General features: G+C 40.5%; 4 protein-coding genes and 1 non-coding gene across 9 annotated transcripts; 2 read left to right on the forward strand and 3 right to left on the reverse strand.

Moving 5' to 3' along the window:
- Positions 1–5,929: 5,929 nt before the first annotated feature.
- On the forward strand, positions 5,930–120,399 carry LRPPRC (leucine rich pentatricopeptide repeat containing). 3 transcript variants are annotated; one of them, XM_054547599.2, is made up of 39 exons: positions 6,653–6,858; positions 14,212–14,286; positions 20,270–20,466; positions 22,753–22,875; positions 25,420–25,541; positions 25,644–25,702; positions 26,468–26,554; positions 27,478–27,604; positions 27,937–28,081; positions 28,401–28,546; positions 28,798–28,903; positions 28,984–29,091; positions 42,726–42,844; positions 45,799–45,892; positions 48,965–49,031; positions 60,160–60,187; positions 61,105–61,162; positions 62,246–62,352; positions 62,566–62,643; positions 62,987–63,031; positions 63,392–63,505; positions 64,523–64,653; positions 65,348–65,433; positions 66,856–67,063; positions 75,847–75,971; positions 76,435–76,541; positions 84,770–84,838; positions 85,574–85,664; positions 90,458–90,600; positions 90,723–90,831; positions 96,285–96,411; positions 102,956–103,044; positions 107,196–107,400; positions 109,095–109,234; positions 109,366–109,481; positions 111,988–112,062; positions 114,037–114,121; positions 118,810–118,952; positions 120,019–120,399. In XM_054547599.2, exons 1-39 carry the CDS (start codon positions 6,710–6,712, stop codon positions 120,073–120,075), a joined length of 4,260 nt encoding a protein of 1,419 aa, XP_054403574.1. In that variant the 5' UTR covers positions 6,653–6,709; the 3' UTR covers positions 120,076–120,399. The 3 variants fall into 3 exon arrangements, with proteins under 3 accessions (XP_024097875.2, XP_054403575.1, XP_054403574.1); XM_024242107.3 differs by lacking the exon at positions 14,212–14,286 and having other exon boundaries at positions 5,930–6,858; XM_054547600.2 differs by lacking the exons at positions 6,653–6,858; positions 14,212–14,286 and adding an exon at positions 6,400–6,521.
- LOC112132249 (U6 spliceosomal RNA) lies at positions 115,864–115,970 on the reverse strand. Its single transcript, XR_002914044.1, has one exon. It is a non-coding gene; the product is annotated as a U6 spliceosomal RNA (small nuclear RNA).
- A 10,304-nt stretch (positions 120,400–130,703) lies between the features above and the next one.
- Positions 130,704–174,491, reverse strand: ABCG8 (ATP binding cassette subfamily G member 8). Of its 2 annotated transcripts, none has more exons than XM_024242584.2 (13): positions 174,429–174,491; positions 168,958–169,059; positions 167,242–167,398; positions 161,094–161,332; positions 160,430–160,562; positions 160,048–160,317; positions 137,353–137,515; positions 137,185–137,265; positions 135,501–135,700; positions 135,001–135,077; positions 134,070–134,337; positions 131,010–131,137; positions 130,704–130,922 (listed from the first exon to the last, which is right to left on the reverse strand). In XM_024242584.2, exons 1-13 carry the CDS (start codon positions 174,489–174,491, stop codon positions 130,785–130,787), a joined length of 2,019 nt encoding a protein of 672 aa, XP_024098352.2. In that variant the 3' UTR covers positions 130,704–130,784. The 2 variants fall into 2 exon arrangements, with proteins under 2 accessions (XP_024098352.2, XP_024098351.2); XM_024242583.2 differs by having other exon boundaries at positions 137,185–137,268.
- A 374-nt stretch (positions 174,492–174,865) lies between these two features.
- Positions 174,866–200,757, forward strand: ABCG5 (ATP binding cassette subfamily G member 5). Its single transcript, XM_002812078.5, has 13 exons — positions 174,866–175,008; positions 175,613–175,734; positions 181,504–181,640; positions 181,719–181,817; positions 185,457–185,589; positions 187,064–187,203; positions 188,561–188,690; positions 189,148–189,361; positions 189,462–189,667; positions 190,643–190,781; positions 193,475–193,660; positions 198,952–199,064; positions 200,198–200,757. Exons 1-13 carry the CDS (start codon positions 174,866–174,868, stop codon positions 200,389–200,391), a joined length of 1,956 nt encoding a protein of 651 aa, XP_002812124.1. The 3' UTR covers positions 200,392–200,757.
- A 1,289-nt stretch (positions 200,758–202,046) lies between these two features.
- On the reverse strand, positions 202,047–239,535 carry DYNC2LI1 (dynein cytoplasmic 2 light intermediate chain 1). 2 transcript variants are annotated; one of them, XM_024242666.3, is made up of 13 exons: positions 239,393–239,535; positions 236,683–236,800; positions 230,052–230,086; positions 226,194–226,263; positions 223,721–223,809; positions 218,804–218,990; positions 217,476–217,544; positions 216,635–216,712; positions 212,525–212,601; positions 211,721–211,791; positions 208,679–208,776; positions 208,178–208,270; positions 202,047–203,064 (listed from the first exon to the last, which is right to left on the reverse strand). In XM_024242666.3, exons 1-13 carry the CDS (start codon positions 239,398–239,400, stop codon positions 202,936–202,938), a joined length of 1,122 nt encoding a protein of 373 aa, XP_024098434.2. In that variant the 5' UTR covers positions 239,401–239,535; the 3' UTR covers positions 202,047–202,935. The 2 variants fall into 2 exon arrangements, with proteins under 2 accessions (XP_024098434.2, XP_024098435.2); XM_024242667.3 differs by lacking the exon at positions 202,047–203,064 and adding an exon at positions 203,428–203,734.
- Positions 239,536–243,969: the final 4,434 nt, after the last annotated feature.

Here is a 243,969-nt window from a genome sequence, read left to right on the forward strand (position 1 = left end):
CTCCATGACCTAAAAAACCAAAACACGCTCCCTACTAGCTCCTTTAATTCAAGGGAAAAACGTTGTTTAGGGTAGATTGGGTCTCATCTTTAGGATTGTTACAGAATCATCACTGTGACCAGGGTGATATATTAGTCAGGCCTGGTCATGTGTCCATCTCTGGGCTCAGAGGCAGGATCTATTAAAAAGAGAAAGAAAAGTAAGATGGGAAGCCAAGAACAAGAGCCACATCAGTGTCTTGCAACTTAATGAAATGATAAATCCATACTTATTTTTTTCTTTTTCTTTTTTTTTTAAGACAGAGTTTTGCTCTTGTCGCCCAGGCTGGAGTGCAATGGCATGATCTTGATCTTGGCTCACTCAACCTCTGCCTCCCAGGTTCAAGTGATTCTCGTGCCTCAGCCTCCCGAGTAGCTGGGATTACAGGTGCCCACCACCACGCCTGGCTAATTTTTGTATTTTTAGTAGAGATGGGGCTTCGCCATATTGGGCAGGCTGGTCTTGAACTCCTGACCTCAGGTGATCCACCTGCCTCTGCCTCCCAAAGTGCTGGGATTACAAGCATGAGTCACTGCACCCGGCCAGAAAATCCATAATGTACTAGCCCAAGTAAACTCTATTAGTCCTCCCTCTCCCAATTAAACTGAAATGATCAGAAGGCAAGTTGCATAAAAGTGTTCAATGTAAATTATTTTTCAACCCTCAGAGATACACAAGCTAAAATAGAAATTCCACATTATCCATTGCTCAAAGAAAATTAAATACATTTTCTAGTTCCTTAAAAACAAAACAAGACATACAGAAATCATCCATTAACCAGGAAATTTAAGAGATTCATGTTACATTTTAGGCATTAACAATGATTGTTCAATAAAGACGTCCTAAAGTTTATTTTCAGTAATATAAGAATTATATCCATTTTATGTCTTAAAGGGACTCAGTTGTATAATACATTGAAATGCCAATTATGTTTGACTACTATTCTATATTGATTTATCCAGACACTATCTGCCCTGTGGGAAACACATAAACTTTTCAGCCTTCACACATGGTAACACTGGGAAAATATCAGCAACAACTCCTTGTTGCCAGCGTTGGTTACTTTCTTACAGTACATGACCCTGCATCTGTCTTGCTGGTTTGTAAGCTTCTGAAAGAATCTGTTTGACAGAAGTGTTGCTGAAGGGTGTAACAATGGCAAATTGGACCTCCACTTGTAGTGAGAATCTTGAAGCTGTGTGCAAAGAAAGATCTGAGCAGAATAATTTTTGAATAATTGGGAATTACATACATGAATACATTTGGATATGAAAAATGCAGTCACAGATGAGAGAAGCCCTTGATTCATCAGACAAGTTGCCTTAAGAGAAAGCATAATCACAGCTAAACATTAAATCTGCTGCTTAAAATATGTTAAGTCTTTTGAGTAAAACAGGCTTTTAAACTTAAGGCAATCACTTGGTTCTTTGCTCACACTATTTTGAATGTGCTTGTGTCAAAATTGGAATAGATTCCAAAAAGGCTGACAAACAGTTATGAAGAATCAGTTTTATTTTCTGATCTTTGTGATTCATAAAAAATTATTAGGAGGCAAGAAATAAATTAATCGACCTAAGAGAAACAAGGGTAATGCCACCTGCTTTGTAAGCTTCCGATTTAGGGTGCTGAGTACTATACTTTGGGCTCAGAATTTCAAAGTTAAATTTTTCTTTCTTTTTAAACTTTCATGTTAAATGCAAATCTTTTTCTTAGATTGTAATAGCTACAATCTTGGAGATTTAATATTTTATGTAAAATGGTTTAGCAACAACTGCAAGTTTTGATGTTTGAGCTGCTATTTGTTGGAGAAGTCAATTAATCATGTTGCTATGAACAGCTCTCCAGTTCTCAGGGTACAGTCTGGTACATTTGTCTAGCTGGTGCTTTTGTCTACTTTGCATTTATATTGACTATTTGAATACAATGTTTTTCAAACTCCCAGTCATGCTGTATTAGTGAGAAGTGAAATCAAAATATAACCAGCATTTAAGTTCTTTTTCTTTGTGAACATATTTAAACATACACAAAATAGAATAGGCTGGGCGCAGTGGCTCACACCTGTAATCTCAGCACTTTGGGAGGCTGTGGCGGGCGGATCACTTGAGGTCAGGAGCTCGAGACCAGCCTGACCAACATGGTGAAACCCTGTCTCTACTAAAAATACAAAAATTAGCCAGGTGTGGTGGCACGCACCTGTAATCCCAGCTACTCAGGAAGCTGAGGCAGGAGAATCGCTTGCACCCGGGAGGCAGAGGTTGCAGTGAGCCGAGATCACACCACTGCACTCCAGCCTGGGCAACAGAGCCAGATTCCATCTCAAAAAAAAAAAAAAAAAAAAACAGAATAGTAAAATGAGTTCCCATATACCCATCACCTAACTTCATCGATTATCAAGATATTGTCACATTTCCTTTTTCTATATTTTTGTTATTTTATTTTTTTGAGACAGGGTCTCACTTTGTCACCCAGGCTGGGGTGCAGTGGCGTGAACAAAGCTTACTGCTGCCTCCACCTCCCGGGTTGAAACAATCCTTCTGCCTCAGCCCCCTAAGTAGCTGGGAATACAGATGTGCGCCACCTTGCCTGGCTAATTTTTGCATTTTTTTTTTTTTTTTTTTTTTTTTTTGTAGAGACAGGTTTTCACCATGTTGTCCAAGCTGGTCTCAAACTCCCTAGCTCAAGTGATCCTTCCGCCTCGGCCTCCCAGAGTGCTGGGATTATAGGTGTGAGCCACTGCGCCCGGCCTTTTATTCTTTGGAGAAGGCCTTTTATTCTTTGGGGAAGTATATTAAAGAAAATTCCAGGCTGGGCGCAGTGGCTCACGCCTGTAATCCCAGCACTTTGGGAGGCCGAGGCGGGTGGATCACGAGGTCAGGAGCTCAAGACCAACCTGGCCAAAATGGTGAAACCCCGTCTCTACTAAAATACAAAAATTTGCAGGCATGGTGGCGGGTGCGTGTAATCCCAGCTACTCAGGAGGCTGAGGCAGGGAATTGCTCGGACCCAAACAAACAACAAATTCTATGGTCAATGTTGCATGCTCATTGTATTGGAACTAACAGTAGCATTGTATGTGATTGATAATTCCTTCCTGGAAGGACTTCTTTCATTCAGGTATTTGTGACCTCACTGGGCTCAGTTCTCCTGCCTCTCTGGCTCTTCTTTCTCAGTTTCCTTTGCTAGATTTTCATCTACACATCCTCTAAAGATTGAAATGACACAAGCCTCAGTCCTTGGACTCCCTCTCTTGTCTATCTGCATTTTCTTCCTAGATGCTTTCATCCATTTCTGTGGCTTCAAATATTAGGTACAAGCTGCAGATTCCCAAATGTATCTCTAGCTCTGACTTTTCCCCTGAACTGACTTGTATGTCATATAGCCAACCCCTATTCAAATTTGACGCTTGGATGTCTAGCAGGCACAAGCTTAATATTCTAGAAGATCATTTTTGATTTCACTTTTTAAATCTGCTTCTGTTTTCCCCTTTTAAATCAGAGTCATCTCCATCTTTCTAGTTGTTTAGGCCAAAACCTTTGGAGCCGTTCTTGACTTACAATCCACAGCCAATCCATCAGTAAATCCCCTTGGTTCTGCTATTTAAATAGAGTAAGAACCTGACCCTTTCTCATCATTTCACCTGCTACCCTCTAATCCAAGCCACCACCATCTCTAGTCTGGATTAGCCTTCTCTTTGGTCTATTTTTATTTATCCCCATTCCCCTAAAATCTCCTTTCCAAACAGCAGATAGAGTGACCCTTTCAAAATACAAATGGGTGGCTGGGTGCTGTGGCTCACACCTATAATCCCAGCACTTTGGGAGGCCGAGGTGGGTGAATCACTTGAGGCCAGGAGTTACAGACCAGCTTAGCCAAAATGGTGAAACCCCATCTCTACTAAAAATACAAAATTAGCTGGGTGTGGTGGTGCATGCCTGTAATCTCAGCTACTTGGGAGGCTAAGGCATGAGAATCGCTGGGACCTGGGGAGGCAGAGGTTGCTGTGAGCCTAGATTGTGCCACTGCACTTAAAAAAAAAAAAAAAAAAGCAAACGGGTTTGGTGGCATGCACCTGTAGTCCCACTTCCTTGGGAGGCCAGGGTAGGAGGATTGCTTGAGCCCAGGAGTTCAAGGCTGTAGTGTGTCATAATTGCACCTGTGAATAGACACTGCACTCTAGCCTGGGCAACACAGCAAGACTCCATCTCTTTAAAAGCAACACACCAAACTATCCAATGGTTTCTCATCTCATTCTAAGTAAAAGTCAGTCTTCAGTCTAAATAAAAGTCAGTCTTCATGGCCACCTACAACACCCTGCTTGATATGGCCTCCAACTACCTCTCCGACCTCCAGGCCCCTCTCCACCCCCTGCTCCTTCCCCTACTCCTACCCCCTGCTCTCTACCCCCTGCTCTTTTCTCTCATCCACACAGTCCTCCTCCTTAAAGTTCTCTGAATAGGCTACACCTATTATTGCCTCTGGGTTATGGTGTTTGCTGTTCTCTAAGCCTTAACCACTCTTTTTTTTTTTTTTTCTCCTTCCAGAAGATTCTCCTGGCTTCCTCTTTTCCTTCCTTCAGGTTTCTGTTCAACGTTTTTCCTATTTAAAATATCAACTCTCCAGGCGTGGTGGCTCATGTCTGTAATCCCAGCACTTTGAGAGACGAGGCAGGCAGATTGCTTGAGGCCATGAGTTTGAGACCAGCCTGGGCAACATGGTAAAAACCCATATCTACTAAAAATACAAAAATTAGCCAGGGCTTGGGCCTGTAATCCCGGCTGCTCAGGAGGCTGAGGTGGGAGGATCACTTGAGCCCAGAGGTCGAGGCTGCAGTGAGCCAAGATCGCGCCATTGCTCTCCAGCCTGGGTGACAGAGCAAGACGCTGTCTCGAGAAAAAAAAAAAAAAAAAAGCAACTTCTCCCATGACACCTTCAATCCCTTTACCCTGGCGTATTTTGCATCACAGTTCTTTTTGTCTTCCCAAATTAAACTTTAAAGAGCTTAATTAGAATCTAGGGTTGGTTTGTTTTGTTCTCTGCTGTATTCCCAGGATTTCAAATAGTGTATGGCACTGGATATGTGTTCAATAAATACGTGTTGAATAGGTGAATAACTTGTATTCCCAGTGCTCAGTAATATAACCCAGAGTCATTCATTTCACCTTGTTTCTTTTGGGGGCTTGGAGCGGGTGTCTTTGTTCCCTCATCTCTCAAAGCAGAGGTGAGCTAGGTCATCTCAAAATAGACATTAATTTAACACATATTTAATGAGACCTACTGTGTGTCTGGCACTGGGTAGGTGTATGGCCTACAATAAGACATCACAGTCCCTACTGATAAGGAGTTCGTGGTCCAGTGGGATAAACAGTCACAGGGGAAATGACCGTGGGAGGGCTTCCAGAGGAAATACCCGCGCGTTCGCCTGGTGATAGGTAGGGGACAGGCAGGTGGAGAGGGAGTGGAAGGCTGTTCTCAGCTTCCCACGTGTGCACAGGGAACCGATCCAGTCCGTAAGCCCTGTGAAGGCAGCGACGTGTTTTTTTTGTTTTGTTTTAGACAGAGTCTCGCTGTGTCACCCAGGCTGGAGTGCAATGGCGCCATCTTGGCTCACTGCAACCTCCACCTCCCGGGTTCAAGCAATTCTCCTGCCTCAGCCTCCCGAGTAGCTGAGATTACAGGCGCCTGCCACCACGCCCGGCTAATTTTTTGTATTTTTAGTAGAGATGGGGTTTCACCATGTTGGCCAGGCTGGTCTCGAACTCCTGACCTCAGGTGATCCACCCGCCTCGGCCTTCCAAAGCGATGGGATTACAGGCATGAGCCACTGCGCCAGCGATGGGTTTAACTTGCCTGTTTTCTCCCCAGATTTGGCTGGAGACTCTTAATTACATTGTTCTTTTACTTCTCACATGTATATGTGCATTTACTGAAGGGAGACGCGCGGTAGGGGTGGAGGGTTGGGGAAGAGAGTCAGTTCAATTCCAGCTTTAAAACTACAGGATTTTTGGTAGAATTCATTTATTTTCTAAAGCGAGGCCCCGCGTACGCGCTTAGGGTGGGGACCCGCGCGTTCCTTTACACTGTTCCCAGGCCATGATAATCCACATCCTATCATGTTGAACCTGGGAGGCAAACGGCAAGGTGCAAACGACTTCCACGGTTTCTCTGGCCCGCGTTTCTGAGAGTGAAGGGCCGTTCCTATTGGACATCGCGTCAGCGCTGAACGTTAGCTGCAACATCTGCACTCGGGGGCGGGGGAAACCGCCCCACATCCTGGGGTCTTCATAGTCGGCTCTCCTCGAGAGTTCTCGGTGTCTTTACTAGTTGGCCTCCCACAAGCCTCTGCGCCAGCCTGGGAGGAGTTGACCTCTTGCGGCTCTACCAACAGAGGAGTGCAGGGGTGCAGCGAATGAACACGATGCCCAGATCGGAGACGGAAGACGGAAAAGAAAAGCTTCGATAATGAAACAAGCAACATCGTTTATGTGAATATCATATTGGGTCTCCTTAGAGAAGTGCGGTTTTCCATCTTCCAACCTAAAACAATCCCTGGCTCCCCCCCACATTTGGCGCGCCCGGCAGTTGGTCTCTGCCGCGCCAGGCGACCCTGCGGTCATATACTCTTCCTGTCCTTCTGGAGGAGCGTGCTTCCCGCTGCGGGGACGTTCGAGCAATGGCAGCCCTGCTGAGATCCGCGCGTTGGCTGCTGCGTGCTGGGGCGGCCCCGCGCCTTCCGCTCTCCCTGCGCCTCCTCCCTGGCGGCCCGGGCCGGCCGCATGCCGCCTCCTATCTGCCCGCCGCTCGCGCCGGGCCCGTGGCCGGGTGAGTGCCCAGGCCCTTCCTCCAGCCAGGCTGCGGCGCCAGGGTCCCTCGGGGTCGTGGGTGCCGGCAGGGACCGGGTCCTGCCTGTGCTCGCCACCCTTCTCGCCGCCCCAGGACCTAGCCTCCCCGGGCCCCGCACCACGCTCCGTACCGGGGGTTTTCGGGTGATAGGGTTAAGCGCCTTCAGAAGGTCACGGCTGCGGGCATGGCCTGCTTCCGGCTTGAATCCTGCCCTCGCCACTTCAGCCTGGATCTTACTGCCCTCGGGGTATCCACGGTCAACGAAGATGAGGGGAGCTTTGAAGACTGTTTTGGGGAGTCGGGTGGTGGTCTCTTCCTTACACTTGGCCAGCTTGGGTGGTGTCCCACGTGGGGTCACCGTTGGTGATCAGTAACCACCTAGCATTTAGATATTGGAAATTTAGCTTTTTGCGAGGGATGGGGCGGCTGGGAGTGGGTTGGGAGTTTGGGTGAGCCACGGATGGCTTAAAGCTGGACGCTGGATTATGATCAGTTTGGGCTTTTGCTTGCGTTCTCTTGAATGGAGTTTTCCTTCAGCATTTAGGAAGGTGTTGCGCGAGTTGGGAACTGTCATGGTAGGATTTGTAAACGTCTTTGTTTGTTATTTATTTATTTATTTCGAGACGGAGTCTCGCTCAGTCGCCCAGGCTGGAGTGCAGTGGCGCGATCTCGGCTCACTGCAACCTCCGCCTCCCGGGTTCTAGCGATTCTCCTGCCTCAGCCTCTCGAGTAGCTGGGATTACAGGTGTGCGCCACCATGCCAGGCTAACTTTTGTACTTTCTACTAAAAGTCTCTACTAAGACTGGGTTTCACCATGTTGGCCACGCTAGGCTCGAACTCCTGACCTCAAGCGATCCTCCTGCATCGGCCTCCCAAAGTGCTGGGATTACAGGTGTGAGCCACCGCTCCCGGCCTGTAAGTGTCTTTGAATGAATGAGCACATGCAAGGCACTCTGGAATCTGGGGATGCAAAGGCAAGTTAAACTCTCAGTGGGTGTCAGATAGGCGAATAAATGCTCATGGTTTGAGGTTTATCAGAGATAGGTTTGGTATAGACTTTTGTAGTGGAGGGGATAAGAAAAGTTGGTGAAAGTGTTCATTTGGTTATTAATAGTATTTTGACCACCAGAGAAGGGGAGATAGGTGCTGAGCTTTTAGCATTGGAGAAAAAATGATTTTGAAAGACTGATGCTTGTAAATTAAGGTACTTTGAGAGCTCGCGTAAGGACTGAGAGCCAAGGATCTGCAGTAGGCTGGGCCCAGACTGCAGCCTACTCCAGATTTATCTGCATTTTATCCTCAATTTATCTGCATTATGTCATTAGACAAGTTACTTAACATCTCCAGGCCTCAGCTTCCTTATCTATAAGGTGGGAGTAGTAATAGTGTTAGGAATATTGCAGAATTATCTGTATTAAGCACTTAGTATAGGGCCTGATGCCTAGTAAGTGCTTTGTTGGTTACAACAGTAGTCATAACATCTACGGTTATGCGGACCTTCATGGACCAGCCTGAACACCTAATCTCGCCATAAAATTACGTGGAGGAAATAATTTATGATTTCTTAACAACTTAGTTATAATCTTTGGAATGGAGCCTACTTGTAATTTGGAGTCTGCCTATATTTTCTTATTGGGCTTGAACAGTTAACTTTCCGAAATCATGCCTCTGAGCACAGAACTATATACATCTCTTGGCTTTCAGAGTTTCTTTTGAGAAAGTTGTGCCCATTATTCTTATTTTTCTAATCCTCAGCATTTCTGTGAGGCCAGGGGAAGGTCCACATTTTCTTTTATCTTGACTGTTGCATTTGAGGAGAACTGAATAAAGAGAGAACACAGTTTAGTAGAAAGGGTTCTGTTTACTTACTGCATAATCTCAGACATCTTACTAACCTGTCTGTTCCTCAGTTTCATTATCTGTAAAGGCCTTTCCCCCTTATCTTTGTAAAGTTGCTTTCTTATCATTCAGATCTCAAATGTCTCTTCAAGGAAGCCTTACCTCAACACTCAATCCAAAACATGCCGGCCCTATTGTAGATTTATTCGTGGCACACCTCACTTGTCTGATATCATTACTTATTTCTCTTGTTTTTTTTTTTTTTTTTTTTTTTTTCTTTAGTAGAAGGTAAGCTACATGAGAGCAGGACTTTGTCTTGTTCACCACTGTGTGTTCAGGTGATAGCAGGCAATAAAGAAGTAATTGTTCCCTCTTTTTCCTGGACTCTGAGCACTGTATATAGTCTCCTACCCGACATCCTGTAAGCATGCCCAGATCTTGCCCACCTGAAACACAGAACCTTTCCTGGAACTCTGTTTACTCTAGAAGCTTCTCAGTCTCTTCCCTGTCCATACTTCTCTGTCCCTTTAATTTCCTCACTTTTCATTCACTTTCCTACCTACTGCAGTCACACCACTGTCAAAGGCCATTATTATCTTGTTTATTGATTTTTTTATTGTATTTTTGAAAAATTATTTCAAAAGTGCCTTGAAGAACAGTTGCAAAAATTATTCCTCGAAGTGCCTCAAGGGACAGTTGCAAAACCTGGGTGGTGGGAACAATAAACTAAAAATCACCCTTAATTATATCAACCAGAGAGCCATTCATTGATAGCTATCCTTCTAATGACTTATGTATGTGTAAGATGTATGTTTATTTAACTTTTTGAAAGGACCTGTTTTAATTACCAAATCCACTTTTTAGGCCTTGACCTGGCATATTACTCTGTCTTCCATTTTCCCCTTCATGAGACCCTTTTCTTGGTATTGATGACACCATTTTTCTAGGTTCTCTTCTCTTTAGGGTTTGTCCCATTTGCTTCATTCCTCTTGCTTCTGTTCACCTATCAAATGCTGATGTTCTTGGTAGTTTTACTTGTGGTCCTTCTATGTTTTCTCAACATTTTCATTCTCTTTTGTGACCTTTTCCATTTTTCAGGGCATTACTTACCTATCTGATGATGTTTCTCCCAGATATGGACCATCTACTACACATCCACCTGCTTGAACAATAGGTACTTCAAAGCCAACACAGCTCAAATTGGACCCCTCCTTCTTCTCACATCTGTTCCTCTTGTGTTCCCTATTTTCGTGAATGTTGCTGTTTCTACCTGCCTTCCAAAAAGATCCTGGATATCTACATGTTTGTTTTCCCATTTGTCTCTCACTCCCTTCACCCCCCATTTATTGATTGCACAAATGATTAAGCCCTGTTAGATCTGCTTCATTTGGAATGCATCCCTTTTCCTCCAACCGCATCATCATTCCCTAGTCTCCCTGGTAATTTGATCATGTCATTTTCCTACTTACACTTAAGCATTGTGGTGGCTCCCATTGGGTCCAGAAGGAGATCCAGACTCTTTAGCACAGGTGCTTTATGAGCTGGAGTTGCCTCTGGAGCGTCATCTCTTGTGAGTTCCCTCCCATGGCATCCTGTGTTCTAGCCATACCAGTCTACACTTTGAAGTGATCTACAGCAGGGCTTCTTAAACTCTAGTGAGCATGATTGCCTGGGGCTCTTGTTAAACTGCAGATTCTGATTTTGTAGGTCTAGTGCTTGTCTGTGGATCTGCAAGGCTTTGATGGGCCATGTTGTATATTTCGTTGCCTTTGAGTGTAATGTTGACTCTTGAAATGTGTCTCCTCTTCCCCCTGAGTTAGGTGTCCCCCATCTCTGTTGAACCTTAACTTGACTGCTTCTCCCGTTTGACTGGCTCCTTTCTTGTGCCTCCTCTTAGACCGTGTATCACTAAAGCACCCATTAACACTATGACATGTGCACTCATCAACACTCTGGAGCTGGCTGTAAGTTGCTTGAAGGCAGATACTGTGTCTTACTCCTTTTGCTTTCCCTGGTGTTTAACTTTGTGGCATATAGTAGGCGTCAAATGTTTGTTGAGTGAATCAATGAAAATCTTAAGACATTGAAGAAGGAATATGGTAAACTGGAGGAAATTGAAGGGATGCTTAACCCATCCATGCAGTGCAGTGTGTCTACACAAATTCACCCTGAGCTTGATTACCAGGAATGTCCTATCTGAGGACAAATGAGTATTAGTGAGTGAAGTTATTAGACATTAGTAATCTGTTTTCAAAATTGTAGCACCAAGAAGTATATCCTTTTCCTTTGTAATATGTGGTCTTGCTCTTCATTTTCCCATTTCAGTACATCTATTTTTCAAATAGATGCTTTCTTAAAAACCAGCTCTTACTCTGTTCTCTGTGAGGAGATAAATACTCTTGCTTTGTCACATACATTTTCCTTGCATTTCTGGATCAGAGCTGCTTTGTGTGTGTATTCTTTGTGTGATGGTTTTTAGCATAATACTTGTGTACTTCAGAGGAAAGATAAGCTTTGGACTAAATCTGTTTGGAAGTAGATCTAGACTAATGATTGGCCTAAAGGTGAAAATCACATATTGTCCTTTGATGGGATGGTGTGATTTTTATTTCTAAAGTTGGAAGAAAACTTTTAGAAAACTCATTTTAGAAAAATCTTCTGCAGATATTAAGAATCTGATGGGTCCGGCTGGGTGCTGTGGTTCACACCCATAATCCCAGCACTTTGGGAGGCTGAGGCGGGCGGATCACTTGAGGTCAGGAGTTTGAGACCAGGCTGGCCAACATGGTGAAATTCCATCTCTTACTAAAAATACAAAAACAAAATTAGCAGGGCATGGTGGCGGGCGCCTGTAGTCCCAGCTACTCGGGAGGCTGAGGTGGGAAAATGGCGTGAACCTGGGAGGCGGAGCTTGCAGTGAGCAGAGATCAGGCCACTGCACTCCAGCCTCGGCGACAGAGTGAGACCCCATCTCAAAAAAAAAAAAAAAAAGTATCTATACATAAGTTAGCCAGGCGTGGTGGCCCATGCCTGTAATCCCAGCTACTTGGGAGGCTGAGGCAGGAGAATTGCTTGAACCCAGGAGGTGGAGGTTGCAGTGAGCCGAGATCACGCCATTGCACTCCAGCCTGGGCTACGAAGCGAGACTCCATCTCAATTTAAAAAAAAAAGAACCTGATGGGTCCTTTGGGGTTTTGAAATCTGTAACATTCAGCCTCTGCTCTATGAGTATAGATTTATCAATCACAGGGCTAGACAGGCACATGTACAACTATTAGATGTACTGTCCGTAAGAGAAGAATATAATGTGGTATTTCAGAGAGAGGAGCAGTGCCATTTGTTTTATGGCAGGGGGACATTGAGTTTTAGAGGACACATGGTAGTGGATATTCAGAGTGTTCCAAAAATAGAGAAGAGCATGAAGAGACTTGGAGGCTGTTTATCCTGTGTAGCTGTGTGGGATGTGGTGGAAGTTGATTTCTTGAGGCTACCAAGATTGCTTAGAAGGTAGGTTAGTTGATGATTGGAAGCCATTGGAGGATTTTAAGTACAGATTCTGACAAAGTTTATGTAGATTATAGGAACGTGGGGATGGAACAACACTGGTATTACAAATTAGGAGTAATAGGCCTTCAACAAGGTAGTACAGAACTGAAGAAAAGATCCTTTTCTTGAGAGAACGAGAACAGAAGATTGGTGAGAGTGTTAGCAGAATTAAGAAAAGTAGATTTGGGGATTAGGGTAAACAATGGTACCTTTAGAATAGATGTTGATTACTTTCTTTTTTTTTTTTTTTTTTTGAGATGGAGTCTGGCTCTGCCACCCAGGCTGGAGTGTAATGGGGCCATCTCGGCTCACTGCAACCTCTGCCTCCCAGGTTCAAGCAGTTCTCCCACCTCAACCTCCCAAGTAGCTGGGACGACAGGCGCATACCACCATGCCCGGCTAATTTTTGTATTTTTAGTAGAGATGGGGTTTTGCCATTGCCATGTTGGCCAGGCTGGTCTCGAAATCCTGACCTCAGGTGATCCACCACCTCAGCCTCCCAAAGTGCTGGGATTAAAGGTGTGAGCTGCTGCACCTGGCCTGATGTTTATTATTTTCAAAGTGTGTTTGTAAACATAACATCATACAAACATTTCAACTTCCGTGGGTTATTACAAATTAGGAAACAGGGTTAGAAGTATAATTTATTCAAGACCTCAAGTTGAGATTCAACTCCAGATACCGTGATTCCCGTTTCTGAAATGTTTTACATATGTTGCAACATGTGTTACAAGTGTTTTACATATGTTACACATTTGATCTTGTCATTTTCCTGTTTACAGTTAAGTGCCATGGTAGTTTCCATTGGGTGCAGAATGAGGTCCAGACTGTTGTGTTTTAGATGGTGAAGGGATTACTTATGGACAAAAACATTTTTTAAAAGGCAATATATGATATAAACTTGGGATTTAAAGACTTTCACAGGTAAGTAAACATAGAAGATCTCAGAATGTATCTGGAAGGGATCTTCATAGATTCTGAAGAGTGTCTTTCTCTGTGTCACATCATCGTTCCCAATCTGGTTAACTGACTTTGCATTACTTCCTCCATAGGTGAGACACAGGAGACATCCCTTTTGACTGGAGGATCCTGGGAGATGGAAGGGAAATCTGGATAGGTGGAAAGGAGTGGATTGGTATTTCAGGCCAGAAGGTTGTTACCAAGTGTAGAAGGGCGGCTAGTAGCTTTTTTAGTCTAAAATTCTGTGATTTACCATAAAGCATAAAACTGGGGCAGCTAAATTTGTCAAAAGTTTTTGGAGAATTCAATTCTTAGAGGGAGAAAGTTCATTGTGACTTAGTTTTATAAAAGATTTTTTAGGCCAGGCCCAGTAATCTCTGCACTTTGAGAATCTGAGGCAGGAAGATCACTTGAAGCCAGGAGTTCAAGACCAGCCTGGGCAACACAGTGAGACTCCTATCTCTAGAAAAAAAGAAATTAGCCAGCTGTGGTGGCATGCACCTGTAGTCCTAGCTAGTTGGGAGCTGAGGCTGAGGTGGGAGGATTGCTTGAGGCCAGGAGTTCAAAGCTGCAGTGAGCCATAATTGCACCACTGCACTCCAGCCTGGACAACAGAATGAGACCCTGTCTCAAAAAAAAGATAAAGGAAAGATATTGTAAAAACTCAGAGGCATTTGGCCGAGTGTGGTGGCTCATGCCTGTAATCCCAACACGTTGGGAGGCTGAGGCGGGCGGATCACGAAGTCAGGAGATCAAGACCATCCTGGCTAACATGGTGAAATGCCGTTTCTACTGAAAAAAATAACAAAAAAATTAGCTGGGCGTGGTGGCGGGTGCCTGTAGTCCCAGCTGCTCGGGAGGCGACAGAGCGAGATTCCATCTCAAAAAACAAACAAACAAAAACTCAGAGGCATTTATTGAGCACCTTCTATAAGACAGCTATTATTTATTGACCAGTGGCGTCTCTTTTCTTTCTTTTTTTTTAGACGGAGTTTCGCTCTTACTGCCCAGATTGGAGTGCAATGGCGTGATCTCGGCTCACCGCAACCTCTGCCTCCCAGGTTCAAGCGATTCTCCTGCCTCAGCCTCCCGAGTAGCTGGGATTATAGGCATGCGCCACCATGCCTGGCTAAGTTTGTATTTTTAGTAGAGATGGGGTTTCTCCATGTTGGTTAGGCTGGTCTCGAACTCCCGACCTCAGGTGATCCGCCCGCCTTGGCCTCCCAAAGTGTTGGGATTACAGGCGTGAGCCACTGTGCCCAGCTTTTTTTTTTTTTTTGAAACAGAGTCTCTCTCTGTCTCCCAGGCTGGAGTGCAGTGGGGCGATCTTGGCTCACTTGCAACCTCTGCCTGCTGGGTTGAAGCAGTTCTCCCACCTCAGCCTTCCGAGTTGCTGGGATTACAGGCACCTGCCGCCATGCCAGGCTAATTTTTGTATTTTTAGTAGAGATAGGGTTTCACCACGTTGGCCAGGCTGGTCTCGAACAGACTTCAAGTGATCTGCCTGCCTCGGCCTCCAAAAGTGCTAGGATTACAGGCTTGAGCTACCGTGCCTGGCCCCTTGTTTCTTTTCTTAATTACATTTACCATAATTAATATTTTTAAAGGTCTAATTTATTAGATTTATTACTAGATAAGAATATTCTAGCCAGTGCCTTATACATAGAAAGCACTCAGTAAATATTTTTTGAATTAATAAATGGAAGAACAGAATTGATGTGATAAGTAAAGAACAATGATAGGATTTTTGAAAAAAGATGGTTTTGAGGATGGTTGATCTGGCAGTTGTATGAAGAGAGGCTGAAGCCTGAGAAACTAAAGATTTGTTGCAGAAGTCCATGAGTTCATCAAAAGCCTCAGACATCTAAGCACTCACTAGATGGGATATAAAGGCTGAGAGACTTTGCCCAATAAAGTAATTAGTCTAAGATTTTGAGTTTGAGGGAACAGGGTATTAGTGGAATAGTTGGTTGCAGTGGAGAAATTTGAAGGGAATACCAACTTTTTTTTTTTTTTTTGCTCTGTCGCCCAGGCTGGAGTGCACTGGCGCTATCTCAGCTCACTGCAAGCTCCGCCTCCCGGGTTAACGCCATTCTCCTGCCTCAGCTTCCGGAGTAGCTGGGACTATAGGCGCCCGCCACGGTCCCCGGCTAATTTTTTGTATTCTTAGTAGAGACGGGGTTTCCCCGTGTTAGCCAGGATGGTCTCAATCTCCTGACCTTGTGATCCGCCCGCCTCGGCCTCCCCTAAGTGCTGGGATTACAGGCATGAGCCACCGCACCCGGCTCATTACCAAACATTTTTAAAAGGGATTATCTTTTTGAATTTTGGATACATTAAAACTCGGGAGGCTCCAGCAGTATATAAAAAGAATGATTTACCGTGATCAAGTGGGATTTATTCCAACTGTGCAAGGACGGTTCAGCATTTGAATATCAATCCACGTGATCCAGCGTATCAACAGGCTAAAGAAAATTCAAGTGGAATAGTTAAATTAGGGATTGGTGAAAACGCAGGAGATAAATTTGAGTTCCCCATTTTCTACATTACAGTGCAACAAAATAAGTTGAGAGAGCGGCTCTATGAAAACTAGTTTTGTACTTTACAAGTGTGTCATAAAATCCAAATCCCTTATTTATCTGCCATTGGAGACTTTCCACTGTCTAGTCTCACTCTCACTGTCTAGGTTTAATTTTTTTACCACTTTCCAGTGTGAACACCCAACTGCAGCTAGATTAGTTTCTTCAATGCCCTTTTGCCACGTTGAGTTCATTTCAGAATGAGACCGTCTGAGTGCTAACCCTGGCCCTATCATTAGCTTTAACTGTGATGACTTTGGGCAAGTTGCTTCAGTTTTTTCATTTGTAAGTTATAATTTTCTCATACCCAGCACAAATTAAACACCTGATAAACATTAGCTATTAATAATGCCTCTTCTGTCTTCTACCTGTATCTCCCTTTAAACTCTTGATAGCTCTAAAGTGACACTAAACTGATTCATAATATCAGTGAAGAAGAAAAAAAGTGGAGAGAAGAGTTTTAAGAACGTGTATGGCCTGGGCATGGTGGCTCACGCCTGTAATCCTAGCACTTTGGGAGGCCAAGGTGGGCAGATCACTTGAGGTCAGGAGTTTGAGACCAGCGTGGCCAACATGGTAAAACTCCGTCTCTACTAAAAATATAAAAATTAGTTGGGCATGGTGGTGTGTGCCTGTAATCGCAGCTACTCAGGAGGCTAAGGCATGAGAATCACTTGAATCCTGAGGCAGAGGTTGCAGTGACCTGAGATCGCGCCATTGTACTCCCGCCTGGGTGACAGAGCAAGACTCCATCTCAAAATAAAATAAAATAAATAAAAATGGGCAGAAAATACTTAACCAGAAAAGACATATAGATGGCAAATAAGCATACGAAAAGATGTTCAACAGCTTATGTCATTAGAGAAATATAAATTAAAACAACAATGAGATACCACTATCAGAATGGCAACAATCCAGCAAAACATCGAAAACCCCAAATACTGGCAAGCATGTAGGACAACAGGAACTCTCATTTATTGCTAGTAGGAAAGCAAAATGGTATAGCTATTTTGGAAGATAGTTTGGTAGTTTTCTTACAAAGCTAAACATAGATTTACCATTAGGTATTTACCCAAATGAGTTCAAAATTTATGTCCATACCAAAACCTTCACACAAATGCTTATAGCAGCTTTATTCATAATTGTCAAAAATTGGAAGCAACCTGGATGTCCTTCAGTAGGCAAATGGGTAAACAAATCACGTATATCTACAAAAGAACATTATTCAACAGTGAAGAGAAGTGCACCGTCATGCTGTGAAAAGACATGGAGGAACCATAAATGTATATTGCTAGGTGAAAGAAGCCAATCTGAAAAGGCAGCATGCTGTATGATGCAACCATATGACTTTCTAGTAAAAGCAAAACTAGAGACAGGTAAAAATCAGTGGTTGCCAGGGGTTCGGAAGGAGGGTGGAAGGAATGAATAGATAGAGCACAGGGCATTTTTAGGGCGGTGAAATTATTTTGTATGATACTGTAAAGGTGGATACATGTCATATGTTTGTCAAAACGTATACACACAGTGAACTCTAATGTAAATTATGGACCTTGGTTGATGGATAATGTATCAGCATTGGTTCATCGTTTGTAACAAATATACTACACTACAGCAAAATGTTACTAGGGGAAATGGGAGGGAGAAGAAAGTGGGAACTGTTCTTTCAGTACAATTTTTCTATAAACCTAAAAATACTAAAAAATTGTGGGTTTTTTTCTAGTCAGTCTCTGCTTATCAAAAAATTGTGTTTATTTTTTTAAAAAATGGTACAGGCTTTAAAGTAGTGGGGAGGGTCCCATGGAAGCCTGCTTAGTAGGATAATCTGATCCTTTATATCTTTTTTTTTTTTTTAATGGACATTCGACTATAAGATCGTTTTCTATTAAAGAGTTAAAAAAAACCCACCTTAATTTTTTAAAAAAACTGAGAGATAATAACTTTAAATGGTAGATTTTACAAGAAAACATTTATGGGTAATTTGAGTATTAGTGGTAGGAGTTGGAGTCTGTGGAAGGAACCTGAGACATTTAACTAGGAAGTGTAAAGGAGCCAGTATGATACTTGGATGAGATGATACAGTAATTTCCCCTTATGTGGTTATATCAATTTTGGTCCTTAGCATTTGGAGGCAGTGAGCTCCAGCTTGTGCAAGCCTGGTGGGTGTGATCTTCTTGCGGGTCCCCACCGTCACCCCTGGACTTGTTCTGTTCTTTCCTTTCTGTCACGACATACCCATTGCTCCAGGCTGTGAAACTTTTGTTTCCAGGATGTATTAGAGTGAATTTAAAAATAAGTTCTGGACCATATAACTGAAGAGTGAAGATTTCTTTGGTTAAATATGTAATCCTTCCTCTATCCCAATTTATTTTATAATAGATTCATGTTTCTACTTAACTAAATCCAAGCACACTTATGAGAAGGAGACTCAGCTGCAGTAAAGACATGTGTATGAGAAAAAATTTGCCTAGAATATTCAGAACAATGTGCTAGTTTATAAACATCTGTTTTCTGCCTGAAATTTGAGTTGGTCTTCTCTTACATTTAAAAAATATCCTGTAGCGGAAGTTTTATTTTTGCTCTTTAACAGTTTATCAGATTTGTGTTGTGTAAAAAACTTGGGCAAATAGACTTCACAATTTTGAAATTTTTGTATTAATCAGCTTTTGTTGTTGACTAATATTATTGCATACTCCTCCACACTTGACATGTTGTCCTGGATAATTTAAAAATAATGTCACTTTGTGCTTGCGGGGCATTAAGAAGGGGATAGTTTAGTAACAACTGATATAGCAACTAGATAAATGCCTTTTGGAAGTAAGGGATAAATATTATTTTAAGGGTATATCTTCTGTGGTTTGTAGCTTAATTCAGCTCGTTTAACAAACTTGAGTCAATTAGCCATCTAAAATGCGCTAATCATTGGTCTTACAAAAATAAGACATTGTCTTATTTAGTCAGTATCCTGATTTTTCCCATTATTTTCCACCTAGATGGTGGAATCACTAATGGTTAGAGTCATGATTTCTCCCAGATCACAGTGGTAGAATTTCTAGTCTATTATCAATTACAGCCTCGTTTTATATAAACTTGAGGTGAAACCTCTAGTATAGTTTCCTTTAGTAAAACATCACATACTTGATCATTCAATTTGTGACTGGTTTTTTCAGATTAATAACATAGGATAGAAACGTAAGTTTTGTTTTTAAAGTCACCATTGTGATGAAAATGTGTACGTCTGAAAAATGTGATTATATTATACTTAGTTATTATATAGTGTATAATATATTTAGTGGCTGCTGTAACTAAAATATTTGCAATAAATGTGTAAACCACTGATAATTAGAAATCACTTGTTAAAAGTGATGTTTAAATGCAGAGAAAGTATTTTTAAATTCAACTCAGATTGGTAACAAGTTTCCTTCACACATAAGAATTATTTTTTATCTGATATTTTTAAATCAGGTACAGCTTATCTTTTTACCTAGAATAGCCTAGAGAAGAAAGTATATGGGAACTCTACTTAATGCACAATTTTTCTATAAACCTAAAGATATTCTAAAAATTGTGGTTCTTTTTTCCTAGTCTCTGTAAAAAATTGTGTTTATTTAAAAAAAAGGTACAGCCTAGAAGCCCTCAGATTTCATGTTAGAGAGCATTTGACTTGCATGTTAGACTCCATTACTAAAATAGTGAATGGTTTAAAGATTGCTTGCTCTTTGTAAACACATAATGTACTGTTCTGACCATACCTAATTTGTAATCATTTTTCTTTCCCTTCTGGCTTCCTTAAAATTAATGATGTTTAACACTTTATTTTTGGTGGCAGTTGTTTTAAATAATTAGGAAAGAATACAGCTAACATTTTGACAGTTGCACAGCAGATAAGAATTAAGAGCCTTATCACTATAAAGTGTTTCAACTTTATTTAGACAGATTAGAAATTATTTGGGCCTAAATGATCCTTAAAAAAAAACCTGCCTCGTTTTAGCCTGGACATTGGTCTTCTTTTAAATTCATAGTAAACTTATACCTAGAAAACTTAAAGGTAGTTATAAAAATTTTGGATATATTTTAGATCTCTTGTTTACAGAGGTGAGAAGAGTTTTGCAGCATAAACTGCTTCATCTTCTTTCATTACCTTGTTTTGGTTAAGGCGAGATTTAAAAAACACTTAAAACACACTGTATTTCCATCTGATTTTGAAATGATTCCATGTTCAAAGTTATCAAGATGCTGTCAATTATTCAGGAGATTTACTGTGCGTATAATTCATGTATGTGTGTATATGATTTTATCTAAAGCAAAAGCTAAAACTTTCTTTCCCATTAGTTCATACCTCTATTTTTGGTATTGTACTGTGATTTTAGGTGTTTAATAACTAATTTTAAAATTTGTATAAGTTTTGTTCAAAAAATGACCTAAATAGATAGCAACTGATTATTATTAATTATGTTTCATTTTTAAGAGGACTACTGAGCCCAGCCAGGCTGTATGCCATTGCTGCCAAAGAAAAGGATATTCAAGAGGAGTCCACTGTTTCTTCTAGGAGGATTTCCAATCAATTTGATTGGGCTCTAATGAGACTAGATCTTTCTGTTCGAAGAACTGGCCGCATTCCAAAGACGCTTCTACAAAAAGTTTTTAATGATACCTGCCGCTCAGGTATTTCAAAATTTCCTGTTCATAAAGTTGACTTTTGGCTGGGCACAGTGGCTCAGGCCTATAATCCCAGCACTTTGGGAGGCAGGTAGATCGCTTGAGGCCAAGTGTTCGAGACCAGCCTGGCCAACATGGCAAAACCCCATCTCTACTAAAAATACAAAAATTAGCCAGGCATGGTGGCGCGTGCCTGTAGTCCCAGCTACTTGGGAGGCTGAGGCAAGAGAATCGCTTGAACCCAGGAGGCAGAGGTTGTAGTGAGCTAAGATCGCACAACTGCACTCCAGCCTGGGCGTTAGAGAGAGACATCTGTCTTTAAAACAAAAAAAGGTCTTAAATATTAGGTTGGTGCAAAAGTAATTGCAGTTTTTGCCATTAAACGTAATGGCTGCAATTACTTTTGCATCAACCTAAATAAATACTTGAGGGTAAGCTCATTACAGAGTAGATTATTTGATACTTTAATTTTCTTTGTTATATTCTGTTGATTGTCATTTATGTTATGATTGTGATTTCTATCTTGTCAACTCATCTGGGCAAAGTTTGGAGTAACTAAAACATTTTTAGATTTTTTTTTTTTTTTTTTTTTTTTTTTTTTTGAGATGGGGTATCACTCTGTCGCCCAGCAGGCCTGGAGTACAGTGGTGCGATCTCGGCTCACTGCAACCTCTGCCTCCCGGGTTCAAGCAACTCTCCTGCCTCAGCCTCCCAAGTAGCTGAGACTACCGACGCATGCCACTGCCCAGCTAATTTTTGTATTTTTAGTAGGGACGAGGTTTCACCATGTTGGCCAGGCTGGTCTCGAACTCCTGACCTCGTGATCCACCTGCCTTGGCCTCCCAAAGTGCTGGAATTACAGACGTGGGCCACCATGCCTGGTCTAGATGTTTATTCCAAATCAGAAAATAAAAATTGCCTTTTTGCTTTTTCTAGTTTATGGAGTCACTTTTAATAGTAAGTTTCTTGGACGATAACTAGTTTTTCTTACCTTCCATTGTAGAGTGTCAGGTTTCTGTAAGATGACCATATAAGACAGATTTCCATTATTTTCCTTTCATTTTCAATTAGCTACTAAAAATCTGTTTGAGTCACTAATGCCTGATGCAAGCTATAGGTCCTTCACTCCCTGCCCCTGACCCCCAAAAGCCTCATGCAAACGTATGCATAATTTTGCATGCAGTTTAAGAGGATTCAGTAGCTTCCTAAAGCCTATTCGTGGATTTCAGACATACTCAGAAGCGTAGATATAAAATCTGATGGTGAGAGATACCAAAGAAGTATCAATTATTACTATAGTTATGTACATTTAAAGACCTGCGTCACATTCTCTCTCTGACTTATTTATTTAACCATCACTACAATCAATTTTGGAACATTTTCATCACCCCAAAAAGAAATTCCCCAACTCCTCATCCCTTCCAGCCCTAGGCAACAACTAGCATATTTTCTGTCCCTGTAGGTTTGCCCTACTCTAGATATTTCATATAAATGGAATCATACTAAGTGGTTTATTTTTGCTTTGTTTTAAAGTCAGCTTTCAGGGATATGTAGATAAAGCTTACAGATACAGGGAGAGGGAAGCTTATATTGTAGCTGATTATGAACCTAACTTTTCTATTCATAGATGTTAATTACACTGCTTTACAGTATTCTTTCTTTCTCTCTCTTTCTTTCTTTTTTTTTTGAAATGGAGTCTTGCTCTTGTTGCCCAGGCTGGAGTGCAATGGCGCAATCTCGGCTCACCGCAGCCTCCACCTCCTGGGTTCAAGCAATTCTCCTGCCTCAGCCTCCTGAGTAGCTAGAATTACAGGCATGCGCCATCTCGTCCAGCTAATTTTATATTTTTAGTAGAGACGGGGTTTCTCCTTGTTGGTCAGGCTGGTCTCAAACTCCTGACCTCAGGTGATCTGCCTGCCTCAACCTCCCAACGTGCTGGGATTCACGCCTGGCCCTTGATACTATTTTCATAAGATACTGAGAAGTTTAGCCTTTGAATTGTAGCAAGCACTGCCTATAAATTAGGTTCTTTGTATTTTTGTATTTGATAGAGTTTTGCAGATTGCATAGATTTTATAACCTTAGATTTCTTAAGAAAGCAGACTAATATTAAAAGTTTGACTTGTAACTTAGTAACACTGTGCATTAGGATAGGATTTTTCTAATTTATGGATACTCTCAGTTTGAGCCAGAAGATTTTTGAATGCTTATAGATTTCTGTGTAAATTTCGATATTTATCTATGTGATATTGCTGCTATGTTAAATGTTATCCATTAACCTTTTTTCCACAGGTGACCTAGGCGGTAGTCATGCCTTGCTTCTACTACGTAGTTGTGGTTCTCTCTTGCCTGAACTAAAGCTTGAAGAGAGAACAGAATTTGCTCATAGGATATGGGACACACTTCAGAAATTAGGTATGATTGTTTAAATATATGATGTGTATAAAAGGTGTAGATGTTTTTTCTTTTTGAAAAAAGGTGTTTGCGTAAATGCTATAATTCAGTTTTATGGAAGGGCTACTTGATTCATAATTTTTTGGTAATATTTATTTGGTGAGGTATAGTGACATCTAGGGGCATTAACAATAAATAATTTTTCATAACAAGTATTACTTACAAGTATGGTAAGTTAAAAAAGAAAAAGAAGAAAATAGCCGGTTTGTCTGTCAAAGTTATAAATGCACATACCATTTGACCAAGCAGTTCCATTTGTTCGAATTTAGGTACAGATATACTCACGTATGCAAAAGGATATTCTTCATTGTAGCTTGTTTGTAATAGTAAGAAATTGGAACCAATTCAAATATTCCTCTCTAGGGAATTAGGTAAATAAATTATGGAGTACCCATAAAATAGATTACTGTGTACTGTTTTAAGAAAGGAAGAAGCTCTTTATATGCCAATGGGGGTGTTCTCCAGAGTATAAATAAAAATTAAGGTATAGACCAGTATGTATAGAATGATACCATTTTGAAGAAAAGTGTTTATACACGTGCGTGTGTATACAATATTAAAATATTTCTGGAAGGATGATGAACACTGGATACAGGTTTTACTGTACCTTTTTATACCTTTTCAGTTTTACGTCATGTAACATAGTACATATTCAAAAAATAATTTGAAAAAAGATCGTTTAATACAATTTAATGTTCATTCCTGATTTAAAAAAATCTTAAAGTATAGAAAGATGCCTCTTTAATGTGTTAAAAATCTAAAACCGACAACAATCATGTATAATGCAATGAAATAAGATGTGAAACAATACAAGAAGTTATTATTTTTAGATGATGTGATTGTTTAATCTGCAAAATCCCAGAAAATCAGCTTACAGTAATTAGCTGGACTCACTTAATGTTTACGAATCCATACCTCTTCTAGTTATAAAAGAAAATAGATAAAAGAATCCAAGAAAGTATAGCTACAAATAAATAAAATATTTAGGACTATCCTTCAAAAAGTGTGTAGGACCTATGTGAAAAAACTATAGGATAAAGACAGATTCTTCCTTCACAGTTTTGCATACATCTAGAATACATTTTGATAAGTTGATTTTTTTTTTAAGTTAAAAAATATAGAGATAAATGTTGACTTTCAGAATGGAAAAGGATTTTATTAGTATAAAAGGAGCAGAAAAGTAAAGCTAAAATATTGAATCTCAAAATTAGAAATTTCTGTATGTCAGTAAGTCGTTGAACTGGAGAAATATACGCAGAAAAGGTTACATTCTAAAATAGAAAAAAGCATTACACAGCAGTAATAGCATTAATTCCTCCATAGAAAGATTAACAATGTGTTATTGTATTAAAATTCTTTACAAATAGGTCTCTCCTGTATAAGTGTATGCTTTATGAGGATGGAATCCATAGCTTCTTTATTTTCCTCTTTGCCAGTAGCATGATGCTTTGTGTATAATGGCATTTGATGCATACTTGTTGAATTAATATTGCCAGAAACCTTGTAGTTTGCCAGTTTGGCTCTTGTTTACAGATTTATAAAGACACAAGAGATCTTTTAGCTTAAGTAACTTGTCCAAAATTACAGAATGAGCTGTTGACAGATCTGAGCTATCTGTAAGATGGGGGTGATAATAGTGTCTCAAAGTTGTTGTGAAGTTTAAGTGAGCCACTATATGTGGAACACTTAGCATAGTGCCTGAAACATAGTAAGTATGAAAGAAACGTATCTGTTAAGATAAAAATGTGTATTAATTTAATGGAACAGGTCTGTGCTGCCTAAAATCTCATAATCTGACCCCCAGATACTAACCATAGGCCTGTATGGTCACAGGCATTGAATAAAGATGTGAAATTTAATGCATGAAAGTGTAGTGAGACATGTTACCACAAAATTGATATAAGGACCATGATGTCATGACTGAGTAGAGTAAGGCTGTGTGGTAACCTTATTTGATGTGGCCCTAAACAGTAGGGATACAAAGAAAACAAAGGTCATTAGAATACAGATAATTAACAAGAGCAGACCATAGATCATGTTCATCAGCTGAAAATGGAATGCATCCTTAAAATGAAGGCTTTGAGTGACAGAATTGCCAGCACAGTCCTACTATGTGAAAGAACTGAAGTTACAATCCATTCATCACAGTGTGTCTGTAATGTGAGGACTGCTTTATATAGAAAAATCTTACAGTCACTTTTAAATATAGGGATATTGTCAGCGTTTTCTAACAGGAAGATAATTTTGTGCTTCATAAGTAAGAGGCCTTTTAATATCTGAATAGGCAGTTACTTGTAACTATACAATAATTCAGTAATTACTGTCTTACATGCTTAGCTTGCTCTGTGTGACAGAGTATCTGTGTAGATAGGTCTGAGCGCCAAGATGGATGGGTGAAATGCTAAAGTGATAGTTTTACTCTTTTTGTTTGTTAAATTTAGGTCCACTTTAAAGCATAGGATTTTCCATGCTCTTCTAAAAATTCATTTTAAATTTCATTTGTAGGTGCTGTGTATGATGTGAGTCACTATAATGCTTTACTTAAAGTCTATCTTCAAAATGAATATAAATTCTCACCAACTGATTTCCTGGCAAAAATGGAGGAAGCAAACATTCAACCAAATCGAGTAAGTAGTTGCTACTGTGAATATATTTTCACATCCACCATTTTTTTTCTTTACTCAGAAAAAAAAGTACATTTAAAATTAACTGGCCCATTTCATTGACAGGTGACATACCAGAGATTGATTGCTTCTTATTGTAATGTGGGAGATATTGAAGGTGCCAGGTATGGATCTGTGTGAACATGTTTAAGCGAACAAATTTGTACATTTTGTAAATCTAATGTCTGTTCACTCTTTGTTTTAAAGCTTCTTCCTAATGAAGGAAATTGTTTCAGAACTGTTTTAATCTAGCAAATCTGGTAATCTGACTTACATAAAATATAAAATTATCGTGTAAGAGAGAAAAGATAAGTAAAAGTTGCTACTTTAATTAAAAATTTGATTTACTGGAGAGAGGTATAGAGTTGTTGAGCTATAAAGCTGACTTTGCTTTTTTTTTTTTTTTTTTTTTAAATATTTCCTAAGGGAAATGTTCTTAACCATTTAAGCTGTATTCATTTATAAAACTGGAAGTAGTCTAGAAAATCAGTTGCACCATTTCTCTGCTTATGTAAAATTTATTACTACTTATGAATGGAAGGTTTGGAAAATAAGGGATAAATTGGAATACATTTCATTTTTATCTAAAAGAATCTTATGAAACGATGCTTTTAAAAGGGTAATTAGTAGTGTAAGACAAATCAGATAATCAGATTTTTAAAAATCTAGTATTTGTATCGATAGTACTTCAAGACTATTGATACGTTAGAGAGTGGGGTTTTGTGGGAAGGGGATCAAAGGGATCAGTTCTTTCTTTGTGGTTTCTAAAACAAGTGTGTATTATTATTATATTTTAAAAACAAAAGTAACTCAAGGCCTAATTCTGTACATATTGTAAAGAGTGTTCTTGATAAATACTTTCAATGAGTATCTTCGTTTTTCCTTTGCAGCAAGATTCTTGGATTTATGAAAACTAAGGATCTCCCAGTTACAGAGGCAGTATTCAGCGCCCTTGTGACAGGGCATGCCAGAGCTGGGTAATGTTCAACCTAAGGTTTTGGTTCTTAAGTGATAGATGGCTGAGATGCTAAAGTGGTCATTTTAGTCCTTTTTTGTTTGTTAAGTGGGGTTTAAATTAGAGAAAATTATTGTAGACAGTTCTTAAAATACGTTTGTCTACCCCTTCAAAAAAAATCTGTAGTATATGAGGTAGAGCCTACTAATATTTTTATAACGTGCTTTTACATTTGTTCCACAAATCTTTTATTTGAATTTTTAGAAATTGGGCTTGAAGCCGGGTGTGGTGGCTCACGCCTGTAATCCCAGCACTTTGGGAGGCTGACGTGGGCAGATCACCTGAGGTCAGGAGTTCAAGACCAGCCTGGCCAACATGGTGAAACCCGGTCTCCACAAAAATATAAAAATTTAGCCGGGCATGATGGCAGGTGCCTATAATCCCAGCTACTCGAGAGTCTGAGGCAGGAGAATTGCTTGAACCCGGGAGGCAGAGGTTGCAGTGAGCCGAGATTGCACCCTTGCACTCCAGCCTGGGAGACAGAGCAAGACTCCATCTCAAAAAAAAAAGAAAAGAAAAAAGAAACTGGGCTTGATCTGATCTGAAGTAACTGCTCTAGAAAATATTTTTATTTTTGAAGAGTAATTTACTAAATGTTATTCTTACCTCGGAAGTTAAGTCTGAGTCATAACCTACATAATGTTAAGAGGGTATGTTATTTAATGTCTACGTAATTATTATTATTTTTTAATGGGGGATCAGATGTTTATGATCTTTATTATTTCAGAAACATATATCCAGTTTAATATACATTCGTTCTTTTCTGACATCATAATTCCAAATGGTACTTAGCATTTTTTATTTTGATAAGCATATGTTTTAGTTTGAATAACTATATTAAATTTGGCAAAAGCATAGTAATCTGTTTTTTGAATTAACTTGTAGTGATATGGAGAATGCAGAAAACATTCTCACAGTGATGAGAGATGCCGGAATTGAGCCTGGTCCAGACACATACCTCGCATTATTGAATGCATATGCTGAGAAGGGCGATATTGACCATGTTAAGCAGGTATGACTTATGTCTAAATAAACATGCTTTAAAATCATTTGTAAAAATTTGTGTTATGTTTTACATGAGGCAGGAAAGTGAAGTTTATACCTGTTTTCAAAGATGTTTCCTTGCAGAAAGTAGTATTTATGGAGAATTATTATAGTTTAGTATCTCGGTGCTGGTATGTAACAGTTACTGTTGAAGTAGAGTATTTCCTGTTTTTTAAAAGAAGTCCTAAACCTTTAGGTGGTATTTTTCCCTACTTTTTTGAATCTGGATATTTTATTTAGCTTTAATACTTAAATAAAAACACTCTAACTTGGTCTTCTAATTTCTGGAACTCTCTATAGACTCTGGAGAAGGTGGAGAAGTCCGAGCTTCACCTTATGGACCGTGATTTACTGCAAATTATTTTTAGCTTCAGTAAAGCTGGGTATCCTCAGTATGTCTCAGAAATTTTGGAAAAAGTTACATGTGAAAGAAGATATATTCCAGGTAGTTTTTTAAAAAATGTATTTACATGATTTTCATAAAAATCTGAATTGCTATTCTTACATGATGGAAAGGACATTTTCTAACAATGGGCATTGTGGGAGTTGAACATAGAACTCTTAAAGTCAGTTAAATAAGCCCAAAAACATGAGTTAATGAACACATGGGGATGATTTGATTTGCAGGTGTTTTATTGTTATTTAGGCAGATATATGCTTTTGATGTTTGCAATTCTTATTTTGTCTTCAGTATTGGAACATTGGTTGCAGTGTAAAAATATTGTTCAGTTTACTAACAAAAGATGTCTGTGTTTTCTTCCCAGATGCAATGAACCTCATTTTACTTTTAGTCACTGAAAAATTGGAAGATGTAGCGTTGCAAGTTTTACTAGCATGCCCCGTATCAAAGGAAGATGGCCCACGTGTCTTTGGCAGTTTCTTTTTACAACACTGTGTGACTATGAATACGGTATTCTGTCCACTTTACTCTGTAGACAATGTAATTGGCAGTGAAATAAGATTCTTTCAAGTATAGGAACATTTATGAGATTAGACCAGTTGTAAACATTGTAACAACCTTGTTCTTGTGCTGCAAGATTCTTGGGTAGAAAGAGGATGTGGGGTTTCAAATGCTCATCTTAGAAGTGGTAGAATATTTGCGGCAGGTCAAACGGTGGGGTGTTTGCCAGTCCCGCTAATGTGGTGACTTTTTTCCCACAGCCTGTGGAGAAGCTAATAGACTACTGTAAGAAGTTAAAGGAAGTCCACATGCACTCCTTTCCTCTGCAGTTCACCCTCCATTGTGCTTTACTCGCCAATGAAACTGGTACTACATTCTTAAAGTTAAAGCCAAGTAAGGAAGTTTTGCTGAGGTAGCTTTGTGATCTTTTATGATATCTCTTTCAGATTTGGCAAAAGCCTTAATGAAGGCTGTGAAGGAGGAAGGTTTTCCTATCAGACCTCACTATTTCTGGCCATTGCTAGTTGGACATCGGAAGGAAAAAAATGTTCAAGGTTAGATTTTGCCTTTTACCGATTTGTAATGGTTCCCAGAGCCAGTATGACAGTTTGCACGCACATCTAATTGGATTCTTTGGAAAAGCATACTTATTCCTGAGTATTATGAGATAATGGAATTGTTTTAAGTCATCATGAAGTATTATGTGTAAGAATTTTAAAAAACAAAACATGATGGATTTCTTTCATCCGAATTTCATTAATTTCATTTCTTATTTCATCTCTGATCTTGATATTCAAACTTAATGAACGTAGTTCTAAGCTGTTCATTATTTTTAAGTTCTTAAAAAACTCTTTAGTTCTTGATTTTATATATAGTGTTTGAAATCAGATTGTCTACCTTTAATAAAGATAAAGTTGTATATACAATCAGGTTCATGAAAACAAAAAGTATGGCCATTTTCTTTGTGGGCCAATCTATTTCTTTTTAACTGAGCTTATTTAGAATAATAGGAAAGGCAGGAAAACTTTTATTGTAAAATGAGTACTCATGACCTGACAGCCTGCTGATTGAAGGACAAAAATGTTCAATCTTTCAGGTTCTTAAGTACGTTTAAGCATTTATCATACTTTTCCCTTGTACACATGGGATGTCTATAGGATATGAATAAGAATTGAACAAATATTAAATTTTAGAGTACAGTATCTAATTCTTTGGTTTGCATTATTGGTAATTCAGAAAGAGTAGTCTCATAAAAAGATGCTTTTAACAGAAGTACTTTCCCCTTGGGGAAACAAAAAATGGTCTTTTTCATTTTATCTCGAAGTATAATGTGCTGTGGAATGAGATGCAGAATTGTTAGTGTGACATTGGGTGACAAACAGAATGCACAAACAACAAAAAAAGTGCTTTTAGCAGACTTTCATATTGCAATTTTATTTTAAATGTACAGCCGTCTTCTGGTTTAAAGGAAATAGTGAAACAAGTGTTCCCTAATTGTTTCTGGCTATAAAAGTCTCTAAATCCTTTTTAGAAAAATCTTTGTGAAAACAATATGCTAGTTTGATTAACTCTTTGTATATCCTCCAGTCTGAAAGCTCCAAAAGGTAACCTATAACCCAGTGTTTTGGAACCACAGAAAGTTTACATCATGCCATCAAACTCTTCGGGCATGTTAGTATTGTCCACCTTTACACAGTATGAAAATTTTTTTGGTACCAGTTGAAATGTTTGTTCATCAGGTTAATCTGCTTTCCACAACCATGTCACAGTTGAATTGGTTACTACATTTTTACTACTTGGTAAACATAAAAGAGTTAGGTAATTTCTTTTTATGGTTGTAGCAGTTGAAATAGTAGAAAATGGGCTTTATCTCAAATCTATCTTGTCTTAGAATCTCAGAATTTGGATTTTAAAGGTGCCGTACTGAAAGCTCACATTACATGAATGAAGGAACTGAGGGCCACACAGACATTCAGTGACTGACCTTAGCTTCCACATCTAGGTGTCATTAGGCTGGGATTAGAACAGAGGGTTTCTGTCCTCCTTTTAAAATATCCTTTTTTATACTATAACCTTTCCATATTCAACTTTTGTAAGTACTATACTGTGTTTATTTTCTAAAAATTCTTAGCTGCTGTTTAAAAATCAGTTGCCAGTTTTTACACGAAGAACATTGTTAAAAGAGATAGTGAATTTTTTAATCGATGAAGGTTTTGTCTGAAAAAATATAAAAGTTTATGCTTTTATATTGTGTGTTCTGAGAGTGTAAGAGATTGTCAGTTTTACAATTTTGAAAAACAATATATTCTCCTTTGCAGAAGGTCCCGAAAGATAGTAAAGTATATATTCTACAGTCTTCTTTTATGTCACAGAGAAATGGCTGTATGTATTCTTTATAGTTTGTTTAGTGTAAGGTAAGAAAGTAACATTCTTATTAGTGCAATGAACTTGTTCTTTGTCCCGTGAAAGTCATATATAAAATGGTAGAAATCACAGAAGAAAGTGACTGCAGTGATGGAGGATGTGCTGTGTTTCATAAGGAATAAATAAATCTCTTCAGAAAATCAAAGAAAGATATTTGAGGATCAGACAAAGTGGAACCAAGAGTTTTCAACAATAGGATAATCAAGTGTCTTTTTTTTTTTTCTTTAAAAAACATATATATATATATTTTTTTCTTTCTTTCTTTCTTTCTTTTTTTTTTTACTGACACAGCCTCAGGAGGTCCTGAGGGCATGTGCCCTGTATAATAATCAAGTTTCTGTTGAATTTTTCTGGCTGCAAATTTAGCCATCACCAACCTCCAAGAAAGATATTTATAATTACTTCCTCATGGCTCATCTTACTAGTATTTATCTCTGTGGCACAAGTGAAAAGTTATCACTTAGAATAATGCATCTCTAGCCAGTTGGCCTGACTTTCAGGAAATAACCTATAATGAATATGGATCTGTATCCCTGGGTATATTTAGAAAACAAAAATGAGAATGTGAAAGGGGTAAAATACATAAAGAAGGGCCCATCAGAAAGCCCAAATGCCAGTTGAGTGAAGTGGTTGAATAGAAGGAACTTACTTTTTTTTTTTTTTTGAGACAGAGTTTCGCTCTTGTTGTCTAGGCTGGAGTGCAATGGCACTATCTCGGCTCCCTGCAACCTCTGCCTCCCAGGTTCAAGCAATTCTCTTGCTTCACTTCCCGACTAGCTGGGATTACAGGCATGCGTCACTGCACCCAGCTAATTTTTTGTATTTTTAGTAGAGACGGGGTTTCACCATGTTGGCCAGGCTGGTCTCAAACTCTTGACCTCACGTGATCACCTGCCACAGCCTCCCAAAATGCTGGGATTATAGGCGTGAGCCACCACTCTTGGCGGAACTTACTTTTCAAAGACGAAGCAGTTGCCTCCTAATAAAGTGAGTGCCCTGGCTAGAGTGTAAAGTCCTGTGGAATGAAACAGTCATAGTTGGTGAAAGTTGTTCAGGCAAATCATATATCGTTCCTGATAGTTTGCGAGCTGTTCTAATTCTCATTAAACTTTTTAAATGGAGACTTTCCTCTAGATTGATCAACTTTCTCATGGCTGTATTGAAATATTTTTATTAGATTATTTAGTCTTAGTTTAGACTTTCTTGGTTCACAGAGGTTTGGAATCTATTTATATCTAAGTTAATATAAGATTATTTTAATCTTTTTCTTGTGAAAAGAAATGTGAATTGTATTTTTTATTAGAATTTGTTCAGATAAATCAGTCTTTCCTTCTTATTGGTAAGTGCTTCTCTTCCCCTATCTGACTATAGTTACTGAACAGAATATCTTTCTTTGTCTGCTCTCTCAGGCTGCCTGAGGGAGTGATTGAGCAGAAGGTGTGATCCCAGGTTTTCTTGAGCCTGCTTTAGTTTCAGTTAGAAAGATATGTAAGTTAAAAATGCCAGCAACGTAGATAATCTAAATGAGCAGAACATACTCCTCCTTCTGATAAATGTTGCTGGAAAAATGAAGAATTAAGAGAATGAAACATAAATTTGAGGCTTAGAAGATGGGGTGAAGGGTTTCCTGTAAGAATAAGAATCTTGTAGCTGCAGTCAATTTGGTGGCCAGTTTTCAAACATCATCCGAGAAACTTTTCAGGATTATGTATTATTACAGTATTTTGGTACAGCTGAAAAAAAATTAAGTTATTATTGCTCCTATTAACATTTATTTAGGCTGGGTGTGGCGGCTTACACCTGTAATCCCAACACTTTGGGAGGCTGAAGTAGGGGGTTAGTTGAGCCCAGGATTTTGAGACTAGCCTTGGCAACTTGGCAAAATCCTGTCTCTACAAAAAAATAGAAAAATTAGCCGAGCGAGGTGGCGTACTCCTAGCTGCTTGGGAGGCTGGGGTGGGAGGATTGCTAGAGCTTAGGAGGTCGAGGCTTCATTAAGCCTTGATTGCTGCCACTGCAGTCTAGCCTGGGTGACAAAGTGAGATGCTGTTTCAAAAAACAAAAAAATCAAAAACAAAACACCACACACACAGTTATTTAGTAGTTTTAGGATTCTGCACATATTTTTTCCTTTAATTTTAGTGACCACCCTGGGAGTTAAATGGGGAGCTTTATTATCATCATTCCTATACTGGCAACAAGGAGCCACTGAAAATCATCCTTTTTGGTGGCAGAACAAGGACTTGATCCCAGTTCCTTCTGATTGCAGGAAAAACATGTAGGCTTTAGCATATTTTGTAGTGTAACAAGCACCTGCCAGGAATTAAGAGACTTGGTTTCTTTTTTTTTTCTGAGATGGAGTCTCGCTCTGTCGCCCAGGCTGGAGTGCAGTGGCGATCTTGGCTCACTGCAAGCTCTGCTTCCTGGGTTCACGCCATTCTCCTGCCTCAGCCTCCCAAGTAGCTGGGACTCTAGGCGCCCACCAACACGCCCGGCTAATTTTTTGTATTTTTAGTAGAGACGGGGTTTCACCGTGTTAGCCAGAATGGTCTCGACCTCCTGACCTTGTGATCCACCCGCCTTGGCCTCCCAAAGTGCTGGGATTACAGGCATGAGCCACTGCGCCCGGCCTGAGACTTGGTTTCTTAGTTAAGTTATGCTTGTGATCTTGGAGAAATTACTTTATACTTTTGTTAGAAGATTCATTGACTTTCTTTACGCCACTTTTAAAAATTGACACAAACTATATATATTCAAGGTGTACAATGTAATGATTTTATATACAGGTACATTGTGTCCTGATTACCATAGTCAAGTTAATTAACAACCATAAACCTACAACACCCATAGTTAACCATTTGTGTGTATGCCTGTGTGCATGAGTGTAGTGAGGACACTTAAAATCTGTTCTTTTACCAATTTCAAGTAAACAGTACAGTATTACTAATAGTATCCACCATGCTGTACATTAGAACCCTAGAACTTACCCATCTTATTAACAGAAAGTTCGTGCCCTTTGACCAATATCTCCCTCACCCTAGTCCCTGGCAAGTCCTGTCCTATTTTCTGTTTCTGTGAGTTTTCGACTGTTTCTGATTCTAATATAAGTGAGACAGTATTGTCTTTCTCTGTCTAGCTTATTTCACTTGATTAGTTGACTTCTAAAGGTATTTCAGCTTTCTTTATGTAGAGAGGCACACCCAAACCCTGACTGAAACCTTGGAGTTTGACATACTGATCTAAGCCAAGTGGTAATATTGAAATTCTTTTTTTCCAGAATGTTATAGTTCTGTTGTCCGCAATCTTGCCCTAAGAATTTAGACCACAAGAATTTCTTCTATGCCTATGAATAATATTTCAGTTCATGGAACTTCCGTCCATTCAATAGGCATAGACTCTTATAGGTCAGAAAATTATTCATTAAGTGCTTTGACACATATTGCCTTGCATAGTCCATGGATGGTAGTTAGAAAGATTTAGCAAAGCAATATGTGTAAAAGCGTCTAGAAGCACAGTTCCTGGTATATTTCCATTTCTAGTGTGTAAGCCACGAAATTATGGCTCAGAAACATGAGACGACTTGCTTAGATTTACATTGCTATTAAGTACCAGAACCAAGGGGGAGAGTTGGGTCTTTAAAGTCCAAAGCCTTTTTTTTTTTTTTTTTTTTTTTTTGTCATTTCACCAGAGTATCTCACCAGCAACTTAGCCGTTTACTTTAAGTAAATAATAATTGTCCTGGAAACAATTATTACTGGTCAGAAAGGACACTGAGGACATAAGATTAACACAAATCTATTACTAGGAATTCAGAAGCAACTTAGCTATGTCATCATGTTAGGTGCTTAGCAATCTTTTCATATAAAGAAGAGCACAGTGGGATTTCCCATCTTTTATGGTAGTTATTAAGGTTGTTAGTAGTGATACCCAGTGAATTATTAGAGGAATAGTTTAAATTTCACTTACAAGTATTGTTAGGCCTCTGTGTACAGTATGGACCAACTCTATATGCATGTTCTCTTAAATTTCAGTAAGCACATGCTTTGTTTAGGGATTTTTAAAAACTATTATTATTATTATTATTCTTATTATTATTTGAGACCGAGTCTCGCTCTGTTGCCCAGGCTGGAGTGTAGTGGCGTGATACTGGCTCACTGTAACCTTTGCCTCCTGGGTTCAAGCAATACCCCTGCCTCAGCCTCCCCAGTAGCTGGGATTATAGGCGCCTGCCACCGTGCCTGGCTAATTAAAAACATTATTTTTACATCTTGAAAAATACATTTAAACCTCTAAGATTTGAAGATAGTAGGTTATTTATTTATTCTTCCCAGCCAACTTTACTGAGGTATGAAGGATTAATAATTGTGTAGCTAAATCTATATCTGTCTGTCTATCTTTCTATCAATCGATCATCTATCTATATGATAAACAACATGACTTTTTGGAGACAGTGTCTCACTCTGTCAGCCTTGACCTCCCAGGCTCGAGATTTTCCCACCTCAGCCTCAGTGGGACCACAGGCACACATTACCATGGCTGGCTAGTTCAAAAAATTTTTTTTGGTAGAAACGAGTCTCCCTGTGTTGCCTAGGCTGGTCTCAAATTCCTGGGCTCAAGCAATCCTCCCACCTTGGCTTCCCAAAGTGCTGGGATTACAAGCATGAGCCACTTCACCTGGCTACATTTTGATATGTGTACACATTGTGAAGTCATTACCACAGTCAAGCTAACATATCCATCACCTCAGCTAGTTATGCAGGCTCTGTCATCCAGGCTGGAGTGCAGTGGTGTGATGTCAGCTCACTTCTGCCCTCTGGGTTCAAGCAGTTCTCCTGCTTCAGCCTCTCTAGTAGCTGGGATTACAGGTATGTGCCACCACACCCAGCAAATTTTTATATTTTTAGTAGAGATGGGATTTTGCCATGTTGGCCAGGCTGGTCTCAAACTCCTGACTTGAGGTGATCCACCTGCCTTGGCCTCCCAAAGTGCTGGGATTACAGGTGTGAGCCACCGTGCTGGGCTTTTATTTATTTATTTATTTATTTATTTATTTATTTATAGCTAGTTACGTTTTTAAAAATTTTGTATTGGCCGGGCGTGGTGGCACTTGCCTGTAGTCCCAGCTACTCAGGAGGCTGAGGCAGAAGAATCGCTTGAACCCAGGAGGTAGAGGTTGCTGTGAGTTGAGATCGCACCATTGCACTCCAGCTTGCACAAGAGCGAAACTCCGTCTCAAAAAAAAAAAAATATTGTGGCCAGAACACTTGAGATCAACTCTCTCAGCAAATATCAAGTATTCTGTACATTGTGTCCAGAACTTATTTACCGTATAACTGAAAATTTATACCTATTGACCATCATCCCTTTTCACTCACCCCGCAGTCCCATAACAGAGTTCAACTTTTTTTTTTTTTTTTTTTTTTTTAATTTATGAAGTATTTATTGATCGTTCTTGGGTGTTTCTCGGAGAGGGGGATATGGGAGGGTCATAGGATAATAGTGGAGAGAAGGTCAGGAGATAAACATGAACAAAGGTCTCTGGTTTTCCTAGGCAGAGGTCCCTGCGGCCTTCTGCAGTGTTTGTGCCCCTGGGTACTTCAGATTAGGGAGTGGTGATGACTCTTAAAGGGCATGCTGCCTTCAAGCATCTGTTTAACAAAGCACATCTTGCACCGCCCTTAATCCATTTAACCCTAAGTTGACACAGCATATGTTTCAGAGAGCATGGGGCTGGGGGAAAGGCCATAGATCAACAGCACCCCAAGGCAGAAGAATTTCTCCTAGTCAGAACAAAATGGAGTCTCCTATGCCCACCCCTTTCTACACAGACACAGCAACAATCTGATCTCTCCTTCCTTTCCCCACACTTCCTCCCCTTCTCTTCAACAAAACCGCCATCGTCCTCATGGCCCGCTCCCGATGGTCGCTGTCTCTTTGGAGCTGTTGGGTACACCTCCCAGACAGGGCAGCCGGGCAGAGGCGCTCCTCACGTCCCAGACAGGGCGGCCGGGCAGAGGCGCTCCTCGCTTCCCAGACGGGGCCGCCCGGGCAGAGGCGCTCCTCTCCTCCCAGACGGGGCGGCCGGGCAGAGGCGCTCCTCACTTCCCCGATGGGGCCGCCCGGGCAGAGGCGCTCCTCGTTTCCCAGAAGGGGCCGCCCGGGCAGAGGCGCTCCTCGCTTCCCAGACGGGGCTGCCCGGGCAGAGGTGCTCCTCACTTCCCAGACAGGGCCGCCCGGGCAGAGGCGCTCCTCACTTCCTCCCAGACCGGGTGGCAGCCGGGCAGAGGTGCTCCTCACCTCCCAGACGGGGCGGCCGGGCAGAGGCGCTCCTCACCTCCCAGAGGGGGCGGCCGGGCAGAGGCGCTCCTCACCTCCCAGAGGGGGCGGCCAGGCAGAGGCGCTCCTCACTTCCCAGACGGTGTGGCGGCTGGGCAGAGGCGCTCCTCCCTTCCCAGATGGGGCAGCCAGGCAGAGGCGCTCCCCACTTCCTCCCAGACGGGGTGGCGGCCGGGCAGAGGCGCTCCTCACCTCCCAGACGGGGCGGCCGGGCAGAGGCGCTCCTCACTTCCCAGAGGGGGCGGCCGGGCAGAGGTGCTCCTCATCTCCCAGACGGGGCAGCCGGGCAGAGGTGCTCCACACTTCCTCCCAGACGGGGTGACGGCCGGGCAGAGGCACTCCTCACCTCCCAGACGGGGCGGCCGGGCAGAGGCGCTCCTCACCTCCCAGACGGAGTGGTCAGGCAGAGGCGCTCCTCACTTCCCATATGGGGTGGCGGCCGGGCAGAGGCGCTCCTCACTTCCCAGATGGGGCAGCCGGGCAGAGGCGCTCCTCACTTCCTCCCAGATGGGGTGGCGGCCAGGCAGAGGCACTCCTCACCTCCCAGACGGGGCGGCCGGGCAGAGGTGCTCCTCATCTCCCAGACGGGGCAGCCGGGCAGAGGCGCTCCTCACTTCCTCCCAGACGGGGTGGCAGCCAGGCAGAGGCGCTCCTCACTTCCCAGACGGGGTGGCCGGGCAGAGGCGCTCCTCACTACCCAGACGGGGTGGCCAGGCAGAGGACTCCTCACCTCCCAGACGGGGCGGCCGGGCAGAGGCGCTCCTCGCTTCCCATACGGGGTGGCAGCCGGGCAGAGGCGCTCCTCACTTCCCAGATGGGGCAGCCGGGCAGAGGCGCTCCTCACTTCCTCCCAGACGGGGTGGCGGCCGGGCAGAGGTGCTCCTCACTTCCTCCCAGACGGGGTGGCGGCCGGGCAGAGGTGCTCCTCACCTCCCAGACGGGGCGGCCGGGCAGAGGCGCTCCTCCCTTCCCAGACGGAGTGGCCAGGCAGAGGCGCTCCTCACCTCCCAGAGTGGGCGGCCGGGCAGAGGCGCTCCTCACTTCCCAGAGTGGGCGGCCGGGCAGAGGCGCTCCTCACTTCCTCCCAGACGGGGTGGCGGCCAGGCAGAGGCGCTCCTCACCTCCCAGACGGGGCGGCCGGGCAGAGGCACTCCTCACCTCCCAGAGTGGGCGGCCGGGCAGAGGCGCTCCTCACTTCCCATAGGGGGTGGCAGCCGGGCAGAGGCGCTCCTCACTTCCCAGATGGGGCAGCTGGGCAGAGATGCTCCTCACTTCCTCCCAGATGGGGTGGCGGCCAGGCAGAGGCGCTCCTCACCTCCCTGACGGGGCGGCCGGGCAGAGGCACTCCTCACCTTCCAGAGTGGGCGGCCGGGCAGAGGCGCTCCTCACTTCCCAGAGTGGGCGGCCGGGCAGAGGCGCTCCTCACTTCCCAGAGTGGGCGGCCGGGCAGAGGCGCTCCTCACTTCCCATAGGGGGTGGCAGCCGGGCAGAGGCGCTCCTCACTTCCCAGATGGGGCAGCTGGGCAGAGGTGCTCCTCACTTCCTCCCAGACCGGGTGGCGGCCAGGCAGAGGTGCTCCTCACCTCCCAGGCGGGGCGGCCGGGCAGAGGCACTCCTCACCTCCCAGACGGGGCGGCTGGGCAGAGGCGCTCCTCACCTCCCAGAAGGGGTGGCTGGGCAGAGGCGCTCCTCACTTCCCACATGGGGTGGTAGCCGGGCAGAGGCGCTCCTCACTTCCCAGACGGGGTGGCGGCCAGGCAGAGGCGCTCCTTACTTCCCAGATGGGGCAACCGGGCAGAGGCGCTCCTCACTTCCTCCCAGACGGGGTGGCGGCCAGGCAGAGGCGCTCCTCACCTCCCAGACGGGGCGGCCGGGCAGAGGTGCTCCTCATCTCCCAGACGGGGCAGCCGGGCAGAGGCGCTCCTCACTTCCTCCCAGACGGGGTGGCAGCCGGGCAGAGGTGCTCCTCACATCCCAGACGATGGGCGGCCGGGCAGAGGCGCTCCTCACTTCCCAGATAGGGCGGCCGGGCAGACGGGCTCCTCACATCCCAGACGATGGGCGGCCAGGCAGAGACGCTCCTCACTTCCTAGACGGGGTGGCGGCGGGGCAGAGGCTGTAATCTTAGCACTTTAAGAGGCCAAGGCAGGAGGCTGGTAGGTGGAGGTTGCAGCGAGCCGAGATCACACCACTTCACTCCAGCCTGAGCACCATTGAGCGTTGAGTTAGCGAGACTCCGTCTGCAATCCCAGCACCTCAGGAGGCCGAGGCAGGCAGATCACTAGAGGCCAGGAGCTGGAGACCAGCCCGGTCAACACGGCGAAACCCCGTCTCCACCAAAAATACAAAAAGCATTCAGGCGTGGCGGCGCGCGCCTGCAATCCCAGGCACTCGGCAGGCCGAGGCAGGAGAATCACAGGAGCCCGAGGCAGGGAGGTTGCAGCGAGCCGAGATCATGGCAGTACAGTCCAGCTTGGGCAACAGAGGGAGACCGAAAAAAGTGGGAGAGGGAGACCGGGGAGAGGGAGAGGGAGAGGGAGAGGGAGAGGGAGAGGGAGAGGGAGAGGGAGAGGGAGAGGGAGAGGGAGAGGGAGAGGGAGAGGGAGAGGGAGAGGGAGAGGGAGAGGGAGAGGGAGAGGGAGAGGGAGAGGGAGAGGGAGAGGGAGAGGGAGAGGGAGAGGGAGAGGGAGAGGGAGAGGGAGAGGGAGAGGGAGAGGGAGAGGGAGAGGGAGAGGGAGAGGGAGAGGGAGAGGGAGAGGGAGAGGGAGAGGGAGAGGGAGAGGGAGAGGGAGAGGGAGAGGGAGAGGGAGAGGGAGAGGGAGAGGGAGAGGGAGAGGGAGAGGGAGAGGGAGAGGGAGAGGGAGAGGGAACTTTTTTTTTTTTAATAGATTCCATATATAAGTGAGATGATGTAGTATTTATCTTTCTGTATCTGGCTTATTTCACTTAGCATGTGCTTCAAGTTCATTCATGTTGTTGTAAATGACAGTATTTTCTTTGTTTTTAAGGCTGAATAATATTCCATTCTATATGTGTATATATGCCACATTTTCTTTATCTGTTGACAGCATATTTCTACATCTTGGGTACTGTGAATAATGCTGGGATGAACAAATGTTTCTTCAAGATAGTGATCTTATTTCCTTTGGACATATGCTCAGAAGTGGGATTGTCGGTAATTCTACTTCTAAGTTTTTCAGGAATCTCCATACTCTCCCACCAACAGTAGACCAGGGTTCCCTTTCTCTACATCCTCACCACTGTCTAATTGCTTTTGACTTTTGATAGTAGCCATTCTGACAGGTGTAAGGTGATATCTCATTGTGGCTTAAATTTGCATTTCCCTGATGATTAGTAATGTTGAGCATCTTTTCATAAACCTGTTGGCCATTTTTATGTCTTTGGAAAAATGTGTATTCAGATCCTTTGCCCATTTGTTAATTGAATTATTTGGGGTTTTTTTGCTATTGAAATGTGTGAGTTCTTATTATATATTGTAGATATTAGCCCCTTATCAGATAACGTGGTTTGCAAATATTTTCTCCCATTCCATAGGTCGCCTTTTCATTTTATTGTTTCCTTTACCATGCAGAAGCTTTTTAGTTAGACATGGTTCCACTTCACTTTTGTTTTTATTGTCTGTGCTTTGGTCTCAAGTCCAAAAAGTCATTGTCAAGACCAGTGTTTTCTTCTAGGAGTTTTATGGTTTCAAGTTTAAGTCTTTAATCTATTTTGAGTTGATTTTTGTGTATTGTATAAGATAAGGGTCCAGACTGGGCGTGGTGGCTCATGCCTGTAATCCCAACACTTTGGGAGGTTGAGGCGGGCAGATCACGAGGTCAGGAGTTCACGACCAGCTTGACCAACATGGTGAAACCCCATCTCTAGGATCACGAGGTCAGGAGTTCAAGACCAGCCTGACCAACATGGTGAAACCCCATCTCTACTAAAAATACAAAAACTAGCTGGGCGTGGTGACGTGCGCCTTTAATCCCAGCTACCCAGGAGGCTGAGGCAGGAGAATTGCTTGAACCCGGGAGGCGGAGGTTGTACTGAGCCGAGATCACACCACTGCACTCCAGCTTGGGCGACCGAGCAATATTCAGTCTCAAAAAAAGACAAGGTCTTGCTATGTTGCCCAGGCTGGACTTGAACTCCTGGGCTCAAGCAGTCCTCCTGCATCGGCCTCCTGAATAGCTGAAACTATAGGTGTGTACCACTGCCTGCAGCTCCAGTAACATTTATTGGTACCTTTGTCAAAGTTAGTTGATTATATGTGTGTGGGTTTATTTTTAGATTCTTTGTTCTGTTGCATTGGTCTATTTGTCTGTTTTTAGGCCAGTATTAGGTAATTTTGTATATAATGAACTGTTTAAAGTTAAAATATTCTGATTCATAACTTAAATTTTAAAAAAATTATAGTTTTTTTTACATAATTAAATTTTATCTAAAAGAAATGTGCAGGTATTTATAATGTAGTTAGACTTGCTTGTGTTTTTCTGTACTCAGTAGGAATTCACTGTCAATTATTTGTACTCGAGTTCATCATGTAACAAATTTGAAAGAAATGTAATTTATCTTTAGGTCTCTAGTAGGCCAGAAACAGGGACTTTTAGGGGGAGTTTTAATAATGTGAAAGTAATGAAGCCGAAGATAAGTAAGTTTTTAAAAGGAAAAATAAGAATGTTCTTTCTTTTTATTAAACTGTAGCCTCTGTCAAATTAGGTGATACTTGAGTAATCTGACAGTTGTCTAGAATTAACTGGATCTATTTGAAACTCACTGTAGCTCTGAAAACATGAAATGACTTAATTTTTAAGAAGTTATTAAAAGAGATTTTTATGAATGGGAAATGAGATAGAGGAAACAATTTATTTGATTTTTAAATTAGTTTTAAATACAATTAAACAATAATTCATTAGAATAAATTGTTCTCTAAAATTTTTCATTCTTACATTGTAAAATATGAAATCAGAAATTAGTAACAATTAGGGAACTTTTTACATAAGTGCTTAATTGAAAACATATTTTGAAATCAGTCATTTCTCTTTGCAGCATTTATTCTGGTCAAGTTTTTTGTGTACAAGTCCATCATTGCTCTATAATAGCAATGTTGTATTATAATCACTGTTTGGGGTGCCAGAAATGTTGGGCACATTGCTTAATTGTTTCAAGTTTCTTTATACTTATAATTTCAAGGATACTTTCTTGAAATTCAGTGTTTCACAGAGGGGGATAAAGAAAGGAGGAATTAATTTTTTTATCATTATATCTCACAGTTCTGTTGCTTTTCTGCCTTTTAGACAAAACGAATTGCTCAGCAATTTTCTTATACTATGATTCAGAAAATAATTGAACTGAACTTACTGATCTTTTCATACTTTATTCTAAGTTCTTTATCTCTGTGCTTCTACATTTTATTTGGTAGGTATAATTGAAATCCTCAAAGGAATGCAAGAATTGGGAGTACATCCTGATCAGGAAACATACGTAGATTATGTGATTCCATGCTTTGATAGTGTAAACTCGGCACGTGCCATTTTGCAGGTGAGTATAAGTGTGGTTTTAATTTAATAATTGAAGAGGATGTCTTTCCTCCTTAATGTTTAGTGGTCACACACAAAAAAGTCATTGAACTGAGGACTCAAAATGGTCAAATCTGTATACAATTTTCTTTTTTTTTTTTGAGATGGAGTTTCCCTCTCGTTGCCCCGGCAGGAGTGCAATAGCACAATCTTGGCTCACCGCAACCTTTGCCTCTTGGGTTCAAGCAATTCTCCTCCCTCAGCCTCCTGAGTAGCTGGGATTACAGGCATGCGCCACCATGCCTAGCTAATTTTGTATTTTTAGTAGAGACAGGGTTTCTCCATGTTGGTCAGTCTGGACTCGAACTCCCGACCTCAGGTGATCCACCTGCCTCAGCCTCTCAAAGTGTTGGGATTACAGGCATGAGCCACCGCGCCCAGCCCTGTATACAATTTTCTAAAGCTTTGTAAAAATATTAGTTGGTATAACATTTATAGTGGTTAAACTTTCAAAACTCAAAAAGACAAAGCAGCTTTTTTCTTGTGTATTAAAAAGACAATATGCCAATATCGGGAAAAATTAAAACAATATTAACTCCTAATCCAGCCCTGAAATGCACCTGCAATTTTCATTTATAAATTAGGTTTTATTTTATTTTATTAAAGAAACAGAGGTTTCAGTGTGTTATCCAGGCTGGTCTTGAACTCTGGGCTTAAGCAATCCTCCTGTCTTAGCCTCCTGAGTAGCTGGGATTATAGGCACATGTCACTGTGCTCTGCTTCAGTTTTCACTTTTTGAATATTATTTTTCACTTCCCATAAATTTTCATAAATGCACTAATAGTGTATATACTAGTCTTTCTCTCTCTCTCTTTTTTTTTTTTTTTTTTAAACTTCAAACCTTTGTTTTTCTACCAGAAGTTTTCTACTTCTGGTCCTTAGCAGAGTAGGCAAGCTATTGATGAAGAGGCACATGAAGATGTTGATTGGGACAGTGCATTGGTTTAGCAAAGGTTGGCGTTTTCCACTTTCAAAACAGAATGCTTAGCGCTGAATATACGAGTTACAAAAACAAAACAAAAAGTGCTGTGCAGTTAGGAACAAGATGGCAGAGCACCTAATATTTAATAAGGAACATGTTGTTTAAAAGATGTTTCCTACACAGTCATTCATATAATACCTTGATTTTTCTAATAATGTTAGAATGTTTCTTTCATTAAAATAATTACATAATTACAGTCTTCTGAAGTGTTAGGGTTTATATCTTCAGTGTCTTCACTCTTTCCCTAAGTTCTTAGTGGAGTATGTTGAGCCTGTACTATACATATTTTACTGTTAAAAAAAATTTTTTTAAGTAACTTTCCCACATATTCTTACTTTTTCAGATATTTTCTTTCTTTGCAGAAATATAGCCCCCAGATCAGTGTCTTCGTGGTTACTGCTTTGGCTTTCTCACTAGTGACTTATCTTAGGGAACAGCAGATCTAATTTGGAAACTTATCCCAAATTTGGTTACATTCATTGTCCTCTCAACTATGTTGCCTTCATTGCTGGAATTTCAGTAGTATTGAGTGTTTTGGGCTTGAAAACAACTACTCTGTTAAGTGCTTAATAGAACTCACAGTATTGATCTGCTTTTTTTCTTTTTTTGAGGCAGAGTCTCGCTCTGTCGCCCAGGCTAGAGTGCAGTGGTGCGATCTGGCCTCACTGCAACCTCCTCTGCCTACTGGTTCAAGCAATTCTTCTGCCTCAGCCTCCCAAGTAGCTGGGATTACAGGTGCCCACCACCACGCCCAGCTGATTTTTGTATTTTTAGTAGAGATGGGATTTCACCATGTTGGCCAGGCTGGTCTCAAACTCCTAATCTTAGGTGATCAGCCTGCCTAGGCCTCGCAAAATGCTGGCATTGCAGGTGTGAGCCACTGCACCCGACCCGATAATGCCTTTTGCCTTCAGCTGGGCATTAAAAAGTACATTTTTAAATTAGTTTTCAGAAATTACATAATAAATGTTTGTTGATAAATTAGAGAACACAAGTAAGTGGTAGGGCTGTACAATCTCTTCATAGTTCCTTGAGATAGTCATTGCTTAGCATGTATATTCTTTCAGATGTATAATAGGCTGGAGAAATCTCTTTTAGCAAAAAAGTATACTGTTCATATTATCGAGCAACTCTTAATACTGTTCCTATTATCCACCTAACTTGACAGAGGCTATAGTTTAATAAAAAGAAAGAACATTCTTATTTTTCTTTTAAAAACTTACTTCTTTTTGGCTTCATTACTTTCAAACTCCCCCTAAAAGTCTCTGTTTCTGGCCTACTAGAGACCTGAAGAAAAATTACACTTCTCTCATGTTTGTTTCATGATGAACTTTTTTTCATTTGACACCTTTTCATATCAGTATTTAATTCCACAAAATATATTTTATGCTTGTATGCTGTTTCATTGTATGGGTATGCCATAATTTATTTTTTATCATTGCTTATTGCTGATTAGGTGGTTTTTAAGTATACTATAATAAAATGATTCAATAAGTGTATTTGAGCTAAATTTTGACTCATATATTTAAATTGTTAAACAAATGATGTTGGAACAAGTGATGAGCCTCTCTGAGTTAAATTAAATTAAATTAGATCCTGGCCGAACTGTATGCCCCAAAAAATTTTAGATTAATGCATTGAATTTTTGTTTTGTCTTGAATGGGAGAATTGTTCTAGTGTCCTCAGTAGTAAACTCATCCTGGAAGTAAGGCCCTCTAAAGGCATCAGACCATCTGTATTTGAAGACAGGCATTTAACTTAGAATGCTGAAATGTCATCTTTAAATTTTTGCTAAAATTCTATTACTGAGCTTATGTATTTTTCTAGAAAATCAGAAAATATGGTGATTCAAAGAATCAGGAAAACAGCAACTTTGGTATATCAAAATATTGTTAGCTGAGATGTATTCTCATTGATATATGCTTTATCTCCAGGAAAATGGATGTCTGTCTGATAGTGATACATTTTCCCAAGCTGGATTGAGAATTGAAGCAGCAAATGGGAACTTAGACTTTATATTATCATTTTGTAAGTATACAACATTAGCGGTAAACTTGATAGATGTTTATTTCAGTTACTATTGAGGGCATGCAGGGTAGTTCACGCAATGAAAGCAAGGAAGGTTTATATGTTTTGTTAAAGCCAGACTGATAAAACGGTTTATGAGTTGAACTTGTGGATAATTTGTAAGTAATTTTAATGTTACAAGGACATTGAATATTATATGTAATATGGTGTTAGACTGAAGGTTGGACTGGAGACCCTGAAGACGTGGATATTCTTTATAATTTGGCCACCGATTATGTGATTTAGAAGTCTTCTAACCTCTCTGCTTCACTTTTACTAAACAGGGATAGTACTACCTAACTTGGGGGAGTTGTGAAAATCAAATGCGATATTGTTTCTGAAGTATTTTTTAAACTAACATCTATTGTAAAGACTTCTAGTCTTCATTAACAAAGACACAGCAAATATTTACTAAACATTTTTAAATGCTAGGGTGCTTTATAATGCTTATCACATGTTAATACAGTTATCTCCATTGATAGATGACTAAAGGCATAGAGAAGTTAAATGATTTGCCCAAGGTTAGTGATTTGAACCAGAAGTAAGATGTTCAGACTTTAGCTTTGTTCTTTTCACCATACTGCACTTTATTTTATTTTATTTTATTTATTTTTGAGACACAGTCTCACTCTGTCACCTAGGCTGGAATGCAGTGGTGCAAACTTGGCTCACTACATCCTCTGCCTCCTGGGTTCAAGCGATTCTCCTGCCTCAGCCTCCTGAGTAGCTGGGATTATAGGCACATGCCACTATGCCCAGCTAATTTTTTGTATTTTTAGTAGAGACAGAGTTTCACCACTCCTGACCACAAGTGATCTGCCTGTCTCAGCCTCCCAAAGTGCTGGGATTACAGGTGTGAGCCACTGCGCCTGACCTATATTTTATTTTTAACTAATAAATACGACATTCCTAAGAGACCTTATTTTTTAACACGTCCATGGTGTTGCTTGACAGTTTTTCAGATCTTCTGAAAAATATGTCATTTACAAACAAAACACAGACATACATTAAATTTTAGCTCCCTAAAATGTTAACAGTTAAGCTCTCATTAATGTTATATTCAGACTGTATAGGTGGAAGCTTTATATAAACCAGGTTATTGGTATGTATTACTTGTGCATGTCACTTAAAATATTTGTTGTAATATTGTAAGGGGAAGGCAAAGTGTCCAGTATGAAAAATGGTGACTGTTGTAGTTATTTGAGTCAAATATTGAGTATTATTGCTGGCTGCTATCTGAGTGTATTGATTTTGCCTTCCACTCTGTATACTATATAGATTTTCCAATCTGACAAGAAGAAAACAGAGAAGCATTAGCAGAGGAATCTGGGCTCACGAGGTGGATCCATGAGAGCTGTCTTTTCCTTTTATCATATCATCCATTCCACTTCGTTGTCAGCCTCTTGATTTTTCAGGCTTGTTTGTTGCTAAGGAAACTAGATGCTTTTTGTCAGCAGCCTTCCAGCTGAGATGTTTCTGGTCATCTTTTTAATGAATAAAAACTTGACAATATTCTGTAGCATACTATTTTGAATAGTATAAAAATGAATTTTCAAGAGGTTGTTTATTAGATTTGAAAAAGAAAAATGCCAAGAAGTTTGCCAAGTATTTGAGCTTTTCCTGTCAGTGCCTTCCCCTCCAGCTTTGATTTACAAGTCTTTGAAGAGCGGTTCGTTCTATAATTGCTGGTATGTGCTTTAGGCAGCTCTTAGGAATGCAGTACTGGTTACTACATCACAGGAAATGTCAGGTAGTAGAGAACAGTAAATGGATTATCTTGATTAAGTTTTGGAGTTAGTAGAGAACATTTTCCCACTTGTGTTTGTAGGCATGGAAAATTAATTTGATCACATAAAATTAAAAGCTGCTGAGAGGCATGTGGTGGTGTTCCCTTTAAAATTCCTTGAGTGACTCAGTGCAAGTCATTTTAAAAATGACTTTTAGATTTTCAAATGCTATAAAAGCACTGAGAAACTTAGGCTTCTTGTTCAAGGAATATAGCAGCTGATCTAAAACAATTCTCCTTATGTGTGTGGGTTAATTTGTTATTTTTGGGGAGATGAACACTTTTCCCATGGGATTTTTCTTGAATGAAACCAGTTAACTTGACTTTCACTTAAACTGTATTTATTGTCTTCAGAATTTGCTTCTACTATGAATTCCTCTCTAATCCCATCCTTTTTGTATTATTCAGTAGCCACATTACATTTATAGTGAAAAGATTAACTCTATTACTTATAACATGGTCCCATTTTAATACAATTGCAGGGAAAAATAAATTCAGGGAATGCCTACTGTGGTCTCATCCCTTGCTAGTTTGGCAAGAGTTACGTGAAGAGTCAGTGTAAGGTGTGATTCTTACATGATGGCAAATCAGGCTTATAATGTCAGCATTGAAACATACAAGGTTGTAGACTGTTAAATGTCAAAATGAGTAGTATAGTAAACAAATACTCAGCAAAGTGAAAGATCAATATAAGTCAATTACATAACAGACGTATGACCTATTTTATTATTACTTTAGGTGGTTACTCTTGTGTGAGTGCAGGTCATTGATCATAGTGGAAAATGAAATGAGAAAGTATGAATGGTTCAGCAGAACCCAACACCTCTCTGAGAAAAGAATTTTTCCTCTCACGTGCTGTCTTTAAAGAACAAAAGTCCTGTAGGGTATTATAGTCTCTCTCTCATGGTGCCACCATGTCTAACAACATACAGCCTCAATGTGTGTACCAGGCTGACTCTGAGTCTACTGGTATGTTAGTAATTGCCATTTATAGGAAAGGATATTTACAAATTAATTAGTTGTATATATTCATGAAAATTAAAAATACATTAAAAGGGTAGCTTATATTGCAGATATATATATATTACTGCATTGTCTAATTTTGTATGAAAACATTTTTATTTTTTAAATACAATTTCCAAAATGAAAACTAAAAGGTATTGATATAAATATGTTTTCAATTTGATAATACAGGGTTTTTAAATTTGTTTGGTCTGAGATTTAATGATGGTCATTTTCTTTTGCAGTGAAATCAAATACATTGCCTATCTCGCTGCAGTCTATAAGAAGTAGCCTACTGCTAGGCTTCAGGAGGTAAGATGATCAACTTAAATGTTCCTTGCCTGAACATGGACTGATTTCTCCTGTCCTTTTGACTTATTGCATGAGGAAAAATACAAATATTCTTATCTTTCAGTGTACATTCAGTTTACCTGAAATAACCTTAGCCTGTTTAATTTTTCCTTTTAAGTGGCTGAATTAAATTTAGGCAGCTTTGTATCATCTTTTCTGAGAAATGCACACAGGTTTGGTAAAGATCCTGTTTCCAGGAAGAAAGTCCTGTTTCAAAATGGCAAGTTGGAGTTATAGACAAATTTGCATATGTATGTTCAGCTTATTCTTTGAGCGTTTAATTGCAAGGTGACTTTTATTCAGTTAAGTATCATTCTCCCCTTCTGTGTACTCAGAGAATGTTAATGACCTTGCCCTTCCAATTTTGTTATTTTGAAAATAGATAAACATAAAGAAAAGCTGAAAGAATAGTAAAAGGGAATACTCTCATACCACCCTTTTTTATTTGATTTATTTTTTTGAGACGGAGTTTTGCTCTGTCACCCAGGCTGCAATGCAGTGGTGTGATCCCGGCTCACTGCGACGTCCGCCTCCTGGGTTCAGGTGATTCTTCTGCCTCAGCCTCCTGAGTAGCTGGGACTACCGGTGCCCACCACCACGCCCAGCTAAGTTTTGTATTTTTAGTAGAGATGGGGTTTCACCATGTTGGCCAGGCTGGTCTCGAACTCCTGACCTCAGGTGATTCACCTGCCTCGGCCTCCCAAAGTGCTGGGTTTACAGGTATGAGCCACAGTGCCCGTCCTCCGTAATACCCTTTGTGTAGATTTGCCAGTTGTTAATATTTTGCCATGTCTACTTTCTCTCATACCCTCTTTCTCTACACAGAAAGTACACACACACACACACACACACACACACACACACACACACACACACACACACACACACACACGTTTTTTTCTTTTTGGCTGAACCACTTGAAGTTGTAGGCATAATGACACTGGATCTTTCAGCATATTTCTCTTAAGTCATCATCTCTAAAATCACAACATCAGTATCACTCTTAAAAAATTAACAATACTGTACCACCATCTGATATATGTAGTCCATGTTCAGATTTTCCCACTTTAACAAGTTTCCTTTATAGATGTTTCACTTTTTGACTGAGGAGTCAATTAAATTAATGCATTGGATTTGATTGCTACATCTCTTTATTATCTTAATTCAGAACAATTTCCGTAGCTTTTTTGTTTGTTTTTTAAGAACACTGGTTTTTTTTTTGTTTTGTTTTTTAAGAGCCCAGGCTGGAATGTCTCGTCCACATTTTGTATTTTTCTGTTTTTTTTTTCCCATGATGAGACTCAGATTAAGCATTTTTAGCAAGAATACTTCATAGGTGATGGGCACGTCTTACATTGTGTCACATCAACAGATATAAAGGCAGGTGTGCAATAATGATGCCACCACCAAAGTTTGATCACTTGGTTAAGATGGTGATTCGCACATCTGTCTTGCAGAGGCACCTCGTCCACTTTGTAATTACTAAGAAGACTATGGGGTGATAATTTGAGACTGTGTCTACCCTGTTTTTCCATTACTTTTCCCTCCTTGGTTTTAGCAGTCATTGGTAATCCTTGTTGAACCAGTTACTGGTAGTTAACACAAGGATGAGTTTCTTTTTTTGAGAGAGGGTCTCGCTCTGTCCCCAAGGCCAGAGTGCAGTGGGTAATCAGCCTACTGCAGCCTTTACCTCCCGGGCTCAAGCAATCCTGCCATCTTAGCCTCCTGAGCAGCTGGGACTATGGGCTCATGCCACCATGCCTGGCTGATTTTTAAAATTTTTTTGTAGAGACGGGATCTCACTATGTTGCCCAGGCTGTTCTGTTGAGAGAAGCAATGTAGCACAGTGATTCATAATTTTCTTTCTTTTTTTTTTTTTTTTTTTTGAGACAGAGTCTTGCTCTGTCACCCAGGCTGCAGTGCAGTGGTACAAACATGGTTCATTGCAGCCTCCAAATCCTGAGCTCAAGTAATCCTCCTGCTTCAGGCTCCCATTTAGCCAAGACTACAGGTGTGCACCACCACGCCCAGCTAATTAAAAATTTTTTTTTGTGGAGATGGAGTCTCACCATGTTGCCCAGGCTGGTCTTGAACTCCTGGCCTCAGGTGATCTTCCCACCTCTGCCTCCCAAGGTGCTGGTATTGCAGGTGTGAGCCACTGCACCTGCCGCCCTAATCTTTTTTGATTCATTGATCCCTTTGAGAATTTGTTGGAAGCTATGGCTCATCTTTCCCTGCAAAAGATGCATATTATAAAATTATGACTATAATTTAATGGAGTTCATGAAGTACTTTCCCTCTCCCTATAAAAACCCTTATCGTGGAAGCCAAAATTAAGAGCCTGGAGTGTATCCTTCCATGCTTTTCTCTGTATAGAAGCAGAGACCTGTAAGAGGTGTTTGAAGTTTTGTTTTGTTTTGTTTAAACAGAAGTAATATATCATGCTTTACATACTACTCATCTTTATTTTTCACTTAACAATACTGCATGAACATCTCTTGGTCTACTGATATAAATCTAAGTGTTTATATCTGCAGGGGATTCCATGGTAGGGCTATACCATAAATTTTCAATCACTCCTTTATTAATGGACTCAGATTCCTTCTAATTTTTGCCACTACGAAAACAAAGTGGTACGTTAAATGTTGTGTCCATATATATATGTGTGTTTGTGCACATGCATGCACGTGTGTGTGTATATCTATATATTATATATACATTAGTTTATCCCCCCTCAATGGCTAGAATGTAAAAAAGAGACGTCAGTTTTCAAGAGTGTATGTATTCTTTAATAGCTACTATCATACTACTTTCCAGAAAAAGTTGTATTAGCTCATACTTAGATTAGCAATTCACACTTCTACCAGCAATGTATGAGAGTACCCACTTCCTGCAAACTTACAAGTATTAGACATTACAATGCTTTTTAACTTTGGCCTAGCTGATGGATGACAAATGACATCTTAAAGTATAATTTTCAATTTGCATCTTCCTAACTATTAAGCAGGGTTAGAGCATACTTATCGGCCATTTGGATTTCTTCTTCTGTGAAATACCTATTTAAATTTTTTGCCAGTTTTCTACTAGGTCATACAATTTTTCTTGTCAATTTGTAAGATATTGCATTTGAGGGATATTTATCTATACACTATCACATGTGAAATATGTTTTTTTTTAAACCTTGTTGCAGAGATGAGAGAGAAATGTAAAGATAAGATCTTGGATAGTTACTGGAAGGAGTCAAAGGAGTTTGTAGTCAGTGTCGCAAGCTACAGAGATGTAGGGGAGATAGTACTATAAAAAGAGGGTGTTCAGTTTGGTATTTGGAAAAGTTACTGAGTTTTTTTTTTTTTTCAAAATGGGGATGAGGTCTCGCTATGTTGCCCAGGGTGGTGTTAAATTCCTGGGCTCAAGTGAACCCCCAGCCTTGGCCTCCCAAAGTGCTGGGATTACAGGCATGAACCACCGGCCTGGCCATTATTGAGTATCTTTAAGAGAAGAGTTTTGATACTATTGTAGTGGAAGAAGCCCAGCTAGAATCTCTGAGAATCTTGGTGTCTTTGTTTTGTTTTTAGTGATTGGATTATGTATACTATAACTGAATTTATCTGTGCTTTCAGATATTTATATTTTTATTTGAATAGATACATTGAAAATATTGGAAAATGGATTACCTTTTCCAATATTACCTTAATGGATTATTACCTTAATGGATTACCTTAACCACACCAAGCTAGGTGCTTTGCGTCTCCCCTGACTTAAATCCTTTTTGGTGCTTTCCCTATTTGTTAGCATCTAAAATTTTTAATTGATTCCTGGATTTAAAACTAGCCACAGATTGGTCATTTTTTTAACTTTCCACTTTAAAGTTAGATAAAATGTTTAAATATGTTTAACAAAGGGGACACTACCCAGGAGCCTCCAGTGTTTGCACAGTTGCAAATCCGTCTTTATTCTTGACATAGTAAAAATAAGTTTAAGCGGATTCCTTCCAGAAACACATTTCAACATGTAAGTCCTAAAACTGTATACTGTTGGTTAATTTTTCTTATTGTAGATAAAGAAAAATTTTAGGTTGTGGTAACTTGGCATTTTTCATAAGAATATGTGCCTAATTCAGAGCACTTGTGTGACTACAGGTGATTTCTTTCTTCTACTCCAAAAACTAGTCTTCGTAACTATGAATGTTTATAGAAGGTACTCTGTCTTCTGCCAAGGTTGGGGAAGGGATGAATCAGGGCAGGAGCTGCAGAGAAATTGCTGAGATGCATATTGAGTTTGTAGAGGGGAAGGGAAGGGTTTTTCAGGCCGAGGCATTGAGGCTTGAGAGAACAGTGGTTCTGGGGAAGTGTAAGTAGATTGGTAGTAGCTTAAGAAACTATGAAATAATTACAAGAAATAAAGCCAAAATGGTAGCCCAGAGGTCTTTATGAGTAGTCTCATTCTAAATTAGGATATTTGGACCTTGAGTCACATGGCTTCGAGCCATTGAAAGGTTTACATGATGAAGTTAAGATTGACAGATATTCAAAGGGGAGAGTACAGGTAAAGGTAGATGGGGGACAGGAAACATTAGGAGATCATTCACAATTTATGGGATCCTTTGAGGGGACTATGGGATTTCCAGTTGAAGGTATTTTACATCGCCTTACCAAAGGCTACCATTGCCTTACCAAAAGCTGAAATTGATCTCAACAGACATATGGGGTTAACCTTTTCTCCAAACCTGTTCTTCAAACAGGAAGAAAAGTGTAAATGGAATTAGGTGTAGAGAAAGCAATGTCTTTTCTTAAATGCCACTTGCTCACAAACTTCATTTGGTTGTGGGTAGAAGAGAAGACAAGCATTTGTCTTTCCATTGTTCATGTTAGACAATGGAGACATTGAAATGTTCATTAACTTGCCATGATCACATGGTATGTAAGACATCAATAAAATGTAGTACCCTGACTTAAATGAGTTCTACCTAAAATTTGTTAGTTTATTAAATAGCAAATGCCAAAGCTCATAGCCAAACTGCCTGGGTTCAAAATGACTCCACTATTTTATTCCTTTGGAGAACTTGGAAATTTAATTTTTTCTTTTTTATTGTGAACTGTGTTATACATTCAGAGGCATATCTAAAACTTAAATGTACCACATAAAAAAGATAAACCAAATACGTGGTACCCACCTCTGAGACCAGGACATAGAATGTCAGTGGGATCCTAAAAGCCTCTTGTGTGCTGCTTCTCAATCCCATGATGCCTTCCCCTGCTGTTGAGGTGCCTGCTTTTGAGGCTTGTGTATATCATTCCCTTGCTTCCCTAAATAATTAGGCCACTTTTATCTAACCCCAAGCAATATATAATTTAGTTTGGAAAGACTGATTAACAAACAGAAACCTGGCAATAAGGAAGAATCAACACTGCCAGGAAATATAGTCTGAATACTCTGGGTTAGGGTCTGGCTTCAGTTTTGCTAAAAGTTTACAAAAGACCCTTCTAGGGAAGTCAGTGGGGAAGGTCATGCATGCGTGAGTCCTGGGAAAGAGGATGAATTTACCGTATTTGGGAAGTCTATGGCTAAATGCTAGGCATCTAGCAGAAGTATCTACAGATACTTAAATGTGTTCTGCACCTAAACTCGTCTCCTCAAACTTTCAGGAATATGTCAGAGTAGAACACTTCTGTGGGTGAAGTGAATGTTCTCAGTCTGTCCAAGCAGCAGGGCATGAAAGGCAGAGGAAGTATTGTATCATTACGTGGTCAAAACAATACAGATAATGTAGATCCATTGTTACCTTAGGTTAAAAAAGAGATATAGTAACAGACACCTTGGTGGTGAGGGCCCACACTCTGGACTGGTTAGTTGCTTTTCTTCACTGGGTTCTCACTACATTTTCATCCAGGAGATTCTCTTTTATTCTTTTCTTCCAAGTTGAATCTTTTTGCTTTCTGTATCTGATACTTTTCCTTTTTCTTAGTTTAGTCTTTCTATAGAGGACAACCTTCAGTAGCTTCTTAAGAAAAAGCATATGGAAGGTAAATTTTTTTGAGACCTTGAATACCTGTATTCTAGCCTCAGATACGATTGATAGTTTGCCTACATATAGAATTCTGAGTTGGAAATAATTTGTGTTTAGAATTTTGAAGGTATTGCTCCATGTTTTCTTTACAGTGTTACTGTTGAAAGATTTAAGCCATTCTGATTCCTGACCCTTTATATGTGACTTTTGTTTTTTTTTCTGAGAGGGAGTCTCGCTCTGTCACCCAGGGTGGAGTGCAGTGGCGGGATCTCGGCTGACTGCAAGCTCCGCCTCCCGGGTTAACGCCATTCTCCTGCCTCAGCCTCCCAAGTAGCTGGGACTACAGGTGCCCGCTACCACACCCGGCTAATTTTTTGTATTTTTAGTAGAGATGGGGTTTCACCATGTTGGCCAGGATAGTCTCGATATGTTAACCTCGTGATCCACCCGCCTCGGCCTCCCAAAGTGCTGGGATTACAGGCATGAGCCACCGCGCCCAGCCAACTTATTTTTATAGAACGTCCTCTGAAAGTTTGTAGAATCTTCCCTTTATCACTATTGTTTTGACATTTGACAATTAAGCAAGTTACTTATCTCTGGAAATTTGTGTATCTTCATTTTATCATTAGTATTCTGGAATTTCTAGAATGATTTTTGGAAGTTTCTAGAATCTTCTGGAACTTGTGAAGAATCTCTTGACCACTAGTGTTCTGACCTTTCACTATAGAGCAACCTTATGTATGAGTTTATTTGTTTTGTTTTGTATTTTGTCAATTGTGCTGGATGCTTAGTGGCTCCCCTTAATCTGGCCATTCATATCCCTCGGCTCTGGAAAATTTTAGTTTTAGAAATAATTTTTTCTCTCTTTCTGAAACTCTTAGACTGGTGCTTTCTTTTTTTCTCCTTCGCTTTTCTTGGTTCTTAGTTTCCACTTTCTGTGATATTTCTTAACCTTATCTTCTACCTCGTCCATTGAATTTTTTCTTTCTGCTATCACTTATTTCCAACATCTCTTTTGCATTCTCGAAGTGTTTCTTTTGTAAAATAACATCTTACTGCCTCATAGATATCAACTCTTTATCTCTCATAGGAATTTTTTTCTTTTCTTTTTTTTTTTTTTTTTGAGACAAGGTCTGGCTCTTTTGCCCAGGCTGGAGTGCAGTGCTGTGATCTTGGCTCACTGCAACCTCAACCTCCCAAGTTCAAGCGACTCTCCTGCCTCAGCCTCCCAAGTAGCTGGGACTACAGGTGTGTGCCACCATGCCTGGATAATTTTTGTATCTTTTGTAGAGATGGAGTTGCTCCATGTTGCCCAGGCTGGTCTTGAACTTGTGAGCTCAAGCTGTCTGGCTGCCTCGGCCTTCCAAAGTGCTCGGATTACAGGCGTGAGCCACCGCACCTGGCCTCTCATAGGAAATATAGTAATAGTTTTCTTCCTTCTTCATGCTTATTGTCTACTGTCTCCAAGTTTGTGTGAGTGTGTACTGTTTTCCCTTTTTCCCCCCTAAATGTCTGGGAATCCTTAAAAGTAGGAAATGCAAGAAGCCATCCGAAGCTCTGGGTTTGTTAGTGGGGTGTGTTGACTTGGTGCCTTGTTCTAGGGATAGCTAAGTGGCTGTTGAGATTGTCATTGTATTTTTGTGTCTTTCTTCATAGGATGGGGCATTCCCCAATGAAAAGTCTTCAGGACACTGCATGAGGGAGAGTACTAGGGGCTCCTGTGTTTATCGTGTAGGGTGTATAGTTACTTAATTCTCAGTTCTCCAGGGACTGACTGTTTTACCCTCCAGAGAAGAATCCTCCAGATGTCTGCTGCTGCTGTTGGAGAGAGGGGTGTAGCCTCCCAGCTGTGGAGCTGAGGGAGAGAATCTAAGGGACCTTTTCTCAGTGTAGTCTCCTTTCTTCTACCTTGGTAATGGAGATTTTATTGTATAAGTTTGTTTCCAGATTTCTTCACTGATGTCTTGAGATTTGACATTCTCTTTACTACTAAATTGGTTACCACTTCTCTGTCTGCTTTTAACCTGTAATATTTATTTCTAGTTACCTGTACTTCCCAGTTATTTTATGTGTCATTGAAAACTTTTTATTGCAGTGGGGCATTGGAAAGGAGCAAATTTAGATGCAAATTGTTAGTCTCACACCCACAGCTGACTCAGAAAATGCCTGCATAAGTTTTAAAACTACTTTGCTCCTCAGTTTCTTCATCTTTATAATGGCTCTGATAATTGTGCTTAAAGTGAAGATTTTATGACCATTAAATAAGTTAAAGTGCTTAGAAAACTGTTTAATGCATTCGTGAGTGCTCAGAAAATACTAGTTCTTATTAGTGTATGCCAAGGGCTACGAATGCTACATAATGGACCATTCAAATATGAATAGGAAACTTTCTACCCCAGCATTGTTCACAATACGAAAGTAAGAAAGCAACTGTAAACTAGTCTTCGTAACTATGAATGTTTATAGAAGGTACTCTGTCTTCTGCCAAGGTTGGGGAAGGGATGAATCAGGGCAGGAGCTGCAGAGAAATTGCTGAGATGCATATTGAGTTTGTAGAGGGGAAGGGAAGGGTTTTTCAGGCCGAGGCATTGAGGCTGAGAGAACAGTGGTTCTGGGGAAGTGTAAGTAGATTGGTAGTAGCTTAAGAAACTATGAAATAATTACAAGAAATAAAGCCAAAATGGTAGCCCAGAGGTCTTTATGAGTAGTCTCATTCTAAATTAGGATATTTGGACCTTGAGTCACATGGCTTCGAGCCATTGAAAGGTTTACATGATGAAGTTAAGATTGACAGATATTCAAAGGGGAGAGTACAGGTAAAGGTAGATAGGGGGACAGGAAACATTAGGAGATCATTCACAATTTATGGGATCCTTTGAGGGGACTGTGGAATTTCCAGTTGAAGGTATTTTACATCGCCTTACCAAATTTGTTTCCTCTTCTGGGAAACAAAGAACTTAAATACCTACATGCAGGATTGTCTTTAAAATAAAAAATATAATGTACTTAGAACCTAGTACAAAGTTTGGGTCACTTTTAAGGGGCACGTAGGGAAGGACAGTTCCTGAAAGAGATTGAGTAGCATCTAGCAGATAATGGCTAACAACAACAGAAATTCCAAAACTTAGTGAAAGAGGACCAAAAAAATGTTAGTTGAATTTTGAATTAAAAATCACTGGTAAGTTTAGCATGAGTAGTTTCAGTGGAGTTTGGGGCCGGAAGTCAGATTGCACTGGTTTGGGCACTGGTAACTATTCCTTACAACAACTTGGTTTTGAAGGATTCTGTATATTTTTGTTTTGGTTTCAAACCTATGGCATTCACCATGAAACTTCACATTCAAGGTAGTGCTTTTAGTCATTTTCAGTTGTTTTAGGTATATGTGAAATTTTGAAAGTTTATCTCCATGCCTTCCTTAGGTACTTCATGCCAGGTTTGAGGGCAGCTTAATATCCAATTTTTTTTTTTTTTTTTTGAGACAGAATTTCGCTCTTGTTGCCCAGGCTGGAGTGCAGTGGTGCGATCTCGGCTCACCACAACCTCCGCCTCCCGGGTTCAAGCGATTCTCCTGCCTCAGCCTCCCGAGTAGCTGGGATTACTGGCATGCGCCACCACGCCTGGCTAATTTTGTATTTTTAGTAGAGATGGGGTGTCTCCATGTTGGTCAGGCTGGTCTTGAACTCCTGACCTCAGGTGATCTACCTGCGTCAGCCTCCCAAAGTGCTGCGATTACAGGCGTGAGCCACCACACCCAGCCTTAACTATTTTTTATTTGACAGTAAGTTGATACTTTGATAAAAATATATGGTTAAAGTAAATTAAAAAATAAAATAAAATAAATAAATAAATAAAGGAAGCCCAGCTTACTAATGTTGAGAGTTAAAATAGAAGTACAAAATTTAGACTGGACATGGTATGTGTTTATTTTTTTATTTTGGAATTTTTAAACCTTCACGAAAGTAGAACTCCCATGTACCCATCCCCCAGCTTTAACAGCCAAGATTTTGGCAGTCCTGTTTTACCATTCCGCTTCTCTTTCTTTCCTGGACTATTAAAAATAACTATGGATCTTTGTCATCTACCCATAAATACTTCAGTATATATCTCAGAACTTATTTTAAATAAAACAACATAACCACCATAATATCATACCTGTGACAAAATTAATCCTAGTTGATAATCAGAATTCATCAAATGCCCAAATGGGTCCGGGATACAGCAAAGGAACCATTGCAAGTTTTACCACTTAATATTGTGCACTTTGGCACATTAGCCCCTCACTTTCTTGCAAACTCTGATTTTTCTCTACTTTCCTTTTCCTATTTTTCAAATGTGGTAGGCTACTGGCAAGTTAAGATTCCTTGGAATTAAAGCTCTTTGTAGCCTAACCAAAAAAGATACCTAATTTTTATCTTATTTTACTGTATTTTATTCTTCACTGTTCTAGCTTCAGGTTATACCCTGCTGGAAGACCACATGAGTGATACTCTGTCTTCTCAGGGAATTATATTTAAAGGCACATTAGTTTTGATCACCCGGTCCAGGTGTTGGGATTTCTCCATTATATAGTTACTGTTTTTCCCATTACAAGTAACAAGCAATCTGTGGGCAGTCACTTTGAGACTCACTGTGTCTCCCAGGCTGGAGTGCAGTGGCGCGATCTCGGCTCACTGCAACCTCCACCTCCCGGATTCAGGCAATTCTCCTGCCTCAGCCTCCTGAGTAGCCTGGATTACAGGCATCCACCAACATGCCCGGCTAATTTTTCTACTTTTAGTAGAGACGGGGTTTCACCATGTTGGCCAGGCTGGTCTCAAACTCCTGACCTCAGATGATCCGCCTGCCTTGGCCTCCCAAAGTGCCGGGATTGCAGGTGTGAGCCACCAGGCCTGGCCTATTTTGAATATTTGAAATGGGTGAGTGTCAGCCTTTCTAAATTACCTTTGTCATGAAAATTCATCCTGATACAGCAAACATTTATTTACTTATTAATTTTAATACTTTGATCTGTATGTATTACAAGTATGCATATACTTGAAAATAAACCTGGGTTTATTTTCAATCCTTTGCTGCCCTCTGCAGGTCTATGAATATAAATCTTTGGAGCGAGGTAAGTCCCCCTAATATTGCAAATCATAAGGTGCTTTTAACGTTACAAGCCAATACCATAGGTTGTGTAATAATTTTTATTATGAAACCTATATTTGGTTTTCTACTAAAATTTTGCTGGCAGAGTTAATGTTGAAAAATAATAGTTATGTATGTCTTTTAGTGTTTGTGAATTCAATTGATAAGAATCCAGTGGGAGGAGGGAGAGGATCAGGAAGAATAGCTAATGGATGCTGGGCTTAATACCTGGGTGATGGGATGATCTGTGCAGCCGACCACCGTGGCACACATTTACCTATGTCACAAACCTGCACATCCTGCACATGTACCCCTGAACTTAAAATAAAAGTTGAAAATTAAAAAAAAAAAGAATCCATGAGAATAGACACTTTAATCTTTAGACCCCTTTTGTTTTAGTCTCATTAAGATGAATGGAAATTGTTATTAAATATCTAAAAAATGTAAGTTATTTAGCAGTTCAGGATATTTTACTTTATATTTCAGTAAAACTTTATATAAAATGAGGAAACCAGTGCAGTGTCAACAAGACTAAAAACAATATAATGAGGAAGAATATTGGTCAGTAATTCCTATAAGCTCTTTTCTATTTATAACAGTTCATTCCAAGTGATGTTTATATATCGATTTATAAATCAGTTTAGAGTCTTTCTGTGTGACATTTCACAAAATATTGCAGTTTTCCTTCAACATGGATTTGTTTTTGTTTTTAAAAGATAAACCTATTATTTAAAAACAAAATAATCTCCTTGGCGGGGTGGGGGGGTGGTTTTGAATTACTGTGATATAGAATAATACCTTACTGGGGAGAGGTTTTATTATTTCAAGAATTCAATTTCAGATTGTATTTGTTCTTGTTTGCTTCTCTTGCTGCAATGCACGAATTTTCTGTCTTACCAGATAACAGGATTGTTGTACAAGGATGGACGTTATTGCCAGGAGCCTCAAGGACCAACGGGTAGCGTTTCAATTTCGATGATTGTAACTTATCCACAAATCCATTTTTCTGTGTAATGATGGGTTAGGAGGATTACAACAGTAAACACTTTATTTTTAAAAGTGGAATTTGAAAACATTTGGTTATAAGTCTCTATATTGATTACAACATTTTGAGATCTAAAGTGTTTGATTTTGTTATAATTATTTTTTCTAAAGACGGGGTTGGGAGGCTTTTTCTTTTCAGATATTGGGGAAATGTTTCTTCTAACACCTATGGAAATAGGCTTAAAAATCAGTGATTCTTAGTATTTATGTGCTTTTAATGTTTTGCAGGTGTAGTTAATTTTAAACATAAAATGTAGTGAAGGTTCTTGTGAATTTCCGCTTAAATGTAATTTATTGCCCCAAATACATTGTTTTGACATTTAATAATTTTCATTTTTCATATAATGAAGCTAGAATATATAGTTTTCTGTAAGATGGTACCCCTCTTGAAAGTTTACATTTCTATCCTAGGTATTATTGTAACATGGCCCTATACATTTTATGCTTGAATGCAAAGGAAAATTACTGTTGTTACAAAACATCTTTGTTAATCTTGGTTTTTCATTGGCTAATAGGCAGCTCTCCATAGGATTACTGTATCTGCTTATTAAAATTATTTAACTTTCTATACTCAACATTTAACAATCCTTTCTAATTTTATGTGCTTCCCTAAATATTGTCCACAAAAAAAAAATAGTATAGAAATGTGTACAAGACATTTATTTATTCTTATTACGTGTGATTTGGACAGGAAAGGGGTAAGGCCTTGGGCAGGACCACTTCTGTCACAGAGTGGTGGAAAAAAAATAGATTGAAGTAAGATTCAGTACTGAAAAGCTGTCACTCGGTCTGAAAATAATTAATATTCCTTTCACTCACCAGTTAGATATGTGCTCCCAAACCACATAATCTCTATGCCTCAGTGATCATTGTTGCCATTTCAGAGCCTCTCATCAGGGTGACATCTCACACCAAAATGATTTCTTATAAATTAATCTTGATAACATGACAGTCTCGGTAATTTTAGTGGAATGCTTTCTCTTGTTTTTTTCCACAGAAGCTGTTGGCTATTTTCTTTATAACTTGATTGACAGCATGAGTGACTCAGAGGTACAGGCCAAGGAGGAGCATTTTAGACAATACTTCCATCAGCTGGAGAAGATGGTACCATTTCATTTTTTGCTATATAATGCCTGTCCTGCCTGACATGTATCTATTAGATTTGAAATTGCTGCTTTTAAATACAACCAGACCACTTCTCAATGACATGCAAGAGTTGGAGACTTAAATTATGTCTGAGATAATTTCTGTTAGACAAATTTCAGTTTGGTTGTCTAAAACTCAGGTTTTTTCCCCCCCTCCCTTCTCTTCTCACAGAATGTAAAAATTCCTGAAAATATCTACAGAGGCATTCGTAATCTACTGGATAGCTACCATGTTCCTGAATTGATAAAGGTGTGTGTGAAATAGCAATCAACTGGATAAAATGCTTAACTTATATATAACAGCATGTTAAAATTTTATTTAAATATGATGCTTTTGGCCAGAAAAAAAATTCGTTTCAATCACAGCCATTAAAACGAAGCTTTTCATTGATTGTTCATAAATACTATTTATATATTCATAAATATATTTAAAACATTACATTGATTAATAAAGTATGAAGAGAATGTCTAAAATTTTGGAAAGATGAAAAATAGTAATATGAGGTGAGACTTATAAAATTTGCTTTTGATGTTTGCTGATGTATTTTTACGTGTGTTTTCTAATTCTGGGCTAATTTAAATTTCAATTTTAGGATGTTCACTTGTTGGTTGACAGTAAGAATTTAGACTTTCAAAAAGTAAGTAGGATTTTGACTAGATTCTACATGCCATAATAACCATATTTAATGAGTATTCTGGATTGTGTACTTATAAAACCAGTGATTCCTCACATTTTTATCATCTTGTATACCTCTAAGAAGTTGGTAAAACCTGTTCCCCAGCTCAGAAAAATCAACATATCTAAGAAATTTGCATATAATCTCAGGAGGTTTGTAAACCCCTGGAGTCCATCCGTGGATTCCCCAATTAATATCCCTGATAGCATTTATGACATTTAGGAAAGCAGAAAGGAAAGTCAGTTTAAAGGGAAGAGTGACAAAAGGCATACTATATTTCCTTTTTCAGGAATTTTTTCTTTTCTTTTTTCTTTTCTGTAGACTGTGCAACATACGTCATCTGTATTGGAGTCCACACTTGAAACACTAAAAGCTGAAAATCAACCTATAAGAGATGTCCTAAAGCAACTCATATTAGTGCTTTGTTCAGAAGAGGTAACATTTGTTTTAATATTTAAATATTGTTAAGGCAAAAAATTCTTGATAGATAACAATAAGAAAAACCAAATATAATATTTATGATTTTTACGATTGATCATTATACGTCAGGCTTGTAAAGAATGCAATTAAATGAAAGGTTAACTAATTTCAGCTACACCTTGAATGGCATGTTTTCTGGTTTCTGTAGTTTGTTTACGATAATCTGCAAAGTGAATGATAGTAACAGCTGTGATAGGTTTATCATACATGCCAAATGTCCTTTCAAGCCATGGCTCCGGTCTCTTATATCTAGATTGTCAAGCAACTGATACACGCAGTAGTCATTTGCAAGTCAAATATTACTAGGTTGTTAATGCAGGGATTGAAATTCCATTTTCCTGCTGGAAAAAAGCTCTTTCTGAGATAAAGGGTCCCTTGCCTTTTTTCAGCGGGCATCCAGCTGTACTTTGTGTTCATTTTAGTGTATGTCTGCAATTTGTGGGCTATCACTAGACTATTTTTCACTTTCTAGTTCAATATAATTGAGCCATAAACTTGTAGTTTTAGGGAAAAAATATCATAACTAACTTTATGATTATAACCTGCTACTGTTAAATTCTAAAATATTTCTTCATATTACTTGGATACTAAACTAGACTGAGAAACTTTTCAATGATACATATTTCTGCATCCTGAAATTAGACTGTGATTAGGGTTTGATTTGGGAATTACTTAATCTGGAAGTCTTTTTTAAATAATACCATACACAAAGCCTAAAACATCAAATTTGGCATAAATAATGGCCTATTTTATATTACAGATAACACATCTTTTAACCCCTACACGTATAAGACTTGCCCACTTTTTAGAGGCGAATAAAAATACCAAGGGGCAGAGTCAGGTTGTTAACGTGAAACCATTTATTTTTAAAGTACTATTAACTTTTTCTAAACTCTGAACATTAAAGCTAAAAATGTGACATTTTTACCTTCACACTGATTTCTTCTTTTTCACATCTATGCTGTATTTTAGAATATGCAAAAAGCCCTTGAATTGAAAGCAAAATATGAATCCGACATGGTTACCGGTGGCTATGCAGCTTTAATAAATTTATGCTGTCGACATGATAATGTAGAAGATGCTTTGAACTTGAAAGAAGAATTGTGAGTACCCTGGCACTGAAACAAGTTGTCAACATTTATTCTGCTCTACAGACCTTGATAGATTATCTAGATGGAATATTACTCTCTTATATAATGTCATTTTAAAAAATTCTTTCGTTGTCAGTGTTTTTGAAATTTTGTATTATACGGCTCTTTAATTAATTGTGGCTTATGTTCAGCAGGGTGTCTTTGTTTAAGTATGATAAGACATTCTAGTCCTTTGAACCAAAGGTTTTTTTCCATTGATTATATATCATCACAACAGTGGTGATGGTAGTAACTGTTTTATGAGGCTTGATAACATTTCCCTTTCTATATTGTAGTGTAAATAAAATTCTATCCACTTGTCAGGTACTTTGGTTTCCCATCCTGTTAGATTTTTCAGGTAAAAATGTCAAGTATTCGTAATGAAGGTTAAAATCACTTAAAGACAAAGAGTTTCTTCATAAGTATCCTTTGCAGATGGAGTGATGCAATATATATGTAGTGTTGGGCTTTTACTTCACTAGTCACTTTGAATATAATTTCGTGTGAACTTGTATATGGCTTCAAAAAGAAATCCTAACTGAAACGTAGAGGCCAACATTAGTTCAGGTCTTCTGATGAGCTTTTGAAAAGTGATTAAATGGATGTTGCCGTTCTTTTAGCAGTTAATTGACTTTTAAAACAATATAAATGTGGCTTTAATTTTTAGTGACCGCTTAGATTCATCTGCTGTCCTTGACACCGGCAAGTATGTAGGCCTTGTAAGAGTATTGGCAAAGCATGGCAAGCTCCAAGGTAAGCCTCAGCACATAAAGGAAATATGTGATGCAAGTATCTTGCCACTGGAATAACATGTGAATTGATATTAATGGATATCATGTCCTGCAAAGTGCCTGAACACTTTGCATACAAATTTGCATGTGAATCCAACCAGAGCTACATGGACAGTGTAGGCCATTAGTTTTAATGGATTGGCAAGGTTGTCATTTACATTTGCACAGCTCAGTGCTTTTTGCATTTCTGCAGCTAGTTTTTATTAGCATTGCTGTTTGGGTTGAGTTTGAAGATCATGACTTATGGCACAATTTGCCTATGTGCCTGCACAAATGGCTTTGTTTTTGCTTAAGAAGGTCTGAAGGCTGAACATAAAACCTATAAACGTAACCTAATATATGCGCCTGAATTTTGCAGTAGTCTTTGCCTTACTTTTTAATAACATTAACAAAATATATACTTTAAAGTTTTTATTTTAATTAAGGTTTTTATTTAATGGTTCATGGAAAAAGCATAGCTGATTACACAGCTGATTTGCATACTCAAATTTTCTCGTTGAGATAACGCTAAGCCTAATAAAATTAATTACACTTGATAATACATTCATACTATTTTCTTGTTTCTTAACTTTCTGATTTGGCTTTATTTTGAAATTTCCTTTTTAGCCTTCCTCTTTTCCTTTGATTTTCAGAAAAGATTGTTTTAATTTTATTATAGGGAAAAATGTATGGAGAAAGTAATTTATTAGAACATTGAATTTTTTCCTAGGATGCCTTTCTAACTCTTTATAAGGATTAGCCTATTTTTTTAAAATCACTTTTTGTAAAGTGGTCAAAACATTTTGTCTGTGTAATAATTAAGAACAACATTATAAAAATGCACTTATTCCATATCCTAAAATGTTTGTTTCTGCCTTCCTAATGAAGCTTAATGAATCTAATGTATTAACATGCAGTCTTTTGGAAAGCTTTCATTGGCTCTGCTTGGCTAATTAGTATCGACATAGCAAACAGGCCCTATCGGTATCAGACCATTAGTCTGGCTGTATATACAGTGTAAACACATCTTTATTATCTGGCCTCCTGACAAGCCATCTGCTGAAGAAACAATGGTGTGATTTAGCAGATGTTAGCTCTGAACGATAAAAGCATCCATTTAGGAGGATCTTACAGCTATAGGGCAGACCATACAGGGTTATGTGGTACAGAGTGGGCACACAGTCCCTATCTATAATTTGTAGTCAAAGTTGCAGGGAAATGATAAAACCATGCTATTGTGGATTTATAATTGTAGTCTCGTTTAGAAATGCAAGTAGTAATTAACTTGAAATCGGCATTATACACTAGAATTTACATTCCTGCTGGGCTTGAAATGCTGTTTTAATAGCAGTTTGTTTTCCCTACATGAAATTACCTAAGGGTCTTTTGTGTTACTTCATTGTAGATGCTATTAACATTCTGAAGGAGATGAAAGAGAAGGATGTTCTTATCAAAGATACAACAGCCTTGTCCTTTTTCCACATGCTAAATGATGCAGCTTTAAGAGGTGAAACTGAAACAGTAAAACAGTTGCATGAAGCCATTGTGACTCTAGGGTTGGCAGACCCATCCACCAACATAAGTTTCCCATTGGTCACTGTACACTTGGAAAAGTAAGTTAATTGAATTTTGAATTTTAAATGTTGGCATTAAAAGAATGAGTCTAATAATTTTCGAATTATACTTTATAAATACCCTCATGATGGGGACGCCTTGGAGGTCATTTACCACAGAGTAAGAGGACTAATATGAACTAGGTGACCTTTAAAATCACTAGCAGCCCTGTGGTCCTGTGGCTTTACATATCAATGGAATGGTCCCTGGTGCTTTTTTGTAGGAGCGTGTGATTACTTGAAATTGAATCTAGTTTTTCCTAGTTTTGAGCCTGATAAGTGTTATTAATAAATATAAGAAAAAAGGATCTTCTGGGGCTTTTGAGTATGTGTCTTGACTGTTAGTTATTCAGGTAATAAGTGTTGAAGCATCTTCAGTGCTCCTTTTCTTCACAGGGTATTTTAAATACATATACCATTACAGTTATTCTAGCTTTGATAAATGTTGTACGAGGTGAATTTTGCTGATACGGCAAGATTTACTGAGTTTGTTAATTTTTCCATTTGAAATGCTCTTGTTGGTGCTCAATTTAAGGCATTATTTGCAATGTAAATCATAAAGTCAGTCAATTTTATAATGAATAAAACATTTTAGTAAGATGACTAAGCATAATTTATCATCTTTTTCTTTTGTATTTGTTTTTGTTTTCTGTTTTGCTTTTTAAATTTCCTAGATCATCTTTGTCAGCTTTTTCATAGCTTAACATAGTTTGTAATCTGCATTACATGGAGACTGCACTGGCAAATTGTTTAAAAAAACCCTAGGCAAACAAAAATAGAAGATAATAATTAAAATAAAATAGAAGATATACGTATCTGAAAGTAGTAAAACACCGAAAATGAAAAGATACTAATTTAGTTTCTTTAGTTCAGTTAACAGCGAGAGCTGAATTTGACTGAAACACAGAAATATCTCACTGTCGATGTAGTGTGGACGTTGTCCTGTTGATGCCAGGAGAAAAATAAAATATATATTTTAACGGTTCTCATGTTTTTCCCAAATTTCTGGTAGTTTTTCTTTATTTATTAGAGAGTTTGATTAATTGAAAATAATAAATGATTTAGTGTTGAATTTTAAATATATAATAAAAACCATCTCTTTTAACTATTAAAAAATGTGTGTATACACGCATGCACACGTGAAATAATTCCTTTGCCATCCAATCAAAAACAATTACCAGGTTAGATGACTGGCCAAATCTTAACCTCCACAGTCTCAGCATTACATCCTTTTAAAGAAATAGTGATTCAAATAATGACTGTGTTATTGAGTTATCATATTCATAACCAACTTTATATAGAAATCCTATAATTAATATGCTTCCTATTAGAATTTTTTTCAATTGCTTAAAAGACGCATTTCTGCAAATTGCATGTGCAACTCCACAGAAGGATTTGAAAGAAATGGGCCCAGTGCCCAGAAGAATTAGGCCCTCCTACACTACCGGGCAAAAATAAAATAATTAACAATGAAAATGAGGCCATTGTAGAAAAGTATCTTACAAATAGAAATACTTTGAAGACAGAGGAGACGTGAAAGCTTTCTGAAAGAGGTCTGCAGATGGGGCTCATGAACCAAGGAGAGCTTACCCATGGGAAAATGGAAACGGTGTGGAATTCAGATGTTAACCCAGAGCATCCTCTGTGCTTCTGATTATATCCTGAAGTCAGATATTTCTGTGTCTCAGTCAAATTTGGCTCTCCCTGCTAATTGAGCTAAGGAAATCTAAATTAGTGTCTTTTCATTATTGGTGTTTTACTACTTTCAGATATGTATATCTTCTATTTTTATTTTATTGTAATTATTCTGTTTTTATTTGCCTAGTTTTTTTTTTTTTTTTTTTTTTTAAGACTACTTTGCCAATGCAATCTCCAGGATGAGGTCTTTCAGTTTCATCTATCATAATGAAAAGGGCTATTGACTCTTTCAGAGTCATGAGAATAATAAAAAAAAAGGATAAAGGAAATTTTATGTTTATAAAATTACAGAAAACAGCAGAAACATTCATAGTCAGGGGAAATGCCTGGAGTAAAACCCTGACTTTGAAACTCTTTCTCAATTGTGTTTTCTCCAACTGATGGAAGATAGTTAATTAATTCAGAATCATGACAAGTGCTAGGATTAACCACACTAGCCTGCCAGAAAGTCCATGTGTATTTGATTTGATTAAATGTGTATAATCTTCAGTAATATCATGTAATTGACCTCAGCAGGTATGAGCTCATCTGGCAGATGAGCTTTATTTATTCAAACTTGTGATAAAATTATAAAAAACATTTTGAAACATCATCATAAATCTTCACCCTTTCATTCAAAGGCAGGCATCTTTTTGGCATGTCACTGTAAAAGACTCTAAAGAGAATATCACTTTCGTGTTGTAATTCTGAAGCAGTTCCATGAGACTGAGTTCCTCAGAAAGATAATCTCTTTAAGTTTCAGTGGATCTTAATTGTGAACCGACTTTTCTAGCCCTGGACAAAACACAGGAGAAATTAATACTGTGTCAGTTTGTGTTACTTAGACAATGTAAAAAAGCTTTATGGGTATAGGAAAAATACACTTTGTTTTTATTCATTTGCCAAGGGAAATCCAAAACAATAACAGATTTAGAAAATTATAAAGAAGTTGGTAAGCTAACCCGCTTTTGTATTATCAAAATGAAAATACTTTCATTGAACGGAAAAAAATTTGCAGTTGAACAAAATTTTTGTGTTTCATTTACATCATTACAGTCTCTAAGCCACATATTTTACATGTAGTCCAAATGAGTATTATTTCAAACATTTTCTTTTGTAAGTATTTTATCTTATTGAAATTATGCCTGATTCATGGAGATGACAGCAATCCGTCACATTAAGGAAGAAAGAAATGCTTTAAAATAGGTTAAAAGAGTTTTTTATTAGTCTTCATGTTATGGTCAAGGAAATGAAATTAATAAAGTCTGGGCCATCAGATATTAAAGCATAAAAATTTGTATGATGCAGTTTCAGATTCCCTTGTTTTATACCTGATCCATTTTGGTTTCATTGCATGCATTAAAAAATAACTGAAGCTGTTTAACTGGATTATGTTTGTGCAAGTGATCAAAGCAGCTTTAATTTCTGCTTTCCATTAAGGATTTTTTTTTGTGCTGGTTTGTGTTATAATCTGTATATGTACATATGCATTTCATTTAAGTGTATCATGAACTTCGTATATACTATCCTCCCAGAATTCTTGCTAAATTAATCTTGAGTTCATAAAGGTCACAATTTCTCTAAGATGAAATTGTAGTAACCGTGTTTTTGGAACTCACTGTAACACTTTAATATGTTACATAAATGGGAAATAAAATGTTGATGATTCTGTTACACATGCTCCCCTTCAATTTTAGCATCTTCATTTGTACTGGATACTTTTATTATTTATGGGAATGCTTGCCTTCTAGAGTAAAACTCCTTATGTGCTGAAAGGAAATTAAGGAGGTTTGGCTCTTTTACTCCATTATTGCAATTAAGAATTTAGCATCATAAGTGCCAAAGGACAAAAAGTGGTTCATTTGCCCTAGGGGACAGGACAGTGATAAGATGATTTTTCGTCAAGGATCATTGGGTCGTAATTAAGTTACATTCATGGCTATTGCTTTTTGAAGGATGATTGGTAAATGACAGGCTTCATGTGCTTAGTACGGACAGTGTGCAGTAGGGTTTTTTCTCCCTCTGTCAGAAAATCCTGTTGAGCCTGATAATGTAAATGTGGCATTTTATTCTGAACAAAAGAGCAGGGAAATGAGCTATCTTGTCTAATCATTCAGTTGTTTAACACCGACTTCCAGTTTAGACTCAATTGGCTGGAAAGCACTTGACATGTGAAGTTAGTGCTGTTCCGAACGCATGTTTGAGTAAATTTTAAAGTAAGTGACAGCTAAATTGTACCTAGGGAAATTACAAAGCCTTCAACACAGTTAATTTTTTGGGGAGGATTAGTTGTAATTGCAACACCAGTCTCCTTGAAGATTCCTCATTTATAGATGATGAACAGAAAAAAAACATTTAGCTCTTTAAAGTGCTGGTTCTCTTAACAGAATAATTTTTGTGAAGATGATGGTTTCTCTTGAATTGGTTTCTTCCCATATTGAACATCTGCTGAGGATTTGTAAGATAGTTTGTTTTTAAGGAGTTCAGTTTGGTTTTTGTTAGTTTTTCTTTTTTAAACTTTTTTCTTCCCCCACAGCCCAGCCCTTCTTTTCTGTAGTGATTTCAGATTTGAGCGCATTTCAGTAGGGAAGCCCTTTACATAAATTGCCACTTCACTAACAATGTATAAGTTTAAAGTACTTTATTCCAATTAAAAAAAAATCAATATTTGTCGTCTTTCTTTTTTTTTTTTTTTTTTTTTTTGAGACGGAGTCTCTCTGTCTCCCAGGCTGGAGTGCAGTGGCGCCATCTTGGCTCACTGCAAGTTCCGCCTCCTGGGTTGACGCCATTCTCCTGCCTCAGCCTCCGGAGTAGCTGGGACTACAGGCGCCCACCGCCATGCCAGCTAATTTTTTTTTTTTTTTTGTATTTTTAGTGGAGACAGGGTTTCACCATGTTAGCCAGGATGGTGTCGATCTCCTGACCGCATGATCCGCCCACCTCAGCCTCCCAAAGTGCTGGGATTACAGGCGTGAGCCACCGCGCCTGGCCATCTTTTGTTGTTTAAGTATACTCTCTGGGATTAGAAAGTTACTTAGTATAAATTACGAGACTAAGTTTAAAGCTACTAATAGATAAATAGATAGTTGTCACCGTGGTTGTTTTTAACAATTCCAGATTGTATGAAACACATTTATGATTTTTACAGGTATATGTATTGAGGAATGTATATGAGTTTTAGGAGTACATGTTTCTTGGTATCTCAAAGTAGATAGTTTTATGATTGGTGGATGTCCCATAGAAATGTCTGTCCAGCAAACTTACATCCTATGTGGTGTTTGTTTTTCTGTTAGTGACGTTATAGCATACTTCAGTTTCAGAATGAGGACTCAAACAAGTGGTACTATCAGATTTGCCATCTGAGCTTCAAGCTTATTTTTCTGGATGTTCTTCCATGTAATAATGAAAAATTGTAGTTTGTCGTAGTTCTTTGTAGTCATGTTCCCTTAAGAAGTGAATTCTAGATTCTAGAATGAATTTTGCTACAGGCCAAGTGAGTCCATTCAAGTTAATGAATTTAACTCTGTTTTAAGTTTCCAAATTTCTTGCTGGACCCAGCCTATCTCATATATATGTTCTTAAAATTTAGAATTACAGAATCTTTTCCTCAATTTTACCTTTATTTCATAGACTTACAGAATTTTGGTAAAGCTTATATTTTTAATTTGCACCAAACAAAATACTGCTTTTTAAAATGACTGCTTACTTTTTATTAGTGTACATAGTTTTATGCATGAAAATTATGTAGTCTGTTGAAATTCTGAGGGAGGTATCTTGATTTTTTTTTTTAATAAAAGATAATAGTATGCTCTAGAGTTGATTTTCTTTTAGTGTCATTTGTGAAAGCATTGACTAAATTTTTATTAGGAGTGAGCCTTTAAATATTTGTATGTGAAGCTTTAGGAATTATGCATATATGCTGATACAAGCATGGGCTCAAAGTTTTGAATGCAAAATTAATGTGTCAACATTAATTTCTTCAAAGGATTATTGTTATTTCTTAGTAGGATTTAAATCATTTCCAGTGCTCAAAGAAATTCACAGATCACTTTGGGTCACAGAAGCTAGAAGTAGACTGATTGGTAATGTGTTGTCCCACATTTTGGCTGTAAAGCAATTTTTACCTTTCTCCTTTTGATATTGTGCTTCCCTTACTGATTTCATCCTGCCTAATAAAAGTGGTATTTTCACCTGACGATTTTCTCTGCTTGTGCAAAACACTTTAGATGAACCTAATAGGCACAGAGTCATAGAACCTGTTAGAACTAGGAGGGAACCCAAATGTCCTTGAGTTCAGCTGTTGTGATAATCTGCTTTTCATCACCACTTCTAGAAATGTATCACATTGCTACAGCTGAGTAGCATAAGTACTCTTATCAGTTGGGATGGAAATCCAAAGTCCTATGACTACATAGCTATCTTCATAGCAATGCAAATTTTAGGTGCTTTTAAACATATTTTTCATTTCTATCATCACCTAAGTTTTCAAGCTTTATTATGAAAGATTAATAGTGACATAAATTATGTGGGGAATGTAAATTTTTGTCTTTTAAAATGACATGATCCAACCACAAGTCAGAATTAGATAATAGAGACTGAAGAACTGAGTAGTCATTTACTTTATTTTTATCTCCAGTACACTTAGTAGGAGGTATTTCATTATAAATTTCTAATTCATTTTGTTGGCATCCTAAGAGCAGTAACATTGGTTCTTAAAATTACTAACAAATATATGAATTATTTCCATTTTGCTATTCTTGTCTTTTCTGTTGTTCTGATGAACATGTATAATCTTCAGAAGCATATATTTGGAGACCAAAGACTATTAACATGTCGCTTTGATTGACAGAACAATTATTCATTCATTTATTGATAGCTTTGACCTAATGTAGGGGGAAATACAATTGAGACAATACTATTCTAGTTTGGGAATTGATCTGGAAAAGCAAATCATGCCGCTTAAAAAAAATCCTATGTGTTAGCTTTGCTCTTAAAAAATGTTTTAGTAGTTTTTCGTTAAGCGGAGTTATAGAAAGGCAATAACTGAACCTGTGTCTGAAGTAAGGGAAAATACTGATTATATAAAGCTTTATATCATATGTGGTAGCTACTGTACCATTTCTCTTGTATGACAGTAATCCAGCCTGCAACATCTACTTGCAGTTTGAAATTAACCTGTAATTTAGTCTTCACCCCAAATGACAAAAATTCAAATGACTCTGTGGGGTGCCAGAAGATGCACTGTAAACAGGGCTTAGTAAGGGGATAAGGTAAGAGTTCCATCAGGATAGGCTCGTTTTCACTGTGTCACTATTATTGCAATAAAATTAGCATTTCTTCGTTGTCTTTTACTTTTTTGGTACAGCTTAAAATCAGATCTTGATAAAATAGTAATTCAATTTAGGGCAATGTAACATTTGTATAATAGACAAAAATGTGAAGTCTTTAACAGGAAGTATAAAAGGACTTTCTGGTTTTAAAAACTGTTATGTGTATGAGAAATTTATATTCTCTACAAAGATTTTCACTAATTGTCACTAGTTGTACTTGGAGCCATGTCTCTAACCATGCCTCTTTTTAAAATACCTTTCATACTCACTTTTCATAAATCATTAATTTCTCATTCCAAATTGCACCACTTTATTACATTATTCAAATACCAGTGCTTTTAATAAAGCATAATGTGTAATTAGATGTACTGAACTGACAATGAGAAGTCCAGTGACTTGCTTGCTAGTACCTTCCTCTGTTTACCTGGTAGCCTTAGTCAAATCAGCCAGTCTCTAGATGCCCCAACTTCATTATTTCTTTGAAAGTAAAAGGGGGTGGCAAGTAGAATTGGATCATATAATCTCTATAATTTCTTCCAAGGGATTTCTTTTTTTTTTTGAAACAGAGTTTCACTTTTGTTGCCCAGGCTGGAGTGCAGTGGCACAATCTTGGCTCACTGCAACCTCCACCTCCCGGGTTCAAGGGATTCTCCTGCCTCAGCCACCCGATTAGTTGGGATTACAGGCATGTGCCATCAGGCCTGGCTAATTTTGTATTTTTAATAGAGATGGGGTTTCTCCACCTCAGGTGATCCGCCCTCCTCGGCCTCCCAAAGTGCTGGGATTACAGGCTTGAGCCACCGCACCTGGTCTTGCAAGGTCTTAAATATTTCTCATACTAACATTGTCCTTTTATTTTTTTTATTTTTTTTATATTACCTGTGAATTTTATTTCAGTATGGTAAGAGAGAAATTACAAATAACTTTTAATAAAGAAAGGGTTAAAGTAAATTGAAAGCAAATTGTCCTTTTAAAGGGGGGAAAAATACTTTTTAAGGACCCACAAGAATATAGTATCACACTGTTGTTTAACAAACTGATTTAATGACAGTGTCTTTTTATTTTAATTTCTCACCACATAAAAGAAGGCTTGACTTTATAATTGGACATAATTTTTAAAAGCTTACCCTTTAATGAAAAAAGTATTTAGAATTCTCTTAGAATTCACTGACCAACACGAATATCCTAGTTTTCATAATAGTAAGTTCCTATATATATGAAACTTGAGGTTATTTCCTACTTGGCTAGTAAGGTGGCAGTACAAAAAATATTATGATAAAGATGAAAAAGTTCTTGAAAATTCCTTATTAGCTATTGGTGGACATTTAATAACGTTTACCAAATCTGAAATTGTTGAGGTACAATTGTTAAAGGCACGTAAGTGATTGGAAAAAAGTATTTGACGGTAGTCCTTGCTTTCAGAAGTAATACATTCTTACAGCAACTTTCTACATAAAGTCAGAATTTATAATAAAATCAGAGAATGCCTTAATCTATTTGGACTTTTTTAAAAAGTACCCTTTAACACACGAAATAATAAAAGATGAAGCAGGGTAAATAGTGGATTGCTGATGATGTATGTATTCTGAATATTTACTTATATATAAAGATTGTTTCTTTCTTTTTTTCCCCCATTTTAGCTTTGTGGTTTTCTACCTTAAGTAAAGCTCAGTTGTTTACATATTAACTGGTCATTAAACATCTCTCTAAAGTATTACTGAGAGACTAAGCTGAATTAGATTTATTTTATTCATTGTTAATTTTTTTGTTTCTAAGGGGTGACATATCTACTGCTCTTGAGGTCGCCATTGACTGCTATGAAAAGTATAAAGTATTACCAAGGATTCATGATGTCTTGTGTAAACTGGTAGAGAAAGGCGAGACTGATCTAATTCAGAAAGGTGAGTCACTTTCTAATATCTTAATGTAGTTTTTTTCCCTTCTTGCTGATTTAATCTTAGTGTGTTGTTAAGAGAAACTTCAGCAGAAGGCCAGCACATTCAGATAAACTTTCTTTATACTTGTGAAATCTAAAAGAAAAATATCAGGTAGATTTCCAATATTATACATGTTCTTGATTTTTTTAGTAACTATTCATTTTGAAAAAATGTCTATTATTTTTGTGTTCTACTTCTTGGTGATCTGCCTTTATGAAGATTTTTTTTTACCCTTATCCTCACTAGTTCTCTTTGAAGCTACTCTGTTAGGTACTTAATTAGTCGATATAGCTATATTCTTTAAGTTATTCTTAATATTTGTTTTTAAAATAAATTTCTCTAGTATTTGTCTAGAACTTCATATGATACTGTTTTTCTGGGTTTTTTTTTTTTCTCCTAATATATATATTTTTTCTCTCCTACCTAGCAATGGACTTTGTGAGCCAAGAAAAAGGTGAAATGATGATGCTCTATGATCTCTTCTTTGCCTTCCTACAAACAGGAAATTACAAAGAGGCCAAGAAGATCATTGAGGTGTGATTTTAACTACAGTATTCTAATTGTAGAGCTATTTAGACTCTTAATTAGAATACATTTAAAAATTTTAACCTTTAATTACACTTGTTCTGATTCATGTTAATAGAATTCAATCCCAGTAATGTTGGGGGAGGGGGATCTCGGCCAGCTTCTTTATTGTATATAATTACAGTTCAGAAAAAGCAGTCTGGTTGTATATTAAATTTGTTTCCTCACTTTGTTAAATTCACTATTATATATCAAAATGATATTTGCATATTAAATCTTGGATTGTGGAACAATTAAATTAAACTGGCATTCCTGGGTGTAAAGTTGCTAATCCTCTTTGCCAAAGAATTCTTTGTTCTTAAAAGCAGTGGAATTTAATTTGCTGCAGACCATGCTCAGATTTATTTGTAATGCTTGTCTACAAGTTAATCAGCCAAACAAGTGCTGTCTGCAACTGTTTGGCATTTAATTTAAATTTTCTTCTTTTTTTTTTCCCCACTATGGTAAGCAGCTTATGGGAAATGGTAGGTGACAAACCTGGCCTATTTAGGATTAGTATATTTTATCTAGGTTTTACTAAATTTTGCTTAGTGGAATTGATAAGTCAAGGGCCAACTATAAAGTGTGTCCAAATTGTGATTAATTTCACTATTAAACAATTCTGTGTCCACTAAGAAAACAAAACATTCCTCAGAAGATGGACCCATTGCCTTAAGAAAAATTATTTCATGTGATTAAAACTGTTAACTTATAAATACATCAGTAATCATGGGTTTTCTCAGATTATACTTCGCTTTTAAGTCAATGTCGTTTCCCAAAAATACACAGGGGACAGGATGCAAAAGTGGTGTTTGACCTCTTTATTTGTGTATTGATGACTGCTTATCATGAAACTGAAAATGTAGGCACACAACCCAAAAAACTGTATTTTTTTCCTCCTGATGTTTTTTGAAGAAGAGAACGGTGTAGTATAGAAAAGGAGGACTGTGAAATTAATTCAGAACTTTCTTCTCTTTCCATTTTATGACTCAATCTGCCCACTTGTCAGCGGACAGTGGGGCATGCTATCGTGCTATCTTGGACAGGCACTTCTGTAGCTTAAGTGGTTCATTTACATTTTCTAGAAACTGGTATAATTTTTCTTCCACATTCACTTCTGAAAGTACAGTGAATCCAAACGTGAGAAGAGCTGTCTGGCTATTGAGTTCTGCTCCTCTGTAGGTACAGTGTCAGTATTAGCAGGTCACTGATAGAACGGAAATGAAGCTCAGCTTTGAGAGGTTCTACAGGAGGAATGCATGTGCCTGTCTTTGTGTAGTAAGGTGTAATAGAGCCAGAGGCAGAAGAGTGATTTCTTGTTTTGCCATCTACCTGCTTATGTGATAATGGACAAGTTATTAAACCTTTCTGAGCTTCCTCATGTATAAAAGAGAACATAATATCTGTCTTTAAGATTCAATCACATAATGTATGTAAAGCAGCTTGCATGTTTCCTGGATTATGGTAAGTGATCAATAATATTCCCTTTGCCCCTTAAAGGTAGGGATTGTGTTGTCTTCTTTACCTCACATAATTCAAAATATGATGTTCCACATAAGGTCCATGTTTGCCACATGAATAGGCAAGAGAAGACTGCCTCTTAATTACTTAGAGCTTTGCCAGAGTACAACCACATTTAGGAATGGCTGTCTGCTGATGACAGAATTTTCATAGTAGGTGTGTACAGAATTTTTTAAAGGGTGAAGAATAGCTTTACAGAAAGAATACTACAAGTCATGAGCAACATTTTTATCATTCCCAAAAAAAGCAATAGTGTTTTATCATTGGGTAGATTCACTGCGGTTGAATTTACAGAGCTGCTGTGTATTTGAAGCATTGTGGAAATAATTAGATAAACCAGTCATAAGCTCATTAAATGAAGAAAGATATAGGCAAGGTTCAATGTGTAAATATCACCTTTTTTGTTTGTTTTTAAGATGAGTTGGCATACATGTATCATGTGTTATATGTAGTATATTTGACAGTCTCCAGTCTTTTTTTTTTCTTTTTTTTTTTGAGACAGGGTCTTGCTTTGTTACCCAGGCTGTAGTACAGTGGTGGCTTAGCTTACTGCAGCCTTGACCTCCTGGGCACAAGCAATCCTCAGAAAGACCTAGTCTGAAAAAAGTCCTTTCTACAACACTTCATCTTATAGCAGTTACTACATTCTGTAGATTCTCTTTTTAAAGGTCTATCTCTTCGACTAGAATGAAGGGAAGGGAGAAAGACTGAGAAGGAAAGGAAGGAGGGAAGGGGAAACTGATCCAACTGGGAAGCCATGCAAATGCTATCAATCACCTTCGCTAAAGAGCTTCATTCTGGAGGTTTCAGATGAAGAAATCTGCCAATGCCACCTTTAAGGGTTCATGACAGGAGATACTGTATCAGATCTAAGAGCTTCGTTTATCTTGTACCTATGTTAATTCACCCTATTTTCTGTTAACTCAGGTCTCTATCCGTCATTTACATAGCATTTGAGATGACTGAGTAAAGTGTCATAAAAATCCACCACCATTACCTTAATTTTGAGTGTAGCAATGTTTACGGTGAGAATTAAAAGATGAATTGTGCATCTGCACTTAAGAGTAGAGACAAAAGCATTCCAGGCAGAAGGAACTGCCTGTGCAAGGGCCCTGAGGCAGCAAAGAGGTTCCTCCCTTTATCCTTCTTCTGCCTCTCAGAACTCTTATTAGATAACACTAATAAAATGACATCTGGATTGTCTGGTACATTATCAGACATTTAATAAATGCTAGTTTGATTCCCTTCCTTCTCTATGCCATTCTTTCCTGTGTAGAGGTCAACCCTTTTGTCTCTTCTGCAGATACATCCTCTGTAGGCTGTCTTAACTCTTGGGAATCAAACCCAAGGGAAGAGGTTAGAATAAGAAATGCTAAGTTTAAAGCAGAACTTTTTTCTCATCTTTGTGTTGGTTCTGAGAACCTAGCAGTGCCTGGCACATGACAGGCATTTAGTAAGTGATTGCAGAACTGCTCAAAGGGCTAAGAGTTAAATTAAATAATATATTTCTTGATAGAAACCTTTAATATGGTAACGTTTCATACATTATTTAACTTTTTTGCTTGTATATATAATCTCTCCCTGGATTTAATGTCTGGTCTTGGAAAAAAAAGAATGAGTAACCCAAAAAGTGATACTTTATTTGTATGGTCTGCAACACTGTCTTCCTGGGAGGTAAATGAAGTACCTGAAAAGGTCATAGAGTAAAAGAATGAAGTCATTTTTCTGTTTGTTTGTTTACAGAGAAATACCTTCTTTTACCATAATTTCTAGCAATAGGAGTATTGGACTAGAACTCACGAACCCTGAGTTTTAGTTCTGGCTCTGCTACTAGGAACCATAAAGGAGGTCCCATCCTTAAAGACATAACAACATTACTGTCTTTATGTATCAGGGGCTTTCTTTTGAGAAATGATACTAAGTAAATCATCTGAAAACCAAAGTAGGTAAAGATGTGAATTATGATTATTACCTGTAACAGTGACAGTTTTTCTCAAAGGAGAAAGGGCGCAAATGAACTTCAGTTTGTTTATGAAATGGAATGATGTGCCCATTAAAAATAATGCTTACAAGATTTTGGATTTTCGAACTTGGGATGTTCAACCAGTAAATAATATAGATATTCCAGAAGTCAGAAAAATCTGAAATCTGGAATGCTTCTGGTCCCAAGCATTTTGGATAAGGGATACTCAATGTATAGTAGTTACGGAATTTGAAACCAGGCCCTGAGTTTCTGTTTTCTATTGGTTCCCCTGTACCATCCTACCTCCGTGATCTCATGACCCCTCAATATCTGAACTATCAAAAACAACTTACCCTTTCTCCGGAATTCCTCTTTCTTGACTTTTCCCCCTCTCCTTATCTGCTGTTTTGCCTTTCCATCACACTGCAGCCAGAGTAAATTTTGATCTCTTCTCAGTGGGGGAAAAACTCTCTTGATGGCTTTTGATTTAAGACCAAAAGTTTGGATTCCAGTGATCTCCCAGTCTTTGTTACTCTTCCTTTTGTTCTTCTCCAGATCTGATTCAGGAATTTTTATCCCAATTGCCTTCCTTAATAAGCCAGCGTGGATCGTATACACAGACAGTGGATTTTAGAGCTAGGGTTTGTTTGTTTGTTTTTGTTTTGTCTTGTCTTCCAAAATTTCAAGATATGTCAGTTCTCATGTAAATATATGCACCCTTTTGTGAGTTAGTTTAGTATCTCCTATAACACCTGGTCAAGTGGATAATTTTTAGTTCATGATAGTTTGTTAATTGGACTTGCTCAGCCATATTTTCCTGCTTATTATACATGGTCTTCAAGTCTATCTTGGAAAATTTTAGAGAAAAGGACAAATGCTAAAAGACTTAATAGTAGCATGAGACCTTTTTTGCTCCCTTGTTCTGTGCTAGCTATGGGGATAAATATAGTTGATCCTTGAACAACATAGGTTTGGATTGTGTAGGTCCACTTACATGTAGGTTTTTCTTCATTAAATATACTGGAAAAGTTTTTGGAGATTTGAAAAAACTCGCAGATGAACTTCATAGCCTAGAAATACTGAAAAAAATCAAGAAAAAGGTATGTCATGAATGCTTAAAATATAGGCAGATTCTAGTCTATCTTATTTGCTACCATAAAACGTATACAAATCTGTTATTAAAAGTTAACGTTTATCAAAACTTACACACACATAGACTATACATGCTGCCATTCACAGCTGAGAGAAATGTAAACAAAAGTAACGAAGTACTAGTCATAAGTACATAAAATTCACTATAGTACTTACTGTATTACTGTAATTATTTTGAATAACACCATGACTTCCATACACAGTATCACTAGTGATGCTGGAAGTGCTTCTAAGAAGTAAAGTTGTGACATTTCAAGAAAAGGATGAATTGCTTGATATGTACTGTAGATTGAGGTCTGCAGCTCTGGTTGCCTGCCATTTTAGGTAGAAATTCATCTTGTAAAAAGATGTCATAAACTTACGGTATCAAAAAATACAGTGCTGTAAATGTATTTTTCTTACGATTTTCTTAACATTTTCTTGCTGTAGCTTACTTTATTATAAGGATATAGTATTTAATACATGTAACATACAGAATATGTGTTAATCGACTATTTGCTATTGGTAAGACTTCCAGTCAACAGTAGGCTATTAGTAGTTCAGTCTTTGGGAAGTCAAAAGTTATATGTGGATTTTTGACTGCACAGATGGTCAAACTCTAACTCCTGTATTGTTCAAGGGTCAGTTGTACTTGAACAGTACTTGGGTTGGGGTGGGGATGTTGTTTTCCTTTTTTTTAAGAGACAGGGTCACACTGTGTTGCCCAGACTGGAGTGCATTGGGTATTCACAGGTGCAATCATAACACACCACAGCCTTTAACTCCTGGCCTCAAGCAGTTCTCCTATTTCAGTCTCCCGAGTAGCTGGGACTACAGGTGCATACCACCTTCTCCAGCATTCTTGTCTTTGTCTGTCCCTTCTTTAAAGCCCTTATGCACATGATTTTTCCTCCTACTATGTTAACTAGCGGACATGAGGCTAGGGCAGGCAGTTTTTGTTGTTGATTTCATTTGACATCTTCAGCAGTAATGGCAAGAAAAATCAGAACAGGTGAAAATTTCTATTTGAGTTAAATTCAGGATAATCTTCCTTGAGACAGAGTTTGAAATGCAGTAGAAAAACTTTCATTTCTTTTTACTTAACAGGTAATAATTATTGGATATCTATTTTTACTAGTATACATAGAAGCTTATGATAAGCTTTTTATGGTAAATTTACATCAGAGTGTTGTAATGAAATTAAAGTAATGACAGTTATTTTTGACTTTGGATTACTTTTTTCCCCTATACAAGTAAACGTAGTAGTGAATTACAACTGCAGAAAGTTGTGGTTTGAAGCACAGTAGCTCAGGTGGAAACAAACATGCAATTGTTTCTATAAAAATAATTATTGTATCCTCACTATTCATTAGATAGATTGTATGTAGCGACACAGAAAGAACTAAAGATGAGTTTAATTAACATTAACTGTTTTTCATGTTATATTTAACATCCCAATTAGAATTCTATTCTTCTCCATGTTTTTATTACATTTTCTATTTCTGCTTTCAACTTGCAGTGTTTAAAATTCAATAAGATGTTAAGAGATAAGCCAGAAATCTTGACATTACAGCAGCCTAGGAGATTTAGTTAATCTGACCTAGATGTTCTTTTGATGATTGAGATTTATATATGAAAACAGTTCTCAATTTCAAAATGAAACATGGGAAGATCTGCCATATAAATCAGCTGTCCTGCCAAAGACAGGCAGATTAATCAGCCACAAACAGAAAGAGTATGTCATAAAAGTTGTGCTGTTTAGATTGTTGGCATTTGGATCAGCAGTAATACTGAAAGTTGTAAGTGAATGGAGCCCTTGCATTTTGCCGTGTTCTGAAGAGGATTATTTCATAGTTTTTCAAGGGCTTTTAGTATATATTGACATTGGTTTCATTTTCAGTATTACGCGTGTGAAACAAAACAAATAACGTAAGAAAAATCCTTGAGAAGAAATTGTGCCTGAGTGTAGATATTAATAGTATTTGAGACTGTATTTCAAATAACGTAAGAAAAATCCTTGAGAAGAAATTGTGCCTGAGTGTAGATATTAATAGTATTTGAGACTGTATTTCAATGACTAATTTATTCATCATTGATTTCTTGTATCCCAAAAAGTGGATACAGGAAATGAGAAGAAGTTATCCAACTTCTAGTCTACCAATTTTTCTGTCATCCCACCAAAGCTGCAAGATGTTAGTTTCCACTTCAGTTCTTAATTTAACGTTGTACAATGTTATTTTTTAAAATTAAAAATAATGAGGACCTATAAATAAGAGATTAGATTCAAGGGATACCTGGTTTGATCAACAGAAGTGAGCGGAGAAAGCAGTAAAGATACCTCCTCTAGACTGGAGCAGCCAGGGCTAATGAGTATGTAGTTTTCTTACCATAATGCTGTGATTGAAATGTAGTATTTAATGGTGAAGCCCTCTTGCAGATGATGAAAATACTATAGAGTGACAAATCCTTGGAATTATGTTGAAATGGTTTGTCTTTTATTCCAGTATCCAAAATTGTAAACTAAGTGCTTTGAAGCCAGACTTATTGACCAAACGATAGTAATTTCTAATTGAGGATATAACATATGTCTCAATTGTTTAAATGAACTGAGACTATAAACCAATTTTAAAGTACTTAGCTTGTTTTGCTCTTTAAACATTTAGTTTTAGGTGCTAGGCAAAAGTCATTAGAGTACTTTTATCACTGTGAAGTTTGCAAAGCATTTTCTTTGAAAAACGAAAGCCATTGGTTTATTATTGTCACAATTGTTATTTTGTGTAACATTGATAATTTTTGTCTCCTGAGTCTATTGGAATAAAGTAAGTGTGTGTGTGTTCAAGAGAAAGCGTGTAAATGAGAAAGAGCACATGCAGTCAGGTGTGGTGGCCCACGCCTGTAATCCCAGCACTTTGGGAGGCTGAGGTGGGCAGATCACTTGAGGCTAGGAGTTCGAGACCAGCCTGGCCAACATGGTGCAACCTGTCTCTACTAAAAATACAAAAATTAGCCAGGCGTGGTGGCACACACCTGTAATCCTAACTACTTGGGAGGCTGAGGCAGGAGAATTGCTTGAACCCATGAGGCAGAGGTTGCAGTGAGCCAAGATCATGCCATTGAGACTCTGTCTAAAAAAAAAAATAAAATAAAATAAAAATAAGAGCACATGCATGTGAATGTTGACACACTCTTTTTATTTGACATTTTCTAGTTTATCGCTTATTTTTGAACTAAAGAAAGTGTAACCATTTTATTAATTAAAGATTTATGGAATGAACTTTGACCTGCAGTGCAGCATTTGGAAATAATCAGCGTCTTCTAGGCACAGGTTAAGCATAGGTTGTGTTTTATGCTCTGTTCTACTCTTACTTAAAGGTCTTTGATAACTATGGGGTTAATTATGGTTTGTATTAGTTACAGTATAAATTTAGTATATAGATTGTATACTAGTATATTTAGTTTAGTATATAAGTTTAGTATATATATTTGGCAGCAAATTCATAAGAAAAGAAACTGTCTTTGAGGAAAAAAATAATATTCAGCCGAAGCCTTACCTTGGGTGCTATGTGATTATTTTATTTTACAGACTCCAGGGATTAGAGCTCGATCTGCAAGGCTTCAGTGGTTTTGTGACAGATGTGTTGCAAATAATCAGGTTTGTATTTGATTCTGATGTCTCAATCACCTAAAACTGTGAGTAGAAGGCAAGGGTCCTCTGTATCACATGAACATTTGGGGACTTCGAGAGACAGGGCATTGTGGAAGCAGTGTTTATCTTGATCGTTTGCCAGATAAGCAATGGCTTATTTCTTATTTCTGAGGTGCAGTAGAAACCCTAAATTGTTAACCTGGGCCCTGATGATTTTATCTTTAACTAGTTGGTTGGAGCAGGCTGACCTTATGTCCTTGGCACTTTAAGCCTGCATTAGTCCTTAGTGGCAGGAGGAGTTGCTTCCCAGAGCTCTGGAATTTCTGCTTGCCCTCCTCTGGTGCAGGTACCTGTTTGCATCATGCCAAGTAAAAGTCACAGGGCAAGAAGAGTGTAAAGTTTGGAGGGGGAAGTATTTTTGTTAACGTACGATACACTCATTGAGTTCTCCCACCCAGATATCTTTGAATTGGTTATTCATGTTGTGTTCTTGACTCCAAATATTTTTAAAATTGTGGTAAAATAAGTATAATGTAAGATTTATGATTTAACTTTGTATAAGTATACAATTCAGTGGCATTAAGTTCATTCATATTGTTGTGCTCAGCCCATTAACTTTTGAAATGAAGTTAAACTGCCCTTTTGGTAAAGCTAATTTGAAAGATTATTCCACTGCTATTTGTTAACTATAAAATACATCCTTTACACAAGGTAGATCTATCTCTTGATCTTACTTTTAAGGTGGAAACTCTGGAAAAATTAGTGGAGCTGACACAGAAGCTATTTGAATGTGACAGAGACCAGATGTACTACAATCTGCTAAAACTGTATAGTAAGTGATTTAACTATTCTTCATGTTTTCATTTATTCTGTTGAAGGCAGTGGCAGGAAAGAAGTATTTGGTTTTGAGGGAGCTCCAGGGATTGTCAGAAGGCAGTTTTCATTCAACAGAGGCTCAAGTAGAGGCTAGATTGAATTTTATCACAGAATGTTATATCGTAGCACTAGACACTGTATGTCTTCATAATTTCTGACATTCTTACTGCAGTAATGAGAAAGTACGAAAACCTTCATCAGAACCACAGAATTTAATAGGACTTTTTGAGGTAAGAACGGTCTTTCTGTTCTTTTTATTTAAACGTTCAGGTAAATTTATTGGTCACTTTTATAAATAGGTAACCACCAACACATTCATGTAAGTAGAGATTTTTTTCTTTTTGCAAAAAGATACATATCTTGCATATCTATATACAAACTCATTGTTAAACAGTTTTTAAAATGTCATTATATATTTTTGAGTCAGCTATATATTACAAACATTTTTCTATATTTAATCACCTACAAATAACTTATATACTGCATAGATGTACTAAAATTTGTTCAGTCTATCATCTCCTATTACTGGGTTTGTGAATAGATTTCCATTTTCCATTTCTAAAACAACACTACGTTATTCATTTTTGTGCCTTAATCTTCATTCACATCCTTAACTGTTTTCTGAGGCTGAAATCTTAGTATTTGTATTTGACATTTCTGAAATTTTTGATCTGTCTTTTCAAACAATGCTCTAGTACTTTTATACCAGTGTACACATTTGGAGCTTTACAGTTTCTTTTAGGATATTTCGGTAGAGAGGAATAACACTTAGAACAGCCAGTGACCTTTCCCTATTTGTTTCATGGATATTTATCTAGATTTATTGTTCTTCTTTTCTCTTGGCAAATTTCCCTTCAAACGAATAAGGGGATTTATTTGTCCTTTCAAACTTGTATTTATTACCATTGAAAGCTTTATTTTACATCTCGATGATGTAAATAAAATTAAACTTGCTTAAAATTTTACAATCCAGTTTTTGGTTGTATTGAAATACACACTTCACAGTGTAATTCTTAAGACTTTGGCTTGAACGATGATCAAATTCTTGCACACAATGCTGAGGTTGGTATTGAATGTATAGAATTAAAAACCTGTATTTTAGGCAGTTGGTCCTCAAATTGCAAATTATAATCTGTATTTGAGCACTAACATTCCACTCTACCTACTTTTTCTTCCTTTTAAAAACAATTTCATGATGAAATTCTAATGTGCCAAGTTCAAAAGAAGCACTGACTATATGTCTAAATGTGTTTTAGTATTTCAAGTAGTCCTCATAGAAGACTATATAAACTTGGATTCAGAAAAAAAAAAAAAACCTATGAAGCCCTTACTGTGTGGTAGACATTGTGGTAGGCACTGCAGATGTAAAGGTGTAGTGCTCTGCTGAAAGGGTCAGCTCCATCACCAAGTCTTAACACTGCAGCAGGTAAGAACAACTATAAGTATGTGGTAGTCTAGGGCCAGGTGAGAAGTGGCCAGCCACTCAAACTTACTCTTCCTATTCAGAAGAACTTTTACTATTAGTTTTGCTTTGTTTTTGAGACAGGGTCACCCAGGCTAGAGTACAGTGGTACGATCAGAGCTCACTGCAGCCTCAACCTCCTGGGCTCAAGAAATCCTCCCACCTCAGCCTCTCAAGTAGCTGGGACTACAGGCATGTGCCACCACACCTTGCTAATAATTTATTTATTTATTTATTTATTTATTTTACTTTTTGTGGAGACGGGGTCCCACTACGTTGCCCAGGATGGTCTTGAACTCCTGAGCTCAAGCAGTCTTCCTGCCTCAGCCTTCCAAAGTGCTGGGATTACAGGTGTGAGCCACTGTGCCTGGCCTTTTTTTTTTTTTTTTTTTTTTAAGAAACAAAAAAATATACAACATTTAGCTTCATCTTAAAATTTCCAATGGGGATATATGGTCTCTGAATTTAATACTATTTTCTTGTCCTTAATTTCCTCTATTTGTCCTATTGGACACCTGTCTCCAATTCCTTCTTGCATTGTATTTGAGTCAATAGTTTGAGGAGGTTGGGAGAGTGTGGTTAGCTTCTTAGGAGGCTGGAAGCCAGTGGAATCCTATAGAGAAGTATATATTCTTTTTAACCACATTTGTATACTTCCTACCTTCTGCCATGTTATAAATAGATAATCTGGTTATAATAGCCCTAATCCTTTCCTTTCTGAAGAAAAAGCAAGCTATCTCCTTCTGCATTTTGCCTTCAGACTTGGGCCACTATTTAAATATTGTTACATGGACTCAGTTGCTTTGAAATGGAACATATGATATGAATTGAGTCTTGCTGTGTTGCCCAGGCTGGAGTGCAGTGGTGCGATCTCGGCTCACTGCAAGCTCTGCCTCCCGGGATCACACCATTCTCTTGCCTCAGCCTTCCCAGTAGCCGGGACTACGGGCGCCCGCCACCACACCTGGCTAATTTTTTGTATTTTTAGTAGAGACAGGGTTTCACTGTGTTAGCCAGGATGTTCTTGATCTCCTGACCTCGTGATCCACCCGCCTCGGCCTCATTATACTTTTTAAAAATCCATATTTTGCATTGTGGATTTCTTAGGATGTGATTTTAGCCCTTGAAAGAGATTGGATTAGTAGTTATTTTTGGATATTTGTTGAAAAGCAACTTTCCTTCGTTTATTTTAAAACAGTACCTTTCACATACTTAATACACACTTAATTTTGTTGTAAATCATAACATACTACAGAAACATGCACAAAACAAAGATATGTAGCTCAGCCAACACCCATGGAACTGCGTAAGTCCTACATACAGTTAAATACTAGCTTTTATTAATATAAAACTGCTTTCATTTTCTATGGACTCAATATAACATGATCTGTTACAAAATTTTGTCGTAATTCAAACTTCATTTCTATCCTTCCCAATATATTTTGACCTTTCATTGTGACAGTGTTGCAAAATTAGCTTCTAGAACCTATAACAAACATTAATTACATGAATGAAATGACTTCCTCACTTGCTTAAGGAATTTTCTATTATTTCTATATGACAAACATTTTCTTATGTTCTGAACACTTCTTTACAGATAGAAAGTAGAAATTAGTTTCTTTGTATAGTAGTCTATCCAAGAGTCAAACTGCCTTACATTTGTAATTTTGCAATACAATTCTTTGAATCTATTTAAAAAGTATGTATAACCTCAGCATTTATTCCATCTCAGTAATTATTTATATATTATTTCTTCAAGTATGTATAGCCATTTACATTTCTTTTCATATTGTATGGCCTTTTCCTCCTCCATTATTACGCAAGTGAAATGAACATATTCTGATTACTAAAGATTCAAACAATGTAATACTATACTAGCTAACTATGAAAATGTCATTGTGTCCACCGCCACCCCCTAACCGCTTATCTCAGACGTAACTTTGTGAATTGGCCATCCTTTCCAATACACAGCAGTTTTTCTGTGCATTTAATAATTGTATTGCACTTAGTGTCATGTGACATTTTTCGTATCTTGCCCCAGTTTTTCACAAGCAGAAATTAATTTATTATATTAAATGACTTGATCTTTCCTCTTCCAACCATGAGAATTTCTAAAAACAAAGTTTTGATTCTGGAGTTTTTGCTATTTGTAAAGACTGGATTACCACATGAAAGGAAATGGGCTTTTCAATATGAAGGGATCTGCCTATTTCCTTCCCAGCCCTTGTAATAGTCTGATAACATTATCAGTTGAGATAAGAAATCTAAGAAGATTCCATGTATCACACACGGTCATAGAAACTCTTCATGTCAACAGAAGAAACATAGACAATTCTCTATTCAACTAAGTGAAAAGGTTTGTAGATTTGTCACTTGTAAAGAGAATTACACTCTTTCAATCATTTTAGTACACACCACAGCTGTGTACTATATGGCAGCAGCCCCCAACCTTTTTGGTACCAGGGACTGGTTTCATGGAAGACAATTTTTCCACAGCCCAGGTTGTGGTGGGCGATGGGGATGGTTTGGGGATGAAACTGTTCCACCTCAGATCATCAGGCATTAGTTAGATTCTCATAAGGAGTTCACAACCTAGATCCCTCACATGCGCAGTTCACAATAGAGTTTGCACTCCTATGAGAATCTAATGCTGTTGCTGATCTGACAGGAGGTGGAGCTCAGCGGGTAATGCTCATTTGCCCACCCACCGTACACATTCTGCTGTGCAGCCCTGTTCCTAACAGACCATGGACCAGTACCTGTAGCCTTTGCAAAGATCATAGATATATGTATACTGTATGCACCGCATACAATCACAGATATATGTATATCGCATACAGTACACGTATGTATGTATGTATATGGTGCCATATGCCATATATATATATATATAATATATATCTCTCTCTACAGGATCTTTGCAAAGGCTAAAGGTCATAGTTGAATTGTTACCTGTTTCTGATTTTGATTTCAGCAGTAGGCACTTTCTCAGTAACATTAAAAAGACAAACTTTTTTATCAACATGATTGAAAGTGTTTAATAAAGTGTGATGGGGGCTTCTTGTTATTGCTTTTTAATAGGTAGGGTATTTTTGGTTTGTAATTCAGAAGTACAGAGAAAAGTTCCCTTCTCAACTTCGGGTCTTGGTCACTTTTGGTTCCTTTCCCTAAAGGCAGCATTTGGAATAATGCTTTCTTCAACATCAAATAAGAAAAAGTTCTAAATATTTTTGTGAATTCTGTTTAGTATATTTATTGATTTACTTCTGCTTAATCAAATTCTACAGAAATAAATGGTGACTGGCAAAGAGCTGATGCTGTCTGGAATAAAATCCAAGAAGAAAATGTTATTCCTCGTGAAAAGACATTAAGATTATTAGCGGAAATCCTTAGAGAGGGTAACCAGGAAGTTCCGTTTGACGTACCTGAGGTAATTGTTTTTGGCATAATCGTAACAGATTTTGTTGTCAGTATAATTAGGTCATAGATTAGCCTACTTTTATATTGAAAAGATTACCAGTTTTTATTTAACAGAATAATTTTGTTTTAAAGTTGTGGTATGAAGATGAAAAACATTCCCTGAATTCTTCATCAGCCTCAACCACAGAACCTGATTTCCAGAAAGATACATTGAATGCCTGCCGATTGAAGCAAAAAGAAGGCAAGCACATATGGGGATGGGGGTGTGTGGTGGGGGTGGTCTTCTTTCTAATAGCAGTGTGGGGTGTAAGCCCAAGCAATTAGAAGTGCTCTAGGATAGAGATAGGACTTAAATTTTATATATTTCTTGTGCCCTTCCATACTTTAACGAAAACATTTTGGGGCAATTGGGAAAGTGTAACTATTGACTGAGTGGTAGATAATATTAAGGAATTACTCTTTTTTTTTATTATTTTTTTTTGAGATGAAGTCTCACTCTGTCGCCCAGGCTGGAGTGCAGTAGCGTGATCTCAGCTCACTGCAAGCTCTGCTTTCTGGGTTCACGCCATTTTCCTGCCTCAGCCTCCCGAGTAGCTGGGACTACAGGCGTCTGCCCCCACGCCCGGCTAATTTTTTGTATTTGTAGTAGAGACAGGGCTTCACTGTGTTAGCCAGGATGGTTTCGATCTCCTGACCTCGTGATCTGCCCACCTCGGCCTCCCAAAGTGCTGGGATTATAGGCGTCAGCCACCGTGCCTGGCCGGAATTACTCTTATTTTTATTAGACGTGATAATGGTATTATGATTTACTTACAGGGAAATGTTCTGAAATTTTGAGATCCACGTGAGTTATTGAGGGATGAAAAAAGTCAAAATTTCTATAATTTATTTTAAAATGCTTAAGCTATAAAAAACAAAGCAGGCCAGGCATTGTGGCTCACGCCTTGTAATCCCAGCATTTTGGGAGGCCGAGGCTGGCAGATCACGAAGTCAAGAGATGGAGACCATCCTGGCCAACATGGTGAAACCCCATCTCTACTAGAAATACCAAAATTAGCTGGGCATGTTGGTACATGCCTGTAGTCCCAGCTACTCGGGAGGCTGAGGCAGGAGAATCACCTGAACCTGGGAGATGGAGGTTATAGTGAGCCGAGATCGCATCACTGCACTCCAGCCTAGCGACAGAGTAAGACTCCGTCTCAAAAAAAAAAAGCAAATCTGGTAAGATGTTAATTGTTAGATATAAGTAATGGGTATATGTATGGAAGGTGAGGTTCATTATACTATTCTTCCCCCCCCGCCCCCGGAGACAGGTCTCACTCTGTCACCCAGACTGGAGTGCAGTGGCACAATCATGGTTCATTGCAGCCCCCGCCTCCTGGGCTCAAGCAGTTATCCTACCTCAGCTTCCCAAGTAGCTGGGACCATAGGCACACACCACACACTCAGCCAATTTTTGTAGTGACAAGGTCTCGCTATGTTGCCCGGGCTGGTCTTAAACGCCTGAGCTCAAGTGGTCCTCCCACCTCGGCCTCACAAAGTGCTGGGATTGCTGGTATGAGCCACCACCCCCAACCTGTACTATTCTTCATACTTTTCTGTACATATGAAATTTTTTGTAATAAATGCTATTGTTGGCATACATTTTTATTAAAAGTATTTTTTGAAAATAACTTTTTGTGGCACATAACTTATTTGAAAGCAAAAAATGATTAAGGCATTAATTACTATACTAGTATGTGTTGAAGTGATCCAGCAATATCTCAAGGTTAGAGGTCTGTTTCTTGACTTTTTCCCTTTCTCTATTATTAAACTTTCCTGAAGACATCTTCACCTCTATTATGCCTACTTTAAATTTTTTATGACTATCTTTAACCATCTGTTATGAGCTTGTAAGTTGAATTTTATGCTTTTACTTAGACTTCTTACACTGTTCCAGAATCATATATTACTCTTATTTTCTTTACTTTTGTTAATTTCTTTTCATTCTAGCTTTCCATAGAATGATTCCTTCAGTTTTGGGGTGGATTTCAAGGATGGTTTATGATAGTTTACCATTAAGGAAATAAATACAAGAGAATTTTTTTATTTTAGTATTGATAGTTTTGAGGTTTATTAGAAAGGAATCAATTTAGAAATTTATAGAACTTCTTAATTTCCTAACTCAACTAGAAAGTTTGGCCAGGCTTGCAGGCTCATGCCTATAATCCCAACACCTTGGGAGGCCAAGGTGGGCAGATCACTTGAGTCCAGGAGTTTGAGACCTGCCTGGCAACTTAGTGGTATCCCATCTCTACAGAAAATACACAAATTAGCCTGGCTTGGTGGCACAGGCCTATAGTCCCAGCTACTCAGGAGGCTGAGGTGAGAGGATCAGCTGAGCGGGAGGTTGAAGCTGCATGGAGCCATGATCGCACCTGGGTGATTGAGTGAGACCCTATCTCAAAAAAAGAAAGAAAGAAATTTTGTGGCATTGATGTAAAATGTATGAAGTAAAAATAAGTTAAGTTCTTATGCCTCCTCAGTTGCCTGTAGTATAACTTTTTATTCATTCTGAGTCATTTTCTTTTGAGACGGAGTCTTGCTCTGTCACCGAGGGTGGAGAGCAGTGGTGCATTCTCACTGCAACTTCTACCTCCCGGGTTCAAGTGATGCTCCTGTCTCAGCCTCTCAAGTAGCTGGAACTAGAGGCGCACACCACCACGCCCGGCTAGTTTTTGTATTTTTAGTAGAGACAGAGTTTCCCCATATTGGCCAGGCTGGTCTCAAATTCCTGACTTCGTGATCTGCCCGCCTTGGCCTCCCGAAGTTGCTGGGATTACAGGCGTGAGCCACCATGCCCGGCCCATACTGAGGCATTTTCCTTTGCTGCATATTCAGTCTATATATCTTTGAGTACACACTAGGCATCTTTGAAAGCAAAGTATAAAATTAAGCTTGATCAATACTGTGTAAATGTTCTGATGAAGTTGTGTGTGTGTGTGTGAGTGTATGTGTGTGTGTGTGTGTGAGAGAGAGAGAGAGTCTCGTTCTGTTGCCCAGGCTGGAGTGCAGTGGCGCAACCTCTGCCTTCTGGACTCAAGTGATTCTCCTGCCTCCCAAGTAGCTGGGATTATAGGCACCCACCACCATGCCTGGCTAATTGTTTTTTGTTTGTTTGTTTGTTTTTGGGTTTTTTTGTATTTTTAGTAGAGACAGGGTTTCACCATGTTGGCCAGGCTGGTGTCAAACTCCTGACCTCAAGTGATCACCCACCTCAGCCTCCCAAAGTGCTGGGATTATAGGCGTGAGCCACCACCACGCCCATCCTCTGGTGAAGCCTTGATTTGACTGAAATGAATATATGGTTAGTATACAGTTTAAGTGAAAACATTTAAGTAGTTAAATAATTAAATACAATGCAGTGTGTATTATAAATGTAGAGCTACCTCTATTCTGGAATTTTCATTTATCTAATTGGTTTCATCCTGTTAATTCTTTTCTTTTCTTTTCTTTTCTTTTTTTTTTTTCTGAGGCAGAATGTTGCTCTATCACCCAGGATGGAGTGCGGTGGCGCAAATCTCAGCTCACTGCAACCTCTGCCTACTGGGTTCAAGCGATTCTCCAGCCTCAGCCTCTCAAGTAGCTGGGATTACAGGCACCCCCCCCACCACACCCAGCTGATTTTTGTATTTTTGGTATAGACCGTGTTTCACCATGTTGTCCAGGCTGGTCTCAAACTCCCGACCTCAAGTGATCCTCCTACTTTGGCCTCCCAAAGTGCTGGGATTACAGGTGTGAGCCACTGTGCCCGGCCATAACTCTTTAGAGTTTTCTGTTTCTTTTTTTGTATATCTCAGGGTTCGAATGTTTAGTAAAATATGAATGCTTTGAAAATTGAATGCTTACATTAACACTTTTCTGGTAGTTCAGTCTACTTAAAGGTATATTGTGATTGTCACATTGGAAACAAATGTGTGGTGAATGGGTTTGGTATATTAAAATGCTAATTAAAAAAAAAACTAATAGGGACTAATTACACAGCCATACCAAGTTAATGTGAAGACCACAGTTTTAGAAAACAACAAGAGTTTCCAAACAAGTGAAATATTATATATGATTGTTAGGAAGTTGACAATAATTGCATTACATCTTAAGTTTTTAGCCCGCTAAAAAGCATTGGGTATTGAATGGCAGATTTTATTGCAGTCATCTTATTGTGTGTCATGGTTTAAATATTTTATTTAGCAAAGCCATTCTGTGACTTTAATAAGTAAATAAAACAGTCTTAAATTTGTGATGCATTGATACTGGTACTCAAATGAAGATAATGTCTTTATTTTCTCCCATTTCAGAAAAGTGAAATACACCAAATAGACTAGGTATCTGATGGAATAATCAGTAAATGATAGTAGAGTTTCTTCTTGCATATTAGCATGTTTTTATTTTACGTTTTTTGCCATTGTCCTGGAATATCCAGTTGTTCACAACCATAGAAATCTAGTGTAAAGCACTTGGAAATTTAATGACTAACAGGGACTGTTCTATGGAAGACTGACTTGAAATGTGATAAACCTCTGCCATTGTTACTTTCACTTGCCCAAACTGTTCTCCTTAGTTAAGATGCAAATATAAATGTTGCCGTATATTTTTTTCTCCAAATTTAGCTTAAAGGGATAAATATTTCTTTGACAGTGCCACTTAAGTTTAATTAAGGGACTAATGCACACATTCCCTAACTCATACATAGAAGCATAACAATTTTCGCCTGTTCAGAAACTTCTAAAGTAGCTTAAAATATTCTTCTGAACATTAAATAATATCATGTTCTGTCTTAATTAGAAGTTTTATATTTCCTTACATTGAGCCCTATATATATCGTAGAATGCCGTACATGATAGTTCAGTTATGCCCCATCTTTATTGTGATTTGTTTATACACAGAAGAGAGTAGATTGTAGTTTCCGTTGGCTGTTTATAGCCAGGCAATTTTATTTCAGAAAAGTAAGTGACTGAAAAGTGTAGTTACTTCTCTTTTGGTAACATCTTTTCATTCACTGACAGTTATTGTGAACAAGTGAAATAAAACTGTTAATCAGTCAAACAAATGTTGCTTAGTTTACTTGTTAGATATCTGTATATTTGAAAATTGTATGTTTTTGTATAAGTCCTGTCGTAGCCAAATAATGTGATCTCCTAATTTTAGAATTATAGGCTATATTCTCTTTAGTGCTATTGTGCTGAAATGTTAACCATTGTAACCACCCACTTATAGATTAAAGATTGCTTTAAAATGAATCTTTTGCTCCCCTCAATCTAAATTATACCTCTGGTTTATTTGGACTTTAACACACATTTTGCGATTTATTTTGAAACTAGTATCATCTTTTCATTAATTCAGAAGAGTTGTTTCTCATTTTTATTATAAAGAAAATAATGTATCAACTTAAGAAAGCTGGTATGAGAAATCATTTTAAGAGGAAACCCCTTCAGGCACCATCCATTCAGATTAAGGTGTAGTTTCCAAAACTGTAGCTTTGTCTTTAAAATATTTGAAGAAAATTATGTCAGTGTGTCTCTCTATAGAGTGGTAACAGTAGGTTGGTATTAAACAGCAAAAATATTTGGGTTTAGGTCTTTGTTTCAGGATTTTTTCCATCCTTTTGGCATTTCAGAATAATGTCATCTCTTTTTTTTTGTCTGTTTTCTCTCATAGGGGCATATAATATTTTCCTGAATGCAAAAGAGCAAAACATTGTGTTTAATGCTGAAACCTACAGCAATCTCATTAAATTACTGATGTCAGAAGATTATTTTACAGAAGCAATGGAAGTGAAAGCATTGTAAGTGTTAGTCCATTTATTAAACCTCGTTTAAAAAAGAATATTGGCTACCATTAGCCAATAATTATAATAATAATGTGCTGTGTAGTACAATTGCTTGATTGGCCTCAGCTACCCATAAAAATCATATGAAATGGTTAACTAACTTTATCAGGTTTTTTCACCTTCAAAAAAAAAAACACCTTTACTGGCCATATACAATGCAGTACATTTTGCTTACTAAGTTATATTCCATCACAATTCGTTTAAGATATCCATGCACAGAAAAGTAATTTTATTATATTCTGTTTATTGTTCAACATCTAAATCCATGTACCTTTTGTGGTGGGAGCAGCCTGAGAAAACAAAGACACCATGGACTTTGAACTTAGACTAAGATTTGAATCTTACTTGAAAGTTCTGTGACCTTGGGAAAATTACCTGCTATCTCTGATCCTTAGTTTTTCTTCCGTATGATGAGTGTATGATAATATTACTTAATATTAAAGATTTCTTCTATGTGTTGAAGAAGGTTAAGTGAAGTAGAGAAAACATAGGTACTGAACACATCTTATTTGTGTTTCCCCCTCCTTTCGTGTTGTTTTTGGATTAAAAAAAAAAATCTGACTGGGTGCGGTGGCTCATGCCTGTAATCCCACAAGTTTGGGAGGCCGAGGTGGGTGGATCACCTGAGGTCAGGAGTTCAAGACCAGCCTCACCAACATGGTGAAACCCCGCCTCTACTAAAAATACAAACATTAGCTGGGCGTGGTGGCATGTGCCTGTAATCCCAGCTACTCAAAAGGCTGAGGCAGGAGTATCACTTGAACCCAGGAGGTGGAGGTTGCGTTGAGCTGAGATTGCGCAACTGCACTCCAGCCTGGGTGACAAAGCGAGACTCTCTCTCAAAAAAAAAGAAGAAAAGTAAAAGAATAATCAAAAAAATTTTAAGTCCACAGCACTTTCAGAGTATTAGAATCCTAAGGAGAAAATGGATGCCTGCCATCCTTTCACATCACAAGAAAACCTGGCAGTGTCCTAGTGTTGCTAAAGTTATGCATCATAGGGCCGTATTTACTGTCTGTGTTTTAGTGTTGAAAAACATGTTCTGTATGACTGTACTTGTCTGTGTGTATATGTGTGTTGTCTTGAATCATCATTTGTATGTCTTGATACAAGAGAGTCGCACTAGGACTGTTGGGTTTTTAATGTACTTGGTGTGTCATTTGTGCGTTTTCTCAATTCCTAATCAAATTATATATATATATATATCTAGAACACTCGATATACCCTTAATTAGTGACTTGGAAAATTTGACATTGAGCAGTATCCTGTCATCTGTAACCACTAGGTCAAGGGTGTGGATCATCTAAAATTACTTTTCTCAGAAAATTATGAAACTCTCCATCCCAACCCTCTCTATGATAATGAAGGAGAGCCAGAAAAAAGAGAAGCATTTTGTGTTGGGATTAAGTATGATTAAGTGATGAGATAGAAGCAAAGACAGAAAACTTAAAAAAAATTAGATTTTGAGTTTGGTCACAAAGACCTCTGAAATGCTTCCTGAAAGTACAGATTTTAATTTTATTCATTTATTTTTTTTTCATTTTCATTGGGTTTGTTCTAGAACAGTGATACTTACTCTGGTAGCATAAGAAGATTCCTCTCAGCTCACCACAAAGATTCTGATTCAGCCAATTTGGTGTGGGGCCTGAGAATGTACATTTTACTCCATAGCCCAAGTGATTGAAGAATCATGTCTTAAGCATTTTGATCGCATGTGATTAATAACAAATTGTACTTGATGTATGACATGTAACTATATTATAAAACATACTCAAAATAGAAAATCTTCATAAGGTGAAATTTTTAAAAAGAGATTTAAGCCCAGGCACGTTGGCTCATGCCTGTAATCCCAGCACTTTGGGAGGCCAAGGCGGAAGGATCCCTTGAGGTCAGGAGTTCGAGACCAGCCTGGCCAACATGGTGAAACCCCATCTCTACTAAAAATATAAAAATTAGCCATGTGTGGTGGCGGGCGCCTGTAATCCCAGCCACTCAGGAGGCTGAGGCAGGAGAATCGCTTGAACCTGGGTGGCAGAGGTTGCAGTGAGCCCAAGATCGCGCCACTGCACTCCAGCCTGTGCGACACAGCAAGACTCTGTCTCAAAAAAAAAAAAAGGGGGAGAGAGATGTAAAGGTTTCCTTGCCTTACCCTGGAGTGTTCATGCAGTGTGCATGCCACTCATTGAAGACCACTGGTCTACAGTAGTTTCAAAACTGCAGGTGCAGCCAATTAGTGGGTCATGACAGAACCAACATTGTTTCAATGAAATAGTATAGACTATTATCAAAGTATTTCCTGTAGTAAAGATATTATTTCATAAAAAAGTTGCTTTCAGTTATGCGTGTGTATGTATCTGTGGATTGGGTTGTCTGTGTAAAACATCATTTCTTACTATAGTCCTCCCATGGATCTTGATCTACCAAGGTTGAAACTGCTGACCTGGAAGATAGTTGTAAGCATGATTGTCTATTTGCCTTAAATTTACAACCTGTGAAACATAGGTTTATCTTCTTCCCTTCTTCTCTAGATCTTTATGAAGCCTTCCTGAGGTATAATTGACATGTAAAAAGAAACATATTTAATGTATCTATCTCAGTGAGTTTGGGGATAAGTATACACCCTTGGAACCATTGCCTACTTCAAGGCCACAAATATATCCTTCCCCTTCCAGAGTTTTTTCCCCACCCTCAATATTATTATTATTATTATTAATTGGGTTTTGTGTGTGAGAGAACACTTATGATCTATCCTCTTAGCAATTTTCAGTATAAATACAGTATTGTTAGCTGTTTGCACTATGCTGTGTAGAGCTCCAGAACTTACTTATCTTCCATAACTGAAACTCTGTACTTTAACCATTATCTCCTCATTTCCCCTCCTCCCAGTCTTTGGTGTCCACCATCATACTCTGCTTTTGAGATTGACATACAAGTGAGACTTTTCTTTTAGCTGTGTTATCCACCAGGGTTATTTGGGAGTTGCCTTCCTCCATGCATCTGTGTGCACCCAAGAGAACCCAAGATCCAAAGCCTGAAGTCAATCTGGGCTTTGGATGCATGTCCTCTCCCTTGAACCAATAAACTGTTATATCTAACTATGTAGAATTGTTTCATGGGTTAAATTGTTGAGTACTTTTAAAAATAATGCTGGACTGTAAATTCAGAAGTGAAAGTTCAAGTTACGAATTATCCAACTATGTTACTTGAGATATTTCAAGAGATATTTTGTGGGTTCGGTTCCTGTTTATTGCCAACTAGGTCCTCTCTTCCCATTCCCATTCTGTATCAGTGATCAGAGTGAAAAACAATTGCTGCTTTTTTATAGGCAACTTTATTATAATATGGTGGTCAAATGAGCTACTGTAGCAAGTGGCGGTACCGCCCTAGCATTATTCTGGCAGTCTTACTCTGGATCCATAAATAGCTATCTGTTTTTACAGTTTCCTATATAAGGTCACTTGGTCAACCTTGAGAGCCATAGTTTTGGCCGAGCATGGTGGCTCAGTGGCTCATGGCTGTAATCCCAGCACTTTGGGAGATAGAGGCAGGTGGATCACTTGCAGTCAGGAGTTCAAGACCAGCCTGGCCAACTTGGTGAAACCCTGTCTCTACTAAAAATACGAAAAATTAGTCAGGCGTGGTGGTGCATGCCTGTATGTAATTCCAGTTACTCAGGAGGCCAAGGCAGGAGAACGGCTTGAACCCAGGAGGCGGAGGTTGCAGTGAGCCACGATTACACCACTGCACTCCAGCCTGAGTGAAAGAGTAAGAAAAAAAAAAAAAAGGCCATAGTTTTCCTATGAATTTAAAAAAATGTCATTTTTATTTTGCCTTTGTTGTCATCTAATGTGTTACAGATACATTTGACCTCTAATAAGATTTCTTCAATTTTATTTACAAAGTCATTTAACCTTCCCAATAAGCCATGGAACCTCAAAAGTAATAGTAACTTTTAAAAATGTTCAATAAGCCATCTTTCTTTCATTTTTAGTTTCTTCATGTTTCAAAATAATTTATCTGTAGTGAATTCTTTCAAGGGAGGGAAACCACTTATTCAAAGAGCAGTAAGGGATATAAACTTTTTAAAATCTCTGCTAACATTAAACCATATTCTTAGGGAATTTAGGAATCATGTAACAACAACCCTACTTTATCTTTTGAGAGTAGCACTTGATTTTTTCTCGTTCCTCTTGGCTTCCTGTATCATTCTGTTCGGAAATAAGGCTATATCTGTCACTGATGATTTTTGTTGAATTGGCCTGTTTTTGTTATCCTAAATAATATAATCACCAACTAATGTCCTTTGTGCATATTAGTAAGCACAGTCATTGCTTACACGAAAGCTCACTTCTCATGCCTATATTATTACATGTATTATACCATATTTACTTAAAAATGTTACCTAAAATCCATTAAAACCATAAGGCAACAAAACTTCTCCTAAATTTGAAAGACTGTCATTTCAGAGCAATAAATTCTCTGAAATGTCCAATGTGAAAGTTTCCCTGTAATACTGTCTTCTTTGGTTAAGATAGTTTAATTTTTGCAGTTGGTTGTAAATTGAAAGAGGGTACCCTTTTTCCCCTATAATTTTTTTCCCTTCATTTTGACAGTTCTAAAAATAAAATGTCTAGAATTCTCTGCTATCCAGTTCAGTAACCACTAGTCATATGGGACTGCTTAAATTTAAATTAGTTAAAATAAAATATAATTAAGATTTCTGTTTCTTCATCAGAGTAGCCATGTGGCTAGTGGCTAACCCTATTGGACAACACAAGTGAAGAATATTCCCATCATCACAGGAAGTTTGATTTGAGAGCTCTGGACTCGATTTTTTCCAGAAGGAAAGATCAAAATTCGGAGTCAAAAGTTAATGTCTTTCATTATATTGTATAAATGATTCCAATACAAAGATGTCTACCCGCAACTTTTTAAAATGTTTTCCTTTTGCCACTTTGGAATCTGTTTTGGTTGTAATTGATCAGTTTCTACATATGTAGGATATATTATTATAGAATAGATTTGGAGTTTCTTCTTCCTGATATTTATCTCCACTTTCATATTTGTAATGAGCATATTGAAAAAGAATGTTATAGGCCTTGAGGTTTTTGAAAGGTTTGTAGTTCATACTTAGTGTCAGTTAAAAGACAAGTTTTGTTACCTTGTGGTTTTAATGAATTGTAGGTGAATATTTTTAAATTAATATGGTATAATACATGTAATAATATTAGAAGTGAGCTTTTAATAGTGTCTAATTTTTATTTAATCATGTGAAAGACTGAGAAAGTAAATCCTTTGTGCAATTCGTAGTCTCATGCATGAGTTGTTGACTTAAGTTGTTGACAGATGGGACAAAGGAGAAAAGTCAAACTGAGCAATGGGTACTTTGGTGGGATAAAGAGGATTGGTCAGAGGAATAAGAAAATCCTGTGTCCAGGGACTGCAGGGGTGGACCTTAGAGACTGAAAGGGACTGAGAGAATGGGCATGTCGTAGTGTCTCTGGGGGATTTTCTTGGGATTGATGAGAATAATTTAGCAGTGACCCCGCTTTTGTTGCAATCTGCCCAGCTTATATGTCCATGTTGGCAGGGCATGCTGTTGTTGGCAACAGGGTCATCACTGAGCTCGATAAGGCAAATGGCAGCAATTGCTTTTGCTCCTTTTGACCTGTTTAGATTTTCTAATCCGGAGATGAACTCTGGGGGCATTAAGGATGCAGAAATTTCATCACAGGAGATGCGCAAACAGTGTAGCAAACAGAAATCTCCAGCTAGGTTTTGGGGTTTTCTGTTTGTTTTTGTTGTTTCATTTTGCTTTTTTTTAATCCTGTAGGTTTTATTGAAAAGTCAAGTGATTTTTTGCTCTTGAGTTTTAAAAGTTGGTGTTTTGTTTCAAAACTTAAGGCTAGGGCAAAATGGTTGTGTGAAATTTTTAATTTTAAAGTACCAATAGTTTGAGTTCTGCAGTATGTTCAGCTTCAGAAACTGTATGAATCTGGATGGCAGAAATTTGAAAATTAATTGACCAAATGATAGAGTGTTAGTAATCTGCTTTAGTTTATATTTAAAATGTACAGTGCTGAAAATAAATCCTCATTTTTGTTTCTGGAAGAAGAGTTTTACATTTTATAATTACTGTGACTGTAGAAAAAAAAAAGTATCCAGCTTAGGATATGGCAGAACAATGCGGGGCACGCAGTTATTTTAGTCATCTAATATGTCAGCATTCAAGAATCTGAACCGATTGTTTAAAAAAAATCTTGTACTTTGTTTCTTTTGTTGCTCATTTCCAACTTTGTCATCTGTCAGAATGCAAAAAAAAATTATCCTTCTATAACCATTGACAGGATAACACAAAAGCTGTCTCCAGGTCGATATTTTGCAGCAATATTTTTAACATACGAACAGTAGTTTTTATAATTTCACCTTGGTGCTCAACCATTTATTATCGTATCAGAAGCATGTCAGTAATTCCTTTCTAAATGTCTGCTTCTTTTAGCGCGGAGACCCACATCAAGGGCTTCACACTGAACGATGCTGCCAACAGCCGCCTCATCATAACGCAAGTTAGGCGGGATTATTTGAAAGGTATGTCACAATGCTTGACCTTTACGTCACATTAATGCCTCTGCAGATTTTTCTTGTAACGCCCTTCGAATACTTGGATAAAGGAGTCCATTTAGCAAATTACCTGCTTATCAAGAGCCTTTTGTGGTAGCTGAGAGACATAAATTACTGTACATGCATTTATAATACAGCTTGAATATGAATGTACTTGTCATTTGACCACTTAGTCCAGTTTCCATTCCATTTAACACAAGATGGGTTTTCTTAAGATGAATCACAGCTCTTCAGACATGCAAAATTTGTGTTCCAGAACGAGAGAAAGTACAGGCTTTCAAGTGCGTTAAAATTCACAGCACAAGTCATTTTGCTTTGGAAATTAACATACTTTAGAGCATCTGAAACAATTCCCAGCAGTTGTTTCTTGCATATTGTGTTGGTTGTGTGTGAGATACCAAATGAGTTAAATTGAGTGTTAAATGTGTGGGATTGTGCACCAAATGATTATAATATTGATTTTTAAAACTTAATCTAATACTTTTTTAATAGTTCATAATACCAACAGCAATAAAATACAGTGTTTGAAGTTTAGAGTTTTCAAATTAATGTTAAGAGAATGACACCTGAAGATGTGGACATGACTTTGGGGAGGATTGGGATTTGGGTGGGGGCCATTGGTTTGATAGAGGCTGTTTATGAGTTTTCAAGGGGATGAATTTGGATGTGGAGGTCTTTTGAATGATCTCCCAAGGGGGACTATGATGAATCTCTTAAATTTAGCTAAGTAGCTTTCCACTTTAAGATTTACATTTGAATTTGAGTGAATACAGTGATACTGCAGTTTTGCCAATACAACAAAACCCACTTAGGAGATCTTCAAGAAAGGTTGAAAAAGCTCTGGAAATGAAACCTCATTGCTTCCTCTCTCTGTAATAATGGTATTATTCCTCACTACATGTTTCGGTTTTGTTTTTTTTTTTTTTTTTTTTTTTTCTTTTTTGAGATAGGGTCTCATTCTGTTGCCCAGGCTAGAGTACAGTGGTGGGATCGTGGCTCACTGCAACCTCCGCCTCCTGGGTTCAAGCGATTCTCCCACCTCAGCCTCCTGAGTAGCTGGAATTACAGGCACCCGCCACCACGCCCAGCTAATTTTTGTATTTTCAGTAGAGACAGGGTTTCACCATATTGGCCAGGCTGGTCTCGAACTCCTGGCCTCGAATAATTCTCCCACCTCGGCCTCCCAAAGTGCTGGGATTACAGGCGTGAGCCACCACGCCCAGCCTGCATGTTTATAACATAAGTTTACATCCTTGAGAGGAAGTTGTTGTTTAATTGTGCAGCTTCAGTGTTGCTTATAATACCTAAATGTACTGGTCTTTAGCTGTCTTCCTAATTGATTAGTACTGAATATGTAAGTGAATAGAAAACACTTTTTGTACCCAGACTTTTGTGGCTAGGTGCAATGGCTCACACCTGTAATCCCAGCACTTTGGGAGGCTGTGGCAGGAGGATTTCTTGAGTCCAGGAGTTCAAGACTAGCCCGGGCAGTGTAGCGAGACCTGATCTCTACAAAAAAATTTTAAATAGCCAGGCATGGTAGTGTGCACCTGTAGTTCTAGCTACTCAGGAGGCAGAGGTGGGAGAATCGCTTGAGCCCGGGATGTTGAGGCTGCCATGAGCCATGATGGTGCCACTGCGTTCACCTTGGGCAAGAACAAAACCCTTCCCCCAGCCCCCCAAAAAAAGACTTTATATCCTGTTAGTATTTTATGTAATAAAATGATAAACAATTTTAAAACAATGAAAAGTTAAAGTTGCTCACCATATAAATAAGCTCATTGTCATAAATAGCTTTTGTTTCTGTAGACATGGAGATAAGAACAAAACACTTTTCTAATTTCAGGGGGTTCATTTTTCAGCTGAACCTGACCCAGATTTCTTCAGCTTGATTGGTACCCTTTATTTTTATGTTAGGTGCCCTGTGTAAGCTACAGGAAAGGACATGGTATAATTTCTCATCTACTCTTCTGAGCTGTTCAGTTCAATTGGAGGTTGCCTGAGAGCAGGAGCCTCAAGCGCACTGTTCCTGCACTACTTCCCCCACCCCCACCCCACCCCGCTTCCTGAGCATATCACCACAAACCTGTTTTTAGAGTAAAATGATCATCAGTGAGGACAGGAGTAGCGTTTGCACTATTCCCATCTTCTTATTTTGCTCCATGGCTGATGAGAGCTCTTGATTTTTAAAAATTCCCTTCCATTCTTTGCCTTTCTTTTAGATTTCCTTTTCTCGACCCCATCTAAAGCAGGAAGAAAAAATGAAGCCAATTAAATTTTACTGTTGGTGAATATTAATAGCTGATATGTGGCATTTGTACAGTGTAATTAGTATCACTAGTGAGTAACTGAGTAAATGTTGGAATTAGGTGACAGTGGGAAAGGACCTGGGGGGAGGGATGTGGATGGGTAACATTTTTGGTGTCCCTGAAGTCATTAACTGTACAGAATGCAAGCCTTATATGAGAATAGGATTTAGGTCACAAGGTCCTGTGCTATCTTTACACAGATGTGAAATGGTCTGTTCTCCCCACACTTCTGCTCTCTTGTGCACACATGCACTCATAGACGGAAGCTCTGGGATCGTTGGAATCTTCGAGTCTTGTGTAAAAATATGACTTTACCTTGGGCAAACTAATCTCTGTGCCCAGGTGTCTCATCTGTAAAATTGGTACTTGTCTTGGAAGGGTAGTTGTGAGAGTAGCTGTTTAAACTGCTGTGCCTGTAGTAAATGCTCAATAAGTTTGAGTTACTGTCGTCACCATCATTAATCTTATTTTTGTTATTATTGTTTTGACGTACTGTGGGAAGATCCTCCCTAGCTGACAATATTCTTGGTTAATAAGACTATTATTATAATTATCTGTGTATGACCACTCATTAGCAAAATTTTATCAAGCTTATTATAAATATTTTTAAATAGTATAAAAACATTTTTTGTTTCCTATATGTGCATGTGTATTTTTAAATTTTTATTGACTATGCTTTTTAAACTGTTTTTCTTTTTTCTCATTTGAGAATGAGTGGTTTAAGATTGTAGATTTCAAATAATCATAAATTGTTTATTCATTAATGAACACTAAATTCATCATGTCTTCCCACTGTATTTTTAGTACACTTCAATTAATACACCTTCCCCATTTTTCTGTAAAACTAAGCTGTTCTTATTTGGAAAGCTGTTTGGAGAGTCTTAGTTTTGTCTAAGTTACATTGCTTTAGATGCTATAAAGCTATAAGTTTTCTTCGATAATGGTAGAGGTGATTGTTAGGCTACTCTTCAGTCTACCACTTTATTTCATATCATGATTTTGCTACAGTTTTATGAGTCAGTTAGCTAGAGGGGTATTCCATAGTTATTTATAATCAAGTAATTGAAAGTGTGATACTTCAAAAAAACATACAAGCAAAACTCCATTGATTATTCTGATGCTCCTCAACTTACCGATGGGGTAAGTCGGGATAAAGTTGAAAATGCATTAACTATCCCATAAACCCATCGTAAGTCAGGGACTGTCTGTATTCGTGGAAATCAATAGGCTTTATTTATTTTTTTAATTTAGTGCAAGAAAATAATCACAAGGCATCTAATCATAAAATAAATTTGTTGGTGTGAAAGTTGAATGTTTCAGTTTGGAACATTGATCCTAGAGGATCAATGTTTTTAGTGTTTTTGAGAAAGAACTGTTAGGATATTAAGTTTTGATGATCATTTAATCTTTGAGTTAATAAAATCTGGATAAGTATGAACATGGATAGAAGTCACACATTTTTGGAAACTCTAATTTTTAGAAAATCTTTCTTATTTATATTCATTTGAACTTACCAACTTTAGTCACTAAATGTTATCCCTAAATGGAACTCATATTGTCGGTAACATTTGTATTTTCTCTGTGACTTAAAGAAGAAATTCCTTGGGCCTCTAATATCTTATATAGTCAAGTAAATAATTTTTGGGGGTATCTCATGAAATATTAATAATTTTCTGTAATCTAAAATTAATTATTCATAGCATTTTGTTTATGGCCATTTGGTGCTCATATTTAAAAGCTGGTTTTCAAAATGCATTAAAGTCAGCACAGGTCATATAAGAAAGGCCATCTCCTGCTCTTGTATTTTAGAGGCTGTGACAACTCTGAAAACAGTATTGGATCAGCAGCAGACCCCTTCTAGGTTAGCAGTGACCCGCATCATCCAGGCATTGGCCATGAAGGGTGATGTTGAAAACATAGAACTAGTTCAGAAGATGTTAAATGGACTCGAAGACTCCATTGGACTTTCAAAAATGCTTTTCATCAATAACATTGCTTTGGCACAAATAAAGAAGTGAGTATTTGCAAGCCTTCTTTTCCTTCATTGGTCACTAGAATGGGCATTGCCTCAGATACCACCTTTTAAAAACTTTTTTAGACATGTGGAAACCTTATCAACTGCAGAGGAAATGTTGATGCTAGTTGCTTATTAGGGAATAATTATATGTTGAAAAATATGTTTTTCTTTACCTTAAATCTTAGAATAAACAGCATTTACCAAATTCATAAATCTTGCTCCACAGTTGATAGCCTTTCTCATTCCTGTGTATATATGCCAGACCTCTTGTTGTCGAAACACTTTGTTCAGAAGTGAAAAATGATCTCATTTGTTTGTCAGTAATATTTGACAGGGACACTAGTAGAATATTGTGAAGCAGAAGGCCCCGCAAGCTTGTTAAAAATGTGCATTTCCGTGTTCATCTTCCTAACCCACCCCGTGAACACCCCCCACCCCACAAAAAGGGAGGTATTTAGAGCTGATTTTCTTACCACTGTCTCTAGATTCCTTTTGAGAATTACCCCTGTAGAGATAAATAAGGACTTGATTTTTAATAAGCTCCCTAGCAAAGTACTTTATGGAATTTGATACTTTCAGTATGCTTTTAGAAAAAATGTTCTTTAGTAATCTTGCATACATTTAATGGGACATGATATTAAAATATAATGTTTGTTTTTGTAGGGTTTTTTTTTTGTTTGAGAAACAGTTGTGTTTTGTTTTGACCTTTTCAAACTATTTCGCCAGATAGAACTTCCCTTTAATAAGAAAATGTGATTGTTTTAAATTAGAAGATTGAGGAAATTACTCATCTAAGAACTGGGTGAATTTTAAAGTTTTACCATGTAAACACAGTTTTATATGATTTGGAGAACATATTCACTATTAAGTAATTCTTTAAAACTTATAAGAAAAATATATTGTAACAGTATTCATTTTTAGTTAGAGAATTATGTTTAATATAATAATTTCAACACAATATTGACTGATTGGATTTAGTATGCCATATGGTAACAGTAAAATATCCATTATAGATTACCTTAACCGAAAAGATAGTCATAGGATAATTTTTACCATAACTTGCTAAATAAGACCATGTAACTGATTTTTTTCAATGTAAAGTGTGAAGATACTTTTTCCTGAGATTTTTAGTATAAATTATTTTCCAAATGTATAATACCTGACAAAAAGAAATTGAGGCGACCATAAGTTAGAGACATGCATATATGCCTTTTGAAACATCATCAGTATCTTTAAGAATCCTGAGATGTTAAATACTATTTTTATGCAGTAGTGACCAGTTGTGGATCATAAAGCCAAAATTATAGCATTTATACAAGTTTTCATTTTATATCCAAAGAGTGGCAGAAATTAAGTTAAATATTTAAGATACAGAATTTTAAAAGTTATCTTAATTCTCCTGTATATAGTTGTTTGATCTTGTCTGTAGAGCATTGTTAAAACAAGCAACTATTTCAACTGCTGTGAAGCAAAATAAACAACCACTGCAGCACGAACCAGCTAGTGATTGTTTTTGCTACTTAAATGTGATTGGGTTTCAGTTGCCCAGTGTTTATTTGGTTAATTGTAAATGTATTTCATTTTTTTTCCTAAAGTAGCATGAGTGGATATAAAAGTAAGTTCTTATACTAAACTGCCTGCAATATTAATATAAAAGCAAATTTTTAAACAATTTATTTTGCTTTTAACAGCAATAACATAGATGTCGCAATAGAAAACATTGAAAATATGCTTACTTCAGAGAATCAAGTCATTGGACCCCAATACTTCGGCTTGGCATACTTATTCAGAAAAGTAATAGAGGAGCAGTTGGAACCAGCAGTTGAAAAGAGTAAGTTAGTTGTTTGTGCTGAAGAACACACAAGCACATTTTCTCTCTAGTGAGACTAGACCAAATTTCTTTGGTAGGTGAGTTATACCACTGTTCTAATGAAAGATTTTTCTTACCTGTCATTTTTCCAGTAAGCATCATGGCAGAGAGATTGGCCAATCAGTTTGCCATTTATAAACCTGTCACTGATTTTTTCCTTCAACTTGTGGATGCAGGCAAGGTGGATGATGCCAGAGCTCTCCTACAGGTAATGACCCTCCACTCATGGAGCAGTGGGGCTCAAGGCTTGCAAGAAGTAAATTTAGAAATTACTAGACATAGGTGTGTGGTGGAATACTGGAAATTCAGTGTGGTGTGCAGCTAGCCTCTTTAAATTCAGTGTGAATCACGGTTGCAGGACAAGGACTGGATGGTAGATTTTAGGTTACTGGTTTTAAAGATGCCAGATCAAACTAGAAATGTCTTTAGAATTGAGGTAGAGGGGAGCGGCGGGCGGTGCGGGGGTAGGTATGGGGCAGCGAGTTTTGCTGAAATGATTAAAGACAAATGTTTCTGTGCAGATAGATAATGCAAAACAACAATTCCTTTGATTTTCTACTTTAATTTCTCAAATGCTCTAGATACTGTGCATCACCATGGCAACACAGTTTACAAACAAAAAGTAGGAAATGTTTGCTTTTCAAGTACAGCTTCTCACTTGAATACTCAAACATTCTCAGTGCCTTATTCAAAGTTTATTAAGAGTTGAATATGCTTTCTATTCACTTGTGTGTCACAGACACATTAAATGACAAATGCAGGTCTCTGTGGCCCACACTCTCAGTTAAATTAGCAATCTTCAGGGAAGGAGACAACTGCATTCATGCCATTTTAACAGTACTAAATATAAAGCTACGCCAAGTGCCGACAGAACGGTGGGTGATCGCAGCTGCCACTGGCAATGTACACAAACAGGCACCGCCGGGGAGCCCCTTCCCAGCAGGTGGCAGTCAAACAGTCATCGTGATCCCGCCAACGGCTGTGTCTGTGTGGACTCCCTGTGTCAAATTGAGGCCTGGGACCAATTTCTGATCGTAAATAGTATTATATTCCCTTAGATTTTTACCAGCTGTGAAAGATCTTAAGTAGTAAATAGGGAAGGTAAAACTGTACCCATGTGCTTGACCTCCAGTTTTTATTCTTAAAGTTCATCTAGTTTGACAGTAGAATCCAATCCATTTTTAAAAGGAATTCCTGAAAAACTGTCTCTGTTAACAGTTTTATAAAGGGTGAATTAGCACTGCTTCTCAGGCTCTTTTGTTGCTGGAGAAGAGAAATTCCGGTTCACTGGGAATTTTCTTGTTTTGCTTGGCTTGTTTACTTTTTTTCCTTTGTTTTTTTTTAATTTTAAGGAAAAGGCAGTTTATGATAGGGATTTCAGGACTTTTTAAATTGTTTTATCTTGCTATCTTCCGTAGTGAAAAAAAAAAAAAAGAAAAAAGGAAGATACTCATGCTTTATCTTCATATGTACATATCTAAGTACCTACTAGGGGTATAATAAGCATATACATATCTAATTATACACATGATGGTATGCAATCAGTTTTAACACATCCTTTTGATAGTTGTTTAGAAAGTGGTACTTGGTACTTCATCTACTAGCTTGTTCTCTGCCATAATCAAGGTTTTTCTTGAAGAGCACGATTGACAGCCGCCTGGGTGGGCGGCAGCAGGGATGGCGCCTGCTCCCTCAGAAAGAACTGCGTTATCTGCAGTGACCTCACCGAAGGGCTCTTGGTGGTAGCTGAGTGTTGATGCCACAGCAGAGTCTTTTCATTTACCATCTCATCACTAGACTGGGGTTTCAGATGATAAACCCTTCACCCACCCTTTACTTGCTTGTCAAACAGTAAAAGATTATTCTTGCTGTAGCGAAGAATACTTTATTCACAGATGTCAGAAACATCAGTGCATAATGTAAATGTTCTGTGTGTCCCCAAAAAGTTCTTTTTATACCATTCGTTTTAGTATTGACAGTGTTTTAAAGCTTTGAAAGAGCAGTGTTCTTTTAGAAACTTAAAAGAATGACATCTGTGATGAGTGTAAACTAAAATATTGTCTTGCCATATTTGATTTTACTATAGCATCTAAGATTGGATAGACATTTGATTTATCTGGTCTGTCATGTAAACTTTTTTTTTGAGTTTAACTTTGGTCTCTTTCTCAAGCGCTGGCTGTCTGTTGCAATGAAAGCCTTTTATAAAATAGAGAGATTGAAATCAGTCCTTTTGTATGCATAAGTGTAGGTAATTATACTTTAAAGAGAACTTGCTTTGTACATTTTAATTTTTATAAAGAAACGAACAGTTATCTCCCTGACACCTTATTAAATGTATAATTAACCTTATGATCCCTAGCTCACTTGTGAATGCTTGGCAGTATAATTGGAGAGGAATAGTGTTTCTTTTTTTCTTCTTTCTTTGCAGTCCTAAACCTTATTCTGTGGTTGTTGAAGCATTAGTTTAATTTTTCCCTTTTCTTTTTAAACAAACTTTATACTTGCAATGCCAAGGACAGCATTCACCAAAGCTTGGCATAGCTTGCACTTGTTTTCTTTTTTCTTGCCTTAAAAAATAATAGTCGACTATTAGGCCTTCCTATTGGTAATAATACACTACTGTATTATTGTGAACTTTCTTAATTGGAAATATTCAGTTTGATCCGCTTGTTTATCAGAAACCTTCACTTACTGAATAATGTTTTAATTTTTAGAGATGTGGTGCAATTGCTGAACAAACCCCGATTTTGTTGTTGTTCCTCCTTAGGAAATCTGAGAAACGAGGAAAGGTACTGTGCTTTACTTGCTTACAAATCAATGATACTGTACGTGCCTTGCTCAGAAGTATTGAATTTAACATAAAAGCCTGTTGTTTCAGGACCTTATTTGAGAATACTATAGAGATTCAAGACTTTGCTTGTCTCTACTTAGAGTCAGTTTTGTCATCTTTTAGCTGTACTGGAAATGTAAAACAAGTTCATGCAGGAATTTTCCACTTACACAGGTATGCATTGAGAGCCCCAAGAAAAGGCCCTTAAAAAAATGCCAGATTAGGCCGGGCATGGTGGCTCACACCTGTAATCCCAGCACTTTGGGAGGCCGAGGCGGGTGGATCACTTGAGGTCAGGAGTTTGAGAGTTTGAGACCAGCCTGGCCAGCATGGCTAAACCTTGTCTTTACTGAAAAAAAAAAAAAGAAATGGAAGATTAAAATTATGTTGCTTAGGTCACATTGGGACATTTAACAGTGCAGAAGCACTGTCAAGGGAAATGTACACTCCAGAGTGTCTCGTAGCACGTGGCTACTTTTGAGCGTTTATCAGGTATAAACCATCAGGTAAATGAGCCACTTGGCTTTCAAATTGATATGGAGCCACAAATTAATTCTAATTTGTGCAGTTACTTTATTTACACTGTAAAAGGGGTGGGTGGGTGTGTAATAGAACCAAGTCCTTTTGAAAAAATTTTTATTATTTAAAAAAATTTCTGTGGGTACATAGTAGGTATATCACATTCTACTTTGATGTTTAACAGTAAGTATAAAATTAAATTTCTCTTAGATCGGATTTTACCTCTTGTATACCAGAAACTACATTCTTAGTTTATTTGGGTTCTTTATGAAGTTTCAAACCACATGCCAACTGTGATGCTTGTTTTATTTGAAACATTTAGGCTGTGTCCAGTTTGGGAGGTCTACGTTTTCCTTAATTTCTACACACTTCCCCTAAATATACCTACACTTTTAAAAAATTTGCTTCATTGCATCTGTGACTCATGTATTTATTTACTACAAACAACTTTTAGAAAATACTTAATTGCCCCTTCTTTCAGAGAGGCTACATTTTTATATGTGTGATTAAAAAGTATAAGGAATCTGAAAAGCACTTGTCAGTCCACATGTGGGACTGTGCCAAGTCCCTGTTGCCTTGTCCACAAGATGGGATGGGAAATGCACAGCAATATGTCTGCTTAGAACATTCCACCCAGGAGAGTTTAAAATAGAAGCAGCCCTGGGAGGATGCAGGTCCAGGTGTGGATTGACTGAATAAACATGCTATAAAAAGGAGTTAGGATTTTTAAGATGTCTGTTAACAGTGTTCCATTGTTTGACAGTAGAATAGTTAAGCCAGATTTTGCTCCTCTTGGTGAGATAGGAAGAGGGCATAAATGTTTACATATCCATCATGGATTTATCTGGCAACGTTGGAGTAGGGCGGGAAATACTCAGCAGATATTCATTACGGCATAGCAGTTCTGTATTCACTCGCTACAGGAAATAAAACCATAGCTGAGTCTGCATATTCCTGGAAGAAATAAGTAAAAATTTCAGTGAAATTCTGGCAATGCTCTTTTTTTGTATGTCAAGTGGGTGGTAACACTTCAGAATGTTTTAACTGAATTCTTTACAATTTCATCAACCAGTTGTGGCACCTAAAGATAGGGTTGTTATCTCTCTACCCTTGGGATCTCATAACTTCTTGGTATGGTCACCACTTGACAAAAGAAGCAATGTTTATCATATTCTAGAAAAATATTCATAGAAATATAAGTGGAATTGCATTAACCTGTGAAAAATACTGGTTTGTTTTAGCTGTAGATTATTGAGTCAATATCAAACGCTAATATACAAGGGACAATAGTGCATTAAATTGAATAGGCAGTTCTAATTATTGTGAAAATTTTTAATCTAGTGTTGATTTGTCAGTGTTCTAATTCACTGCTAATTTGTGGTTTTCGTAATATTACCTTTATTTAATTTTCTAGGCATCAACTGTGAAATCTGTGTTAGAATTGATTCCTGAATTAAATGAAAAGGAAGAAGCATACAGTTCCCTCATGAAAAGCTATGGTAATATAAGTTTAATTTGACTATATTATTTATTTAAATGGCTTTATTATTTAAGTGACTATATTATGTAAATGACTTGTAGTATAGTCAACTAAGTCTTAGTCTTCAGCTCAAAGGCAGTAATCCTAAATATCAGATAATTATGATATAAATAACTCAGTTCTGGAATATGTTTTTAAACTATATATTAAGAAAAATATGAAATTATGCATATAACTTTAACATTAATAAGTATCACTGAACATCTTCCGAGCAGTCCAGGTATATTGAGTAGAATCCCAGGCTCCTGGGAAGACCTGGAAATCCTCTTGGACTTATATATCAGAAACCAGTTCAGTCTCCCCAAGGGCCTGCCACCTGAAACAAGTACACATTTGAGACTCAACTTAACCGGCCTTCTTGCTCCTTCAGTACCCTCTCTGCTTGCCTGCTACTCCTTTGAAATGACAGACCCTTGATTAAAAAGTAGCCCAAGGTTTTTACGTCCCAGTTCAAATTCTGGTCTTTTAACCAGTTTGTTCCCTGATTGCCAGACAGTCACATATGAAAGGAAACTAGTCTAAAGTTTCCTCAGTCATCAAAATAAATGTTAGCATTTCTCAATCATGATCACCTCTCCATCTGTTGCCCCCTGATTTGCTCTCTGGAGGCATGGGGTAAATAAAGAATTGCTTCATTGATTTTATCTATGGGAGGACAACAGACTCAAGAATCAGAATTAGTAAGTCAGTTCTCTTTTTCCGTCCTTATAAGGAGAACATTCTGTATTTCAAAATAGAGCTAATAGTCATAAAATTTATCAAATTTCCAGTAACTAAACACAGGCATACCTGGAAGATATGGTTCCAGACCGCCACAATAAAGCAAATACAATGAATTTTTTGGTTTCCCAGTGCATATAAAAGTTACGTTTACACCACAGTGTAGTGTATTAAGTGTGCAATAACGTTATGTTTTTAAAAAGTACATACCTTAATTTTAAAATACTTTATTGCTAAAAATAGTTAACAATCATCTGAGCCTTCAGTGAGTCATAATCTTGCTGGTAGAAGGTCTTGGCTCAATGTTATGGCTGCTGAATGATCAGGGTGATGACTGCTAAAGGTTGAGGTGTCTTAAAATAAGACAACAATAAAGTTTGCCACATCAGCTGACTTTTCCTTTCACGAAAGAGTTCTCTGTAGTATGCAATGTTGTTTGTTAGCATTTTATCTGCAATTGAACGTCTTTTCAAAATTGGAGTCAGTCTTCTCAAACCATACCATTGCTTTATTAACTAAATTTATGTCATATTCTGAATCCTTTGTTGTCATCTCGACAGTGTTCACAGCATCTTTACCAAGAGTAGATTCCTTCTCAAGAAACCACTTTCTTTGGTCATCCATAGGAAACAGCTTCTCATCATGTTAAGTTTGATCATGAGATTGCAGCAATTCAGCCACATCTTCACGCTCTACTTCTCCTTCTAGTTGTCTTGCTATTTCCACCACATCTGCAGTGATTTCCTCCACAGAAATCTTGAGACCCTCAAAGGGGTTCGTCCATGAGGGTTGAAATCAGCTTCTCCCAAACTCCTGTTAATGTTGATAATTTGACCTCCTATCAATTACAGATGTTCTTAATGGCATCTAGAATGGTGAACCCTTCCCAGAAGGTTTTCAGGTTACTTTGCCCAGATCCATCAGAAGAATCACTGTCTGTGTCAGCTATAGCCTTATGAAACATTTTTTAAATTTTATGTTTAAAACATGGAATGCTTTACACATTTGTGTGTCATCTTTGTGCAGGGGCCATGCTAATCTTCTCTGTATCATTCCAATTTCAGTATATGTGTTGCCGAAGTGAGCCCAAAATGTTTAAGACTTGAAATTCAAGATTACTCCTTGATCTATGGGCTGCAGAATGGATGTTGTATTAGGGCACCTGAGAACAACATTAATCTCCCTGTATATCTCCTTCAGAGCTCTTGGGTGACCAGGTGCATTATCACTGAGCAGTAATATTTTGAAAGGAATCTTTTTTTTCCTGAGCAGTAGGTCTGTACAGCAGGCTTTCAATACTCAGTGAACCATGTATAAACATCCATGCTGTCCTGCAGGCTTTGTTGTTCCATTGATAGAACACAGGCAGAATAAATTTAGCGTAATTCTTAAGGGCCCTAGGATTTGGGAATGATAAGTGAGCATTGGCATCAACTTTAAGTCACCAGCTGCATTAGCCATTGAAAATAGAGTCAGCCTGTCCTTTGAAGCCAGGCATTGGCTTTTCCTCTCTAGCTATGAAAGTCTTTGATGACTCTTCTAATATAAGACTGTTTTATCTACATGGAATGTCTGTCGTTTAGTGTAGCCGCCTTCATCAGTGGTCTTAGCTAGATTTTCTGGATAACCTGCTGTAGCTTCTGCATCAGCATTTGCTGCTTCACCTTGGACTTTCATGTCATGGAGATGGCTTCTTTCCTTAAACCTCATGAACCAGCCTCTGCTAGTATTAGGGCCTTGCACTGGATTAGGCTTTGGCTTTTAAGGGAATGTTGTGGCTGGTTTGATCTTCTGTCCAGACCAATAAAACTTTCTCCATGTCACTAGTAAGGCTGTGTCAGTTTCTTATCATTTGTGTGTTCAGTGAAGTAGCACTTTTAATTTCCTTCAAGGACTTTTCCTTTGCTGAATAATGTTTCACGCAAGAAGCCTTGCTGTTCCACACAAGAAGCCTAGCTTTCAGCCTATCTCGGCTTTTGACATGCCTTCCTCACTAAGCTAAGCTTAATCATTTCTCGCTTCTGATTTAAATGAGAGATGTATGACTCTTTCTTTCACTTGAACACTTAGAGGCTATAATAGGATTTTTAGTTGGCCTAATTTCAATATTGTTGTGTCTCAGAGAATAGGGAGGCCTGAGTAGAGGAAGACGGGAGAATTACTAGTCAGCATCGCAGTCAGAACACATTTCTCAAGTTTGCCGTCTTCCATGTGTATGGTTCATAGCATCCCCCAATTACAATAGTAACATCAAAGATCACTGGTCACAGATCACCATAACAGATAAAACAATAATGAAAAAGGTTGAAATATTCCAAGAATTACGAAAATGTGACACAGAGACACAAAGTAAGCACATATTGTTGGAAAAATGGCATTGATAGACTTGCTCAAGGCAGGGTTACCATAAACCTTCAATTTGTAAATAACGCAACATCTGTAAAGTGCATTAAAGCCAAGGTATGCCTGTAATGTGAAATAGTGTCAAGTGCATAAATCTGTATGTGTTACTACTAAATTAGGTAATCCATTTTGGGAGGAAGGTAGAAAATCAAGAAGTAAAGAAAGGCAAGATGCCAGAATTTTCGGAGCAGCTTCCTAGAAGATAGAGCTTGAGCCCTTAAAGGGTTCAGCTCTTCAGGGAAGGAAATAAAGGATTTACACAAGAAGTTGACTTCATGGAAACAGCAAAGATGTGTTCCAACTCCACTAAGAGCTGATGAGTCATTCACCCTCATTCCACTTTGGGAGACTCTTTGATTGCTGAACTTCTCACATCTGTCTTAGGGATTCCCCTGGTGCTGCTGGAGTTGCGGTTGACTATATCAGAGTCAGTGTAGGGCAGGGGTTTATTTGGTGCTTAGATGCTAACAATCTAATGCAAAATTAAAAAGAGTCGAATTACCAGCAGTAATTGTTAGCAGAGCCCTTACCATCTCCATGGTAAACTAAAAACTTTCCACAAATCAGCCATTAAGTAGAGAGCCAGCCAAATTTGGTTCCTAATGTATTTCATCATTCACTTAAGTGAAACTAGTGTAACTTGTTAATGTCTCCTTATAGGTTTTATTTTTGTTTTTTGAGATGGTGTCTCGCTCTTGTTACCTAGGCTGGAGTGCAGTGGCACCATCTCGGCTCACTGCAAGCTCCACCTCCCGGGTTCACACCACTGTCCTGCCTCAGCCTCCCAAGTAGCTGAGACTACAGATGCCCGCCACCACACCCGGCTAATTTTTTGTATTTTTAGTAGAGACAGGGTTTCACCGTGTTAGCCAGGATGGTCTTGATCTCCTAACCTCAGGATCCGCCCAACTCGGCCTCCCAAAGTGCTGGGAATACAGGTGTGAGCCACTGCGCCCGGCCTATAGGTTTTTTTTTTGTGTGTATCATTGTAGCTAACTATATTCTCCATATTTGTTTATTTTACAATAGAAAAATGAAAAGCTTTTTTGGTGTTGAGCTGATGATCTTGATGTTGATGTAGATTTCTACATAATTGACATGTCCCTCTCCACAGCAGTTCCTGGATTATCTTGATTTCAAAGTGGTTTTAAGCCAAAGGGGATTGAATGGTGTGTATTATTTTATAACTGAGGACTTCAGTTTGTGGTCACTTGAACTATCATAGGTCTTCAAAATAATGTAATAACCTAAGTGAATGGTACCATTAATATTATTCTAAAGGCCTTTAAATGTAGCCATATTTGTCATTTTCTTCTCCTTCAAAGTGAGTGATGCTGAATGAGGGATGTAGAGAAGTGAGGGAGATGGTAGATTCTGAATGTGGCTTCTTACTGAAAGTAGTTAAGTGTTCATTTGCCATGGGATAAAGGGATCCAGCCGTCCCCGAGTGGCTAAGTGTTTGGGTGAAAAGAGTAAGATAGGTTGTCTTTATCTCTGATTAATATATTTTTTTCTTTATGTCAGTCTCAGAGAAAGATGTCACATCTGCTAAAGCACTGTATGAACATTTGACTGCAAAGAATACAAAATTGAATGATCTGTTTCTAAAGCTTTATGCATCTTTGCTGAAGAATGCTGGAGAGCCTGTCCCTTTCATTGAACCCCCTGTGAGTATTTCTTAATTAAGGGGAAAAAATACCTCTACAGATTTATGTACGCTTCATAACAATGTGTAAGAAAATAAGTTGAAGACTTAATTACATGAGGATTAGATCTCTGTGAAGAACCCTCAGGGGATGGCTTGAGGGACTGAGCAGCATGCCTTGGCTGCATCAGTCGGAGAACATAGCTCTCTGGGGCCAGTTTAAAATACAAGGTCTGTCTCAGACCTTCAGCTATAGGCATGGATTTACCAAATGTCCTTGGGGCAGTTCTCTCATCATTTCAACTTGAAATAGGATTTAATGGCCTGTAGTTCAACAGCCAAGCATATTATGTCAGTGCTAATTACTTGTTCATTTACATAAGTTGGTTTTTATTTCTTCATCTAGGAAATTTTGCCTTTTTTTTTGAGACGGAGTCTCGCTCTGTCTCCCAGGCTGGAGTGCAATGGCGCAGTCTCGGCTCACTGCAGCCTCCGCCTCCCAGGTTCAAGTGATTCTCCTGCCTCAGCCTCCCAAGTAGCTGGGATTACAGGGGCCTGCCACCATGCCTGGCACATTTTTGTATTTTTAGTAGAGATGAGGTTTCACCATGTTGGCCACGCTGGTCTTGAACTGCTGACCTCGTGATCCGCCCACCTCGGCCTCCCAAAGTGCAGGGATTACAGGCGTGAGCCACTGTGCCCGGCCTGTTTTCTTTAATAAGAGAAATCACATATGCATAATTCCTTTTTGTTGTGTCATTGAACTGAGAGTCACTACACCATGTTTATTTCAAACACCTCAGCCTTCCATACCCATACCTCCATATGTGCATGTACACACATGCTTGCACATACACACGTATACACACACACACCCTACCTCCTGCTGCTAGCTTTAACTCTGAACCCGAGGCCCTTGAACGTGTGATTTTATGAAACAAGGAAGGAGTACTGAAGCTTGAGGAGCAGCATCTTCCATGGGCCCGGCAGTCTTAGCTACCAGTTGGTAGTGTTTTACGATTTTTTAAGTTTTGTACCATCACCTCTTGCCGGTATCTCTAACTTCCCTCTTTTTTTCTCCTTAACAGGAAAGCTGTGAATTTTATGCACAGCAGCTAAGAAAATTGAAGGAAAACTCTTCCTGAAATAAGCAGGCGATACTTTGTTTTGTATATATTTGTGATTCTGTGTCTACATGTTATTTTGAAGTATATCTGAGGGAAAAATAAATGAAAATTTTCTTTATGTACTTTATGTGTGATGCATGTTCAAAGTCTTATTGACCATAACTCTGTGCACTTGGTTATTGGACATTTTTGGAGTCTTTTCCTCTGGCAAAAATCGATAGCGTTTTCTTCAATGCTGCTGCTGTGTGAAGCCATACTTTTTCAGGATTCTTCCCCTAATTGGCTCTTTGGTTTCCCTGCTCTGTTTCATTTATTTCATTAAAATGTTATTCCTTTATTTAAGATTCGCTTATTAGTCTGCTGTTTCTCTGAAAAATTTTAGAGCTAGGTATAGTGATCGTGAACTTTCTAACGCATAATATTCTGCGATACAGCAATTCCTTACATGTGTGAAGTCCTGCATAACTTTCGAACTTTGTTAAATGTTGGCACTAGGAGTCATCAGATCTAGCCTTCATCATTTTCCAGTGAGAAGCAGAGACCCAAAGGGCCTGTCACTTGTGCATGGTCAGGGGGCTGTCTGTCATGCCTGGAGGCTCTTCGGCACACTTCCCCATCTTTCCCTTCTGCCACTGTGGCCTCAAGCACCTCTGTTCATAGAGCGTCTCTGAAATTGAGTCTTGGTCATGACTTATCCCGAAGTAGAGCGATGTGTTTCCTCTCATTGTAGTTTCAGGACTTTGTCAGTACAAGCTCTGCCCTAGGCTTGTTACTTTATACTCATATCCTGAAAAGACGTGATTTCATCTATGAAGGGGTAAAATATTGGTTTGTATTTAATTGTCTGAAATAAAAGTGATCCCTATATTGAATCTCATGCCTGTTAACATCTACACTGTAAGTAGTGACTTCAAAAAAAATTCTAAGATAGGTAGTCAAGAGAGTTTGCCATTATAAAAGGTGTCTTAATATGGAATATTGACCTAACTGGAGATGAGGTAATTAATTACCGAAATGTTGAAGATGTTTTGAGAACTCTCCCCATTTTGGGGTATTCCTTGTTCATTTGAATTTGGTGACTCCCTACTCTTCCAGTTTCAGTGCCAACTTGGGTCACACTGTTCACATCAGGGGAGACCTTCCCTTGGGGACATAGGCGGGCCTTTGCAACTTGTGCTGTTGACCTTCTGTCTTGTGGAACTATCTCTCCTGCATCTGCTACCTGCCCGCGGATGGTGTGAGAGGGAGGGTTGATGGCGGGAAGCCAGGAAGTAGATGTCATCATGGTATTAGCCAGGCTTTTACTTCAACTCTTTTTATGGCGTTAGATTTAAGGAAGCGGGGGTGTGGCCAACGTTGAGTCTTGGCCCAGTGGACATAGTGCTGCTTTCCCTTGAGCACTGCCCAGGTGCAGGACCTGCACATGTTACAGGTTTGCCAAAAGCCTCTTTTTTTTTTTTTTTTTTTTTTTGAGATAGAGTCTTGCTCTGTTGCTTAAGCCAGAGTGCAGTGGCACAATCTCAGCTCACTGCAACCTCCGCCTCCTGGGTTCAAGTGATTCTCGTGCCTCAGCCTCCCACGTAGCTGGGATTACAGGCTTGCACCACCATGCTCAGCTGATTTTTGTATGGTAAAGACAGAGTTTCACCATGTTGGCCAGGTTGGTCTCGAACTCCTGGCCTCAAGTGATCGTCCCCCTGCCCTCGCTTCAGCCTCCCAAATTGCTGGGATTATAGGTGTGAGCCACCACGCCTGGCCAAGAGCCTCACTCCTGTCTTTAGTGATTGCACTGAAGCAGGCCTCATTTTTTGCAGTCATGCTAACCACGAGTTAGTCAACATTCACTAATTGACATTCATTAAAATAGGTCTCCAAGGTGAGGCATAACGTTGGGGTGTAATCTGGATTTCACAGTCATCTTTGGGGAAACTGAAAGTACTATCTCATTTGCATGAAGTGACTCCACACTGGCCCTGTATATGGACTCTGGTAAAATGTGAGTGTGGTACAGAGGAAATAGGTAAGACCCCCTTATCTAGCCCTCTCAACAGCAGCGGGGGGGGGGGGGGGGGTGTTACAAAGGACTAGCTATTCAAATATCTTTTGTATTGTATTGGTTCCCCTATTGAATATAAATATTTAAAGTATAATAACTATACTGTAGGTGGGCTTGAGTGTTCTAAATATCTAATAGCTAAATTGAAATACGTAGAAATATAGAGTAAACAAAATTTAGCAGCTTTCTGTAATACATTTACACTCAAATTACAAGCAGCTAATTCTAAAAAGATGTCACTGTAAACTGTTGAGAACTATAGTATTTTATATATAATTATATGTTCGTGTATTTGAACCCAATATAATTTTAACTGAAATGCTTTGAATAAAGTATACTATAAATATCTGTGGGCTGCTGCTGCTTTTTTTTTTCTTTTTTAAACAGTCTCACTCTGTTGCCCGGCCTGCAGAGCAGTGGCGTGATCACGGCTCACTGCAGTCTTGACCTCCCAGGCTCAGGTGATCCTCCCACCTCAGACTCCCAAGTAACTGAGACTACAGGTGCATGCCACCACGGCCAGCTAATTTTTTGTATTATTTTGAAGAAACGGGGTTTTGTCCAGTTGCCCAGGCTGGTCTTGAACTCCTGGGCTCAAGCAGTTTGCCCACCTTGGCCTCCCAAAACGTTGGGATTACAGGCACGAGGCCCTGCACCCAACTAGCACCTTCATTTTTATCTTATCAAATGTTTGCACAAGTGCTTTAAGCCATTTCAAAAGACTTCAGTTTTAGAATTATAAATTAAAACTTAGGCAGGGACCTCTGTTATGGCTAGAATTTCCTTGTTAAATGGCCTATAGGTTGTTTGTAGACAACTGACAAAAGTCAGTGCTTATCTGTTTTAAGGACAAGCAGATAATTTGAGACTTCTGTGGGACAAAGTTGGCAAAAATTAGAAGGTAGAGCTTGGGTGTGTGGTAAATTGACACCTAAAATGAAGGAGGTTCTATCTGTGTCAGAGCATTTTACATCCCCATAGATGGCTGGGGCCCACCCACCTCACGGACAGGCTGCCTTCAGCACCTGCACCCTTTTTCGAGAATGCTGAGATCACCGTCAGTGTCACCTCTGCCTCTTGGGCCCCTCACCCAGCATATTGTTCCCTTTCCAGGGCTTCCACAGCTGTTTGAGCAGAGCAGGTATCACACATACTATCTTCCACACAGATTCTGAACTCCACAGGGACCAGTTCTTGGTCTCGTTGTGTGTCCCCAGACCTAGCATAATCCTGTCACAGCAAATCAAGCCGTCTGTAGTCAGTTCTGTGGGTTCTAAACACTGCACCTACTACTATGGGTCAGGCAGCCCTTTTGCAATGAGAATTCACTGTGAGAAACCTAGGGTCACAGCAGTGAATTTGCCCAGAATCAACTTGTTAAGTTGCATGGCTAGGACTCTGACTAAAATCATTTACTTCCTATGAATAGGAAATGGAAGCAGTCCGGTTTAAAGTCAGTTAAAAGTCAAATTGGAATTGAAACTGTAAGAATATTCTAATTAAAAAAAAAAACAAAAAAAACCCTCACATTCACATTAATACAAGTGCTCCCAGTTTCCAGCCACCTTACACTGTAAGCCTATTTTCTTCCACTTAATTGAAGATCCAGTGCCTGGCATAATCGCTGAGTTTACGAGTTCCAGTAAATTATTAAGCAAGCTTTGTATTGCAAATTGTTCTCAGGACAATTTCTTTCTCAAGTCTGCAATGTGTGTACTCTGCACACTTTTTCTCATGTCCTTGAGCATAATTTTCATTTAATATTTGTCTTTCTGATGAACCAATATTTGTAGAATTTCTATAACCGAAAGCAACATTCCTGAAGGAGGGCCGAACTAATAGCTGCAGGGAGTACAAAATCACGGTAATTTATTGCTTTGCTGTTGTACAATCATGCATGGGAGTGTTTCCATTAGAAATGTATCCTGCTTTCAGGCCCGCGGACTTTACAAAGCCCACATTATGCAGCCTTAGTACAAATAAAGAAAAGCTGCATTAGCAAATCAAAAATAGACACTTATCTTTTTCTTTGCTGCATGGAGAAAAAAAAAATCAGGTCCAGGTAAAGCAAAAGTATTCAACCAGCTTCAGTCTTCCTGCCCTTGCACAGTTGTTTGGACAATGGTTGGCTGTTGACCTCTATCCTCAGAGAGTTCTCTAAAGTAGCGTCTTGTTTTTTATTTATTTATTTATTTTGAGATGGAGTCGCGCTCTGTTGTCCAGGCTAGAGTGCAATGGCGCTATCTAGGTTCACTGCAACCTCCACCTCCTGGGTTCAAGCTATTCTCATGTTTCAGCCTCGAGAGTAGCTGGGATTACAGGCGCCCACCACCGCACCCAGCTAATTTTTGTATTTTTAGTAGAGACGTGTTGTTGCCATGTTGGTCAGGTTGGTCTTGAACTCCTGACCTAAAGTGCTGAGATTACAGGTGTGAGCCACCGTAAAGTAGTGTCTTCAACCCAGGTCTGGATGTGCCCTTGCTGTGACATTCCCATTATTTACTTGTTTTTGTTGTTTTCTCCCTGAGGAGGTGAGCTCTTCCAGCACTCTGCAGACCTGCCAATTAGCAGAGCTTGGCATGATAGGCACCGGATAGGCACCACTGAATGAGTCAATCAATGGGCAGACCACCATGTCCTTCCCCCTTTCCAAGTCGTGTTCCTTCTGAGATGGATGATTTGTGTGCTTTGGAGGATCTCCTCCACATGGTGGTCTTCTTACAGGATTTCTAGTCAACTCTGTAGCTCAGAGTTAGGACACTAGGGATTGAGGCCCAAGGAGTCCTTCAAAACCCAAGTGCCTACCTAAAAATATTTTCAAGTTTACTGTCAGGAAGAGGAGGCCTGTGAAAATCAGACAAACTCAAGCTGATTCCAAGCACAGTGCAGGGCTTCTGTGCAGTAGTGGAATAATGGAATCAACACAAATAAAGCTTTTCTTTTCTCTCTCTTTTTTTTTTTTTGAGATGGAGTTTCGCTCTTGTTGCCCAGGCTGGAGTGCAGTGGTGTGTTCTTGGCTCACTGCAACTTCCATCTCCTGGGTTCAAGTGATTCTCCTGCCTCAGCCTCCCAAGTAGGTGGGATTACAGACATGTGCCACCACACTCGGCTAATTTTGTATTTTTAGTAGATATGGGGTTCCACCATGTTGGCCAGGGTGGTCTTGAACTCCTGACCTCAGGTGATTCACCCACCTTGGCCTCCCAAAGTGCTGGGATTACAGGCATGAGCCACCACGTTGTTTTTTTGTTTTGTTTTGTTTTGAGATAGAGTGTTGCTCTGTTGCCCAGGCTGGAGTGCAGTAGCGTGATTTTGGCTCACTGCAACTTCCGCCTCCCAGGTTCCAGTGATTCTGCTGCCTCAGCCTCCTGAGTAGCTGGGACTACAGGCACTTGCCACTGTGCCTGGCTAATTTTGTAGTTGGGATAGAGATGGTGTTTCACTATGCTGCCCAGGCTGGTGTTGAACTCCTGACCTCAAGTGATCCACCCACCTCAGCCTTCCAAAGTGCTGGGATTACAGTCATGAGCCTCTGCACCCAGCCGAAAGAGCTTTATTTTTAGCATGGGTCAGTAGAGCTTATTAGCAGTTTGGGGAAACAAGAATATTTTCCATTTTAAAGAGACGAGACAATCATACAAATGATGTGAGCACCATTACATAGAAAGCAGAGAAGTGTTTTTGAGTTGGTATGTGTTTAAAAATCTCAACCCACTGCTTAAACATTGTTTTAATTATTAGCTGCTAACACCACATGTGCTGCTGTTCCTAGTGCACCAGCAGAAAATGGGCTATGCTCCATCTGCCTGCCTGCCTACCCTGCTGAAGCTGCCTCAGGCAGAGCTCATGTGATAAAGACAGGGGATGTTGCTCTGTACCCAGGCCACTTTAAATCAAGAACAAATCATTATCAAGTACAAATGACAGATGACTTGAAATCCGAATTGTCTAGTGCAGACTATTCGCAAATATGGATGTCTGTTGTCTCTCAGGTGTGAGCATTGGATATATTTTGCAAACAAGCAAAGGCCAACCAACAAAATATTTCATCACTTTCCCCGCATTCCAGTCCCTTGCACACTTCCTCAGGGCCTGTTTGGTGCTCCAGACCCCAAGGCCAGTTGGGCCAAAGGAACGTGGTTTGTATGCTGTGCTAAGCCACTATGAGGAACCCCTGGTCCCAGGTCTGTTAACACTTGGATTTGACATAGATTTAAACATTTCTGTTGCTAGTTGTTTAATTTGGGATCATGACAAGAGTTGAAGTAGAAGAAAACAAAAGCAAATGTGAGATCTACCTCTGTAGACTGGTTTAACCCAGGGCAAGATTACATCTTATATACTATTTATAGGAACAAGAGCAGATTTTTTTTTTTTAAATCAGGAAATATTTGAGCCAATATTGGTGATTATTTTCTGTTTAATTAAAATTCCCCACCAATAGCATAACTTGAAATTGGAGGGCTTAAAATGCAAATTTGAAAACATTTACCAATGCTCTGCAAACTACGGCTTCAGGTCAAATCTAGCAACCTGCCTGTTTTTGTAAATAATATTTTCTTAGAAGACAGCCACACTGGCTGTACATTACTGTAGTCTACAGCTGCTCTCACACTGTAACAGCAGAGTTAAGTAATTGCAGCAGAGCCTATATGGCCCACAAAGTCCCAAATATTTACTGTCTGCCCTCTTAACAGGAAAACTTTGCAAGCCATGCTTTCAATACTGACAAATCTCTACCCTTTCGCAATGCAGGGCAGGGCTTGCTGAACAGCATGCATGCCTCGAGAGCCTTGGTTTTTGTTTGTTTGTTTGAGACAGATTCTCGCTCTGTCGCCAGGCTCAATCTCGGCTCACTGCAACCTCTGCCTCCCAGATTCAAGCGATTCTCCTGCCTCAACCTCCCAAGTAGCTGGGACTACAGGCACGTACTACCATGCCCAGCTAATTTTTGTATTTTTAGTAGAGACAGGGTTTTGCCATGTTGGCCAGAATGGTCTCGATCTCCTGACCTCGTGATCTGCCCTCCGCGGCCTCCCAAAGTGCTGGGTTAACAGGCGTGAGCCACCGCGCCCGGGAGAGCCTTGGTTCTTTGTTTTCCTGGCCTCACAATGCCTTGAAGAGCATTTTAAACAAAACAGACCCATGGGATCAGAATCTCTGGGCAATGGGTCCACATTGGCTTTTGTTAAAGCTCCAGCATGGGCAACTAGGGTGGAGAACCACCGCTGTAGAAAAAACACAAATAAATGGCAGCTGCTATAGTTTCTCCATCTCTCCTGCCTCTGCACTGTGCCCTTTTCCCCTTCAGACCGGCATACAGAGCCACTGAGTTACCAAAACCCATTGCAGACCGAATGGTGAACTCACAAAGTCAGGTGATGTATCTTAGTGGCTGTCAATCACTGCACATTAGAATTACCTGGGTAGTTAAGGCAAGCTACCAATGTTGTCTTCATCCTTCCCCCTTCTTCATTCAGGCCTAATGCCATTAGGGGACCACAGTGACAGGGAGGTGGGGGGAAGCTGTGGTGGGCCAGGGGAGGGTGAGGAAGACAGCTGCAGACTCAGGGAAAGCTGGACATGAGAGTTAGAGCCTGAGCAGGGTAGGCAGGATGTCCATACAGGGGAAGGCGTGGCAGTGTAGATGGGAGATCACTTACATGCAGGTGGTTAATCAAATGAGTAAATAACCTAAGGGTAATATGGAAGCCAGGTTTCTCACAATTAGAGAAGAGGGAAGAACCGAGGATCAACTCTGTGATGCTGGATTGGAATTGGATGTTATCAGAGTAAACTCATGTGTAGTTAGGTATGTATGTACGCGCACGCACGCACGCACACACACACACACACACACACTCCCTAACTCTGTTCACTGAGACAGCCTGGGAGCAGAGATATTCCAAAAGCAATGAGCATACTTATCACCAAAACCTTGGCTTCTAAATACCATTTTCCACTAAGAGGAACCCAGATTCCTGGAGAAACATCGGATTCCAGGGCTGGGATAGGAAAATACAAGATGAACCTGTGACGCTGGGTGCGGTGGATCACACCTGTAATCCCAACACTTTGGGAGGCCGAAGCAGGCGGATCACTTGAGGCCTAGAGTTCACAACCAGTCTGGCCAATATGGTGAAACACTGTCTTTACTAAAAATACAAAAATTAGCCAGGTGTGGTGGTGGGCACTGTTAATCCCAACTATTTGGGAGGCTGAGGCAAGGCAATTGCTTGAACCTGGGAGGCAGAGGTTGCAGTGAGCCGAGATCACGCCACTGTACTCCAGCCTGGGCCACAGAATGAGATTCTGTCTCAAAAAAAAAAAAAAAAAAAAAGAGCCTGAAACTCTTGGTTGTTTCAGCCCTCAAAGGATGATGAGGACATATCAAAAGGATGCAGAAGCCAGCTTGACGGGGTTCCCACTGGCCAAATCAGGGACAAGCTGAGCATCAGAATTAATCACAATAGTAAAGGGTTGTAAGGATACAATGGGAAACCACAAGTTTACATCAATCAAAATTTTAAAATGAATAAATGGAAAGTTTACAATTTACATAGTTTCAAAGTACCCACTTACAAAATGCTTATTAATTATAAAGGGAGGGAAAATAGTAACTTGGCTGTGGAGAAGCCTAGCAGACACCCCTTTAATCAAGTGATCAAAGTGAACGTTGTTGATATGGGACAAGTTGAAATCACATGCCTCCTGATAGGATGCACTGGGCAGAACACAACATAACTTCTGTGATATTCCTGCCCAAAGTGTGGGACCTGAGCCTAATCATGAAAATACATCCGATAAGCCCAAATTGAGAGACAGCCTTTAAAATTAAGTATCAAGGTCACGAAAGTGAAGGAAAGTTGACGAACTGTTCCTAAACTGAAAGAGACCAAAGAGACTTGAGAACTAGATCCAAGGCTTGATTCTGATCTAGATCCCCTTGCTATGGAGGACATGATAGGAACTCCCAGTGAATCTCAAGAATGGGGTCTGCAGGTTGGATGGTGGCAACATGACCGTGCAAGCATCCTGAGTGTTGCAAGTGCTTTGGAAAACGGCAGCGTGCTTGAATGTGCACAGATCACCAAGGGGTCTTCTTAAGACGCAGACTCTGACTCATTGAGCCTGGGTGGGGCCTGAGGCTCATGGGACCTATCCAATCAGCTCCAGCTGTGCCCATTCTGCTGGCCCAGGGATGGTACTTGGAGTAGCAAGGCTCCAGTGAACCTATGAAGAGTATTTCCTATTTGCCTCCCAAACACCCACCTTCCCCTTCTTTTGATTTTAAACTCTAATTTTCCTTTGGGAACATCCTCTGCTGCCCTCTGTGCACCTGTTTTGGGTCAGATAGTCCCCAACACTCAGGCACGAAGTGTGCAACCTGGGCCTCTGCCACCCCATCCTCTGGCCACTGTGAAAGGTTCAAGGCTGGTCCTGAAACCCAGGCAGGGTCAGTGTATTAATCTGCTCTCACACTGCTATGAAGAAATACCCAAGACTGGGTAATTTATAAAGAAAAGAGGTTTAACTGACTCACAGTTCAGCACGGCTGGGGCAGCCTCAGGAAACTTACAGTCATGGTGGAAGGTTCCTCTTCACAGGATAGCGGGAGAGAGAATGAGAGCCAAGCAAAGAGGGAAGCCCCTTATAAAACCATCAGATCTCATGAGAACTCACTCACTCTCAGGAGAACAGCATCAGAGAAACCACCCCTATGATTCAATTATCTCCATCTGGTCCCGCCCTTGACACGTGGGGATTATTACAATTCAAGGTGAGATTTGGGTGAGGATGCAGAGCCAAACCATATCAGTTAGTGAAATGCAACTCTAAGAAGCCTGGCTGAGTTAACAGCCTCTACAGATCCCATTTGTCTTCTGGAGCCTTCCTAAATTCCTAAGGCTTACAGCGGCTCAGGCCTTGCCTTCTGCCCTCTAACTCCAAAGGCCTCAAAGGCTTTTCTGATCCCCATATGACTCCACCACAAAGTATCCATGTGCCCTTAGGAAAATGAATTTTTGCTTCAGTTTTCACACCTATAAAATGGGATACCACTTACCTCAAAGGATTGTCCACCTAAAGTGTTTTGCACAGGACCTGCCACAGAGTAGATGCTCAATAAATTTTTAATTGTTCACGTTGGCTTTTGGAGCCCATGACCCCACACAAAAAGAAGGGATGGCATCTTGCTGGTACATCTTAAGTCACTTTCTGTATTGATGGTGGCTCATCACGGAGTGTGGGGCCCCTGGAAGATGAAGCCAAATCTGCTAGCTACTGTTATTGTTCCCTCCAGGTTCCAACAATTCCTGCACAGTCTAGCTACTCAATTCATTCCTAGCTTGCTCCCATCCTATATCGAGTTACCTATATAAATGCATATCAAAAGGAAATAAATTAGCAACGTTGTAGGTGCCACCGAGTGCAGGTTTTCTCACTCCCAGTCATCGCAGTCTCCTGCCAGTGAGCAGAAATCCCTTTCGACTGTCTTTATTCTACTGCCATCCTGTGGCTGGTCTGTGCCACTGCAGCACGATGGGCCGGATGTAGCTGAGCATCTGTAGGGTCATTGTCCTCACTGTCACCAGGAAGGGGCTCCTGAGGAGGGAGTGCAGTTGAAAGGTCTGCTCAGGTCCCCCACCAGCAGGCAGACGTCTGGTGTGAATCACCAGTCTTGACTTGGTTTCTGTTTGATGAACCTTAAGGACACGTAGTACAGGACCATGAAGCCACCGCTGAGGCCGATGACGATGAGGTAGATGGCGTAGAGAGGGTACGAGTTCAGCTCCATGGCACTGAGAATCTGGAGACACAGACATGCAGTGGGCTCATTAGGAGGATGGGCAGCCGGACGTCCAATAATTTAGAACCCGAGGCCTTCCCCGCTTACTTTATCTCCTGAGACCGTGATGGTGAGGTTCCCTAGAGGCATTTTATAAGTTCTTCTGCTGAGCTGAATCTTCATCAGCCCTTCAAAACACCACCGCAGGAAGGACACTTTGGAAATCCACGCGGGCACTGGAGACAGACAGCCGCGTTACTCACAGGTGTCCCTCATATTCTCACGGTTTCCCCATATTCGCATAGTCTCCCCCGTATTCACGCAGTCTCCCCATATTCCCATGGTCTCCCCATATTCGCACAATCTCCCCATATTCCCACGGTATCCCACATATTCACACAGTCTCCCCATATTCCCACGGTCTCCCCATATTCCCATGGTCTCCCCATATTCGCACAGTCTCCCCATATTCCCATGGTCTCCCTATATTCTTGCAGTCTTCCCATATTCTCACCGTCTCCCCATATTCCCATGGTCTCCTCCTATTCTCACCGTCTCCCCGTATTCCCACGATCTCCTTTATATCGACACAGTCTCCCCCGTATTCAGTCTCCCCATATTCCCATGGTCTCCCACATATTCACACAGTCTCCCCATATTCCCACGGTCTCCCCATATTCCCACGGTCTCCCACATATTCACACGGTCTCCCCATATTCCCACGGTCTCCCCCATATTCCCACGGTCTCCCCCATATTCCCACGGTCTCCCCATATTCGCACAGTCTCCCCATATTCCCACGGTCTCCCACATATTCCCACGGTCTCCACATATTCCCACGGTCTCCCCATATTCCCATGGTCTCCCACATATTCACACGGTCTCCCCATATTCCCACGGTCTCCCCATATTCCCACAGTCTCCCCATATTCCCACGGTCTCCCACATATTCACACAGTCTCCCCATATTCCCATGGTCTCCCCATATTCGCACAGTCTCCCCATATTCCCATGGTCTCCCTATATTCTTGCAGTCTTCCCATATTCTCACCGTCTCCCCATATTCCCATGGTCTCCTCCTATTCTCACCATCTCCCCGTATTCCCACGATCTCCTTTATATCGACACAGTCTCCCCCGTATTCAGTCTCCCCATATTCCCATGGTCTCCCACATATTCACACAGTCTCCCCATATTCCCACGGTCTCCCCATATTCCCACGGTCTCCCACATATTCCCACGGTCTCCCCCATATTCCCACGGTCTCCCCATATTCGCACAGTCTCCCCATATTCCCACGGTCTCCCCATATTCCCACGGTCTCCCCATATTCCCACGGTCTCCCACATATTCCCACGGTCTCCCCATATTCCCACGGTCTCCCCATATTCCCACGGTCTCCCACATATTCCCACGGTCTCCCCATATTCCCACGGTCTCCCACATATTCCCACGGTCTCCACATATTCCCACGGTCTCCCCATATTCCCATGGTCTCCCACATATTCACACGGTCTCCCCATATTCCCACGGTCTCCCCATATTCCCACAGTCTCCCCATATTCCCACGGTCTCCCACATATTCACACAGTCTCCCCATATTCCCATGGTCTCCCCATATTCGCACAGTCTCCCCATATTCCCATGGTCTCCCTATATTCTTGCAGTCTTCCCATATTCTCACCATCTCTCCATATTCCCATGGTCTCCTCCTATTCTCACCGTCTCCCCGTATTCCCATGATCTCCTTTATATCGACACAGTCTCCCCCATATTCAGTCTCCCCATATTCCCATGGTCTCCCACATATTCACACAGTCTCCCCATATTCCCACGGTCTCCCCATATTCCCACGGTCTCCCACATATTCCCACGGTCTCCCCCATATTCCCACGGTCTCCCCATATTCCCACGGTCTCCCACATATTCACACGGTCTCCCCATATTCCCACGGTCTCCCCATATTCCCACGGTCTCCCCATATTCGCACAGTCTCCCCATATTCCCACGGTCTCCCACATATTCACACGGTCTCCCCATATTCCCACGGTCTCCCCATATTCTCACCATCTCCCCATATTCCCATGGTCTCCCCATATTCTCACCATCTCCCCGTATTCCCACGATCTCCTTTATATCGACACAGTCTCCCCCGTATTCAGTCTCCCCATATTCGCACGGTCTCCCCCCATTCACACAGTCTCTCTTCCCCGCACAAGGGCACATCCCACTCTCTGAGACAGGGCCATGGTGGCTCTGGCCCAAGTTCTCTGATGAGCAAGGAGGGGAGAGAGACCAAGAGGCAAAAGGGCAGAGGGGTTGCTGGGGACATGGACTGGGGCCGAGGGAGCTGAGAGGCCATGGGGTCACCCACACATTTGATCTATAGCAAGTCTCGAGAGGGATTTGATGAGGCATCCCTGCATGTGCTCAGCTTCATGGACTGTGCGGGCTGAGGAGACTCAGCGGCCCCACACCAGAGACGATGGAGCCTGTGCCCTGATCCTATGGAGGTGGCATGGTATGGGGAGGGGAAGGAGGCAATGAGCCCTGCCTGGGTGCATCAGGAAAGCTCTGGCAGAAGAGAAGCCCCATGGAAGGTGGGCATGACATTCCCAGAGACGATAGCTGGGCAGGCTCAGAGGTGAGAGGGTGGGGTGTGCTGGGGCTTCAGAAAGCTGGGGAGGCCGCAGGGATTGAGCAGCCCTGGGAGGATTTGAACAAAGAGGGGCATGGGTTTGCACCTTGGAAAGCTCACTCTGCATGGCTGAGTTGACAGGGATGTGGAGGGGCCCAGGTTACAGAGATCAGGCTATGGCAGTGGCCCAGGCTCAAACAATGGTGGCCAGGGATGGGGACACAGCCAAGCAGACATTTCAGAGAAACAGGAGGCAGAATCGACCTGGCTCACAGGTGCATGTGGAGAGGGAGGGAGAGAGTCAAGGGCGACTTCTGGATATCAGCTGTGGGATAGGAGGAGGTGCATCCGGAATCTCTAATGGAATCATTCCTTTGGCCTCCAGGGCAGTGGGAAAAGGCCTCTGCTTCCAAAAGGGCCAGCCTCAAGTTGGATCTAAGTGATAAGTGTCCATCTCCAGATGAAAGCAGGCTTCATCCAGCCACATGAGTCCTAACAAAGCTGGCCCAGGACCAGGGGGCCGGCCTTACCTGTCCACAGGCTGCTAAAGTTTATCATGAAGCCCCCAGTGAGGTAGAAAGAGTTGTAGAGGGCGTTGCTGAAGAAGGAGGCCATGTGGAAGGTGGGGAGCAGGGCTGCGGCGGCCAGGGCCATAATCCTGCAACAGAAGACCACCAGCCACACCAGCAGGAAGTGCAGCAGGAAGGGCTGGAGGCCCAACCTCAGGTTGGCCAGCCAGTAGGTGGGCATCCCGTAGATGATGATGTAGGCACAGTGCTCCGGAAGCTCCCCGAGGATCTGCAAAGAACAGCCCTTGCAAGGATATGAAGCCAGCACCTTCACTGCCATTATTATAAACGTTTAAAAGTAGCAGTGCCCCCAGATGGCAACCTTCCCTCCTGGTGATGATGAGGCTGTGGCAGGAGGGTGTGCTGGGACCCAGGAGCATGAGCTCAGTGCTGGCATCCCCCTTGCAGATGCCAAGTACTCCCTCTAGGGCAGTTCAGCCTGTTTCCCCCAGGGCAGCAATGGGCACCTGCTGTCCTAAGACCTGGTTTCAAGTCCCTACTCCCCCTGACCAGATCAAGTAGCTGTGTGGCCTTGGAGAGCCACGTAGCCTCTCTGAACCTCTGCTTCCTGGAAACACCTGCCTGGCCTGCTGGGGGGCCACAGTGAGGCTCTGAAGAGGTAAAATACAATGAGGACTTCTTTTTTTTAGATTCCTTCTGACCAGAAAACTATCATTCCTGGTCCACAGTCCTAGTGTTTTGGTAAATGTTTAAAATAAAAGTTCAAGTCTCTGAAACTCCCTTAGAAAATGTGGCATCTGGTGGCATCTGTGACTTCACATGACCCACGGCCCCATGGTTCAGGAAAGCCTTCCTTGTAGCAATGTTTTCTCCACACTTACCCCCACCCTGGTGGGTGGGGGGGCACTTGCTCTCAACCCTGCCCAGTCACCTTGGCAAAGAAATATGGACCAGTGGTGTACAGCCCATCTTCCAGTTCATAGTAAAGCATTGCCCTCTCCGAGTAACCTAAAAAATAAGGGAAAGGAAAAGAGAATGAAAAAGTAGAATAAACCTACAGTGTTTCTGTTTTGGAGACTCTCTTAATACAATTCAAAGTAGTTATCATATTGCCCAAGTCTCTTATGTTTTTTTAAAAAATAGGCACAGTAAAGCCATCCTAATTTAGATGTTTGATGAGGCTCTTCAGATTTTGCAAGTCTGTAGCTCGTGTTCTGCTGTCAAATATAAATCCTGCTAGGATAGGAACAGCTAAGACTGAAAGTAATTTACTTTCATTTGCATGCTAATATTAACATGCAAACTTTAAAAACATTATTGTCTTGTATATCACAATCACAATGAGATCAAACCCGCTCCCCAGGAGCTCAGAGGAACACAGCTTGGAGGTGGCTGAGGTCCTGCCTGGCCATGCCAGTGGGCCACACTCACATTTGGAGATGACATCCAGAATGACATTGAAAGGGATGAGAGCGCCGATCATGAACAAGAGGGCGGCTGTATCCATGAAGGAGAGCTGGACGCTCCCGTGGCCAAAATACAGGAAGCCGATGGTCAGCGACATCAGACAGGCCTCCGCCCCGTGGATGAGGAGGGTGGGCAGGTCTCGGAAGTCGTTGGAAATCTGACGACTTAAAAACCAAAAGGAAGAGATGTTCAGGCAACAGCATACACCAGCCCTGTGACCTTGGGAATGTCACAGTCTCTGTAAGCCTCGTTTTTCTCCTATGCAAAATGGGGATGGTAATACCTGCCTCATAGAGTGGCTCTGAGGATTAAATCAGAAAACTAATGACAGCATCTGTTCCACAGTAGGTATTCAATAAATGATTGTTACTTTTATCATGAATGTATCAGCTTGGCAATGTTACTCAAAGAAATGATCCTGAGGAAAAAATCAATTATGTCCATAAAGATGTATGGACAGGCTGGGCGTGGTGGCTCACGCTTGTAATCCCAGCATTTTGGGAGGCTGAGGCAGGTGGATCGCTTGACCCAGGCGATCGAGACCAGCCTGGCCAACGTGAAGAAACTCCATCTCTACTAAAACACACACAAAAAATTAGTCGGGCGTGGTGGCGCACACCTGTAATCCCAGCTACTTGGGAGGCTGAGGCAGGAGAATCACTTGAACCTGGGAGGCGGAGGTTGCGGTGAGCCGAGATCACCCTAGTGCACTCCAGCCTGGGTGACAGAGAGAGACTCTGTGTTTAAAAAAAAAAAAAAAAAAAAAAAAATGTACACTCAATGATGTCTGCTGCCTCATTGCTTGTAGTAGCAAAAGCCTGAAGATAATCTGGCCATCAAGATGGACTTAACGGGTGGGTGATTATGGCTAGACTGACTGGAATGCCGAGGAAGACCCAATCAGACAGGAGGTAGAGGTGCTGCCCTAACTGAAAAGAAACCGGCTACAGACCAGCATGCAGAGTATGATCCCGCTACGTTTAAAAACGTGTGTGCACATGGAAACATCAGGAAAGACACATGCCACACAGTGCCGTCTGGCTTTCTTTGAGGGCTGGTATGACTAGGACTTCCCTTTTTACCAGAGATTCTCTCCTATTGTCTCCATTTTTCTCAATGACCCTATGCTATTTCTGCGATCTTCCAGCCGGTGAGGATATCTTAATTTTGTTTAAAGAATAAAAGCAATAGGGGTGTTCTGTGTCACACTGAAGGTTAGTGCTGGTCCCAACAATGCTGTTTTCTTTTTTTTGAGATAGGGTCTTGCTCTGCTGCCCAGGCTGGAGTAAAGGTGCAGTCACAGCTCACTGCAGCCTCCACCTCCAGGAATCAAGCAATCTTCCCACTCAGCCTACCAGGTAGGCCCACGCCACCATAACTGGCTAATTTTTATAATTTTTTGCAGAGATGGGCTTTCACCATGTTGCCCAGGCTGGTCTCGAACTCCTGAACTTAAGTGATCCATGCACCACAGCCTCCCAGAGTGCTGGGATTACAGGCATAAGCCACCAACGACCTGCTGGATGCTGTTTTTTCAAATGACTCTACCTCTCACTTTCTCCTTTAAATTCACTTTAATAGAAAGGGCTTAATGTGATATACAAAGACTTGGGGGGACAGGTTCAGTAATAAAATGACAGATAATTACCGGATCAGCGTGGTAAACTGCTGCATCGCCCCAGGCATCTTCACAGGACTCGGGAGGCAGTTGGTGTCTAGTGGGGTCAGGCTGCTGGGAGGCAGAAGATGTGGCCAGGTCATGAGGGCAGCCACCTTCTGCAGGGAGCTCTCCTCTCAGAGTCGCCTGCCACCTTACCTTTCCACACAGGTGTCCTCATCAAGATCCTCCGTCTCTGCTTTCCACAGAAAGTCATCTAAGTCACGCACTTTTTCTAGAAACAGGGCTGCAAGTGACTGAGCCTTCTCCCTGGTGGCCAATTCCTGCTCTCTGCTGCGCCTGTCAATGCTGGTCAGGTCCACTGCAAGCAGGGGATGTGGAGTCACAGGTGGCCTGCTCCCTGGCACCTGCTCACAGGTGACGAGCTTGGTGCACGCCCAGCTCACAATGCTGATCACCCCTCGTGGGGCTCTGGGACATTCTCCCCACCCTCAGCCATGAAGCAAGGGGCAGAGCAGAGAGAGGCAGATGGACCCCAAGGGCTGGGCCTTCACCCTGCCAGGCCTGAGCACATCTGCAGAAGCCTCAGGGGAAGAGCAGTGGATCAAAAAATGGGAAACAGCAGAGGCCCCGCCCAAGTCCCACTACCCAGGCTTATTTTGAGGACATCTTAGGATGGAGCAAGAGCCTTCAGAGCCAAGGGCCACATTACAGTCATGCTCTGGCTCCAACTCCAGCTGTCCAGGAAGCTTTTAATGAGGACTCAGTGCCCCTCCATGGGGAGAAGTTGGGCTGATCAGGGGGAGGCTGAGTAGTTGGGCTCCCACATAGTGAGAGTTCCATCCAGAGAGTGAGAATTATATCCAGATAGTGAGAGTTCAATCCAGATGGGGAGAGTTCTATCCAGATAGATAGTGAGAGTTCTATCCAGAGGGTGAGAAATCTATCCAGATAGTGAGAGTTTGATCCAGATGGTGAGAATTCTATCCAGATAGTGAGAGTTCGATCCAGATGGTGAGAATTCTATCCAGACAGATAGTGACAGTTCTATCCAGATGGTGAGAATTCTATCCAGATAGATAGTGAGAGTTCTATCTAGAGTGAGAATTCTATACAGATAGTGAGAGTTCTATCCAGAGGGTGAGAATTCTATCCAGATAGATAGTGACAGTTCTATCCAGAGAGTGATAATTCTATCCAGATAGTGACAGTTCTATCCAGAGGGTGAGAATTCTATCCAGATAGATAGTGAGAATTCTATTCAGATGGGGAAAATTCTATCCAGATAGTGGGAGTTCTATCTACATTGTGAGAGTTCTATCCAGATAGAAAGTGAGATTTCTACCCAGAGAGTGAGAGTTCTATTCCCACACAGTGAGAGTTTTATTCAGATGGTGAGAGTTCTATCCAGATGGTGAAAGTTCTATCGAGTTATTAGGAGTTCTATCCAGAGAGTGAGAGTTCTATCCAGATAGACAGTGAGAGTTCTATCCAGATAGACAGTGAGAGTTCTATTCAGAGAGTGAGAATTCTATCTAGATAGTGAGATTCTATCCAGATGGTGAGAATTCTATCCAGACAGAAAATGAGAGTTCTATCCAAAGAGTGAGAATTCTTTCCAGACAGATAGTGAGAGTTCTATCCAGAGAGTCAGAATTCTATCCAAATAGTGAGAGTTCTATGCAGATGGTGAGAATTCCATCCACACAGATAGTGAGAGTTCTAACCAGAGAGTGAGAATTCCATCCAGATAGTGAGAGTTCTATCCAGATGGAGCGAATTCTACCCAGACAGTGAGAGTTCTATCCAGAGAGTGAGAATTCTATCCAGACAGATAATGAGACTTCTATCCAGAGCGTGAGAATTCTATTCAGATAGATAGTGAGAGTTCTACCAACAGAGTGAGAATTCTATCCAGATGGTGAGAGTTCTATCCATATGGTGAGAATACTGTCAAGACACTGAGAGTTATATCCAGAGGGTTAGAATTCTATCCAGACAGTTAGTGAGAGTACTATCCAGAGAGTGAAAATTCCACCCATATAGATAGTGAGAGTTCTATCCAGACAGATAAGTGAGAGTTCTATCCAGATCATCAGAATTCTATCCAGATAGATAGAGAAAGTTCTATCCAGATGGTGAGAATTCTATCCAGACAGATAGTGAGACTTCTATCCAGAGACTGAGAATTCTATCCAGATAGACAGTGAGAGTTCTATCCAGAGGGTGAGAATTCTGTCCAGATAGATAGTGAGAGTTCTATCCAGAGACTGATAATTCTATCCAGATAGTGAGAAATCTACCCAGATAGTGAGAGTTCTCTCCAGATAGATAGTGAGAGTTCTATCCAGAGACTGAGAATTCCATCAAGATACATAGTGAGAATTCTAGCCAGAGGATGAGAATTCTATCCAGAGAGTGAGAGTTCTTTCCAGATAGCAAGAGTTCTATTCAGAAAGATAGCGAGAGTTTTATCCAGGGAGTAATAATTCTATCCAGTTAGTGAGAGTTCTATTCAGATGGTGAGAATTCTATCCAGACAGAAAATGAGAGTTCTATCCACAGAGTGAGAATTCTATTCTGATCGATAATTATCGATAATTCTATCCAGATGCTGAGAATTCTATCCAGATAGCAAGAGTAGTATCCAGAGAGTGAGAATTCTATCCAGATAGGTAGTGAGAGTGCTATCCAGACAGAGAGTCAGAGTTCTATCCAGATGATAATTATTCTATCCAGATAGGGAGAGTTCTCTCCAGCTGGTGAGAATTCTATTCAGACAGATAGTGAGTATTCTATGCAGAAGGTGAGAATTCTATCCAGAGAGATAGTGAGACTTCTATCCAGAGACTGAGAATTCTATCCAGATAGATAATGTGAATTCTATCCAGAGGGTGACAGTTCTATCCAGAAAGATAGTGAGAGTTCTATCTAGAGAGTAAGAATTCTATCCAGATAGTGAGAGTTCTATCCAGATGGTGAGAATTCTACCCAGATGGACAGTTAGAGTTTTATCCAGAGAGTGAGAATTCTATACAGAGAGATAGTGAGAGTTCTATCCACAGGGTGAGAATTCTATCAAGAAAGATAGTGAGAATTCTATCTAGAGAGGGACAATTCTATCCACATAGTGAGAGTTCTATCTAGATGGTGAGAATTCCTTCCAGATAGTGAGAGTTCTATCCAGAGGGTGAGAATTCTATCCAGATTGATACTGAGAATTCTATCTAGAGAGGGAGAATTCTACCCACATAGTGAGAGTTCTATCTAAATGGTGAGAATTCCTTCCAGATAGTGAGAGTTCTATCCAGAGGGTGAGAATTCTATCCAGATTGATAGTGAGAGTTCTATCCACACAGTGAGAATTCTATCCAGATTGATAGTGAGAGTTCTATCCACACAGTGAGAATTCTATCCAGACAGATAGTGAGAGATCTACCCAGAGGGTGAGAATTCTATCCAGATAGATAGTGAGAGTTCTATCCAGAGAGTGAGAATTCTATCCAGATAGTGAGAGTTCTATCCAGAGAGTGAGAATTCTATCCAGATAGTGAGAGTTCTATCCGGATGGTGAGAATTCCATCCAGACAGATAGTGAGAGTTCTATCCAAAGGTGAGAATTCTATCCAGATAGCGAGAGTTCCATCCAGAGGGTGAGAATTCTATCCAGACACATAGTGAGAGTTCTATCCAGAGAGTGAAAATTGTATCCAGGTAGTGAGAGTTCTATCAATATGATGAGAATTCTACCCAGATAGATAGTGAGAGTTCTATCTAGAGTGAGAATTCTATCCAGATAGTGAGAGTTGTATCCAGAGAGTGAGAATTCTATCCAGATAGATAGTCAGAGTTCTAGCCACAGAGTGACAATTATATCCAGACAGATAGTGAGAATTCTATCCAGAGAGTGAGAATTCTATCCAGATAGACAGTGACACTTCTTTCCAGACAGATAGTGAGAGTTCTATCCAGATGCTGAAAATTCTATCCAGACAAATTGTGAGAGATCTATCCGGATGGTGAGAATTCTATGCAGACACATAGTGAGAATTCTATCCAGATTTTGAGAATTCTATCCAGACAGATAGTGAGACTTCTATCCAGAGACTAATAATTCTATCCAGATAGATAGTCAGAGTTGTATCCAGAGGGTGAGACTTCTATTCAGATAGATAGTGAGAGTTCTATCCAGATGGTGAGAATTCTATCCAAATACTGAGGGTTCCATCCAGAGGGTGAAAATTCTATCCAGACAGGTAGTGAGAATTCTATCCAGAGAGTGAGAATTCCATCCAGATAGATAGTGAGAGTTCTATCCAGAGAGTGATAATTCTATCCAGATAGGTAGTGAGAGTTCTATCCACAGGGTGAGAATTCTATTCAGATAGATAGTGAGAGTTCTACCCAGAGAGTGAGAATTCTATCCAGATAGTGAGAGTTCCATACAGATGGTGAGAATTATATCAAGACAGTGAGAGTTCTATCCAGAGGGTGACAATTCTATCCAGACAGGTAGTGAGAGTTCTATCCAGAGAGTGAGAATTCCATCCAGATAGAGAGTGAGAGTTCTATCCAGACAGATAGTGAGAGTTCTATCCAAATGGTGCATATTCTATCCAGACACATAGTGAGAGTTCTATCCAGATAGTGAGAATTCTATCCAGATAGACAGTGAGAATTCTATCCAGAGAGTGAGAATTCTATCTAGATAGGTAGTGAGAATTCTATCCAGATGGTGAGAATTCTACCCAGATAGTGAGAGTTCTATCCAGATTGTGAGAATTCTATCTGGATAGATAGTGAGAATTATATCACGATGGTGAGAATTCTATCCACTTAGTGAGTGCTATCCAGAGAGTGAGAATTATATCCAGATAGGTAGTGAGAGTTCCATCCAGAGAGTTCTATCCATATGTTGAGAATTCTATCACGATAGATAGTGAGAGTTCTACCTACAGAAAATTCTATCCAGATAGTGAGAATTCTATCCAGATGGTGGGAATTCTATATAGATAGATACTGAGAGTTCTATCCAGATGGTGAGAATTCTATCCTGACAGATAGTGAGAGTTCTATCCAGAGACTGAGAATTCTATCCAGATAGATAGTGAGAGTTTTATCTGGAGGGTGAGAATTCTATCCAGATAGACAGTGAGAATTCTATCCAGATGGTGAGAATTCTATCCAGATAGATGGTGAGAATTCTATCCAGATGGTGAGAATTCTATCCAGATACTGAGAGTTCTTTCCAGATACTAAGAGTTCTATCCAGAAAGATAGTGAGAGTTTTATCCAGAGAGTAGGAATTCTATCCGGTTAGTGAGAGTACTATTCAGATGGTGAGAATTCTCTCCAGACAGATAGTGAAAGTTCTATCTAGAGAGTGAGAATTCTATGTAGATAGTGAGAATTCTGTCCAGATGGTGAGAATTCTATCCAGAGAGATAGTGAGAGTTCTATCCAGATTGTGAGAATTCTATCTAGGTATATAGTGAGAATTCTATCCCGATGGTGAGAATTCTATCCAGATAGTGAGTGCTATCCAGAGAGTGAGAATTATATCCAGATAGGTAGTGAGAGTTATATCCAGAGAGTGAGAATTCTATCCAGATAGTGAGAGTTATATCCAGATAGTGAGAACTCTATCTAGATAGATAGTGACAGTTCTATCCATATGGTGAGAACCGTATCAAGACAGATAGTGAGAGTTCTACCCACAGAGTGAGAATTCTATCCAGATAGTGGCAGCTCTATCCAGATGGTGGGAATTCTATCCTGATAGATAGTGAGAGTTCTATCCAGAGAGAGAGAATTCTATCCAGATACATAGTGAGAATTCTGTCCAGATGGTGAGAAATCTATCCAGATAGTGAGAGTTCTATCCAGACAGTGAGAATTATATCCAGATTGATAGTAAGAGTTCTATCCAGAGAGTGAGAATTCTATCCAGACACATAGTAAGAGTGCTAACCAGATTATGAGAATTCTATACAGATAGATAGTGAGAGTTCTACCAAGAGAGTGAGAATTCTACCCAGATCGTGAGAGTTCTATCCAGATGGTGAGAATTCTATCCATATAGATAGTGAGAGTTCTATCCAGAGAGTGAGAATTCTATCCAGTTAGATAGTGAGAATTCTATCCAGATGGTGAGAATACTATCCAGATAGTGAGAGTTCTTTCCAGGTAGTAAGAGTTCTATCCAGAAAGAGAGTGAGAGTTTTATCCAGAGTAAGAATTCTATCCAGTTAGTGAGAGTTCTATCTTGATAGTGAGAATTCTGTCCAGACAGACAGCGAGAGTTCTATCCAGAGAGTGAGAATTCTTTTCAGATAGTGAGAGTTCTATACAGACGGTGATAATTCTCTCCATATCGATAGTGAGAGTTCTATCCAGAGAGTGAAAATTCTATCCAGATACATAGTAAGAATTCTATCCAGAGAGTGAGAATTCTATCCAGATAGATAGAGTTCTAACCAGATGGCGAAAATTCTATCCAGATAGATAGTGAGACTTCTACCCAGAGAGTGGGAATTCTATCCAGATAGTGAGAGTTCTATCCAGATGGTGAGAATTCTATCCAGACTGTGAGAGTTCCATCCAGAGGGTGAGAATTCTATCCAGACAGATCGTAAGAGTTCCATCCAGAGAGTGAGAATTCTATCCAGATTGTGAGAGTTCTATCCAGATGTTTAGAATTCTATCCAGACAGATAGTGAGAGTTCTATCTAGAGTGAAAATTCTATCCAGATAGTGAGAGTTCTATCCAGATGGTGAGAATTCTATCCAGATAGATAGTGAGAGTTCTATCTAGAGTGAGAATTCTATACAGATAATGAGAGTTCTATACAGAGGGTGACAATTCTGTTCAGATAGATAGTCAGAGTTCTATCCACAGAGTGAGAATTCTATTGAGACAGAGAGTGGGAATTCTATCCAGAGAGTGATAATTCTATCTAGATAGATAGTGAGAGTTCTATCCAGACAGATAGTGAGAGTTCTTTCGAGGTGGTGAGAATTCTATCCAGACAGGTAGTGAGAGATCTATCCAGATTTTGAGAATCCTATCCAGACATATAGTGAGACTTCTATCCAGAGACTAAGAATTCTATCCAGATAGATAGTGACAGTTGTATCCAGAGCATGAGAATTCTATCCAGATATACAGTGAGAGATCTATCCAGATAGATATTGAGAGTTCTATCCAGAGACTGAGAATTCTATCAAGATAGTGAGAGTTCTATCTAGAGTAAGAATTCTATCCAGACAGGGAATGTTCTATCTAGAGGGTGAGAATTCTATCCAGATAGATAGTCAGAGTTCTATCCATAGATTGAGAATTATCCAGAGAGTGAGAATTTTATCCATACAGATAGTGAGAGTTCTATCTAGATGTTGAGAATTCTATCCAGATAAATAGTGAGAGTTCCACACAGAGAGTGAGAATTCTCTCCAGATAGATAGTGACAGTTGTATCTAGATGGTGAGAATTCTATCCAGCTATATAGTGAGAGTTCTATCTAGAGAGTGAGAATTCTATAGATAGGTAGTGAGAATTCTATCCCGATGGTGAGAAGTCTACCCAGATAGTGAGAGTTCTAGGCAGAGAGTGAGGATTATATCCAGATTGATAGTAAGAGTTCTATCCAGACAGTGCAAATTCCATAAAGATTGTGAGAGTTGTTTACGGATGGTGAAAATTGTATCTAGACAGATAGACAGATAGTGAGAGTTCTAACCAGAGGGTGAGAATTCTATCCACATAGATAGTGAGAAATCTATCCTCAGATGTTGAGAATTCTATCAGATAGATAGAGAAGTCTATCACCAGAGAGTGACAATTCTATCCAGATAGACAGAGTTCCAACCAGAGAGTGAGAATTCTATCTAGATATATGGTGAGATTTCTATGCAGATGGTGACAATTCTATCCGGATAGATAGTGAGAGTTCTATCCAGAGTGTGAGAATTCTATCCAGATAGTGAGAGTTGTATCCGGATGGTAAAAATTCTATCTAAACAGATAGTGAGACTTCTATCCAGAGATAAACAGATAGTGAGACTTCTATACAGAGAGTGAGAATTCTATCCAGATAGATAGTGAGAGTTCTGTCCAGTTGGTGAGAATTCTATCCAGATAGAAACAGTTCTATCCAGAGAGTGAGAATTCAATCAAGATTGGGAGAGTTCTATCCAAAGGGTGAGAATTATATCCAGACAGATAGTGAGAGTTCTATCCAGAGAGTGAGAATTCTATCCAGATAGTGAGAGTTCTATCTAGATGCTGAGAATTCTATCCAGAAAGGTAGTGAGAGTTCTATCTAGAGTGAGAATTCCATTCAGATAGTGCGAGTTCTATTCACAGGGTGAGAATTCTATCCAGATAGATTGTCAGAGTTCTATCAACAGAGTGAGAATCCTATCCTGATTGATAGTGAGAATTCCATCCAGATGGTGAGAATTCTATGCAGATAGCGAGAGTTCTCTCCAGAGAGTGAGAATGCTATCCAGATAGGTAGTGAGAGTTCTATTCAGACAGATAGTGAGAGTTCTATCCAGATGGTGAGAATTCTATCCAGATAGTGAAAGTTCTCTCCAGATGTTGAGAATTTTACCCAGACAGATAGAATTCAATGCAGATAGTGAGAATTCTATCCAGATAGTGAGAGTTCTATCCAGAGAGTGAAAATTCTATCCAGGTAGATAGTACGAGTTGTATCCAGAGGGTGAGAGTTCTATCCAGAAAGACACTGAGAGTTCTATCCAGAGAGCAAGAATTCTATCCAGATAGTGAGAGTTCTATCCAGATGGTGAGAATTCTACCAGACAGATAGTGAGAGTTCTACCCAGATGGTGAGAATTCTATCCTGTTATTAAGAGTTCTATCCAGAGAGTGAGAGTTCTGTCCAGACAGGGAGTGAGAGTTCTGTCCACACAGAGAGTGAGAGTTTTATCCAGATAGACAGTGAGAGTTCTATCCAGAGAGTGAGAAATATATCTAGATACTGAGATTCTATCCAGATGGTGAGAATTCTATCCAGACAGAAAATGAGAGGTCTATCCAAAGAATGAGAATTCTTACCAGCCAGATAGTGAGAATTCTATCCAGAGAGGGAGAATTCTATCCATATAGCGAGAGTTCTATCCAGATGGTGAGAATTCTATCCAGACAGATAGTGAGAGTTCTATGCAGAGAGTGATAATTCCATCCAGATATGGAGAGTTCTGTCAGGATGGAGAGAATTCTATCCAGACAAATAGTGAGAGTTCTATCCATAGGGTGAGAATTCTATTCAGATAGATAGTGAGAGTTCTATCCAGAGAGTGAGAACCCTATCCAGATACATACTGAGAGTCCTACCCAGAGTGTGAGAATTCTATACAGATAGTTAGAAATGTATCCAGGGAGTGAGAATTCTATCAAGCTAGAAAGTGAGAGTTCTATCCAGAGAGTGAGAATTCTATTCAGATAGTGAGAGTTCTATCCAGATGGTGAGAATTCTATCCAGACAGACAGTGAGAGTTCTATCCAGAGAGTCAGAATTCTATCCCGAGAGTGAGAGATCAATACACATGGTGAGAATTCTACCCAGACAGATAGTGAGAGTTCTATCCAGTGAGTGAGAATTCTATCCAGATATATAGTGAGAGTTCTATCCATAGAGGGAGAATTCCATCCAGGTAGATAGTGAGAGTTCCATCCAGAGAGTGAGAATTATATTTAGATAGTGAGAGTTCTATCCAGAGAGTGAGAATTCTATCTAGATAGTGAGAGTTCTATCTAGATAGTGAGAATTCTATCCAGATGGCGAGAATTCTATCCAGACAGTGAGAGTACTATCCTGATGGTGAGAATTCTATCCACACAGATAGTGAGATTTCTATTCAGAGAGTGAGAATTCTATCTAGATAGATAGTGAGAGTTCTATCCGGAGGGTGAGAACTGTATCCAGATAGATAGCGAGAGTTCTATCTAAAGAGTTAGAATTCTTTCCAGATATTGGGAGTTCTATCCAGATGGTCAGAATTCTGTCCAGAGAGTGACAGTCCTATCCAGAGGGAGAGAATTCCATCCACAGAGATAGTGAGAGTTCTATCCACAGAGTGAGAATTCTATCCAGATAGATAGTGAGAATTCTATCCAGAGAGTGAGCATTCTATCTCGATAGAGAGTGAGAGTTATATACAGAGAGTGAGAGAATTCTATGCAGATAGTGAGAGTTCTATGTAGATGGTGAGAATTGTATCGAGATAGTTAGAGTTCTATCCAGATGGCAAGAATTCTATCCAGATAGTGAGAGTTCTATCCAGATAGATAGTGAGAGTTCTATCCAGAGAGTGAGAATTCTATCTAGATAGATAGTAAGAATTCTATCCAGATGGTGAGAATTCTACCCAGATAGTGAGAGTTCTATCCAGAGAGTGAGAATTCTATCCAGATAGATAGTGAGAATTCTATACACATGGTGAGAATTCTATCCAGACAGTGAGAGTTCTATCCATGAGTGAGAATTTTATCCAGATAGATAGTGCGAGTTCTATCAAGACAGTGAGAATTCTATCCAGACAGTGAGCGTTGTATCTGGATGGTGAAAATTCTGTATAGACAGATAGTGAGAGTTCTATCCAGAGAGTGAGAAATCTATCCAGATAGATAGTGAGAGTTGTATACACAGAGTGAGAATTCCATCTAGATAGATAGTGAGAGTTCTATCCAGATGGTGAGAATTCTATACAGATAGTTAGAGTTCAATCTAGATGGGGAGGGTTCTATCCAGATAGATAGTGACAGTTCTATCCAGAGTGTGAGAATTCTATCCAGACAGTGAGAGTTCTATCCAGATGGTGAGAATTATATGCAGGTAGTGAGAATTCTACTCAGATAGATGGTGAGAGTTCTATCCAGAAAGTGAGAAATCTATCCAGATAGATGGTGAGAATTCTGTCGAGATGGTGAGAATTCTATTCAGATAGCGAGAGTTCTTTCCAGATAGTAAGAGTTCTATCCAGAAAGATAGTGAGATTTTTATCCAGAGAGCAAGAATTCCATTCAATTAGTGAGAGTTCTATCCAGATAGATAGTGAGAGTTCTATCCAGAGGGCGAGAATTCTATCCAGATAGATAGTGAGAGTTCTATCCAGAGGGTGAGAATTCTATCCAGATAGATAGTGAGAGTTCTATCCAAAGGGTGAGAATTCTATTCAGATAGATAGTGAGAGTTTTATCCAGAGAGTGAGAATTCTATCCAGATAGTGAGAGTTCTATCCAGATGGTGAGAATTCTATCCAGATACTGAGAGTTCTATCCAGAGGGTGAGAATTCTATCCAGACAGGTAATGAGATTTCTATCCAGAGAGTGAGAATTCTATGCAGATAGATAGTGAGATTTCTATCCAGACCTATAGTGAGAGTTCTATTCAGATGGTGATAATTATATCCAGATAGAGAGTGAGAGTTCTATCCAGATGGTGAGAATTCTACCAAGATAGATAGTGAGACTTCTATCCAGAGACAGAATTCTATGCAGATAGATAGTGAGAGTTCTATCCAGATGGTGACAATTCTATACAGATAGTCAGAGTTCTATTCAGAGAGTGAGAATTCTATCCAGATAGTGAGAGTTCCATCCAGATACTGAGAGTTTTATCCAGATATATAGTGAGAGTTCTATCCAGAGACTTAAAATTCTATCCCGAGAGATAGTGAGAATTCTATCCAGACGGTAAGAATTCTATTCAGATAGTTAGAGTTCAATCTAGATGGGGAGAGTTCTATCCAGATAGATAGTGACAGTTCTATCCGGAGTGTGAGAATTCTATCCAGATAGTGAGAGTTCTATCCAGATAGTGAGAATTCTATCCAGATATATAGTGAGAATTCTATCCAGATGGTGAGAATTCTATCCAGATAGTAAGAGTTCTTTCCAGATAGTAAGACTTCTATCCAGAAAGATAGCCAGAGTTTTATCCACAGAGCAAGAATTCTATCCAGTTGGTGAGAGTTCTATCCAGACAGATAGCGAGGGTTCTATCCACCGAGTGAGAATTCAATCCAGATAGTAAGAGTTCATTCCAGATGGTGAGAATTCTATCCAGACCGATTGTGAGAGTTCTATCCAGAGAGTGAGAATTCTATCCAGATAGCTAGTGAGAGTTCTACCAAGAGAGCGAGAATTCTTCCCAGATAGTGAGAGTTCTATTCAGATGGTGAGAATTCTATCCATATAGATAGTGAGAGTTCTACCAAGAGAGTGAGAATTCTTCCCAGATAGTGAGAGTTCTATTCAGATGGTGAGAATTCTATCCAGATAGATAGTGAGAGTTCTATCCTGAGAACTCAATACAGATAGATATTGATAATTCTATCCAGATGGAGAGAATTCCATCTCTATTCAGATGGTGAGAATTCTATCCAGATAGATAGTGAGAGTTCTACCAAGAGAGTGAGACTTCTTCCCAGATAGTGAGAGTTGTTTCCAGAGAGTAAGAGTTCTATCCAGAAAGATAGTGAGAGTTTTATCCAGAGAGGAAGAATTCTACCCAGTTGGAGAGAGTTCTATCTAGATGGTGAGAATTCTATCCAGACCGATAGTGAGAGATCTATCCAGATAATGAGAATTCTATCCAAATAGATAGTGTGAGTTCTACCCAGAGAGTTAGAATTCTATCTAGATAGATAGTGAGAGTTCTATCCAGAGAGTGAGAATTCTATCCAGATAGTGAGAGTTCTATCCAGATGGTGAGAATTCTATCCAGACGGAGAGTGAGAGTTTTATCCAGAAAGTGAGAATTCTATACAGATAGACAGTGAGAGTTCTCTCCAGAGAGTGAGAATTCTATCCAGATTGTGTGAGTTCTATCCAGAGGGTGAGAATTCTATTGAGACAGATAGTGAGAGTTCTCTCCAGATGGTGAGAATTCTATCCAGACAGATAGTGAGACTTCTATCTAGAGTGAAAATTCTATCCAGATAGTGAGAGTTCTATCCAGAGATGGAGAATTCTATCCAGATAGATTATCAGACTTCTATCCACAGAGTGAGAATTCTATCCTGAACGACAGTGAGAATTCTATCTAGATGGTGAGAATTCCATCCAGAGAGCGAGAGTTCTATCCGTAGAGTGAGAATTGTACCCAGATACATAGTGAGAATTCTATCCACACAGATAGTGAGAGTTCTATCCAGAGGGTGAGAATTCTATCCAGATAGCGAGAGTTCTCTCCAGATGGCGAGAATTCTATCCAGACAGATAGTGAGAGTTCTATCCATATGGTGAGAATTCTATGCAGACAGATAGAGTTTTATCCAGAGAGTGAGAATTCTATCCAGATAGATAGTGAGAGTTCTATCCAGAGAGTGAGAATTCTATTCAGTTAGGTAGTGAGAGTTCTATCCAGATGGTGAGAATTCTATCCAGATAGTGAGAATTCTATCCAGAGGGTTAGAATTCTATACAGATAGATGGTGAGAGTTCTATCCACAGAGTGAGAATTCTAACCAGACAGATACTGTGAGATCTATCCGGAAAGTAAGAATTCTACCAAGATAGATAGTGAAAGTTCTATACAGAGAGTGAGAATTCTATCTAGATGTAGTGAGATTTCTATCAAGATGGTAAGAATTCTATCCAGATAGATAGTGAGAGTTTTACCCAGAGAGTGAGAATTCTATCCATATAGTGAGCGTTCTATCCAGATGGTGACAATTCTACCCAGATAGATAGTGAGAGTTCTATCCAGAGGGTGAGAATTCTATCCAGATATATAGTGAGAATTCTATCCAGATATATAGTGAGAATTCTATCCAGATGGTGAGAGTTCTATCCAGAATGTGAGAGTTCTTTTATTATTATTATTATACTTTAAGTTTTAGGGTACATGTGCACAATGTGCAGGTTAGTTACATATGTATACATGTGCCATGCTGGTGTGCTGCACCCATTAACTCGCCATTTAGCATTAGGTATATCTCCTAATACTATCTCTCCCCCCTCCTCCCACCCCACAACAGTCCCCAGAGTGTGATGTTCCCCTTCCTGTGTCCATGTGTTCTCGTTGTTCAATTCCCATCTATGAGTGAGAACATGCAGTGTTTGGATTTTTGTCCTTGCGATAGTTTACTGAGAATGATGATTTCCAATTTCATCCATGTCCCTACAAAGGACATGAACTCATCATTTTTTATGGCTGCATAGTATTCCATGGTGTATATGTGCCACATTTTCTTAATCCAGTCTATCATTGTTGGACATTTGGGTTGATTACAAGTCTTTGCTATTGTGAATAGTGCCGCAATAAACATACGTGTGCATGTGTCTTTATAGCAGCATGATTTATAGTCCTTTGGGTATATACCCAGTAATGGGATGACTGGGTCAAATGGTATTTCTAGTTCTAGATCCCTGAGGAATGGCCACACTGACTTCCACAATGGTTGAACTAGTTTACAGTTCCACCAACAGTGTAAAAGTGTTCCTGTTTCTCCACATCCTCTCCAGCACCTGTTGTTTCCTGACTTTTTAATGATTGCCATTCTAACTGGTGTGAGATGGTATCTCATTTTGGTTTTGATTTGCATTTCTCTGATGGCCAGTGATGATGAGCATTTTTCATGTGTCTTTTGGCTGCATAAATGATTCTGGATATTAGCCCTTTGTCAGATGAGTGGGTTGCGAAAATTTTCTCCCATTTTGTAGGTTGCCTGTTCACTCTGATGGTAGTTTCTTTTGCTGTGCAGAAGCTCTTTAGTTTAATTAGATCCCATTTGTCAATTTTGGCTTTTGTTGCCATTGCTTTTGGTGTTTTAGACATGAAGTCCTTGCCCATGCCTATGTCCTGAATGGTAATGCCTAGGTTTTCTTCTAGGGTTTTTATGGTTTTAGGTCCAACGTTTAAGTCTTTAATCCATCTTGAATTAATTTTTGTATAAGGTGTAAGGAAGGGATCCAGTTTCAGCTTTCTACATATGGCTAGCCAGTTTTCCCAGCACCATTTATTAAATAAGGAATTCTTTCCCCATTGCTTGTTTTTCTCAGGTTTGTCAAAGATCAGATAGTTGTAGATATGCTGCATTATTTCTGAGGGCTCTATTCTGTTCCATTGATCTATATCTCTGTTTTGGTACCAGTACTCTGCTGTTTTGGTTACTGTAGCCTTGTAGTATAGTTTGAAGTCAGGTAGTGTGATGCCTCCAGCTTTGTTCTTTTGGCTTAGGATTGACCTGGTGATGCGGGCTCTTTTTTGGTTCCATATGAACTTTAAAGTAGTTTTTTCCAATTCTGTGAAGAAAGTCATTGGTAGCTTGATGGGGATGGCATTGAATCTATAAATTACCTTGGGCAGTATGGCCATTTTCACGATATTGATTCTTCCTACCCATGAGCATGGAATGTTCTTCCATTTGTTTGTATCCTCTTTTATTTCATTGAGCAGTGGTTTATAGTTCTCCTAGAAGAGGTCCTTCACGTCCCTTGTAAGTTGAATTCCTAAGTATTTTATTCTCTTTGAAGCAATTGTGAATGGGAGTTCACTCATGATTTGGCTCTCTGTTTGTCTGTTATTGGTGTATAAGAATGCTTGTGATTTTTCTACATTGATTTTGTATCCTGAGACTTTGCTGAATTTGCTTATCAGCTTAAGGAGATTTTGGGCTGAGACAATGGGGTTTTCTAGATATACAATCATGTCATCTACAAACAGGGACAATTTGATTTCCTCTTTTCCTAATTGAATACCTTTTATTTCCTTCTCCTGCCTAATTGCCCTGGCTAGAACTTCCAACACGATGTTGAATAGGAGTGGTGAGTGAGAATTATATCCAGATAGATAGTGAGAGTTCTATCCAGACAGTGAGAATTCTATCCAGATAATGAGAGTTGTATCCGGATGGTGAAAATTCCATCTAGACAGATACTGAGACTTCTATTCAGAGAGTGAGAATACTTTCCGGATAAGTAGTGAGAGTTCTATCCAGATGGTGAAAATTCTATCCAGATAGTGAGAGTTCTATTCAGAGAGTGAGAATTGTATCCAGATAATGACAGTTCTACCCAGAGAGTGAGAATTTTATCCAGATAGTGAGAGTTCTATCCAGTTCATTTGAATTCTATTGAGACAGATAGTGACAGTTCTATCTAGAGTGATAATTCTATCCAGATAGTGAGAGTTCTCCAGTGGGTGAGAATTCTCCAGTGGGTGATAGATGGTCAGAGTTCTATCCACAGAGTGAGAATCCTATCCTTATCAAAAGTGAGAATTCTATCCAGATGGTGAGAATTATATCTAGATAGCGACAGTTCTATCCAGAGAGTGAGAATTCTATCCAGATAGGTAGTGAGAGTTCTATCCAGACAGATGGTGAGAGTTCTATCCAGATGGTGAGAATTCTATCCAGATAGATAGTGAGAATTCTATGGAGATGATGAGAATTCTATCGACACAGACAGCGAGACTCCTCTCCAGAGAGTGAGAATTTTATCCAGGTAGACAGTGAGAGTTCTATCCAGAGGGTGAGAGTTCTATCTAGAAACATAGTGAGAGTTCTATGCAGTGAGTAAGAATTCTATCCAGATAGTGAGAGTTCTATCCAGATGGTGAGAATTCTACCAGGCAAATAGTGAGAGTTCTATCCAGATGGTGAGAATTCTATCCAGACAGATAGTGAGAGTTTTATACAGAGTGTAAGAATTCTATCCAGATACATAGTGAGAGTTCTATCCAGAGAGTGAGAGTACTATCCAGATATATAGTGAGAGGTCAATGCACATGGTGAGAATTCTATCCAGACAGATATTTGGAGTTCTATCCAGAGGGTAAGAATTTTATCGATTGATAGTGAGAGTTCTATCCACATAGTGAGAATTCTATCCAGACAGATACTGAGAGATCTATCCAGAGAGTAAGAATTCTATCTAGATAGATAGTGAGAGTTCTATCCAGATGATGAGAATTCTATCCAGATAGATAGTGAGAGTTCTACACAGAGAGTGAGAGTTCTATCCAGATGGTGAGAATTCTATCCAGACAGATAGTGAGAGTTCTATCCAGAGAGTGAGAATTCTATCCAGATATTTAGTGAGTATTCTATCCAGATGGTGAGAATTCTATCCAGATAGTGAGAGTTCTATCCAGAGAATGAGAATTATATCCAGATAGATAGCGAGAGTTCTATCCAGACAAGGAGAAATCTATCCAGATAGTGAGAGTTGTATCCGGATGGTGAAAATTCCATCTAGACAGATAGTGTGACTTCTATCCAAAGAGTGAGAATTCTTTCAAAATAGATAGTGACAGTCCTATCCAGATTGTAAGAATTCTATCCAGATAGTGAGAGTTGTATCCAGACAGTGAGAATTCTATCCAGATTGTGAGAGTTCTATCCACAGGGTAAGAATTCTATCCAGACATATAGTGAGAGTTCTATACAGACAGAATTCTATCCAGATAGTGAGAGTTCTATCCAGATGGTGAGAATTCTATCCAGACAGGTAGTGAAAGTTTTATCCAGAGAATGAGAATTCTGTCCAGATAGATAGTTAGAGGTCTATCCAGAGGGTGAGAATTCTATCCAGATAGATCATGAGAGATCTATCCAGAGAGTGAGAATTCCATCCAGATAGATAGTGAGAGTTCTATCTAGATGGTGAGAATTGTATCCAGTTGGTGAGAGTTCTATCCAGAGGGTGAGAATTCTATCCACATTGATAGTGAGAGTTCTATCCACAGAATAAGAATTCTGTCCAGACAGATAGTGAGAGTTCTATCCCGGGAATGAGAATACTATCCAAATAGATAGTGAAAGTTCTATCCAGAGAGTGAGAATTCTGTCTGGGTTGATAGTGAGAGTTCTATCCAGAGAGTGGGAATTCTATCCAGATAGTGAGAGTTCTATCCAGATGGTGAGAGTTCTATCCAGACAGATAGTGAGAGTTCTATCCAAATGGTGAGAATTCTATCCAGACAGACAGTGAGAGTTCTATCCAGATGGTGAGAATTCTATCCGAATAGATAGTGAGAGTTTTATCCATATGGTGAGAATTCTATCCGGACAGATAGTGAGAATTCTATCCAGAGACTGAGAATTCTATCCAGACAGACAGTGAGAGTGCTATCCTGAGGGTGAGAATTCTATCCAGATAGATAGTGAGAGTTCTATCCCGAGAGTGAGAATTCTATTGAAATAGTGAGAGTTCTATCCAGATAGTGAGAGTTCTATCCAGAAAGATAGTGAGAGTTTTGTCCAGAAAGTAAGAATCCTATCCAGATAGTGAGAGTTCCATCCAAATGGTGAGAATTCTATCCAGACAGATAGTGAGAGTTCTATCCAGAGAATGAGAATTCTATCCAGACACTGAGAGTTCTATCCAGATGGTGAGAATTCTATCCATACAGATAGTGACAGTCCTATCCAGAGAGTGAGAATTCTATTCAGATAGATAGTGAGAGTTCTATCCAGAGAGTGAGAATTCTTTCCAGATAGTGAGAATTCTATCCAAATAGATAGTGAGAATTCTATCCAGACGGTGAGAATTCTATATAGTCAGATAGTGAGTGTTCTATGCAGAGAGTGAGAATTCTATCCAGATAGATAGTGAGAGTTCTATCCATATGGCGAAAAATCTATCCAGAGATTGAGAGTTCTATCCAGATGGTGCGAGTTCTATCCAGAGAGATAGTGAGAGTTCTATCCAGAGAGTGAGAATTCTATCCAGATAGATAGTGAGATTTCTATCCAGAGGGTGGGAATTCTATCCAGATAGATAGTGAGAGTTCTATCCAGAAAGTGAGAATTCTATCCAGATAGTGAGAGTTTTATCCCGATGGTGAGAGTTCTATCGAGACAGATAGTGACAGTTCTCTCCAGAGAGTGAGAATTCTATCCAGATAGTGAGAATTCTATCCAGATAGTGAGAGTTCTATCCAGAGGGTGAGAATTCTACCCAGATAGATAGTGAGATTTCTAGCCAGAGGGTGAGAATTCTATCCAGATAGATAGTGAGAGTTCTATCCAGATAGATATTGATGGTTCTCTCCAGAGATTGAGAATTCTATCCAGATAGTGAGAGCTCTATCCAGATGGTGAGAATTGTATCCAGATAGTGAGAGTCCTATCCAGATGGTGAGAATTCTATCCAAATAGATAGTGAGAGTTCTATCCAGATGGTGAGAATTCTATCCAGACAGATAGTGAGACTTCTATCCAGAGGCTGAGAATTCTATCCAGATAGATAGTGAGAGTTCTATCCAGATGGTGAGAATTCCATCGAGACAGTGAGAGTTCTATCCAGAGAGTGGGAATTCTATCCAGATAATGAGATTTCTATCCAGAGAGTGAGAATTCTATCCACTTAATAGTAAGAGTTCTAGCCAGAGGGTGAGAATTCTATCCAGATAGATAGTGAGAGTTCTATCCAGATAGATATCGATAGTTCTCTCCAGAGATTGAGAATTCTATCCAGATAGTGACCGTTCTATCCAGATGGTGAGAATTCTATCCAGATAGTGAGAGTTCTATCCAGAGGGTGAGAATTCTATCCAGACAGGTAGTGAAAGTTCTATCCAGGGAGTGAGAATTCTATCCAGATAGATAGTGAGAGTTCTACCCAGACAGATAGTGAGAGTTCTTTCCAAATGGTGAGAATTCTATCGAGACAGACAGTGAGAGTCCTATCCCGATGGTGAGAATTCTATCCAGATAGATACTGAGAGTTCTATCCAGAGACTGAGAATTCTATCCAGATATTGAGAGTTCCATCCCAATGGTGAGAATTCTATCCAGATAGATACTGAGAGTTCTATCCAGAGAGTGAGAATTCTATCCAGATAGATACTGAGAGTTCTATCCAGAGAGTGAGAATTCTATCCAGATATTGAGAGTTCTATCCAGATGGTGAGAATTCTATCAAGACAGATAGTGAGAGTTCTATCCAGAGAGTGAGAATTGTATGCAGATAGTGAGAGTTCTATCAGGATGGAGAGAATTCTAACCAGACAAATAGTGAGAGTTCTACCCAGAGAGTTAGAATTCTATGCAGATAGTGGGAGTTCTATCCAGAGAGTAAGAATTCTATCCAGATAGATAGTGAGAGTTCTATCCATAGAGTGAGAATTCTATCCAGATAGTGAGAGTTGTATCCAGAGGGTGAGAATTCTATCCAGATAGATAGTGAGCATTCTATCCAGAGAGTGAGAATTCTATCCAGATAGATAGTGAGAGTTCTATCCATAGAGTGAGAATTCTATCCAGATAGTGAGAGTTGTATCCAGAGGGTGAGAATTCTATCCAGATAGATAGTGAGAGTTCTATCCAGAGAGTGAGAATTCTATCCAGTAAAATAGTGAGGATTGTATCCAGAGGGTGAGTATTCTATCTAGATAGTGAGAGTTCTATCCAGATGGTTAGAGTTCTATCCAGATAGATAGTCAGAGTTCTATCCAGAGAGTGAGAGTTCCAACCAGAGAGTGAGAATTCTAGCTAGAGAGTGAGAGTTTTATCCAGAGAGTGAGAGTTCTATTCAGATAGTGAGAGTTCTTTCCAGATGGTGAAATTTCTATCCAGATGGCGAAAGTTCTATCCAGTTAGTAAGAGTTCTACCCTGAGAGAGTTCTATCCAGATAATGAGAGTTCTATCCATATGGTGAGAGTTCTATCCAGATAGTGAGAGTTCTCTCACTGAAAATTAATAACTTGGCCTCCCAGGCACCCTGCCAAAAGCAGGAGAATGTCTGGCTGGAGGGTTCTAGGGACCGGCCAACTTCAGGTAGATTTCTCACTGACCCCTTGGTCGGCTGCTCTGCCCCAGGAGGGAGACAGCACACTTGGCTGTAGACCCAATCTGATCAGCCCCTGCCTCCTAAATCCCAGGGATGCTAACCTGTGGGGGGCACCAGGCAACCCCACACCACAGCCATCCTCTTGCAGTGCCTCTGCCTTCTACCTCCAAGGCCCTGGCAAAGCCAGAAAAGGCAAACTGAGCCCAGCCATAGCCAGGATCTCCCTATACCCAGCTCAGTCTAGGCCCATGCATGCCTGCCAACCCTCCCTCCATTCCTTCCCCAGAGCCTTAGCTTGGCTAGAGGTTCCCCACTCCTCTCTCTTCCCCTTCCCTCCTCCCATATCCTTTTTTTTTTTTTTTTTTTTTTTTTTTGAGATGGAGTCTCACTCTATCGCCCAGACTGGGGTGCAGTGGCATGATCTCAGCTCACTGCAACCTCCACCTCTCAGGTTCAAGCAATTCTCATGCCTCAGCCTCCCAAGTAGCTGGTACTATAGGCATGCATCACACACCCAGCTAATTCATGTATTTTTATTAGAGACAGGGTTTCACCATGTTGGCCAGGCTGGTCTCAAACTCCTGACCTCATGTGATCTGCCTGCCTCGGCCTCTCAAAGTGCTGGGACTACAGGCGTGAGCCACTGTGCCTGGCTCTTCCTCCCATTTTCATAACACATCTCAAGACAAGATAATGTCTAGGTGGGGTCTTATAAACCATGATGTGGCCCCCTAGTGTGCAGCACTGTAGCTCAAAACATCAGATTTTTGGGTACCCCAGGCCCTGTGTAGCTCTTGCATCCCAGGTTGGTGAGAGGTTCCTGCCCCAGGGCTTGCAGGCCAGAGCCCCCTCCAATAACAATATAAAATGTAAAAAAGAGTTTGCAGGTCTGCTGTGGACACTTGACTTCTGACAACCCCTCTCTGGGGTTACTTTAAATTATTCCCTGATGGCCAGGTTGGCAGGTGCCTTTTGACCCTTATTCTGGGGATGGCTGCCCTGAGGATGACACACTGTCAGGAAGCCAGGCTGCCACCTGAGCACAGGGAGGGAGGTGACCTTTCTGTGAGTTCATGCAGAATGTGAGGACAGAGGGCAAGGGGTGGCCTGTCCTCCTGGTGGAGAACTTGGGATACTAGGAGGAGGGTGTGGGCTGCTGGACGAGGAGTCACGGCCAGGGCTAGGAACCAGTCCCAGTTCTGTGCCTTACAACTGTGCTGGAGCAGGTGTTTAGCTCTGCAGGCTCCAGGCTTCTCAACTGTAAAGATGGAGATGGCCTTGGCCTGGCTAGGGTTTGAGAGTCCAACAGGAGACCCTTTGAGCCTGGCATGTTTGGGCCGCATGTTTGCCTTCAAGGAGATGATCGCTGTTGTCCTGTTTACTGGTGGGGTCCTTGCTACAGTTTGCCATCCTGGGTGGAAGCTGGGGGCTCAGGCGACCTATAGGACAAGCCATGACAGCTGTCTCCCTGGAACCTGGGACAACCATGACGCCTGTCCAGCAGCCATGCCCTTCCTCAGCACTCAGGATTTCAGGCCAGGTACCTGGGAAGGCAACTGTCCCCTGCAGAATGAAGGAAGTGGCTCATGCTCCCTGAGTGTAATATGCTGAGTGTTCAGGACCCAAGCAAAGGGCAAACCTGGGGCTGCCAGAGCAATTTTCATATCTAGAGATTCTCTGGCCAAGGCCACCACCCTGGGCCCCCCTCTGCCTCCCTGCACCTTCAGGCTCCCTGCCGCTGTGGGAACACCAGGGCATGTTTTAAGATCTGGTGACTTCTTGACCTTAAAGGTTGTTTCCCTACCGAGTCTGAATAAAGACTCTGATCTTTATTGATCCCCACCCTCTTCAATTCCACGCCCTCCCATCTTTGGAGTTTGCAAGTTTCTAATCTATCATGCACAGAAGGGTGGCTCTTTGTCAAAAGCTTCTATTTCCAGGCCTTCATTTCTAGCATTTGATACCTGGCAAACCACCCCACGTTCTTCCGCATCGTTGCTCCTCCTCTCCTGAAACCTCTGGGAGTTTCTCCCCTGAATCTTTTCAGCAAGCTTGGGCAGGGTTTAAGCATCAGGGAGGCCCCGTGTGCCAGGGCCCTGGCTGCTGGCCTTGGGAACTCACCATAGAAGTCAGCAGGGTTGCTGTAGCGAGGACAGGGGTAGCCAATGGCTGTGAAATACTGGACCATGTGCTGGGCCGCTCCTAAGTAGATGGGGGTGCCAGACGTCATCAGGAGGACCAGATCAAACAGCCTGAAGATGTCGGAGCGAGGCTGGTGGAGGGAGATGAGCACCAGCCGGTTGCCTTTGGCCAGCCTGGACAAGGTCTTCACCAGGTTGTGGGCTGTGAAGCTGTCGAGCCCAGAGGTGGGTTCGTCGAGAATAAGGATTCCTTCCCAACACAGAGAGGAGCCTGGTGAGTAGGTGGGGCTCTGGCCAGACCAAGCCAAGCCTGAGGGGACCACACAGGTCCCTCTGCCCCCATCTGCCCCCCAGGCCCTCACCTGGGTTCCACAGGAGCTGCACCCCAATGCTGACTCTCCTGCGCTCGCCACCCGACACCCCCCGCACATACATGTTGCCCACGTGGGTGTCAGCGCACTGCCTAAGCCGCAGCTCCGCGATCACGTCCTCCACCTGTGGGCCAGAAGGAGCTTTGAGGCCACCCCAGGGGCCTCCTTCAGGGCTGGACACATTGTGACCCCGAGGATAAAGGCGCCCGCTCCTCCGGCTGGGTTTGAAAGTGAAGGGAGACAGCTCCAGCACTTGAGTTCCAAGCTGCAACATTGGTTCCCCTGATTCTTTCCACAGGTCCCGAGTGGCCTCGACGTGCCGGGCACGGTGCCCTGTGTTAGGAACATGGCCGTGTACTGGGGACCATGGCTCTCTACCCACATGGAGGCCCAGAAAACACACAAACAAATACACTCATCCCACATCTTGACAAGTGCAGTGAAGGGAACCAATGGGCTGAGCTAGCTTCTGGCAGGCTGTGGGGTTTGAAAGGAGGGTGGAGGGTGGGCTGCAGCCCAGGGCTGGTGGACAGCAAGCTGAGTTGTTCAAACTCGACCTGTGGCTGGGTCCTGAGGCAAGGCAGCAGGGGAGGAGCGGGGCATGGACACTGTGGCTTCTTGGACCTGGGGGTCACCACTGGGGCCAGTTAGTTACCCTTTTGTCACGCTGGGCCTGGGAGAAGGTTCTGGGCAGCCGCATCTGGGCAATGAAGGCCAAGGTCTCTCGCACGGTCAAGTTGGGGAGCAGCTGGTCGTGCTGGCGCACGTGGGCCACGCACTTCCTCACCAGCTGAGGCGAGCTGGGCTGCCCGTTGATCCAGATCTGGCCTGACTTGATCTTGCCGCCGTGATCTCGGCCAGTGATCACGTCCAGCAAGGAGGCTCTCCCACAACCTGCAAAGCCACCAGAGATATCCCTGAGAGCTGAGCTTCTGTGGGGGCCAGCCTGTCAGCCACTGCTCCCCATACATTCTCCAGGACCCTGGACTACTCTGTCCATGCAGATGTGACCAGCCCTTAGAGAGGTGGCATAGTCCCTGGACCTAGATGGGGTGGGCCCAGGACATGGAGCTCCAAGCCTTCTGTCTGCAGCCAATGTGAGCACCCCTGTGGGGCTGAGGCATGATGGTGCTGGGGGTTCAGGCCAGGCCAGCCAGTGGTGGCCTGACAGGAGAAGGCTAGAGTCCTAGATGCCACAAGGCCAGCTGGTGCCTGGAGCATTTCTCCCCTTCTGCCACCAACCAAGGCCCTTTCTCCCCAAGCCAGGCTGGTGTTAACATAACTATTTTTGGCTGGCAAACATGCCAGCAATGTCTCATTATTCAATGTCGGTTGGCTCAGAAGCTGGCTTTGTGAGGACTAATTTGGAGCATTTATAGAGTGTCTTTTAAAAATGCAAAACCAAATCTATCTTGAGAAATAATAGAAGTGGAAACAATTTAAAACTACAGCACAGTATGCATATATGTTCTGACTGTATCTACACCCATCTCTCTTCTTTTCATCAGTGGTATTTTTACTTTTTCTTTTCTTTTTCTTTTTTTTTTTTTTTTTGAGACAGAGTCCCACTCTGCTGCCCAGGCTGGAGTGCAATGGCGTGATCTCAGCTCACTGCAATCTCTGCCTCCCGAGTTCAAGCAATTCTCCTGCCTCAGCCTCCTGAGTAGCTGGGATTACAGGCGCTACCCTGCCTGGCTAATTTTTGTATTTTTAGTAGAGACAGGGTTTCGCCATGTTGGCCAGGCTGGTCTTGAACTCCTGACCTCAGGTGATCTACCCGCCTCGGCCTCCCAAAGTGCATCAGTGGTATTTTTAATTCTCTTTTTTTAAAAAAGATTCACCTAACTGAGGGTGGAGGATGGGAGGAGGGAGAGCAGGAAAAAACACTTGGGTACAAAGCTTAGTACCTGGGTGATTAAATAATCTGTACAACAAAACCCCGTGACACTAGTTGCCTATATAACGAACCTACCTGTGGATCCCCAAACCTAAAATAAAAGTTAAAAAAAGATTCATTGCACTCAAGTTAACAGCACCCTCTTCTGAATGATGTACTAATTATTATTGATTTGAGAAAGTAAGCATCAGATTGGATCTAGTTTCCAAAAGCTTTCCGTGAGGCTCTGTCTGTGACAGCTGTTCAAGCTGTGAATGCAGATTGGGCTCAGGCTCAGAACATCTTCCTACCATAGAGCTAGGAACGAGCTCTTTCCACTCCCGCAGATGGAGTGTTTTCTGCTTGTTTGCTTGTTTGTTTTGGAGATGGGGTCTCCCTCTGTGGCCCAGGCTGGAGTGAGGTGGCGTGATCTCAGCTCACTGCAGCCTCTGCCATCCAGGTTCAAGAGATTCTCCTGCCTTAGCCTCCTGAGTAGCTGGGATTACAGGCACCTGCCACCGTGCCCGCCACCACACCCGCCACCACACCCAGCTAATTTTTGTATTTTTAGCAGAGACGGGGTTTCACCATGTTGGCCAGGCTGGTCTCGAACTCCTGACCTCAGGTGATCCGCCTGCCTTGGCCTCTCAAAGTGCTGGGATTACAGACGTGAGCCACGGGGCCCGGCCCCAGATGGAGTTTTGATTTCCTTACTGTATATTCCTTTTGGAGAGCAAGTTTTCCAAGTTGTGTTCAAACAGACTTGTCACATGTTGAGCCAATACATATGTGATAAGTCCTTCCTGCTACACACTATGTGCTTCTTGCAGGAAGCCCCACAGCACCTAGTGCTAACCCCAAAAACCAAAAAGCTTCCCCACATGATCTTTCTGGTTACTGTGCAGAGGCTCTCAGGGTAGAGGGGGCCTGTGCGCTACCTCTGGGTGTACCTCATTTAAGATCCCTGAGAACATGAGTGGAGCAAAATAGCCAGGAGAGAAACCTGGGAGAGAAGTTTCAGAACCAGGCTCCGGGGGCACAGAGGACTTCACCAACATTCACAGGGACCACAGATTCCCACTCAGAAAGCAGGAAGGCCACGTTTTCTGAGCAAAACTTTGTGAGAGCGGTGGGGAGCCTTCCAATGGAGGATGCCTGTGGCATCTGGGGAGACTCTGATATGGTTTGGCTCTGTGTCCCCACCAGGATCTCATCTGAAATTATAATCCCCGTGTGTCAAGGGAAGGACCTGGTGGGAGATGACTGGATCATAAAGGTAGATTTCCTCTATGCTGTTCTCATGATAGTGAGTGAGTTCTCATGAGATCTGATGGTTTAAAAGTGTTTGGCAGTTCCTCCCCTCACTCTTCTCTCCTGCCACCATGTAAGATGTGCCTTGCTTCCCCTTTGCCTTCCACCATGATTGTAAGTTTCCTGAGGGCTCCCCAGCCATGAGGAACTCTGAGTCAATTAAACCTCTTTTCTTTATAAGTTACTCAGTCTCAGGTAGTTCTTTAGAGCAGTGTGAAAACGGACTAACACACCCTCCATGAACTAAGACAAAACACCCACTGGCATTCAAGACCCTTATTCAATGGCTGGAATCTCCAAATCAATAAACTCATCAATTGGAAACCACTTTTGGCATTGTTGAGAGTATAAAAGAAACTAAAATGCCTAGGGCTGTTTTCTTTCTTTCTTTCTTTCTTTTTTTTTTTTTTTAGACAGTGTTTTGCTCTTGCTGCCCAGGCTGGAGTGCAATGGTGCAATCTCAGCTCACTGCAACTTCCACCTCCAGGGTTCAAGCGATTCTCCCACCTCAGCCTCCCGAGTAGCTGGGATTACAGGCATGTGCCACCACACCCAGCTAATTTTTTGTATTTTTTTTTTAGTAGAGACAGGGTTTCACCATGTTGGCCAGACTGGTCTCAAACTCCTGACCTCAGGTGATCCACCTGCCTCAGCCTCCCAAAGTGCTGGGATTACAGGCATGAGCCACCGTGCCCAGCCTGGCTGTTTTCTTTATATTTTAAAAATTATGGCCAGCGTTCTTTTGTGCGTGTGTGGAGCGTGGGGAGAGGGGGATGGCAGTAAAAGTCGTAGGAAGTGTAGTTGATGAACCTTTCTAATAAATCATTTTAATAATTTCAGCTGCTCAGTTAAACTAAATTTGGCCTGAGACTGCCTGCATACTTTGAGTTCCCACAGAGCAAACTGCAAGCAAACTTAGTATGTAAACAAACTGCAACTTATCTTAGCAGTATATTAAGACAGAGACTGGCTGAGACAAGTTGCTGAGTCTCAGCCAATCATGGCAGTCAAGCATCAGCCAATCACAGGCTACCGACAAATGAGATCCTGTCCATACCCAACACCTGATCACATCACCCTCAAATAAATAAGGTGAACACCAAACTGTAACCAATCAGCTATTTCTGTAGGGCATTTCCTTTTTCTGTCTATAAATACTGCCTGACCAAATTGCTTGGGGAAGCCTCTGAACTGGTCCTGTTTTTGAATGCTGCCAGATTCATTATTTGCTCAGATAACTCTACTATTTATTTGTCTAAAGTTTTTTGTTGTTGTTTTGTTTTTTGTTTTTGTTTTTTTTTTTACACAGACAAGTAAACCTGAAGCCAAACAACACTGAATCTATAAACAACCAGGAGATGCTGGGTGCAGTGACTCACACCTGTAATCCCAGCACTTTGGGAGGCCAAGGCAAGCAGATCACCTGAGGCCAGGAGTTGGAGATCAGCCTGGCCACCATGGCAAAACCACATCTCTACAAAAAATACAAAAAAAAAATTAGCCAGTCATAGTGGCACCCACCTGTAATCCCAGCTACTTGGGAGGCTGAGACATGAGACTCGCTTGAACCCAGGAGGCGGGGGTTGCAGTAAGCCGAGATCACACCACTGCAATCCAGCCTAGGCGACAGAGCGAGACTGTCTCAAAAAAACAAAACCAAACCAAACCAATTAAAAAACAAAAAAAAAAGGAGACTATTCAATGTAATTTATTCATTCCTTTCTAAGAGACGGGATTGTGCTCTGTTGCCCAGGCTGGAGTGCAGTGACACAATCATAGCTCACTTCAGTTTTGAACTCCTGGCTCAAGCACTCCTCCTGAGTAGCTGGGATTACAGGGGCATGGCACTATGCCCAGCTAATTTTTTAAATTAAGAAAAATTATTTTCGTGATGGAGTCTCCTCCCTATGTCGCTCAGGCTAGTCTTGAACTCCTGGCCTCAAGCAGTCCTCCTGCCTCAACCTCCCAAATATTCAATATAATTCTTGCTCAGCCTTTCTGAACTTTCCTCAACCACAAATCAGGGATACTGACAGCTAGAGGGTCGTATGTGTAAAGTGTTAACCATGATGACCCTAAGACTCACGTGTCCCCTAGATGCTGGATTCAGGAAGAGAAGGCAGATATAACAAGAAACACTACTAGATGTTATAAATAAAAATACAATAGTGGGCCCATGAGGGATCTGCTTTTTTCTTTTCTTTTTTCTTTTTGTTTTGTTTTTTGAGACGGAGTCTCACTCTGTTGCCCAGGCTGGAGTGCAGTGGCGTGATCTCGTCTCACTGCAAGCTCCACCTCCCAGGTTCACGCCATTCTCCTGCCTCAACCTCCCAAGTAGCTGGGACTACAGGCACCCACCACGACGCCCAGCTAATTTTTTGTATTTTTAGTAGAGACGGGGTTTCACTGTGTTAGCCAGGATGGTCTCCATCTCCTGATCTCGTGATCTGCCCGCCTCGGCCTCCCAAAGTGCTGGGATTACAGGTGTGAGCCACTGCGCCCGGCCGGGATCTACTTTTTTCTTATCTAGGTCAGGATTGCAGGGACAGGGACAGAGTGAGAGGGACTTCATGACTGTGATGCTGTTTCAGTTACAAAGTGCATTTATACATAAGATTTCATTTGATCTTTGGTTATACATTAAACAGAACTTATCTACCAGATGGGTGTAAAAGTTTGGAGCAGAATGTTTAAAAAATTGAGTAATCTCTACCTCTGGAAATGATTAATTAAAAGATATAAAATGCTCTCTCCAACACTATGTAAGGGTGTCCCAGGGAGAAATGCCTTGATCCGAGAATGATGAAACCAAAGTTCTAGTTCTAGCTCTGCATTAAATATATGTCCTTACGAGAATCCCTCAATTTCTCTGGATTTGAGTCTCCTCATCTATCAAATGGAGGGGAGTGTGTGTGTGTGTGTGTGTGTGTATGTGTGTGTGTGAGCGCGCAGGAGGATACTCTAGACACACTGAGGAGTAGGGAATTTGAACACCTTCCTCTGAAAATGCTTCCAAACTGGTAGGGAGAAAGAAAGGTGGAACATGATGAGAATGACCTCTGTTCCCCAAGCCCCCTTTCAGCTTATACATTCTCTCGTTTTAAATTTGGCCATGGAAATGACAATTTGAGGCACTCCAAGAACCTGGCTCTTTGCAGACGAGTGAAAGTTGTGCTAAGTAAGACGCTGGAGAGGCTGTCTGAGAGGTGAGAGTGTGGCAGGGGTTGTCTGGCCATAATCAGAATGTGATTGTGGAGGAACAACCTGAACCAATGCCCCTCATGGCTGGAGGAGTCTGAAAAGAACATTACATGTTGAAGCTGTTTGCTGATATCTCCGTCCAGGTGTTAGCCAAAGTCAGATGCTCTGGCCACAGCCTCGGGTGGACAAGAGGTGCACTCGTGACTCTTAACAACAGCACCTACCCTCAAGCCAGCAAATGGAGGAGCCAGGATTTGAGCCCAGGTCTGTCTGACCCAGAACCTGTGCTCTCAACCATTCTGCTGTATTATTCTACTAGTCAGCAAAGAGCTCCATAAGAAGCATCCATTTGTCCAAAGGACCATTCTGCGTCCCAAGAGAGAAACCATTGCCCAGCGATTTGCCTTTCCGGTACCTGAGCTCCCTATGATGGCCAGCATCTGCCCACTTCTCACTTTGAAGCTTAGGTTCTGGATGCCCAGCTCACAAGAATTCTGGCGGCTGGGAGATGTCCAGGGCATCTTGAACTGAGCCAGGTGCTCAAACCAAGGGACCTGAGAGGCCAGGTCCACCTGTGGGGAGATATCAGAAGTTTCCTTAGAGAGCTGAATGGTTCAGAGGGCTTCAACAACTTCTGTTCAGCATCTTCATTCCCCAGGTGGCCCCTCTCCACAGAGGATATGTCCTCACCTATACACAATAAGCCCCAACCCAGGTTCTACCAAACGCGGAAGTGGGACCCATGCTGAGAACCTATAGCTGCTGTTTCCAGGTCTGAAGATAAGAAGAATGAAAAGCACGTACAGGCTGGGCATGGTGGCTCATGTCTATAATCTCCGCAATTTGGAAGGCTGAGGCAAGTGGATCACCTGAGGTCAGGAGTTCCAGACCAGCCTGGCCAACATGGTAAAACCCCGTCTCTACTAAAAATACAAAAATTAGCCAGGCGTGGTGGGGGGTGCCTGTAATCCCAGCTACTAGGGAGGCTGAGGCAGGAGAATCACTTGAATTTGGGAGGCGGAGATTGCAGTGAGCCGAGATTGCAGTGAGCCAAGATTGCACCACTGCATCCCAGCCTGGGTGACAGAGTGAGACTCCATCTCAAAAAAAGAAAAAAAAAAAAGAAAAAAGAAAATCATGTGCAATACTGGTACAGAAATAAAAATAAAACACGAAGCAAAATGTCTTCACTTGATACTAGTAATTTACTAATAATTTATCAAATGTTTACTATGTGCAAGACATTGTGTTAATCACTTAACATCCATCACCTTATTCAATCCTCATTGCAAACCTATAACACAGATACGATCAGAATCCTTGTTTTACAGATGAGGCTCAGGGCAGTTAAGTAACTTGCTCAAGGTCACACAGCTGGTAAGTGGCAGAGCAGAGAAAGGCTCATTGGCTTGTCCCAACTCACACCCACAGGAAGCCAGACTCAGGCCTCTGAAGTTCACCATCCCAGGCCCCACCATGTCCCATCTGGGTCCCTGGGGAGGTGTGGGAATATGGATCCTTGAATCTGACCAGGGGGTTCCTGGGTGCCTCTGAAAGGTCAGTCGTTGTCTCTGCACTCTGGATGTTTTATAAGCTCCAGGGATAGCACATTAAAAAAAAAAATATATATATATATATATATATATACACACACACACATATATATATAAACTGATGAAATCTGAATAAAGTCTGTAGTTAATAGCATTGTACATTGTTCATCTCTTAGTGTTCATAATTATACTATGGGTATGCAAGATGTTAACATTAGGGGAAGCTGGACGATGGGTATATGGAAACACTGTGTTATTTTTGCAATTTTTTCCAAAATCTAAAGTTATTTCAAGATATAGTTTAAAAAGAGTCCCAGAGACATTTTTCTATAGGTTCATGCATTTTGTTTTATGTTTATACAACAGTTTCATTCTCTTTTCAAGCCTCTCAACCTCCAGCTCTGATATATGCCATTGATGACACCTATTGCACCTGACACGTGAGGCATCAGTGTGGACTGGACTCTGTCCTTGGGGGCGGAGGGCCTGCAAGGTGGGCCCACCCTTTTATTTCCACCTGGGGAATTTCCTGGCTATCCCTGCCTGCTCCTCTCCCCTTGAACCCAGCATGCCTCTACCTGGTAGTTGAGGTCTCTGACCTCCAGGGTGTTGGGCTGGCCACTGTAGGTGAAGTACAGGCTGTTGTCACTTTCAGAGGAGAACAATCTATCCTGGAGGCCCTGTGGGAGACAGGACAGGTGAGGGGCTCCTTTAGAAGCTGCTGAGAACATAGGAGAAGACAAGGAGGAAACCAACAGGTGAGAGCAACTTCTTAGAACCGACGTGGTTAAACCTCAAATTGGCAACAGATGGGATTGCACAGGCGGAACCTCGGGGCTTTGGGAAAATAGGAGTGCTGACAAGGGCCCATCTCCTCTTCCCTTCAGAGAGAGGTTCGGAGCTTCTCCCAGGGCACCTTCCCAGAGATCCTCAACCTCAGGCTGGTGGAGCCTGAAGCCAAGCAGCTTCTGGTAAAGAGACCCAGACTCTGGACTGGAGAGAGTTCTATAAACAAACCTCTGTGCTCTGAGAAGACCTGACTGGAGTGGGCAAACCCTTTGCCTTTAACTTTCTCTTCCCTGCAGCTGGCTTAATATCTCCTGATGCCAAACAGACATGACACATGCAGCATGTGAGAGGGAAGCAGCTGTTGAGAGTTAATGCCCAATATTCATGAAGACACCACCCTGAGAAAAGTTCTAACCAAAATCTTAGTCCTCACTAACATCTGGCATACTTCTCCTCATATCTGATTTTGATGAGGAGTTCATGCAACATAGTGATTGAAAATGCTGCTGGGAGCTTTGAAAGGAAGTCCCTCTCATCATCATCATCATCATGTTGTTGTTATTGTCGAAGTGGTGGTATATTTGAATGTACATTAAAAAATCAGTGTTTCATGGTGTCAGCTGATACCTTTGAATGGTATTAACCATCTGCAGATCTCCATTCCTCCTATTTTGACAATTCAATCATTTAAATAATTGAGGCCCAAACAAAGAAGCAACTAGGAAGTCCTCCACCATTTCTTTTTCTTTGGATTGGGTCTTGCTCTATCACCCAGGATGGAGTGCAGTGACACGATCATAGCTCACTGCATCCTCAACCTCTCAGGCTCAAGCAATCCTCCCACCTCAGCCTCCCCACCACACCCAGCTAATTTTTGTATTTTTTGTAGAGACAGGGTTTCGCCATGTTGGTCTCAAACTCCTGGGCTCAAGTGATCCACCCACCTCAGCCTCCCAAAGTGCTGTGATTACAGGGGTGAACCACCTCGCCTGACCTCCATTTTTTACTGCATTCAATTGTTCTTACATTTCTGTCAGGCAGGAACAAGTACACTTTCATTATCAAGTTCCCATAGACTTTCCTCCTCAAGCTACCATTCTTAGACCATACATTCCTTCAATCAACCACGCACCCAACAAACACTTATGGGGAGCCCAGAACACCCTTCAGGCTTGGAATTTGGGATGTGACAATGAAAAGGCCGTTGAAAAGCTTAGATTTTGGCAGGTGAGACTGGTGATTAGGATGGAGCGAGACAGACCAGGCAGAGAGGGAGGCTGACCTCAAGCATCTGACCAGGGTTTATTTTCACTATGTACACAACGCACACACATGCTGTAGGTGAAACTAACATGACTTATGCCTTATGTGAAAATAACAACATACAGCAGTCTTCTTGTCAAAGTACCCCTGCAATGATGGGGGCCAGAAGTCCTCGGAAAGAACATTCCAGGTCAGTGGAGGTGGAAGGAAAGAAATTCGGTGACGGTATGCCGCAGGAGTGCGGTGGGGAACCCCTAGAGTTCTAGGAGAGTATGAAAAACAGCAGATGAAAGTGGTTTCCATTGCTTAATGTTTGAATTATCACCATAAAGACCCAAAATTATACAGAAAAAAAATGGGAAAGATAAACACCTAATTCAGGAGAGGGGTCATCTTTGGGGAGCGGGGAGAGATGAAAGGAGAAAGGGGACACAGTAGGAGTGCGGGGATCAAGCTTCAGAGCTTTTGGTAATTGGTGGTATGTACATGAGAGTTCTTTAAGCTGATTTGTGTATGATATTTCACAATATGTTGTCAAATTGAGAAAGCAAGCCAGTGAGTAGAACTCCAGAGTTCCATTCCCACCTCAACCCCAGCTGCCAAAGCCCCCAAGCAGGAGGGAGAGAGGAGGTAAGAAGGTCTGTGCCCCAAGCTCCTGAGGAGATTGAAAGCAGCTCGGACAGATGCTGGACTCCTGGCAGATCAGCCCTTTGGCCTTACCCCTTACTCGCCCTCTCCACTGTCACTGTACACATTGCTTCATTGTCCCATTTTTGTTGTTGTTGTTGAATCATCAAAAAATCTTAGCCATTGCCAGCTGTGCACAGTGGCTCATGCCTGTAATCCCAGCACTTTGGGAAGCTGAGGTGGGCAGATCACCTGAGGCCAGCAGTTCAAGACCAGCTTGGCGAAAACAGTGAAACCCTGTCTGTACTAAAAATACAAAAAAAAAAAAAAATTAGCCGGGCATGGTGGCACACCCCTATAGTCCCAGCTACCCTACTCGAGAGGCCGAGGCAGGAGAATCGCTTGAACCTGGCAGGTGGAGGTGCAAGGAGCTGAGATTGTGCCTCTGCACTCCAGCCTGGGCCACAGCATGAGACTGTAAAAAAAAAAAAAAAAAACTTATCCATTGCTAAGAGACTTATGTGGGCTAACATGCATCTTGCTGTTGTTGTTTTAAAACAAATATCTGCAGGAGGGATATTAGACAATGTAAACGAGCTGAGAAATTACTTCTGCTGGCCAAAACATCCCCAGGTCAGATTTAGGCATGGAGGAGGGGCTGAGGAAGCAAGGTCAGACATTTGGAGTCTGGAGCGATGTGTGGAGGTGACCTGCAGCCCAACTGGGTTCCACTGTGCGGTGCTTTGAGAAGGGGAGGGAGCTGGCAGACAGAGGAGGCAGAGCAGAAACTGGGTAAGAGGAAGGGGAGAGGTGCCTGGTTCCTTGTTCCAAGGCTCACCCCAAGCCCCTTCACTGTGGGCTGGGAAGGCAGGCGTGGGCCAGCCCTGACTCCACCCACCATTGAGGGATTGTGCCTTCCAGGAGTTGCACAGGCAGCTCATCTTTCGGAGGAAGAAAAATAATGCCTGGGTTGGGGACGACCTCTGTTCCATTTTAAAATATTTCCCTTGGCTCCCAGGAAGGATTTGTTAGACTCTTCCTGAGGTTTTGACAAACTCTCTGTATTTTTCAAATACTTAAACATCTATTCGGCTGACATCTTAATCAGTACGACTGTCAGAACATCACTTGAATTTCTGACAGGTGACACCCAAAAAAGCAAAAGCAGGTTTATTTGTAGGTAACCAGCTCTGCTCCTGCTGGGCTACATTGTAATTTCTCCTTGTATTAACTTCTGATCGAATTCCTGAGTCAGATGCCTAGGCAAGAAGGAAACTCACAGAGCACATGTTTCTAGTTCTGAGATGAGGAGCCTGTGCCCTGGGGCGAGTGATGTGCTGACACTCACAGCTGGAGGGTTGGCGAGGGGACACGCAGGACTTGTTCCTGGCTGAAGAAATTTTATCGAAACTTTCAGCCTAGGTCACACACAGCTCTGCCTGCTGCCAGGGTCTTTCTTGTCCTTCTCTGTCGCTGCTCCTGCCCATGGCATGAAGAGTTTGTGGGTTAAGGGCACTTGCCACTCCAGGTGCCCAAGATGCCAGAATTCTCTGTGCAAATGGCCCCAAGTCCATCCCCAGGGTCTGTACACCTCTTCCCACGCCCAACCTCCTGAGTACCTTTAGGCCAGAGAAGTACATGTCTGTGCAGGGCAGGGCTGCAATGCAGGTAGGCAGGAGGGTGACCATCCAGGGTGTTGAGGGCCCCATGGAGTGGGATGGAGCTGAGGGGGCCAGAAAAGGGGGACAGGTTGTGGCTTGGGCTGGAAGTGGCTCCCCTGTACCAGCACATTCTAGCCAAGATGCCTTAGAATTTCTCAATTTACACCTGGCCTTTCAGGTTGTGAGGAAGATATGTCAAGATAAGAGGATAGAAACTATTTTATTTAACTGTTCTTATAGCTTGACTGATGACTTTTATATATCTAGACATAGGAAATGTGACCCTCATCCTCTTGTTCCAAGACCCACAGGTGTTAGGGGCAGACCCTCACTCGGTACCTGGAGTGACAGGATCGGAAAGAAGGGAAGCAGAAATGGCAGGGCCTGCGTGCATTTCTGGTGCGGTCCTAGCATTTCTTTGCCTCTCAAGCTGTGGTGGCTGAATCGTCAGCCCTCCCAGGCAGAAAGTGTTCCCAAAGTCCCGCTGACTTTCTATTCTATTCAGGCTTTAAACATTTCCCAAAGTGGTGGGCCCCACAGGGTATTCAGAGAGCAGAGCTGGTCAGGTGTGGTGGTTGCAGATCTGACTAGAAATGGTGGGCTCCTTGGGTCTGGCCGAGCCAAGTCCTGGAAACTCAAGGCCAGTCCAGGTAGTTTTCCCCATTGGGTGTGGAGTCCTTGATCATGCTTGTCTTTCTCTCCTCCCTCCTACCCATAACAGGCAAAGATGGAAAGGTGGGATGGGGTGAGGTGGTGGGAGTAGGGATCTGCTTCTCGCCTGTCTTCCAGTTTAGCCTCCTGCTTCAAATCCTGCCACATCCCGATTTCAGTCAAAGGCTATTTCTTGAGTAAACACTTCTCAGGTAAAATAAGGAAGGAAACATACCTCCACCTCCTGCCACCTGGCTGCTTCTACTCCTTCCAGCTTTCTCACAGACCTTACGATCGCCTGCTAGAGCCACACATACTGATGTTCCCACGAAAGCCATCTATCACCCTGTCTCACCCATCACTTCACTACCGAGACCAACCTGACAGACACATGGGTGGAGGAGACACCAGTGGAGTCCCTGGCATGTGTGAGCATGTTTCTATGATGGAGTCTCATTTGGAAAAAGCAAAACTGGCCAGGCACGGTGGCTCATGCCTGTAATCCCAGCACTTAGGGAGGCCGAGGAGGGTGGGTAACCTGATGTCAGGAGTTTGAGCCTGACCAACATGGTGAAACACTGTCTCTACTAAAAAATACAAAATTTGCCAGGTGTGGTGGCAGGTGCCTGTAATCCCAGCTACTTGGGAGGCTGAGGCAGGAGAATCACTTGAACCTAGGAGGCAGAGCTTGCAGTGAGCCGAGATCATGCCACTGCACTCCAGCCTGGGCAACAGAGCGAGACTCTGTCTCAAAAAAAAAAAAAAAGAAAAGAGAAGAAAAGAAGAAAGAAAAAGTGAAATTGTCCCACATCACACATAAGAACATCATTTCCCTAAAGGAGCGTTTCTTAGGGCAGGAAGTGACCCCAGAGGCCTCTGGGACCCTGAATCTGTTCCCCTCAGCCCTTTGACATGCAGGAAACAGTCCTGCGGCCATGTCCTCACACTGCTTGCTGTCCGGGTGGTGCTAGGACAGAAGGCTCCTGAGGGAAGAGAGAAAGGTTTGATTTCTCCTGCCCACCCACCAGGCCTGGGCCGACTCCCCATCGCTCACTCACCGAGGCATCCTGGGGAGTGGGCCCTTTCGGCAGCCCTCTCTCCTCTGCCGCCTTCCCAGCCATGGGGCCCACAGGCCTGTGCCCCTGGGCTGCAGCTCTCTTAGACCCAGCTGCTGCCTGCCAGGGCCAGTGTCTTCACTCTGTTTCCTGGAGCAGGGACACCTCGGCCTCCTGCCCTGGGCCTGTATCTCCCAGCATTCCTGTCTGGCAAGCCCACCTACAAACGTGTGTGTTCTGCCCACTGTCAAGATAAGGACGCGCTGGCTAAAGGTACATCAGATAATGGTCTCCGTGGCCAAGTCCCAGTCCTGCTGTCCCAAGGGACTCTGGGGTCAGGTGGAGCAGGCAGGGCAGTCTGCCACAGGCTCCCCAACTGAAGCCACTCTGGGGAGGGTCAGGCCACCAGAAAATTTGCCCAGCTTTGCTGCCTCTTGGCCATGGGTGACCTCTCATCTTTGACCCCCGGAGGGTCTATGGGTCTCCAAGTAAACAGAGGCTCCCAGAGCTCCCTGGAGGGGGCTCCTGCCACCGCCCCGGAGCCTCACAGCCTGGGCATCCTCCATGCCTCCTACAGCATCAGGTAAGGCAGAGCCTTTGCTGCTGCTGCTCCCCCAGGAGCGCGGGGCCCTGCGCTCACTCCTCTGCTGCCTTTCTTCACTCTTTAGGTGCCAGCCCGGGCACTCTGGGCTCCCTCTTTAGTGGATCGGGTGGAGAGAGGAGAGGGAGAAGGGCTGTGCTGGGAAACAAGGAGCTACAGTGAATGGCCCCTCCCCCTGCCCAGGGAAGGGCCTGGGCATAAACAAAGTGGCAGCACTGGGCATAAACAAAGTAGGCAGTGACACTGCCTACCCCAGTGTCTACGGCCTGCCCTCTGTGGATGGGAATGGGGGTACTGGGAATGCAAGGAGTCTTGAAACCTGGTGAAAGAATGCAGGGACAGCCACCTCCCAGCCAAACGGACAGGACATTCACAGCAACTCCAGCACAGGCCCCCTCCCTACATGACAGACAGCCTCAGTCCCTATCTGCCAGATTCTACAGAGGAGGGTGCGGAGGCTGAAACACATTAGGAGACTGTCCAGAGACAACCGGGGTGGGGCACAGGTGGGATCAATGCTGGGGACCGGGTGTAGCCCCTTCCAGGGCCCCAAGCTGCCTTTGCCTTCCTGGGGTTTCCTTTAAAGCCACCGCGTGAGGCCCTGGTGGGACATCACATCTTGCTGGCAGCAGTGGACCAGGCAGATCCTCAAAGACGTCTCCTTGTATGTGGAGAGCGGGCAGATCATGTGCATCATAGGAAGCTCAGGTAAGCTTGGGAAGGAGGATTCTAAAAAGGCTTTGGCTTGAGTTAAACTCTACATTGAAGAAACAGATTAAGTTGTAGCAAGAAAGCCACAGGTTTGATATTAGAATGAAATCTAATGATGTCTGACTGTGAATGGAACCTGCTACCAAAGTGAAATCTTTAGAAAGGTCCTTGAAAGAGTATAAAATCCTGCCTAACATGTACATGAATTCATATTTCAAAATATAAAAGCCCCCACAGTTCCATGGCATATAAAAGTTTTCAGGAAACACAATTTCCCCTATCTGTACACTGCCTAGAGACAGGAAAAGGATTAAATAAGCACAAAAATGCCCATTAAGCCCCCATCTTTGATTCCACTGGTCCTTTTTTATGACGGTATATTTTGGACATACAATCAAGAATAGAGAATAGGCTGGGCACAGTGGCTTATGACTGCAATCCCAGCAGTTTGAGAGGCTGAGGTGGGAGGATTGCTTGAGCCCAGGAGTTCGAGACCAACCTAAGCAACATAGTGGGACCCCATCTCTACAAAAACATACAAAAGTTAGCCGGGCATGGTGGTGCGTGTCTGCGGTCCCAGCTACTTGGGAGGCTGAGGTGGGAGGATTGCTCGAGCCCGGGAGGTTAAGACTTCAGTGAGCTGAGATAGTGCCACTGCACTCTAGCCTAGCAACAGAGCAAGACCCTGTCTCAAAAAAAAAAAAAAAAAAGGACTGGAGAATAATATTTAAAAGTTCATGTATTAACATCAGGCCTTATCACCTTATCAGATCTTATCTGATCTTTTTTCTTTTCCTTTTCTTTTCTTTTTTCTTTTTTCTTTTTTTTTTTTTTGAGACAGAGTCTCACTCTGTCACTTAGGCTGGAGCGCAGTGGTGCGATCTCGGCTCACTGCATCCTTAACCTCCTGAGCTCAAGTGATCCTCCCACCTCAGCTGGGACTACAGATGCACATCACCATGTCCGGCTAATTTATTTTTATTTTTATCTTTTTTTGTAGAGACAGGGTTCTTGCTATATTTCCCAGACTCTTTTTCTTTTTTAAGGAATTAAACATTACAAATTGCACTGAGGTCATCCACTGCCCATTCTCCACATCATCCTTCTCCTCCTCTTTCCCAGGGTAGCTGCATTTGAGCCTACAGTCGGTGTTTGTGCCCCTGCATCAGCCAGTCGTTGCCCCAGAGAGTCTAGCCTTTGGTGAGACAGCTCCTTGTGGCTGAGGGCAATTCCCTGGGAGGGTCCCTGTGGTGAATCTTCTGCAGCTGACGTTCTCAGCAGCTGGGCGATGGCTGCATTGGCCCTGAAGAGGGGATCTGTGTGGCACACCACAGTGTCTGCTACACTGGATTACCATGTACATTTTAAGGTTAAAAGCTTCTGACAAATTGGCTTCACAGAAGCCTCTTGATTGAGCTATTGCTTGCAAATTGTTGACATTCACTGCCACTCTCTACTTGTGTTATTCTCTTCAATGGAGATGGGGATTCCATTGACGTCAATGACCAAATGTAGGCATGGTCAGTCTCCTTAGACCCAAGGAATTGAATCCAAGGCTATTCACCTGCTACAGCAGTTGCACAACCAGATGCCAACAGTAGTGTTGTTAAGAGGAATTCCCAGGCCGGGCACAGGGGCTCATGCCTGTAATCCCAGCACTTTGGGAGGCAGAGGCAGGCGGATCACCTGAGGTCAGGAATTCGAGACCAGCCTGGCCAACATGGCAAAACCCGTCTCTACTAAAAATGCAAAAAACAATTAGCCAGGCCTGGTGGCAGGTGCCTGTAATCCCAGCTACTCGGGAGGCTGAGGCAGGAGAATCACTTGAACCTGGGAGGCGGAGGTTGTAGTGAGCCAAGATTGTGCCACTGCACTCTAGCCTGGGCAGCAGTGAGACTCCATCTTAAAAAAAAAAAAAAAAAAAAAAAGGAAGAGGAATTCCCAGACTGTCTCAGTCCACTCAGGCTGCTACAACAAAATACCATAGACTAGGTGGCTTATAAAAAGCAGAAATTTTTTTCTCACAATTCTAGGGACTGGGAAGTCCAAGATCAAGGGGTCAACAGATTCGGTGTCTGGTGAGGGAGACTTCCTCCTAGACAGCCATTTTCTCACCCTAACTTTGCATGGCAGAAGTGGGGAGGGGTCTCTGAGGCATTCATCTGAATTGTAAGAGCTCTCCATAACCTAATCATCTCCCAGTATCACCTCCTTGCATGCCCCACCTCATAATACCATAATCTTGGGTGTTGAAGATTTCAACATATGAATTTTAGGGAGACATAAACATTGAGACTATAACACTGACTAAAGCTGTTACACTTTTCAAAGACTTTGTCAGTTCTTATTTCCATTTTTAACCAATATCTAGCTATACACATGTACCGTAACATCCAGGGTCATTCTCAGCTTTCTTTTGATAAATACAGTGTGCTTCTTTAAAAAGAAAAAAAACTGCCTCTTCGCCTTTAACAAATTGTCACCTGTTGCAGTCCTTATAAAGAATTAAACAGGGTGGCATTTAGCACCCTTCTCAGAAGTGTGTCCCACTTCTAAGAACAACAAGAAATGGAACCCCCCATCTCACAGGTGCACCCCAAAAGCCAATGTTGTGTTTCATGCACATACAGCAGGACAGCGGGAGGGGCTCTTGATTGGGGTGGGGGAGTGGGCTGATTTCTGATGAGATGCCTAATCACGGCTTTGGGACAATGCCTACCCTTTATACTGAAATGAATCCACAGTGGGCTGCAAGTTCTACAAGGGCAGGGACTGTATTCTACTGTATCCTTATCACCTAGAACAGGGTCGGTCATGTAGTGGGTGCTTAATAAATATTTGTTGAATAAAGGAGTAAAATAATTTTATGAATTACTCCATAGTATTGCATAAAATGACAATTTCATTGGTGTGTTATCTCAAGCAGTATTATCTATCAAAGCTTCATTAGCGAGGTAAAAGATGATGACATATATGTTCAAAGTCTCACTAGAGTATAGTCTAAAGCAAGCCTGCACAGAGCCATCTGACTCCAGGGGAACTCCAACTTATTTGAATTGTTATTTGCTGTTGAGGAGGGCTTAGACTCTGGGTTGGATGCTTCTTTGCAGATTATTTAGTTTCAAATGTCATAGTTTTATTGCCCTTTAGGGCATTAACCTCGTGATCCATCCGCCTTGGCCTCTCAAAGTGCTGGGATTACAGGCATGAGCCACCATGCCCAGCCTCTCATATCCTCTTTGGAATGAGTTTTGTCATCTTGCTGGTTCCCTCATTAATGAGTTAACAAATACTTGACACATTTTTTTAAAAAACTAAATTCATTATTATAAAAAAAAAAGTATCCCAAAATTTAGTGGCTTAAAACAACACCATTCATGATCTCTCAGAGTGTCTATGGATCAGAACTCTGGAAGTGACTTGGTTGGGTAGTTCTGTCTTGGGATCCCTCCCAGAGAAGTATACACTGGATTTGGCAACCATAAAGTAGCTTTAATATCCCTGGGGAGGCCAGTTTTGATGAAGTGTTGGGGCTGGGACCCAGGCTACAGGATATTTGCAGCTTCTGCCAGAGTTCAGATTGGATCCAAAAAATGTAAAGCCAGGATGGCTCTGGTTAGAAGAACCGCACGACTGGGAAATTACAGGGCACATTTTGAAAGACAATCCCAATGAAGTCACATTTTGTTTCTTTATAATGGGTTTTCCTCTCTTTCCCCACTCTGACCACCCCCTGAACACGCAGGGGCTAATTCTGAGTTTTGTCAATGATGCATTAGAAAAGAAGACAACTGCTAAGGGAGTTGATTCATCTTTGTACCTCTCACAGGAACAAGCAAGTTTCTTTACAATATTTCAACAAGGGCCACGTGCGGTCGCTCACACCTGTAAACCCAGCACCTTGGGAGGCCGAGGCGGGCAGATCACCTGCGGTCAGGAGTTCAAGAGCAGCCTGGCCAACGTGGTGAAACCCCGTCTCTACAAAAATACAAAAATTAGCCAGGTGTGGTGGCACACGCCTGTAATTCCAGCTATTCGGGAGGCTGAGGCAAGATAATTGTTTGAACCTGGGAGACGGCGGTTGCAGTGAGCTGAGATCTTGCCACTGCACTCCAGCCTGGGCAATAGAGTGAGACTCCATCTCAATAAATAAATAAATAAAGGGCCGGGCTCGGTGGCTCACGCCTGTAATCCCAGCACTTTGGGAGGCTGGGGCAGGCAGATCACGAGGTCAGGAGATTGTGACCATCCTGGCTAATGCAGTGAAACTGCATCTCTACTAAAAATACAAAAAAAATTAGTCGGGCATGGTGGCGGGCGCCTCAGTCCCAGCTACTCAGGAAGCTGAGGCAGGATAATGGCATGAACCTGGGAGGCGGAGGTTGCAGTGAGCCGAGACTGCGCCACTGCACTCCAGCCTGGGCAAGAGAGCGATACTCCGTCTCAATAATAATAATAATAATGATAATAATAATAATGATAATATTTCAACAAAAGATCTCTCTAGCTCTGCACAAGCCATCTCATCAGTAGATTTCTCTTGCTATCTTCCCAGATAGTTCAGAACTTCCTGCCTATTTCTCTGTTATGAATCCCAACTTCTCAGCCTCCTTGGATAGGAAAGGCCTGGGAGGTCTATTCTGTCTCCATGAACTCTGGGCCTATGGTAAACTTGTGTCCAATATGACTGAGGGGCCATCAGGCTCTTGTCCTAAAGGCATCACCTAACCTTTAACCTTAGAAAAAAGCAGTGGCTCACACCTGTAATCCCAGCACTTTGGGAGGCTGTGGCAGGAGGATCACCTGAGGTCAGGAGGTCGAGACCAGCCTGGCTAACATGGTGAAAACCTCATCTCTACTAAAAATACAAAAATTAGCCGGGTGTGGTGGTGCATGCCTGTAATCCCAGCTACTCAGGAGGCTGAGGCAGGAGAATGGCTTGAACCTGAGAGGCGGAGGTTGCAGTGTGCTGAGATTGCACCACTGCACTCCAGCCTGGGTGACAGAGCGACACTCAGTCTCACTCAAGAAAAAAGCAAACCAAGGGAAGCATCATCCCCCAGTCACCTCCAGCAGGCAGTTAGTTCACCACAACCCCTCTGTGGGAACTTCCTAGTGACATCCAGCTAGGCTATGCCCCAGGCTCTAGTGCAGGCTGTGGCCAACTTGGTCTTACCAAAGGACTTACCAAGCCAGTGCTTCTCAAACTCCACTGAAGCAGATCTGACTCAGCAGGTCTTGGGTGCGGCTTGGGGCTCTGCATTTCTGGCAAGCTCTCAGGGGTTGCTGATGCTGCTTGCTTTGTGGGCAAGGCTCTAGACAATGTCACCTACATCCAGGTACAACCAGACCACCCCAGGGGGGCACAAAAACAAATCTGTCCTAGGATCCAAACGCTTCCAAGAGTCTTGGCTTTCCTCTTATTCTGATACCTATAAGTATTTTGTTTTTCAACCCAAAACAGTTTTAAAGGCAAATAAACAAGCAGAGAAAGCACGTTCGGTCTTGACCCAGATGAGAGAAATGGCATGTCCCCTCTCACTCGGGGGACAATCCAGAGACTCACTTGCGCGTGAGGCTGCTGCATGCACAGTGCGCGTTCTACAGGGCAGGGCCTGTATCCTGCTGTGTCCTTAATACCGAGAACAGGGTCCGTCACGTAGCACTCATGGTCCGCGGGGTCATGCCTGCACAGAGGGTCTCGGGAAGCTCCTCCAAGGCCGGCACAGAGGGGTTCCTCCAGGGCCTTCTGTTGTCGCCCCGCAGGCTCCGGGAAAACCACGCTGCTGGACGCCATGTCCGGGAGGCTGGGGCGCGCGGGGACCTTCCTGGGGGAGGTGTATGTGAACGGCCGGGCGCTGCGCCGGGAGCAGTTCCAGGACTGCTTCTCCTACGTCCTGCAGGTGGGCGCGTCCCCCACACCCCTGGCCCCCCGCCCGCCCCGGGGGCTTGGGCTACACTGACGCCCGAGTCTCCTGCAGAGCGACACCCTGCTGAGCAGCCTCACCGTGCGCGAGACGCTGCGCTACACCGCGCTGCTGGCCATCCGCCGCGGCAATCCCGGCTTCTTCCAGAAGAAGGTGGGTGCAGCTCCCCGCTCACAGAGGGCAAACTGAGTACCTTTGCACCCCCCCGCTGCCCTCCTCTCTTCGCCTACGCTTGCCCATTCCTCCCCTTTGCTCGTCACTCCTTCACTCTAGAGCGCGCTCTGCGCCCTGCACCGTGCACCCTGTGCTGCCCGAGAGGGCAGCCCCTAGTCACATATGCCTTTGGAGCACTTGAAATATCACTAGTCCAGACTGAAACGTGCTCTGAGCGCAAACTACGCATCAGATTTCAGACTCTTAGTCTGAGAAAAACAGAAGGTGAAAAAGCCCACTAAGAATTTTTAGGTCGGGCAGGGTGGCTCACACCTGTAATCCCAGCACTTTAGAAGGCCAAGATGGGAGGATTGCTTGAGTCTAGAAGTTTGAGACCAGCCTAGGCAACATAGCGAGACTCAGTCTCTACAAAAAATACAAAAATTAGTTGGGCGTGGTGGCGTGCGCCTGCACTCCCAGCTGCTAAGGAGGCTGAGGCAGGAGGATCTGTTGAACCCAGGAGGTCGAGGCTGCAGCGAGCCATGATTGCACCATTGCACTCCAGCCTGAAGGACAAAAAGAGACCCTATCTCTCCCAACCAAATAAATAAATAAATTTCAAAAAGTATTGATTACAGGTTGAAATGGTATTTTTGGCTGTAAATAATATGTTATTAAAATTAATTTCACCTGTTTCTTTTTACTTTTCAAAATTTGGCTACTAAAATTTCACTTCTGTCTATGGCTTGCATTACCCTTCTCTGGGACCATGCTGTTCTACAAGTTCCCTGTTTGAACAGATATAGTTATTTTTGCCACTGATTTTTCTCAGCTTGCTTGGAGGCGTCTTGAATGTGCCTCATCCAAACTGGACTGAGTTAATGAAGGAAGAAACGATTGAATTGTCAACTCCTTCTAGGTTCCAATCTCTTTCTTAATTGTCTCCAGTTTGGAAGTAGCCACAGGTAAACCCACCGGGGACCTTACCTGGAAACTGCTTCATTTCTCTCTAGACTGGGAAGGCCCACAAGCACCCAGGGAACCAATGACAGGTGGACATGCCTCCTTCAAGGGGCACAGCTCCCTGGGAGCAGGAGAACTCCTGATAGCAGAGTTCTCTCCAATTGAGAGTCCTTTCTGAGCAAATCCAGCCCACAGCGTGTAAAATCCTGACAAGTAATTCAGTGGGAAGGAAGTGCTGATGATAATAAAGGAGATAGCATGGCAGATCTGCTTCTGTCCTTGGAAGAACCTGGAAATAAAGCATGGCCAATGTGAGCAGGCTATGTCTGCGGGGCTGTTGGCTAAGGCTCAGGCTTCCTGGACCACTTCAGAGAGCCCAGAGAGTCCTCTCAATCCTGGCCCTGCCATTTGCCAATGGCATTATCTTGGGCAAGTTATGAAACTTTGTTTTCTCCTCTATAAAAAATACAATAAGAATGCATTTCTCCTGGGTTTGATGTGAAGAATACATCAGATTACGTGAAAGCACAGAGCATGGAGGGTTGGACTTGATCATCCCAATAGTCCTTCCAAGGACTCTAAATTCCATTTCCAATAGTGTTCCCAAAACATGGGAGAGCATTCCTGCTGGGGTGTGAAACCTCTGAGACGAATTAAGTAAATGTCTTCTCTGCCCATCCCTTCCAAGCCAGGAGGGGCAAGCTTACTCCTTATGATGTTACAGAGATGAGAAGGAGGCTCAGAAATCTACCCTGGCTAGGCAGCACGGAAATCTCACTGTGTCAAGCAAAGCTTAATTCTAGGATCCTTCTACCCTGATCGCAAGAGAAGACCTTTCTTTTTTTCCAGAATATATTTATATCTAGTTTATTTATGCATTTTACTTTCTCATTATTCCTTTGTACCTATTTCAGATATGTCCATTCTTTGGGTGGGTCAAAGCTACATCTATGCCATCAACCCCACTCCCTGACTCCTCTTGAATGTTGGTCCACAAGTCATTCCCTCTTCTTCTGCAGTCTAGCTTATTGTTTTTTAATGAAATGGTTTTGTTTCCATTTTCATAACACGGCCTTATTAGGGGTGTCTGGAAACAAAACTCATTACCATATGAGTATCTTCTGTCTCTTTCTGCTTTCCCCCTGGGGTTTCTGCAGATAGAGGTAATCAGTATGGGGGGACAGAAACAGATTTGTGAACAGGTCTCTGGAGAGGAGATAAGCTGAGGAAGGAAAAGACAGAGAGGGAGGAAAAAAGCCAAGCTTCTTGATTAGAAATTCAGTAAAGAATTTTTTTTAGTCGTTATTGTTTTGGGAGAGTTGAGAATGAGGAGGAAAAACGGTTTCAGGGAGTTACAGGGTTTAAGTAGAGTGAAGAGAATTGGAAGAAAGGCAATTTTAAATGTGGCTGAGGGTTATAAATTGGGTCCCCCTTAAAGTCCTTAAAGAAATTCAAGTAAAGATTGGAATTATTTTTAATTACTTCTGAAGGCTGGATTATATGTCTTTGATGTGAAATCACACTGAGATTGTACCACATGGGACCCCAGCACTTATTTGGGTTATATAGTGGGAAACAGGTTTAGTTCAAATCAGGTTGGATTTTTTTAAACACATAAAGCATTTATGATAATAAAGTTTCAAAACCCAAACACTTATAAAAGTAAGCGATATTGTAATCATGAATTTGGGAGATTTTTCTGTATGGGCTGCAGTGACTATGGCTCCTGCAAATAGGAGTTTAATGAAGTATCTGTTGTTTCCTGATTAATTTTCCTGAAGCAAGTGTAAGCAGTTTTTGTTCTAGGGAAACTTATTTTATTTTATTTGTTTATTTATTTATTTATTTATTTTTGAGTCAGAGTCTCGCTCTGTCACCCAGGCTGGAGTGCAGTGGCGCCATCTTGCCTCATTGCAACCCTGGCCTCCCGGGTTCAAGCAATTCTCCTGCCTCAGCCTCCCGAGTAGCTGGGATTGCAGTGCCCGCCACTACACCCAGCTCATTTCTGTATTTTTAGAACAGACAGGGTTACATCATGTTGGCTATGCTAGTCTCTAACTCCTGACCTCAAGTGATCCACCACCTCGACCTCCCAAAGTGCTGGGATTACAGGCATGAGCCGCCATGCCAGGCCCATTTTATTTTATTTTTGAGACAGGGTCTTACTCTATCGCCTAAGCTGGAGTGCAGTGGTGCCATCATGGCTAACTGTGGTCTCAACCTCCTGGGATCAAGCGATCCTCCTGCCTAAGCATCCCAAGTAGCTGGGACTACAGGCACGTGCCAGCATACCCGGCTAACTTATTTTTTATTTTTTTGGTAGAGACAAGGTCTCTCTTTGTTGCCTCAGCTGGTCTCAAACTCCTGGCCTCAAGCATTTCTCCCTCCTCGGCCTTCCAAAGTATTGGGATTACAGGCATGGGCCACTGCACCCAGCCTCTGGGGACGTTTTAAAAAACTCATATTATTTATTTAAATCTGACACATGTATTATGATTTAAGCCAAATAGAATCATATTATTATCAAAGACATGCTTTCCCCAGGGTGTGGTGAGTCTGGAAGTGGCCCTTGGATTCTTGGGGGGTGTGTTGCCTCTTTCATGCCCTCCCCAGCCCATGAATTGAAATAGCAGCCACAGCCACTCCCAGCCTTCCTGTAATTTGTGTCTCCTGCAGGTGGAGGCCGTCATGGCAGAGCTGAGTCTGAGCCATGTGGCAGACCGACTGATTGGCAACTACAGCTTGGGGGGCATTTCCATTGGTGAGCGGCGCCGGGTCTCCATTGCAGCCCAGCTGCTCCAGGATCCCAGTAAGTGGCACCCAGAACTGTTACTAGCTGCGGTCTGGGCATCTTCTGTGTGTCTGCAGATACTTTGGGCCCTTTCTTCACAGTCCCCGTTTGGAAAGGGGTTTGTGTACAACTGAAATCACAGGTTTTTCAAACTGAGGACCCAGTTTTTTCAGAAATGCTGTATAGCTCATTTCCTGATGTGATTACATCATCCAAACAAAACAGCTCCTGGACCCGGAAGCGCTGCATTGGTGTTGAAGTGTTTCATGGGGGTTTTCCTTGAATATGGAGCCTTGCCCTGCCAATCATTTCTTCTCACCAGGGCAATACCACTGTGTGGGCTGGGGAAAGCCAATGAGTTTTGGTATGACCACAGGTGTTCATGAAATGGCAAGAATTAAAATAGGAATTTGAATGATAAACTCAAAAGTGTATATGTTGTGGGGAAGGGAGTATCAAAACAGAGTAGTTGGTCCTCTGCCTGGTTTGGTCATTTTCCCCAACACCTGGGGAAACCTCGCCACTCATGCAGCTGGAGAGGACAAACTGCATCTGGATCCTTTCTTTGCACTGTGGTAGACCAGGACTGCCTGTTCTTCAGATGGTGCTTGGTCACTAGAAGGCAAATAAGAGAGATGTTTTTAACAGCTCTTGTCACTTTTTTTTTTTTTTTTTTTGAGACAGAGTCTTGCTCTTGTTGCCCAGGCTGGAGTGCAGTGGTACGATCTCGGCTCACTGCAACCTCCACCTCCTGGGTTCAAGCGATTCTCCTGCCTCAGCCTCCTGAGTAGCTAGGATTACAGGTGCCCACCACCACATCCAGCTAATTTTTGTACTTTTAGTAGAGATGGGGTTTCACCATGTTGGCCAGGGTGGTCTCGAACTCCTGACCTCAGGTGATCTGCCCGCCTCAGCCTCCCAAAGTGTTGGCATTACAGGCGTGAACCACCGTGCCCGGCCCCGTTGTCACTTTTTAGGTAGAAATAAGTTACTTTAAACCCTCTAAAGAACCCGAATGCCTGCCACACTTCAGACCTTGTTTTATTGGTCAGATTTTTTTCTTTTCTGTGCAAAGACCCTGCTGGCATTGGAAAGTGCTACAGACATGAAATGAGGTTGTCTTTTTGACCAGCCTCCTCTCAGTCTTGTTTTAAAATAACTTGATGCCAGCCTGCCAGCCCTTGTTCCCTGACAGGGTGCCCTGAGCAGAGCCCAGATGGCCCATAATACCCTGTAAGAGGCCTGATCTCCTTACTCCCTGTGCCCTGGAGGATTTGAGCCCCACATGTGCTCCAGAGCTGGGAACTAGGCCCTTCCACGTCAGGTCCTTTCTCCTGAGCTCAGGCTGAAAGCCAGTTTACATGTTTACTTCCCACTGCACACTATTTGGATGGGGTGCAAACTCAATAAGCAACAGTTCAGAACTCTGAGTTTTAAGCACAGAGCCTGGGCTCTGCAGTGCCTCAGGAGTCTGGCCCTTCTTTGCTGGCAGAGGTCATGCTGTTTGATGAGCCGACCACAGGCCTGGACTGCATGACTGCTAATCAGATTGTCAACCTCCTGGTGAAACTGGCTCGCAGGAACCGAATTGTGGTTCTCACCATTCACCAGCCCCGTTCTGAGCTTTTTCAGGTAAGGGGTTCAACTTGTAAAGGCTGGGTCTATGGTGTGTTGAGATGGGAATCGCAGGGGCAGGGCAAGATTTGTACCAGTGGCCAGGCACGGTGGCTCACACTTGTAATTCCAGCACTTTGGGAGGCTGAGGCAGGAGGAGCACTTGAGGCCAGGAGTTTGAGTCCAACCTGGGCAATAAAGTGAGACTCCCCATCTCTAAAAAAAAAAGAAAGAAAGAAAGAAAAAGAAAAATTAGCCAGGCATGGTGGTGCACACCTGTGGTCCCAGCTACTTGGGAGGCTGAGGTGAGAGGATCACTTGAGCCCAGTAGGTCAAGGCTGCAGGGAGTCGTGATCATGCCATTGCACTCTAGCCTGGGTGACAGAGCAAGACCTCATCTCAAACAAACAAACAAAAAACCATTAGTGCTAGAGCAATTGGAGCCAACAGCTCCTGAGAGGGGAAGAGCAAAGGATGAAAACTCACTTCTTTCAGCACCCACCATGTTCCAAATACTTTCTGTACATAGCTCATTTCATCTGCACAACACTCCTATGAGGTGTGTTTCAGTATATTCACCTTACAGAGGAAAAGAGTGAAACTTAGCAATGATTCAAAATTGATAGTTGGGCGTGGTGGTGTGCATCTGTAATCCCAGCTATTCCGGAGGCTGAGGCAGGAGAATCGCTTGAACCCAGGAGGTCGCAGAGAGCTGGGATTGTGCCACTGCACTCCAGCCTGGATGACAGAGTGAGATTCGGTCTCAAAAACAACAACAACAACAATAACAACAAAGCAACAACAACAAATTGAGCCAAGATCACACAGTTATTAATACTAAAAAGCTAGCATTAGGCTTTCACAGCCAAGTTGGCTTCAAAGGCTGTGTTTTTCCACGAAATCATGCAGATTTCCTTCCAAAAAAATCTCACTTTCTCTGCTCAGTATCCCTTTAGTTAGCTATCATTTGCTTTTTATAGAGGAAGAGCTGAGATTTAAAATGAAAACAAAAAAACAAACTAAGACCCAGCCCTGCTCGCCCAAGGTCACTCACTTGGCTTGGCTGGGACTTACGCCCAGGTCCAGTCATGTTTGTCTATCCCAGATATGTAGCTGGGCCTCAGGATGGGAGGCAGCATGACCCACAGTGGTAGCCTAGGCTCACAAGGGTAGGGATGCACTTTGAATGTCTCCAAGAATACTGATGCAGGGCCAAGGTCATCGAAGGACTGACTGCTCAGAAATGCATTTCCCATAAGGACCAGGTGACCATAAGGAATACTTGACCTTGGCCCCGCATCAGTGTTCCCGGAGACATTCAAAGTGCATCGCTAACCTTGTGATCACACACTAACTACATCTGTTGTCTGGTCAGCTCTTTGACAAAATTGCCATCCTGAGCTTCGGAGAGCTGATCTTCTGTGGCACACCAGCGGAAATGCTTGATTTCTTCAATGACTGCGGTTACCCTTGTCCCGAACATTCAAACCCTTTTGACTTCTATAGTAAGTTTTTCTTTCACATTCCCCATCATGAATGTTTTTTAAACTTTCTCATCTCAGACTTCTGCCTGGATGACACCAGCTCTAGTGGATTTGATTTTTGCTTTTGTTTTTGTGTTTTATACTCTTCAAGGAATCAATTTGGCCAGGTCAATTAACTTGCCAGAGATGACTATCAGAATGAGGTCAGGGATCTCTCTCAAACAAACTGGCGCACTGCTACTACTTTATCAGAGCATAATTAGCTGAGCTTCTGAATTCTCCCAGACAATCCCAATGGGATCCTCAAGGCCCTGCTGGGATGCTTTAAAGTATTCTGATTTTATAGGTGGGCATTAACCACAAATTTTATCTTGATGGGATGAGGTATTATGGCCAGTACTCCTGTACCAATTGTATATCCATGTACATACATGCATTTAAAAACACATGAGTGACATCTTTTGGGAAAAACTTTTAGTGGACCTGACGTCAGTGGATACCCAAAGCAAGGAACGGGAAATAGAAACCTCCAAGAGAGTCCAGATGATAGAATCTGCCTACAGGAAATCAGCAATTTGTCATAAAACTTTGAAGAATATTGAAAGAATGAAACACCTGAAAACGTTACCAATGGTTCCTTTCAAAACCAAAGATTCTCCTGGAGTTTTCTCTAAACTGGGTGTTCTCCTGAGGTAAGAGGCTCACAAATGTGAGCAATGCCCGTTGGAGGTTTTTAGCTATCCCCCAATAATAATTCTGAAAAGGAATTAAAACAGGGTTGTTTGTTTTCAGGAGAGTGACAAGAAACTTGGTGAGAAATAAGCTGGCAGTGATTATGCGTCTCCTTCAGAACCTGATCATGGGTTTGTTCCTCCTTTTCTTCGTTCTGCGGGTCCAGAGCAATGTGCTAACGGGTGCTATCCAGGACCGCGTGGGTCTCCTTTACCAGTTTGTGGGCGCCACCCCGTACACAGGCATGCTCAACGCTGTGAATCTGTGTAAGTGCCCACGTGCTAGAGGTGCACCTCTTTGTCCCTAAATAACTCCCTTCTCCAGCTGTAACCTTACAAAAGTCCACCATTATAAGCGTATTTCTCTGAGCTAAACCTGGCCCTCTCTGGGTTCCCTCTCTGGGGAAAGGCAACTATTGAGTTACCAACACGTTAATATGAATGAGCTCACCAGGTGGATCTCTCTGAGGGCTAAGGATCCAGGGAAACATGAAGTTACGATGTACTGGTGGGGAGAGTTTGAGGAGTTTTTCAAAAGATCATTCCTCCTATCTCATCTTGGCCATCTCAGAAGCACAGCCCATGGGGGCTCAGCGACCAGGCCAACTTTGCACCATTAGCTTCTTTTTGGAGCTGATTTTAGGACAGCCAGCACCTAATTTTCAAATTCAGTGGAATTCTAGACAAAACCTGGTTGCCTAATGTTGCAGGAAGCAGGTGTTAGAGGGATTCCCCAAAGGCAACACTGTTAGGGAATAAGAGGGAAGGACTTCGCTATTGTGAAGTTGCTCTAGAGCTTGACATGAGGGGCAGTGCTAAGTGTCTGCATCTGCGGGGTTTGCCTGGCCTTCCCAGAGCAAGTCTAAAATGCAGGCTGCTGGTGGTGGGGGCGGGGTGGGGCGGGGGGAATCCTGCACAGAAAGGAGACAAAGTGCTTCAAATCACTTATTCATGCCCCTTTTGCATGTACTTTTCCTGAATTGGTGACAACTCCCCACTTTAGAGAGAAGGAAATAAATGACATCTTTTGCAATTGTATTGCAATTCAGGTAGAGTGTAGATTTCTGGGGTGGGGATTTATTGTCCTGTGGATGGCAGGTCCCCTCCTTCTATGACTAGGGAACCCCCCCTAGCTGGTCCTCACCATCCAGCCCTGACAGACCTCACGTTCAGCTTGGGCTGGCCCTCCCTCTTTCAGCTGGGTGGTGACTGACTGTTCTGAAACCTGCCTTCCATCCCCAGTTCCTGTGCTGCGAGCTGTCAGCGACCAGGAGAGTCAGGATGGCCTCTACCAGAAGTGGCAGATGATGCTGGCCTATGCACTGCATGTCCTCCCCTTCAGCGTTGTTGCCACCATGATTTTCAGCAGTGTGTGCTACTGGTGAGGGGTTGTTCAGTTCACCCAGGGCCGGGGTCCCATGGAGTCATGGAGCTAGTGGGACTCGTGCAGGGAGAGCTCCAGGGTGAAGTTCTCTGCTCTGGAGGACCTACACTTTGCCCATCAGTGTCTAGTGCAATGTCGTATCTTCCAGGACATTAATTTTATTGTAAATAGCCCAACTGTGGGCTGCAGGAGACCTGAGAACAAACCAACAAGATGACATGTGCCTGGGAATGGCCTGTCCCACATTCACGGCAGGGCCTGGGCCAGAGAAGAGGGTTCTGAAGTAGCTGGGACCCAGGTGCATGGGGGGCCCAGGGGCGGGGAGAAAGCAGCCTGAGTGTAAAACCTTAAAACAGACACATTCAGAGGGTGGGAAGAGGACAGCAACCAACAGAGGAGGGAGAGGGTGATCAGGGAGGTAGAAAGAGAAGCAGGATTGGGCAGCATCAGAGAGGATGAGGAAGGAGAGAGTTTCAAGGAAGTGTCGTAAACACTTCAATATTGCAGGGGTTAAAGGAGGTGAGGCATAAGGGGAGGAAGCCATTGCAATTTTCCAAAAAAGAGCTTCGGTAGAGTCATGGGGGTGCAAGTCAGGTTTACAAGAAAGGAAGGTGTAAGATGGAGGAAGCAGATTCTGGTTTGAGAAACTTGGTTTTACAGGGTAGGATGAAGAGGGGCATTTACTTAAATGATGATCAAGTTCAAAAAATGGTTGTTTTAGGATGTGGTAAATAAGACCATCAAAAAGCATCAGATTGAGAGTAGATGAAAATGCAGCCAAAATTTGGATAAGTCAAAGAGGAAGTTTCCAGAGTAGACCAAGGTAGGGATAGGGGAATCAGAATAACATGGGATCAAGGATGCAAGCAGCTAGGGTCACACTTTCAAAGATGGGGTGCGGGAAGAGAGAGGGGGAGAGAGAGAGAATGAAAAATAGAGATGATGAAGATATCAAGAAATTCATAAAATGGGAAGTGAATTCAGCTGCTGAGCACTGGGGAGAGAGATTGAAATTGGGGAGGGGAAAATTTTAAAGTAGAGGTTTATATCAGTCATAATGGGACATGCTATTAGAATTCAAGACACAATGAGGAAATCTTACGGGTCCAGGGGCCAGCTGAGGCAAAGTGGCAGAGGGGATCCAGTTAGTGCGGCAATAGGCATTGTCCAGCACACCTTCCATTGCTTAAGGGAGAATAGGGTCCCAGATGTGGGAACTGATAAGGCAAAGAACGGCAGAAGGGGTCCAGCATCTGCGGCAGTGAGGGCACTGGGGAAGTGAGAGGCAGGAGGCTGTGATCAGAGAGGGTGTCCTCAGACTCTGAAATCCTGGGAGCGAAACCATTTTGAGTAATATTTAAGTCCAAGACACAGTGAGTGATGCAGATTAGGTAGATGGAGCCACTGGAATTGAGATTAGCTAATTAGGAACCACTGATGTGGATGGCTCATCAAGAAGGCTAAAGAGCTTGAGGAAAATGATAGGGGAGAGGAGCAAAAAGAATGACTCTGGTCCAGGTGCTATAAAATCATCAAAGGCAAGAGGATGTTTTAAATGTCACAGAAGACAACAATGAGGAATGGCATTGATAGCATAAGCAAACTTCATGATTTGTATAGAGGAAAAGTAGATGGCCTTGAAGAGTAAGTGGTAAGGAGGGGCGAGTATACGACATGCCAACATTTTTTGCTTACTCTACAAATGGGATAAACAGCAGCCATGCCTAATGGTCATTGAAGATATGCTATCACCAGGGAAATGTAATTTGGAGAAAGGAATATAAGAGGAAAGCTGCATGGATATAGGGTGGTTTGTTTACAAGAAAACGAAGGTCAGGCCAGGCATGGTGGCTCATGCCTGTAATCCTAGCACTTTGGGAGGCTGAGATGGGCAGATCACTTGAGGCCAGGAGTTCAAGACCAGCCTGGCCAACATGGCAAAACCCCATCTCTGCTAAATACAAAAAAATTAGCTGGGTGTGGTGGCGCGTGCCTGTAATCCCAGCTACTTGGGAGGCTGAGGCAGGAGAATCACTGGAACCCGGGAAGCAGAGGTTGCAATGAGCCGAGATCACGCCACTGCACTCCAGTCTGAGCAACAGAGTGCAACTCTGTCTCAAAAAAGAAAATGAAGGTCAAATCAGTAGAAGGGGTTGGTAGAATAAAAGACAAGAATGGAATGGAGTAGGCCTGGGGAGGGTTAACCTGATCAAGGACAAAAGAAGTGAGGGGTTTTCACGTGGGCAATAATCCCACATAACAGAGATGAGGTTCAGGGAAGGGGGTGCTGGGAAGCGGGTTGGGTGAGCCCTTTAACATTAAGGTAGGTGTGGTGTTGGCTAGGCAGAACATGGTTATTTATGAAGAAGCCTGTAGAGTTCAACAAGCCTGCTTACTGCAGTTAGTTGTGACCATTGTCTAAGTAATTTAATGTTTTCCTATGAGAGCTGAAGGAGCTGTGAAAGGGAAAAGGTGGCTCCCAATGAGTTGCAGCCAATGGGAAAAATTTGATGTAATAAATAGTCTCATGTTGGCTCCGTTCCAAAAAGGCCTTTCAAAGGGGAGTGTGGCTTGCCCTGCAAACTTCTCCCACCCACTCACCACCAAGGATTTATTCATAGAGGCAAGTGCAGTATTTTTCTTAAATGATAGCCCTTGGAGAGGAAACTAAAGAGCTTATGCTTTTCTAGGACGCTGGGCTTACATCCTGAGATTGCCAGATTTGGATATTTTTCTGCTGCTCTCTTGGCCCCCCACTTAATTGGTGAATTTCTAACTCTTGTGCTACTTGGTATCGTCCAAAATCCAAATATAGTCAACAGTGTAGTGGCTCTGCTGTCCATTGCGGGGGTGCTTGTTGGATCTGGATTCCTCAGGTAAGATATCATAATTCAAAAAATTTAGATTGGGATAACCTGTTATTAATGATCACCTAATAATGACTGAAATAAAGGAATACCAGAGAACTGATAGTGGTTATGGATATTACCTTATAGTCTGGAGCGTTTATACTGCTCGTTAATCATTGCCTTAGACCTTGAACTGTTCATTTGTTCAATAAAATGTCTTTTTTATCAGGAATCAGGAACTAACAAGTTTATGTTATGATATGATTCACATGTAATAAACCATTATACCAAGAGAAGAAAACCAGCCCGGATGTTCCAGGAAAAACTCACAGCCCACATGATAGGCTAAATAAATTGAATGCATTAGTTCATTTCTGACCTGGTGCTGTTGAGTTTGTACTGCAGTTCTCAATTCCCAGTTATTCTTAGGAATTAAGACTAGTCAGACAAAAAAAAGCCTGCAGGATAAAAGACTGCTCCAAAGAGTATCAAGGCTTAAAGGACATGCACCAAACGATAGCAGTAATTATCTCTAGGTGATATTGATTTTAATTTTTTTCTTCATATTTCTGTATTTTATCAATGTTCTGTAATGGACAAGTATCATTTTATAACCAGGAAAAAATGTATCCACACACATTTTTAAAAAGCAGCAGCAAAAAGGGCAGAAAATTTTAAAAGGCTAAAAATGATCCCAGGCAGGTGGTGTGAGTGGGATCTAGTAAGTAATCTCTGGGTCCCCAAGGAAACATGAAGGCTGTTTCTTTGACTTAAAAATTTTAAAATTGAGTCAAAAAGCAAAAGCATTACTGAGCATCTACTATATAAAATTATATGTGTGTGTTTAATTATTTAACTCTCAGAGCAATCCATTTTCAGATAAGAAAATGAAGCTCAGACTTGACTTTGCTCAAGTCACACCACTATGAAGGCTGTGACACATGTGACTTCGTGGAGAGAAGCTGACCTGTGAGTCAGAAACTTCCTCTACCACTTGCCAGTCTCTTTTCTATCTAAATTAGTTTCCTCATTAATAAAAAAGAGATAACTATTTCAGCCCCACCTGCCTCAAGGGATCATGAGAAGGAAAGGAAATCATCAATATGAAAACACATTATAAATTGTAGTGAGTTATATGAAGTGAGATATTATAAAGCAAAGTGAACTAGGCTTTGATAAATCAAGGAGGATATTTTTTCACACGAACACCATTATATTGTATTTGTCCATGTTGCTTAAGTGGATTGTTAATATTTATGAAAAATGCAGAAATCAAATCACGCCAAGAGTACAGAATCAAGCCAGCAATGTACAGAGCCAACCTTGGGCAGCATCTCCTCTTTTATATTATTTGAATCATTGTTTCAGTTAATCTGGTGCCATTTCATGTACAGATGATCCCCGACTTATGATTTTTTGAGAAAGTGATACTCGTTCTGTAGAAACCGTATTTTGTTTTTGTTTTCGTTTTTTTTGAAACGGAGTCTCACTCTGCTGCCCAGGCTGAAGTGCAGTGGCGTGATCTCAACTCACTGCAACCTCCGCCTCCCGGGTTCAAGCGATTCTTGTGCCTCGGTCTCCTGAATAGCTGGGATTACAGGTGTGCGCCACCATGCTCGGCTAATTTTTGTATTTTTAGTAGAGATGGGGTTTCGCCGTGTTGGCCAGGCTAGTCTCGAACTCCTGACCTCAAGTGATTCGCCCACCTCGGCTTCCCAAAGTGCTAGGATTACAGGTGTGAGCCACCGCAACCAGCCTAGAAACTGTATTTTGAGTAGCCATACAGTCATCCTGTTTTTTACTTTCAGAACAGGATTCAATAAATTACATTAAATATTCAACAATTTATTATAAAATAGGCTTTGTGTTAGATGATTTTTCCCAACTGTAGGTTAACGTTAAGTGTTCTGAGCACATTTAAGATAGACCAGGCTAAGCTGTAATGTTTGGTAAGCTAGGTGTCTTAAATGTGTTTTTTTGGTTGGTTGGTTGGTTGGTTTGTTTTGAGAGGGAGTCTCGCTCTGTCACCCAGGCTAGAGTGCAGTGGCATGATCTCGGCTCACTGTAACCTCCACCTCCCATGTTCAAGCAATTTTCCTGCCTCAGCCTCCTGAGTAGCTGGAATTACAGGCGCCTGCCATTACACCTGGCTAATTTTTGTATTTTTAGTAGAGACGTGGTTTCACCATTTTGGCCAGGTTGGTCTCGAACTCCTGACCTCAGGTGATCTGCCTGCCTCAGCCTCCCAAAGTGCTGGGATTATAGATGTGAGCCACCGCGTCCGGCCTTAAATGCATTTTTAACTTAGAATATTTTCAACTTACGATGGGTTTATCTGGAAGTAACCTGATCATAAGAATCATTTGTATTGGGTTTTTAGGAAAAGGAGGTTAGTTGCTCTTTATTTATTATTTTTGTTTGTTTCTTGAGACAGAGTCCCACTTACTCTGTCACCCAGGCTGGAATGCAGTGGCACGATCTCAGCTCACTGCAACCTCTGTCTCTCAGGTTCAAGCGATTCTCCTGCCTCAGCCTCCTGAATAGCTGGGATTACAGGTGCACACCACCACGCCCAGCTAATTTTTGTATTTTTAGTAGAGATGAAGTTTCACCAAGTTGGCCAGGCTGGTCTCAAACTCCTGACCTCAAGTGATTTCCCTGCCTCGACCTCCCAAGGTGCTGGGATTACAGGCGTGAGTCACTATGCCTGGTGGTTAATTGCTCTTAAAAGGTAGGCAGTGGCAAAGAATACTAAATGTTCTCAGATTAGTTGCAAAATCTTTAACATCCCAAGGCTTCACATGAATTCCACTCCCATCGCTGAAAATTAAAACTCCACTCTTAGAGGCCACATCAACCTGCTAGTCATTCCATTTACCCATTTTTCTCCCCAGTCATCATCTTTCTAGGTGAACTGCCTAAGGCATTTGTGCTGTTGGCGCCCTTCTCTTTTAAACACAAAGGAAATTAGCTTTGCTGTTTCTTCTGCTTACAAAATCATGCAAGTTCTTGGGGGAAGAAATGCTCACAATATAAATATGGATGCAGAAGAAAGTAAAAGTTACCTGAAGTATCAGAGCCCAGAGTTAAATTTTGTTGCAGTTCTTGGAAGAATTTTATACAATTTTTAACAAAGATGAAATCATCCTGTTGTATAAGATATAAAATATGAATACATTTTTTCCCATTTAACAACATAATATGAATTAGCTGGGTGTGGTGTCATGTGCCTGTAATTTCAGCTACTCAGGAGGCTAGGCAGGAGAATCACCTGAACCTGGGAGGCGGAGGCTGCAGTGAGCCAAAATCACGCCACTGCACTCCAGCCTAGGTGACAGAACAAGACTCCGTTCAAAAAATAAAAAGGACAAAGCACAAACCAACCTAATGTGGACAATGTCATGTCAATACATCTAGATCTATGGTTCCTCCCGCTGCTTCTCCTTCTGTCTGTGCCTTTCACTGATTCATTTGTCTCTCTCTGCCATCTGCAGAAAGTCTGTTGGTTGTTCCCAAGGCTAGAGGCGCACTCTCTTTGAAGGCCCCCTTTGTTTTCTCTCTCAGCCTATCACACGCTACTTCCTGTCATGGTCTTCCTTTGTAGTAATAGATTATCCACCTCTTGAAGGCAGCAGCTGTGTCTCGTTCATCATTTTAGACCTTCTCAGCAGCCAGCCCAATTAGGCCTCGGACCAATTAAGGCCTGCAAACATTATTTGTTGAGTGAATAAGTGAATGACTCTGTCTTTGAACTGTATACACACTGCATCACTCACCAAATCATGTTGGTTTTCTTTTCTGATATCAAACCATAGGTGCATGTGGAACATTTTGTGTTTGACTCTGTGTGGTACAGGGAGAAACAAAGGTTCACAGTTCCTACCTCAGAAAGATAGCCCCTAGTCACTAGGCAGTCACCCTTTCAATGGCCATCATCCTACTCCAGGCCTTTGTCATCTCATACTTGAACTTTTGTTGTAGTCTGGTCCTTTTTTCTTTCCTTCTTTTCCTGTTCTTACTCTGCCCTCATTCTGGCCATCCTTCTTGCTGGAGTCACGTTAATTTTCTCAGAATGCTGATTTCAACGTGACCTGCCTCATTCATGGTCATTCAACCTCAACTCACAGCAAGGCCCTGAAATGGCTGTTTCTGGCTATTGTTCCGAGCTCCCCTCCCACTGTTCCTTCACATCCTCTCTTCCAGTCTTTCTGGTCCAGTCAGTCCCATATGCAGCCCTTGGCATGCCTGTACTCATACCATTTCTACCTTCCTAGAATTTCCATCCTCTTCCCCTAATTCCTTCCCAGAGTCCCATGTATCCTTTTCAATTAGCAACCTCTCAATGTGGTTAATTCAATGTTGTGCCTTAGGAAACTGAAAGTTTGAGGACACCTTGCAAATAGGTGAAACCATAAATACTAAATACAAGAACATCATGGATGTGTGGTACCCATTTTTTTATACTTTCTTGGCACAAATAGTTCACTACTGTGTATTTTTATAGTTTTAAGGATATATTCTATATCTCCAACTACATTATGAGTTCTTTAGGGATAGGATACATCTTTTGAAGTTCTCAAGCTCCTAGAACTAGTGCCTTGCAAACAGAAAGAATTTTATATCTTTTGATTGACAGAAAATATATAGTGGACTAAGAAGACCACAGTGTCAGCACACAGTTTCACCTGAAATAGATTGGAGAGGAGACATATTCATTTTCACAATGAATGTTGGCTCGGTCTCTTCTTCCTTTTCCTCTATTCTAGGTTAGTTCTAACTTTCTACATTGGTACCTTCAAGTTTCTGTTTAATCACAAATCTCCTCCTCCAATTGGTATGTGTTAGGTCTGTATTTTCTTGTACGTTTATATCAGTAGTGCTTACCAAAATAAGTAGACAGTAAGCGTCTACTTGAGAGAACTGTAATTAAGGTCTTCACTATAACAGGCCACCAAGCTGTGACTAAAAATGACAAAGTGCTATGCTTACTGACTTGGAAGGATGTCTGAGACATATGTTTGGCAGAAAAAGAGTAAGTTAGGAAAGAGCATGAAGAGTTTAATTCCATTTATATAAAACTTCTAAACACACATGTTATATATATTACCAAAATGTTAACAATAGTTATTTCTAGGCAATGGTATTTCTTCATATTGTTCAATGTTGTTTGAAGGTTTTTTTATAGTGAGCATCATTTTTATAATAAGGAGATAGAAAACTATATTCCTGTTGGAAAACATAAGGATTGCCTTTCTTTTCATTTGGTAGGACTATTGCCAGAACCTACTGAATTTCATTTTTGTTTTCTTTTTCTTAAGAAACATACAAGAAATGCCCATTCCTTTTAAAATCATCAGTTATTTTACATTCCAAAAATATTGCAGTGAGATTCTTGTAGTCAATGAGTTCTACGGACTGAATTTCACTTGTGGTAAGTATTCTATTTGGGGATATTATTTTTGCATGTTACTCTGAGGGAGCAATTTCTTGAAGGAAATGTATTTTTGAAATAAAAACTGTGTTTTATAATAATTCAATTTAAAACTGTTTTGAAATACAGTCCAACATTTTCTCTGATTTTTAAGATGAAAGAAAATAAGCAGTAGTCAAGTTAGTCTCCTGTCAAAGGTCAATAGGTAAGGGACACTTGGATGTTGTTAGAAAATGACAGACCTTATGCACACTGAGGTAAACTCTAGTATATTCTGGATAGACTCAGTTCCTGTATCTACTGAACACATTCAAGCAGGCTGAAGTGGCTTCTTGTTCCCCAAAATGTACGTCGTACATAGCTAAGTAAAGCTACTTTTGGCAAAAGTCTATTCCTCAATCCCCACCAGACGGAAGTAGAACCAGGACAAGGACCTCATGGCCATTAGAAATCTCAGGGTGGCCGGGCGCGGTGGCTCATGCCTGTAAGCCCAGCACTTTGGGAGGCCGAGGTTGGATCACTTGAGGTCAAGAGTTCGAGAACAGCCTGGCCAACATGGCAAAAACCTGTCTCTACTAAAAATACAAAAATTAGCCAGGTGTGGTGGTGCGTGCCTGTAAATCCCAGCTACGCAGGAGGCTGAAAAATGAGAATCACTTGAATCCGGGAGGCTGAGGTTGCAGTGAGCCGAGATCGAGCCACTGCACTCCAGCCTGGGCGGCAGAGTGAAACTGTATCTCAAAAAACAAACAAACAAACAAACAAAAACAACCAAAAAAATCTCAGGGCCACTCCAAAGACAACCAAAGAATATGGCTGAATTTAGTAGTGTTTTAAATAATTTTAAGTGATAATGTCAGTAACTTTAGGATAGCCTGTGCTAAGGGATCATGATTTTTATCACAAATATGGTAATGAATCTATACCCAAAATAGAAACAAAAGCATGTCCATCTTCAAATGAAGCCAAAGGCCAGAACTGCTCACTCTTGCTTCATCAAATTGTAAACTCTGGGCTTGCTAAAGTGTCCTGTAATTTTCATTAAGGGTACTTAGCAAGCACTTGGTAAATACTTGTTGATTAAATTACCTGAGATAAACCACACCTGACACTGTCAATCTTTTCCTTGACAGGCAGCTCAAATGTTTCTGTGACAACTAATCCAATGTGTGCCTTCACTCAAGGAATTCAGTTCATTGAGAAAACCTGCCCAGGTGCAACATCTAGATTCACAATGAACTTTCTGATTTTGTATTCATTTATTCCAGCTCTTGTCATCCTAGGAATAGTTGTTTTCAAAATAAGGGATCATCTCATTAGCAGGTAGTGAAAGCCATGGCTGGGAAAATGGAAGTGAAGCTGCCGACTGTGCATGACTGCTCTGAACGTCTGAAATGAGAGTGCCATGTATTTCTTTCTTGATAGGACATCTCAAGTCTTTTAACCATTAAGACTCCATTTGTGCCTCTTTGATCCACGCAGGCCTTGAATGCAATGGAAGTGGTTTATAGTCCCTTGCTGTTAAAACTTGCAGAGACATGTGGTATTTGGAAACTGTGACTGAGTGGACCCAAGAATGTAAATAATAATCATTCATAAACCTATGGGAGACTCGTGTGACTATTTTTTTTCCTTGTTCTAGGTACAGAAAAAAATAGGTCAGCTTAAAAATATGTTTACATTTGATAAAGGATTAGGCAAAAATAAAAGGTTTGAAGGATTACTGACCGTAAGTGACAGAAAAAAAGAGTTGTGGGTTTAGATGAAGCAAGGTTATCATGTAGAATTGGGTAAGAATGCTTCTGTTCCTGGAAGACCCAGAGTTAAATGCAGATGTCCACACAAGGGGTCAGAGTTACCTGATCACATCGAGAGAATGCTGGGCAGATGGATGGTGAGCACCACTGCTACAGAGCACCTAGTGATTTTACTGAGGATTAAAATAAAAAACTGTAGGAATGGGCTCAACAGTGAACAAAGCACACCAGACAAACCTCTGGTTATGTTTTTAAAGATTCGTTTGCTATTTTTCACTTTCAGCTGAGTTTACTTATAGAATTACAAGTAAACTTTACTAAAGTATATGCACTGAAAAATAACCCTGTTAAGGTTGGAAATTAGCTGTTATTTAAAGTCCATATAGAAAAAATGCTGACATAGCTAGACATGGTGTCTCGAGTCTATAATTCCAGCTGCTCAGGAAGCTGATGTGGGAGGATCGCTTAAACCCAGGAGGTAGGGGCTGCAGTGAGCTATGATGGAACTACTGCATTCCAGCCTGGGTAACAGAGACAGAGCAAGACCCTGTCTCTAAAAAAGAAAGAAAAAAGGTGCTGACATATTGTTTACAAAGAACAGGGTACATACCAGAAATTCACATTCTTGAACTGTAAAGGGTGCTAACACGTATAAATACAGACACCTGTATTACATACTTTCAAGGATAAAATAATGTAAATAGGTTATTAAAATGGGTTCTGGCCAGGCGTGGTGGCTCATGCCTGTAATCCCAGCACTTTGGGAGGCCGAGGCGGGTGGATCATGAGGTCAAGAGACCGAGAGCATCCTGGCCAACATGGTGAAACCCCATCTCTACTAAAAAATACAAAAATGAGCTGGGCATGGTGGCAGGCGCCTGTAGTCCCAGCTACTTGGGAGGCTGAGGCAGGATAATTGCTTGAACCTGGGAGGTGGAGGTTGCAGTGAGCCGAGAATGCACCACTGCACTCCAGCCTGGCGACAGAGCGAGACTCTGTCTCAAAAAAAAAAAAAAAAAAAATAGGTTCTGTATTAAAATTACTGATTCTCTTTCTGATTGATCTTCAAGTAATTCCATGTACGAACCCGAAATGAAACTGTCTCAGTGTTACTATGGTAACTTTGGGTGAGAATATGGTAGAGAGCGCATGAACTTGTTCACTGACTGTGACCTAACTTGTGAAGAAAGATAAATTATAGCATTTGAAATGTCTCACACTGAAATAGGAAAGATCATTTCATTAAGGAAACACAGTAAAATTCTATTTCTTAGAACAGTATTTAAGGATGTGGAGGCATTGGTAAATTATCAGGCTAGTACTGTCAATTTTTATAAAAGGTCTTTGACATGGATGATTATGGTATAATAGTTACACAATGTCTTACAGATTATATATGTCACATCAGTTATAGACAATTCTGGAGATGATAATCTATTAAAGTAGTTCAAAGAGAGTCCCACAGGAACCTCTTTTGAAATCACTGATTTCAACTAACTAAAGATATGGGTGTACAACATAAGTGGAAACATTTTCTACTATTCATATGCAGATGAATTTCATTCCAGCTCAGAAACATTTGGAAAACTGACATCACACGTGACTTCAAGCTATTAAATGTTAGTGATAGCACCTTAGAAAAACACAATGCCTTTCAACATGTGACAGTTTGTGTCTCAAGTCAAAAATGGACAGTGATGTGTAAGAAAATCAAATTACATAATAACAATTCCTATTACTCTTGTGGAATAGGCTGTTTCTTCCCACCAAGTCAGTGATGTTTCTGAGATCATAATGTTCACTGTAAATTTAAAGGGATCTCTTTTTCCATAGCACTCAGCAAGAAACCTGTGCTTAAGACTGAGGTTCCTTGGAAACATGCTGAAAATTCTGTTCTCAAGGGTGTCAGAACCATACATACTGCAAATAATCTATGAAGTCCTAGTTCACTGCAATAAGCAGATGGCTTGCTATCTGCTCAGACACTACTCCCTTGGGGTAATAAATGTGCTTATCTGAAGCTGGGAGTCAATATATTTTATATGTGGACATGGAAGAACACAGAATAAATCATTTTTCATCATAGCAATTATACTTACTCAAAATGAACTTGGCTAGCAGGTACACAAATATACAGATTGGAACGGCTTCTTAAAGGCTATCCCACCTTGTAAATAATCCTGGTTATCCCCAACACATGATGTTTTGTCCTGCTTCTTGATAAGATATCTCCTTAGAAGTGCCTGTTCTTCAAAAAGTGGTATTTAAAATAAACGTGTCAGTCTCACAGAGGGGTGAAATTGATGCTGATTAAAAATGCCCCATTCCAGACCACTGATGGCGACACTCTAGGTGTGGCGACCCAGGAATGTGCATCTCCTATTTCAGGTGCTTCTTGTGCCTCACTGTTAAGAGTAAAATTTTGACATCTGTGAACCCAATTCCGGTTTCCTCCCAGCTACAGCTGAGAACGCCTTTTAGAAGAATGTGTCTAACGTGGGCACTTAACCTTGCATTTAAAACTGTAACCAAATACTCTTATATTCCTGAAAACATATAAGCAGAAACTTATACATGCTGAATTGAGTATATACCACTTAAACATGTTAGAGGTAGGTAGTAGAAGATTCTTTTATTTTAAAAAAATATTACACGTGGTTCTACAATATTTTTTCCTTTTAAAAAGATTCAAGATATACAGGGAGATGCACTAGTCCAAGAAATCCAGCTTGTCCTTTAACAAATTATACAGTTTAACTTTCTTCACATATTGCCACAATAGTTATTTCACAATATAATCTTATTTGTATTTGGAAAAGAAGAAATAAATATACCATAATTGAATTAGGTTCAAGAATCAAGCTCAATTTGTTTCCAAGACTTGGAAGAACTTCTTTTGTACTGTTCCAGTTCCTAAAACAAAAATATGTATTACTTTAAGAAAAATCAACTTTACTAATTCAAGGAGGCACCTTAAAACTGCCTTCTCATTTTTTAGATATAACAATGTATCCTTACTAGCATTATCATTCTAAAGATTTCTTGACAATTATTTTGTAAATGATTATGCTTAGGACTTATTTTCTAGAAATACTGTCTTCAGAGTTTCAGTGTTGCTAAGCAGCACTCAGAGATGAATTTATTAAACTTTCAGACAAAATTATGTACATAAACTACATAATACATATGAATTATCTTTCAACTAATGAACTAGACATCTGTTATCTTTCAAGTATTCAAAAGTGATCTTATTTTTAATTGTTTGCTGTTCAGCTCTTATCAAAAACTTGGTTGAAGTTAGCAAAATATTTTAAAAATATATACCCAGTCTGGGTGCCATGGCTCATTCCCATAGTCCCAGCACTTTGGGAGGCTGGGGCAGGAGAATTGCTTGAGCCCAGGAATTTGAGACCAGCCTGGGCAACATAGGGAGACCGTGTCTCTACAAAAACTGAGAATAATAATTATCCAGGCATGGTGGTGTGCGCTGTGGTCCCAGCTACTTGGGAGTCTGAGATGGGAGGATCGCTTGAATCTGGGAAGTCAAGGCTGCAGTAAACTGTGATTGCGCCACTGCACTCCAGCCTGGGTGACAAAGTGCGATCCTGTCACAAAAAAATATGTGTGTGTGTGTGTGTATCCTTTGTCCCAGTGATTTTACTTTTAGAAATTTATCATCCATAACAATAGAGCAATGCACAAGGATGTAAAAGAAGGAAACTCATTGCTCTATCTCAGCACAACCGGAAACAACTTTGATGTCCCCCAGTAAGGACTGATTAAATAATTAGCGTTCATTCACAGGTGGCTTCCAAGGCAGCCAGCAAAAATAACAGTGGCCACATGAAAACATAATGTGTGCCACATGAAAAAAGCACACAGGTAGGGAGAGGGCAGGATACTTCCATTTTCTATTTTATATACATCTATCTATATCTCTTGAATTTTTTCACAATGAGTATATGTTACCTTTACAATTCATAAATAAATTTTAGTGGAGGTGGCTATCCTGCACAAGGCAACTGACATGTAAAAGGGACCATCTAAGGGGATGCCTCTTGGCCTCCTACATGTTGTTCAATGTCTAAATAACTGTACAAAGGCTGTCACCACTTCAAATAAACAGAACGTGGTTACTCTACAAGATAAGGCAATCACTGCCCTTTGGCTAACATAATTGAAGTTCACAGTTGCTATGAAAAGAAAATCCATTCTAATTTTCAGAAAAATTGCAGATCGTACCTTTCATACCTATACCCTAAGTTACTAAAATTTAAATGTTAAATGTTTCAAAACGGTATATAGACTCAGGAAGAATTTTTCCTTTTTTTTTTTTTTTTTTTAACTTCCTCACTGGATTCTAGGAAGAATTTTCATAGTAATAATCATATGTAGTCTTTACAGCTTGTTTCATTTTTTTCTAATAAAGCTAATTCAGTTCACCAGTTATCTACCACTTGTGGTTTTAAAGATTAACTCATAAAGAATAAACAAATTGTTTACTGCAAACTTTGTCTTTAACTGGAAGTTAAATTATTTTTACCAACAACAAAGGTGAAAACGTTGTTTTGAGATTCTTTGCTAGTAGTATCTCCCTTTTGCAGACAGCAGACTGTGAGAAAACTAGGGCTATCACACAGGCCACGCCAGAGGGAGAAAAAGGAATAGCCAGTATGAGACAGAACCCACCAAGTCCACTAGATCTTCAATATGACAATGATACGGCCTCAAAATAATACATTGATGTTTTAAAGGGATAGCAGGTAAGAAAGTTTTCAAAAGATATCTGTGGTTGGCCAAGAAGACCTTAAAAATAAATGTTAACTGTAACCTTTTTTTTTTTTGCTTTAACAAAAATAATAGAAAAGAAGCTGGGCACAGTGGCTCATGCCTGTAATCCTAGCACTTTGGGAGGCCAACTCAGGAGGATTGCTTTAGGTGAGGAGTTCAAGACCAGCCTGGGCAACAAAAAATAAGAAAATTACCCGGGCATGGTGATGTGTGCTTGTAGTCCCAGCTACTTGAGAGGCTGAGATGAGAGGATCGCTTGAGCCCTTGGAGTTCAAGGTGCAGTGAGCCATGATCTCACCATTGCACTCCAGCCTGGATGCCAGAGCAAGACGCAGTATCAAAGAAAAAGAAAAAAAACACAAAAGAGGTAGAAGGGCTCAGCAAGTGCTTTCCACGTTAACATTCCCTTAAAATTGGGAATGCTTTAAAGCTAGAGGGCTTTTAAAAAGTAGAAAATAAAACTGAAGTATTTTCTGGTGCCCGTGTAAAGTCTGGCAAAAGACAGAACTTTAAATAATTAAAGAGGGCTAATCACAAAAGACCCTACCTAAGTCTGCAGGAAAGATGAAAGGGGTCTTCCTACCAATCCTCAGATCCTTGAGGACTGACTTCACAGCACACAGTTGAAAACAACTTAAGGTCTCACAACTACTACTTGTGAAATAGTATGAAATAATATTCAAATTAAAAATTTTGTATAGTAGAATGTCAAAATTTAGATTCAGATTATCAATGAAATAATAGCAACAACACTGATAATCATTAGGGTATCTTTAAAGCTAAAGCATAAAATTATGTTAAGGTCCTATGTGTGCAATCTGGAATCAATGCAATTCATCTAAAACCACATGAATAAAAGTGGTTTAGAGGCAAACTTAGGATAGCACAACTTTTCAGGTAGGTTAAAAAAAATCTCGAACCAAGAGATGATAGGAATTGGTGATCTGCTGGCAGTGAGATACAAGAGATGAACGAAGGGTGATATGGGTACTGTAGGGCTGCCTTCCTTTTCCACACAAAATTCTTATGGTTTTAAGTCATTTAGAAAAGATAGATTTGAATGTGAAAACTCATGATGCTCACAAATACCCTAATCCTTTAATAATACTGATGTATATGAACTTAATAAAAGTGATCATTATGCAATATAAACAGATATTCTTATCAACAACGACAGTTAATCATTGACTCCTAGATAAATATTAATCAGGGATGACTTCCAACTAATCCTTACAGCCAGGCTGCAAACATAATAAGGGTTATATGAGGTTATTTTCCTGTTTCTACAACATGGCTCTCACTTTGCTACAGCTACAAAACCTATGATATTCATGGCATATTTTTCAAAAGTCTTCTGGACCGTTTACATAAAATGTTTTGCTTACTTCTCCAACAGCCCCCTGAAGGTGAATACTGAGAAAAAAACCCTGGCTCCTACTCCCAGCTGACAGCTGTTTTCAGGTTACCCTCGCAATAATGTGACTGCCGCCTGAGAAGTTGCCGGGGCTTTCGATCTAGTGCTTACCATATATAAGTTTACTCATATAAGGACAGATTCTGTACAATGTCTCATTTTATCAAATCAAACTAAAATCTAAGTTTGCTTGTTTGTTTTTAGAAAAATCTAGGCCGGGCGCAGTGGCTCATGCCTGTAATCCCAGCACTTTGGGAGGCCAAAGCAGATGGATCATGAGGTCAGGAGTTCAAGACCAGCCTGGCCAAGATGGTGAAACCGCGTCTCTACTAAAAAAACCAAAAAAATTAGCCAGGTGTGGTGGCAGGCACCTGGAATCTCAGGCACTCAGGAGGCTGAAGCAGAGAATTGCTTGAACCTGGGAGGCAGAGGCTGCAGTGAACCGAGGTCATGCCACTGCACTCCAGCCTGGGTGACAGTGCAAGACTCGTTTTAAAAAAAAAAAAAAGAAACAAAAATAAAAGAAAAATCTAAGTATTTGGGTCATGGTGAATTTGCCAACTCTTAACATTCTTACATCAGACTTGTGTGTTCAAATGGGGCTATCTAGTGACACACGGGATGGTGGTGTCCACTTTTAAGCATTTTCCTGAGAGAACCTGGGTTCTGTCAGGTATGTCTGTGCGCTTTCAGATCGTGCTTTCAGTCCTTAACTGGGCAAGATACGTTTTCTGGTACAAGGAAAGTATAGGTATGTCTGAATGTCCTAATCAAAAACAAAGCTCTTTATGTAATTCCACAAACCAAAGAATATTAAGAAAATGTCTCTCCAGCAGCAAGGTAAGAATCACTACTCATCTTTAATATAATGTAAACTGGAAAATCAAAAAGGTTTATGTGAACACTAAGTCATGTCTGAGTGGTGGGATGATAGGTGATTTAAAAATTTTTCTTTATTCATATCAAATTTTTATTTTTTTCCACAGTATACTATTAGTGTGTTATTTAAATAGATGTACTACTTAAATAATTTTAATAGTAAAGAAGATACACTAAGTAAATACATTGAGAAAAATGTAAGGAATTCCCAAGGCACTCCAGGTTTTGTGATAAAACTTCAGATGAAATTAAGTAAATGTTTAGGATAATACCTGATCCTTCTGAATTCTCATCTCATCGACTTCACTTTCAGCATACTGAGGATCTCTCGCAGGGTCCTTGATATCTTTCAGCGTGTTAATACTCTGAAATTACAAATCTCAAAATCACTTCACGCCCATAACCCAAAATTCAATGGCTACCATCTGCCTAATAAACCAAGCTCCCATTCCTCAGCCTGCCACAAAGGCTCTCTACGATCTTTCTAGCTTTTCTCATCACCACTGAGGCCCGCTTCCAATTCCACCAGGTCCCCTTTGAGTTGTCTCTCCCTTCTTTAACAGCCAGATAACTCTCTTTGAAAGTGGAGCAGGAACCATGTCTTACTTTTTTTTAACCCCTACAGTGCCTATTTACATTTTTAGCAAATGTTTAATTGATTTTTGAGCATAAGCAATAAAAACAAAGTTAGCATAATAGGCCCTTTGGCACATTTCCTATAACTGTTAGATAGTGCTAAAAATCTTGCTTTTAAAAAAATTAGAAATATGTACCTTTGGTGGAAAGAGCTTTTCATACACTTTTTTCCACAACTCCATTGGTGAGTGGGCATGAAGCTTTCCAATGTCATTTTCAGGAACAGGAGGAGATCCTAAAATAGCAAGTTTTACTCCAAATGACTGCATTGATTAAAATATTACTAACTCCACCAATAAGAGAAATGACAGTAACAAACATATACATCTCAGATCACTCATTTTCCCTCTCCTTAATATAGTCACCATTAAAATTTACCCTACCCAGCACAGCAAGGTCACTGGGACCGATTCTAATACTGAAAGAAGAGGACGCAAAGAGTAATGGGTAAACTGTAACTCTCATTCTCCACACCCTGTACCTATACCTATATCTATATCCTGTTAACCAGTAATTCTAGTTCTTGGTAGTGTTTGCCCTAGAAACACCTGCAAACTGGTACTGTATTAAGGATTTCACACTGTAGCACAATTTGTTATCAGTGTAAAATTGACCTACAACCAAAATATTCATCAGTGGTGAACAGTGCATTAATTACTATGCATAGCCATGCTCTGTAACACTATCCAACAGTTAAAATAAGACATAGACCCATGTGTAGCATTAATATGGAAAAACTACTAAGGTATATTGGTATATTGAATAAAAAGGTATTGAATAATAAGGTATATTGAATAAAAAGGGGAAATTCCAAAATGATATAGACTGAACATATAATTATGTTAAAGCAAATAGTTTTTTCTACACTATATACACATGTGTGTAAAGGCACAGGAAATTGGAAAGAACAAAAATTTGCTCCTTGTATGTACTCTTTTACCTTTTTACAAGGATACATCTTTATGTATTACTTGTATAATTTAATTTGAAAAATTTAGAACTCTGCTGCCATTTGCAATTTGTAACTGGATATTTCCCATCTTTCTATTTCCAACATCTGTATTGTTGCCCAAAACTGTTTTACTGGTGATCTTCTAGGACATCCTTACCACTTTGGTGGGAAAGGCACTGATACACTCTACTGATGTTATTCAGCTTTGCCAAGTTTTACTTGTATTCCTTTGTGTGTCTGTGTGTATATTAAGTTCTATACAATTTTATCACCTGCATAGGTTCATGTATTTGCTACCACAGTTGAGACACCAACTTAATTCCACTAGCACAAGGATCCTGTGTTGCCCTTTTATAGACATAACCTCCCCCTTCCCGACCCCTCCCCTGGTCTCCCCATCCATGGTCCTCTCCCTACCCTCTTACCACCACTAATCTGCCTCCATTTCTAAAATGTTTTTCATTTCAAAAATTTTTATAAATAGAATCACACTATATGTAATCTTTTCTAATTGGCTGCTTTTCACTCAGCATGATTCCCTGGAGATTCATCCAGGCTGTGTGTATCAATCATTTGTTCCTTTGTATGGTGAGTAGCGTTCCCTGGTACAGATGTACCACAGTTGTTTAGTCATTCACCTGCTGAACAACTTCTGGGCTGTTTCTAGGTTTTGACTACTAAACATAAAGCTGCTGTGAACATATGCCTAGAGATTTTTTGTGTGAGAGTTAAGTTTTCATTTATCTTGGATAAATGCCCAACAGCACAATTTCTAGGTCATATGGTAGTTGCATGTTTAGTTTCATAAGAAACTGTTAAACTGTCTTCTAGAGTGGCTGTACCATTTTACACTCCCACCAGCAATGTATGAGAGATCTGGTTTCTCTGCATCCTTGCCAGTATTTGGTGGTGTCACTATTTTTTATTTTAGCTATTCTGTTAAATGTATAGTGATATTTCATTGTGGTTTCAATTTGCATTTCCCTGACGATTAATGATATTAAACACCTTTTCATATGCTGCTTTGGTATTTTTATGTCCTCTCTGAAATGAAATGTCTGCTTATGTCTTTTGCCCACTTTCTAATTGGATTGTTTATTTATTTTTCTGTTGAGTTTATATATTCTAAACACTAGTCCTTTGTCATATATGTGGTTTGAAATTCTTTTCTCCCAGACTGTGGCATGTCTATTCATCTTCACATGGGCTTTCACAGAGCAAAAGTTTTTAATTCTGATGAGATCTAAGCTCTATGAATTTTAAATTCAGCAATTATGAACTCTCTTCTGGCCTCCAACTATTCATAGAGGCAAAAGAATTCCATCAGCATCATCTATCAGTACAATAGTGATTCTCACTGCTACTGGAATTAAGTTGGTGCTAATGATAATCATAACCATCAGTCTCCATGACCATTCACTAAGCAAAATCATCTCCATCCTTTTCACTCCAATTACTCTATAATCTCATTACAAAGATTTCCATATTTGAAGTCAAGTCACCTTTAGCTTGTAAGACTAATAGAGGATGGGAAATACAAAAAAAAAAAAACAAAACAAAAACCGTACTGCTTATTAGAGTGTTAAAAGCAAATTATGCCACCTGCAGAGGATAAAGAAGTGTGAGGCTCAAAGATCTTCACAATGAAAACAGTTTCTGTGGGAAGATAAGGGGCTTGAGATATAAATTCTTAAACTTCCTTTTGATTCAGAAGCCTATAGAGTCTATGAGTTTAGGAAATACATTCCATTAGATGAGGCATGCTATTTCATAACAAAAAATCAAATCATACCTAATTGTTACAACTGTGTTCTTTTTGGTTTACTCTACCATTTCAATCTCTCATATACTTGCTAATTGCCCGTAATATGTAGCTTTGAATTTCCTCACTACTCTATGCTCTGAGTTTCTTTAAATCCAAGGAGCTAAAATTTAAAAGTACCTGGAAATCAGTGGGGGAAAGAAAATACATGCAATTTGTTTTTCAGTGGAATAGAGATCAGAAATGAGAAATCAGTCTCTTATGTGGTGACATCCCTTCCATCACAAACATGTCAATGTGATGCATGTTACATTAATATTGGGCATATAAACAAACACACAGGAAATAACAGCAATGATAATGAAACCAGAAATAGGAGTACATTGGAGAAAAAGTGAACATGGAGTAGGACAAAATCAATAAGCAATTAAAAAAAGATGGAACAATCTTAATAAGTTCACTAACCTATTTGACCAAAAGAATCCAATCCTGCTGTGATAAACAGTGGTTTATTCTGATCCACACATATTGATTTGCTATGTGGAGAAGAAAAAGATTCTAAATTAGTTTAGCAATTAAATTTGCTGCCACACTCTCCTGTAAACATGAGAGCAATATTATGGGCTAGCTTTACATTTAGCCACTAATGAGAGCATTGCCCCAAATGAATGAGTGACTATCAATTTAAGTTATTTCAAAACCGTATAGCATAAATAAACATTTTATAGGAAAAAAAAGTGACAGACCCTATTACTTTAAATCAAAACCAAGGGAAGTAGCAAGGCTAAGAAGATACATACCAAAATTTTCAATTCCATTTCAAATCAATAAAAGAAAGTGATAATAGAGGGAAGCTACTAAAGTGTGGGAAAGGAAGTAAAATAAATCAGGGAGCAAGTATAATATTATCATTATTTTATTCCAGCCTCAAACTAAATGTTATGTAACATTTTGGTTGTAAAATTTAAGAAATATTTAAAGAATATAAGAAGCAGGAAATAATATGAAATTTTCCCCTTTATGTTGAGTCTTGACAAAATAAATAATTTTAAAAAAAATAAAAAAATAATAAATAATATTATAATAAAATAATGAATAAAATAATAAAATAATAATAATAATTAAAAAAGAAATTATCCCTTTAAGAATAGCCATCTGGGTCACTTTCCTGGTCAAGATACAAGAGACTGAGTAGAACAATAATCAGATGAGACAACATTGGCTAAATCAATCACTCAATAAATGATATAAAAAATATCTTAGCAGTACCTTTTGTCAATGCCAAATGCCAACTGGTTGATAACTCCACGTATTTTTAGTAATAGAGCTTCTGATTTACTGGTAAACTTTAAATAAATCAGGAGAACAAATTATATGCTCTATTTTCCAATCACAGAAACAGGTAAAATAAATATGGCTTTGAACAAATACAGATTGCAAAGAGAATCACTATTTAGTTGCCCAACAAATAATTCTGTTTGAGTAGACAAAACAAAACCTGAATAAAGAAATCTTGGTAACTTTAACTCGTTCTTCAAAGTTAATGAGTACATGATGTGGAAAGGACTTGTGTTTATGTACTCATCATTTCAGCTACTCACACAAATGGACCATAATCACTGTCAAATAATTTCTTTAAAATATATATATGAATGTATTTTTATGGGCTGTATGTGTGTAAACATACTCATTATGGTCTAAAAGAAAATTTTCCAAAATGCAGTTGGGTTGGTTAGAAAATAAGAGGTATACCTCAAAAGTAGCTTTCACATCCAAGGGCGTATTGCTGCCTTCCAAATAGTCATTGTGGGACTGCAGACTGGTCTAATGATGCTGATACTCACTAAGGTAATTTTTTAACTTCTTTTTAAATTGCTTTTGGTGCTTAAGCTACTGAATATTTTCAGTGCTGGTATATAACTAGAGAAACCATAACCAGAACATTTCAGAGAATGAAAGGGGTTGGGTACTATTAATAATTAAGCTGTGACATCAGATGAATACCAGGACATATGGTTACCCTACAAATCTTTAAAAACTAGATTGGATTTCTGTAGATACCAAAAGTCATTCACAGCCAAGTCAAAATGGCTAAGAGGTATGGAAGTGGGAAAAACAACTTTGAACTGAAATGAAATCTAATTATGAAGCAAAGATATCAGCATTATGGTTCCAATGGCAATTCCAGAAGATAAGTCTCATTCTGGATTAAGAACAGAAAGTTCTTAATGCTCTCAGAGAAAGTATTCAAATGAGAATACTCATGTGTATATATAAGATCTGATACATTTATTAAAGAAAGCATTGAAATAATTGTAATGCTTCTACTGAGACCATGTTTTAAAATACATATAGAAAACTTTAACGGAATTTTAGAAATACAACTGCTCTGTTTAATTTTATTTTCTTTATAAGAAAGGAAAAACCTAATCGCAAACATATTTCATAGAAGATAGGGCTGGGAGAACATTAGACGTTTTCTAACCCAACTCCTCCATCTGCTGCATCAATCACTTCTAAAACATCCTTCACAAAGAACTGTAGGCCTTCTGCTTAAACAAACTCAATGCCTGGGAACTCATCTCCCCAAATAATTCATTCTGTTTTCAGATAATGGTAGTATTAGAAAGTGCTTTCATATTTTGAGTAAACTCTATTGATTCCTTTTTCTGGACCTTAGAATAGCAAAGAATGAATTTAGTCACTTTTCCATGGAACATTCCTTCAACTATATAAGAGAGTTACCACATTTTAGGTGATATTCTACTGGTCCTTATATATAATAATTTTAAGCCCCTGCCATTCTCAGGGCTCTTCTCTGAATCTGGTTCTACTTATCAGTCTTCTCCTGTTCTTTTGGGGGGCGAGGAGCATATTGGTTTTTTAAGAGATGGGGTCTCGCTCTGTTTCCCAGGCTGGAGTGCAGCAGTGTGATCATAACTCACTGCAGCCTCAAACTGCCAGGTTCAGGCAATCATCCTGCCTCAGCCTCCTGAGTAGCTAGGACCACAGGCATGCACTATGATGACTGGCTAATTAAAAAATTTTTTTGTCAAGACAAGGTCTCATTTTGTTGCCCAGGCTGGTCTTGAACTTCTGGCCTCAAGTGATCTTCCCACCTCACCCTCCAAGAGTTGAGATTAGAGGCAAGAGCTACCACACCTGGCCTGTGTTTTGTTTTTATTAACTTAGATTGTTAATATTGAATCAATATTCTCAACTGCACTATATAGGATCAACTATAGTGTTGGAAAAAAAAACCCCTGCTAAATATCATGGAATTTTGCAAAGATGTACCCAACTTTCTTCCTTAAATGGGGCAGAGGGTAAGAGGAGATGTGAAACTGAAAGATGGGGCTTTGATCACTTTGGCTACATTCTTCCTGAAAGGCCTTATGGTTCCTTTGGTGGTCCAGAAGTACTCCACTAACCCAAACCCTGTTCCTTTGAGCTTATTAAAAGCTGAGATGAAGCCACTTCTCAAAGCCATTCCCTGGTCCCTGATCTTGTTCAATCTCCTGGGCCACGGTTAATCCCAGGCTTGCTGTGGCCTGCGTTGACCTGACTTCGTCTAAACTTGTACTCGTGAGACTAGACTGGACCCTCCATCAAATGTAATCTGTTCCTAAAGAAATACAGGGATTTCTCTCAGCTAACTTTATAACCAGAATTAAATGTGTGACCCTCTCTAGTGGCAAAAATAAGTAACTGCAAGATCTTTACCTCTACCCTCGATGAGCCATTCACTTTAAATTCCCCATATCCTCTCAAAATAGTAAAGAACATTTCCCAAAGTACTGTGTCAACCTAATATGTAAGCAAATACGATTCAAACATAAAAGGTGATCATTTTTAAGAAAATACATAATGAAATGTGTAGTGTTTTGAAAGGTATAAAAGCTGAGAATACATATTTTGTACATACTACTTTCAGTCAAAATATTCTAGCCATGAAGGCAAGGGGCTAGACCATGTTGTCTCTAGGTTCCTCTGAGTGCTTTAATTTGGAGGAAAAAAGAGACGATTAAATAATTATTCAAATGTAAAGGAAATTTTTTTTTTTTTGAGACAAGCCCAGTCTGGAGCGCAGTGGTGTGATTTTAGTTCACTGAAGCCTTGACCTCCTGAGCTCACGTGATCCTCCCACCTCAGCCTCCCAAGTAGCTGAGACAACTGGTGTGTGCCACCATGGCCAGCTAATTTTTAAAATTTTTTGTAGAGACAGGTTCTCACCATGTTGCCCAGGCTGGCCTGAAACTCCTGAGTTCAAATGATCCTCTCGCCTTAGCCTCCCAAAGTGTTGGGATTACAGATATGAGCCACTGCACCCAGCCAGAAATTTTTTAAATAAAAATGTTTTGGCCAGGCCTGGTGGCTCACGCTTGTAATCCCAGCAGTTTGGGAGGCCACGGAGGGCGGATCACGAGGTCAGGAGTTCAAGACCAGCCTGGCCAACATAGTGAAACCCCAACTCTACTAAAAATACAAATATTAGCCAGGTGTGGTGGCACGTGCCTGTAGTCCCACCTACTCAGAAGGCTAAGGCAGGAGAATTGCTTGAACCCAAGAGGCGGAGGTTGCAGTGAGCCGAGACCATGCTATTGTACTCCAGCCTGGGTGACAGAGTAAGACTGTCTCAAAAAAAAAAAAAAAAAAAGTTGTTATATTTTATTGCATTAAAGGACATTTAGTAAAGTTTAGTCCTGCTACGGGAGATAATGATAACAGTGATTATAATAACCAACATTTATTGAGTAATATTCTGTTCTAGGCCCTGTGCTAAGCATTTCACATGTACTCCCTCTTTGAATCCTCACAACAACCCTATGAAGAAGGTACTATTTTTCTCCATTTTACCCTGGAGGACAATGAGGCTTAAGTGAAATTAAGTGACTTGCTGAAGATCACATGTTTAAATAAATGGTCACCCTGAGACTCGAACCCAGGGAGCATGACTTTAGATTTCATGTTTTTAACTTTTACAACAAACAGCACTTTTTTAAAGAGCCCCCATCCCCAATATACACACTGTTAGAGTTGTTTTTTGTTTTTCTTTTAAGGGAATATAGATTCTAATTCTTAAGGGGATACCAAAAATGAATAAATAGATCATCAACTTATCTCTTTAAACTTGGTTGGGATTTATGGATATAAGCAATTTAGAACTTTTGTTCCAAAGAAGGAGGAGACCATCTAGCAGTGCATGTTCAACAGATGCATTATCAAACACTCTGTAAGGAGAGGTCTTCAGCAGTGGGAAAGCAACGGGACCATGTGCATTAGCAAAAGCATTTATTCCTCGTAGCTGTGCATCAAGTTGCTAATTTCCCCAAATTTGCTACTGTCCATTCAAGCCCAAAGGACAAGAAATGTACAAACCATTAATGATGCTCCATAATAATGTGCAACAAATCGAAGTGTCTTGCATATTACCTTTCTCTTCTCAGACTCAAAATCCTGCAGAAATACGTTATTAAAAAAAGTCAAGATAACCAAATATCTATAGCAGGAAGATTCAAATTATTAAATGTAGAAATAGATTATTTCTTATTTTTTAAAACTCACCTTCAGAAAAAGAATTCCATTACCTTGATATTTGTTTCATAGAGAGTTGAACAATAGCTGCAGCCTTCTTAGAGCTACAGCTATCAGATTTTTCTTTGTTTAAATAATTAGCTCAATAGAATTTAGATATAAGCACACACTTCATAGTGTGGAATACCCTAACGATTCTCCGACAAGCAAAGATAAGAAGGAACTAATTTTCTACTTTCTTCATTAAAAGTTGGGAAGTATGTCCTATTCCCCAGTGACTGGGTTGAAGACTTTTTTTTTTTTTTTTAAAGAGACAAGTGTCTCACTGTGTAACCCAGGCTGGAGTACAGTGGTGTGATTATGGCTCACTGTAACCTCAAATTCCTGGGCTCAAGTGATCCTCCCCCTTCAGCCTCCCAAAGTGCTGGGACTACTGGCATAAGCCACTGTGCCCGGCAAGATTCATTTTCTAAATCTGCCTTATCCCCATTCTAATCACTGCATTTATTTTCTTTACCTATTTTTTTCTGTCCCAACCATGTCTTTTCCAAAATCTTTAAGATGCATGACTTATTAACCTATTCCTTCAATAATTATTTTTATTTTGACATTATTTTTGTACCTCCCTCATAAAAAGCACAGCCACGTATGTAAAACAAACTCAGCTAGAAGTGGAAGAGCTTACCTGAAAAATATCATATTTACTTCCAATTATGACCAGAGGTACTGGAAATGGGTCAATTAATTCACGATCCTGTTAATAAACATATTTCACTGATTTATTGTAATTCTTTATTGCTAGGTGCTTAGCAATTTCTATTTACTTCCAAAAACATTCCATTTTCAGTCTCTTCATAGATGTTTACTTAATTTGCTTGACATAGAATTTGAATTTGTTCCAACATTTAACTTTCACTTCCTAAGCTATATTTCATAAGCGTAAAACTAGAAATGGCAATTCCCTAAATTACTATGATATTTATTATTTTCCTTTTTCTACCCTTTTATTTCCTTATATAACATATTACCTTCCTGGGTTTTTTTTTCTATTTTATGTTAACTGTTGGAATAGCATTTATCTGGCATAGATTTGTTTTGTTCCATTATTTCCTATGTAAAACACTTTCTTTCTTTTTTTTTTTTTTTTTTTTTTTGTCTGAGGCGGAGTCTCGCTGTGGAGTCAGGCTGGAGTGCAGTGGCGTGATCTCGGCTCACTGCAACCTCTGCTTCCCAGGTTCAAGCGATTCTCCTGCCTCAGCCTTCCGAGTAGCTGGGACTATAGGCACACACCACCACACCCGGCTAATTTTAGTATTTTTGTAGAGACGGGGTTTCACCGTGTTGGCCAAGATGGTCTTGATCTCTTTAAGTCGTGATCTGCCTGCCTCGGCCTCCCAAAGTGCTGGGATTACAAGCATGAACCACCGCACCCGGCTACACTTTCTTATCAACTCTGGATAATATAAAATGCTGCTCTTAGTTTTCTAGATGATGATATTTATTATTGTATTTGAAGAACTTGTGTTACTATCATAGCAACTTTATAATTTAATTAGCTGTCAGATGATAAAAAGATACTGAATAAGTGACAGAAACTAAATGGATGTAAAATACAGAGTGATAGTGAAGGCTATTAAAACTCTACCCCTTGCTTAAAGTTGTAGCTTCATCTAGTCTTTGCCAGGTGACTTTTGTACAATCTGGCTTTTTATCTTCATTTTTACAGAGATTATAAAATCAATATCAAACCACTACTTTAAAACTCTATTTCTCTGATTGGTGTAATATGCCGTAATAATCACAGATGTCTAACAAGAAGATATAAGGAATCTTCTTCCTTGTTTTGCTCTTATTGAGGTTTTAATAAATTGCTGTAATTTTCCAGTGAACAGGTTCATCTACATCAAATTAATTTCAAGTCATGCATAAAAATCTAAAGAAGTTGTTTGTGATGTTATCATTAACTATATATGGGACTAAGGATTCCAGTAATAATCCCAAACAGCAACTCACAGGATGATCCTTCTGCATATTATTCCAGATCTTCTGTCTCATTTCAGAAACTGCTTTAGGATTTGTCTTTCCCAGTTTCATTAACACTTTGTCTACATGGCTTTTTGTGGCTTGCAAGAGATTTTCCATGGTGGGCCAAAGATCGTTAGGTTTTGAAAGATCCAGAACGAGAACAAGAGAAAACGTCCTAAAGAAATAAAAACATTTTTCAAAAAAGACTCAAAATAATTACCATTTTGAAATCCTAATGTACCGAAATTTATCTAAGAATAACTAAAATATACCTTGGGGGAAAAAAACCATAGCATTATTCTAAGACCCCCAAAAACAAAAACAAAAACAAAAAACCAAAGTCATAGCCTTATTTATTCCAATACTTTCCTCTAGTAATAGTTAAGTGTTACAATAGTGGAACTAAGTTTCTGTTTGAACTAAAAGTAGTTTAGTTCAAATAGAGACGCTCCGAGCATCTGGGTCGACAATGCCATGTTCACATCCAGTTTTACTGTGTGCTCCAAAAAAGGGAAGCAAAAATAATAAAAGAAGCAAAAACAGTAACACAATAATCAGGTAAAGGAGAAGAAAATAGATTTATGGGTGGACCTTGCTAGGGAACTACCTAGTTAATCTCCACAATAACCCTCTCCAGAAGATGTTATAACATCCATTTTATAGATTAGAAGTCTGAGGCACAGATTTGTATAATTAGTAAATTGTAGAACTGGTATTTAGATCCAAAGTTACATGTTTTTCTGCAATACCATTCTGTCTCCCTGCAAGCACACTCCTGGCCACCAGATACACGACCACCATCACCATATGCACTTGTATTCTGTTCATGCACATCAAACATAAACCTAGACTCAGCAACAAAAACAAGCATTCCCGTTCAAAAATGGGCAAAGAGGCCAGGGATGGTGGCTCATGTCTGTAATTCTAGAGCTTTGGGAAGCTGAGGCAGGAGGATCGCTTGAGGCCAGGAGTTCAAGACCACCCTGGGCAACATAGCAAGACCCCATCTCAACTATATTAAAAAAAAAGAAGGCAAAAGACTCAAATAGACATTTCTCCAAAGAAGATATACAGATGGCCAATTAACACATGAAAAGATGTCCAACTTCCTATCCGTTAGGCTAGCTGTTGTCAAAACATTTTTTTTGTTGTTGTTGTTGTTGGAGGAGGAGTCTCTATCGTCCAGGCTGGAGTACAGTGGCATGATCTCAGCTCACTGAAACCTCTGCCTCCCGGGTTCAAGCGATTCTCCTGCCTTAGCCTCCCAAGTAGCTGGGATTACAGGCATGCACCACCACGTCCAGCTAATTTTTGTATTTTTAGTAGAGATGAGGTTTCACCATGTTGCCCAGGCTGGTCTCAAACTCCTGACCTCAGGTGATCCACCCACCTCAGCCTCCCAAAGTGTTGGGATTACAGGTGTGAGCCACCGCTCCTGGCCTAAAACATTTTTTTAAATGAGAAAATAACAAGTATTAGTGAGGATACAGAGAAATTAGAACCCCTGTACATTGCTTATGGGAATGTAAAATGGTGCAGCCGCTGTGGAAAATAGTATAGTGATTCCTCAAAAAATTCACCATAGAATTACCAGATGATCCAGCAATTCCACTTCTGAGTCTATACCCAAAAGAACTGAAGGAAGAGATTTAAACAGATAGTGTGCACCAGTGTTCACACCAGCATTACTCACAATAGTCAAAGGATGGAAACAACCCAAATGTTCCTGCATGGATTAATGGATAATTAAACTGTGATATTTGTTTACACAATGCAACATTATTTAGCCTTAGAAGTGAGGGAAATCCTGACACATACTACAAATGGAAGAATCCTGAAGACATTATGCTAAATGAAATAAATAACAAAAGGACAAATAATGAATGATTTCATTTATATGAGGTACTGGAGTGGTCAAATTCATAGAGACAGGCAGAAGGGATGATAGTTGCCAGGAGTTGGGGAAGGAAAAATAAGGAGTTATTGTTTAATAGGTAAAGAGTTTCAGTTTGAGACGATTAAAAAGTTCTAGAGATGGATGGTGATGAGAATATACTTAATGTTACTGAACTGCACAGTTAAAAATGACTAAAATTTTATGCTATGTATATTTTACCACAATAAAAAGTAAACATATATAAATCTAGGAGTATTTTTAAAAATGGTTATAATAAGTATGTAGAACCATAATCCTTGATGGTTTAGGATTATATCCAATATAACCAATATATCCTTGATCAACACAGCAAACATTCTGCTAGAAGACATAGCACAAAATTATAATATGTTATTTAATTATTTTGTTTAGTTCAAGTAAACAGGCTATTTTGTATAATTCAAGCAAAACAGTAACAATTCTGTTGGTCTAAATTCAGAAAGTAGTCTTTTATACATTAATTATCAAATTTTCTAAAAATTATTGTGCTATTACATTGTCTAGGCAATTATGTCATTTTAACAAGCTCACAAACAGTTTTGTTTAACTGTAAAAATAATATATACATTTTTAATTGTACTAATTTTATTTTTAGGGTTTTGGTATGGTTATGTTTCAACTATGATTTAACATTTTTTCATTGTGATGAAATGGATATAACATAAAATTTATTATTTTTTCAAGTGAAAAATTTTTTTAAGCAAAAGAAAAATAAATTACTCAAATTTTTTCTATGATTAAAATTTTTGTTTACAGTATATTGGAAATACTTTTGTTACTTTTTACCTATTTCATAGCAAATGATAGCCAAAAATTTTTTAAAATAAACTCTTAAAACAGAGATTCAGACTACAGGAAATGTTCTATTACAAATTGTCTAAAGTCTGTGGAAATGTTCAACGCATTTATAATTCTATGAACAGTTATTTCAAAGATAATATCTAACAGTATTTGGCAATATTGTTTTCTCAAGTTGTGGTACTTCATCCAACACAAGGAAATTATGTGTCAAACTAATTCCAGTCAAAAACACTTTGAGTGTTTTTGACATGATGAATGAAATGTTATTCCATGAATTATTTAACCACCCAGCAACCTACTTTAGACCCAAACCTACGGCTCCCTTTCCCTTTCCCTCTGTTGATCATAACCCTGACCCTTCCTCTCTTCTAAAGCAGGTCCCAGCTGTCCTGGGGCTCCAGGGAAAGGAAGACCAAGACCTCACAAATGAGGTATTAACCCTTGGGATGATCTGGCTTCCTGCAGAACCTAGAATTTCCACAACCCCAGCAGGCCAAAACCTTTTGGGCTTTGAGAAGGGGAGTGAGGTAATATAACAAGACAGTCGAATAGGAGCCGACTCCCAACCCGGGTAAGAGCCAGCTCCTGTATTCTCACCCTTTCAGCCTCTGGCCACTCTAACTGGAAGCTCCTCCCACCCTTACTATCTGTCTCTCTCTCTTTTTTAAAGAGACAATGTCTCACTCTGTCACTCAGGCTGGAGTACAGTGGTATGATCACAGCTTACTGCAGCCTTGAACTCCCTGGCTCACGCAATCCTCCTGCCTCAGCCGCCTGTGTAGCTGGGACTACAGAGGCATGCTATGATGCCTGGCTAATTTTATTTTTTAATTTTTTTGTAGAGATGGGGTCTCACTATGTTGCCCAGGCTGGTCTTGAACTCCAGACCTCAAGTGATCCACTCGCTTTGGCCTCTCAAAGTGCTGAGATTACAGGCCTGAGCCACTGCACCTGGTCCCTCACCATCTCTTCTCAACCACACCACTAGGCACTATTCCCAGGCAGCTTCACTTATTTGTCACCATTAAAGAGAGACAAATGAAAAACTAAATAACTGTAAAATTCCATGCTTCTGAAAAATAAAATCATAGAGAAAAGTGTTTAAAAGTGGAAAAGCAAGGTCTAAATATGTATATAAAATATCCCAAACCTGTACAAAGCCTATTTACAGACATTGAAAAGGCTGAAATACCTCAACATGTTAAAGTGGTTATTTTTTAATGTGATTCTGGTTCCTTTTACTTTGTGTCTTTCAGTATTTTTACAAGTTTTCTATATGAGCATATATTACTTTTCTAATAAGTGAAAGAAAGTAAATCATATTTTACTAAAAGGAAAAAAAAGACCAAATAAAGCCAACTGTATCCAGCCAGTTGTAGAAAAACAACTGTCCCATTAACAAGAAATAATTCAATCCTCCAAGGAGCTTAATGACCAACATGTAACAACTAATTGTCAAGCCCTTTGTATTTGATCCAGGCAGCAGCAATGGTTTATGTTAAACTCTAAGAACAAAATATTTCAGATTAAAAAAAAATTGTTTTTCTTAGCTAAGACCAGTTCCCAGGAACACTGAAAGAAATGTCACAATTTTCCACATATTTGGCCAACATGTGGGAGTTACTGTCAGGAAAACATCACTCAAGTGTTTTGAGGTTTTCCCCTAAGTTCTATTTCTCTAAGGTCAGCAAACGGAGAGACTTTCTCTCTTCTCCGACATATAGTGTTCCTTTAAATGAAGCTTCAAGAATATTAATTAGCATTAAATTCAAAGGTAGCTTATAATACTCAGCTGAAGAAAAAACTCAGAGCCGAATTAACTCATACTGAGATGGATAATGGAAAGAATTAAGCTTTTCAAATTTATTTTTACAAAATGAATTCATTGCCCAAGTGTAATTTGATGTATTTTTGTTTGCTTGTTTTCAGCTTGCAAAATATGTTACTGGGGGGAATGTCAGCTATCTCAGTTCAGCACAGGTCAAAATATTGGTTCTTTTAAAACTTCTTTGAAAGCATTACAGTTTAGGCATTTAGAAAGGAAGTGGGCATAAGCCTTCAGCAACATAAAACTGTGCCCCAAAATTCTGACTGAGAAAAGCCAACTCATATTCCTCCTGGGGACACTCCTGTGTACTTACAGCTTTTCCTGGAGCTGGCTCACTTACCGTAAGGTGTCACTTATGATGGGTATGCTGATTAAGTCCAATAAAGAGGTTCCTCCACCAAGTTCCCAAAAGTGAGCGATATCTTTTGGCTGAAAAACAAAAATTTTTGATTTTTTGAGGTTTAAGTACTTATACGTCATTAGCACTTGCCACTAATAATTATACATACAAAATATCGTAGTCCTTAATCAACCCTTTCTTGGCAGTCAAAAATTTTTCCTTTATCCCATCCCTCAAAATGCATCAAAGCACCTATTCTAAAGAAAAATGATGAAATATTCATAATTGTTTATATGTGTACACAAATGCCCTAATTCTAGTAATACCTTAACAGAAGACATAAACAGTGTGTCAGTCTTGTAAATAACATATGTAGCATATACTTATGCAGATTTTAGATAAAAATTAACCCGTTCAACAAATTTCATATTATCTTTTGGAAAACATTTATAATCCTAGATAGAAATAAAACAGGTGAATAGGAAAACATTCCTATTTAGGAAGACAGAAGCTCGCAGAATGAATTAGACACACGTAAGGCATGAAGAAAAGGGATGAACAAATGGCAGTCGTTGCTGCGGATCAAGATTACTTGAGCAAAACTATAAGCAGACGATTTGTTCCTGATTCCTGTGGAGAATCTGACAGGCTACCACGGACAATAATACATGGTAGGTGGGGAAACAAGAGATCAAACAACTGCTTCTCTTTTTATAGGACCCTCAAAATAATAGGAAACTGACAGGGCTAGGCAGCCAAGAAGTTCAGAAATAAGATCATCTAGGGTTGGGTGCAGTGGTTCACACCTGCAGACCCCAGCACTTTGGGAGGCCAAGGCTGGAGGATCACTTGAAGCCAGGAGTTCAAGGTCAGTCTGGCCAACACAGTGAGACCCCATCACTATAAACAATTTTTTTAAATTAGCTGAGTGTGGTGGTACATGCTTGTAGTGAATTTGTGGTGACAGTTTACTTGGGAAGCTAATGCGGGAGGATTCTTTGAGCCCAGGAGTTTGAGGCTGCCATGAGCTATGATCCTGCTACTGTACCCCAGCCTGGGCAACAAAGTGAGACCTTGTCTCTGAAAGAAAAAGAAAAGAAAAGAAAAAGGACCATCGATTCCATAAGACGTTCCTAGACTGTTGGCTAATGGCATTTCTGCTTCTGTCCTGACACTGAAGACCCTTCAGGTCACTGAAATTGTGAGGAGCTGACAAAGTGCTTCTATTTAGGACTTTTAGGGAATTAAATCTGAGAAAGACATGATGCTTCCAGAATGAATATGGAAATATCCCACTTGATAGTACAAAGTTTAGAAAAAAAAATCACACAAGTTTTTACGTATCTGCTCCCATGAGCCTGGAAGAGACAGATTGTCAGTAAAATAAGTTTTAGGTGAATATATATTATTTTGGATTTTTGACAAAATTTCATCTTGTAATCTCTACAATTGTTTGGCTGTTCATATTTGAATCATTAATTTTTGTGGGGAAAATAATTCTTCACTGGAAAATCTCCCTCAATTCACAATTTGACAAAGGGAAGTTTTTAGAGCTCTTCTCAAAAGTTAAGCTTATGAGAGCTGTCTCAAAGTTTCCAATGAAAAGCAAAATTACATTTCTAGGCTTATTACTCATGTCAAAATTCAAGTGACTCACAAAAACGAAGTTCTCCTGTATCTCTAGATATTATGTTTTTTTCTTTAAATTTCAGTTTTAATAACCCACTTTCATTGGTGAATCCTGGAAGCAACAATAGGCAGTTTTATCTCTTTATACACTGTCTAATGAGCAAACATTTGGACTAAGTCAGTGTATAAAAATGTGCCTTTGTTAGGGGAGTAGCGGGATGCTCCATTCTAGATTGTCCTTCTACACACTTAACTTTATTTAAGAAATGACCTCTTTTCAGGTGACAACTCCAAAAAGATTCTATTTAGGAATTCCCCACCCCACCCCCTGCCAACATATACTATGAACCCTTCTTCTATCCTGAAGAGTTTATAATGTTCCTCTAAAGAGACATTAAAACAAGTGAAAATAGGATTATAATCAAGCAGGGCATATGATCTCAACTAGTACTATCAACTTCAAGATGCATTTTTAAATGCTAATAATTTAGATTTTAAACAGTATATTTTCATAAATATTCCACGGTTCAAACCTATATTTTAGCAGATTTTTTGAGAGACAGAAAGTAACTCACAACACTATTCTCATGAACTGTACAATAAAGTTAAAAAGGTATCTTATTCTAGCATTTTAAGACATAATAAATGAGAAGGCTAAAATCTTTTCACAATTTGGGTTGGCTTCTATCTGCCACACTACATTTGAAGTTTAATGGTAGACAGCTACGAAGTGTACAACTGGATATGTTTATTGATTACAGATAAGATGGAAAATGTAAAACAAAGTCAGCAGCATTACTTTCCCATCTATGGGCATAGCAATGTCACTTTAAAAGACACTTACTGTGTTGTGCCCTTTTGCTCTTCTTCCATATGTATATTCCAAAGCTAAGGTTGGTTTTGGTGGCTCATCTCTGTACAATAAAGGCCGATAGTATTATCATTGTAGGTGGTATTAGTTTCTTACGCTATCATCTTACCTGATTCATTTTTCCTTCCTCTTAAAAACTTTAATCTATTAGTAGAGAAGTTACCTTGTATAATAGCGTTGAAATAAATTATATACACAAAAGAAATAAACCTGCAAAACACCATCTTAGTGGATTTTAACGGCACATGCATGATGTGGTAGCCCCTAAAGGCACTGCTGGGGCAAGTAGAGAATGTGTTGAGGCTGGCAGCGTGGATGGCCACGCTGGACACAAGATCTCTACATCCAGGCCATGCAGGAAGCACTGACACTGGGTGGTTTTTTTTTTTGTTTTTTTTTTTTTGAGACGGAGTCTCGCTCTGTCGCCCAGGTTGGAGTGCAGTGGTGCGATCTCAGCTCACTGCAAGCTCCGCCTCCTGGGTTCACACCATTCTCCTGCCTCAGCCTCCCGAGTAGCTGGGACTACAGGCGACCACCACCACGCCTGGCTAATTTTTTGTATTTTTAGTAGAGACGGGGTTTCACTGTGTTAGCCAGGATGGTCTCGATCTCCTGACCTCGTGATCCGCCCACCTCGGCCTCCCAAAGTGACACTGGGTTATACTCAGCCGTGACGTGAGGAATCTAATGACTGTCAATTTAAAACATCAATGCAAGACTTGGCCAGGCATGGTCGCTCACGCCTGTAATCCTAGCACTTTGGGAGGCTGAGGCGAGTAAATTGCTTGAGTCCAGGAGTTCAAGACTGGCCTGGGCAACATGGCAAAACCCTGTCTCTACAAAAAAAAGGTAGTACATGCCTGTAGTCCCAACTACTCAGGAGGCTGAGGTGGGAGAATCACTTGAGCCTGGGAAGTCGAGGCTGCAGTAAGCCGAGATCGTGCCACTGCACTCCAGCCTGGGTGACAGAGAAGCACCGTCTCAAAAAAAACAAAAACAATGCAAGACTTTAATGCAGTTCTCTAGCAGTTCTTTATCTTAAATCACAGCCCAAACATAGGCATCATTTAGATAGTGATAGTTAATAAATTATATCAACAAGTCCTTAAAATCAGTAATGATTAGGAAAATATTAAAACAATTCGCTGAATTATTTATACTATAGCTTATATTGCTGGTAAGCAGTTTTATGGTGTATATATATTTAATTTTTTATTATGGTAAAGAACACATAAAATAAAATTTATCTTACCTATTTTTAAGTGTACAATTCAGTAGTATTAAATATATTCACATTGTTATATAACCAATATTTAGAACTTTTTCATCTCACGAAACTGAAACTCCATACCCATTAAACAACTTCTCATTTTCCCTTTCCCCAGTCCTTGGTAACTACCATTCTACTTTTTGTTTCTATGAGTTTGATTATTCTAGATATCTCATATAAGTGGAATCATACTATATATATTTTTATATATATATATATTTATATATATATTTTTTATATATATATATTTTATATATATATTTATATATATATTTTATATATATATTTACATATATTTTATATATATATTTATATATATTTTATATATATATTTATATATATTATATATATATTTTATATATATATTTTATATATATATAATACATATATATATATATATATTTTTTTTTTTTTTTTTTTTTTGCAGTGGCGCAATCTTGGCTCACTGCAACCTCTGCCTCCCAGATTCAAGTGATTCCCATGCCTCGGCCTCCCAAGGAGCTGGGATTACAGGGGCCTGCCATCATACTTGGCCAATTTTTGTATTTTTAGTAGAGATGAGGTTTCACTGTTGGCCAGGCTGATCTCAAACTCCTGACCTCAAATGATCTGCCTGCCTCGGCCTCCCAGAGTGCTGGGATTACAAGTGTGAGCCACCGCACCCAGCCCAATATTTGTTTTTTTTGTTTGTTTCTGGCTTATTTAACTTAGCATAAGGCCTCAAGGTTCATCCATGTTGTAGCATGTGACAGAATTTCCTTCCTTTTTAAGGACAAATTATGTTGGTACATATCTTTATTTTACTTTCTTATTTTATTTGATTGAGACAGGGTCTCACTCTGTCATGCAGGCTAGAATGCAGTGGCACGATCACAGCTCACTGCAGCCTCAACCTCTCGGGCTCAAGTAATCCTCCCACCTCAGCTTCCTGAGTAGCTGGAACTACAGGTGTGCACCACCATGCCCAGCTAATTTTTGTATCTTTTGGTACAGACGAGTTCTCACTATGTTGGCCAGGCTGCTCTTGAACTCCTGAGTTCAAGCGATCCGCCTGCCTTGCCCTCCCAAAGTGCTAGGATTACAGGCATGAGCCACTGCACCTGGTCCCATATCTATCCTTAGATTGGAGAAGAAAGAGAAATGGTTTTTAAATTTGTGACTTATATGTTTATTGAATATTCTGAATATCACCCCTGCATACATCTTTTGAATACGTTATATAGAGAGTAATATTTGGTTATATGTCCCAAAAGATAGAAATTTTATCAAGCCAAATGCTACTTTTAAGACAAAATTTATAAGATCTGATATTTAACCTATATTTTAGAAAACTAACCTTTTCCTAAGTAGACTATTGAGGAATTGAAATTAATACTTTTCAGGGCCAGGCGTGGTGGCTTACACCTGGATTCCCCGTACTTTGGGAGGCCGAGGCAGGCGGATCACCTGAGGTCATGAGTTCGAGACCAGCCTGACCAACATGGAGAAACCCTGTCTCTACTAAAAATAGAAAATTAGCTGGGCGTGGTGGCACATGCCTGTAATCCCAGCGGGAGGCTGAGGCAGGAGAATCGCTTGAACCCGGGAGGCAGAGGTTGCAGTGAGCCGAGATGGCACCATTGCACTCCAGCCTGGGCAACAAGAGCGAAACTCCATCTCAAAAAAAAAGAAAGAAAGAAAGAAAGAAATTAATACTTTTCAACTCAATGTACTATTTTGTAGTATTTTATCCTAAGCTGCTGTTGTATTAGATGATTTGTTTATGATAGGAAACATCTAAATGTGGTCTAAAAAGACCCATGATTCCTGGATATGGAAAGATAATACAGGTGTTACTGTTGCTAGTTCCTCTGAGAAACAATATTGTTGGTGAAAGGAATTACACAAAAGCAGGAATTTATTATTTGTATCCTTTAATAATATTTTTCAAATGAGTGATGTTTCTTTAATGTGAACTTAACACCAAATTCCATCTCTTTGATGATTTTGGAGAAGTTATAAGATATATGTATTCAAATGAAGGGAACAGAGAAATATCTTCCAAAAATGACTGAAGGCTTTCCTCATCAGCTTCCTGAAACATCTACCAATCGTAATCCTAAATCTTAATCTGACGGCCTGCTTCTACAGTACACATTAAGAAATATATAAAATAAATGATAAAATATCCAGTTTGAGGACCAACACTGTGCTTCAAAAATGTACCCCTGAGCAACTAAAGCTTACAATGAATGTTCGAATAATTGCAGATTAGGTAGAATAAAAATAATTTAAATATCAGAGTAGCATAGCCAAAAAGAAGGTAAATACTATTGTAGGCTGGGTAATTACGGTAACATTTCTCCCTCAAATAGGGAAACCCAGTATTAGTCTCATATAATTTTTGGCTTATTGTTAGTTTTATATTTAAAGGCGCTCTTAAAGGTTATACTAAGGATTTGATAAGAATTAAATATTTTGTTTGGGTCTTAAAATCATTCCCCTTCCTTATGTCTTTTAGATCTAACTTGCCCTATACAACTAGAATAAGCAATAAATGTAGTTTAAAGGTTAACACTTACCTGTCAAGACACCTTAGAATAATAGTAGTCTTTCCCTGGAAATTAAAAAAGAAGGAATACTGCGTTAATGTCATTTATATGTAAAAATTGTATTATTGTTCATAATTGTGGCCCAAAATAGATTTTTAATCAATTGAATGATAAATTACCTGGAAACTAAAAACCAGAAACTTTCGGAATTGTTCTAAAGTTTGATAAGTGGAAAAAGTTAACTGTCAACTTTCCATCACAGTGTAACTACACTGCTATTATTATAAAGTCCCACAGATGACAAATACTAGCAAATAATACCTCACTTAAGTGGTCAACTTGGCAGCTGTCTTAAACTTTTTCTCTACTCATCAATGTTAATTACTGGTTAAGCTGATGCTTAGTGTCTTAAAATGTTTTAATTCCAATTGTTGAAGTGGAAATAAAGAAAAAGGTAACATACAAATAAAGGACACATTGTAAATATGTTCAAAGGAAGCAATTCAGATACTGCATTAGAGTAATTTGTTTTAAGTCCAGAGATTGTACTTATTCCAAGTTTCTGTTTATTTTTATTTTATTTTATTTTTGAGACAGAGTCTCACTCTGTCGCCAAGGCTGGAGTGCAGTGGCATGATCTTGGCTCACTGCAACCTCTGCCTCCTGGGCTCAAGTGATTCTCGTGCCTCACCCTCTCAAGTAGCTGGGATTACAGGTGCACACCACCACGCCTGGGTAATTTTTGTATTTTTAGTAGAGACAAGGTTTTGCCATGTTGGCTAGGCTGGTCTTGAACTCCTGGCCTCATCTAATCTGCCCACCTCGGCCTCCCAAAGTGCTGGGATTACAGGTGTGAGCGACCATGCCCAGCCCCAAGTTTCTTTTTAGGAGTAAGGAAATACAAGTTCTGGCCTAATTCCTACCACTAGTTGCGCAACTTAACTTCACAGCTTAGCCAGGGACTAGCTCAGTGGTTTATATCATTTTTAAAAAATAGTAAAATCCTTTTTTTTTTTTTAAACAAAAGACCCCTTTCAAGGAAACAGATAAAAGAGAAACAGCAGGGCAAGCTCCACTGGAGGAAACCTTCAGGCTCTAAAGAAAATAATTTGGAAAACTCTGGATTGCTAAAAACACGGAACACTTATTATATGTGTTTTTGTTTTTACTAAAAAACCTATAGTTTTTGACAAAAAAGATAATTACTCCAGATTATATCTGGAATACGATCAAATTGAATAAATTTTCTGTAATGAGATATATTAAAAATAACTGGAATTGTACAATATAAAAATGTATATAATTGAAGGATGTTTATTAGCCAGTGTTACATCAAACTGAAAAACTAAAAACAACCTACATGTCCCCAAATAGGGGACTGGCTAAATTAATTATGGTAAACCATATAATAGGATAACATACAGCTATTAGGAATGACAATGTAGAAATATACTTACTGACATAGTAAGACATTCATAATAGATCAGCATGACTCTGTTTTCAATTAAAAAATACTTTTCCTGCTTCCTTGAAGTACACACACACACACATACACACACACATACATAGAGAGAAACAGACAAATAAATGTAGAGGGACATCACTATGTTAATAATGATTATTTCTAGCTGATGGATTTGAAGGTAATTAATGTTTTTAAGAAAATCAGGATTTTCTGCCAGGCGTGGTGGCTCATGCCTGTAATCCCAGCACTTTAGGAGGCCGAGGCGGGTGGATCATGAAGTCAGGAGATCAAGACCATCCTGGCTAACATGGTGAAGCCCCAACTCTACTAAAAATGCAAAAAAATTACCGGGTGTGGTGGCGGGCACCTGTAGTCCCAGCTACTCAGGAGGCTGAGGCAGGAGAATGGTGTGAACCCGGGAGGTGGAGGCTGCAGTGAGCCGAGATCACACCACTGCACTAGAGCCTGGGCGACAGAGCAAGACTCCGTCTCAAAAAAAAAAAAAAAAAGAAAATCAGGATTTTCTAATTTTCCTACAATGAACTTCTATCATATGTAGTATGCTGTAAAAGTTTTAAATTAGTAAGGGCTACATTACCTAAAAAGTAATGTACTCTGCAAGAAAGTAGAATAAGAATTGGGAGGAATTTTAAATAATATCTAGCTAATTTCCTCAAATTTTCATGGTACACTAGTACTGATTGATTTAAATCATTCCCCCCCCCGCCCTTTTTTTTTTTTAAGACAGAGTCTCCCTCTGTTGCTTAGGCTGGAGTGCAGTGGCATCATCTTGGCTCATGAAACCTCTGCCTCTGGGTTCAAGTGATTCTCATGCCTCAGTCTCCAGAGTAGCTGGGATTACCAGTATGCACCACCACGTGCAGCTATTTTTTTGTATTTTTTAGTTGAGATGGGGTTTCACTATGTTGGCCAGGCTGGTCTTGAACTCCTGGCCTCAAGTGATCTTCCCACCTCAGCCTTCCAAAGTGCTGGGATTACAGGCTTGAGCCACCACGCCTGGCCTTAAATCACTTTTATTATTATTTCATATAAATGTATAGTACTATATGGTAACAATTCCAAATTAACATAAACTAATCTGGGAACTGAAATCAAGTTTTAGATTATCATTAAAATTACAACCCAAAATTTAAAAATTCATTAGTACACTGTGGTCCCCTGAGAATGTGGCCATAGTCATGTGGGTTTCCTAATTCAAGAAACATTGACCTAGTACAAGTTCATTTAGAGACCATCGAAATGAATCCCATCTTCCCTCCCATTGCCTCAATCGCCCCAGATGTCCAGCTCTCTCCTCTGATCCATTATCCCTGGAACTCTGAATTTCCTAACTCTCTAAACATCCCTTAATCTGGCCCAACAATCCCCTTCTGTCCTCCCTTCCTCTAAAATCCTTCCACTCTATGACTTCAGCTCCATGACTGGCAAACTCCCCGATATCTCAGCCTTTTCAGAATATTCTCTCCACCTGTTGGCCTTAACTAAAATATGACTTACCCTGAACCCCTTCCTCTGCAGCCTTGTTAAACAAAGCTATTTATTCTCACCACCCTACATACATTAGGGTCCCCAGTGCCACCTATAAACAACTACTGTACCTCCCTCCTCTTGAAAAAACCTCAGAGGCTCGTATCAGTTTACCACCAGGGTTGTTGTCATCTCTTTTGGCTCACAATCTCCCTTACCTTCTCAGCTACTGTCATGAATCTTCTTCACACCCACATGGGTCTTGGCAATCCACCTGACATCTAGAGCTCCCAGTGCATTTGCCTCCCAATGGAGGCCTTTTCCCTCACTCTACTTCTGCCACGGTCACTTCCAAGGTTACATCTTGAAGCTTTCCAGTTTCACTGGAAACTGCACTGCTTCCAAAATCACATGTACAAGCAACACATTCTCTAACCACTTCTTCAGGCATCCCCACAGTAATAACTCTTTGACCTTAGTGAAAGGTCTCAAATGTCCATTGACACCCCTCTTCCCCCCACTAACAGTCGCTCCTACTCCATCAGTCTCTTCCTACCTTCACTTTTCTCCTTTTCCATCTCAGAGCCCATAGTTTATCATTACAATCATCTCTGGTAAATATCATCCATGCCCTGAGCTCTCTCACTTTGCACTGTACCCAACCAGCAAAGACTGCCCCAGGTAATCACCTTCCTCCTCCATGCCTGCATGCGTGCAAGTGAGTGATGGCGGAGAAAAACCATGTACTCTGGGCAGATTAGTATCAAACTAACACCCATCATCAAAATGGCAGTCAACAATGACTGGCAATCCTATTACATTCCTCTAGTATGATCTCTCTCCCATTTGTTGGAATATATGTTTCATACATTTTTCTTGATCATCTTAGAATACTCCACACTCTTCACCTGAATTACTTCTCTTTCCTTACTTCTCACCTTCAATCTTTAGCCATCATCCTCTTCAGAAGGCTTTCCTAGTCTCCAAACTTTCTGGGGTGAGTTAAGTGCCCTCTCTGTTTTCCACCACAGCATTTGTCTCATGGTATTGTCGCTGTTGGTGTACAAGTCCTGATACACAAGTTCCTTCCCAGTAGAGAATGCCTTTCATTCCTGTTTCCACAGTGTCTAGCAGGATGCTCAGCATATAAAAGATGTTCGATCAATGTCAACTGAATGGATGAACAGATGGTTGGAAGGAGAAAGAGAAGGCAGCAGGGCAGTGGGCTTCTTTGGTAAAGGGTGATTACTATTAATTGAACAATAGAAGCATTAATTGCTTCTCTTTATCTTCCAAAATAATGTTCTCCATGAAGCAGAGTCAGATACTTTTTTCTTTCTTTTTTGAAACAAGGTCTCCCTCTGTTGCCTAGGCTAGAGTGTAGTGGCACAATCACGGTGGCTCACAGCAGCCTTGACCTCCTGGGCTCAAGTGATCCTCTCGCCTCAGCCTTCCATGTAGCTGGGACTACATACAGGTGAGCACCACCACACCCGGCTAATTGTTTTATTTTTTTGGAGAGACTGGGTTTTGCCATGTTGCCTAGGTTGATCTCGAACTCCTGGGCTCAAGCAATCCATCTGCCTCAGCCTCCCAAAGTCCTGGGATTACAAGCATGAGCTACTGCACTCAGCAGAATCACATACTTTTTAAAGAACAATACCCTCAAAAGTTTTAGATATCAAGGGAGCTCCCAAATCATCAGAAACAAAATTACTTTTATTACTAAAAACAAAAAACAGTTTGTATATGCCACATATTGCCATCAAGAAAAAGGGGTGGTTTCACAAGTAACAAAAAAACAAAACAAAACAAGACAAAACAGGGTATCATGACTACAAGGGAGTCAAGAATAACTGTTACAGAGAGCGCTAAGAGGATACTGGTAGGGGTATTTTGTATGTGAGCATTTGTATGATGGAGTCAGTAATCAGTACCATTAGTATAAGCCATTCTGTCTAATATTCTGTGTACAGAATGTTTTCTGTAAGAGAAATGTATTTGTACCATAAGACTAGTACTAGTTATTTACTCATTTATTTAAATCCATGTATGTACCTACATGGCAGTAAGATAAAATGTAGGAAACTGTTAAGTATTATGCCTAATATGAAAATCACGTGCATCATAATAGTAAACTCATGAAATAACGCGTAGCCAGGCGTGGTGACTCATGCCTGTAATCCCAGCATTCTAGGAGGCTGAGATGGGTGGATTGCTTGAGTCCAGGAGTTCGAGGTCAGCCTGGGCAACGCAGTGAAACCCCATCTCTATTAAAAATACAAAAAATTAGCCGGGTGTGGTGGTGCATGCCTGTAATCCCAGCTACTTGAGGTAAAATCACCTGAGCCAGGGAAGTCAAGCCTGCAGTGTGCTGAGATCGCACCACTGCACTCTAGCCTGGGCAACCAGAGCGAGACCCTGTCTCAAAAAAAGAAATAGCATGCTTATAAAATATATACTTATATAGTTGGGTTAAAATTTTAAAATATAAATGATCTCTATGATAATTTTATTTTAAATAATTAAGTTTGAATTTTAAAAAGTGGGCCAATATGAAAACTCTGGAAAATAAAGAAATTAAAAACAAAATAAAAACATTAAGTGATTAGAATTTTACTATCCATATTTCTAATTTTTATTAGAATTTTTTATTTACATATTTGTATAATTGGGATCATGTCATGTATGACACTTGTGTCCTGCTTTTTAAATTCAGATTATATTCTTACATCACTAAAACCTTTTTCATGGTTGTATAGGTATTTCTCCCAATATATGTAATCTTAACGTTGTATATAAAACCCCCAGTGGAGGGTGTCCGGTTGTGCAGGGAGGGCCTTCTGGGACTCATCTGGAGATAAGACGGGTGCTCAGGCTGCCTGGGCACTGACGCTGCCCAGTGAACATGTAGCCTTGCTGATGCAGAGTTTAGTTTCTGAAAGCTTCGTATTTGTCAATGCGCTTAAGTGGAAGCATGGAGCACAGAAAGTGAACAGGAATTCGAACCCTACACAGAAATGACCTGTGGCACTACATGAATTTCAGCATCTTGCATTTGGCAAGCCTTGACCTTTTTGTGTCACCAGCCATTTTGCCTTCCTGGCAGGAACTTTGTGGGCCAGGCAAAGTTGCATGAAGATATGATGCATATGTTCCTGCTCTGTGTGGCCACTTCCAAGCCTTTCTGTACGCTTGGCCAAGTAAAACAGAGACTTACAGCAAGTGGGGAGGGGTCTCTTCCTACCAATCAGCGGTCCAGTGGAAATGCTGCCATGTTTTCCCCAGATTTTTCAAAATAATTAATAACCCTGTAACAAGTATCATTGACACAGTTCAATTATTCCTTTAATGAGATTTCTAAAAGTAAAGTAACAATCTAAAATATAAAATTGTTAAGATACTGACTTACTGATTTAGAGACTGACTTAGATATTTAAATGAACCCTAGCTTTTATACTCAATTGTGGTAGAAGACCTGAATATTTTCAAATCATGAAATAAAAAATAGTTTAAATATATTTTTCTAAAATCTTGTTTACTATTATAGTTTTTCCTAGATTAATAATAAGCACTTTTTAATTCATGCTAAACCAGATTGGTCAACTAGTTAAAGTGCTGAAGTATCTACATTTTAATCAAAGTATTAAAAGATATTTTACCAATGGTTGTTAAATCATCACAATAATTGAAAAAAGAAAGCATTACCCCATTTTTACTGCCAATGAAGAAAACAGATTTTTCTGCAATTTCAGCTCCATCACCTTCACTTCCATTAATTCCCCTTTTTTCCACTTCAGCTTTTGCAATTTCCCAGAGAGTTTCACTACATGAGAGGCAGAAAAAACAAAATTGAGGGAAAAAGAATTCTTTCAAATATTTATTTCAAGCTCAGAGAAATTTTATTTCAGTATAATTTATGAAACAAATGAACATTATTTTCTGAGGAACAATAATCTGGTAAAACATCTGAGGATTAGTCATTCTATGATTTTGTTTTTCTTTTGTTGCTTTGAACTAGTTCTTTGAAGAATACTGAAATTGATAAGCAGAGCCTTTATTGCCAGGATTTGAGGCTGTCGTATTTGGGGCTTCCCCTAAGGTTCATAGCTGTGTATGTCAGCTTCTCAGACACACATGGAGGTACAATGACTTTGGGAATGTACAACTTGAAAACCACAAACATTTAAGTCACCTAGGAAGATGGGGAAAGTACAAAACCAGTGTATCAAATAATCCTTCCTCCCTGAAACATTTTTTTGTTTTTTAAATTATGTTTTTGGGTTAAAAAAAATTTTTTTTTAAATATAAAAGTATATGGGAGGCTGAGGCAGGAAGATCACTTGAGATCAGCCTAGGCAATATAGGAAGACCCCATCTCTACAAATAATAATAATAATAATAAATTAGCATGGGGGAGAGATAGCATTAGGAGAAATACCTAATATAAATGATGAATTAATGGGTGCAGCAAACCAACATAGCACATGTATACATATGTAACAAACCTGCACATTGTGCACATGTACCCTAGAACTTAAAGTATAAAAAAAGAAGAAGAAGAAGAAAAGAAAACAAACAAAAAAAATTGGCTGAGGCTGGGAGCGGTGGTTCACACCTGTAATCCCAGCACTTTAGGAGGCCAAGGTGAGTGGATCACTTGAGGTCAGGAGTTCAAGACCAGCCTGGCCAACATGGTAAAACCCCATCTCTACTAAAAATACAAAAAAAAAAAAAAAAAAATTAGCCAGGTGTGGTGGCGGGTGTCTGTAACTCCAGCTACTCAGGAGGCTGAGGCATGAGAATCACTTGAACTCAGGAGGTGGATGTTGTATTGAGCCAAGATCGTGCCACTGCACTCCAGCCTGGGCAACAGAGCGAGACTCTGTCTAAAAAAAAAAAAAGAAAAAGAAAAGAAATTAGCTGGGTGTGGTGATATGCACTCGTGGTCCCAGCTACTAGGGAGGCTGAGGCAGGAGGATTGCCTGAGCCCTGGAGGTGGAGGCTGCAATAAGCATGATGACATCACTGCACTCCAGCCTGGGTGACACAGCAAGACCTTGTCCCCCCCCCGACAAAAAAAAAAACCATAAAGAAAGAAAAAAAAACAAAACCCTAAAACCACAAACATTTTGAAAACAATCCTTTCATTCCTTTACACAGATATATAACTTTACACAATAAAATCATATATATATTAATTAAAGCCTAAGTGAAAATGGAATATTAAACTAAAAACTAACCATGGGCAAGACCTGATAGGTCCTAGCCTGATTCTGCTACTTCCTATGTATGTGAACTTGGGAAAATTACCTAACCTCTTTAAATCCTTCATTCCTTTATTAATTAAACAAATATTTATTGAGCACCTAATATATGCAATCCTCTGTGCTATGCCCCAGGCTCAATTGTTTCTCTATCTCTAAAATGCCAATAAAAAAGAATACCAGCTTTATAGGATTGTCATTATGTAGTTTAGGGCATGGCCTATACAATTACAAAAATTATTGAGGGCTTGTAATTATTACTATTCAAGAACCAGGAATAAAGAAAAAGGGTCAAAACAGGAGTCCTTAAATGTTTGCACTAAAATTCATGCATTTATTTCACAGGTGAGCCTTCAGAACTCAGTTTGGGGCTGTTTGCTCTTCATTTACACAACATTCTTTCAAAATGTGAGGATCTGCTTTCTAAGTACCCAGCAGAGAGGAAAGACGGAGGTGCTGCAGTCAGCCACGTCACCTGCGGAAATCGGGAAGTATAACCATAGCTTTATAACTGTAACCAATTATCCCGTGATGGAAAGCTGACAATTCTCCACACTATCCCAAGGAGAGAAAAAGATTTATCCTGCTCTGTGGTGCACTCCCTGACCCCCGTCCCCGACGTGCTTATAAATTGTTGAGAGAAGGTTTAGGAATATCTTGAGAACAGGTAATTAAAATGAATATCATAGAATTGAAGAGCTAGAATATAGTTTACAAACCCTCTCCCGTTTCTCCCTTTAAAAGTGATGTTATACTTTCCACAGTGCCTTCCAAGTTTCCCCTCGCTTATTACTGCGAACCCCCCGCACCAGGAGGGGAGGCCCCTGGGGAGAGGAGGCTTTGTGGTCTAGCTCATCGCCGAATGTCCTGCTCCGGAAGTAGTCTCTGGCCTGCAAGAAACTTTTATTCAATCATTGAATGGGTGGAGTTGCTGATCTTTCCAAATCTCTCACTTTTCTACCTAGGGAACTTTCTTTCCTGTTTGCGGCAGAATCTTTATGCTCAAGGCTGGTTCCTAGGTCCCCGACCCTGCAGATCCTGGTGGCAAGTAGCCACCCCCACAATCTTCCAACAGCTGGTCCCGCCTGGGCTTCCTCTCGCCAGGAATACTCTCAGCAGCCTTTCCCTCGCAAGCCGGGTTCGGGGCATACCTGGGCATCGTCGATGGCCGGGCTGCCGCAAACGTCACAGGCTCGGAGCAGGGACCAGCCTAGATCAGGCGGCGAGCTCCGCAAGGAGTCTGGGAGTGAGGCCTTCTGGGTTGCCATGGGAGCGACGTCGCGGCCGCGGTTGCGTGAGGAGAGGGGCATCATGGGAAATATAGTTCTCAGGAGTCTTTTTACATCTCATTCTCAGCCTCAAGCTTTAGGATTGCTTTTAGATCCCAAGTTAGTAACCCCTTGTTACGTCCTAGAACGAGATGATAAGGGGTTACAAACCTGGGATCTAAAAGCAATTGTTTCTGGGCTGAAGCCTTAGGATTGCTTTTAGACCCCAAGTTAGTAACCCCTTGTTACGTCCTAGAACGAAATGATAAGGCGTTAGAAACCTGGGATCTAAAAGCAATTGTTTCTGGGCTGGAAGTGTTCTTTTATTTTAAAATTTTTTTACTGGGTGTCAACTATATGCCAAGGGTCTCTGCTCTCTCTCATCTTTCACTTTTTTCTTCCCAATCGCCATGATTTAGGAATAGAGGGTATAACAAACTCTTGAGCTGTTTTCTAGTAATTTACTAGAAGCAAGGAATATTCGGACTTTAAAATTTAAAATAAGGCACGTAATTTTAATATTTTCCAACTTTCTAGATGTTTAGTTGTTTCAAGTTTTATTCAATAGCACATTGTGTATTTATTAATAAATTAATGAAGCAAGTGCATCTCCTACATACTTCATTTACTTTATGAATGTAGATTATTTTCTTTTGGAACTTTGTGGTCTCTTATAGATCTCCAAGAGTGTCCAAATAAATAACGAACACTGAAATAAATAACAATCACTGAATATGCAAGAACCTTTGCTACATAGAATAAGGAATAAAGAGATGAGTAAGAAAAGATTGCTACCCTTAAGAAAGACATACTCAGCTAATTATAAGCACCTAAGGAAGTGAGTGATCTAAGCTATTGTATAGAGGTACAAAAATTGCATGAGGGCAAGTGACTAATTATGCCTGAAGGAGATGGTGAAACATTCATGGCACTGATAGTATTTGGTCTGTGTTGAATGCTGAGTAGACTCAGGCTTTCTAGCCTAAGATGCCCTGAATATTTGAAGGAGATACCCTCCCTCCAATCCTCCACTATTCGGCTTGATTTCTATGGTGTGATGTTCAAGGACATGGGCTTTGGCGTGAGATGGACCTAGGTTCAAGTTCTGACTCGGCCATGCTGGCTAAGTTGTCACATTGCCACATTGGGTAAATCACTGAATTTCTGATCCTGTAAAGCAGGAAAGATTGTGACTCTTAAATGAGATAAATGTAGGTAAAACATAACTTACGTGTGTGTCTGACACATTATAACTGCTTAATGCTTGTTATTATTGTGTGATAAGCTGCTGGTCAGCAACTTGGAACAAAGAAACACAAGGAACACATTCCTGGAAACAAGGCTGATGGTTGATAAAAGGGTGTTTATTTCAGATAAAGTCATTGGGAACAAAATCCTCCCAACATCTAGATATATTTTGGAGACGTAAAGAACACTAAGTTGCACATAGGAAGGGAATTAATGGGAGTAGAGCTCACCGAAGAAAGGATGATTCTTCAAAGGAGTCTTACACATCTGTCATTGAATCAACAGCTATAGCCTGGTGCTAACCCAGCCTTTAAGCTCACAAACTGATATGGGACAGATTGTAATGAATTGTAATGATTTGGGTTCTAGAACTTCAGAATACTTTTGCATGCTAGTTAGGAAGGCCTGTTGATATTGATAGCAATAGCAGCAGCTAACATTTTTGCCAAGTGCTCGCTATGTACTGGGCACAGTACTCAGTACTAGTACTTCAAAAGTACACTTGTTTGAATAACTGGGAGAGGTGTTTGAAGGAGGGAGCTTGGTAACGAGGAAAGTGAAGGTGATCTGGCTGGGCCCTGATCAGCAGCATTGATTCAGGGTTGATTCAGTTGATCTGACTGAGCAGGTGAGTTCCCCTTTCTTCCCTCATTCCTCTTGAGGCCTTCATACTTGGGCAAAGAAAGTGACTTTCCTGGGTAGATGAAGATATTTCTTAAGGTAAGAATGGAAGCAGAAGGAGACAATTTTATGCTGCTTTCTGGATGGAATGAGCAACAGTGCAGAAGGGTAAAGGCATGTGCGGGATGTGTTTGGGAAACTGAATAGTTTGGGTTGCAATTATATAAAGTGCCTGGTGGAGCTACAGTGGAAGAGCAAACTGGGCAGGTAGATGGGGCTACTGTGAAGGATGCTGTAGTCTAGACTTTACTGTGTTGGTTATGAGAAACCAAATAGGGTTTAAAAATAGGAGTGTGTCATGATTAGACATGAGTTTCAGTGAGATAATTTTTTGCAGCTGTGTGAAGGATGGTTTGGCATCTAGAAGACCATGTGGAGGCTATTAACAATAGCTAGGAAAGTGACAGGCAGAGTTTTAAATTTTTTTCCCTTGTTTTCAAAGTTATATAAGCTAATTGTAGGGGAAAAAAGGTATGCACAGAAAATTAAGAGGGTAAAATAACCATAAGCCAGAAGTAATAACTCTTAGGTATTTTGGAAATACATTTGATATGTTTCATTCTAATCTTTTTTCTTACAAAGTTGAGATTAATTGTAAAGTTAATTAATATCCTGATTTTAATATGTTTTTCCCCAAATCAAATTTTAAAAATGCACCAGATCAAATTTTACAAATGCATCATAAACATAACTTTGATGGTTGCAGAATATTTCACTGCATAGATTTTTCATAATTTACTTAAGCATTCTCCTAATGTTGAGTATGTTTGGGATGGTTCAGAGTAAACACCTAACATGACCTGGGTTAATCACAGTCCTTCCCTGAAATTTTTCAAACTAGAATTGGGAAAAGCAAGTCACTCTACCTCTAGAGGAAATTAGCATATTTTATGCTAAATGAATTATTTTGTAGTTAGTGAGCACACATCAATATGAAGGGAAAGTGCTGGCATATGTCTCATGGTTCTAGTTGTCCCTAAGGCTTGCCTGTGTCCTCACCTTTCTTATGGCTTGGTTGTTCAGCTTGCTCTTTGATTATATGAGACATCCTAATATCCTTGTAATACAATTTCTCATTTTTGTCTAAGCTAGTTCAAGTTGAATTTTGGAATTTACAGCAAAAAGAGTTCTATCTAATACAATTACTAGACAGTAGAAAGTAAGACATTGGCAAAAGGGAGAAAAGTCAATGTTTCTTTCTTGATTGATGAACTGGTGATCCTCTTAACCAATTTTGAGGGGCACAGAGCAGAAGCAGGTTTAGAGGACATGGTGAGTTTGAGATACCATCCAGCAGACAGTTGGACCACTTGGGGTCTGCTGGGCTTGGCAGTTAAGTGGTCAGTGATAACCTCATGTGAAGATGTTTTGGTAGAATAGTCAGAACATGAAAGCAGTGTTGATGATACCCTATCCCTGAGGGGAACATCTTATAATCTGTACATGATCCAAAACCCAAGAACTCTCCACAAGCTTTCCTAAGGTTACACTTTCTGTAAACTTTTCTCTCATAAAAGGCAACTCTTATTGGGGTCTGATAGCATTTTCCAGAAACTCAAGAAGTTAATAACATCTAAGCCATTTCCTCTGGTATTACCCAATATTCAGTTCCTAGGAGCTCCAGGGAATTCATTAGAGCCACATAGTGAGAGAGGGAATTAGACTTCTCTTGCCACTGCCACTGCTAAAGAAGAGTGATTTGATTTTCTTAAAACCACAATATAACCTAGCAGCACGTTCAGAAAGAGCGGCCCTTCCCCTCCCACCCCCACTCTGTTTATTAGAAAATTATTTTGGCAGGCCGGGCACGGTGGCTCACGCCTGTAATCCCAGCACTTTGGGAGGCCAAGGCGGGCAGATCATCTGAGATCAGGAGTTCGAGACCAGCCTGACCAACATGGTGAAACCCCGTCTCTACTAAAAATACAAAAAATTAGCCGGGCATGGTGGCGGGCGCCTGTAGTCCCAGCTACTCGGGAGGCTGAGGCAGGAGAATGGCGTGAACCCGGGAGGCGGAGCTTACATGAGCCGAGATGGCGCCACTGCACTCCAGTGTGGGCGACAGAGCGAGACTCCTCTCAAAAGAAAAAAAAAAAAATTAGCTGAGCGTGGTGGCAGGCACCTGTAATCTCAGCTACTCAGGAGGCTGAGGAAGGAGAACTGCTTGAACCCGGGAGGCAGAGGTTGCAGTGAGCCGAGATCGCGCCATAGCACTCCAGCATGGGCAACAAGAGCAAAACCCCGTCTCAAAAAAAAAAAAAAAGAAAAGAAAATGGGCCGGGCGCGGTGGCTCACGCCTGTAATCCCAGCACTTTGGGAGGCCGAGGAGGGCGGATCACGAGGTCAGGAGATCAAGACCATCCTGGCTAACATGGTGAAACCCCGTCTCTACTAAAAATACAAAAAATTAGCCAGTGGTAGCGGACGCTTGTAGTCCCAGCTACTCGGGAGGCTGAGGCAGGAGAATGGCATGAACCCAGAGGGCGGAGCTTGCAGTGAGTGGAGATTGCGCCACTGCACTCCAGCCTGGG

The sequence above is a fragment of the Pongo abelii genome, chromosome 12, assembly GCF_028885655.2.
Source record: "Pongo abelii isolate AG06213 chromosome 12, NHGRI_mPonAbe1-v2.0_pri, whole genome shotgun sequence".
Classification (NCBI taxonomy): Eukaryota; Metazoa; Chordata; class Mammalia; order Primates; family Hominidae; genus Pongo; species Pongo abelii.

Coding starts and splice junctions, on each gene's coding strand:
- LRPPRC (XM_054547599.2), top strand. CDS start 6,710: ATGGCAGCCCTGCTGAGATCCGCGCGTTGGCTGCTGCGTGCTGGGGCG. Junction 25,703..26,467: donor GGAGATATTGAAGGTGCCAG/GTATGGATCTGT, acceptor TTTCCTTTGCAG/CAAGATTCTTGGATTTATGA. Junction 61,163..62,245: donor GGAGCCTCAAGGACCAACGG/GTAGCGTTTCAA, acceptor TTTTTTCCACAG/AAGCTGTTGGCTATTTTCTT.
- ABCG8 (XM_024242583.2), bottom strand. CDS start 174,491: ATGGCTGGGAAGGCGGCAGAGGAGAGAGGGCTGCCGAAAGGGCCCACT. Junction 161,333..167,241: donor GGCCATCATAGGGAGCTCAG/GTACCGGAAAGG, acceptor GTGGCTTTGCAG/GTTGTGGGAGAGCCTCCTTG. Junction 137,516..160,047: donor CAACCCTGCTGACTTCTATG/GTGAGTTCCCAA, acceptor CCCTGCTTGCAG/TGGACCTGACCAGCATTGAC.
- ABCG5 (XM_002812078.5), top strand. CDS start 174,866: ATGGGTGACCTCTCATCTTTGACCCCCGGAGGGTCTATGGGTCTCCAA. Junction 189,362..189,461: donor AAACTGGGTGTTCTCCTGAG/GTAAGAGGCTCA, acceptor GTTTGTTTTCAG/GAGAGTGACAAGAAACTTGG. Junction 199,065..200,197: donor CGGACTGAATTTCACTTGTG/GTAAGTATTCTA, acceptor TTTCCTTGACAG/GCAGCTCAAATGTTTCTGTG.
- DYNC2LI1 (XM_024242666.3), bottom strand. Junction 226,264..230,051: donor ATTCTAAGGTGTCTTGACAG/GTAAGTGTTAAC, acceptor TTTATTGTACAG/AGATGAGCCACCAAAACCAA. Junction 203,065..208,177: donor TGAGAATTCAGAAGGATCAG/GTATTATCCTAA, acceptor TTTGAAGAACAG/GCACTTCTAAGGAGATATCT.